The 258,220-nt window shown below is 37.6% G+C and overlaps 4 protein-coding genes and 1 non-coding gene across 16 annotated transcripts; 4 read left to right on the forward strand and 1 right to left on the reverse strand.

Annotated features, from left to right (window-relative positions):
- The first annotated feature begins 81,920 nt into the window (after positions 1-81,920).
- PMCH (pro-melanin concentrating hormone) lies at positions 81,921-83,280 on the forward strand. Its single transcript, XM_036457262.2, has 3 exons — positions 81,921-82,224; positions 82,531-82,729; positions 83,028-83,280. Exons 1-3 carry the CDS (start codon positions 81,976-81,978, stop codon positions 83,075-83,077), a joined length of 498 nt encoding a protein of 165 aa, XP_036313155.1. The 5' UTR covers positions 81,921-81,975; the 3' UTR covers positions 83,078-83,280.
- Positions 82,979-128,936, reverse strand: LOC118729796 (PARP1 binding protein). Of its 5 annotated transcripts, none has more exons than XM_036457257.2 (12): positions 128,838-128,936; positions 127,343-127,487; positions 126,172-126,328; positions 117,167-117,400; positions 116,448-116,555; positions 112,432-112,602; positions 111,251-111,405; positions 101,418-101,601; positions 98,634-98,812; positions 96,505-96,586; positions 84,627-84,762; positions 82,979-84,023 (listed from the first exon to the last, which is right to left on the reverse strand). In XM_036457257.2, exons 3-12 carry the CDS (start codon positions 126,322-126,324, stop codon positions 83,686-83,688), a joined length of 1,740 nt encoding a protein of 579 aa, XP_036313150.1. In that variant the 5' UTR covers positions 126,325-126,328; positions 127,343-127,487; positions 128,838-128,936; the 3' UTR covers positions 82,979-83,685. The 5 variants fall into 5 exon arrangements, with proteins under 5 accessions (XP_036313150.1, XP_036313145.1, XP_036313147.1 ...); XM_036457252.2 differs by having other exon boundaries at positions 82,979-84,026; XM_036457254.2 differs by having other exon boundaries at positions 82,979-84,026; positions 127,402-127,487; positions 128,838-128,932.
- A 35-nt stretch (positions 128,937-128,971) lies between these two features.
- NUP37 (nucleoporin 37) lies at positions 128,972-160,426 on the forward strand. 3 transcript variants are annotated; one of them, XM_036457259.2, is made up of 10 exons: positions 128,972-129,055; positions 130,259-130,487; positions 135,138-135,262; positions 137,973-138,045; positions 140,536-140,630; positions 155,372-155,462; positions 156,185-156,366; positions 157,690-157,740; positions 159,335-159,428; positions 160,228-160,426. In XM_036457259.2, the coding sequence occupies exons 2-10, from the start codon at positions 130,332-130,334 to the stop codon at positions 160,339-160,341; spliced, it is 981 nt and encodes a 326-aa protein (XP_036313152.1). In that variant the 5' UTR covers positions 128,972-129,055; positions 130,259-130,331; the 3' UTR covers positions 160,342-160,426. The 3 variants fall into 3 exon arrangements, with proteins under 3 accessions (XP_036313152.1, XP_045443548.1, XP_036313151.1); XM_036457258.2 differs by lacking the exon at positions 128,972-129,055 and adding an exon at positions 129,756-129,859; XM_045587592.1 differs by lacking the exon at positions 157,690-157,740.
- Positions 160,427-169,517: 9,091 nt separating this feature from the next.
- Positions 169,518-211,244, forward strand: WASHC3 (WASH complex subunit 3). Of its 6 annotated transcripts, none has more exons than XM_036457265.1 (7): positions 169,518-169,681; positions 170,216-170,314; positions 178,914-178,979; positions 181,431-181,526; positions 185,728-185,838; positions 204,031-204,095; positions 210,829-211,244. In XM_036457265.1, the coding sequence occupies exons 1-7, from the start codon at positions 169,631-169,633 to the stop codon at positions 210,911-210,913; spliced, it is 573 nt and encodes a 190-aa protein (XP_036313158.1). In that variant the 5' UTR covers positions 169,518-169,630; the 3' UTR covers positions 210,914-211,244. The 6 variants fall into 6 exon arrangements, with proteins under 6 accessions (XP_036313158.1, XP_036313162.1, XP_036313163.1 ...); XM_036457266.2 differs by having other exon boundaries at positions 169,521-169,681; positions 185,731-185,838; XM_036457267.2 differs by having other exon boundaries at positions 169,521-169,681; positions 178,917-178,979.
- On the forward strand, positions 203,114-203,239 carry LOC118731103. Its single transcript, XR_004991796.1, has one exon. It is a non-coding gene; the product is annotated as a small nucleolar RNA SNORA11 (small nucleolar RNA).
- Positions 211,245-258,220: the final 46,976 nt, after the last annotated feature.

Raw genomic sequence — 258,220 nt, forward strand, 5'->3', positions numbered from 1 at the left:
TTGTCCCTCTTCCTGCATCAGTTTTTCTACCATCCACCACCTGCAGGTTCACTTTTCCTATCCTCTAACTCTTTCCAGATCCCTGATTTCCCGGGTATTGTCCCAGGAACTCAACCACCCTCCCCTTTCATCATCAACCCTGGTGTCACCTGTTCACATCTGACACAGGTCCTAGCCTTTTCCACCAGCCTGGACAACACCATTTTCTTTGTACAATCCTGTTCACAGCTTCACAATCCACATCTGCATTTCAAACAATAGTCATTGATGTTGAGCATCTTGCATTGTACTTATTGGCTGCTCACATATTTTTGTGTGTGAAGTATATGTCATCATTTTCCTATTTTATTCACTTCTTACATATCATCACAATTTTTTCCAATTAAACAAAGTACATGTATTGTCTCCATTAAATAAAAACAAAAATAATAATAGTCATTGATCCTGACCACATCAATAAAATGCTTAAGACTGCACTTAAGACTGCACTCGGTTATTTTAACCAAACATTTTTAGTCAATGATGACAACTTTTTCAGGAGACAAGGCATTCTTTCCTAGATAGAACACTGGCAAGTATGCACAGTAAATCATAAATACCCCTGCACATGTGTACATATGAAATATTTTGGTCAATATGTATCTCCTCTTCACACTTCAATGTCCCTAGAAGATCTTAAAACAATGACCATCAAACTTCTCCATAATCTCTTGGGGAAATTTCCCTGACATGGTCTTATTTACCATATTCACGAGAAAGTCTATTAAAAGAAAAGTTTATGTAGTCCAGTGTCAAAAGCCGAAAAAGAAAAATATATTTCAGAATAAGAGAGAACAAGCAATGACAAAGTAAAATACAATAGAATTCTGGAGCAAACTCAAGGAATGATCGAGTAGGACAAGCAGGAGAACGTTGAGGCAGAATAAATTGATTTTTGTGTGTGTGTGTGTGGATGGATTTCTTGCTAAGCCAGAGACATGCTGGTAGTATCAATTTCCACATGCACCACAAAAGTCAAACCACAATTAAAGCTGCCCTGAGGGAAGTTAAGGACCAGAAAGCAAGATATTTTATGGACGTGTAGAGTTTTAGAGCTGGAAGGGACATTAAAGATCAGTTTTCCAGACAATTGGACTATAAAACAATAGGCTCCATAAAGTCAGTCTCCAGTGGAGCTGGATAATAGAATGATAGCTAGCATTTATTGTTTAATTACTGCTGTGGAAAGAACACAATGTGAGATCTACCCTCTTAAATGTTTGAGTGCAACACATATTCTTGTTGACTAGGTACAGTGCTATTCGGCAGATTTCTAATGCTTACCTGTCTTGCTTGACCGAAATGTTATGGCTGTTGATTATTAATTCCCCTCCTATACCCTACCGAATACCTTATAACATGATATCCTCCATGCTAAGTAATTTGTGTACATTATTTCATCACACAATAGCCCTGTGAGGTAGATGTGATTATCCTTATTTTCCAATTTAGGTAATTGAAACTCAGATTAATCAATTCATTCAAGTCTTTACAGATAGAAAGCAGGAGGGCTGGTCCTTGAACAGAAGCATCGTGACTACACAGACCTCTTAACCTCTATGCTGTCATCACAAGGCTCTTGTCAATGCAAATGTCTGAGTAAACCATTCAGATGATGAAAGCAGATACATTTAGGAAGGACTTTGGGGTTTTTTACATTGGTTAGAATAATCTAGGTTGTGCTACAGTCACAAACAATCCTCAAATCTCAATGTCTTATAACAAGAAAAGTTTATTTCTCACTTGTGTTCTCTTGGGTCTATAGTGAGTTAGGCTTTGCATTATCCTCAGTCAAGACCAGGCTGGCAGAGCCTTCCACTCTGGGATGTTACTGAACACTGGATGGGAGGTGGGAATAAGGTGATTGTGACACTGACCTTAAAATCTTCTACCTGAAGGTGATCCTCATCAATTCTGTTCATATGTCATTGGCCAAAGCAAGTTGCATGGCCACACCTAATTTTAAGAATGGACTTAATTATGAGGATTGAAGGCTAATATGTTACCTGGCATGAAAGCATTGCCAAAAGGGGATGCTTGGAAAGACTGGTAAATAGTCCCAATGACTATACACAGTACAACTACATGAAATATATATCCCAACTAACAAACAGAAAACTTGAGACTTTATGACCTGAGATAATACTTCCGGAAATTTCTAGCATATTCTCCTGGCACACAGTAAGCACTCAATAATTGTTAGCTTCCTGAAACATATCAGACTCCAATTAATCTTTCTTCAAGAAACATCTATCTCAATATCTGCCAAAGACTGTTGAAGGCTAGCAACACTTCTGGCTCTCGTGCTGATTACCAGACACACAGCATACTGAGAAGCTATAAGACAAACATGAATAACCTGGAGAGATGGTGTCCCAAAGCTCTTGCCCAGGGAGAAAGTGTTGAAGAAAAGTCAATTCTCTGAACCTCGGTTATTTTCTCATGATCTAAACCTCTGAGGCCATTGCACTTTCTAATGAACCATAAGAGTTTTCAAATATTTCTGACATGGACCTATCATCATTACCACCCTCTTTGACCTGCAATTCCACCTCAGTGCAGAATACTAGAAGGAAAGGCAGATGGAAGACAACAGAAGCATTGTTGTTTTCTCATGGGGGGAAAACAAGCAAACAAAAAGGACAAAATTACTTTGGCACAATGGAGTTTTCCTGTTGGTTGCTGGAAAGATCGTTATGGTGTCCAGAGGCAAAATTTAAAAACAACAACAAATCCACATGAAAGTGATACATGCTTATCAGAATTATAGATCTTAAGGGAATCCCATAATATGAGAGCTATTCTCTTTGAGGATTTAGAAAACAAACAAGGGCAATGACAACTGTATAATGCTGCTCATCCCTTTTCTGATTAAAGCTGGGGTCAAAGGAATGCCAATCTACCAGAGGGGAAAAAAAAGGAAGAATTTTTTTCTACTGGTCTCATCCATGATGAAGACACTTTGATGATGAAAGATCTCCCCTACTTTACTCTACTTAACCCTAGATACATTTCCCTCCAACTGAAACTTTGCTTCTTCGTTTTGCAATATGAAGAAGTGCTTACTGGGGGAGCTTTGTAGCCGAGTACCCTTGAATACACTTCCTGATGAAGTGGGAGATGTGCCAGCTGCCACTACAGATGCAGAAAGAACTGGGAACAAGTGAAGCTGATTGTAATAATACATTGCATGGGGCTGAAGGAGCGATCGTGGTGGACAGCCCTAACATCATCCAGCTAAACAGAGGCCATAGCAAAATGTGGCCCATTGCTCTAGAAGAATGGTGAGGGTTGCTTGCTAATATGTTGTATGGAAATGGAGGCCTGCAGAATATCTGTTATAAAAGAAAAAGAATTAGTAGCAATCAGGGTGAAATTAAATGTGTCTTCTTCCTAGGGATTACAATTGTCAATGTAAGTATACTGTATAGGCTATGACTTCAGTGACACAGAGAAGGCTCTCAGCCAAGAAATGTATAATTTTACTACTTGTGAATGCTCTCATCTTCATCATTACAGATGCATTTCTTTTATCTAAGTCTAGTTTTTAGAATAAAAATTCAGGCAGTAGTGAATCAGCAACAAATCATTTACACCATTCTATGAATTAATGTATTGGCATCCTAACCTGTCAACACTTCTTAGTAGTAAAATGGGGGCAAAATAAAAATAACGAGTGTTCTGTGCCTGAGGGGTATTTTATAAACACATAGGGACAGATTAGTTTAAACTTAAAAATCAGAAGTTGAGAATTAGGTTTCTGAAACTATGATAGAAAAAAGAAAACAGAACAGATGGGATGGCAAAAGTAAAGTTAAATGTTATTCCTTAATTTGAATGTTTTTGTTTGTTTTAATAAATTGATGAATTGAACTATTTGTGAAAATGATGTTTTGGAAGGCTAAGATATACTAATCTTTTAGGCCAAAGATGAAATCCTGAAAACTAGCATTATTTTTATTTTTATTATGTCTTATTATTTTTATTGCTTTGACTGCCTAGAAAACCATCTGTCATATGGAAGATTTTTTTTCCCACAAACGAATGAATGAATGAATGAATAAAACTAAAGCTTTAAATCAAAGTAAACAGAATTTCCTTCAAAGTTATCATATGGGAGGTTTTGACCTTATTCCAGTCATCTCCTTACTGCTTAAATTGTGTTCAGACACTGTTCTGAGAATAGCCAACACAAGTGACAAAGTCACTTTCAACTCGTCCATGGTGTCAAGTTATCTCCCTCTGGTGAAGTATTTGGTTCTTTTTATTGTTCTTCTTTTTTTAGTTTGTTATAGGTTCAATAACAGATGAATTTGCAAGCCAGTTCTAATTTTTAATCAAAAATAAGATGTAATTTTATTAAAAAGTTAGGCTGACTTGCTTGTGGGGCACAGCAAATGTAAATAAAAGAGAGTCCCAGCCATGTTGGTGTGGCTCAGTGGTTGACCTATGAACCAGGAGGTCACAGTTCAATTCCATGTCAGGGCACATGTCCAGGTTGCAGGTTTGATCCCTAGTGGGGAGTATGCAGGAGGCAGCCCATCAGTGATTCTCTCCCAGCATTGGTGTTTCTATCTCTCTCTCCCTCTCCGAAATCAATAAAAATACACTTTAAAATAGAATCCCAGTCACTCTAATAAGTTCTAAACAAGGGCAGCTTTGTCAGGCCCATTGGCTAGCTCTCTCAAGTGGCTCCTTTAAAAGATAAGACTTATTTGAATATCTAAATTTTCGTCTGTTTGCTATTAAACAAACAAATGAACAAAAAATTGTATGCAAGTCACACTCTACATTGCCTTCTATTATTCATTACTCTGGCCAGCTCTGAGAAGGTGCAGAAAATGACCAATGCTGGCACCAATTGGCTGTCCTCCTTTGCTCTCTCTTCTTTTTAAGTCTGGAGCCTATCAGAAAAGAAGCCTTATTTGAATTCAAAGCCTTATCTTATCAAATCCTCATAATTATTTTAACTATGCTGCATAATCTGTGCACAGCCAGTGATTAAGCTGTGCCACAATTGAAACGATATGTCGTGGAACTAATTACAAAGAGCTAGACAGACTGTGCTATCTCTCTGCTTAGTGTCCGAACGTTACAAAGGAGAATGAAATTCTGCTCTGCAGACACCCTTAGCGTCTTCCAACATATTTTTAAATCCCTGGCTGTCTGAGGGGTGAGTCAGGTCAGGGAAGGACGATGGGTGATGACAAAGAGTGGGGAAGAATCCTGAATGAAGTTCGGGCTTTTAGAAAAGTCTTTCATCATGAGAGGGGAAGATAATTAAAACTGATTCTCAGGAAAATATTTTTTCCTCTTCATAGAAACTGTCTAATCAGAAAGCCAGATAGGTTGGCTGGACTACAGGCGCTATCTAGAAGACAGAGAGACCTGGCTGATATTTCCCCATGTAGACCAAAGCTACAATCATTTTATTAGTCAGAGCAGATGAGGGAAAGGAGAATCCAAGGGCTAATGTTAAAATCATCATTTCACATGCTTATTCACGCAAGACCAGTGGCATGAGTAAAATACTTTACATGTACATATCTGTTTATGAACAATAGATTTATGTGTTGTTTTCATTGATATTATTATTTTTATTTCCAATTGGAGAGGAAGCCCAGGCTAAATGGGCTAAATGGCAAAACAAAGATATCTAACTTATGAAAATTTGCCCCAGGTCACTAAAAAATGTATACAAAATAATTTGAACTGATTTTTTTTTTACCCCAATCCAAGGCTAACCTGAGAAAAACTGTACCACTAAAATCAAGATGATGGGAGAATAAGCCTTGGTACAAGGTAAATGTCAGGGCTCTTTTGCCTTAGATTAGTGGTCCTGGACTAGTAGCAGCTGTATTGTTTGGGAATCTTGCTAGAAATGCAAATTTTGTGATCCTAACCCAAACCTACTGATCACTCTGGAGGTAGGACCCAGCAATCTGTGTTTTCATAGTGCATCCTTGTGATTCTGATGCCTGCTCAAGCTTGAGAGCCACTGCTTTCTCCTTATTACTGTTGTTGAATTCTATTTTCCCAGCTTTATCTATATCTGTAATATCTACAACTATATATCTATAATAGTCTAAGTGACCATTCAACCAGTAGCTATGACACTCACTGACCACCAGGGGCCAGATACTCAACACACAGGCAAGGAATCATGGAATAGACTGATGAATCTCAGAGGGAAGGGAGAAAGGGGGAGGGCGGGAATAGATTAACCAAAGATCTTATATGCATACTAGAGGCCTGCTGCACAGATTCATGCACCAGTGGGATCCCTCAGCCTGGCCTTCAGGAATCAGGCTGAATCCATACACCAGAACTCCGACATCCCCCAAGGGGTCCCAGATTGTAAGAGGGTGCAGGGCAGGCTGAGGGAGCCCACCGGTGCATGAATTCATGCACATGGCTTCTAATTGAGATACAATTGACATAGAATATTGTGTATGTTGAAAGTATGCAGCACAATCATTCTCCATCGCTTTTGCTAGACAATTATAGGATACAAACATGCCATCCCCTCCATTTCACCAGGCTTCCATTCCTCCTCTAATCCTAACCTTTCCACATGCTAGACCTGTGACCAGCAATACAAATAAACTGCCAGCTAAACTTCCCCTGTACATCTGAGGAGTGTAGGCAGAACCATATATAAAACCAAATTAGAGGAGAGTGAGAATTTTAAGTCTCTTTTCTAGGTTGAGCTATGCTATTAGAAAAAATAATAATATGATAACATTATACATTGAATCCTAGAATTAAAGAGCAATAGATTATAAATGCTTTGATTTCTTCAGTGCCTGGCACTAATATTGGCTGTATTGACAATTTATTCATATATTTTCAAATGAATGAAGTAAAATTTTTAACAGGTTCCAGTTATAGAACCTATGGGAGGCAGTTATCTTAAGTTCTGTTTTCTCCTCACTGCCCTCCAGGGCACTGTCTCACCTAGCCATGTATATCATCCTGAAAATAGGGAGAAGTGGCCTTTTACCAGGATCCCTGAATTAAAAGTCAGACCTTATTGGAAAGCATAAATGTCACTCATTCAGACTCCTGTTCATTAAATACATGTTAACTGCCCATCTCTCATGTAGCAGGCCCTGGGCTAGAAACTAGACAAACACACTCCCATCTGATATCCTCCTACACCTGGGAGCACACAATTAAGTAGAAGGCAACCCCGGTGAATACTTAAGCACAAAGGGAGATGCTGGTTGCTATGATGGAAGTGGGCACGGGATATGATATGAGACAAAAGAGTCCATTTCTACTGCTCAGAGCGTGGCAAGGTGTGTCTGCAAGCCTTGCGCCCGTATATACTTCTAAGTCAGCAGCTCCAATGTGGGGATTAAAATCTTGTTTTGTGATCTGAGAGTACTAATGGCCAGTATTTGTCAGTTTAGAATTGGCCAGCGACACAAGCACTTGAAAAATAAATAAAGAAAACCTTCCCTTAGACAGAGTCATCTGAATGTTCCCACTGTAAACTGCTTTTGCTGGGCTGGGCACCAAACCCGTATGTCTGTCCATTTGTGCCTCCTTGACAACTGAAGTCAAGGCCTAACGCTTGGCAAAAATCATTTGAGCAGCATGCCACCCACTCCCCTCGCTGCTGCCACAGTGATTTTTAACTTTGTGCAAATCTTACCCTAAGCAACTAGGGGCTATAACTAGGGTAATTGATTTCCTTAAAAAGCAAAGGGAATGTAGTCACCAACAGAGTTTCTAGGAGGAGATCCCTGGAATTTGGGATTTTTGACTTGTGTTTCTACAAACCCTGGGCAAGCTGCCCTACTAAAATTATCATTAAGTTGAATTTATGACCAAGTAATGGCACATTTCTCTCATTAAAGACAGATCTTCCCTATCTGTCTGGCCTGGACCATGACCTACGAGGGAAAACACGCAATTGCCTGTCCCTCTCTGCTCTTTTGTGCGCCTTGGGAGGAGGGGTAAGATGCCAAAGCAGTTAAGGTCAGCTTTGTGATTTGTGTCCCAGGAGGACAGAAACTATCAGTTTGAGGATTTGCTAAAGGAACAACAAAATAGTTGATAACCAGCACATTGGCATGATTCTGTGGTTGGAATGCCTTTGAAAACCGTTCCCAAATGGCACAGGGATTAAGGAGATACTTGAACAGAGAGTGAGTCATGTGACCTGGATGCACTCTGCCATTGTCCTGGGTGTCGCTGCGAAGGACACTTAACCCTGGTGACCTCCTTGTCTGTCAAGTGGGTAGATTAACAGCTGCAACCCAAATGGAGCCCACAAAGCACCGAGAGACACCCTCCAAAACGATCAGTTATTTGGGAGGCTTCCTCAGCTTTTCTATTGAAAAGAGAGTCACAAAAACAGATAAAAATAAAACCTGATTTCAATCCTCAATCCCAAACTATGGGATACCAATAGCTGATATTCTTGGCTTGAATTTTGCAATGTTTCCTCACTTTCAGATTTTTGCTTACCGGAGTCAGTATTGATCATTGTAATAGTTCATATTCACTGGGTGTTTGGAACCTAGGACTAGGCACAGGGCTAAGCCCTTTACCTGCATTTCATGTCATCATCTCATGGACAGGGAGGGAGATTTTTTTAGATCCGTTTTGCATGTGAGAACCCTGGGGTTTATGGAAGCCAATTCAGGGATAATACTAGGACTCAAACTCAGCTGAGCTGTTTCTAAAGTCCTTGTTTTTAAGCACTAATGAGCTCTAACAGAGGAAATAACAAATAATAAAGGAAATTCTACCTGTTCTTAAAATTCTAAATCAAAATTTTCATATATTAGATACAAATTTTAATATTTTTGGTAAAGGCCTTGTACGCATATATGCATAATCCATGGATACAGACAATAGAGTGCTGAAGGTATGAGGTGAAGGGGGAGGGGCAGTCTGGAGAGGGGTCAATGGGGGGAAAAAGGGGGACATATGTAATACTTTCAACAATAAAGAATTATTTTAAAAAACAAAATAATTGGTTGCTTAGGAATATCCCTTTTAAATTGTTGTCACCATACAGAAAACCATTCATTAGTTTTGACCTACAATTAGCTGTATCCTTCTCTTCTGCACTTAGAACATTTAAAGTGGAAGCATTTCCAGATAAACTCTCTACCTTAACTCTATTCAGCTCTCGGATTCCATTTTTTTGCAATTCTTATATTCTTTATAGCCTCCAATCAGATCATAATATAAATTCTTTTATATTTTCAAATATTTCATTATACAGTTTTCAAACTTTATTCCCTTTAAGAAATTATAATTTATTCCAACCATTTCTGAAAGATATTACTATAAATGTTTTGGTGATTCAAGGTCCTCTGGAGAAATCATGCTTTTAAGGCCCTCTGGAGCTACTGGTATACAAAATAAATCTAGACTCCTGTGCATTGCAGTTTTTGGATCTGTATTTTGTTTCTCTCTCCTCTCACCATTGTACACGGTTACTCATGCTGTCTTCATGGCCTTGCTGCTTATAATCTATCTTGCTTTATAAATAACGAGAGGCCTGATGCATGGATTTGTGCACACTGAAAGGCAACTAATTAGAAGGTGGCCAGTGGGGTGGAACTGGGCATGAAGGGCTGGGCACACCCTGGAGCCAACCTCCCATAGTCCTTCTCCTGCCAGCCCCACTTGGGGCAGCGCTGAGACTCAAAGGGTGTCTGCGGAGTGAGAGAGGATCCCTCTGGCAGTTGGGGTCCCTCAGCCTGACTTGTGGGGATTGGGCCAAAACCGGAAGTCCAACATCTCCCAAGGGGTCCCCGAGAGTGAGAGGGCACTCTGCAAAATTGCTGTTACTTAGTAGCTCCTGTGTTGAGCATCTGGCCCCTAGTGGTCAGTGTGCATCATACCTACTGGCCAGTCAGCTTGTCAGCCAGACACTTAGACGTTTATATAGAGAGATTGTCTGGATAAAGGCCTGAGGGAATAGTTATGTTTTTACAGTGGAGTCAAGTGCTTTGTGACATGTATTTTCATATTATCATTCAGTTTACTGGGGCCAGCTGCCAGCAGCTGGGGAAGATGGGCCCTGATTGTAGGCCAGGCCTAGGGATTCTACCTGTGCATGAATTTTGTGCACTGGGCCTTTAGTAACTATATAAATAGCATGTGTGGGTGTTATAGCTTAAACTGTTTGCAGACCAGACATAATATAGTGAGAACCATGAGAATATGGGCCTCCTCTAAACTGGAGACTTTTTAAAAGTTTTGGGGGGTCTGAGCATTTAAGTTTAAATATTACTTATCACAGTACTTATTTATACCAGCATGCATTATACAGAAAAGTCATTCAATAAATGCTGACTAAAGGAAATTATACAAAAAGGCATTCATAGCTTCTGCTTATCTTATTGTATTATCAAGTATCAAGGCATTCAAAGAATCTGACAATTGTGTAGGGCCTTGTTATAGATCTATTTACAATATCACTAAACGCCAACTATATATATCTAGGGCACTGTATCAAGACAAGCCATTCTCTGCAGAGAGTTTTTAGGTTGATTGTACTGTGAGTGATTAAAAAAATGCAATGTTGCCATTCTTATTTGTAAAGTATGAAAACAAATTAGATGCCAAGACCACACATGCCAGCAGAGAATGGTCTTGATTATAATACTGGGGTTGTGGTCAAAGTGAATACACTACTCACTTCACTCTTTTACCAGAGAGCAAGGGCTTAAAGAGAAACTGACAAACGTGTCCTTCTAATTGTTCACCATGGTCATTGTGTGGCATATTGGTGTAATGGCTTTTAAATATGGCCCCCAAAGTCTTGATACTTCTCCCTTTTAGAGGCGGGAGATCTGTGTCCCTTCTCCTTGAATGCTTGTGGATTATGTTTGTTTGATCAATAGAACATGGCAGAAATATTGCTGTTCCATTGTCTTAAAATACTATAGTTTGGAAGCTGGTACTGTATCTGGTAAGTGTTACAATAATTACAATGTAATACTTGAATAAAAATTATTCAGGACTTACTTGGTTTGGCTCAGTGAATAGAGTGTCAGCCTATGGACTGAAAGGTCCCAGATTCCATTCTGGTCAAGGGCATGTACCTTGGTTGTGGGCACATCCCCAGTAGGGGGTGTGCAAGAGGCAGCTGATTGATGTTTCTAACTCTCTATCTCTCTCTCTTCCTCTCTGTTAAAAAACAATTATATATATATGTGTGTGTGTGTGTGTGTGTGTGTGTGTGTGTATATATATATATATATTAAGTGTGAAAAATAATGGGTTAGAAAATATTTTTAATAGAATGAAAATACCACATATCAAAATTTGTGGATTAGAGTGGTATTTATATGAACTCTCAGAACTCAAAATAATAATAAGGGGGGGGGGGGGAAACACCCACTCTACACAATTTAAAAATAGGCTAGGCAAACAATTTGGACCAATACTTCACTAAAGAAGAAATGGGAATGGCACATAAGCACTTGAAAAAAATTTTAATATCACCAGTCATTAGGAAAATTAAAATTTAACCCATAATAAAATATAATATTATACCAATAAATATGAATAAAATGTTTAAATAAAATAATTGGAGTGATGAAAATATTCTATGTCTTGATTAGAGTGGTGGGTACACAACTATTGTTTTTCAAAATTCACAGAACTGTACACCTATAGTAGGTGAACTTTAGTGTATGTACCTCAATAAACTTAAGAAATAAATTTTACTTAAGAAATAAATTTTGTGTCTAGCTGAATAGTAAAGCTAGACACAAAAAAACCTATATTCTTCCACCAAAAGGGTCATGCTTTTCCCACTGCTTGTAGTCCCTTCCTTCTATACATTCTATAAGACCTACTATGTATAGAGTCAGCTCTTCTACAGAGTCTTCTCTGACCTGTTCTTCCATCCATCAGCAGATTTAAATGCTACCACAACTCACTACAGATTCCTTTATCATAATACTTGCCACATTGTTCTGTAGACCATTCACAAACACTTCTCTTTACTGGACTTAAGTTCTCACAAGACTGTATCCTGTTTATTTTCCTATATCCAGCATCTAACATGTGCCTGGTACATAGTAGTTGCTCAATAAATTTATAATGAATGAGCTAGAGATGGAGGTTAGAATCTTCTACAACAGTTCCAAGTATAAGCCAGGTACAGAATATATTTAAGGCCATCATTAATCAATAAATCTACAGTTGTCAGAGTTAGATGCCAGGAGGAGCCTTCTCTAATCCCACATGAATTTCCAACTTTCCAGTTTCCTTGGCTCATTCACATCCCTTACAATTAGCTTGCCCAACATAGGACCACAGAAACCCAAGTATACAGAGTTCAAGTCCCAGAATCTACTCTACACACATGGATATGGCCATCCCTCCTAGCCCAGGCAGATTTACAGCAAATTAATGAGAGGCATTTCCCCCCCCCCCCCCATTAACTCCAAACTGAAAAATAAACAAAGGCAGTGAAATTGCATGCTTGTACCATTTGTCCTCTCTCGACCTTTTTCCACCAACTAACTTTAGAATCTTAAAAGGTTTCCAGATATATCTTGAAAATTAAACACCTCTATGAGGATGCCATTCAAAAGACTTCACTTGTATGCATGTGCTTTCAGCTTCCATTGAAACCTAAGTCAATCTGCTGTTTTCTACTCCATATGGTCTGGCAAGTAACTCCTTCCTTTTCCAGAGCTGGGAGCGAACCCTACAGCAGAAACAATGAGTCACAAAAGCAAAAACCCAGCGAAGTAGACGACCCCATCACAACCACTCAAGCCGGTGTAAACATTCTAACATGTTAGCCGGTGTGGATGAGACATACATGGGACAGTGTTACTTCTTCCCAGACCTGACTCATCTTCCTCAAAGGCTATAGCAGTCAGTTTATAACTGAATTCCTCGTAGCAGTGGCATGTGTTTTGCCTATTGCTTGACATGACATTCATGTCAAGGAAAATATTGCTACGACTATAAAAGTATGCTTTGTTTATCTACAATGACTCCCTATGAGCTTATTATGCTCTAGTCTAGCCACCACCGTGTTGTATTTCGTGATGAACTATTTAAAGGTCTTGAACATGATGCTGGTCTCCTTTCACAAAGAGATGGCTTATGCCAAGAAAACTCTCCTAAGCCAGAAGATAACTTGAAGATGGTCTAGAGTAAGACAATTCATTTAAATGCTCTGTAAGCAGGAATTGGGAGAAGGAGGTTCTTTATAGTATGACAGCACTATATTGACAAATGACCCTCTAGAAATCTTTACCAAAGACTGTTTTAGGCATTCCTAACTTCCTATGCATGTACCCATTTCCTTGGGGACCTCTCCACTCTAGTAAGATGCCTCACAACACCTCACACTCAGCATAGCCAAGGTTGAACATGCCATCTTCCCTCACAACTAGTTATTTCATATGTGGTTTCCTTATCAGTTTTTTCTTTTTTTTTTTTTTTTTTAATATACTATATTTTCAAAAAAAAAAAAAAAAAAAAGTCAAGATACAGAATGACTTCAGGCCAAGCTGAATTTAGGACTTAAGAGGTGTCACTAGGATCTGCTACTCTGTCTCTAGGCCTTGCCTTCCTTCGTGGGGGTTCCATTCTCAGATAGGCATTCCCTCAGCAAATTCAAGGGAACTGCTTAAGCTCCACCAATTCACAACCACATCTTTTTCAGTAGCTCCTACAAAAGCCCTGGAATTTGCATTGACTGTACCAGCAGAGTTGCTGTCAGCAACCTTGAAATGTGGCTGGGAATATGGGATACACCAACTGGCCTTGCCGGCCCTCCCAGAACTGCGATGGAGCCATTGCATCCAGGAACAAATGGATTGAGACTGAAGAGGTGGTTGCTCTTGGTGAAAATTGAAACATAATTACCCAGAATATATACTGAGTGACAACACCCATTGCCCATCCATTACAGAGAGTGTTTCCTGTCCTAGTGCATGGCACCATTCACGTGTTCATCTTGAGGCCCTCTTTTTTCACTCCATATCCAGCACCTTACTATTTCCTCTCCTCATCCTAATTCTTTCTCCACAAGCATTTTCAGATCTCTCAGGTTCTCTTTATTTTCAGTTACCAGGCTTGCTAGGTACCAGCAACTATTTTAAATTCTTTACATGTGTTAATTCACTTAATCTACAAACATTTAACACAACTCTTTTTTTGCAGGTGAGAAAACAAAGACACAAGAGGTTTAAGTGAACTGCCAGAGGCCATAGAGCTAAAGGTTAGTGAACAAGATTTAAACCCAGGCAGTGTGGCTGCAGATACAAGCTTTTCACCGCTATGGTATATTCTTAAGCATGTCTGGTATTTTCATTGTAAGCATGTTTGTCATAAACATCTTTGCCTCAAGGATTTTTGCAGCAAGCATTTTTGCCACAAACATCTTCACCACACAATAATTGGACATAAGGCAATTTTGCCATAAAAGATGAAAATAACAAAAAATAAAAGATAGGAATTAAAAAGGACATAATAAAACAAAAAAAGAACAACATAAATTTAAAAGATTTTATTGCAAAAAATGAAAATACATTGTCTTTGAAGTCTTTCAACTCAGTATTAAACTTTTTTTTTTTTTTTGCTTATTGATTTTCTTTCCTTTCAGCATCACACTTTTTCTTTTTCACTACGGTTTCTTGCTTCACCATTTCCAACTAAAGAACTGATAATTAACGCTCTGGAAGACTGTTGTGAATTAGTAGCCGCCTCCATTACGTTTGCCATAGCTCAGTAAACTTCTGGCTTTCATGGGTGGGTGGGATGATTATGCGCCCAGAAGGATTTGTAAACTGAAATGTTATCATTTTCTAGGTAGTATGCAATCTGGCCTTATACGGGCCCTTGCCCTCTGCAATCCGGCTTTGTATGTAGTTGTGACCATCCGCTATTTTAATACAACCATATCTCGTCATAGTATAGGCCATTATGAGGGCTAAAACGTATATAAAATACAAATGGGAGTACTGAGAGAACTTCGTCAATGGAGAATGAAAACGAACTAACAAAACACATGAAGTCTGCCAAATGTAAACGAAACTGCCAACCAGCTATTTTATGTTTTATGGTGACATTGTCTTAGGGCCAATTAGTTGAGTGGTGAAAATGCTTGTGGCAAACATGTTTACAGCAAAAATGCTTACAGTGCAGATACATAGAACCATTCGTAAGGGTATGCAAGCATGCAAAAATTCTATCCCAGATATTTTGAGAAACACAAAAATGAGAAGGGGAGTAGAATAAGAAAGCACACAAATGTGTAAAATCCCCGATGTCCTATTATATAATACCAGGCTTCCTCACTTTTAAAACACACAAAGGGTAACAAAATCTTTCTGTTTGGAGAGAGGGTATTGGTTCACAGAGAATTGTGTCAGTATAAAAATTCCTGGGTTCAAATGTGTTTGCAACTCAGTTACACAGTGGCTGTTGATATTTATGTTAAAAATGAAAAACAAAACCAACATGTTATTCTGGGCACTAAACCATGTTTAAAACTGCTGCATTTATGTTTTTGAAATATTTCTCTACAACTACTAACCTTTCCAACAAGACCAGCTCTTTGACATTTCTTTAAAAATTTCCATTAAAGGCTTATGTTTTTCTGCTTAAAAAAAAATAAATAAATAAAAGTAACAAAATATCATGACTAGAAGGGATTAAAAATGGCAGCAGCGTAGGAGGATGCTACACAGACGGGCTCCCAGGAACAAGCTGGAATTACAACTTAAATATGAAAAGGCCTCTTGAACAATCAATGGGAAACTCACAGGAGAGAACCCTGATACCCCAGGACCAAAGGTGGAGGCTGCATGGAGACTGGCAGGAAGGGTGGAAGCCCTAAAGAGCTGGCCAGGTACCCCACAGGTGGCAACTGAAGTCTCAGCTGTTTGGGTTGCCACTGAGAACTCTGGAATCTAATCCGGAAGCTGGGCTCCCCAGCAGACAGCACCAAACTGAGGAGAGTACCCACTTAATATCTAGCTGTGAAAAGCAGAGGAGTGCTGTCTGCCAGGGAATGGCAACTGAAAGTTTGGGCAACCTCTTAAAGGGCCAACACACAAGAATTCCATGTGGATCCACCCACCTAGTGCTCTGGCAGAGGGAGGGTGAAGCGTACTAGAGCTGTGAGAGCAGAACCCAGGACTAGGGACTTGGGGGATAGAGCTCCGAAGGCAGACACCCCAAGATCCCTGGGCTGAGTCATTCCTTCACATAGTAGAGGACATCCTTCCTATATAGACATCTGTCTTGCCTGGGGGAAGAGAGTGGACACACCCTATTGGAAAACACCTTGCCTTTAACACATTGTGCACCAGTAGTTTTATTGCTAGTTTTACCCAGTGGCCAGATATGTTTCTACTAAATGAGTACAAAAAAAATGTTTTACAAAGTATCATACTTTAAAAAGATATTAGCTTGTAAGAACATGTAATAAATAACTTCAAAATGCAATGGGTATTTAATTTTAAGGTGTATCTTTAACATTTATGTAAAACACTGTGTAATATGAAAACGCGAGAATGATTGTGACCCTCCCACTTTTAAGAGATTAAAAGTAACAATTACCATCCAGGCAGAAGTAACTGCCCCACCTTGTTGAAACCACTCCCTGGAGGCAATTCAAGTGAGAATCCTATTAGTCTGTAATCAGAGGACATCTCTGTAGGCTTTGAGACTTTGCCTGATCCAATTAGTCAGAAACAGCCTTTAATAATGTCCTGCACTAGAGATTGAGAGGTAGAGAAGATCTAACTAAAATATAGTCATAAACCCATACAGACAACCAAAATAAGGAAACAAAGAAAAAAATCCCAAATGAAAGAACTAGTGAATTCTCCAAAAGAAGAGATAAATGAGTCAGAGATAAAAAATGTATTGGAAACAGAATTCAGAATAATGATATTAAAAATGCTCAACAGTATAAAAAAAAAGATATAGTAACTATGAAAAAGAACAGTCTGAGATAAAGAATGACATAACACAAATAAAGAACACATTGGAAGGGATACACACAGCATATTAGAGGAAGTGGGGGATCAAATCAATGACTTAGAAGACAAAGTTGAAAATATCACTCAATTAGAATCAAAAAGATAAAACAATTAAAAAACAGGAGGACAGCTTAAGGGAGCTGTGGGATAATGTGAAATATAACAATATTAGGTGTGCCAGAAAAGGCAGAAAGGAATAGGGAAGGTGTTTGAAGAAATAATGGCAGAAAACTTCACTAACCTGGTAAAGGAAAAAGTCACACAAGTTCAGGAGGCACAGAGAACACCAAGCAGACCCACACCCAGACACATCATAACTAAAATGCCAAAAATTAAAGACAAAGAAAGAATCTTAAGGCAGCAAGAAAAAAGAAAACTGTTACCTACAAAGGAGTTCCCAAAAGGCTGGCACCTGATTTCTCATCAGAAACTCTAGAGGCCAGAAGGGAATGCATGAAGTACTCAAGGTAATGGAAAGCAAGGATCTGAGACCAAGATTACTATATTCAGCAAGGGCTATCATTCAAAATAGATGGTCAAGCCGAAGCAAGTTTGGCTCAGTGGTGGAGCGTCGGTCTGAGGACTGGTGGGTTCCAGGTTTGATTCCGGTTGGGGGCATGTACATTGGTTGCAGGCGCATCCCTGGTATGGAGTGTGCAAGAGACAGCTGGTTGATGTTTCTCTCTCATCGACGTTTCTAGCTCTCTATCTCTCTCCCTCCCTCTCTGTGAAAAATCAATAAAATATTTTTTTTAAAAATAGATCGTCAAATAAAATAAAATAAAAAGGCTAAAGAAGTTCACTACCCCCAAGCCAACATTATAAGAAATGCTAAAGGGATTGGTGTAAGGCAGTGTTTCCCAAACTTTTGATATATGTGTACCCCTTCTATAATTTTCATAATGCTGAGTACCCCTCATACTCATGAGAATGTAGAATTAGGTACAGCTAAGCATGGTGCAGTGCATATCCCCACCAAGCTCTGGTGCAACATGTACCCCCACCAAACTCTTCCCGTACCTCTGGGGGTATGCATTCCACACTTTGGGAAACATTGGTGTAAGGGATTGCTGAGAAAAAGAAAAAGAGAGAAACCTAGCCATATAGAATTGAAATGACTATAAATAAGTACCTCTCAATAATAACCCATATATAAATGGATCAAGTGCTCCAATCAAAAGGTGTAAAGTAGCTGAATGAATATAAAAACAAGACCCAACTATATGCTGTCTATAAGACAGACCTCCAAACAAAAGACACATATGGGATGAAAGTGAAGAGATGGAAAAAAATTTCCATGCAAATGGAAAAGAAAAAAAAGCTGGAGTAGCAATACTCATATCCAACAAAATAGACTTTAAAAACATCATGCTAAGCAAAATAAGCAAGTCAGAGAAAGATAAATATCATATGCTCTCACTCATTTGTGGAATATAATGAACAACATAAACTGATGAATAAAAAATAGAGGCAGAGAAAAAGGAACCCTCGTGCACTGCTGGTGGGAATGCAGACTGGTGCAACCACTATGGAGAACAGTGTGGAGTTTCCTCAAAAAACTGAAAATGGAACTCCCATTTGACCCAGTAATCCTACTTCTAGGAATATATCCCAAGAAACTAGAAACACCAATCAGAAAGGATATATGCACCCCTATGTTCATAGCAGCACAATCTACAATAGCTAGAATCTGGAAACAGCCTAGGTGCCCGTCAGCAGATGATTGGATCAAAAAACTATGGTACATCTACACAATGGAATACTATGCTGCCATAAAAAAAAGGAATTCTCATCATTTGCAGCAACCTGGATAGAACTAGAGAACATCATGCTGAGTGAAATAAGCCAGTCAATGAAAGAGAAATACCACATGGCCTCACTCATTTATGGATATTAAAGAACATTATAAACTGACAAACCAAAAGATAGATATAAAGACAGTAAAGCAACAAGCAGACTGTAAAATTACAGCGGGGAGAGTAGGGAGATCTGGGGGGAGATAAGAGATCAACCGAAGGACTTGTAAACATGCATATAAGTACAACCAATGGACACAAAACTCTGGGGAGGGAGGGTATGTATGGGGGGGGCAATGTTAAAATATGTACACAGATAATAATTTAATAAATAAAAAAATAGAAAAAATAAAAAATATATATTTTGTGAAAAAAAAAGAAAAAAAAATAGAGACAGAGGGAAAAATATTCTAGAATATAATAGAAGTAATCCTATTATTTGCAGATTTTTTAACATTTTCTAAAACTTTTATGATATCATACTATGTTAGTACAATTTGGGTAATATTATTATACTTAAAATCCTTTTATTCTTGAAATGTTAATGTTTATTGCATGTAATATTAAATGAGAGATTTTTCTTGAATAGTGTTTATTGCATATAATATTATCATATTTAAAGTCATTTTTCTTTAGATATTAATGTTTATTGCATGTAACATTATTATATTTAAGATTGTTTTTCTTAAAATAAAATAGAAAACTGGAAAAAAAACAAATATGACTATCTGGTACTTGGGTAAAATAAAGGAAATTTCACTTACCATCCCTCCAAATTAAGTTAAAGCTTAGGGGAAACATTTTATAAGCATTTTTAATAACAAAAGTAGTTATCACTTAAGCATTACTGTCTGCTTATAAATGAGTTACTTCTCCATTACAGGACCATTTAATAATGTTTTATCTAGCTCTATTATAAGATTGTTCAATGCAGCTAATCAAAATATGGAAAGGAAAAAAACCACTTTGCATATTCAACTGAAAGAAGTGCTGTTATTGGTATCATTTGCGAGTCTCTGAACACAGTTTAATGAGTTGTGGTTAAAACAAGACACTTTTTTTTAATATATTTTTATTGATTTTTTTACAGAGAGGAAGGGAGAGAGATAGAGAACTAGAAACGTCGATGAGAGAGAAACATCGACCAGCTGCCTCTTGCACACCCCCTACTGGGGATGTGCCTGCAACCAAGGTACATGCCCCTGACTGGAATCGAACCCAGGACCTTTCAGTCCGCAGGCCGATGCTCTACCACTGAGCCAAACCAGTTTCGGCAAAATAAGACACTTTTTAATGACCAGAAACACCTTTAGAAAGGAGCAGTGGCCACTTGCTGATGACAATCCAAAAATGCTCTTGCCAAAACCGGTTTGGCTCAATGGATAGAGCATCAGCCTGCGGACTGAAAGGTCTCGGGTTCGATTCTGGTCAAGGGCATGTGCCTTGGTTGCGGGCACATCCCTAGTAGGGGGTGTGCAAGAGGCAGTTGATCGATGATTCTCTCTCATTGATGTTTCTACCTCTCTATCCTTCTCCTTTCCTCTCTGTAAAAAAAATAAATAAATAAAATATATTTTTTAAAAATGCTCTTGATTCTTTTAAGTCTATTGAATTTTTCTTACAGGTGTAAAATAATATCACTATCTGCTTCCACTGGGGGAAAATTGATAATAATAAAAGTATAATATGCTCATTAGACTGGAAGTCCTTTCGGATGAACTTCCGGACAGAGCCTGGGTCACAGGTGCTGGAGGGAAGCTGGTGCCGGCAGCCGGGGGAAGGAAGACCTATTCCTGCATGAATTTTGTGCATCAGGCCTCTATTGCTAAAATAATAGCCTGTGTTCATGTTCATGATAAATGAAATGTGACCAAGCTTTGAAAATGGAAGCATTGAGTGAATTTAATAATACTTAAGTAAATTTCTTAGGATAATAAATGTTAGAATAGCTGCAGAAGAAATATGTACAATAGTCCCTCCCCTTCCCCCCCCCCCACCCTTTATCCATGAGGAATACCTTCCAAGACCCCCCGTGAATGTCTAAATCTACAGATGGTATTGAACTCTAAATATACTACACTTTTCCTTACATATACATTGCTATGATAAAGTTGAATCTACAAATTAGGCACAGTAAGAGATGAAAAGTAACTTAAAATAGGACAATTATAACAATATACTATGATAAAACTTATGTAAATGTGGTCCCTCTCACAAAATATTTTAGTGTACACTTTTTTCACTTAAAGGAGGCACTTTATGGCTTCATTGTGGCTTTAAATTGCCAGCCTCACTAGTTTTGCATTTTGGAACATTATTAAGTAAAATAAGGGTGACTTGAACTCAAGCACTGTAATATAGTCAATCTATAACCTACCAAGATCACTACTAAGTGACTAGCAGGCAGGTAGTGTATACAATGTGGGGATGTGGGACAAAGGGATGATATATACCCTGGGCAGGAGGAAGCAAGATTTTAGTATGCTGCTCAAACACAGAGTAATTTAAAACTTATAAATTGTTTATTTCTGAAGTTTTTCTTTTTCTTTTCTTTTTTTCCTACGGATAAGGGGGCCTACTGTATAATTTTATTCTGTAAGAAGTATTTAAAATTGGTCAACCATTCAAGAGTGAAAGAATGCTTTGGGATTGATTTGGATGACCATCATTGAAGCAATAATGAATCATTAAATTTTTTAATTAATTTGTTTATTGATTAAGGTATCACATATTTGTCCTCAAACCCCCATTCCAATCCCCCCCCCCCACTATTGCCCCCATCCCCATATTGTCCTTGACCACTGGTTAGGCTCATATGTGTGCACTTAAGTCCTTTGGTTGATCTCTCCCTTTTATCCCCACCTTCCCTTTGAGGTCCAATAGGTCTGACCCATGGCTCCTTATCTCTGGGTCTGTTCTTGTTAGTCAGTAAATTTTTATTTATCAGAATAAATGTCCAGTTTGAAACTTTTCAGGGAAAGGTCAGTTTGAAACAAAAAGAAAAGGCTAAACTTTAGGAATGTCTAGTCATTTGAAAGAATATGTTTACCTTAATTTTGGTTAGTAGAGATTCATAAAATCAAGACTTAATAAAGAATGTTAGCAAGGATCATAATTCTCCTTTCTATTTTTTTTTTTTTGGGGGGGGGGAGTTTATTTCCAGGCTTAAAATACTCCATATATTGTTGTTTTAGTAATTCTTTCCTAAGTCCCTTGTTCATATTTAGCCCAAAGTTAAATTTTCATTCTATCTTATATAAATGGTTACAAATTCTTAATTAATAGACTTCCTAAGCATTATAAATTAACCATGTGTCCATTTCAAGGTGTAGAAATGTAAAATTGGCAAAATATCTAATTCTTTGTGAATATGTGATTGATTCCAAATAGTTAAAGAGTATTATTTTATAAACCAAAATTTAAATATTAAATTCTTTTCCTAGGGAAAAAAGAAAACAAACTGTTCAAGAATATCCTATATAATAAAAACCTAATATGAAAATCAACTGGTGGAACAACCAGTTGCTATGATGCACACTGACCACCAGGGGGCAGATGCTCAACACAGGAGCTACCTGCAGGCCTCAGGCCAGCCAAGGAGGGTGCCAGCGGGGGCCCGCTGAGCACCCTACCAGTCACCCCACAGATCAACCCTGATCACCAGCCAGACCTAGTGACCGACCCTACCCATGCACAAGTTTTGGGCCTCTAGTCAACATACAATTTTAAATGTTACTGTCTATGAGTGTCAAACAGATAATTTTTTATTAACTTTTTTAGCTGAAGAGAAAATAATTTTGACTTACTATAAAAGGTCAGATGGAAAACAAATTTCCTCTGTGTCATATACAATGACAATGTTATGCTTGCTAACTCTGTATAAAGAGGGCAACTCTGAGAACGCTTGACCTGATTAGCTCATTAGCAGCCCATTAGGAAGTATTTATTGGGGGGGAAATGGAGAACCCATTTGCATCATTATTTTTTATTGAATTGATTTGGGTGACATTAGTTAATTAAATGATATAGGTTTCAAGTATACAATTCTAGAACACACCATCTGCATGCTGCATTGTGGGCTCATAGCCCAAGATAAGTCTCTTTCTGCCACCATTTTTCCCACCTTTGCCTTCTTCCACTCCCTCTCATGCCTTCCCCTCCAACAATCACCAGACTGTTGTCCATATCTACTAGGATGTACTTTGGGTTTCTTTCTTCTTCTTTTTCACTCAGCCCCCCAGCTCCCACCTCTCTGGCAGGTTTCAATCTATTCTATTTATTTATGATTCTATTTCTATTTTGTTTACAAATACAAACATTCTGCAAACAAAAAAGTTATAGTGATTAATAATAGACATAAAATAATTTTCATAAAGGATGTATGCCAGGAAGTAATATCCAATAAAATTAACAAACAAAAAAACATAGATTCTATAAGTATGTAAAGAATCATAACTTGAGCCTTAACCAGTTTGGCTCAGTGGATAGAGCGTTGGCCTGGGAACTGAAAGATCCCAGGTTAGATTCCAGTCAAGGGCATGTGCCTTGGTTGCTGGCACATCCCCAGTAGGAGGTGTGCAGGGGGCAGCTGATTGATGTTTCCCATCATGTCTCTAATTCTCTATCCCTTTTCTTTCCTCTCTGTAAAAAATCAATAAAATATTAAAATATATTTTTTAAAAAAAGAATCATAACTTGAAAACAAATACTGAAGCAAAAGCGAAGTGGAAAATTAGAAAAAAACTATAAGGAAGTAAATAATATATAAATATCATATGCATTGCTAGAATAGAAATTAAAATAGCAACAAAGTTGCAGGAAAACAATCACTTATGAGGTGAGTAAGCTAGAGAATGCTTCTAAAATATAAAGTAAACAGACCCAAAAGATGAAATTGATAGATAGGAAAGACTGAGTTTCTAAAGAAATAATTGAAAGAAATAGAACAGAGGTGATAAATAGATATAATAATATGAATTTTTTATTTAGCTGGGGGAGGGGAGGAACTCAAATCAGTAGACCAAAAGGGCTTACTGTGTACCAAAAAAGAAATTAATTTTTAAAAGCTGCCACCTCAAAGCAGCCTAGTGATATATTTTTTCATTGTTCTATGCCACTTTATTTTATTTATTTATTTATTTTTTATTGTTTGAAGCATTACAAATAGTAGTACATATGTCTCCTTTTTCCCCCCTTGACCTCCCCCCAGCCTCCCCTGGCCCCCTGCATATGCCTTTACCTGCCCCCCCCCCGCATGCCCCATGTCTTGTAGCCTAGTGATATTTTTAAATTATAAGGAAAAACAAAGAATTCTAGAAGCATTCAGATAAATTTAAAAGATTTCCTTCAACTTTCAGAAATGACAGGTTAGGTTACTCATACCAACTCTTAATTGCTAACATTAGCTAACATTATTTTCTTATCAGCATGAAAGAACTCAAAAGATAGTGAGGATGAGATGCCAAGACAAACTCTAGAAGAATGTAAGTAGCTAGAAAAGTAAAAAGCCTCAAAACTGCTCTTTCCCTGAAGATATCTGCTGATCCAGATAAGAGAGTTACACTTTGATGATATCAGAAGACTTGGAGTATATACCTCAAAGTGCAGATCCCACCTGAACTGAGGAACCAAGTAGGAAATAAGCACCTTAAACTGAAACTCTGAAGCAAGTAAATGCACCTTCTTAACCACAACCTATATGCAGCAAACTTGAGGAGGATGGGATTTCATGCTGAGCAAACGAGAAGGGGGAAAATAGAATAAAAATCCTGTCTCTATAAAATGGTTACCACAAATGAGCTCTCACATAAATTTTCAGTCCTAACTCACATCAGTGGGGTGGTCCAGGAAACCTCACGTTGTAAATTTAGTTTAAAGTGGTTCTGAACTGTTTATGCCTCTAGGGCTCTGACAAGAACTAATGCAAATCCTAAGTAGAGGAGAAAACTTTACCCTCAGCCCTAGGGAATCCCCACAAATAATTTTCCAAGGGCAATTGATAACACATAGTCAAAAATAACCAAGCCACAGGAGAACATGAGCCCATGAGTGAGAACAGAAACACAAATAGCCGGCAGAAAAAGTCCAATATTGGAATAATCAGTCACCTTATATATGTGAAAACTATAAAATGTAGCCTGCAAGATATAAGAAAATATGATATCTAAATGTTAAAACTCAATTAAATATGTTTAGCAACAGACTGAACAAAGCAAATGAGAGAATTACTGAACTGGAAAATAGACCATATGAAGTCATTCAAAATGCAGCATACAGAGAAAAGGAAATATAGAAAATATGAAAGACAATTAGAAACAAAAGAAGATAAAGGAGGATTAAGATTAATTTGATTAAAGGAGAGAAAAGATGTGTAACAAAGACAAAACTTGAAGAGACAAATGACTGATAATTTTCCAGAGTTGAAGAAAGATATAATCCACATATTGAAAAATCGCTGCAATAATCAATAAGCATGGGTAAAGTAATAGCAACATAAATAATGCAAAAATGATTAATATTTTTTTAAAAACACAAAACATTCTAAGAATACTATAAAAAAATTGAAAATGAGCCCAAAATAAAAATAAGCAAAGGATATAAACAGGCAATTCACAGAAGAAGAAACTGCAAAGGCCAAAAGATAATCAACTCAGTAGTAATCAGCAAAATGCAAATTAACGTTAGCAATAATTTTTTAAATTTGACAAAATCAAGGGTTGAAAAGATTGTGTGGAAATAAGTATTCTTATACAATGTTGAAGGAAACATGAATTAGTACTGCCACTTGGAGAATAATTTGACAGAATCTAGTAAAACTCAAAATGCACATACCCTAACTCCCAAATTTCAATTCTAGGACTCTTTCCTAAGAATAAAAATAATCATTGCGGCATAAGGACACATGCCTATTAATTGTAATGTTACTCATCATGAAAAATTGAAAGAAAACTACAAGAAAGGAATGTGATTGTGCATGCATATATCTGATGGGATACTATACAATGGTTGAAAGAAATTAACATGTTTCCTTGTGAAAAGTTCTGAAAAGTGTATTGTTGAATTAAAAAGTAAGTAAATCTTTGAAAGCATAAACACCAAATTCATTGTTTCACACTCCCTCTCCTTGCCTAAACCAGCAGTCCGACATTCCCCAAGGGATCCCAGATTGCTAGAGGGAGCAGGCCAGGCTAAGGGACCCACCCCCGTGCATGAATTTCCTAGTGTATGAATAAAAAGTCTGAACTGTCTAAATGAATAAAGTCAAAGCACATACACAATAAACTAGAGGAAAACATTCACCGTTAGATTACAAAGGACTAATTTCAGAGAATGTATAAAGAACACATAAAAATCAACACAAAAAGAGAGCCAAGATCATGAACAAGGTAACTCAGAAAGGAGTACAGAAGAAAATACAGATTGATTTTAGAATGAAAGAAAAACTACAATGAGATACTAATTTTTTTTTTGTAGATGGTAAAAAATGTTTAAGTTTAACAAATGCCAGGATAAATACTCATATGTTGAGGTGGGAATTTCCATGGCACAAGCCCTATGGAAACACTGGGAAATGTCTGTTAAAATTTTAATGCGCATCACTGCCATTCCTATGTTCTACTTCTGGAATTATAATTCAGATTTCAAATTATGTGCAAAGATGTACACACATAAAAACAATTCCGAGTAGTATTTATATCCTTTACCAGTGAAAAGGATCTCAGTACCAACTCTCTTCTTGATGGCAGAGACTCTAAGAGAGGAAAGAGCACAGGTTTAGCGGTTGAATATTGAAAGTTAACCCATCCTCCAAACAATGGGAGACATTTAGAGTAGAACGGAAATTTGAACCTCAGCAGTCTAGCTCCAAGGCACATACTTTTCATGCTATACGTTTTTTTAGGCAACAGTAGACCTTCAAAGCTTTTAGTATTCTTATCAATCCACAAATTCATACGTGTAGCACTTCTGTCATCATCCTGCTTTCATGACAATTTCAATTTATGCTCCTTCTTTCCAAAGGGAGACAGCAAGGAATAGTGGTTACATAAGTCTTTCTGGAGTCAAATACCTAGGTTCAAATTCTGGCCTCCATACTTAATAGCTATGTGACCTTGGGCAAGTTACTCAATGTCTCTGCTAACCTGACTAACTCAGGGAGGGCCTATGTGGTGGCCTTGCAGACTCAAGAGACCTAATGTAACCACAAAAGATGGTCTGAAATCAAAACCTTTTCATTAAAAAGCAGTTTATATTGGGGAATCATTTCCTAGGCTAGTATCTTCCTTGACAAAGATCAACTAGGATCTTTACTGAGCCTATTGTCTTTTTGCATCTATTGTAAGATAACATACCTATGACATGTCAGGTAACTTGTAACTTCCCATTTTCTGAACATGGCACAAGCAAATGTTCCTGTGCGCCATAACTGAGACCACAGTGTTATTGTTAACCTGTTAATTGTTGACTGTTAACTATCCTGTACCCACCTAAGTAAAATAAGTATGTGCCTATCATTTCAATTTTTACCCAATCCCCCAGAAGTCCCCTGCCTCTCTCCTTTTGCTTCCTCCCTAATCTATCACCATTGGATTTCATGTAGCCCAGTTACATCTCCTCCTTTGATTGTAATGTATAAAACAAGGTGAAAGACTGCCCTTCTCCAGAGTATTATCCCAATATGCTGAGATTTCTGCTTTCTGGCAATTATGGACAGTTTGGCTCAAATAAACTCACAAAACATCTTTATAGGTTTGAATGTGTTTTGTTTGTTTTGTTTTGTGTTTTTGTTTTTTGTTTTTGTTTTGCTTTATGTCTCTGTTTCCCAATTAGTCAAGTGAAAAAAAAACAACAGTATTACCTCATAGGGTTGTTGTAAAGATCAGATAAGCTCCTAAGTGAGTGCCTACTTTATAGTAGGGGCTTGATATTAGCCACTGTTCTTATTAGTAATAACAGCAGTGTTATTCGGATAATCAATTTTATTACAATCTTCACATGTCTATTCACAAAAAAAAAAATACTGTCTGTCCATTTCCTCTGATGTAGTGTATTACAGAACATTTTTTATCTCCAAATGGACTTGGAAAATACTAGTTGGTAGAAATAAATGACAGGGAGTTGGAGATAATGTCCTGGTGTTTTTAGAAGACAGAATGCAGAAGACATCCTCTAACTCAGTTTTCCTCCCTGGTCAATGAAAGCTTTCTGTCTCCAGGTGGATGTCAGAGCAGAAATGAGTAGAAATATCCTGCCATTTACCAGCTCAACACCACATTTCTCCTCAGAGTCCTTTTCACAGTTCGATTATTGGGAATTCCTCCTGATATAGGCCAGATTTTTAGCTGATATGGCTGGGATTTAGTGCTTCTATAATGTCTTATCTCTTTTATTGTTGTCATTAATATTTTATAAGGGAGTTGGGAAATGAGTCCTCCCTCCAAGTGAGGAGAATATATAGGGGAATAATAGTTATAACTTGAACATTTTCACTAATGAACTAGACAGACACCTATGAAACATCCCTTCTGAGAAGTAATACACCAATGTCTACCTTCATGGAAATTCAATCTCCTCACTGACAACATAGAGCAAATAGATGGAAAAAGAAAATTTAGGTCATACAAAATGAAAAAGACAATATAGACACCTCAGAGAGGATGATTTGAATATAAAAATATGAAACAGGCTATTGGGAGCTGTGGTGAAGCCCTAAAAGACTTTTACTAAAAATGACTATAAATGATCACACTAAGAAAAATCAAAAACATGAAGAGAAAAATGCCACATCCTACTATAATATATCGTACCAGTTGTCAGAAAATTTATACCAAAAAATACTTGATTTGTTCCTTGTTTTAAATTAATGCATCCTTATAAGCTAAATTTTGTAGTGCAAAATGAAATAAACCTATTTAGTTATTTTATTTCTTTTTCAAGCTAATGCTCTAATGAAATCCTTTTCATTGTTTATTTTAAAATTTGTTACCATTTAAAATGGATTCCTCTAAAAAGTAGTCTTTTTCTCATACCCATTTTACTCTGATCGTGAGGACTATGTAATGAAATCGGAACCCAAGGACTTCCAAACACAAACCTAAAGTTCCTAGTTCTTGTTTTCAGTCAAGGAATCACACACAAAATAAAAGTCTCCTTTTTTTTTTTTCCTAAACCTCAGTACACACACAAAATTGGGCACAATGTGTTCAATTTTAAGTCATAAATAAGGCCTTAAAATCATGATATTTGGAGGGAACACTGGATCAAACATCATAAAGCTACTTTCCATTAAAATGGTTGTTACTCTATGTAGCTCAAATATATATTTTAAATTTACGCATTTGGAAAAACTCAACATAGATTACAGGATTAGGTTCACTCCAGCTTTCTGACTGAATCGAAGCCTATAGCAGAAAGAAAGGTTCTTTTTTCCCCTACACACTATCACCATTAACATGAAAAAAGAAGCTAAACAAATCCAGACTAGTAGCTTTGATTAAAACCATAAAGTCAGAGTGCATTTTGCAGGACAGCTTTGTTGGGCTAACTATACTTTAAGGGCCAGACTTCATTCCACATGACTCTGATCCAGATCTTTCTCTGTGGTTGACAAAAAAAGCTTCAACATGGTAATGAAAGTGGGGTCAGCCGTTCTCAAGTCCTGAGGAAAAGCAGGGCAAGTTTGTTCATAAAAGACATAATTTTTTCAAATCTGAAAACAACCAGACTCTCTTGTTTCTGGCCCAGTTCGCTCTTCTCAGATTTCACTATCTAGAATCTAACCTCTTTGTCAAAAACACCTCCTTCAAGATGCAGTATCAATTAAAATAAAGCACAATGGCAGAAAGGCAATCAAGATTTGTTCCATGTCTAAAACACAAGAGGGGTTCCTAGTACCTAAAAATCCATGACGAATATGGTAGAAGATCATGAGTGAGACTAGAATAAAGAACCTAAGGCAAGCATGCTTAACCTGGGGTCCATGTCTAGAATTGGAGAAGTTCATGATCATGGGTGGGAGGAATATATTACATCTTCTCTTTTTCATGAGATTCTAACTTGATATTTCACTCGATTATAAATATAGGCAACAAATGAGCAACATGAGCAGCATGTGTAATTTTGTCACCAATAGAAATCACAAATATTTTCATGTTACAGTATAGTTGTTACAGATATCTAAAAATGTTCTTTATATTTATCAAATTCCACAATTATGGTAATAGCCTACTGCTATTGATAGAATTGCCCATGATGATAGGCTTTATGGGCATATCTTGTCCCACTAGAAGGTCTTCAAGGGCCAGTAGATGCTCAGCATGCGACAAGAGTAACCAACAATTGAAATAACTGCACTTCAGGGTCATTCGGTCACCATATTCTCATGGCCTCGCATTAAAGTCGCATATTCTCACCATGTTGCTTTTTAGTACTCCCTATCTACACTTACTGGTCAATCATTGAAAGAGTTGAGCCAGAGACTACCTCAGAGTTTAATGTTCTCATTTAAGCTAAGCAATAATGGCCTTATATTAATACTTTCTTTAATGAATAAAATTAACTTTAACAGCTGTATTTTAAATGAATTGTTTTTTGACTCAAAGTATTAATAAAGAAGTACATATATGACTATGCCATAAATTTAATATTTTGATAACTGTATATAAATGTTTTCTTTGTAATTTATTATAAAGTCATGCATAGTTTAATGACAAAGGTATTTTCTGAGAAACATGCCATTAGGCGATTTCAAAGATGTGCCAACATCACAGAGTGCACTTACACAAACCTGGATGGTATAGCCTACCCACCTAGACTACATGGTCTAGCCCCATGGTCAGCAAACTGCCGCTCACAAGTCACATGCAACTCTTTGGCCCCTTGAGTGTGGCTCTTTCACAAAATACCATGGCCTGGGCGAGTCTATTTTGAAGAAGTGGCATTAGAAAAAGTTTAAGTTTAAAAATTTGGCTCTCAAAAGAAATTCCAATCATTGTACTGTTGATATTTGGCTCTGTTGACTAATGAGTTTGCCAACCACTAGTCTAGCTTATTGCTCCTAAGGCTGTAAACCTGTACAGAACATTCCTGTACTGAATACTGTGGGCAACTGTAACATTTGTGCATCCAAACATATGTAAACATAGAAAAGGTAAAGTACAAAAGAAGGTTTAAAAGATAAAAATGGTTCACCTGTACAGGGCACCTACCATGAATGGAGCTTGCAGGACTGGCAGTTGCTCTGGATGAGTCAGTGAATGAGTGATGAGCAAATGTTAGGGCCTAGGGTATACTGTGCACGCCTGGAGACTTTACACACACTGTACACTTAGGCTACATTAAAGGGGGGTCCGAGGAGGGGTGGAGGTGGGCCAAGTGAGGGGGAAGGGGATCTCTGTAAAAGTGTCCACAATAAAAATCAGGTTATAAAAGAAAAAAATATGACATAAAATTTAGATATTACTTAAAACATTTTCTTTCTTCAATAATAAATTAACCTCAGCTTACTTTAACTTCTTTACTTTGTAAACTTTTTACTCTTGTAATGTAATAACACTTAGCTTAAAACACATATATATTGTACAGCTACACAAAAATATTCTTTCTTTATATCCTTATTCTATAAGCTTTTCCCTACTTTAAAACATATTTATTTTGTTTGTTTATTTTACTTTTTAAACTTGTTTGTTAAATACTAGCACAAAAACACACACATTAGCTTAGACCTACACAGGGTCAGAATCATCAGTATCACCATCTTCTGCCTCCATATCTTGTCCCACTGGAAGGTCTTCAAGAGCAATTACATAAATAACAATGCTTTCTTCTGAAATACTTTCTAAAAGGCCTGTCTGAAGCTCTTCTTCTTTTTATTGATTTTTTTTTTTTTATTGATTTCAGAGCAGACATGGGAGGGAGAGAGAGAAACATCAATGATGAGAAAGAATGATTGACTGGTTGCCTCCTGCATACCCCACAACGGGAATTGATCCTACAACGTGACATATGCTCTGACCAGGAATCAAACCGTGACCTGCTCTTTCATAGGTTGACTCTTAAGTACTGAGCCTCACTGGTCGGACTGAAGCTCTTCTTGAGGAAGTGTCACTCTTTTCAGAAATATGTCCCTAATGCCTTGCTTGGTTTGGTTCTTCTTTCTTTCTTTCTTTCTCATTATAGATTTCCTTATAAGCAGATAATGTGCCATAAACATTTCTCTCTATTAATAAAAAAAAAAAAAATTAGGAGCTGCATAGGCTTCTGCTAAACCTTCCCTATGAATTTCCTTAGGGATTCCTCTTTTTCCTTCTCTTGCAGTTTTCTTTTCTGATGCATCTTCTTCAGCTCTGCATTCCTAAATCAGTTCTGACAACTCCTCATTAGTCAATTCCTCAAGAACCACCACCTCTAGAAGCTTCTCACTGTCATCCTCGTCCATACCTGGACTAAGGTTTTTTGCCATCTCAACCACAGCCTAATTGATTTTGGCATAACTCTTTATCCTTGGCAAATCCTTTCAAGTCATGGGCAAACCTCTTCCAGATTCCATTTATACACTCTTCGGTGACATCAACCCAAGCCCAAGCAAGGTTCTTAATGCAGTCATATATGTTATAACCCTTCCAGAATTACATCAGTGATTTCTCAGTGTCCTCCTCAGTTGCATCAGTAACCTGGGCAAATAAAGGTCCTTCTCAGGTAATAGACCTTAAAAGCGGCTATGTACTCCCTAATCCATTGGTTGGATCAAAGAGGGGATGTTAGGAAGGAGAAATACCACTTTGGTATTGGGATAAAGATTACCAATAAAGGGAGAATGTCCAGGAGCATTATCAACAATAAGCAAAATCTTGAAAGGTATGCTATTCCCCAAATATCATAATACTTCTCCATGTCTCTGGCATAGCAATTCAGGAGAATATCTTGGAGGAGGAGCTGTGTCATTCATGACTTACTATTGACTCCATGATACACTGGCAGTTTGTGCTTCTAATATGCTTGAAGGCCCTGGGATTCTCCCTGTGCCACATCACAAAGGATTTCAATTTGTAGCCTCCAACATTGCCCCAAGCAAGACCATTGTCCTGTCCTTAAAAGCCTTGAAACTTAGCATTAACTTGGCTTCCATATGGATGAAAGTCCTCTCAGGTATGTTTCCAGAATAGAGAGGTTTCATCCATATTAAAAATTTGCTCTGGCAAGTAAATTCCCTACACAATCACCTTATAGTTTTCAAAAATTCTTAAGCTACCTTATGAATTTGCCCAGGTTACTGATGCAACTGAGAAGGACACTAAGAAGCCACTGATGTAATTCTGGAAGGGTTATAACATATATGACTGCATTAAGAACCTTGCTTGGGCTTGGGGTGATGTCACCAAGGAGTGTATAAATGGCATCTGGAAGAGGTTTGTCCATGACTTCAAAGCAATAAATTCCACATAGTGGTCAGGTCCAGCCTTTCCTTTCAACATGGCAAACCAATTTTTGCTTTGGCTACGATCCACATGACACTGAGTGGGATATGCTTCTGTATCTGGTCTTTGATCCAGGTCATAAAAAGTTTCTCCCCCTCTGATACAGGCCCGTCTCAAATTTTTGTTAGTCTCATTGCAGTCAATGAAGCAGATCCTTTAACAACTTCCAACACTTTGTACTTTTTTGTTATTGTTCTTTTTTATCATCACTTTGTTCTTGTACTTCAAGATTATAGCTCTTGTGGAATGGGACATGCCTGACTGGCAAGGAATAACAACCACTGATTTTGCACTTCATAACCCTTAATCACTTTTAATTTTGTTTCCAGGTCAATTGCTCGTCGTGGCCTCTTACTGGCAACACCAGCAGTGAATTTCGTATGCTTAGAGGCTATGATGAACAAAACAACATGCGATTAAATCAAGCACAAGAAAAAATGATGCAATCAAGAAATGTAGTAAACACAAGTTGTACAAGGTTGCTTCTGGCATCACATAGCATACTGCACTGATTTATATCATTTTTATAAGTAGACATTTTTATAAGTAGAAATATTATACTCTAAATAATGACATAAAGGACACAAACCAGAAACAGTCATTATCATTACCAAGCATTATGTACTATGCACAATTGTATGACTGCCAGTGCAGTAGGTTTGTTTACACTAGCATCACCACAGACACATGAGTAATGCATTGAGCTACTACCTTATGATGGCAACAGCAGGAAAGGAGGGTCAAGAGCATTTTTAAGAGGGAAAGCAACAGGAATTATTCAGTTCCATTATAATCTATGGGATGACTGCCATACGTGAAATCCACAGTTGACCTAAACATCATTATGCAGTGCATAACTATATTTTATTTTATTCACTTAAAAACACTATTCTTCTGTAGCTAGTTTGGTTCAGTGGCTAGAGTGTTGACCTGCGGACTGAAGGGTCCTGGATTCAATTCTGGTAAAGGGCAAGTACCTCGGTTGTAGGCTCCCAACCCTGGTTGGGTGGCAACCAATCAATGTGTCTCTCTCACATCAGTTTTTCTCTCTGTCTCTCCCTCTTTCTTTCATTCTGCTTAAAAATCAGTGGGGAAAAAATATCCTCAGGTGAGAATTTAAAAAATCAAAAAACAAAACAAAAAACACTATTCTAATAAGGGTTCCATAAGCTTTACCAGATGGCCAAAATGATTCATGGCACTGAAAAGATCAAGAGATGCTGACTAACAGATCAAAGGGAAAAATTGCCCATTTTTGAGGGAAATTTAGGCCTGTAGATATAGTCAATTCATCTGATTTAGCCCCCCCCCAAAAAAAGTGATTGAAATTTTACATATAACTATTCTCTCATATACTTTAAATATAAGCATTAATTTTATTAACCAATGTCACCTCAATAAATTGAATTAAAAATTTAAAAAATCATCATTGCAAACTCTATGAGCCAAGGTAGAAATTCTAGAGACCATCCCATTTAAGCTTCCTTCTCTAACCACCACCCACCATAGTTATAGAAAGGCAAACACGATGTTGTTTCATCAATACAGAAATTCCCATCCATTTATCCTGAGTCATGCTCAATGCCAAATAACTTTATTGAATGCTGCCTAAAGTACCAGGTCGCATATTAAAGCATGGCCCCCTTTTTAAAAGAGACAGTAAATTGCAAAGTGCATTTTGAGGCTATTTTAGTAACTAGGTTAGTATGGGATGATTCAAAGAATTCATTGGTGATGTTTACAGGACTGTTTTTCCACCTAACACAACTTACTGCCTTTTCCTCACAACACAATTTACATGTTCTTTTTAGTTAGTAAAAATCCTTTCCCTCATCAACCTTTGAAAAATGCTCTTGAATCCTCCTTTCCTTGCTCCCTCTCGATAAACCTTAAATTGTGACTTAGAAATTCCTCAACTGACTATGACAAATTTTCCCATTTTCATGAGGTTTTTTGTTCATTTCTTCTCACCTCTTCATCTTGTCAGAAACCCAGTTCTCTAGAACATACTCTGGCTTATTTCACTGGCATATGTTAATGGTATAAATTATGTCTCAAGGAATTTACAATCAGAAGAGGAATACAGGATCAAATTTATGTGGCCAAACATGTGAGGATCAGTCAATGTGCTATGGAAATTCGGATAATGAAGAGATTGGCTCTGCTGGGGGAAGCCAGATTTGGTTCACAAAGGAGGAAATCCCAAAGACAGATCTTTAAAAAAAAAGAAGCTTGAAAAAAATAGAACAGACATGAAAAATGACAATATAATTTTCTGTACTCCGAAAGACATGTTGAAAGAGATCCAAAATCAGCCAAGGAGAGAGAAAGAAAGAGAGAAGGCAGTTCTATATGATAATCAAATTTTAACTGGTCAATATGTAGTTAGAGAAATAAACTTAATGTTAATCCTGACTCACTCTTCTGGAAACCTCACTAAAATGGCATTTACAGGGGTTTTAGATAGGAACTCACAAGTATAAAGAGAACACAGATGAAAGCAACAAAAATTTGGAAACAAGAAAGCAGATGAGGAGTAGAACTAACTAGTAGATCAGAGAAAGCTGAAACCAACTTGGCCATAAAGGAAGCTCAGAAGTAAATTTATATGGGCTGTAGAATCCCAGAGAGCCTCAGTAAGCTCAGGTATCCCAGAAAGTAAGTAAGTGGAACTAAATATGAGTAAACTGATGGAAAAGACCGAATAAGAAATAGTAGGATTCCTGGACCACCAGCTGGGTGACAACTCTTCCCCAACTTCGGCAGAAAGATGAAGGCTTTCTTTCCTTACATACTGAACCAAGTAGATCCTGGACATAGGAACACAAGGCTCATTAAAAACAGCATCAAGCCGAATCCGATTTGGCTCAGTGGATAGAGCATCAGCTTGCGGACTGAAAGGTCCCGGGTTCGTCAAGGGCATGTACCTTGGTTGTGGGCACATCCCCAATAGGGGGTGTGCAAGAGGCAGCTGATCAATGATTCTCTCTCATCGATGTTTCTAACTCTCTATCCCTCTCCTTCCTCTCTGTAAAAAATCAATAAAATATATTTTTTAAATCATCAACCTAGAATTCTATATTCAGAAAAAAATAGGCCTTGAAATTGAAGGCAAAATAAAAAACATATGTAGATAAACAAAACCTGAGAGAATGCATAAATAGTAGACCCACACCTCAGGCCTAAGGGAAATATTAGACAGAAGTTTAGATCTCTTTCATTTCAGGGGCCCTGTGTGGACCCTCCAAGCATGCTATAACTTTCAGTCTGAGGATCAGTGAATAACCACCTTTCTGTTTCAAATACTTTTGTGATCTTTTATTGAACCATAATTCACCATTCTATACCTAGTCCTCCACTTAAAAAATGTTAATTTAACAAAACCATAGCAAGGGTAATAGAATAAAGGATAATAAATGAAGAATGCCAAGAAACATGTGAGCCAATATCAAAAGCTTTCTCATCTCTCAATGTTTTTAAAAACATATATTTTTTAAATTTTATTTTTACTTTTTCTTGAATTTATTGTACATGATATTGGTTAATAACATTATATAGGTTTCAGGTATACAATTCTATAATACATCATCTGTATATTATATTATGTGTTCACCATCCCAAGTCAAATCTCCATCCTTAACTATTTATCCTCCCTTTATCCTCTTCACCCTGCCCTCACCCCCTTTTCCTCTGGTAATTATCATACTATTGTCTGTGTCTATGATTTTTTTTCCCCCTTAATCCCTTTACCTTTTCCACCCAGTCTACCATTTGCCTTTCATCTGTGTTCTCTGCAACTATGAGTCTGTTTCTATTCTGTTTGTTTGTTTATTTTGTTTATTTGATTCCACCTATACTAGTAAGTGAAATCATATGGCACTTGTCTCTCTCTGACTGGCTTATTTCATTTAGATATTATAATACCCTCTCGGTTCACCCATGCTGCCACCAAGGGTAAGATTTCCTGTTTTTATGTTTGAGTACCATCCCGTTATGTAAAGGTACCACCACTTTCTTATCCACTCATCTACTTATAGACACTTGGGCCACTTCCAAATCTTGGCTATTGTAAATAATGCTGCAATGAACATAGGGGTGCATATATTCTTTCAAATTAGTGTTTCAGTTTCCATATGTATATTCTCAGAAGTGGAATCTCTGGATCATGAAGCAGTTTCATTCTTAATTTTTGAGGTAACTCCATATTGCTTTTCACAGTGACTGTACCAATCTGCACTCCCACCAACAGTGCATGAGGATTCCCGTTTCTCCACATCCTCGTCAACACTGGTTGTGTTAATTTACTGATGATAGACATTCTGACAAGCATAAGGTTTTAATTTGTATTTCTTTGATGATTAGTGATGTTGAGCATCTTTTCATATGTATATTGACCATCTATATGTCCTCTTTGGAGAAGTGTTTATTTTTAGTTTAATGTGGTCATTTATTTTTTCTTTTGTTTCCCTTGGGGAGATATATCAGAAAAAAATATTGCTATGAGAAATGTATGAGATTTTACTGCCTATTTTCTTCAAGGATTTTTATGGTTTCCAGCATAACCATAATTATAGTTAAGTCTTTAATCCATTTTGAGTTTATTCTTGTTTCATTTTTTGCACATATCTGTCCAATACCATCTATTGAATAGACTGTCTTTACCTCATTGTATGTTCTTGCCTCCTTTGTCAAATATTAATTGACCATAACGGTATGGGCTTATTTATGGACTCTCAATTATGTTTAAAAAAATTATTTTAAGTAAACACATTAGTGTTTTGTGAGGTTTATAACATAAGCAGTAGATTTCTCCAAGAAGACATAATCTAAACTGTATGTGCAGCCAATAGTAGTTTCAAAATAAATGGAGGAAAAATTTAAGATGTTAACATTACCCTCAGTAATCAACAGAGTAGGGGGGAAAAAGGTAGGAAAAATAAACAAAGGAACAAAACCAGTTTTGACAAGCAAAAACACAAATAATATAAAGGCAGTCCTAAATGCTAAATGTAACCATCAATAGTTATTTTAATGTTAATGACCCACACAACAATTAAAAGATAGTGATTATTATATGGGGGAAGAAATTTAATTGACCTAATATACATGGCCTATAAAAAAAAGCCATTTTAACAGAAAAACTATAGATACATTCCTATTATAATGAATAAAGAGTAAAGTATGCCTACTAGCTCTATAATAATTAACATTGTTCTGGAAAAGTTTGCCAATGCAATTGGGTAAGAAAGCAAAGTAAGAAGTACAAATATTGGAAAAGAGGAAGAAAAGCTAACATTATTTGTAGATGGCTTCATTGCCTAGAAATAAAACTCAAGAAAATAATCTGAAAAGCAACTAGGATTTATAAGAAAAATAAGTAGAATAGTCATTACAAAGTAAATAAAGCTCAGTATTTTCTACATTCAGGAATAATGAATAAAAAAATAATTACATTCTCATAGCAAATAGTTAAAGTGAGAAATATGCAGAATCTCTGTGAAGAAAACCACAATATTGTTATTGAAAGACATAAAAGAAAAATTGTCTAAATGGAGAACTATATCATGTTACTGGCTAAGGAGACTTAATATTATCAAGATGTCAGTTCTTCCCAAGTAAATAAATAAACTCAGTGCAATCCCAGTGGGTTTGAGAATTTATTTTTGGAAACTCAACAAATGATTCTAAAGTTCTTCTGGAAGAATAATACATGAAATTAAGGGATTTTGAAAATTATAGTAATGATACTTCCTTGACTTACTACAAAATACAATGTAGCCTATATAATAAAACCCTAACATACTAAGTGTCCAGTCAATGGGTTGGCTGTTCAACCAACCAAAACATAATATGCTAATGATATGCTAAGGCCACCCAACCACTCTCTATGACATGCACTGACCACCAGGAGAAAGATAATTGACCAGTCAACCAGTCACTATGACATGCACTAACCACCAGGGAACAGACACTTCAACCAGTAGGTTAGCTTGATGCTGGGGTCTGGCTGATTAAGACTGAACAAGACATGGGCTGGACAGACCCTGGAGCCCTCTTACAGCCCCTCCCTGGCTGGCCAACCTCCTGCATCCCTTCCCAGCCCCTATCGTACACTGGTGGGGTCCCTTAGCCTAACCTTCACCCTCTCACAATCTGGGACCCCCTCAGAGGATTTCAGAGAGCCAGTTCTGGCCTGATCTTGCAGGCCAGGCAGAGGGATCCACTGGTGCACAAATTCATGCACTGAGCCTCTAGTTAGTATATAAAGTGATAATTAAAATATGTAGCACTGTCATAAAAGAGCACAAGCAAACGATGGAATAAAAGTTGGAGTTTAGAACAATTTCTGGATAAGCATTCAATTAATATGTTAACAGTGGTATCTTAAATCAATGGAAAAAATAAGTTAGTCCGTAAAATGTGATGGAGCACATTACTAACAATTATGGGAAAAATAAACTAGATTATACTTTATACTACAGTAAAAATAAATTCCAGACATTGTAATTTAAATAGAAAAATAAGATGTATAGCACTAATGGGCATACATGAATCTTGGTGCAGTAAAGAAAATGATACCCAAGGAATATGGGGATATATTAAACTTGCTATAAAAATATTTTTATTTGATAAAAGATATTAAAAATAAAATGTGTAATCCTGAGGAAAAATGTATGCAATATACCTTTTTTGAAAAAGTTCCTATCAATCCAGAGAAAGTTGAAAAAGGCACCAAGAGAAAATAAAAATCACTAACAGACAATAATGGACAACTTTCAAAAGAGGATATAACTATTTGTCACCTAATAATTAAAAGTGCAGCTTAAGAGGTATACTATGATAGAATGGCAAATAGGCAAAGGTCTATATATATAGTATATATATGTATTAGCATGGGTATAGGAAAATAGAAACTTTCACATACTAACAGAAGACTACATTTATGACTTTTTGAAAAATAGATTGGTACCTTAAAATGTTATAAATACACCACCTAAGTGAATTAATCCTAACAAAATAATAATGGATTTGTCTAAATGGACATTCACAGTACCTGATTATAAAAAATAAAAAATAAAAATAAATAAAAATAAAAAAAATAAAAAACAGAAAAAAAGATGAGTCTATTCAGGTTTTTCTAACAAGCCAAATAGAAACAATAATGGAGAAAAAGAGAAAACTGATTTTTGATGAAGCTAGGAGACACTTGTCACCCTGAACTATAATCTTTGAGAAACATCTGCCAAATGCAGGGAAGGTCATTCGGGGATACGGGAAACGCCTAGAGAGACATTCCTGGCTGCAGATCTCAAGCAAATCAGGCAGAGCACAATTATTCAAAATATGTGGGCAAAACGAGGGGCAAAACCACATGTTGTCTGGAACAATAGGAACAGGATGCGTAGGTCTTCAGAGGGAGCTGCCCCAGGCCCCATAAAACAGGCAAGGAGGTGGATCTGAGACTGAACAAGGAAACACACATGTTTGACAGCAGCAACATGCCATGGGGGAAGGTGAAGGAAATGGATTCTTCGCCCTTATTATGAACAGTCCAGAAGCTGGTGATGTCTTTGAACGAGGGCAAAATGAATGTGCACACACATCGCTGAGCCATAAAGAAACTTAGCTCTGAGCCAAAAAAAGTTAGTTCTGGCCTGGAACACTGCTCTGGTCTGTCCTGTGAAGGAACCTCTCATAAATAACTGGAAGGATTCACCTCACTCACAAATATAAAAAAGCAAAAAAGAACCAGCCAAGTATCTATGCAAAGTACTTTTCAGGAAAAGGAAGAAAAATGTGGGAAAAACAAGTGTCAGGTGATGAACCCACACCAGGAAAATATGGCCACTGCTCAGATAAATATCAAATACATGGCACCTAATGAATCAAAGAGTTCAAAGCAGAGAACAGGAGGGGATGAAACATGAGCTGGCAGACTTAAAAAATAAATAGAAGGGGAAAAAATAAATCCATCTAAGAAATCAAGGCCACATTCACCATCACAAAGAGCCATCACTGAAATCACACCAAGGGATAGAAGCAAGCAAAAATGATAGATTTGAAGGGGAAAAAATGATCAACACAAAACAAAGAGAGGAGAAAAAAAATGTAAAGGCATAATTTTGAAAAACTAAAAGACTTAAGTTTAGAACTTTAAATAGAAATTCATACCACAAAAAGCTTGTGCCATATGATCAACACTAAAATATATACTCATTATGGTATTGGACTTCAAAGATGAATAAAACAAAAGAATTGGGGACATTCAGGCAAAATGATTAACTGTCTTGCAAGTTAGAGGCAGACCCCTAATTGTTTCCTCTAAACTTTCTCTTATTTCTATTTGTGTATTCACCCAGCTAGACACTGTAGTTCCCAGCTTTCTTTACAATTAGTTAGGGAGGCCAGCTGAATATGTTCTGGACAATAGGATGTGCACTAGAGTGAGGAGTGCAAAGTCATCTGCAACTTAAAGAAAAAACTGCTTTCTCTGGGTTTTGCCTCTTTTTCTCTTTTGCAAGCTGAAATGTAGATGTGCTAACATCGCACCATCAATTCTGGGATGAGGACAATGTCCTAGGGGGTGGTGGCTCAATCAGACAGAAGAAATTGTTCTCTGGTGACATTAAGCAGCATTAAGCTGCTCTGATAACTTAGACAAGCCAGACTGATATATGAGAGAGAGAGATAATATTCAATCTTATTTAAATCACTAGAGGCCCAGTGCACAAATTTGTGCACAGGTGGGGTCTGGCCAGCCCTCCTTGATGAGAGCTGATAATGGCCAGACTGGCTATGGGGAGAGGATGCAGGAGGTTGGCTAGTCACAGTGGGCACCATAGAGACTGGTCATTCTGGCGTTCTGGTCTCTGGCTTTATATATATATATATACATAGATAGATAGATAGATAGATAGATAGATAGATAGATAGATAGATAGATATAGATAGATAGATTGTATCTTGTATTTTGGTATAGTATCTTTCCCATACCTAACACAAAGGGGGAAAATTAGACTAACCTCATACTTCACAATATTCAATGTTGCAAGACAGATATGTGATATTTACTGTCATTTGAAAGTGGGCTTGTTATAAATTAAAGTTCCATGTTTCAAATGAAAGAGGTTTGGCTAATAAGCCAACAATGGAGATATAATGGAATTCAAACCATAATCTAAAGTAGGGGTGTCAAACTCAATCAGAGAAGGGGCCAAAATCTAAAATCCAACCTAAATCGCGGGCCGAATGGTTTACTGAACAGTCATAAACTGTCATTGTGATGGAAACGCAGCGGAGTTCAGGGATGACAGCGCGGTGCGGGCCACATTGCAAGGCCTGGCGGGACGGATTTGGCCCGCGGGCCTTGTGTTTGACACATGTGATAAAGAATGCAGAAAAAGAGAAAGCATGAACAAATAGATAGGACAAAGATTTACAAAAGGATTTGTAGATTCAAATGCAATCATTTCAATATTACATTCAATATAAATTGTCTAAACATCCCAGGTAAAGACAGATATTTTCAGATTAAATAAACATGAAAATATCTTAAACTACACTCAAAATGTAAAAAATAAATAAAATAAAATAAAAAAATACAAATTTAAACCGCAATCTTAAGTTTTAAGATTGACAAAGAGAAAGTTTGCTAACACTATCATCATACAGGTGTGGAGAAACAACCATTCCCATACATTCTTAGCAGGCAGATAAATTTGTACCTTATCCATTAACAACATTTATAACTATTAGATGCACATAAAATTAGCAAACAATGAAGCTACTCTACCCAAGTAGCTTTACAGAACTTCTCCCTAGTTATTAAATGTTCCTAATAAAACATTTCTTATATTTTAATAACCTAACTTCATAGCTGTGTGAATATTTCAATATGTTTTTTACCCGAAGTTTATATAGAAGCATGTAACACTTGCTTCAAAAAATGCAATACATTTTTACCAAAATGATAAGCAGGAAAAGTCTTTCTTTTTTTTTCTTTAAGCAGGAAAAGTCTTGATTTGTATTCCAAATACAACTGAAAAGTTGTCAGTATTGGAGAAGTTTGAAAATCTCAGGAAGTGTAAAAAAAAAAAAGTGTTATATGAATCTCAGAATGTTGTAGCTAAGAGAGGCATCACATAGAATATAAGGCTTACTGCTTATTAAAAACCATATGAATTTCCTGGTATTCAGCACATAAATTTTAATCATTTTACATCCTATCATGGTACTTTGTTACTCATACATTGGTATTTTACTGGAGAAGGGATGGTCACAACCTGGTGGTTCTCTGAACTTGAAAAATGCGACATCAGTCCCAGGAAAATAAAAGACTCCAAAGAGGATCCCATTAGTTTTAATGTAGAAGAGAAGAGAGAAGGATCAGGAAAGGCAGATCATAAGAGAAACACAGTCGATGAAGATATGTACAAAGAAAACAAGGTAGGAGGTCTAAAGGTGATTTTTTTTTTTTAAAGACACACTGAGCAAATGAGTAGACGAAGGTGAAAGAGCCAGTCGAGAGAGTTCAAGGTCAAGGATAAAGAGGAGGCACTGGATGGGATAAGGCTCCTGAAGAGGTGGAAAAGGTAGGAGAGATCACACTGGCAAAGGACTGAATTGAACAAGAGGCAGGGTATTGAAACAACAAAACAGAGCACCTAAACTAGCAAGATGCTTAACAACTATTTGTCAATGGCAAGATTAATGATGACAGGGAAGCTGGAAAAATACGGACTTTTTTCTGCTTGCTCCTCCTGGTTCCATGATGCTGAGGGAAGGGAAACATGAAAAGCCCACTTAAGCAGTATTCTCAAAGGGAATTGAATTTTGCTGATAGGAAGGAGGTGGAGGTGGACTTTTTGAGAAATTTTTATGAGGCTATGTAGGGTTTCTTTGGCCCTCTCCACTCATTGTCAGCCTTGCCATTAATTAATCATCACCTCCCTAGCTTAATTCTCTCAGAACCAGTCCAGACCTCTGTTGTATATCCCATAAACTTCTATAACCCCAACTCTTATTTTTCAGCAGATGTTGCTAATTCCCTTTCTTTACAGAGAGAATTGAAACCATTCAACACAAGTATTATCATTGAGCTGCAAAGAAGATTGGGACTCTCAAAGATCCATATCATAGATAAGGACCCAGCATCATCATTAACACTACATACACTTGGTCCATACTTCTGTGAAAAGAGGCTATCATTGTTCCCTGCACTCATGTAAAATGCCTGTTCTTTGCTAAATTGAAAAGCAATGCCCGGGTCTACCCTCTGTCTTGCACCTCCCCATCCTCTACTCTTCAAACCAAGAACTCTTTCTCAAGATCTTGAGGTAAATTTTCCCAGATGTACAAAAGCTCCAATGTTTTGACTCTGGTTGCTAGATTTAAAAGCATCCACAGGGATTTGAAGATGGCAGCGTAGGTAAAGACCTGTATTTGCCACCTCCCATAACCACATCAAAATTACGACTGAAATACAGAACAACCATTATCCAAAACTATTGGAAAGGTGGTTGAATGGAAGTCTTACAACTAGGAAAGGAAAGAAGAAAGCACACTGATACTTGTAATAGGTGTGGAGGCTCTGAAGGGGCTGGTCCTGCACCCACATGTGCCACTTTTTTTTAATCAGTAGGAAGACCTTTTTCTGCAGAGGCCACTCAGAGGAGCAAGGGGTCCTAGCCCCACACCAGACCACCACTCCAGGGTACCAGAGCTAGGAAAAAATGTCTCTATGGGCAGGAAAAACTATGCGCTGTATAAACCAGTGCAGATTGGGACTCAGTGAAACAGAGACTGCTAGAGACCCAGATATTCCTCTTAAAAGGCCTGCACCACATAGTGGGGTGCAGGGGCAGGGAGGGGTGAAGAAGGAGCCATATGTAACACTTTAAACAATAAAGAATTTAAATAATAATTTTAAAAAAGGCCTGAACCACAAATTGAACTTACAAGGTCCTGTTTCCTCTGAGCTCCAGCAACAGGGTAAGGCTCTGGGAAACACAGATAAGGAAGAACTGGATTGTCTGGGTTCGGGGCAGGAACTCTGGGGCAGCTTTCTCCCATATGGAGGTGCTAATAGGGATCATTGCTCCTATGCTGGAACCTCCCTGGTTGCTAGATTTAAAAGCATCCATGGGGATTTTAAGATGGCAGTGTAGGTAAAGGCCTGGCAACTACTTCTGTTTTTTCTGCTCTGGTGATTCCCTAAGACTCTGCCTCATTCAATTTACAACCCCACCCAAGCTGTGTGCAGCAGCTTTGCATATGAATGGCCTGTTGCTCAGGATAAAAGCTTTCAAACAAGCTGCAGCTGGGTCAGGGAGTCCCAAACCTACCAAGAAAAGGCCCAAGACCTGGCACTAGAACCAGCCTTCCTTGATTCACAGCTGGGCCTCATTTGGGCACTTCTTAACACAATACAAAAGGGAGGAATCTTCAGATCTCTCTGTAGCTCCTGTTGAGTGGCCCCAGGCAGTGGCTGACTCTGCATCTCCTTGGAGACCCAAGAGCCAGTGTGCCCAATGGTCATTGTCAGATCATACCAAATTACAACTCTACACATCCATAAGTGACACAGTCAAAGGGCAGACTCTGTGAGCACCAAAACCCCACTGAAGCAAGTCCTGCTCCATAGGGGTGTCTCTTGCACAGAAGTTCTTCCATTGTCAACACAGCTGGTCCTCATAGCCAATTGGCCTGGAAGTCAGTTCCTCCCAGTGACACTAATAGCAATCATGTCTCAACTACAAGACTGTGCACACAGCCCATAATAGGGTGCACCTACTTCCAGCTCAGGTAATGGGGGAGGCTGAGCCACTGGGCCCTATAGAATACCTACTACACAAGGCCACTCTACCGACTCAAGGAGACATAGCAGCTCTACCCACTACATAAAAACAAACACAGGGAAGCAGCCAAAATGCAGAGACAAAGAAACGTGTCACAAATAAAAGAAATGAAAGAAAGCAAATTACTGGATATAGAGTTCAAAACCACAGTTATAAGGTTACTCAAGAATCTTCTAGAAACATCCAAAAAAATGGAAAAGTGCCAGTCAAAAATTAAGCATACACTAACATGTAATATGAAATGAAGAAGCAAAAAATATCCAACCAGAAGAGCAAAAAGAAAAAAGAGTCCAAAAATATGAAGATAGTGTAAGTAGCCTCTAGGACAACTTTAAGTGTGCCAACATAGCATTATGGGGGTGCCAGAAGAAGAGAGAGAGAGCAAGACACTGAAAACCTTTTTGAAGAAATAATGACAGAAAACTTCCCCTATTGGTGAAACAAAAAGATTCACAAGTCCAGGAATCATAGAGAGTCACAAACAAGAGGAACCCAAAGAGGACCACACCAAGATACATCATAATTAAAATTCCAAGGGCTAAAGACCAAGAGAGAATCTTAAAAGCAGCAAGAGAAAAGCAGTTAGTTACCTACAAGGGAGTACCCATATGACTGTCAGCTGATTTCTCAACAGAAACTATGCAGCTCAAAGGGGAGTGAAAAAATATTCAAAGTGATGAACAGCAAGAGCCTACAACCAAGATTACTCTATCCAGCAAAGCTATCATCCAGAATTGAAAGACAGATAAAGAGCTTCACAGATAAGAAAAAGGTAAAGGAGTTCATCATCACCAAACCAGTATTATATGAAATGCTGAAGAGTATTCTTTAAGAAGAGGAAGAAGAAGAAAAGGTTCAAAAATATGAACTACAAAATGGCAACAAATAAATACTTATCAACTATTGAATAATTTTCAGTAACCACCAGAGGCTTGCCATGATGACAGCAACCAGCACCCTGTCTTGGTCTGGCACCCCTGCTCACCTGCTCCACCATCCCACCACAGCCAACACCCACCATGTTCTGCACACACCCCCTTGTGATCAGTGCACATCATACCAACCAATTGTTTGGTTGTTCCACAGTTTGGTCTATTTGCATATTAGTGATTTTATAAATATACACACACAGACACACACACACACACACACACACACACACACAAATATAGGTGTGTGTGTATAGACACAGGCAATAGGGTGGCTAAGGCCTGGGGTGGGCAGGAACCAGGTGCAGGAGGGCAATGGGGGAAAAATGAGGGATATCTGTAATAATCTCAACAATAAAGATTAAAAATTTAAAAAGTTAAGTAAATAAAAGTATCAACATACCATGTGAACTACCATTATGTACTGCATAGGAAAGGGAACAAAGGCACTAGAACTTATTCTACAAACTAGGCCACAGCTGGAATTGCACCTCAAAGCTTTTCATCTTTCACATACTTTGGAAACATCCTAGTTCACATTCACTTTCTTGATGCACACCTTTCTTATGAGATCTCTAATCACATCCTACCCAGGACTTCTAAAGCCATGAGAGTATTTCAGAAATAATGTTTTCTTTAGTGTTCCTGCTCACTATCATATATTAACCGCAATGTCACCTGATCACATCTGTCCCATTGGTTGCTAAGTGAAATGGGTTTAGGTCTCCAGTTATAGAGTGTAGAAATCTGAAGTTCTACCCAAGATTTCTGCAATTTCCAAGACCTATGTTGTTATGATCTCATCCACTCAGTTCTGCATTATGTCAATCGAGGAGAAAAACTTCCATTCACACAAAATATAGATTGTACTGACTATATTTGGGGGACCACAGGGAAAGATCATAGCCTGAACCATGGAGCAGATATCTTAAAACTCCTCATCAACCATTCTTCTTTAGGGCCTTTCGGGACATCTCACCACTGGGAATTCCTTTGCTCGCTGGTCCTTAACATACTCACTTCATGTCTTTGCAGAAACTCTCATTAGTCTTACTTCTCTCTCTCTACAAAAACCAGTCCCTGGAGGTTCACTCTCTACCTCCAAGGTATTTTTCCAGACAAATACTGTTTCTCCCAAGGAATTATGATACAAGCTGTTAAATTTAGATTAGAATCCATGTTAATTTTTGGAATTTTTTAAAAATATATTTTATTGATTTTTTACAGAGAGGAAGGGAGAAGGATAGAGAGCCAGAAATATCGATGAGAGAGAAACATCAGCCAGCCGCCTCCTGCACGCCCTCCCCTCCCCCCCCCCCCCCCCCCCCCCCCCCCCCCCCCCCGCCCCACACTGGGGATGTACCCACAACCAATGCGCATGCCCTTGGCTGGAATCGAATCTGGGACCCCTCAGTCCACAGACCGACGCTCTATCCACTGAGCCAAACCAGTTTTGGCTGGAAGTGTTTTAATGATTTTAGTCTTGAGTGTTTTGTGTGTTTTTTAATGAGGGAGCTGATGGTTGGAGATCTTAAGTGCCTTATTTATTTTAGCTTTTAGGAGAGTGTTTACACAGACCACCTGATTCAGAATCACACAGGTAGATTGTTGTTGTTTTAATGCTGAATTTGGGACTATACCTTTGATTTACTGTACAACCTCCCCAAATAATTTTTAGGCACATATAACCACTGCCTTAGACTTACAACTTAAAAACTAGAAGAAAAAAATAAACACTAAAAGTGATTACAAATTTAATTTAAATCCAAGCTGTAAGAATGGTAGTTTGGGTTCATACAGCACCTGGAAAGACTTTGGACAACTTCGACCCGGAACAAAGTAAATACTGGTGTCATTTGGTGGAAAGAACAGGAGACAAGGAGTCAAGGCTAATTGTGTGACCTTGAGCAAATTACTTAACATCTCTGGCCCTCAGGTTCCTAGGGGAAAACACTGCTCTCCCAACTTAACTCCAAGGACTATTTGAAGGATAAAATGAGATCATGTGTGTGAAAACACTTGTGGGAGGAGGGGAAATAAATATCTCTCTACAACTGCTAGGTATTATTTCAAAATCCTGTTTGGGCCTGGAAAATATCAATCTTCTACATATTACCCGTGTGCTAGTAAGGAGCCTGTGGAGTTTTTCAAGAAGCCAGTAGGATCCAAGTTAGGCAGCCCATTGCTCAGGCTGTGTAGCCAGAGAGGGGAATTCTTGATTCAGAACAGCATCTGTTAGTGATTAAGGTTTCAGAGGCATGTGCCCAAACTGAAGGCAATGCTATGGCATCAGTAACAGCAGCAGCCCCAGTTGTAAAACATAGTCCATCCTTCAAGTGGTTAGGAAAGGTAAACATGAAAGCATTATTGTACAATCACATCCAACAAAACAGGCACAAGCACACACAAGGGGAAATAACAAAGGCAGAGGCTTATGTGAAAGAAAGAGATTTCCCAAACAATAATCATCACCACCAACTTCAGAAGAGCTCACGTGTACTCTGGTCATTGCACAATATATTTGCAAAGTGGGCCTCTCTGGCATCCACTCGTTCACGTGTTCTGCCTTCGGAGCTGAAATGTGTTCAGTTTATATCCTTGGCAGAGAAAAAAAAAAAGAAAGAAAGAAAAGAAAACACCATAACCACAAATCACTATAAGTTCTGTCTGTTAGAGTTCTGATTATAGTTAAAGTAAGCATGTTTATTATAACTAAGGTGATATTATGGATTTTAAATAAAGACAAAAGATGTGGGCCTGATGTGAAGAACAATGATCCTAGGATTTCCAGGTGAGCCAGGTGAGGGAGATGATCTGAGAGTAGTTGAGGTGGAAAAGGAGTGGAGGTAGAGAGACCCTCAGGTTTCGACTAGAGTTATTTTGTAGAAGTGTGCACTTTCTTTCTATAAGATGAGATATATGTGTGTACTCAAATTGAGCTTTGAAAGCCTAGAGAGAGGTCTGTTTAAAAATTGAAAGAAAAAGACAAGATTAGAAGTTAAAGGAATGTTGGAATTTACTGAGGTGTATGAGTTAGTGAGAGAGTTCTGATTTTTATGGGGAACACCTAGAACACCCAGAAAATCAGAAAGTCGAATGGCCTGACTGGTTTAAGGTTCATCTTTCTAGAAGCCCTTTAAGAGAGAGCAGGAAGAGCTACATCTATGCTCAAAGCAAGTGACCAATAAGAGTAAAGAGAGGTGCAGAAACCGGTTTGGCTCAGCAGTAGAGCGTCGGTCTGAGGACTGAAGGGTCCCAGGTTCGATTCTGGTCAAGGGCATGTACATTGGTTGCGGGCACATCCTGGTGGGGGGTGTGCAGGAGGTGGCTGGTCATGTTTCTCTCTCATTGACGTTTTTAGCTCTCTATCTCTCTCCCTTCCTCTCTGTAAAAAGTCAATAAAATATATATATATTTTTTTTAAAAAGAGTAAAGAGAGGTAAACGTTGACTGTATGAGTGATGTATCTAATGACAGTTTTAGTATGAGGGGAGCTGAGCGCTAGGCCTGTGGTCAGAGTCACTGAGGCTAAAGGGGGGAAAAATACATGAATTATAGCCATGTCTATTTGGTTAGAAGTTTGTTTGCTTGCTTGCTAGTTGCACATCTAGAACAGAATAGTCACCTTAGAAACAAAATCTAGCCATAGATCACTTAAGTCCTTCTTATAGAAACTACTTCTTTAGAGCATGAAACAGACTAAGAAAATAAAATTACGAGGTACCACAGAAAGGTCACTTAGCTAGGAGTGAACAGACCTGGGTTCTAGTCCTGTTTTGTCCATTACTGGCTGAGGTACTATTTCGGTGGGGTATTTAGCCTGCCTATGTATCTTCTGGAAGCTGGCAGTGGGGGAACCGAGGGAGTGGGGAGGGAGTGATGGAAAGATGATCTTGGAGAACCCTTCCAGTGAAAACAGTCCGTGATTCCAGTTAGTGTAGAAAAAAATTGAGTAAGACTGGAAGGCTCTATATCAAAACATTACTAGAGGCTACCTTAGGGGAATGGGATTAGGGCAGGAGAGGAGAGACAAAAGAAAACAATTGGAGAACATTTTCAGTGGGGAGGGGGGGGGGAATGCAAAGGCAGAAGGGATTTTTTTTTCCAAGTGAAATATTAAACAAGAAGAGTTCAAGTGAGCATATAAAAGTAATTGAGAAAGTCTGGAAGGCCATATATCAAAACATTACTAGCAGACAGAGTCTAAGCACAAAGCAGAGGGAGTAGAGGGACTTGGGAGATCAAATAACCAGCAGCGTGATTATTTGATTTAACCCTATCTCTCATGGCTTTGCTGAAAATGCCCATGGTAGAGCCATTGGAGGCCACTCAATTCCATCTAACTCCTCTTTATCCTCTGTGGCCCAACCCTTCCTGCCCAGTGATGGGGGGGGGAGGTGGGAGGTAAAATAGGAAAGTGTTGCCTGGGAATAGCTCTGCAGCCTCCTCTACAATATACCATCTCATTTTCTGGCACACTGTGAAGAGAGCTGAGTTTGTCTTTTACCCACACTGATAGGGCTGCTCTCTCTGGAGATTTCTGCATCACCACAGTGGCTTCTCACATCATCCTGCCTTTCCTCTTTGTCACCATCAGCTCCAGGGTTTACAACTTTAGTCATCCGAGCTGTACAGAAGTCGAAAGAAGGCCACGCAATCAAACTCTTTCAGAAGCTTTTCATAATTTTAAGTGCTTCAGTTAGTCTATATTTATGGAGAACAAATTCATTAACAGGATCTCCAGACTCCTCAGCTGTCTATTTCTATTGAAAAATCAAGCTGTCTTCATGAGGCTGATGACCTAGGTTGCTGCAGCTCCAATGGAATCACCCTTCTGATATTGGCCAAACTGTAAAAACTCAGTGTTCCATGAAAAGTACAAACCCCATATTGATGACTGCATTGTCACATGGGAATCAGACCAAGTTGGTTACCAAAGGACGTAAGCAAAACTCTCTGGCATTGACCAAGCTAAAGAGACTGCCCAGAAAGTAGTTAACAGTGCCACCTGTGTTCCAACTGTTTAAAATTGATCAGGGACCACAAAAAGAAATTCATGCTTCACCGACAAAAAAAATATCTAAACATCGAAAGACAATATTACAGGAAAAAAATTACAAGATATAAAATAAGTTAAAAAATGGAAGGAAACTTTGGACCTTATATACCGAGCAAATGCCAAGTCTAGAAAAAATAATGCTAGTCCTAAATTACTTATTGACTTAAAACCAAAAACAAAACACAAAAAATAATAAAATATTAAAAAATTAATGTTTTATAGATCCTGGGGAAAAGAATTTTCAGCAAAGTACAAAAATTTAAAGCATTCCTTTCTTTAATTGTGTAACTCTTTACTGTGGAATAGCTCAGAATATCACTTCTGTTTTAAATAACAGAATTGATAACTGAGCAAGGAAATGTAATTTGGATTATAAAATTCTTGCTTTAATAAAAATTCTTAAACAGTAAAAAACAAAACAAAAAACACACACAAAAAAACCCACTCTGGCATTAAAAAAAAAAAAAAGTCAGAACAAGAAAATAAAAATAAAAAATTCAACACTTGCTAAATCACCATTTAAGAGTTATTACATGCCCTTATCCCATGAAGGAATATGTCCAGTGTCCACTTCCAAACATTTTTAATCGGACATTTTGTTACCTTCTTTCTCTTCATTCTCAGTTCCAGCCTCCAGAATATGTTAAATTAAAATGGAATTAATATCTTTAAAACTAAAAGAACAGGGAGAGATTAGTAGGATAAACAGAACCTCAACAGGTGATGGAGCTTTTATGTGTATCTTGAAAAGGATGTGAAGCATAAACATATCTATCCAGTCTTTACCTAAAACCTAAGAATTGGTTTTAAACCAATTCCCCACATACTTAAGGAATTATGATTATCCTACAAAAAAAAATTATTTGGGGTAGGAGAAGAATGATGGCTATCTAGTTAACTTTTATATAACCCTTGAATTATTTTTAATCTCCTGAGAACTCATCTGCTTATTCAATAATAGAACAGTTACTCCTATTATCATCACTCTTTATCTCAGCGGTCAAACTAACTTTCATTTCTATTAATAACTCATAAGGTAATACCGAAATCCCTTAATTCTAATATACCATCTGATAAAAGAGATTAGTCTCACTACTGGCTTTCTTTGGTCCCCTTAGGAAATGAAAAGCTCCAAATTTGCAAAAGTTCCTTCTATTTTCTTTCTGTAGATATGAGTTCTGAGCTTAGGTATGACAAAGGTGCTCCCTACCAAAGTCACCAAAATTCACTTTATAGGGTCAGTACTTCAGTTAGCCTATATTGTAGCTGAGCAAGCTCCCTAATTATTTGTTCTGAGGAACTCAAACCACTTCACTATACCCAGCAAGGCAGAAAGTTTGCAGGTAGAGCTGAGCCAAAGAATCTGATGTTTTTATAGAATCATAATGTTTTTAAAAATGCACATAAAAGATGTAGAAAAATGGAGTAAGTTTAATAAAATAAGTAATATCCTATTCAGCCTCTTTGAACAGATGATGTTCAAATGTCTAGTTAAAACTTAACTCTGGCCGGATAGCTCAGTTGGTTTGAGCATCATCCGAATACGCCAAGGTTGTAGATTTCATCCCTGGTCAGGGCACATAAAAAAATCAACCAGTGAATGCATAAATAAGTAGAATAACAAATCAATGTTTATCTCTCTAAAAAGCAATGAAATAAAAATTATAAATAAGTAAATAAAACTTTATTAACTTGGATGCCTAAAAGGTAAGGATAAATAAAAAAGACAAGGTCAGCTTTCTGGTCCACACCACCAACAACGCTAATTCTGATTCCAAGATATCATCTGTGGTTGATTTAAAAAATATAAATCCCTAAGCTTATCAAATATAAAACAATAGTTAAATAAGAGCTCTAAGAACCCTGAAAGGAAGAGTTTCCTGGAGCCCACAGAGTTGAGCACTATCCTTATCTAACTTTGTTTTCCTTTTCACGGGGTCACAGAACCCACAGAGGCAGAAACGAATAGGTTTTGTATAACCTTGGCCTTCTCCTGGAGCCTAATTATTTGTTCTGAGAAACTCAAACCACTTCACTATACCTCAGCAGGCCAGAAAGTTTGCAGGTAGAGCTGAGCCAAAGAGTCTGGTTTGGCTATCTGAGCCAAAACACGAGTCGACCCATTTGAGCTGACTAGACACACAGGCGAAAGAAAATACAAAAATTTATATATGTGTTTGTGCGTGCATGTTGGTCTGTGTCGTGCTTGTGTGAATGGTCACTGGGGCTGACAGGGAGCAATGATGGAGTTTCCATTGGCTTCTCTTTTCCTTGGCTCATCTGTGCGGTTGGAGTGAGTACAGCGGTGTCAGATCCTGACTGACTTTAATTTGCCCACCTCATTTCTTGACAAGCAAGAGTCGAAGTTTCAATGCTCTTTGTTATTTCTGCAGCCGAGAACACTCTTGAAGAGGTCCTCCCCGACACACTTAAAGCTTCCTTCTTCTAAACCTCAATTTGATTCCACGATTCTGTGTAGGATTTGTGGTAAATAGAGAAAGTGATTATTCATTTATTCAATACATGGTTAATCTTCCATTTACATGAAACTGTGCTAGACACTAGTGTAAAAAGTAAAATAAGCAAATGAAAAAAATAAAGCAGGGCACACAACGTTTTAAAATCTAAATGTAGGATAAAAAATGTTAATAATGTAATGCTCCCTTTTAAAAAAGCATGATACAAATCTCTTTCAATATGTCTAGACCTGGATAGATGGATGGATGGATGGATGGATGGATATAGAAAGAGATAGATAGATAGATAGATAGATAGATAGATAGATAGATAGATAGATAGACGGATAGATAGATAGATAGATAGATAGATAGATAGATAGATAGACGGATAGATAGATAGATAGATAGATAGATAGATAGATAGATAGATAGAAGAGGTATAGATAATAACTCTCTCCACTACATAAGGATTTTCTTTCTTCATCCCAATTAGAAGTTTTGCACATGCCGGCCTAGCTCTGGACACAACAGTAAAGTGGGTGGCCTTCACCTTCAGGGCTTTGCAATATTTCTATAGCTTTTCTCTTTTCCGAGTTCATTTGGCTCATGAATTTCCTGGTTGCCAAGGATCTCCTGGTGAGCCCCTTCACTCAACAGTCCACTGCGGTCCTTGCAAATTCTCTTTCTTCCCAGCCTCACTTTCCAAGGCATGCCACTCCTGAGGGAGGCCATTCAGACATACCGAATCTGTGAGATTACCGGCAGCAGCACTGAGTGCTGGTTGTATGGGTCCTGGGTTGTGTGAGATAATTGTGTGAAATTCTGGCTCAAATACTTACCAGTTCTGTGATCTTGCATAGCTTTCTTAACCTCATGTCTCAGATCTTTGTAGGTAGGACTGGATAAAGGAATGGTGTGTAACCTTGTATTTCATCTAACCTGTGATGCCTTTTACAGTTTCAACATGATTTCACAAGCCCCCCAAGAAATAAAAGAATGTTCTAAATTATGCTTGTAAAACACTATTGATTGTAAGGTACATCCCAGTTCCAGAGTGCTAAACTGTAGGAGAACCCTGGCTCACTGGAGGGAGCATCGGACTGCAGACTGAAAGGTCCCAGGTTTGATTCCAGTCAGGATTGCATGGCCGGGTTGTGGGCTTTGTCCTCAATGGGCCTATACAGGAGGCAGCCGATCTATGATTCTCTCTCATCACTGACGTGTTTTTTTCTCTCTCTCCCTCTCCCTTCCTCTCTGAAATCAATAAAAATATATATTTTCTTAAATGTGGGAGAAAAAGGTATATCTTAAAAGCAATTAAATACAATAGTATCAACCTAGTAAGGTTATTCTCAGCATTAGCTAAGGTAATCAATATAGCATGCTTTAGCATAATGCCAGGCACAAATTAAGCACTTGAATGTTGGCTAATATATTAATGTGTACTCCTGCCAGATAATTTACTTCATTTTAACATTGGCTCTTTAAACACAATGCCTTAGCCTACAAAGAGTTGCTGGGGCTAGGCCAGGTTCGGGGACTTAGAGCCAATGGAAACATACCTCATGGGTGGCTCAGACTTTTCGAGGCTCTCATTCAAGCTACACATCTTGAAAGTTCTTTGCAGCATTGCTACTGCTCAAAAACTGGTGGCACACATTGGGGATGACTTCTATCACAGTTTAGACAGATTTATTTCTGCATGAGATAATTAAATGTTTTAAAGGCATTCATAATCAGCGGAAATTGATAACCCACCCCACGTCCACCAAAAAAATAACCTGCCTGGCTTATTAGCTTTCTTACACTCTTTAAACCTGAAAGTTTATTCAAAATACCTAGGACTGTTTATCCTCTGTATTCTAATTTTTATCATTTGATGTGTTAAGCTGAAAAAAAATGTACAAAGACAAAAACAGGAAAGAACACCTTTTCACCACCAGAAAACACTTATTTTTCAAATGAGTGACATTATAGAATAAGAATATGTTAGCAAGCACTTTGAATGATGTAACTGCCCTATATTTAGAAATCTAATCTTGCCATCTTTAGGTTAAATTCAACACAGGAAATGACAGTCATCCAAAGTCAGATATGATATATATAACAAGGGTAATAATACCCATAGAATGTGCTGTAGAGATTCTTTCATAGTCTTCAGTTTAGTCTACAGCTTCATGATTTGTTTATGCCAGCATGTCTGTCTGCTAAGTGATAGACTGACAATGTTGATGTGACTTTCTAATGACTTGACTACTAGTGCAACAGTTGACAATATGTTGCTACAATCGCATAACTTCATAAAAGTTTTCATCTTAATTTTTCCAAAAATCTAGACGGTGTCTATTTATAACCAATAAACCATTTTTTAGGAAGCCGGTCTTTTAGCATCTCTTGCATGAACAAATATACTTTGATCCAAATTTGATTAGTGATATGAATGAGATATAGTTGCCAAAGACAAGTCAATCAATTATTTTAGATCCAAGACTCAAATGACACTAAAGCCTCTTTTTCAGGCAGAAGTTAGGAATAGCATATACCAGAAGACAGTTATTACATTACTAAAGGCCCAATGCATGAAATTCATGCAAGGGGTATGGCCCTCGCAGCGGCAGTGGCATGCCTTGGCCCTTGAAGCCCGGCTTCATCTGGAAGGTCATCTGAAAGGATGTCCGGAAGGACATCCGTAAGGTTGTTTGGCTGTCCTGTCTAATTAGCATGTTACACTCTTATTATTATAGATGTTATCTGAGGCCAGAATTTGACTCATCCTATACTTTCCTCTATGGTACTACTCTTTTAATGGCTCAGATGGATTGTTTGTTCACTTTCTAGACCTCCTATTGAGCTATATACTTCCTTGAAGACAGATATTGTACCTTATTCATTGTGGTACATTCCTTAAGCCATTCTTCTCCATAATGCTTCATACCTTGTAGAAACATAAAATTTCTTAAATCACATTATATGTCTCAAACCTTACACAAGTTTATTGTACTTCCAACACATACACACACACACACACACACACACACACACCTCATTAGTCTACAAAGCTCTTAAAACCAAAGGTCTACAAATATTTGATGATTAATCTGCTTTTAAGCTCCTCCTGATAAAGAAGCCTTGGACAGAGATGAGAATGTGCCATGGAACTGTAATTAATTCATCCCAAACAGCTTTCATGAACTCAAAGACTTTTTTCCTTGATACCAGCTATAGAAGATTGGAAACATCCTCCAAAAGGATTGTAAATATCCATTTTCCAAGATAAGGTGGGCCTAGAAATGCTACTCAGAACATCCTCTGCATCCTTAGTCCTCCAAGAAGATAGCTATGTCCTCAAGAAACTGGAGCAGCCTGCTCCCTGCTGGTAAGATTCAAGTCAATCATCTAAATTAGAGAAATGCTATGACATGATCAGAAACTGGAAGGGACCTTAGAAATCATCTAATCATTTTAGTCCAACACCCTCATTTTACAAATAATGAATTAAAGCTTCAAATTAGCCATATGGGATGTGAGGGCGATCTGGCTGTGACATCTGTCACCCCATTGATCACCAGGGTTGATTCGGCTGATCTGGCTGGCTAGGCGGGTGGGGTGTCCCCCTCCTCCCTCACCGATACATGTGCGTCCCTCCCGAAGCTGCACACTCTGTCGAAGAGGATGACTTTTCCCCAAGAGGAGAGGACCAGTCTTCGGTCAAGGGTATACGAGTAGCTGCGCTCCCCTGCTAGAACCTCCAAACAAGCTCTCAAACTAGCCATATGACTTTACCAAGTTCAGCAAACTTATCAGAATCAGAAACATGGAGAACCCAGGCATCTAAATTCTTTTAAAATATTGTTATTGGGCTGAGTTTTTTAATTTATACTTGACCAGGACACAAACTGATTGTTTACCTTTAAGACATTTTATATATGGCAAAAATAATGCATTCTGCAGAGTTTGATATTAGGGAATAACATGTCAATCCAGGATCTGCAAATGGTGGGGTCTGCACATAATCTTACTCACAATGACTGTCCTCTAGGAGACATATCTTGAAATGGTGTGACATTTGTGCTGATTCTACCCTAAAATACATCTTAAATCCCTCTTCTCTCCAACACCAGGAACTTTGTGCAGGCCTCTATCACCATTCTTGGGTCACTGCATCTGGCTCTAAACTGCTAGCCCTGCTCTCAAACACTCAAGTTTTCCAGTCCACTTTCTCTCTGCCATAAATTCATCCAATAAAATGCCTGACTCTTTACATCACATCTTGCTTTAAACCCTCCTAAAATCCAAACACAAAAGGGCATTCTCAATCTGGCTTCATTGACTCTATCCTTCACCCTCTGACATCTAAGAATACTCACTCTGAATGTTCTCACCCTTTTCTGAACACTGACTTCCTACCTTGGCACATATTCCCCAAACCAAAATTCACCCCTTACTCTACCCTAACAGACTATTCTTTACCTGCAAACTCTTATGGCCAGTTCATAGGACCATGCCTTAGCAAAACTTTCCCCAATTCCTCTATTCAGAATATGTTGCTCTATTCCAGCGTTTTTCAACCGCTGTTCCGTGGCACACTGTTGCCTGGTGTGCCGTAGGTGCAGACAAGACAAGAATTTTATAATTTTTCACTATTTTGTTTACTTAATATTTCATAATAAAGTAATTATAAAATACTTTCTTTGTGTTTATTTGATTCCTATTCAAGAGAATTACTTTATATATAGTCAATATAGGCACAGAGTTAAATTTTTTAACATTTTCTAATGGTGGTGTGCCTCGTGATTTTTTTCATGAAACAAGTGTGCCTTTGCCCAAAAAAGGTTGAAAAACACTGCTCTATTCTAACAAAAATGTTTGGCTTAAAGGAAACAGAAGGCCACTGGAAGGTGTTCAAATGGAGGGAGACAGTAATCTGATTTGTAGATTTAAAGGATAATCCTAGTTGCTATGGCGAGCAAGAGCAGATGCAAAGGGACCACTTCGAAAGTTATTGAAATAGTCCAGGTAGTGACATCAGAGGTGACAGTGGTTTCAGCCAGGGTAGACAATAGCTGTAGAGAGAAAGATGTCCACAAGAGTTGGTGATGGATGAGATGAGAGGAACAAAGAGAAATATCAAAAATGGCCTCAAGTTTTACTGAAATTGAGAATACTGGAAAATTTGACTATTGTTTTCTCATGTTTATTTGTATTCTGCTTTGTTTTTGTAGTGGTGGAAGTGAGGTAGATCTAGGTCATGAGTTTAATTTTATACGTCAAAGTTGAAGTGTCTATTTCATACCCAAATAGAGTTATTAATATAAGGGAGTTATAATAGTAAGCAAGGTCAAGATTTGAGATATAATTCTAAAAGGCACTGATATATAAATGGTAATTCTATTATACATGAGAGAGATTGATCTGCCTTGGGAGAGCACATGAAGTGAGAAAAGAGAAGGGCCTGGGACTCATCTTGCTACTGTTGTTTTTTCTCCTTTCTTTCCAGGTCAAATTATTTATAGGGGTAATATATACCTGCTGCCTCTATTAGTACCACTACTTCCTTGTTACTCACACTAGAGGCCGGGTGCATGAAATTTGTGCACAGGGCAAGGGGCAGGGATGTGTCCCTCAGTCTGCACCCTCTCCAATCTGGGGCCTAAATGGAAAATTGGACATCTTTCTCACAATCTAGGACTGCTGGCTCCCAACTGCTCACCTGCCTGCCAGCCTGATCACCCCCTAACCACTCCTTTGCCAGCCTGACTCAAAATCAATGGCTTTTACATTTCCTCTTCTCCAAAACCATTCTGTAATACAAGATATTACCAATCACTACTATTCTTATAATGCTCTACTTTTTTTTTTACTACTGTCATTCTACCATATTCTCATTTTCTTCTGTGCTTTCTTTTCTGTCTCCTTCACTGTCTTCTCTTCATCTTTTCTCATCTAAGTGTAAGTGTGCCTTACAGCTCATATCTCAGATATTCCATTCCTAAGCTCATTGGTGACCTTATTGATTTCCCCAATTTCAACTCTTCAATGATTACTTACATACAAATGACCCTAAACTCTTTATTAGTCCTGACTTTTTCCTCTCACTCCCTTCCTCTCTCCCTTTTCTTCTCTTATAAAATTGAGTACTGCATTTCCAATTGCTTCTTAAATGATATAATTCACCTAAAATAGAACTATTTTCATCCAACCTCAACCTGAGTGTGTCAATATTTCACCTTTATGATAATGTTGCACAACCATTTCCCCTCACACCCATGTACCAAATCATACATCATCCAAAAGATATTAACTTAAGATGCCCCTCACTTCCCATATCTAATAATTTCAAGGTTATATTAATTCCTCTTTGTCTTCCTGTTTGATTTTTCTTTCCATTACTGTAGTCACTACTGTATACTAGACTTTCACTGTCTTTTTTAAGGAGGTAAAAAAGTTTTCTAATCAATTGTTCTGCCTTCAAACACTCCCTTTTTCCTCTACCAGTATTATCTTCCTAAATCATTACTTCACCACTTCACCCCCCATTTAAAAAATGTAGAACAGCTCCTTATAACTACAGGAGAAAACCCAGACTCCTTGGCTTAGTCTTGCAAAGTCTGGTTTCATCTTACCTTTCAAGCTCTAGTTTCCACTACTCTCCTACATTAACTCTCTGTCCCCTGTACAATTTGTGTATTCTCCAGTCTCTGATGCATTGATCCCTCACAACTGAAACAATTTTCTAACCCTTCTCCAAATTCGTATACCCTTCAGAGGCCAACGCACCTCTCACATCCCCCACAAATCTTCTGACCATCTCCATCAGGAAATTATTATTTCCTTGTTCAGAACTGATTATTTCTGCTGCTTATAGTCGTTCAACCATTGGCCCAATCTTTAAATATAGGACTCTACACAGTTGTTTACCGGTTGTCCACTAATAACTAATAAATATTCAGAATCAAAGTTTTAAATTCTAAGTTACTAAAGACTGTGGTATTCCTATAGTTCTACTATTAACTGCAAGCATTAGGACATCAATTAGTTCAAAAAATAGTTGTATGAAATCTTATAATTTTGGAAAGTTAACTGAATTTATATTCTAAAAATAACACTGTTAACTGTAGTTCTAAAGTATAAGCCTAAAGAAGGGAAGGAGTTAGTGTCTTAAGACATATTTAGAATAATATTTAACAAAAATTAAAAAAAAACTTGTTACAACAAATATCAATAACCACAGTTCATTGGCTTATGACTCATATCAGATTTCATATGCATTTGTTCAAATTTCACAGTAACATGACTCCATGCAGTAGCAGAAACAATCACGTAAAAGAATGGTGAATGTTTGATGTAATGAAACTTAAAACATTAGCTAAAAGTATCCCCAATTAATAGAACCAACCAGTTTGATAAGAATATGGACACTTTGGGGAAATATTTGTGCTATTTGATAACCTGGAACCTTGTCATTTTAGTCACTTTTATTATGGAGAAAACCAAAGTCTCCACCTACATAAGCAAATGCATACTTTATTAAATTTTCAGTATCCCCAAGTGCTGTGAGGCTCCAAATCTTTTGAAAATCCTTTGAGACCATCTGCTTTAGAACTTCAGCAGACCTATGATTCTTTACCCCTCCAGACTACCTCCACATCTGCAGAGCCTGAGGCTTGACCCTATTTTGCTCTGTAGTATTTGATAGGTGCACAGCTGTAAGTGAGATGAGATTCTATTGAGTATGCATAGAAATTAACGTTTTCTACAATAAATTATTTCAGAATGAGTCTTTTTTGTGTTTGTTTTTGTTCTATGATATTTTGTTTTTGCTTGTAGAATGGTCCATAAGATCTTTGAGGAACTTGTGTGTGTGTGTGTGTGTGTGTGTGTGTGTGTGTGTGTAATATATCCTCCTGTGCCAGATATAATGAAGCCACTCAAGAAATAGTCATTAAATTGAATTCTATTCCCAGGAACAAATAAATGGTATCCAAGAAGGACAGGGTCTAAATTATTGGGCTCTCTTTGAAGTGGAAAATTTGTTTCAGAAGTCAACTAGGTAAAGAGCTACAGTTGTTCTCCTGAGATGACTTTTGAAATGAAAGCTGACCACAAGGGAGATCACTGTGACAGGCCTCAACCCTGTTGGATTTAATCACCTATGAAAGATCTTTCCCTGTTGTGCACATCAGGAGGCTTATAAATTGGATGCAGGCAACTCAATCACTTTGAAAAGTCAGCTCTCTACAAAGGAATTGGAAAAAGAATGGTTTCATAATTCCTACAGTAAGAGGAGCTGCCACAGTAAAATAGCAGCAATTGGGGCTAGGTAGGCCCCCTTTCCCATGCAGATTCCCCAGTAAGTGTTTTTGTTTCTTGGTTTTGTTCAAATGAGATCCAAGCTATGGTTTCATAATTTCCCCATCACCAGCCCTGAAATGAAGTTACTACAGTCCTTCAACTGGAATGACTCCACTAGCTGCATAGCAAACCTTTGTCCAAGATTCAAACCAAACTGAATGTTTGAGGGTTTGGGTTGTTTTGACTTCTCTAAACTTCAAGCTTACATTTTCATGAACTTTGTTGTACTTCCTGATCTTTTCTGGGAGAGAGAGTGGAAAAACTGACCTCTTTGGTGCCAGTGTGAGAAGCAGCCCTCCACGCATGGTAGCTGACCACACGGAGAGAAGATGGGCCTCCAGAGGAACACTCTGAGAGGGTGGACTCTGGAGCTGTTTTCTAAAATTCTCAAAAGGCTCTTCCTACATTCTAGTATCCTAACTCCTATCACTTAATTAAAACATCCAGTGGCAAAAATGGAGTGCGGTATTCCTAAACAGCATAGCATAATGAAAAAAGTAACCCAGCAATTTTAGTTAAGAATTAAAATAAGCCAAAAACAGTTTGGCTCAGTGGATAGAGCATCAGCCTGCAGACTGAAAGGTCTGAGGTTCGATTCCGGTCAAGGGCATGTACCTTGGTTGCGGGCACATCCCCAGTTGGGGGGGTGCAGGAGGCAGCTGATTGATGTTTCTCTCTCATCAATATTTCTAACTCTCTATTCCTCTCTCTTCCTCTCTGTAAAAAGATCAATAAAATATATATTTTTTTAAAAAAATTGAAATAAAATAGCTGTTACTACTATCATCACAATAATAAATAAGTAGAATTGAACAAATGTGGCAGTATCCTCAATGCCATCGTGGAAAAGGAACTGGAGGGAAGAGAGAGGGATGTTCAGATTTTAGCCTTTGAGCTTAAAAGATTCATTGAATTCTACAGATCCATGAAAACAGAGTGGAACTGTATGAGGAAAAGAAGTACAAGAAGCAAAGAACAGAAGAGAAAGAAAATTTCATGGCAGAGCCATTTGGTGTGCATGAAGACAACCTAAGCCACGGACCAGAACTACAATCAAGAACTGTGTCATTTTTCATGAGCGTACTGCAGTCTGTTCCTAGTTGGATGGACACCAGTTCAGAGAACAACTCCATCACAGAGAGCTTCAGAGTTCTGAATTGATGGTCCCAGTAAAGAGGGTGTTTCAGGAAAGATTGACCAGAAAAATCAATGAGAAAAAAGGGAGCAAATGCAACCACATCACTAATACTGTCTCATTTTTTCATTGCTGTGATGGGTACATGGCTCATACAAAATCCCAGTGTGGGTAAATACAAAGTCAAATGCAATCTGAAGTTGCCTGGCATAAACTTTTGCTTCATAAACAAACACCAAAGCCTGTCTCTTAGGAAATGTAAAAGAAATCATTTGCAAGCAAGCCAAATTCTGAATTGAGATTTGCCACAAGCCCTGCTGAACATCCTTATCTTGGGAATATTGATACCTAGGCTAGCTACTTCTCCAAAGGGAACTCCCCATAACCCCAGGACCAAGCATAATCTGAATATTTACTTGAAGAGATTAAGTAAGGCAAGGCTGGTACATGGGATTCAGATTCTTAATCGCCCTCCCACCACCTATAATACTTAAATCTTTGTCAGTAATTTCCTGAACAGTCATAACGACCCCGAACAACTCTCTGAAGGGGAACCTGTGCAAACAACACTGACCATGGGACAATCATCAGGTGTGGGGAGTGCTCGGGTCACAGCAAAAGGGAAACTGCTGGTCACAGATAAAACAAAAATGTTGAAAATCAAGGAAGTAGATAAAAATCTGCATTGGAGCAGGAAGTAGTCTCAGTCTGCAGCTATGGAATCAGGGAGCATCAGTAGCAGGATGGCCAAGGGTTAAATAAACTATGTTAAGTTATAAATCATTTTTAAAGGCTATCCCCCCATAGGAATCCTGATATAATTAAAGCAGTAGGAGTGAACTGGTTTGTTCTTATTTTGTCATTTTTCCATAACACGGTTTAATAGAGAAAATTCAGGCTACAGATAAGCACAAAGAATAATAATATGTATATTTTAGCTACCTATAATCCTACCACACAGAAATAACACTCTGAGACACACCCACACACATACCAATAAACATATATGCTTAGTGTTTTTAAAAGGTGTCCTAAAATGGTTTTATAACTTTTTTTCATTAAATAATATATTAAAAACGAATTTCCATGTACACAAATATACATCATCATTCTTAGTGCCTACATAGTATGGCTGTACTATATCTTGTTTAGCCAATTCTGTATTTATGGTCATTTAAACAGTTTCTAATTAAAAAAACAACAACAAAAAAAACAACAACAACAACCAAAAAAACCATTGTGCTGGCTGAACTAGTTGGGCTCAGTGGGTAGAGAGTCAGCCTATGGACTGAAGAGTCCTAGGTTTGATTCCAGTCAAGGGCACATGCCCAGGTTGTGGGCTCAATCCTCAGTGGGGGATGTACAGGAAGCAGCCAATCAATCCATGCTCCCTTCCTCTCTGAAATAAAAAGAAAATATATTTATAAAAAGAAAAGTACCAATTTAAAAAAAACACACACACAACATTGTGTAATGTATCTTAGCATTTTTTCTGGTTATTTTCTTAGAAAGGATTTCTCAATTTGGATTTACATGGTTAAAGGTACATATTTTGGACCCAGCCCAGTGGTTCAGTAGTTGAACCTGTCAGGGCACATGTCCGGACTGCATGCTCAATCTCCAATAGGGGGCATGAAGGAAGCAACCAATGATTCTCCTTCATCATTGATGTTTCTATCTCTCTCTCCTTCTCCCTTCCTCTCTGAAATAAAAAACAAAATCATTCATGCTAACATAACATTATCCTGCATAAATAAGGAAACCACATGAAGGACTTCTACTAAAGAAAGATAGATCAATATGATTCATTTTAATAAGATTTATTGGCTGCCTACTATGTGCTTGATTTTTCTTTCTTGAGTGAATACTTCAGGTCACCAGACATATTTAAATAGCCATGGTCAGCCCTGACTGGTGTTGCTAAGTGGTTAGAGAGTTGGCCCGAGCACCAAGAGGTCATGGGTTCAGTTCCCAGTCAAGGATATGTACCTGGGTTCCAGATTCCAGCTGTGTTTGGGGCATGTGCAGGAAGCAACCCATCGGTATTTCTCTCCCACATCAATGTTTCTCTCTCTCTCCCTCTCCCTTCCTCCCTTCCACTCTTTAAAAAAAAAAAAAAAAAATCAATGGAAAAAATAGCCTCAGGTGCAAATTAACAACAACAACAAAATAACTAGCTATAATCAAACAAAATTTACCAAAAATATTTCATTATATTAATCAGTTTTTCCATTATAAAAATAGAAAGTGTATTTTCTTAGCTTTCCATATAGCCACAATGAAGTCACATTCATGAAAGCTGGCTCAGCAGCAGCTTCACACTCTTCAAACAGCAGTTTTTCCACTTGCCCACTGTTCACCAATAATATTGTAATATAATAGTTGCTAGGTAGGGCAAGACTTTAAGTTTCCAACACATTATCCATACTCTTTGTTCCTTACTAATAGAATTTCAATACTATTTGGATGCCAACTGAAACTAACTAAATATTGCTTCCTAGCTTCCCTTGTAATAAGGAGTGATTGTGTGAAAGTAAATAGACATACCTTTTAAAAAATATTTTTATTGATTTCAGAAAAAAAAGGGAGAGAGAGAGACAGAAGCATCCATGATGAGAGAGAATTATTAATCGGCTGCCACCTGCATGCTCCCCACTGGGGATCGAACCTGCAACCTGGGCATGTGCCCTTGACCCAAATCAAATCGGGGACCCTTCAGTCCACAGGCTGACTGACCCAAACTGGCTAGGGCAATAGACATACCGTTTGAAACTTTTAACTGACATGTGCCATATTGCCTTTCTTCCCTCCACCTCCTTTCAGCTAAAAATACAGATGTGATGACTGGAGTTGCAACAACTATCGGAGTGACCTTACTAAGTTTGGCCAAGACGAAAGAAAGTACCCCGTTTATGGTGACACTGTGAAGCCACCAAACTGGCTCTGATCTGATTATTCCCAAACTCCTCTTTGCATAGAAAAACTAAATCCTCTCATTTATTTAAGTCCCTCTATTTTGAATCTCTGTTACTCAGCTAATCAATAACCTCTACAATAGTCTTTCTGATTATCATGTGCATCCACAGTGTCAGTGTTCAACAATAAAGAACACAGATATGTCACCTTAGAGAAGTTGAAATAAAGTTGCAAAAATTAAAAAGAAAAAAAAATATCATAAGTGGAAATTACACTTCATGTCCATTCCCATATTAAAGTAAAAAGTTGCTAGGGCTGAACAGCATAAGTAAGATTTGATGATTTGAAGGAGAAAGTGAAATTAAAATACTAAGCAATAGTTAAGTGCCAATCTTCATGGCTTATCTTCTAGAACATTTTATAGAATGTGATTGGCAATAGCAAAAACATTCATTAGGTAGGCAACTACCTAACTGCCAATGATACTGTTTGAATGAGTTAGACAGCAAGACCTCTGCTCCCTAGGGAAGAATCATATATGCACATGTCACAACATATGAAGAGCTTTAAAGACACAATGACTGCCATCAACAAGAAAAATATACTTTTGGCAACTGCCAGGACACATCATTTTTTTCCATCACTGGCAAGACGTTGGCTGAATTCTTTTGGATCAGCTACTGTTCAATAATGGCAAATGTGTACTCCCAGAATAACTGTGGCTTTAAACCACAAGGCAATTGATATAATCTTGGCTCTCTATCAGAAATAAGGAAAATACAGAAAATAGCCTGAATAATTACTAACTGTATTGACTGCAATGTAACTTTTGATGTTGTCTGTAGACCTGAACTATGAATTACTAGGTGGCTATTTGTGTTTCCCATTTGTCAGGATCTAAGGAGCTGGTGGGACAATGCACAGTAGTTCATCAATAGTCATTTAAACAGCTATTGTAGCTCTAGCTGGTTTGACTCAGTGGATAGAGCATTGGCATATGGACTAGAGTAGGGGTGTTGAACTCAATCAGAGAAGGGGCCAAAATCTAAAATCCAGCCTAAATCGCGGGCCGAATGGTTTACTGAACAGTCATAAACTGTCATTGTGATGGAAACGCAGCGGAGTGCAGTGATGACAGCGCGGTGCGGGCCACAGTGCAAGGCCTTGCGGGACGGATTTGGCCCGCGGGCCTTGTGTTTGACACATGTGGACTAGAGCATCACGGGTTCAATTCTGGTCAAGGGCACATGCCAGTGTTGCAGGCTCCATCCCCAGTAGGGGGCGTGTAGGAGTCAGCCAATCAAAGATTCTCTTTCATCATTGATGTTTCTATCTCTCTCTTCCTCTCCCTTCCTCTCTGAAATCAATAGAAATATTTTTAAAGAATTATTTTAAAAAATAAATAATAAGAAGAAATAAACATCTGCTATAAAACCAGCAACATACAGATTATAGTTATAGGTATGATTGTCTATTTAATGACTATCTTTCCCATCTATATATATAATCTATATATATAAAACCCTAAGTGACCAGCCAACTGTTAGACCAGTCAATCATTTGACCAGTCACTATGAAGCACACTGATCACCAGGGGGCAGACTCAACCCAGGAGCTGCTCCTGATGGTCAGTGTGCTTCCACAACAGAAGTGCTGTTCAGCTGACTGACAGGCACCAGATGCTGGGCTCACAACTGGTGAACATAGCTGCGGCATTGGGAGTCTCTCCCGCCTCCGTGGCAATGCTATGGAGCAGTGACAGAGGCAGGCACATTGGAGCTTGGATGAGCAGGAGCAGCATGAAGCCTAGCCCAGGCTCCGGCCCCTTCCCTTGCCTGTGGGTATCAGGCAAAACAGGCAGTCCGACATCACCAGAAGGGTCCTGCATGCGACAGGTCACAGGCCAGGCTGAGGGACCTTATTAACTCACGAATCTGTGCACTGGGCTTCTAATTAGAATAGACACTTCAGCCGAAACCGGTTTGGCTCAGTGGTAGAGCATCTGTCTGCAGACTGAAAGGTCCTGGGTTCGATTCTGGTCAGGGGCATGTACATTGGTTGCGGGCACATCCCCGGTAGGGGGTGTGCAAGAGGCAGCTGGTCGATGTTTCTCTCTCATCGACGTTTCTAGCTCTCTAGCTCTCTCCCTTCCTCTCTGTAAAAAAATCAATAAAATGTATTTTTTTAAAAATATAAGCTTCATATAGAAGGGCCTGAGGCTACCTTGCCCACTAGCAAATCCCAGTGACTGGCATATGTTATTAGATAGACAATTAATATTTGTTGAATGAGTAAAGGTACAAGAGAGTTACAAAATGCAATACTTACATTTCCCCCATTCGGGTGACAAAACATAAAATAATTATATCTCATTGTCTAGATAACCTTCACAGTCCCCACTCTCTAGGGCAATGCTAACCAGTAGGACTTTCTGCAATGATGAAAATGTTCTAACTGCAATGATGACTGTCCAACGTGCTAGCTACTAGCTGGATTTGGCAACTGAGCATTTAACCTGTTGCCAGTGCAACTTTGCTATAATATCCTACCCTCATCTTATGCTATGTAGCCTCATTTGGTTTCTATTAAAATTTCAGCTCAGAATTTCTTGGAGTTTGAAGTAAAAATTGGGGAATCCTAACTGAAGATTTTCCATTAAAGTATTCCTTTCCCCCACTTCCACTGGCCCCCAAAAAATATACACAACTAAAAGAAATCTAAGGAAGATGGTTACTAGGTTGTTTGCCTGGGAATTCCACTTTACCATGTTGTAGCTGGGGGGGGGGGAAAGTAGGAGAGAGTTTAGCCATCTTTAACTATAGAGAGAACTAAAAGCATTTCAAGGGCACAATATTAAAAGTTAAGATTATAAATCCAAACATTCAGATTCCAAATAAATCCATAGGAACAATATCTCCAAAAGAGTGATAGGCAGACCCTATCCCAGCCCAAGCAGTGCTGGGTGGCTAACTGGACTATCATATTGCAGAACATTCATTCAGCTATTCAATATATAATACATTTACTGAGTGCTTTCTGTGTGCCAAACACTATAGAAAGCACTTGGGATACAGTATTGAACAGACTGATAAAATCCCTGTCCTCATGGAGTCTACAGTTTGGTAGATAGAGACAGCCAGTCAACAAAGAAATAAGTAAAGTATATAGCATGTCCAGTGGCCCTAAGTTCTATGGAGAAAAAAAGAAATCAGGGAAGAGGGGCAGGGCGTACAGGGAAAGGGCTGGCTAGGGAAGACCTTACTGAAAAGATGACATTTGAGACAAGCCTTGGAGCAAGCTGGCAGGTCTCTAAGGAAATAGAGTTTCGGGCAAGGAAACAGCGGGTTCAAGGAATAGCAAATAGGCCAATGTGCCTGGAGCTGTGTTCAGGAGCACAGAAGAGGTCAGAAAATCAAGGAACCACTCTTACTTAGGACCTGAAGTGAGTTATAGGAATAACTGAAAACCTTTGGAGCATCTGAATCAACAAGGGAAATGATTTTTCATTTTGAAAGGTCTACTCTGGATAGTATATTAAAAAGAAACTTGGTGGGGGGAGGAGGATTGGGAGAAATGCGGGGCAATTAGGAACAAAACAGACAAAATATCCTGCTCTCAATTAGCTTACATTCTAACAACTAGAAGCAGGCATTTCTTAATTTTACAAAGGACTTTTAAAAAATCAGTTTTCAATGATATAATACTAGAGGCCCGGTGCACAAAATTTGTGCATGGGAGGAGGTCTCTCAGCCCAGTCTGCACCCTCTCCAATCCAGGAGCCCTGCAGGATCAGGCCTAAACTGGCAGTTGGACAGCCCTCTCGCAATCCAGGACCTCTGGCTCCTAACCACTCACCTGCCTGCCTGCCCTAACCACTCTGCCTGCCTGGTCACCCCTAACTGCTCTCCCCTGCTGGCCTGGTTGCCCCCAACTGCCCTCCCCTGCTAATCTGGTCATGATGTGATGCTGTAACAAATAATTTCCATATTTCTCTATTATTAGTATACATATACAACTTGTCAAAAGCTGATCTCATGGGTACCTGCTGGAACAACAATAATTGATAAGCAGGTGTTTCCAATGGACATAGGTCAAGTATATTCTGCATTGAGCAAGATGAGAAACAAGAAGAGGCTAACTAATTGATTTCACATACTTAAATCTGTAAAGCGGGAGGTGGGGGGTGGGGGGGGGGGTGTCTCCACATTCTATCCCACTAAAAAGTTTTCACAAACAGGTCTCAACTAATCAACTATTATCAAAAGGAGGTCAAATTAAAGCTATAAAGATTCATGGTTTGTGCTGTGTGGTCCACATGTGACCCAAAAAACCTATGGTTTTTCAGGAAATGCCATCAGAAATCTCACAGAAATTATTTTAAAACAATAGCAGCAACATGCAGAGAGGCTGGCTATGAAGTGGTTGAGAGCACAGACTCCTGAGATGGCATGTCTGGGTTTGAACCTAACCTCCAGCAGTTGTTAGCTGTATAACAAGTGGCTTAGTCTCTATCCCAGGGTTATTGTAAGGATGAAACCAGCTAAGGCAGGAAATGTACTTAGGACAAAACCTGGCACATAGGACTGCTCCATGTTGCTTGACAAGTGTAATGATATTTATTGAACAGTTACTATGTCCTATGTCCTAGGAACTACTGAGGGCTTACATACCCATTCTTACAACAACCTTTTGAAATAACTACTATTGTTTTCTGCATTTTGTAGGAGAAAAGCACACAGTTAAGTAACATGGCCACATGCACACCATAAGAGGCAAAACAGCAATTCAAACCCAGACAGACATGTGCTCCACAGCACAGGCTTCTGAACTATGCTATTCTGCCTCCCACATGTTAGAGCTGATGATATTTGTGCTTGCGCCAGGCCAACAAATAGCCCCCCTGCCCTCCCTCGAGCATACACGTCAAATCTCTGTAACCTTATTTGCAGATGTGACTAAATGGCAGATCTTGAGATGAAGAGGGTATTCTATGTTATCCTGGTGGGGCAGAGATATAAGGGACACACAGAAAAGATAAACTCAGGAAAAGCTATGTGAAGACAAAGGGGTGGGGAGGGGAGACAGAGACAGAGAGAGAGAGAGAGAGAGAGAGAGAGAGAGAGAGAGAGAGAGAGAGAGCGAGAGCGAGAGCCACAATTCTCTCCAGGACTCTGAAGGATGTGTGGCCCTGTCTATGGCTAGATTTCAGGCTTTTGGCCTCCAGAAGTGTGAGAAATATATTTCTGTTATTTCATGCCATTGAGTTTATAGTAATCTGTTACAGCAGCTCTGAGAAATTAATACAATGCCCCATATCATATTCTGGAACCTCTCATACCTTGTGTTGTCCTCTTGATTAACAAGAAATTATTCATACATTCATCTCTTACGTATTGAAAGCCTACTATGTGCCAGATTCTGTTCTTGATGCCAGAGATAAAAAGAGAAACAAAGTCCCTACTGTTATGGATATTGGGGGAGATGGACAATAAATGTATGTAAACAAAAGAAATTTAGAAAAAGCACAGTGAAGAAAAGTAAGAGTGAAATGGATTAGTGCATAACAGGGAAGGGGGCAGTGCTATCAAAAAAAGCACAGTCAGAAATCATGACATTTGAGCTCCATACAAGTAACAGGAAGATGCTCCTGGCAGGAAACAAGGCGAAGATCTGGAGCCAAGAAAAACCTCAGCATATTGCAGGAACAGAAAGGCTGAAGTGTGAAGAGGGAGGTACAGGCATGTAGGACATTTGTTATCAGTTATCTACTGCTACAATAATGCTGTGTCATACACACACACACACACACACACACACACACACACACACACACAAAACCTTCATGCTATAGCTTGTGCTTCTGGGGTCAGCAGGGAGTCAATGGGGCCGAGCCCTGGCCAGTGTGGCTGTTGATTGGGTGTTGTCCCATGCACCAAAAAGTTGCTGGTTTAATTCCTGGTCAAGGCACATGCGCCTGGGTTGGGGGCTCCCTCCTCGGAAGGAGGCACGTGAGATGCAGCCCATCAGTGTTTCATTCACATCAATATTTCTCTCTCTCTAAAAAAGTCAATAAAATTTTTTTAATGCAATCAGAGAAGCAGAAGCATTAATGTATATACACAGACAAACATATACACTATTTGTCATGGGATTTGATCACAGGCCATTGTGTAAACCAAGTAATCAGTCTCTCTAAGATTGTTCCATCTGATGCTGGAGTCCACAAGGCAGGGAGCTGGGAAGGAAAGATGGATGTAAAGTAGGGAAGAGTAAGGACAAGCACAAGTTAAAATCGATTAGGGCAGACAAACATATCTGAAGGGACAGCTAATTCCCTTTATGAGAGAACCACACCCACACACTTACTCCAAGAGTGAGAGAGAAACATACAGATAAGGAGAAGGAAATTTTGGAAAATGTAATTCAGCCTAGGTAACTTGATACATTACAGAGCTACTATAGACACTGTTTCCTCTTTTTTTCTATTTTCTAAATGGTTTCCTCTTTTTTATAATTTCTAAGTTTTTGTAGGATTGGTATTACTCCTTGGAGGCCATTTGGACCCAGAGTTTTCTTTATGACAAAAAGTTTTAACTTACAGATTTAATTTATTTAATACATAAATAAATGTTTAGATTTCCTATTACTTCTTGGGGGAGTGATGGCAGCTATCTATGAAGAGGCAAAAGATAACTTTCTGGGGTGATGGCAGTGTCTTAACTTGAAAGCAATCACAAAGGTAGACATTTGTCAAAACTCAGCACATGTACATTTATGATTTATACATATTATTTTTGTTAGTTTTATCTTAAAAGAAAAACTTAAAAACAGATTAAATTCTGGTTAATTATATACATGTTAAAATATTTAGTGGAAAGTATTCTGATACATGTAATATATTTTGAAATGCATTAAAAAATATGATGATTAAGGGACAGAATGATAGATAATAAAAACAAGGGTAGAAAAATAAGAAAGGCAGAATCTAGGTGAAAATATATGGATTACTCGCTATAGACATTTGGAAAGAAATTTCTAATTTTCTTACATCTTTTGATAATATAAGTGAGCAATCTTGGCTTTTAAAGTTGCATAAAATTAGCCATTTATCCAGTTAATTTCTGTGGGAAAGCACGGGACTTGGTTGGAATGTCTGTAAGGTGGATTCTCCAAAAGGTCGGGGGGGGGGGGGGGGGGTCTCAGGGAGAACCTTGCCGAAAGCAGCAGCTCTACCTTGACTTTTCCAAACAAGTCTGACCCTCAGGTGTTTTACTAGGATCTTTTTTTTTTTTTTTTTTTTTTTAAGGATCATCAATTTTTATTCATGCCATAAATGCCTAAATTGAGAAACATGGGCTATATAAGTTGCTACAAAATAAACAAGCACAGAAGTAATTTGGAAAAGGAAATTTACTAGAATCTTTATGTTTAGTCTTGCTTAAAGGATGCATGTGCTTTCTGAAGGATGCTTATTCTGCTGATTGTATCTAGAAGTTCATTTTAGTTCATGCTGTTGTACCTAAGGAGGCAGGCAATCTGGGCTTTTTTGGCTCCTTATGCCAACTAGCCCCTTAGCTTCTCTTTCACAGACACATGTGCCAGAGTAATCATTCATCCATCGTTCTGGGTCTGCCAGTCAGCCCCAACAAACTGCCATGAGTCCAAAATGAAAACCACCCCCACACACCATGATATTTTGAATTTAATTTTAAAAATCAATTTGCAATGAATGTTATAAAAATAAGTCTATTACTCACTATACAGGTGCTCTTGAATATTTTCAGCTGAAAATTTGCATAAAGATTTTAAAGTTGGTCAGGGCTGCCACTTAGGAAAAACATTTTTTATAGATGCAAATGGTGTATAGAGAAGGTCTGCTGCTTGTGTCTACAGACGCGTATGGTAGACAATGGGTTAAAATTCAGTGTTCTCAGGAAAACAATGACCAATAGGATTTGATTGGCATAAATTTACTGGTATCACATGGCCAAAGATATGTTAATTGGAGGAAAGATAATTTCAATCAAGTTATTTACAAATATAAGATGTTAGTGGTAGGCCTTCAGAAAATGGAAGTCACATTTATTATAAACCTTTTGCCTTCCCAAGGTTTTCTGAACCACCCAAGCCCATCTGGCATTAGTTTTTCTTATTTAAAGTTCCTTTCTACCACTTGGGGACACAATTTTCAGCATCAATGAAAAACAAGCCTATGCTCCATTGCACATCAGAATAACCAAAATTTTTTAAAAAGTATCATGAAAAAAAAAACAAAAAACTGGAAACTATCTCCACAATTAAATGATTATGGGAAAACCTCATAATATTCAGAGTCTATGACAATGTAAGCAAAATAAAAGAAAACATTAACCAACTTTCCTAAACTGTCAAAATGATTTGGATTTGGTCCAAATATTGGTTGAAGATCAGCCAAAACAATTCACCCACTAGGAATTTAGAATAAAAATATTGATATTTATTATAGTTTCAGACCAGCAGCTAAGAAAAAACGTGACCACTGACAAGGACTTTTGTAGATTAGAAGGCCACCTCCAAAACAGGTTGAAACCCTAGGGAAATAAAAGAGGGCACAACTAACATTGAAAGGATTTTAAAAAGCCCAAAAAACAAAAATGTCAGAGAATTTCAAAGTTTTATAAGTACAATCACAGAAAACATATGCCAAGTAAGATTTAAACAGTCCCCAAGAGAATCAACTGCTAACTACGCCTCTCTCTGAAGAATTCTTTCAGAGTATTAACCTGCCATTTCAGAACTTAAAAATTAGCCCTATATAATTTTTAAGGAAATAATTTAATATGCAACACAGATATATTTTGTGCAAATGGATCCAAATTCCCTTATAGAGAGAATTTTCCCTAAAGAATGAATTAAAATATCTGTTTCCAGCAACATGGCCGACTAGATGTACAGAGAACACTTTAAAATGCTAGATGAAACATCTTTGAGAGTATGGCTGAATTGGTACAATAAAGAAAACCATTGGCCGAAACCTGCGGACATAAGGGTCACAGGTTTGATTCCGGTCAAGGGCATGTACCTTGGTTGCAGACACATCCCCAGTGAGGGGTGTGAAGGAGGCAGCTGACCGATGTTTCTCTCTCATCGATGTTTCTAACTCTCTATCCTTCTCCCTTCCTCTCTGTAAAAAATTAATAAAATATATATTCTTTTAAAAAAGGAAAAGAAAAGCATTGGAGGCTAGAAAAGAGAAAATAGGATATTTCACAGGGGTTAACAAGGGTTAGAACCAGCATGTGCTCTGAGAGATTCTATGAATTCTTGGTGACCTAGTGTCTGGTTTTAATGACCCATATATACTGGATCAAAAGGTAAAGCATGTGAGATGAGAGATCAGATCAGAAACTCTCACATAATGCTGGTAACGCCCACAAGAAAGTAAACTAGAAAAAAAATCCAGCAAGTCGAAGGAAACATGCCTATGTTGGAATGAATGGCTCTGGAAAGAAGGGGGCATGTGGGGAGGAAAAGGTATATATTGTCCTGAGAATTCCTGATGACAAAGGCATACTCACCAAGTTTGGTAATTGTACGCACTGACCATGGCCTGAAAAGCCTCAAGTTCTACATTAATTTTAATTTAAAGTAGCCCTGGACTGATCTTGCTCCCAGTACCTGGTAGAAGCAAACACAGGAATTTCCAGAATTCCTTTAGATACAGTTTACTAAATATACATACAAAATAAAAATTTTCTGAACACATGATGAAGACACCATGAGCTGAGATCAGCAGAAATAATAAACTGCAGAATCAGGCAAAATCAGCAGATACTGAGCAATTAGATACAAATATAAAATAAATGTTTAAAAATTAGTACCTTATAGATTTAAAAGATTGAAATGCGTTGACTGAAAAGATAGAAAACTGTAATTGATCAGACAGATCTGAAAAAGAACGAATGAGAACTTTTAAAAATAAAAAATATAAAAGATTAAATTAAGTAATTGATGCATCAAAGATAAAATAATAATCTATATAATAAAAGCCTAAGCGACTATATGGTGGAACGACTGGAACGACTAGAACGACTGGTTGCTACGATGCGCACCGACTAACAGGGGCAGATGCTCAAAGCAGGAGCTTCCCCATGTTGGTCAGTGTGTTCTCAAAGGGGAAGCACCACTCAGCCAGAAGCCAGGCTCATGTTGGCGAGCACAGCAGCAGTAGCAGGAGCCTCTCCCTCCTCTATGGCAGTGCTAAGGACCAGAGAGCCGAGCAATAAGGAAAAATGAGCAGGTGGGCAGTAAGAAGTGAGGGCTCTTAGACTGTGAGAAGGATGTCCAAGCAGGCCTAAGCCAGCAGTCAGACACCCCCGCGGGCTCCCGGACTGTGAGAGGGCGCAGCTGGGCTGAGAGGACACCCCCTCCAGGGCACAAATTTCGTGCACCAGGCCTCTAGTGAAAATTATAAAACTTAGAACTAAACAGTGACTATTCTACCTATCAAAATTGTGGGAACTAACAAAAATGATGCATAAAAACCTATTGCCTTAAATGCTAATTTTTCAAAGTCTAAATATTAATGAGCTATCTCTCCAATTTTAATTAGAAAAAGAACAAAATAAACCTCAAAAAATTAAAGAAATAATACAAAGCAAAAATTAATGAAATAGAAAAATTATATAGTGAAAAACAACAAAGCCAAAAGTTAGCTGTTAGAAAGGCTAACAAAACTGATAAACTTGACTGTGGGAAAGTGAGAACCAGAATAAAGGACTCAAACTGTCACACAAGGAAGAAGGCCATGGAGGATGAGCCTGTGGAAGCTATTGTTCTGTGTCGTAAACTCTAGGAAATACATTTGATCATAGTGACATCTTTCTGTATATAAACTCTTTAACTGCTATTTTAGGGAACTTGCAGTTTGCACATATTTGTTTTGTATTATGGCATAAATATTTACAAGAAATCTCTCATTGACTTTCCTATCCTATCTAATAAAAGAGCAATATGCAACTTCACCATCACTCCAAGACACAAGATGGCTGCCCCCATGTGGATACAAGATGGCCACCACAAGATGGCCTGCAGGGGAGGGCAGTTGTGGACATTTAGGGGTGACCAGGCTAGCAGAGGAGGGCAGTTGGGGGAGACCAGGCCTGCAGTGGGGGGCAACTGAGAGGGGACCAAACCTGCAGAGAACAGTTGTGGGGGAGCCAAGCCTGTAGGGGAGGGAAGTTGGAAGGGGACAGGCCTGTAGGGGAGGATTGTTGGTAGGAACCAGGCCTACAGGGGAGGGCAGTTGGGGGGGGGTGGGGACTAGACCAGCAGGAAGTGCAGTTAGGGGTGATCCGGCTAGCAGAGGAGGGCAGTTGTGTGTGTGTGTGGGGGGGGGGGGGGGGGGGGAGTGACAGGCCCGCAGGGAAGAGCAATTGGAGGAACCAAGCCTGCAGGGGAGGGCAGTTAGTGGGGACCAGGCTGGCAAGGGATGGCAGTTAGGGGTGACCAGGTCAGCAGGGGAGGGCATTTGTGGGTGATGGGGCCTGCAGGGGAGGAACGTTAGGGGTGACCGGGCCAGCAGTGGATAGAGGTGACCCAGAAGGCAGTAAAGGACAGTTTGGGCAAGCGGCCCAGCTGGGGAGCAGTTAAGTGTCGATCAGGCTGGCAGGGGAGTGGTTAGAGGGTGATCAGGCTGGCAGGCAGAAGCGGTTAGGGGCAATCAGGCATAGGCAGGCAAGTGGTTGGGAGCCAGCAGTTCTGGATTGTAAGAGGGGTGTCCAACTGCCCATTTAAATAGGAGGTCGGACATCCTTCAAGGGGCCCCAGATTGGAGAGGGTGCAGGCTGGGCTGAGGAACTCCACCCCCCCATGAACAAGTTTCATGCACCAGGCCTCTACTGTAAAATATTATGGTAAGCATGCAGTTTGCAGTCTAGCTTTTTATGTAACATAAAATTGGTTTTATGATTTACATTTACATGTGATTTTTAAGAATCTACCTATCTAATATATGTGAGAACAAGGTCTACTTTTAGTCTTCTTTTTGCTTAAATACTATCAATTTCTTAATTAATTGGTATGTAGACCTCAGAACCCATGGGAGATTACAAGAAAAGCTCAGAACCAACCTGGTGAGTTTTAAGAAAAACAAAGAACATCATTCCACAGCTTTCCTAGGATGTTTGCTGATAGATTCTCTTTTGGTACTAAGCAAAATTCTCTTAATTGGATGTAGTTCAGGCCAATTTATAATTAAATCTCTGTTCTGATGATGCTTCTAAAATAGCATTGATATGTTAAAGAAGTTTGATCTTACTTTTTAATTTACTTCAGTGAGTAGCTCAGTTGCTTAACTGGAATTTTAATTCTGTGACATATACATTGGATTCATGACCCTTAATGCAGCCTTTTTAGTTATGTGGTGTTTGGCAGAATGGCAATAACGTTTCCCCCATTTTGGTTTTGGGAAGACATAAATAGTGTGTTTATGTGGCTCATGTTAGTACTTAGACTTTTAAACCAACACCTTTTCCTATAAATGTGTTGTACCCTGTGTAATGTTTCCTACCTCCATTGTACCCTGTGTAATGTTTATTCATACTGTATCTATGACTTCTATAAATGGCTTGTTGATATTCAAAAACCTATGTCTGTGTTTTGAGGGTTTGGATACAAAACACAAAATGACAATTTGAGAAAGACATATTGCTATTAAATTTTGATGTGTGTGGGAAAATACTATTGCAATGAAAATCTTGGTAATTTTTTGTAACAAGTAATCAATATTTTATATTAAAACAAACTTGTACAGACTAATATAAAAGAGAGCACTACACAAAAATCAATTGTGTGTGTACAGATCAGCAATTATGTTAGAAAAGTTAAACTTTTTCAAGATACCACTTATAATAACTGGGGGGAAAAAGCTTAATTATAATTAAATTATAAAGAATTAGAATTCACCCTACCAGGTTTGACTAAATGGATAGAGTGCTGGCCCGTAGATTGAAGAGTCTAGGGGTTTGAGTCCAGTCAAGGGCACATGCCTGGGTTATGGGTTCAACCCCCCTTTAGGGGGTGTGCAAGAGGCAGCCGATCAATGATTCTCTATTATCATTGATGTTTCTATCTCTCTCCCTCTCCTTTCCTCTTTGAAATCAATAAAAATGTATTTTAAAAAAAGAATTGGAGTTCTTTCAACAAAAGGTATATAATACAACCTTTACAAAGAAAAATCTTATTAAAAGGTTAATGAAAATCTAAATAAATATGGAAAAGTACATGTTCATGTATAAGAAAATTATCTTAAGAGTGTTAATTCCCCTCTGAAATCAATTTACAGAACCAATGTAATTCCCTTCATAATCCCATCAAGGTTTCTCACCGATCTTGAAAAGCTGATATGAAGATTTATATGGAAAATAAATGACAACAGCCAAAGAAGTACTGTAGAAGTAAAACTAATGGGTGAGTAGGGGGTTTAGAAACTTGCCCTATCAGATATTGAAAACAATTTATAGTTTTAATTATTAAGACTGGATTTGTCAGTGGAATAAAGAGTTCTGAAAGAGGCACACTCATGTATAAAAGCCTGATACACCGAAAAGCTGACATTATAGATTAAAAGAAACAGGATGTATTAAAGAAATTTATAAGGACTTTTAGAAAAAGTAAAATTAGATATCCTGTCAGACACAAAATTCCAGATAAATTAAGAATTTAAGTGTGAAAGTAAAAGCAGTTAAACTTTTAGAATATATAGAAATATTTTAAAGATATCTGGGTACATGTAACTAACAAAGAATTAATATCCAGGATACCTACATAAAGAGCTCCCATGAATCAATAAGAAAAAGACAAAGCACTCAACAGAAAATGGACAAGTATTTTTTTTTTTCAAAATGCATTTTATGTAAGAGAAAGGATAATGGTTCATAAACATACAAAAAATATTCAATCTTTTTAGTAATTAGGAAAATACAAATTAAAAGCAAAGTAAGATACCCAAGTATTGGCGAGGACATGTAGTGATGGGAACTCACTCGCATAGCTTGCTGGTGGAGGCTTAAAACGGTTGCTACTCTTCTGTAAACACTTTGGCATCAGTAAAGCTGAACATGCACATGCTTCATGACCTGTAAATTTAATGCCTAGAAATACATCCTAGAAAAACGCTTCCTAATATGTGCCAGAAGAATGTATCAAGAATATATTCTCTACCAGATTGTGGTCAAAATTAGAAATTAACTCTGAAATGTTTAATTAAAAATCATACAATACATTCATCATCCAACATTAATATTGAAGGAACAGATAAATATTCTCTTCATGAACTGCTTATTATTTAATTGCTAAATTCATTAGTAAATACAGTAATATCCTTTTGTAAATAGAGAGATAAAACACACCTGACAGGTCAATTTTAGGTTGATTTTGTTCATACTGAGAGGTATATACACTTTAATCAACAAAGACTACTATATCAAGCATTTATGAAAGAAAATCCTTTTTGAAGATTATTTCAACTTAATCAGGATTAAAAGTAAATAAAACTTTTATTCTTATCATCATTGAGTGAAATAACTTTGGTTTCAATATCTTAATCAGAAACTTTTCACAAGAAAACACTAAGAATATGGAGAGCCTGATGTCCTGTGGTCTTCCTTAATCACCACCCATTTTCAAGAGACCATAATCTGCTCAACAGAAAGAATTCTGCCAAGAATCTTAATCAGATTCTGAGAAAATTCCCACTCAAAACAAAACAATATGCCACTAAAACCCAAACAATGTAGGTATTAGCAGCTAAACAAAAGGCTAGCTCTACCTGATGAGTCATTTCTGAAGTGATGAAAGTCTGTCTTTGAAGTGCTTTCCATTCAGGCTGGAAATATATATAAAGGTAGGGATCATTTACGAAGCAGGTAGAGAAAATTTTCTCCATTCTACACACCTTGGACTCCAAGCAAACATCGAACCAAGAATGGCAAAAATGAATCTCTCTTCCTACACATTAATACTAACTTTTTCTTTGCTTTCTCAAGCCATTTTCCTTTCAGCATCCAAGTCCATAAGAAATTTAGAAGATGACATGGTATTTAACACCTTCAGAATGGGGAAAGCCTTTCAGAAGGAAGATACTGCAGAGAAATCGGTCATTGCTCCTTCCCTGCCACAATATAAAAATGATGAGAGCGGTTTCATGGATGATGAGGAAAACAAAAATTCAAGGGTAAGTGGCAATTTGACTTAATTGCAATGACTATTTGAATGATTTTTATGGAAGCTTTGAAAGTTGATAGTTTTATAAACAGAAGTATATGCAAATAGCCACAATTCGCATTAGGATAACTGATGAAATTTCATACATACCAGGTTGTTCTTTCATCCTGGACAACAACTCATCATTTAAAAATATCAGAGATATTTTTAAAAAGTCGAAACAGTCATCTTTGAATTAATCAATAAGAATAATATGCAACGGATATTACCATTCCAAATAAGACAGCAAAAATGCAAATCTATCTTTTCTTTACAGAACGCAGGCTCCAAACATAATTTCTTGAATCATGGTTTGCCACTGAATCTGGCTATCAAACCCGATCTTGCACCAAAAGGAGCAGTAGTTTTTCCAGCTGAGATTGGAGTTCAGAATATTGAATCAACACAAGAAAAGAGAGAAACTGGGGATGAAGAAAACTCAGCTAAATTTCCCATAGGAAGGAGAGATTTTGACAGTGAGTAGTCCTTTAAAATTCAATTCTTTAAGTCTTAGTGCCATAAAACAGAATTCTTGAGTTTAACTGAATTTGGATCCAATGATAACAAAATTAAAAAAGACCATGGTTCAATCACACTTTTTTCCATTAAATGACCCCTCCCAAATATGTGGGATTAAAAAGCATTTAATTAGTTAGTATAATTTTGACTTATTCCAAATTAGCTATATTAGATGCATTGTTTTCATATCTAATAAATTTTGTGTGATAGTAACAGTCCTTTAAACAATTTAAACCTTTTTTTTTTTTCTTTCAGTGATCAGGTGTATGCTGGGAAGAGTCTATCGACCGTGTTGGCAAGTCTGATACCTGTTGGACCACATGATCTTTTCAGAAGAAAACAAAATTATTTAATTGCCTGGGGGGAGAAGGGGGGAAGGGAAGCCCTGAATGTTATTATGACTTAGATTATTTTAAATGTCTGTTGTAAAAGAAAGCAGTATAAAGAGATATCATTAACCTAAATGATATGCTTTTTGTACATTAAACTTTGTGAATACTCTGCATAATTATGACTTGGTTGTATTTTTTAAACAATGCTTAACACACTAACCTTACATACACTCTAGACCAAAATAATAAAGCATCACGAACAGACCGACCGTCAAACCTCAGAGAGAAAGCAGGGAAGGGGAAAGGGGGCAAGAGATCAGCCAAAGGACTTATATGCATGCATATAAACATAACCAATGGACACAGACACTAACGGGGTGAGGACATGTGCTAGGGGGTGGGAGTGTCTGGGGAAAGGCCAATGGGGGGAAAAGAAGACAAATGTAATACTTTAAACAATGAAAAGATTTAAAACAAATAATAAAGCATCCCAATTTACACCCGATCTCTTAAAAATTAAGAACATGCCTTTGGTGAATGGTTTTATACATACATGATTCTAAAGTACATAAAAGACAACTTCATAGTCTAAAAAACTGAGTTAACTTTGTTTGGCCAGTAATCAATTTGTTCTTGGCAGCACACTTGTTGCTTTGTGCTACTCGGGCTAGTTTGCCATCCAATTTATTCTGCATATCATTTGATGCCTTAGGTATTTTAACATTTTTATACTGGGGTAGTTCATTTCCATTATCACAGAGAATGTTTTCATCATCTAAATGCACCTGTTTCCTTTTTGAGTTTTTGTTTCCTGTCTGAGTACTTGGTTTTCTTTTTACTTTTTCATTTTTACTTCTGTCCAGATGAACATTTCCAGAATTTGTTCCAATTGTTGGTCTTCCAACAGATGAATTTACACCTTTTTTATACAAGATGAAAAGAGGAAAGGAATTATATAACATTTAGTATCATTACACATGAGAATTTTACAATAAACTTTAAAAATGGCTAGATTATTAAAAATTTATGATTTGTAATCAAATGATGCTGTAAGTTATACCTAGAGGCCCATTGCATGAAATTTGTGCAAGGGGCTCAGATCCCACCTCTGCCTCAGCCTAGTCCCACCCTCCCTAACCCCCATCCCAACAGCTTCATCTGGAAGGTCGTCCGGAAGGACGTCTGGTCCAATTAAAATATTATGCTTTTATTATTATAGATTATTTTTCATTTTACCATATCACATTCATTCCTACAAACATATTTGCTTTGTTTAAATGCATGAGACTAAATCCTTAAATATGTTATTTCTTAAATACATTTAGTTAAATCAAATTGTGTCCTATTTCTGCCTATAAATTTGTACTTAGATTTAACTTTTAAGTAAACCCAAGTCTTTAAAAATAGCCATCTTTACATATCACATTTTAAACTTTGTGAGAGGAAAAAATCTAGTTTTACTTAAGTTAAAACCCTATACTGGAATTAAACTGCTATGTAATTGCTCAAATAAGGTCAATACCAGAAAGGTCATTTTCCATGTGAAGAACATTCAATGGCTTTGATGCTGAATCAACATTATTCCATGTATTCCTGCTTATCAGGCAGTCATCTTTATAAGTACAAGAAAACTGGGATCTAATTAAGGTTTGCTTCATCTGGTAATGGGAAGAAAGGAGAAAATATACAATTTATTCTTATTTTTATTTATTTTTCCTCTAGATAGGAATATTCTCTATAGTAATCAAGGTATCATAAAAATTTCACATAGAAATTCCATTATTCATTGAGAACTTTTAACCTCTGGTATTTCTTAGTTTACAAATTCATTCATTGTTACAACTAGCATTTTTATCTATTTTAGTAATACCAGATATATATTTCATATCTTTTGTAACAGTTTAGAAAGATCAATTTTAGACTCTTCAGAGGCCTTTCCTACATATTCCTGTGTCTGAGCTGCTTTGGAAAGAAAGTTTTATGATAAATTTAATAATAATATACATAATTCTAAATAAATACAAGTTCTTCATTCTAAGAATTCCACAGAGTACAATTCCTTCAGGAAAAACAAACACCATTATATGTAACTCAAGAAATTAAGAAAGGGAGATGCTCAGATAAAAAGATAACTAAAAAATGATGAAAGAAACAAAAATAGAAATCAAACAAAGAAACAAACTGAAAGAAAACGAAATCGTGACTGAGAGGCATTATTTCTTGAACATTTAAGAAAATAAGAAAGATGACTCAAATATGTCATTCTAGGAAAATCTGACCAAGTGATTTAATGGTTGAATATTCAAAATACACTCTTACATTTATCTTCAAATGTTACAAGAAGGAGAAAATTAGAAAGCTAAATTTAATTTTTAACCACTGAAAAGGATGCCAAGAGAGTAGTTTTGGAAATATATTCTGCAAACATAAAACCAGTGGCTGTTTTAAGGACAGAAATTAATTGCAGAACAAAGTAATTCATACAGATAAAGCAAATTTCGACAATCACATCTAATGTGTAATGGCACTCAGTTATTATGAGGAGACTGCTCCAAATCCAAATTCATCCCAAATTCTTTCCAGAAATAGACCAAGATTAAATTTCAAATAAATGATTCAAGAAAGAGAACTTTAACACTTCAAAGCATAATAATATTAGGCTGAAGATTACTTTTGGAAATTTACTGATACAGTTCATAAAGTCTAATAGCACAAGTTTATATAATATATTCAGTAGTTCTAGATTATGCTTTTATATTCAGAGAACACTGAATTAACCATCTGAGATGTTCGCAAAGATAATGGCAGTGAAATCCACTGACTATGGTTTAGATTAGAAGAAATCAGAATAGTTTCCAGTACAGTTGCTTCATAAAATCAAGTTTTCTCAGCATGACAAATCTTATATCTTTCTAATGATATCTATGAGAACCTCCACTTTCTAAATCACTAAAGTATATCTAATTAAGATTTAGAACATTGGAATGTACCTTTCATTTGCGCACAAAAATATACAAAATTTTTTTAAATGTAAAAATGCAAAAGACCAAAACTATTTTTTTTAAGTTAAATAGAGTTGGCTCAATAATGAAACTACAATCCCATAGCTTCATGAATCCACATGAATGCAACTACTGTTATATAGTTTCCACCATGAGATGCCCAAAAATATAACTAGAGGTTTAACTAGCCCTTTCTAGACTTTATTAATTTCATAAATACAGAATTAAAGCAATTGACAAAGCTATTAAGTGAATTTTGCTAATAAAATAAACTTTGTATTACATCAGATCATTATTATAGTAACATTATCTAAAAATTTCCATCTGTAAAACTAGTATTAACTGTTGACAATATTGTTTTACATAACTTTTCTTTCATTTTACCAGTTATTGCTTATAGGGAATTATAAATGTATTGCTTATTGAGAGTTACAGAGTATGGTAAGCGCATGAAGGCAATTGAGTGCTAGTGGCTGGCTAGGGTCACTCCCATCGTATGCAGACAGTGATGGACAGCTTGGGGGGACTTGAACCTCCCACCACAAAGTCAGCACCACCCATAAAATACTCCAAGTAAAAATACAATAACTATATCATTTCGTATAATCAATATTTTCTCAATATCAAGTTTACCACAAATAAAACTTTCTTTAGAGAACTGTGCTATTTTTATTTTTATTACTTTTTTTTACGTTTTTTTATTAAATTATTATCTGTGTACATATTTTAACATTGCTCCCCCACTCGCATACCCTCTCTCCCCAGAGCTTTGTGTCCATTGGTTGTACTTATATGCATGTATACAAGTCCTTCGGTTGATCTATTATCTCCCCCAGATCTCCCTACCCTACCTGCTGTAATTTGACAGTCTGCTTGTTGCTTTACTGTATTACTTTTTAACATATATCTAAGTAAAGACAAACAAACAAACAAAACATCTTTCTTTGCTATGTAAATATAGCCTTCCTTATTATAACTAGATTTTCTCTCCTCAGGAAATTTTGGAACCTTAGTGACATCAGGGCAACTTCAGAAAACTAGATTTACAAGGCAATAGATTCTTAAAATCCTGAGACTGGATTCAGGTATAAAAGAAAAATATTTAACAACTGTTTTGTTTTTAACCATGAAAAATATTATAAAAATGTCAAAACATAAGCGAGAACCACAATAGTTCTACCGTATAGTCTTGAAATACTTAGGTACAAAAAATTATATATAGGTTTTCTTTCCTTTATCCTATACAACAAAGCTATTTTTTTATTAATTACTACTTATTAAGTTCCAACTAGTGATAGGCACATAGTATATTAAAGAAAGGATTAGGATGGCTTCTATAATCAGACATTCTACTTATAAAAGTTGCTGCTGATACACAGCTGGAAGGAATAATAAATAAGTTGGATAACAAAATCAAGATTGAAAATATCTCAGATGGCTGGAAACGTAAGTAGAAAATAATAAGATGAAAATGAATGAGGATAAACAAAGTCCTGTATTTAAGTTCAAAATATCAATTGCAGATGTACAGGAGGAGGAGAGCCTAACTTAAAAACAACATATGAAAAAGATCTAGAGATTTTAATTTATCACAAACTTGATTGGAGCCAACAATGTAATGTCCAGCTAAGAAATCCGCACACAAAGCAATGATGTGAAGGGAAAGGTTACCAAATTTGCTGTCAAAACACCTAACTTCTAACACTGGCTCTATCACTTATTAACTAGAAGATGCTCAGTAAAGCTCTAACCTTCTCACTTACCCACATGTAAGTGGGAATAAAATGTATCTCACAAAATGGCCAGGATTAAATGGTTTAAATATTGTATATGAAAGGACTATGTAAACATTAGAGACCTATGTTGAGACTATGCAGTTATTAATGTAACAACAGATATGAAGACAGTAGAGTGAGAAATTTATTGAATTAGGCCAACTCTAAAACGATTCTTGAAATGCAGCTCAAAAAATGAGCTTAAAATAAGCGTCTTCTTTTTAGTTATGAAAACAATATAAGCTACGTTGGCTGTATTTATAACTTAAAAGAGAATGCTTTTCCTTTGTTCATAAAAGTTGAATTTTTGTGCACAAGATTAGTGGCTACATAGAACTGAGATTACTTCCTGTTGCCAATCTTCCAAATCTCTCTGTGTATTTGATTTGGAATCACAAATAAGCAAAAACAATTCCCTCTTGAAAGTGCTTTTGAAGTCCTAAACAACTAAGAATAATGTCTAGATTCATACATGGCTGTTAAAATCATTTTATGTTCCAGTCACATGAGAGAAAGGGATTGAAAGTTTTCCTTTGTAGAGTGATTTCCCCCATTTGGAAAGCTTTCTATCCACAGTAAAATTGCAACGAACTTCAAACTTGCCAAGAATTGGAAAAGTCCTTTTGCCACAAGCTCTTTTTAAATTGAAATTATTAGTAGGTTCCCAGTTTGAGGAAAATAGTACTTCACATAGGAAAGCCTGACTCCAATTAAAGTGAGTCAAAATATTGAAAAGTTGCAGACACTCTCAGAATATTACTAAGAAAAGGAAAGTTCTAAGCCGTTATCCTGATAAATACATCAACAAGTTAGGGAAAAAAATTATTCCTAACCAACCTCTTTATTATATAACTAAAAATAAATACTCTGAATGTATCTTTTTGTTCTTACATTATCACATTTTTAAAAGAATAGAGATTTGCTACCCTTCCATTTATTTTTCAGTGAAATTTCATTTACTTTGCTAAATAGCAGAAAGATATTTTTTTTAATATATTTTATTGATTTTGTACAGAGAGGAAGGGAGAGAGATAGCAAGTTAGAAACATCGATGAGAGAGAGTCATCAATCAGCTGCCTCTTGCACACCCCCTACTGGGGATGTGCCCACAACCAAAGTACATGCCCTTGACCGGAATCGAACCAGGGACCCTTCAGTCCCCAAGCCGACGCTCTATCCACTGAGCCAAACCGGTTTCGGCGAAAGATACTTTTTAACCTAAGTAGTGGCATTATCTTTGTATGAGTCCTCATTATAATTACTCTGCCTTCATTTACCCTTTAGAAATAGCATAAACTCTGAAGTCTTACATCTGAATACAAACCTTTGTTACTTCCTAGCTGTAGAGTCTGGAAAATGATGCTTTCTAGAGTTGATCAAGGATTCATTAGGATGAAGGATATAAAATGTCTAGTACACTTGACACTTAGTAGGTACTCATTACAGCAACCCAAACAAATTCAATTCCTAATTGAATTTCTATTTCTCAGTCTAATACAAAAATCCTATCTTCATTCTAATGAAAAATGGTGCTCACTCCTTTAAAGTCTATGCTTCTCAAAGAGACCCCAACTGACCATCCTATTTAAAACCAAAACATATATAAAGAAACACACTCTCAGAGCTCTGCCTCCAGGGACCACGCCCCTTTATTCCTTTCCTTCCCCTCTCCTTCTCCCAAAGACACAAATCTCCTCAACTCCACAGGACCTGAGACTTGCAAGCAGGGGAGCAATAGCAGCAGCTCACCCAGGGCTAACCCCCAACACTGTCTCCAAGGACCCCTTTTCTCTGACTTCCCAGTGAACCAAAGCAGCCCAGTCTAGGCTCTGCTGTTGCTTCTTCTATGCCCTTCCTTGTTTCACTGTCCTAAATATGTTTTTGCTGTAGTCAATACATTCTTCCTTGCTTTTAGATCCTGTTGCAAGTACCAGGGGCCCAAAATTCTCTGCTCAAACTGTCCTAGGCACTGGATTGGCACTAGCTTCTTCTTCTAGGCCCATGGGCTGACTGTTCATGGCAAGGGCAACGGGGAGTGAGGTATGTACACCTCTTGAGGGAGTGTTCCTACGAGTATGGAACAGAACCAGGGTTGAAGGGGTGTAGGAGTAGGTCAGGGGTTTCCATTTAGATTCTTGCACCCCAGCCCCACAAATATTTGGGGAAGAACTGTCCATAAGGAGCTTTTGTCTGTTTTGTTCACGGATGTTTCTCCCATGTCTAGGAACAGAGCCTGGTATTCAAGAAGAATTTAATGCGTGTTTGCTAAGAGAATTAAGTAAAATTAAAACAGACTTCTAACTACTGGTATACGCAAGTGAAAGATATGAGGAAACAGACACATGAGTAAACAAAAGTGTGGCGGTACAAAAAAAATGTACAGAATAGATTCTACTTTTTTAAAAGAGAGTAAGGAAACCACATATAGAGAAATGAGAAAAGCAGACTGGCAAATAGCTTAATAGGGAATATCTAGAATTTTTCCATCAATAAAGATATATATATATATATATATATATATATATATATATATATATATTTAAAAGAATAGCTAAATCACCCTGAGGAAAAATGCTTTGAGATAGAAAAATCTGTACAGAGTAAACTCTCTTCTGTTCAGTAAAGCAATGAAATCACTGGTATGGAAATGAGAGAGAAGGGTACATGGAGAGAAAAGCTAAATCACATAGAAGCTAGGGAACTGTGCAGTGGAAGTCAGTAAGCTCCGTTACATCAACTGTTCCTTCAAGTTCTTAAATATTCTGCCTTTCTCTGATTCTCATGCACATATCAATAAGTCCTAAAAAAAAAATAACTGTTCCTTAAAGCCAGAAAGCCACACTTTCCTTAACCATGTCCCACATTATTTATTCACGTATTTTGTACAACTGCCCGATACACAGTCTTTTACATGTAAAGCAATCTAATACTTTCATCAGGTTTTTTGCTTGGCCTAAAATGCTCTCTTCCATCCTCTCTGCCTATTTAAATCCTATTTATTATCATTTATCATGGTTAGCACACCGTTTCCTCTACTTATCGGTTTCTAGTTATTGCACTTGTGGGTATCTCTAATCTGCGAGAACTACAGTTGTTTAATGTGCTGGCTGAATGCAGCTAATTAATTTAAATGAAGTATTGTAAAATTAAAATATTCAGTTGCTCAGTTGCAGTAGCCACATTTCAAGCGCTCAGTAGCCAAATGTGGCTACCACCTATAGTGTTAGCACAAATACAGAACATTTCCATAGAAAGTTCTAGTGAAAAGCCCTGGTCTAGGAAAAGACTTTACAATTCATGCTCTGTGGTACTTTTGTTTGCTACAAATGAATTCTCAAGGTGTTCTGGGATATTTGTGCTTGCTGGGTCCATAATATCAGAACCCAAATGCAACTCTGTATTGGTAAAGGAAACCTTACATATGTTCCCCATGTCTTGTTACTAACAACCACCTGTTGTGAAATCAATCAAGCTTTGGTTAAAACTATAATCATTGTATCTTCTAATATTGTTCCCATCTTATTTTCTCCACTTGTTCTGGGGCTCCAAATAGGAAAATGTTAAACTTTTTCTCTGTGTCCTTCTCTTCTTTTTTCCTTTTTTTTATTCTGTTTTCTCCCTTTGCTTCAGTTTGGAGATTTTTCCAGTGACTTATTGTTAAGTCCACTTGTGCTACAATGCTATTTCCAATTTATTAAACTCATCTAATGAGTTCTTAGACAATGCTCTTATACTTCTGAAATGACAATTTGGCTGTTTTATAGATTTTAATTCTGTTGGAATTTTCCAGTTTCTCATCTTTTTGTCCATCTTTTACATATTAAAAAGTTTTTAATTCCTTGTCTGGTGATTCTAATATCTGGATCATTTGTTAGTTTTTTTTTCTCTTGACTAAAAGACAAATCTTCCTTCCTCTTTTCACTTCCAGAATATTTTATTTAATACTGGATATTGTGTGTAAAGGAACTCATAGGCTCCAGATGAAGGGTTTTCCTTGCATCTGCTAGGCAGACACAGTGAACAGAGTCAGGGACTGAGCTGGATCAGAGTTGGGATGCAGAAGTCATAATGCATATTCAATTTCTGGCTTTTCTTCCTCAGAAACGGCGCTGAGGCTTTCAGCTGAGAGCCTTGAGTATGTCTGGGGCCTCTGTCCTTCAGAGCTTTACACTGTGCTCTTAGGCTTTCCATCTCACTTCATGACCGAATGTGGCGAATATCTTGCAGAGGAGATGGCCATGTGTTTCAGGCAGGTCCCGTTCCTCAAGCAGAGTGCTGTCTCCCAGCTGCCTCAATATCACAGCTGACACCAGGGTACTGGATTGAGGCTCCTTAGACTGACTCTCAGCTCCGGATATTTGGCATACGTGTGCTAAGTAAAAATAAACTTCAGGGCTCCTGAAGTTTCCAAATGGTTGCCAACCTCTCAAGACACCCAAGATCTTTGTTGGTTCCTCTCTTCCTCTAGAGTTCCTTTATATGGGCCAATACCAGTCCTCAGGTCACTCCTCACACTGGCAAATAATCCAGGGAAGAATCAGCTGATAATGGCTGGCCTCATAATTTTTAGTTTATTTAAACTGCTTTGGTTACATAGCTTTGTCTATGTCTTTAAGATATATTTTCCCCATTTTTTCTGCCTTTTATTTTGTTTTACAGTAGAAATGGCATTCTGCTATGACCTACCATATCCTAGTTAGAAACAGAAGTCTCCAAGTCTGGGAGTGATTTCTTGATTCTGTTCCCTCCTTATTCGAGAGCATTTTATTTTCTTGTCAGTTACATTTTGAAGGCTGCATACTTTATTATCCCCAATTTTCCTGTAGCTAGAGCAATGGCAGAGGCAGAAGTAAGGTTCAGCTGAGAAGATGTGCAATTTGAAAAAAAAATTCTGGGTTCTGCACTCTCTTCTAAGAGCTTATTACATATTATATATACTCTGAGGTTCATTATCCCTGCTTAGGGACTGTTTCTCATACAAACAGAAGGAGATTATTTGCATCATTTTCCAATTCTGTATGTTGCAATAGAGTAAGTGTGTAAGTCCCAGGGTTCCTTTTCCACATTACAATGCAGTTGCCACTTCTACTATTTCTCTGACAAGAAAGGAAAAAATAAAAAATAAACAAAAACAAGAACATACACTTTTAGTTGGCTCCTCTCAGTTCTGAAAATCCTAATACATAAAAAGCAAGGGGCCATCATGACCGAAACAACCAGATGGACGACTGAACAGCAGGCTATATGAGGCAACAAGGCCGACAGGAGAGTTAGTGAGGGACAAACAAATGAACAGCAAGCTGCATGAGGTGACCAGGCCAGCAGGGGGGTTAGTGAGGGATGACCAAACACTGAACAGCAGCTTGTGTGGGGTGACTAAACTGACTGGGGGCGGCAGTTAGGGTTTATCAGGCTGGCAGGCAGAGCTGGATAGGGGTGATCAGGCTGGTGTGGGGGAGGAGTTAGGGGAGATCAGGCAGGCAGGAAGGTGAGCAGTTAGGAGCCAACGATCCTGGATTATGAAAATGACGTCCCAGATTAGAGAGGGTGTATGGTGGGCTGAGTGGGACCCCCCCCCCTCCCTGCCATACACAAACTTCATGCACCAGGCCTCTAGTATTATAATAATTCTCAGGATTTTTGTCAACTCCCTAGTACGATATTTGGATACTAGAATAGTTTAAGTCATTAAGTCATGCTGTGCCTCTTCATTCTGAAATCTTCCCTTTCTTGTCCTTGGCCATCGTTTTTGAAGTTTATTATATCTAACTACATTATTCTACCTGTTTGCTTTTGGTGAATATTTTTGCTAATTTTTACTATTTTGTACTCCTTTTAAGTCTAATTTTAAAAGGAGGGAAATTCTATTAGTTGAACTAAGTCCATTTTAATTTGAATATACAGTCAGTTTTCTAATACCTTAAAGGTGAAACCTGGATATTTGATTAAGAATTTCCTAACATCATGATATTGGACTTCCTGGCAGCTTACAAAGGTACCATTATAGCAGTCAATTTTTTTCACACTATGTAAGTACAAATTTCCACTGTCTCAATTATTCCATGTTTTAAAGATCCAGTATTTTCTTGATCAGCTCACTTAATTTATTAGATCAGTTAACACGGATAATTCTGACATTCATATAATATAAGGAAATAAGGAAAAGGCCCATAAATATGACCTTTCAGTTGTGTCTAATGTTGAAAATACTGCTACATCAAGCTGGAAGGAATGAAACAAATTTATTTACAGAGATATAAGGAGGTAATTATCTTCTTGAAAAATTTTTAATGAAAAGTATAGGGGGTGGAGGGAGAAGGAGGTCCTAATATATGGTGACAGGAGAAGATCTCACTCTGGGTGGTGGGCACACAGTGCAATATACAGATCTTATAATATAGAAACCCACACCAGCAACTTACATGTTCACGTTGACCAATGTCAACCCAATAAATTTAATTTTTTTTAAAGGTTTAAAAAAAGGTACTTACATAAATTGCATGGAAATGGGGAGAAAACATTCCCTAATGATTACTACCCAAACTATAAAGGTTCTGGAAGAAGCTTCTGATTTCCCTCATTAAAAAATTTGTTTGCCCATACTAGACAAGTTTCCTAATAAACTACAATAAGACTTAAGACTTGAAGACTAAAAATTATTATATTAATAAATACTTTCCATAATGGATTTAATAGGATTTTATGTTCAGAGAAGTATCTATTTCTATTTTTGATTGAGCAAACAAAAATAGTAAAGAAGTTAATCTGCTCCATTATCATGACATGGATATTTCACAATCAAGTATCATCTACAACAGCCACATTCTAAGTTCTCTAAGATTTTCTACCTTTGCAGTGAGTGCTCTTTCCAAGACAGTTTTTCAAGTGTAAATTATATATTCTTTCCATGACTAAAAAAAAAAAAAAAAAAATTGTATGCCAAGAGCAAAAGTAATAGGATAATAAGGTAATTAGTTGTTAAGCTACTTTTTCATAGTTACTTAGTAGTAAATATTAGCAACATTTTTTTATTATTCCAACAATTACTCTATCTGGCCATGATTCAGCTGTATACATGGCTAAACCAATTATTTTCACACTTTGGTTTTATAAAGAATACTGTACAGTCAAATATAATTACAAACACCAATTCCTTCAATTCTCTATTGCCATTTAGATTCAGAGCTATGTAGACTAAGCCAGCTCCACTACTGAATTACAAAAACAATGTAATTATAATCTCATTAGTATTTAACCATGGCTTTATACACTGGCATAGAATATATCTGGATAGTTATAAGATCTGGAATAGGTCCTTTCTCAGGATTTTGGTCTCCTTGTTTATAAATGAGACTGGACTAGACAATCTTCTACTCCCAAAATTTCCTAAATTTCTCTATAAATTAATCTATGCATTTTCTAGTAATTAGTTGACTTACCAATTTCTATAACAAAAAACAAACCCTTTTCATTTTTCAGATAAATATTTTCATTTTGATTTTCTTAGTTCTAACAAAATATCTCAATGATCTTTAAATGAAAATATTAAAGTTTGTCAGTATCCATAGCAGGAAAAAAGTTAAAGAATTTATGTTACATTTCTAATCAAGTCCAAAGAATCAATGTGTGTGTTTTTTAATGTCATGCTTCAATTACAGTACTTACAGTTAATATTACAAAGAGTTGACAAATTTTATTATCAGAAACATTACATAAAACTCAATGATGCATTCCACAATTATTAGTTATTAGCAACTAATAATCAATGAAAATATAATATTTATTAATATGTATAAATAAACTAGATGGGGTTGGGATATATAAATGAAATAGATGAAAACTAAAAGCTTTGCTAATTGGAACTAACTTTCTAAATGGGAATATAAAGAACATACAATTTAGAGTTCTCAAAGTTGTATCAAAATGAATAATTATTTGACAGTTTAAGGATAACTATAACTTTTACATGAAAAGTTTGTTAAACAAATGAATGAATTCCCTACCATAGAAGATTACCTGGCACATAGTAGATATTCAATAAATGTATATTGAATAAACGAATGAGTTAATATTGAGTCTCATTTTGAAAAATAAGACCAAAATAATTTTTAAACACTTAAAAACACATTATTCACTACTTATAGGTATAAATGTTTCAAATGAGAATTGGAAAAACAAATGAAAATATAAAGAACAGCTCTGGTCAATATACCATGTCAAATGTTCTCTTTGTCACAATCTACAATTAATTATATTCTGGCATTATGTCTAGACTGAAACCATACAGCCTCGGGATTCAGTTTAAGATACAGGAATGTAAATGAGAAAACATATTCCTTTATTTTCCCCTTCATTCATTAAGCAGATATTTCTTAAAAACTCAATGGTAGCCATTACTTATTTCTTTCCTTTTTAGGCCCATGAAATTATTAAGCCAGAGACAGATTAGACAATACTGTATAAAAGAAATGTTTCTGTACGTAAACTGTCATTAATTCATTTTCCACTTAATTCCTATTGTTCCATGCACAATGTATATTGACTATACCCAGTTCAACTTTATATATTTCTTCTAAAAGTAAAACAATTTTTATCATTTTCATGAAAATACATTAAATTGTACCTTAATTTTTTTCTCTTCCATTAACGTATGGATGCGCTCTCTTAGTGGTTTCACCAATGAATTATTCACTTGTATGGGAGATCTATGTCCAAATAAAGCAAAATTTTATAAACCAAAATAGCTTTTTAAAATCTAGTTTTCACGCTCTCCTACCCAAAAGAGATTATGTAATAAAAGACTACTGAATCCAGTGTTTATAATACTATATAAAAATATCAGTATTCCTATTCTGACAATTCTAAGTATTAATAATTTGCTTAATTCAGTCACTAGATATTTGAGCTTCTACTATATGTAAGCCACTGTGTAACATCCTGTGAATAGAAAGTTTATTCATTCATTGGCCCTGAATTCAGGAATCATGAAGTCTAAGTTAAAAAAAAAAAAAAAAAAAAAAAAAAAAGACACCCACCTAACTAAAATTCAAAATTAAAAAGGCTAAGTGTCATAGCAGAGGAAGCAGAGTTTATAAATAGAAGGGTTAGAGAAGACGCAATGGAGAAATAGATACTGGAGCTTTGGAGCCAGAAAAATGTGGATTCCCCAGTAAGTTCTTATTTGGCTCCACAGAGCCAGAGACCCTGTGACTCAAGAAACCATTATATAAGACTAAAGAATATTTATTTTAAGAAAGTCAAGAATAACCTTATATTGACCTTATATTGACTGTATATTTATACACATTGTCCTTAATTTTACTATTTCAATGGAGACCATTAAAATTTTACTCTACCATGAAGGGTGCCTGTCCACACAAGGACAATGGCAGTGCCAAGGTAATTGGAAACAATTAAAATGTGTTTGGCTACATGTTTCAATACATAAAAATACTTCTTCAAAATGGATATGGGACTCATATTGTTTTAAAATATTCTATTAACACAAAATAGAAAATGGTAGAATGAGAGAAAATTTAAATAATTTATATTTCTACCTAAAGAGAAAATCTTGTTAAACAGAAGGTAAAAGGAGAAAGAAACACACACACACACACACACACACACACACACAGATTCATTTTCTTAATACCCATTTCTGGGATTCTAACACAGGGTAAAAACAAATCAAGGATAAAATAAAGCTCCACTGTTGGGAAACTATTTGGGCATTTCTAAGGTAGAATGTGAAAGAATTATATCATTCCCAATAGTAAAGAATAATCATGGGAAGCTGGTGAAGAAGACAACATTTAAAAGAGTTATAGGATACAACTGAATTATCGATCATTAACCTTTCTATTCAAAGACAAAAGACAGTGAGGCACGGGAGAAAGATTGCATGAAGCAATCATGCATGGATATATATGAACCATTTTAGACTAAAATTAGATTTCTAAAAAGTAGCTCAAACAGAAAATAGAAAAGATCGAATAATAGGATGACATTGTAAAAATTCTCCACAATGCACTAAAATTTAGTGACTAAATACAATTTAAATGGTTGTGCTAAAATTTTTAATGTTTCTATAAATGAGCATGCATTAATTAAAAATATCATCAACCTATTGGATTTTGACCTAACTATTGTGAAAACTGGATGGTATCAATGTCTTGCATGAAATACCAACATTAATTTAGTATTTTTCTTCACAATGTAAGGAAGAAAAATGTCAACTCCAATGGGAGTTTAGTGTTATTCTCTCTTTTTCTCAGGCAGAATAGCATAGTCCTTGGAGCAGAGAACCCAGGCTTCAGAGAAAGACACCTTTGCTGCTTGCTAACATAGCTCTCTTGGGCAAATGACTTAACATACCCCTCAAGCCTCTAATTCTTCACTTAAAAAGTGAGGATATTATTAAAAGAGGTTGTTATGAGCGCTGAGATAATATAAATGAAGACATTTAGCCAAGTGCTTGGCACATATAGCAAAGCAAATAAATATTTCCAAAGCAAAAAACAACAAAAGAACACCTGTCATACTCTTACAAAATATACCTTTTTACTAGTATATATAACTTTTTCACATTCAAGTGTTCAATCTCCTTTTAATTAACTGTAGTTTTCTCTAATCATACTTATCCAGTCTCCAAGTTTCCTACCATAGCATGCATCTGTTTTATAATCAATGAGGTGCTTTTTCAAAAACTCCTTAGGTTAACATTCACATACATATAGCTTCCCCATGACTTACCTGAAAAGTGTAAGAATAGACGTTCCATTGTGATCAATGGTGTATTCATCGTCATATAAAAGCTCTGCTTTGTTTTTGGTAGGAACACTGGCTGCTTCTTCATCCAAAAGAACCAGTAAAAGTTTCACGGTATCTCTGCCACAGTATGCAGTGCCATGGTTTATGGCATAAGATTTTGGCTTGAACAAAAAATAATTGTAAGTAAACATTATAATCATCCCGGCGGGGTCAATCAGTCACTTTTCCATTTCATGCGCCACGGTTTTCCTTCCTGCTCTGTTGTTTAATAAAAGATCCTCCATAAGACGTGGCTTTCAGGCATGAGACTATTTCTTCCTGAAGCCATACTACAATCAATCTTATCAACTTCCAGAAGCACAAAAGAATATTAAAAAAAAAAAATAGTATCATCAAAAAGGAAGACATTAGGTTCCAGTCAAAATAACATCGGGTTTTTAAGTCAGAAAATTTACCTACTACCTTCCTATGCGACCTCCCTCAGATTTTAACTTCTCAGTATTTTTCTCTCTTATACCAAAAAGAGATGGGGTTCTGTTGATCTAACTACCAACCCCAAGAATGGCTAGAAAGATCTACTCCAATGCAAAAATGAAAAACTAGTTGATTCTCATTCACTCAGTGATCATTAACCAGTACATACCAATACCCAAGCACTGCGTTTGAAGCTAAGACTACCAAGGTAAGAACCATTGCCACTAGGAACCCCATTCTCCTTAATAAAATAAATAAGCAATAATTGCATTCACAGTGCTAAGTGCTATTTCTAACATAAGGTACACATGGTGCATTGGGAGCACACAAAAGGCAGTGATCCATTTACGCTGGAATCAAGAATGATTCCATAGAGAAGGAGACACACAGGCACAGGAGAGAGCAAGGTATTTTCAGGGACCGTGGAGTAGGCTATAGCTGAAGAACAGGGTAACAGAGAGGAAGTTACCTGACATGAGCCTGGGAAAACTCTGTGTTATCAGGCAAAGAGGTTATAAGTCAGTCTGTTAAAAATCTCTTGGTTTATTAAGCAAGGAAGTAAAACAATACTATTTAGATTTTAGAAAAATGATGGTAATGTGTAAAATATATTCCAGGGTAAGAATGTTATTAAATCTGAGAACAGAAAAATTAAGAGACTGAAATAATCCATCTTAGAATTGAAGAAGATAGTAGCAGTGGAGATTAAGAAAAAGCAGATTAAGAGAGGAGAGCTGGAAAAACTTGATGACCGGATAGAAGAATAAGCAAAAATATATAATGAAATATTATACATAAATACATGTAAGCACAGACTCTGAAGGCATTTCCATCTGATTTTGATACCAACTTACTAGTTGTATGTGCTGTGTAAGTCTGGGACAGTTGCTGAACCTTAATGTGCTTCAGTTAAATCATTGGTAAAACACGGGTATTTAGAGTGCCTAACCAATAGTGTTGCTGGACACTATACCTCGATATCAAAGCTGCCCTTTCTGGGACACTCCTCAGCTGTCACCAACATGGTCTTGGCCTCCTTTCTCTACTTGGCTGACTCAGGCTCAGGATTTGGTGAGCTATAACACACACCTACCCTGGAATTTTAACCAATTATCTATCACAACCTAGTGCTTAACAAATATATTTTCATCAACACCAGATAAGTCCATATTGTATAATATTAACAACACGGAGAATTACTGAATCACATTTTTCAAATATTTCTGATTTGGTGAAAAACATACAATTAAGAAGCAGGTTATTTGCATTTTTATTTCTTGTGACTAGAAATAGGAGAGATTGATGCTCTTAATTATCTAAGTTGTGACAATTCCTGATTTATACTGGTAGTAATAACCTGGCTGTCATTTGAGCCAAGCCAGTCACAGGAACTGTTAATATACAGGGGCCATATAGAGAACAACTCAGAATCTCCCCCATCAAATTAATCTAAAAACAGGCAGTTATCAAGAAATATCTAAAAATAGTCCCTAGGGGATGTGAATAAAATAAGTAATAAAAAATAAGCAAAAGTCCTTCTTCATACACTACCTCTCAAAATCACAATTAATGAAAAGGGGCTTTTGTTACTGGAATAAATAAACTGTAACAAATGGATTTTAACAGATACTTCGGAATTGTGTTTTGAGAGCTAAAAGCAAGGTAGAAAATTTTTCCTATAATACCATACTTATAATACTGCATAATGTTCAAAAATCTATGTTAAAAAAGGGGGGGGAGGGAGAGAGAGAGGTGAATGTCCTAGAAATATATAGTTAAAATATTTCTAAGTATAAGAGAAATTCTGAATGTTCATAGTACACTGCAATGGAGGTAGAAAATAAGAAATCAGAAATAGAAAAATTCTGTAAAAGAAAAATAAACTACTGAATAGAAACCATTTTTGTTGCTCTTCTATTAAGTGCCTAGTGCTGAGGTCAGAACCAGAAAAACCGAAGAGAAAATAATAGATTCAAAGAATAATTATTAAAAAATATGACAGAACACCTTAGTATCCATCAAGAATTATAAATTGTTATTGCTCCAAGGGATACTGAAGATTATCCAATGCCCTACTTTAACAAACACAGTCAATTTGGTCCAAAGATATTATGATTTACCCAACTCCAACATAATCCTACATAATCCTATTGAGAACTTAAAACTTTTAACAACATAACACAGGAAACACATTCTTCTGACTTAAGTAGCAATAGCAAACCATTTTTACAACAAATAGAAGAGGAGATGTTTTATACGCAGAAGGATAATAAAATATAAAAAGCTCATTACCCGTGCAGGACTGATGTCAGTGGTGCCAACAGCTAAATCCCATTGTTGAGAATTGATAATATTTTTAATCCTCAAATCCAAATCCTGAGAAACCTCCTCCACTGCTTTATAAAAAGGATCCCTGTTGCTCTGGCCTTTAGTCACCTGCATCTTTATCACGGAGAGTATCCGACTCCCTGCAATGCTGAAAATGGGAATAAGATTGTCTTTATAATAGTATTAGAAATGACAATGTGCGTATAAGCTTGACAACATAGTTCTCAGAGTTAATCAACGCTTTTCAAAGATTATGGCTTTGTTCTTAAAAATCAAACAGTAACACACTTGAGAAAAGGATGAGAACCATTAGAAGCAAAATTAAAAAGTCATTTCAACAAGGTAACTTACTTCTTTCTTTATTTGAAAGCTAAAGGAAAATAACTTAGTTATATATGATGACAGATTCCAATGCAGTTATATATACACAATATACTTAAAATATGTACCTTTCGACACAACTAAGGTAACAAAGCTGCCTTTCACTGAATACCTAGAATCCTACCTCACTTTAATCTTAAAACCAATTCAGTAAATATTATTACCCTTAAGTCACAGATGAGAAAATTGGTCTCAACATGTAGCTTAAGTAGCTTATCCAAGAATACGCACTGCTCTGGGCTAGGAAGGAGGTGGTGGGGAAAGAGACTGACCTGGAACACATAATATTGCACTATTGTATGAGGAGTGATTACATGAAAGAGGAAAGCAAGCTAGTTAGTACGGACCAGAGACTAAACCAACTACAGCCCACAGGTAAGTGTTTTTATAAAATGACCTAAACACAGGTTTCATTATAGTAAGCCTGAACCAGAATACATTTGGGTTGCAGTTCCTGCTCTATAAAGCAGACCTAAAACCAATGTGAGAAATGTATAGAGGGAAGGATTTGGGTCCATTACAAGAAAAAAATTACAGGTGTCAACAACAGAAGGGGGCTTTTTTTGAGGTTGGGAGATCTCCATCTTGGTTGGAAAGGCTGCACTGTGCCAGTTAAGAAGCGGGTGTGGTCTGAGTGTGGAGTCACACTACCTGAGCACAAATCGCATCTTCCTCACCTTCTATCTTGAGTAAGCTGTTTAACATCTCCGTGAATTTTATAGTGCCAGAAAGGAAATTATGAATTAAAGTTTTCATTCTCATTGCTTCACTGTCAGACGTTATGTGTTAGAAACAAGCCAGGTTCCCTAACGATCATTGGAAATATAATTGTTCATATTTAAATAGCTGGTCCAAGTAGAAAAGGGGAGTTAGAAAAAAATTACAGAGACTTAATATGCAATAGTACATTAGACCAGTTCTCCCAAACTTGCCTGGTCATCTAAAGCGAATCCGAGACTCGACCAACAATGGCCAGCAAATAGGTGTTTTAAAAAACATGAACTCAATTGTTTCTTCATACTAAGCCTGAACCTGAATAAATTTGGGTTGCAGTTCCCCCAAATCTCCAAGTACCACCCACTTTCCCCTCTCCCACCCAAAAAAGAAAAAAATAGTCAGCATTAGTTTAAAAGATCAATTCCAGCCGAAACCGGTTTGGCTCAGTGGATAGAGCTTCAACCTGCGGACTGAAGAGTCCCGGGTTCGATTCCAGTCAAGGGCATATACCTTGGTTGCGGGCACATCCCCAGTAGGGGGTGTGCAAGAGGCAGCTGATCCATAATTCTCTCTCATCGATGTTTCTAACTTTCTATCCCTCTGTCTTCCTCTCTGTAAAAAAAAAAAAAAAAAGATCAATTCTAGATTCCACCCTATTGAATCACACTCTCCAGAGAAGGACTTGCATTGTTTTAAAAGTAACACAAGTGATTTTTATTTTTTTGACAAACTTGGGAAACATTTTATGAAAAAAATTAGCTCCTTGAGAAAGAAACCGTATTATTATTATTTTTTTAATCCTCACACAAGGATTTTTATTGATTTTGGAAAGAAAGGGGGTGGGGGAGAGAAAGAGAAATATCCATATGAGAAGGAAACATCAATGAGTTGCCTCCAGTATGCGTCCAGACCGGACTCGCAACCAGGAATCGAACCCAAGCCTTCTGGTGTATGGGATGATGCTCCAACCAACTGAGCCACCAGGCCAGGGCAAAAGGAACTATATTTTTCTAATCTTCATAGTACCAGTTTACTTCTCGCACATAGAAGATGACTGATATGCTTGTTGAATAAATTGACTACTATAACATATAACAATTTTAAGTTTTTAATACTCAAGATAAAAAATATATATTGTGCTATGATCCATATTATTATTGCAACATATAAAAGCACTTATGGGACATCTACTGGATTCTAGACACTCTGGGGGAACATATTACTGAGCCTGGCAGGAATAGGAGGAAATCTCTAAGTATCACCCAATCTCTCCCCTCAAAAAGGAAAAAAAAAAAAAAAAAAAAAAAAGAGTGGGAGTGGAAAATTGGAAGTTATGAGTGGTAAGCAAGCAGAATGCATGAGGTTTATCTAAGGACAAAAATCTCTAGTAGTACCAAGGTCAGGTCACAAAGCCCTGTTGGACTTTTAGATTGTGCCTGAACCTTCCAAAGGGGAAGAAGCTATTATGGCTTTTATTTGATCTACTAGAGGCCCGATGCATGAAAATTTGTGCAAGAGTAGGCCTTCCTTCCCCTGGCTGCCAGCACCAGCTTCCTTCTGGCATCTGGGACCTGGGCTGCCCTCCTCCAGTCACCACCAGGCACCCGGACCTGGGCTGCTTCCCTCCTCTGGCCACCCCCAGGCACCCAGACCTGGGCTGCTTCCCTCCTCCGGCCACCCCCAGACCTCTGGGACCCGGGCTACCTTTCCTCAGGCCGCCTGCAGACACCCAGGACCTAGGCTGGAAAGAACGTTCAGAAGAAGTCCGGTCTAATTAGCATATTACCCTTTTATTATTATAGATTCTATGTACTTTATATCTTTGATGCTACTTTTTTGTTGTTGTTGTTGTTGTTGTTGTTAATCCTCACCTAAGGATGTTTTTCCATTGATTTTTAGAGTGGAAATGAGAAACACTGATGTGAAAGAGACAGATCAATTGGTTGCCTTCTCACACACATTGAGCCTGCAACCACGGTCCATGCCCCTGACTAGAATCAAACCTGGGACACTTCAGTCTGCAGGCCGACACTGTCCACTGAGCCAAACTGGCTAGGGCTCTTCGATGCAACTTTTCAACATTTTCTATTTGGTGGTGGTATAAGATATAAAATATAAAAGATTGCTATTTGTTTAATAACCTTTTACCCATAAACACTGATAAATTCTATTAATTTTAATCATTTTTCTTCTGGTTCTTAGAGTTTTCTACATAAATAATCATATCGACATCAATTAGAGTTTTACTTCTTCCTTCTCAATTGTTATATCTGCTTTTGCTTTTTCTTGCCTTACTATAAGATGAATTGGGCATCTTCTATGTTAAAAAGGAATTATGAGAGCAAGAATTCTTGTTCTACGCCGAAACCGGTTTGGCTCAATGGATAGAGCTTGGGGACTGAAAGGTCCCGAGTTCGATTCCAGTCAAGGGCATGTACCTTGGTTGCGGGCATATCCCCAGTAGGGGGTGTGCAAGAGGCAGCTGATCGATGACTCTCTCTCATCGATGTTTCTAACTCTCTATCTCTCTCCCTTCCTCTCTGTACAAAATAAATAAAAATATATTAAAAAAAAAGAATTCTTGTTCTAAATCTTAAATATAATGCTAAAATATTTTACCATCAAGTAGGTTTCCACAGAAACCCTTTATCAAGTTAAAATCCTTCATCTTAATTCATTTTACACTGAAGGGGTGGCCGTGAGGATGAGTATGTCCTAAGATGCTCCTCACCTTGGAAAGTCCTTTGACTTTGTCATCTGTGCCCACAGATGTTGGTAGCTATAAGAACGGACTCTCCAAATCACCAAATTCAGCAAATGGTCTCAAAATAAAAGCTGGCTTCCCTTCTTGACTTCCTTTCTGGATTTCTTCCTTCCCCTAGTTTTTGTCTGCCTTCTCATTGCATTTGTCTGCTCATCAATGTATTTGAGAAGCATTTAAAAAATATGTTATCCAGCATTGTTAATTACTGTGAAAGGAAGGGTCAATCAGCCAACCTAGTCTGCCATACAACCATAATCAGTAGACTCTAGGAATTCTTTTAAGCATACTGGCACTTTCTTTTTCAGCTAATGTTTTCTTAATTTTTCAACCGAAAGCATGGAAGTAACTGGATGAGATATAGCCAAAATGAATACACAATTAACATTCTGTGTTTTTTCTGGGAAGTAATCTCTAATGGAAACGTTTTGGAAAAGATTCAAAAGGATAACAAAATATGAAAGATTGTCTTAGTCAAATATAAGAACAAAAACAAACAAACAAACAATAACACACCAAAAAACAAAGCTTTAAGTCTCCTTTGCCTCCCTTTTCTCATTCTTTCCACAAGAACAAATATGCTAAATTTTAAAATATAATTCACTGATTGTAGTTTATTTAGAAAAAATATTATAAGAACTATATTTAAGATTTGTCAATATTTTGATCCCTGGCAAAAAACACCAAGCACCAGTGTCATGCCTAGTCTGTTGCTATGCATTCACTATGCACTAGCCAACCATTAACTCTCGAAATATCTGTTCAATAGCACAGAGGCTTAATAGCACAGAAACTCCTGAAGTTTTAACTCAAATGAAGTCAGGACAATTGTGTTAGGCACTACAAATACAAAATGAATAAAACCTTTCTCTTTAAAAGGTCAAAATTGAACATATGATACAAGATACTAAAGGAATAGAGAATTTGAGTGAGAAGGGCAGAGTACAAGGAGATACTCAAGGTTTCCCAGAAGACACATTATGACTATGCGGGATAAACATTAATAGAATTTAGTTAAGAAAGGTAAACTGCAGCACCTGACTACTAAATGCATCACATCCAAGCCCTGGAGCAGAAAGAGGGGGGGAAATGAAGCTAGTGAGGAAAAAAGACATTAAACCCAAAGCTTGTATCAAAACATAGTGACTGAATGAGAACAATAAGCAATAATAAAGACAAATGATTGGTAGGTAATACTTTAAGGTAATTCCCAACTCTCTACCAGAGAGTGATTGGCTTTTCCTCACCATCTTCATGAATTTGGTAACTCTTTGCTAAAATAAATTATATCTCCAGCCCTGTCCAGGTGGCTCAGTTGGTCGAAGCATTATCCCATAAACCACAAGGTTGAGGGTTGGATTCCCAGTCAGAGAACATAACTAGGTTGGGGGTTTACTTTCAATCCATGTTTCTCTCACATACAAGTGTCTCTTTCTCCCTTCCTCTATCTCCAAAATCAATAAAAACATATCCTGGAGTGTGAATTAAAAAAAAATATATATATATATACACACACACACACACACACACACACACACACACACACTAATAAAAGGGTAATATGCTAATTAGACCAGACATCCTTCCAGACAAAGCCATGGTGGCAGGGACTGAGGCAGAGGTGGTTAGGGGTGATCAGGCCAGCAGGGAAGAACAGTTAGGGGCAATAAGGCTGGCAGCAGGGAACAGGTAGGAGGCAATCAGGTCAGCAGGGCGGGGGCTGTTAGGGAGCCATTAGGCCAGCAAAGGAGGGCAGTTAGGGGGCGATCAGGCCAGCAGGGGAGCAGTTAGGGGCAATCACGCCAACAGAGGAGCAGTTGGGGCGATCAGACCAGCAGGGGAACAGTTAGGGAGTGATTAGGCCAGTAGGCAGAGGCAATTAGGAGCGATCAGATCAGCAGGCAGAGACAGTTAGGGGCAATCAGGTCGGCAGGCAAAAGTGGTTAGAAGCAATCAGGCTGGCAGGGGAGCAATTAGGGCACATGTGTCAAACACAAGGCCCGCGGGCCAAATCCGTCCCGCCAGGCCTTGCAATGTGGCCCGCACCGCGCTGTCATCACTGCACTCCACTGCGTTTCCATCACAATGACAGTTTATGACTGTTCAGTAAACCATTCGGCCCGCGATTTAGGCTGGATTTTAGATTTTGGCCCCTTCTCTGATTGAGTTCGACACCCCTAAATTAGGGAGTGATCAGGCCAGTAGGCAGAGGCAGTTAGGGGCCATCAGGTTGGCAAGCAGAGGTAGTTAGGGGCGATCAGGCAGGCAAACAGATGAGCAGTTAGGAGCCATTGGTCCTGGATTGGAAGAGGGATGGATTGGAGGGTACAGGCAGAGCTGAGGGGAACCCCCCCGACACACACACACACCCATGGATGAATTTTATGCATTGAGCTGCTAGTTCTTGACCAAACAGCAAAATGACCAGTCACTATGATGCGCATTAACCACCAGGGGGCAGATGCTCAATGGAGGAGCTGCCCCCTGGTGGGCAGTGTGCTTCCACAGGGGGAGCACCGCTCAGCCAGAAGCTGAGGTCACCACTGGCAAGTGCAGCAGCAGTGGTGGGAGACTCTCCCGTCTCCGCAACAGTGCTAAGGATGTCCAGCTGATCCGTCAGTCAGACATTCCCCAAAGGGCTCTCAGACTGTGAGAGGGTGCAGGCCTGGCAGAGGAACACCACCCCCCCCTCACAAAATGCACAATTTTGTGCACCGGGACTCTAGTTAAATATAATTAAAGATGCTACATAAAATGTATCAAATGCTTCCGAAATATATTTAAATGAAATTCTAAACTGGAAAAGTTAAACCAGATTTAATATTCTATTAATGCATAACATTTAGTCCAATATATATAACTCGTGTGCCATTGAAGATTTATTGTGTAATAAACTTGAAATACAGAATTTTAAACATTTGAACTAGTATTTTAAACACCTGAACTATGAAACCTGAAACCTCTTTTTTTCAGGTGCAAGTACAGTATGCATTTTATGGTGGCACCTACTGGCAAAGGGCAGAAATGCAGCCAAACTATAGCCAGCATGGCTAAATGAAAATCTGGCAGTGGGGAGGTAAGTGTGAGAATGGATTTGTAGATTTCTTCCTTGTCAATTTATTGGACTCAAAGATTATTGTGATTCCTTATCACCACCACCCTATTATAAGACAAGTAGCAAAAACTTTAACTCTCGGTTACAAGAGTTAAATACATTTTTATCTCTAAGTTTTAACATTGAGATACAGAGTGATATGCAGGCAGGAGTTAGAGGGCATAGAATTTGTATACCATACTGATGTTTCTGGAGTCTTATCCTCATTTGGAATCTTTAAAGGATTTTAATAATGGAAGTAGCATTTACTGTTTCAGGAAGATCACTGGCAGCAGTGAGGACACGAGGATAGGGCAACTCAAGATTGGAGGTAGAATGAATAAGTCAGAAATAAGAGTGAAAAAATCCAAGCAAGAAAAAATGAAAATCCGAAAACAGGCAGCATAAGCAATGTAATTAAGGTAGTAGGTACAGAAAGAACATTAAAACATGTTAATTAAGAAGCATTGATGGATCTTGGTGACGGTAGGGAAAGAGAAAGAAGAAAAGGGAGTTTTAGATAAGTTTCAGGTTTCTGCTTGGATGACGGGAGGGAGAGAGTCTTCATCAAGCCAGAAGGAGAAGCAGGTTTTCAAGGAAAGATGAAGGTTTAATCTGGAACATGTAAAATCTAACTTGCCTTTGAGGTAACAACCCATATATAAGTAAAGATATATTTTTGAATTTTAGGAAAGAGGTTTGAATTTCACTGAAACATAGATTTAGAATGGGAAAAAAGAGAGAAAAAATGACCAAAATTGAGGATTCAAAAGAGACCAAAGATTACAACAACTTGAAGGAGGAAGCAAAGTGTGTGTGTGTGTGTGTGTGTGTGTGTGTGTGTGTGTGTGTCTGGTGGGAAGGAGTGCTGGGAAGCTGATGAGTGGGTTGCACATGCTTATTTTCCAGGATAGAAAGTTAATATATAAAGTCTAAACTGAAAAATCAAAAATAGCTGCATTAAAATGTCATTTAAATTAATAAATATAAAACAGACACACACAAAAAATTGGATGTTTACAAGTCTGTAATATTATCTGACTTTACCATAATATACATATATTGCTTTGCTTACATAAAATATTTTTTAAAATTATCTGCTAACTCAGAAGAAATGATCAGCCATACATTATCTGGGAGTTCAGGTGATGTCACTGATATTGACTAAAAATTATATCAAAAGCCTCTTCCAAAAATTTACATCCTTGTAATGGATAGACATATAAAAAGAGAAAAGAATGCAATTCAGAATAAAACCATAAAAAACAATTCTTCCTAGAATCTTGAACTGGAAAGAAGTTTCCTGGAATAAAATATAGTGATTAAGGGAATGGTTCCAGAGTCAGACCTGGCTAAATTCAGATCCCAGTTTGGCTACTTGATAACCATGTGATTAGGATAAATTACTTAATCCCGGTGTTTCCGTTTTTTCCTCTTTAAATTGGGTACCTATATAGTATCTATCATGGAAAGTTGTTGTAGTAATCAAATGATAATCCCCATAAAGAACTCAGTACAGCCGAAGCTGGTTTGGCTCAGTGGTAGAGCGTCGGTCTGCGGACTGAAAGGTCCCAGGTTCGATTCCAGTCAAGGGCATGTACATTGGTTGCGGGCACATCCCTGGCGGGGGGTGTGCAGGAGGCAGCTGGTCGATGTTTCTCTCTCATCGACATTTCTAGCTCTCTATCTCTCTCCCTTCCTCTCTGTAAAAAAATCAATAAAATATATTTAAAAAAAAAAAAAAAAAAAAGAACTCAGTACAATGTCTAACACATAATCATATATATATAATAGAGCAATACTCTAATTAACCGGGACTGGGACGCCATAATGGGTAGACCAGACAGAAGGAGGTGGCCCATGCAGAGTTGGGGGAGGGGAGGAAGGGGCCTCCATGTGCCTGTGCTGGTGGAGGGCCTGATCAGCAGTGGCCATGCTGCTGGCGACTAGAGGGTAGGCAGCACCATGTGATTTCGAATTGTGCTCTGAGCTCCTAGTATTCAATAAATACCAGCTATTTCTATTAGTACTATGCAGTGGCATAACAACCAAATTGACAGTGAAGTACCACAAATGCTAGCATAAACAATTCACCTCTGCCTCCTCAAATTAATCTAAAAATTACCATCCAATACATCTATAAATAAATCTAAAAGATTATAAAAATAATTTCTCACTTCCAATTTCACAAAAACACAAATTTCAGATGAATAAAAAATTATGCAATAAAAACACCTAACAAAAAATAGAATAGAGAATTTATATCTCTTCGTGAATTTTCTTGTTCATTCTTGATATGGGATTCCTTTATTGCTAAATTAAAAGTTGAGCCTGGCTGGTTTGGCTCAGTGGTTGAGCATCAACCTATGAACATGGTTTGATTTCCAGTCAGGGCACATGCCCAGGTTGTGAGCACAATCCTCGGGGAGGGGGGGGGGGGGGGGCGCACGTGCAGGAGGCAGCCAATGATTCTCTCTCATCATTAATGTTTCTATCTCTCTCCCTCTCCCTTCTTTCTCTGAAATCAATAAAAATACATATTTATTTTTAAACATAATTTTGAAAAAAAGTATTAGTTTGTTTTTTTTTCCCCCCAGGCCTCAAAACACTCTTCTCTAAATAAATTTAATTTAAACTTTTGACTTTGGCAAAAATTTTGTAATCACAGAGAAGCAAAATTTTAGGAAGAAAGGTCACATGGTTATATTTTACTCATCTAAATTTTTATTCTTCTTTCTACTGTTTGGTCTGAGGATTAATCATTTCAATAGCTTTACCTCTGATTCTGTAAAGTTTTAAAGATGGAGTAATAATACACATTTATAATTTATAAAAAATCATTACCTTGGATTTGCTGTTTCTCCAAGAATCTCATCTAATTTGTCAATGAAATTAATAAAATTAGACAATCCTTTCACATGTGTCCTCAAAGGATCAGAAGGTGATGGTGCATATCCTTTCCCTCCAAGCTCCATTGTTCTAATAAATGATGTGGCCACCTATGAATTAAAACAAATGATTGTTATGCTTAATGGTTAGTAAGTTAAAACAACAATTTACTCCATGAAGCTGGGTATATTTACCTAATTCTGGTTATACAAGTGAAGTGCTTTTGTGACTCATACCACACAATGATTCAGAAGTAAGTAATAAAAGAAACAGGTGTCATGCAGAACTCATGCCAGCAAAGGTTAGGGGACAAATTAAGTATGCTCATAAGAGTATATCATTGACTATAAATAATTGGTTTATGAATATGTTGCTATATAGACTGACTCCTGGCTACTGGAATTGTTGGACAGAACAAAGGGGTTTTCAGTGTTGATTGGGCAATTAATTCCAAGCTGTAGCTTCTGGATATACAAAATAAAGATTAGACTAGATAATCATTAAGTCTCAGCTAGTTTCACATCTTAGGATCATGTGATCATGTGCAGTTCAAAAGACTTTGTCTTTACAATAATATACACATATTGTATGATGACCAAACATAAAAGCATCCCTGCCAAAACAATATTATAAAGCAGTATTTTCCAGAGTGTTCCCTTAGAAAGACAAACTCTATGAAATTTCAATAATCTGAGGAAAAGTCCCACAGTAAAATAACTTAGAAAACAACAGAATAACAAGGTTAACTGAAAATTTCTTTTTGGTAGGACTTCCCAAAGATTTTTAAAAACATACATGAATTTATGTATATCCAATAAAGACATATACTATTTCCAAATGGTTTGCTATTGGAAACATTAATTCAAAAAGCATGTAACGGGTGTGCTGCCTTTGGCTAGCACTCTGAAGAATACATGTAGGAAAACACCTTCTAGAGAACTCTCCATGCCAAATTGAAAAGATATGACAAAAACATAAAAACTCTATGAATTTTCAAAAACACACCGAGGTAAGACATAAAGTAACAATTTAAAAGTTATTTTATCACAATTATAAGAATTCTACATCAAGGTATATGGATCCACTGTTCAAAGAGTCTTTATTTTAAAAAGCCTGAAAATGGGACATATCCTTACCAAAAAGATAGACATCTGTTTCTCTCGAGCAGCATGTTTCAAATCAGTGAAGGCTTCTCTTCCGAGTCCTCTATCAGGAATATTGAGAATATGAGCCAGAGCCAGGTCATTCTTTGAATTCACTAGCAGATTCAAATATGAGTAGATAATTTTCTTTGCCAGTAACTTCGCCTACACAATAAAATAGTATTTTCTTTATTGAAGTTGTTTTAAATCCATACATTTTTATATGTAGTAAAAATACGTATGATCATTCAATGGCAATAACTCACTCAGGTCTTTGGGAAAGAGAATTGCCAAATAAACTGAAAATTTGTGTTGGACAATTAACCTACCCTTTGCTCATAAAACCAACTTGCTGCAATGAAAAGCTATGAGTAAATATCAACTTTCATAACTATTGGAAAATGGGTGTTAGAAAATGATACATAAGATACAGCCCAAAAATCTGCATATCTGATAGGACCCGATCTCATTCCCCCACATATATTTGCCCCTATGCAATATCCAATAATGAAGCCTCCTGTAGCCTAGGGCATGGATCAACGGCACTATTTGGTCCTACGTACTTTTCAGGGCTAGATATAAAGGCTGGAATTATATGGTTAAGCTTTTGGAAAATTATTAAGATACTGACTTGGACAATACCAAACAAGCAAATATTAACATTAAAAGATTCAACCAAATGCTAAGCAAATAAAAGCAAATAGTTGATGCTGATGTAAACTGGCCAAAACAAAGCTACAGATTCTAGTACATTCAAGCACAAGATACGTAATATTTGAGAGCACTAGATATGGGCATCATTTCTTTCATATATACTGTACTTGTCCTTCACAATTAAATGATAAAATAGGGCATAAAGAGAGTTAAAGAGGTAGCAATAAAAAAAAAATTACATATTGTTAGGAAGTCCCTTAGATAATGATTATGGACGTCTCAAGTTCATATGCATCTTAAAAGTACTTTTAAAAATAGCACCCTTTTGAAATATTTAAATTTCATGTGAAAAACAATTCTTAAAACATGGGAGGCAGTCAGGTTTAAAAACCTCATCAGACAGGATAAGATTATTTTAAATATGGACTTAAAATATAATTTAAGCAAAACTGATTTTTAAAAACAGGAATATTAACTCTATAAGACTTTTTCTTAAATATTAAAGACACTAGGATATTTATTTCATTTGAAGAGACACTCCTAATTTCCCAAGATAAACTAGCTATCCATTCACAAATTCCTTACCACCCTGTTAACTCTGCATATCAGTCAATTATATAATTACCTACAAGATATTAATACTTTCTGACACTTTATTTTCTTAATATTTCTACTACTTTATGAGTTCTATGAGAGCAAATGATATAAGGTATAAAAGAATAATTGGCATTATTATATTAGGAAATTAGTGCATTTCTGTTAATAGGTTCTTAATAAGTTTCTGTTCAATGATTAAAGAAAAATTATTACATGTATTTGGCCCTTTTAGATAATTCAAAATTGAAACTATGGATAAAAACTTCTGTGGAATCAAATAAGTGCTCATACGTTTTTATTGCATTGCCTTAAAAAGAAAAGTTCTTTGTAAGTACAATTAAATTAAGATCATCTGTAAGATCTGTCATAAAGTTTTATAGACTAAGCCATAACAGTTTTCTGCTTATATTTCAAAGGGCATCTTTACTTTCATAGAAAATCACATTACTTCCTGTGAATCTATAATACAAATATTTCTATTTTAACTTCACAGTGCAACAGTATGTCTAAAATATACAATATATCTTCTTTATCCCTTTGACATTGGGAAGAGGAATACATTTGGCAAAAATCAAGTCAGAGAAAACAATGATATTCACATTGTAGTCAGAAAATTTTTTACTTTTCCCACTTTTAATTTTGCAAAACTACAATTTCACTCCACTGAGCTTCTACCATGCCAAAATAATGGGGACTTACCAGTATGTATAATTAGCTACTCCTCAGTGGGTACAAAACAAGGTCTTAAATTGTCACATCTACAGTTTGCTCTTTATGTCTAGCAAATTTTTTCTTTCTAATGCTAGGCAAACATCAGGAGAAAACATTCTGGCATCCTCACAGTTAGGGTGTTTCTTTTAACTCACAGATGTAATTAGAAAGCTGTCCCTATCATTATGGTCAGATAACATGGCAGTTATGGTTTCCCTACGCTTGTATTTGCAAGTGGGTTGTAAAGAGGCTGTCTGAAAAAGCATTCCACATAAATACAGTTATGATGTCCAGAAGCAAGGCCTAAATTGAAAAAAAAATCCACAAGATTGAAGCTTTTACCAAGACACAGAAAATAAAGATACTGTTCAGTTTATTTGTTTAATAAACTGATTCCGTCCATACCACAAAGTATTTTGCAATGTTTGTTTAGAAGTTGGACAATTTTAAGCTTTCTGAAAATTCCAAGTTCCTTTTCCCATCCCTTAATTATTACTGAAATACAGATATTGAATCTCAATTTGAAGTCAGTTCTTCTAAATTAAGATTAACAATTTATACAGTGTTTTTTGTTTGGTTTTTACTTTCTTTGCTAAATATCAACCACATATAATGAAACATACATGCAAAAAAAGTGGACTTAAGCTAATATACTGGTAAAAATTTTTATTTAATTGGTTATTTCTTTGGGGGCCTTTATTGTATTTTTCCCTCATTACTTCATAATTTTGAAAGCAATAGTTTAGTACCTTAAAAAAAGAAAATTAAGTAAATAAAATAATGAAACAAAAACATTGTTTCTCAAATTTGTTTCATTCATCTATTCGAGGACTCTTGTGTGGTATTAGTAAGCATATTTGGTGATAAAAATAAATCTTTGCAAGACTGCAGCCCAAAAAGTTACTTTGGAATTTTAAAAGAAATATATTGCCTTCCAAAAATACTTTGTAGAAAAGAAAAATTAGAAGTTTGCAAGGAACAGAAAAATGGCTTAGAGGAGGGCTGCTACTTTAATAGTCTTCATAAAATCTAATCCATCAGCTAACTGGTAAATAAAATTCTCCTAGAAAATACAAGCCAAGGAGACAAAAAATAAAAAGTAGAAGATTAATACAGTACTAAAAAATTTTACCAGTAAATTAGGCAACCCTGCTAGCGGTTCTCAACCTGTGGGTCATGAGAACCACTGCTGTAGAGCCTAAGACCATAGAAAAACACAGATATTTACATTACGATTCATAAGTGGCATTAGAAAAAGTTTAAGTTAAAAAAATTTGACTTTCAAAAGAAATTTCAATCATTGTACTGTTGATAGTTGGCTCTTTTGACTGAGTTTGCCTTAATTCCAAAACCAGATAAAGATACCACATAAAAAAAGAACTAAAGGCCAATATCCTTGATGAACATAGATGCTAAAATCCTCAACAAAATTCTAGCAAATCAGATTCAGCATAACATTAGAAAGATCATACACCATGGCCAAGTGTGATTTATTCCAGGGATGCAAGGATGGTACAATATCCGCAAATCAATAAATATGATATATCACATAAACAAGCTGAGAGTCAAAAATCTCATAATCATATCAATCGATGCAGAAAAAGCATTTGGCAAAATCCAATACACTTTCTTGATAAAAACTCTCAGCTAAGTGGGAATAGAGGGATCACACTTCAACATAATAAAAGCCTTATATGACAAACCTACAGCCAACATCATACTCAACAGACAAAACGAAATGCATTTCCCCTAAAAACAGGAACAAGACAGGGATGCCTACTTTCATCATTCCTGTTCGATATAGTTCTGGAAGTGCTAGCCATAATGATCAGACAAGAAGAAGAAACAAAAGGCATAAAACGTTGGCCCAAAACCATGAAATAACTGATTGTTATGCTCTCACCAGTCTTCAATGTATTACTCTTTGCAAACAGTATTACTTAAACAAAATAAAACTTTAAAAAAATAGTAACTATACATATAATCAAATTCATAGTGAATTGAAGGGGATCATATCCTGCTTTAATTTACTCACAATTTATCAGTACCTTTTCATTATCCTGGTTGTCTTTACTCATTGGGGATTTCGGTACAGAAAGACCAGTTTCATCATCTTCTGCAGACTGTCTGCCAGACAGAAAATTCCGTAGTTGATTCTGTAGGAAATACAAGACATTACTAATAAAATGATATGCCAACTATAAAAAAAATTTCACACCTAGGTCCACCCAGCATCACTGATGTTCTACCTCAATAGTACACAGCATTTTACCTAACCTTTGTTGGCAGTCAACAGTATGTAGACATGGAATTCTACTTCCAAACAAAATGCTTACTTTCCAGTTCAGAGTTAAAAGGTGAGCTTGGAAATTTAATCTTAGTATTTTATTTTTTATGGAAGAAAATTTAAAAGAAAGAAAAGTCTTGTTTCTCTCTTTCCCTTTCTTTCTCTCTCTCAAATTATTCAATCAATCAATAAAAAAAGAAATCATGCATTTGGGACTGATTTCTTTATTAAATTTTTCATTCTCCAATAAGAAGCTAGTTTTACATTTAAACCAAAAAATAATACCCCATGTTCAACAAAGTTTACCACCAAAACCTTTCTTCCAAGTAATGACGAGCTAGATTTCAGGTAGCTAAATTCTCCATTTTTAACATGATCCAAAAAGCAAAAGCATTACTATAAATGCTAATACCAGAATTAAAAATAAACCTAGTCAAGTTTTAATTAGATTAGGCTAGAATTACTTCAAAAAATACTTACGGGAGATATGTTGGCATTATTTTCACCATTAGAAGTCAAAGCACTACATTTTTTATAAACATCGATCAGATCTAACATATTACTATTCTTTAAGAAATTATCGTAAGATCTCCTAATGTCCTCATAATGGGCAATCACTTCCATATTTTCAACTGGTAAGTTCAATTTCTCCTGTAGTAAGTGTTTCCAGGTCAATAAGACATCACTGAGCGAAACTGTAAATTCTCCACTGCGCTGAAAAAGATAATGCCAAACATAAAGATAAAGTTGGTTGAATTTTATATTAAATTCTTGTGAAATGGAAGAAAACATCCAAGTTGACCTATGAAATCATTTTAAAACCAGATATTAAAAGAGATTTTTATGATTTTATAAAATATGAACAACTATGGCAAGTTCTCACATGACAAAACTGGCAAATAGAGTATAAAGACATTGTCTATTACCTGAACTTCACTAAATTTCTACTCAAATTGGGGCAATAGGAGGGCAGTGAGCTGAAGCTAAGTACTACTGATTGGAAAAATATTCGATTCTGTTAATATTTGGTTCCTATTCATTTTTTTAGCTAATATATTTTTAATCTCTTATTTAAAAGCTGTCAATGTTGCTGAAACCGGTTTGGCTCAGTGATACAGCTTCGACCTGTGGACTAAAGGATTCCAGGCTCGATTCTGGTCAAGGGCATGTACCTTGGTTGAGGGCATATCCCCAGTAGGAGGTGTGCAAGAGGCAGCGGATGGATGATTCTCTCTCATCGATGTTCCTAACTATCTCTCTCTCTTCCTCTCTGTAAAAAATCAATAAAATATAGATTTTTTTAAAAACTGTCATAGTGAATTCCCATTTACCACACACACTATTCCAAGTGTTAATCTTAAAATATGATCAGAAAAATTTAAATTTTTTAAAAATATATTTTATTGATTTTATACAGAGAGGAAGGGAGAGTGATAGAGAGTTAGAAACATCGATGAGAGAGAGTCATCGATCAGCTGCCTCTTGCACACCCCCCACTGGGGATATGCCCGCAACCAAGGTACATGCCCTTGACCGGAATCGAACCAGGGACCCTTCAGTCCCCAAGCTGACGCTCTATCCATTGAGCCAAACCGGTCCCGGCAGAAAAATTTAAATTTTAAAAACTACGTTTCATTTCATTATTCTTGTAGAGAAAACAAAACACCAGTGCCAAAACTTTGGGTCAAAGGATGATTTTCATTCTTCGCTACTCAGGGACACACTAAACTGCAGGCAAATGAGTGCTAAAAGGTCAGTTAGGTTTCCTTGTCTAAGCTGTCAGACGTTACTTATCAAACAAAATTGCTCAAATTTGGACATATTGAAGGTTTTTGTTTTTTTCAATTGATTGCATTCTGCTCCCACTTTATACCCCCAATATTAATAATGGTGCCTCCACAAAATGCCAATTCCAATTCAGTAAAAAAATTCTAACTGCTCCTTTCCAATGCTTCCTGAATAAGAAATATTTATAAGCATCCCTATGTGGTTTTGTGAAATATATCAATGTTGCTATCTTCTACAGTTTAGCTCCAGCAATATATTAGTAGTTTCTGCTAACAACTAGATTTTTCCATTAATTGCATTTTAAGATGGGTGAATATTTAAATAGAACTTAAAATTTACCGGCACTAAATTGTAACATCATATTTAGCCAATGACAAATCAAATAGGATCATATGATGTAGTACTATTTCTAAATATCTGACTCTTGCAAATATCTATCTTTATATGTTTTATAAAGATCAGTCACATTTTCCAATTACTATCCAAATTTAAGATAAAGTGTACAACCTGCCTTAAAATAATTAACGCTTTACTCATCCATATGAAAGCAATTAAGAAATTTATTCTAATTATCCTTAGAGGAGGGAGCTGTTGTATCATAGATATAAAAATTAATTATATCTCATGAAATTAGTTCAATGAACAAAGAAAATGATCAATAACTCTCAAACCTAGGTCCATAATCTAAATATTGAATCAAAAATTGTATACTTTACTCCCAAACCCTACAAAAGTTGTATATTATTAAATCTCCAAATGGTATTTAAGTTAAATAAATCCATTTATTTTGTTTAAAACTCAATTGTTTTATCTTAAGAATTCTTAAATCTATTCTGGCATAATGTCCTTCACAGTAAAAACAAATTAAGTATTTGTTTTAATGCAAATATGTAATTTATTCTCATTCTGTTGACTGTAACTAAAGGAAAACTATGTAAAATCTTGATCTTCTGAGAAAAGGCTCTGACTAGATTAAGTGTTTATACTGAGATTGTAAAAACATTTTAAATCCAAATAAAATTGCACTACAGATATCAGTTTTCAGGATCAGGTGCCCACCATGACAGGATATTCTATTTTTCAAACAAGTAACAACTGATTGAACAGAGTCTGTGGTCAAATCAGAAAATGTTTTGCTAGGAAAACATGCCAACTGCTACTATTTGAAGGAAGTCCAAAATGTTCAATGCTTTGATGGACAACCGAAGGATTATATTTCACAAGAATAACATAACAAAAAGCAAGAGTTACACATTTTCAGAGACCTTGTACTTTGTATATTTTATCAAAGTTATTTATTATTCAAAATTTTAAATAAACTTCACGTTATTAACTAGTTGGAATTCTTATTATCAAAAGAGTAAAGATAGCAGGTCTACTTAAGAGCATTAATTGGTGCCCAGCTGACATGGTGGCTCAGTGGTTGAACATCAACCTATGAAAGAGGAGGTCATGGTTCAATTCCAGGTCAGGGCACATGTGCAGTTGGGGGTTGATCCCCAGTTGGGGGCTCGCAGTAGGCAGCCGATCAATGAATGATTCTCTCTCATCACTGATGTTTTTCTCTCTCCCTTCCTCTCCCTTCTTTGCTGTGTGAACTTGGGTAAGATACCGAAATCACTCAATTTCCTTGGTTATAAAATGAGATTGTACGGCCAAAACCAGTTTGGCTCAGTGGACAGAGCTTCAGCCTGCGGACTGAAAGGTCCTGGGTTCGATTCCAGTCAAGGGCATGTACCTTGGTTGCGGGCACATCTCCAATAGGGGGCATTCAAGAGGCAGCTGATCAATGACTCTCTCATCAATGTTTCTAACTCTCTATCCCTCTCTCTTCCTCTCTGTGAAAAATCAATAAAATATATTTTTAATTAAAAAAATGAGATTGTATAGATTAAATAACACTTTATAATAAAAAATGGCAGATGCCCTGCTCTTTTTATCAAGTAAAATAATTGTCAGTTTGTTTGCTGGGGGAGGAGTGGTAGATAATTATAATTCAACTAGAGGTCCAGTGCACAAAATTCATGCACTGGGGGGTGGGGGGACCCCTCAGCCCGGCCTGCGCCCTCTTGCAGCCTGGGAGCCCTCAGGGAGTGGGCCTAAGCTGGCAGTTGGACATCCTTAGCCACTCCTTGGACACTCCCGCCACTGCCATTGAGCTTGCCAGCCATGAGCCTGGCTTCTGGCTGAACAGTGCTCCCCCTGTGAGAGTGCACTAACCACCAAGGGATAGCTCCTGCACTGAGTGTTTGCCCCTTAGTGGTCAGTGCACGTCACAGCAACTGGTCAGTTGACTATCTGCCCCCTGGTAGTCAATGCAGGTCATATCGAGCGCAAGTGGTTGAGCAGCCTTAACATATCATTAGCATATTATTATGCTATTGATTAGTTGAATGGACGATTGGATGACCGGACACTTATTGTATAGGATTTTAAATTCTGTTTCTCCTTGCTATGTCTCTGTTAGGTCATTTTCAAATCTGTCAGTCAACCACAGGTGCTATGGTTGCTTTCCACGAAGTTATAAATCAATATATTTGTCTGTTTCACCCAATAGAACATTTATAATGTTCTTAAGGCTTTTTAAGGTGAGAAACGGCCTTTATAATGTAATTGTATGACAGAGTCAAGCTATAAGGCCAATTCCAAAGATAGTAAAGGCTAAAATATTATTTGCAACCTAATGAAGTCATATATTTGTCACATAATGAAGTCAATAGTGAATGAATCTAAAGCAGGTAAATCATTAGCAGTATAAAACTACTAGAGAGGTATTACATGATTTAAGCTAAAAAAAAAAATCTTGATCCTCTAAAAACATGCGAAAAACCTAACACTCAAAGATTATTTTAACATGCCTTTTCTTTTTCCCCACTAAAACAGTTAAGAAAACAAACATGCCAATAGGCAGACTAACAGTTCTGCTAGGTATTCAAAAGTTTTACTACAGTCAAATTCAGTTATAAGGATTATACTTTAGGGACTCAAACTTCAGAGAATTAAAAACCATAAGTAGACCACAAACACCGGGTGAAAAACAGTTGAAGGATATATACAAGCAACTCCACCCTTTCATTTCCGTTTGCTACTTACCAATGCACCTGCAGGCATATGTGAGTGTTGTTTCATATTGGGTGCCTTGGAAGTCTGAGCACAGTGAGGAATGCCTAAGCTAAGTCTCTACATAGAGAATTAAAGTAAAACAGAACTGCAACCACCATCTCCACATGTATGCATATCTACACAAGCTGTGAAAAGCTCAGTTGCAATTTTACCATGCCCCTTTTCCCACCCAGAGTCTGAACTTTCACAAATAATAAAGTGAATTAGCAGGTAGGACATTAGCAAGTAGGAAAACACCCCCAGTGAATGCTACAAAAACAAGTCCTGAAGAAAAACTGACTTGGATTGGATTGGATATTTTAATATGTCAAAATTTTTACAATGAGAATTAAATTTTTTTCAGGCTACATTTTATGTAACTTGTTGATGTATCTATTTCTCAATTATTCCTACACAAGCAAACAAATGATAGGAGGTGATGTGAATATGCTCTGTAAGCTCTGCTTGATTCCAGAACAACAGCTCTCAATCACTCAACAGCGATTCCTAATAATTGTCCCAATTTCTTTCTCTCTTCATTTCCCAGTGTATGGACACCAAGATTTAACCATCAGCTAGCCCATTCCATGTACACAATATTCTCAGAATCTATTATCCATCTTATAAATTCTTCAGATTATAAAAGAAGGCCAATGCAAATCAAAATGACAATGAGGTATCATCTCACACCTGTCAGAATGGCTATCATCAACAAATCAACAAATGACAAGTGCTGGCGAGGATGTGGGGAAAAGGGAACCCTCGTGCACTACTGGTGAGAATGCAGACTGGTGCAGCCACTGTGAAAAAGAGTGTGGAATTTCCTCAAAAAATTAAAAATTTGACCCAGTAATCCCACTTCTAGGAATATATCCCAAGAAACTAGAAACACCAATCAGAGAGGACATATGTGTTCCTATGTTCATAGCAGCCTATTTACCATAGCTAAGATTTGAAACAGCCTAAGTGCCAATCAGCAGATGAGTAGATTAAAAAAACGGTGGTACATCTATACAATGGAATACTACGCTGTTGTAAAAAAAGGAAGAACTCTTACTATTTGCAACACCATTGATGGAGATGGAGAACATTATGCTAAGTGAAATAAGCCAGATGGAGAAAGATAAATATATGATCTCACTCATTTGTGGAATATAATCAACAACATAAACTGATGAACAAAAATAGATGCAGAGACACAGAAACATTGAACAGACTGCCAAATTCCAGAGGAAAGGTGGAGGTTGAGGGGGTAAGAGATCAACCAAAGGACTTGTATGCATGCATATGAGCATAACCAATGGACACAGACACTAGGGGGGTGAGGGCATGTGCTGGGGTGTGGGGTGGCCAAGGAGAGGTCAATCAGGGAAAAAAGAGACATATGTAATATTTTAAACAATAAAGGAATTTTTAAAGGGGACTTTTTTTTAAAATCCTCAAGCAAGACTTAATATGGGAAGCAAAGAGACTCTATGATGACCCTTAGGCATCTAGTTTCAGTGACTAAGTGAATAATAATACAAATATTGGGACTAAGAATATAAATACTAAGGTAAGCTAAGGGAGCAAACAATGTGGTTTCTTTTTAAAAACTGATATGGAGACAGTAATGGGACATCAAGATAACAAGTCCAATTGAGTACTTGACCATACCAAAGCATAACTTAATAGAGAGGTCTGGCATAAGAATACTGTTGAAACAACTTCAGTGGGTAATATTGAGCACATTGGAAGATAGCAACAAAGTAAAAAATGAAGAGTATCTAAAATAATACATGCAGAACTCTTTCAAAGAGTAAGAAAGTGATCAAGGCAACTCAAGAGCAAAATAAGTATAGGATATAAACACAGTTGAAGAAAAGAACATCTAAATGGTTAAATAAGCATTTTAAAGGAAGAGAGGGAGGGAGGGAAGGAGTGAGGAAGAGAGGAAAGGAGGGAGGGAATCTGTGGAAGGGAGGAAGAGAGGAAAGAAATTAACATTTATATAAACAGCTACAATCAGCCTCCCTGTGGTTCCTTGAACTGGCCAAACATATTCCCACCTCAGGGCCCTTGTATCAGCTGTTCCCTCTGTCTGGTAGTCCCTCCCCACCTAAATCTCCATGACCAATTCCTCCTTTCACTCATTCAAATCTTGGCTCAAATGGCAACTTCTAAATGAGGCCTCCTTTGACCACCCCATTTCAGGTTGCAAGAACTCTTCAACCCCAAACTCAATACACTCTTTACTTGGAAGAACTCTGTTTTGTTCTTTTCTGTGGCACTTATTGTGAATTAAAGCACTAAATATCTTACTTATTAGAATGTTATCTCTCCTGACTAGAAAATTATTTCCATAAGAGCAGGGATTACCTTCAATACTATATTCCTAACTAGTGTCCCAGTGCATGAAATTTGTGTTGTGGCAGGGGGTGGGGGTCCCCTCAGCTCAGCCTGGACCCTCTCCAATCCAGGACACCTCTGGGGATGTCCAACTACCAGATATCCCTCTCACAATCCAGGACCACTGGCTCCTAACTGCTTACCTGCCTGCCTGCCTGCCTGCCCCTAATTGCCACCCCCCCTTCCCGCCAGCCTGATCACCCCTAATTAACTGCCCTCCCCCCCAGCCTGGTTGCCCCTAACTGCTCTCCCTCTCCACCTCCCCCCGCTGGCCTGGGTGCACCTCCATGATCCCCTCTGCTGGCCTGGTCACTCACTGCCCCTGCTGCCAGCCTGGTCACCCCACACAACCTGCTGTTCAGTCATTTGATCGTCTCTTGCTAATCCCCCTGCTGGCCTTGTCGCCCCATGCAGCCTCTGTTTGGTTGTTAATGTGAGGGCGCTGTGACCAATTTGCATATTTTTTTATTAGTACAGATGCTCAGAATAATGTCTAGCATACAGCAAAAACTCAGTATTTATTGAAAGAATATCTCCATAAGATAGCATTTTCTCAAAAATATTTTATGTTCAAAATTTATCTTAAAATACATTGCTTTAACCATGCAAAACTGCCAACTATTCATGCAGAGGAAAGATCACCTCTTATTTTAAGATCATACAATTTCTAATTTTCAGGTGCTAAAATAGTCTTCATTTTTCAAAATGATAGCTCTATTAATTATGTTTTCCTTAATAGCCTTATTTGCCAACACAAGAAATGTTCAAATCTGTCAATATCTAATTCTTTTGGAAATTTACTGGTATATGAAATCTAAAATTCTGGGAACTACTGGCATACAGGATTAAAATAATTCATCAGAATGTCATTCTATCACTTAGCCCAACAGACCCATGGAAATCAGCTTTATCCTTCAAAAACCTTCTTCTCTAGTCAAGACAGTCTCCTTACCATCTTCATGATTTTGATTCCCCGTGGAGGCTTCTTCTGAACTTTCCCTTTACATCACCCCTTTTTTAAAACCTTCCCATCCAAAGATTTCCACTGCTTTACGTACATTATCTAAAATTCTTTACCACTTCAGCCTATATTCATTCACCTCTAATCTGAGAACCTCTAGCCCTCTAGTTAGAGCTCATGTTATAAACAGCAGTTTTGACCAAGCCATCTATGTAATAATCACTTCAGGGAGATTTAAAAAAAAAAAAATTTCCAGGGTCTCAGTGCAGATTGAAAGAGTAGAATTTCAAGATGGAGGCATAGAAGTCAATATATTTCAAAAGTCCTCCCAAGTGATTCTGATCTATAGCTGGTCTAGAAACAATTAATCTATGCTATAAAATCTTAAATTAGTGCCGAAACCAGTTTGGCTCAATGGATAGAGCATCAGCCTGTGGGCTGAAAGGTCCCAGGTTCGATTCCGGTCAGGGGGCATGTACTTGGTTGCAGGCACATCCCCAGTGGGGGGTGTGCAGGAGGCAGCTGGTGGATGTTTCTCTCTCATCGATGTTTCTCTCATCGATGTTTCTAACTCTCTATCCCTCTACCTTCCTCTCTGTGAAAAATCAATAAAATATATATTTTTTAAATCTTAAATTAGTCATAAAATTGGTTATATTTAAATAAATATTACCTATGTGTGCCTTCCAGATCTTTTTAGGAAAGTCTTATAAAATTAAAATAATTTTAACCATAGTAATCACAGCAGTTGCATGTTTAACTTGAAACTTCAAATTAAACTTCAAATGTGTATGTCTTATGTTGAATTATACATATGAAGGCTTTAATTTTGAAACAAATAATTTAAAATCCAATAGTAATTTCTGACATAGATATGCAGAGGCATTTGCGGAAATAGTATATTGATATTATCATAGGAGGTCATCTATTGCAAAGAAATTAATGTAATGAGGTTTATTCAAATAGCAGCAACCAAAATTCACTGTTAAAAAAAAGCAAACCACTAAAACTGGTTTGGCTCAGTGGATAGAACTTCGGCCTGCGGATTGAAAGGTCCTGGGTTCTGGTCAAGGGCATGTACCTTGGTAACGGACACATCGCCAGTGGGGGATGTGCAGGAGGCAGCTGATTGATGTTTCTCTTTCATCAATGTTTCTAACTCTCTACCCCTCTCTCTTCCTCTCTGTAAAAAATCAACAATATATATATATATTTAAAAAAGTGAACCTAAATATAGCCTACTAACCTGTTTGTTGTTCTCTGCCATGGAAAGCTGCAATGCCAAGATCATGGAGTCTGCACCACATACAGTAGTTCTCTCAGAGTCACAAAGAGTGTGCCAATTCCTTCTGAACTCTTTAATCATATCCAAAACAGACTTCTGATGAAGCACAGCCATCCTCCTAAAGTCGGACAGAACACAATATTAAAAGCTTTATTTTAATTGGAAATTAATATTTAACATGTATAAGGCAAGCAAGAGTTAGAGAAAAATAAGCAATGAACAAGAGGTCATCTCATGTTTACAAAGATTGCTTTTCATTAAACTTAGGAAAACAGAATAAAACAATTTCTCCCCAATCGTATTTTCCTCTCCTTTGGCTTTCTTAAGCCAAATCATTTGAAATAACAAAATACAACCTTCAATCTGAAAATTCACACAAAATAGATACACCAATTCTGCAAACTTATAATTTACAGACACAGAGCTAATTAAAACTGTTTTAAAATTTTGTTTTAAGATAGATGGTAATATCTGTGGTAGATTGGGGAGGAAGGTAGCCAATTTCTTCCCATCATTATATTATCCCAAAAAAGATGGTCTATTTTTCCACCCCTTTGAATCTCACTTGGCCTTGTGACTTGATTTAACCAATAGAATGTAACAAGAATGGCACTGCGGGAGTTCCAAGCTTACACCTCAAAAGGCCAATGCAGAAAAAGTTAATACAGTAGGCCTGATTACTATCCTTTGGAAGCCCTACTGACAAAGCTGACCCTTGATTGGCACCTGGGGACACAATTTCAGGAGGGTTTCTAGTAAGAGTGGCTCATTGTGCTTAAACTGTTTGTACAACAATATAGTTTATGCTGAACACATAGGTGCCTCCTGAGTTTGGAATTTTGGAACAAAATCTCAGATGTTTACTATGTATCTTGGGTTTCTATGATCAAGAAAATGGGCATATGCCATTTACAAAATAATAACTTAAAGACACAATCACTGATGCAACTTAAATTTACAGGTATAAGATTGTAAAGTATCTACTTAAAAACAAATCCTAGTAAACAGCTAAGAATTATATTTCTCTTAAAAATATCACCCTCATTTCTTATAAGAAATAAAAAAGTGAGGGTGTAACACTTCTGTAATGATCAGTTTGCCTGAAAGAAATCTTTAGTTGTAAATTACTTACTAGTGTTATTTAAAGATACCGAGTTTAGATTTCTAGAATGAAGATGAATCTGGAATTACACTGTTCTGAATCCTGGCTTCACTACTTGCTAGCTGTGAGATCTTTGCCAAGTTACATCACCTCTCTCAGCCTCAGCTTCGTTGCACTGAAAGAAAGGAAAATAACAGTTACTATCTCATAGAGTTTTATTTAAAAAAAAAAAAAAAAAGTAAGTGATAAATATAATTGAAGCTTTTAGAACAGTGCCTGGCACATATCTAGGGGTCAGCACACTTTTTGGAAAGGGCCAAATAACAAATATTTGAGGAGTGCAAGCCATACAGTCTCTATCATAACTACTCAACCTGACCTTGCCATGTGAAAATAGCCACCAACAACCCATGAACAAATGAGCTTCATTAAAACTTAATAAAAACTGAAATTTGAATTTCATATAATTTTCACACATCCCAAAATATCATTCCTCTAATGATCCCCCCATTCCACCCCCTCTACGCTCCCCCACCCCCGCAACCATGTAAACATGTAAAAATCCATTCTTAGCTTGGGAACTGGATGCACTAAAACAGGCAGTGCCATTGGTTTGCCAACCCTGATCTAGTCTCAACTCTCCCAGGAGCTAGCTGGCTGTGTGAGCCTAGGCAGCTTTTAACCTGACTGCCTAGGTAGATAACAGGAATAATATTTTCCAGCCAGTTATGAGGAGACAGTGAGACAACGAATATGCAAGCCCTCTGAATGTCAGTCTGCACTACACAAAACCAGTAGTAGAAGGTGGCAGAGATCATAAACACTTGTATGTTTTAAAAATTATTAATAATAATAATAAACAACTGTATTCCAAGCCGCACTGAAGCAAACACTGTGAGACAGGAAACTATCACTGGGGAGGCAGTGTGAGATCAGAGAGATCAGGGTCCACATCCAGACTCCCCATGTATTAGCTGTATGCCCTTCGGTATTTAAAATATCTGATGAGCACATACATCTTCATCTGCAAAGGGGGGAAGATATCTCTTATCCCGAAAGATTATGAGACATTAGAGAGACAAGGAAATACTCCCCCTGGTGCCCAGCACTTAGTAGATGCTCAATAAAAAATAAATAAATAAATAAATAAATAAATAAATAAAGACAGTGGTCACTGCAATCGCTGTCAGAATGTAGGTCCAGAAAGTTCCTCGGGGGGATATAACAGGGACAGGGAGAAGGCAGCCGAACTGGGGTGTGCGTAGGTTTGGGGACTAGAACCCTGGCTTCTCGCCTAACGTAAGCAGCCCTCCAAGGGCCTCCGACTTCCAGCCCCACCCGCCAGGAGATCCTGTGAACTCCGGTCCATACACCCAGACCCAAGCTGGCTCCAGGGCGAAGCCATCGCGCAAATAACTTAAAAAAAAAAAAAAAAATCCCACGGACCTTTCCTGTCACCGAAAAACCCGCGGCCTGAGTCGCCACTGAACCTGTGACGTGTGGACGGAGGAGAGGCCAGACTCACCTGGCTCGGGGGAGACCTAGGAGACGCGGGTCCAGCTGCAGGGAGGACCCTCCCAGCCGCAAACTCTCTCGGCTGTTTGAGTTCCTTTTTAAATCTCGCGGGAGGGCCTGAGGGCCAATCGCCGCTGCCGGCCTCTGACCCGGAAGCAGAATCGACGGCGAGCCTCTAGCGTCTTCCGCGGATACCGCCTCTTCTGTGGCGACTCCCGCTTCCCTCCGGTGGGTACCACGGCGCCCCGGGGGCCGCGCTGCTTGGCTAACCGGCCGCCCTGCTGTCCCCAGGCGGGTCTCCGCCCCTGTCCCCCCGGACCTCGGGCTCCGGGAGGCGGCAGCGGGGTCTCCAGCGATCTGCCTGCCACAGGGGGAGGCATCTGGGCTCTGGGTAGGATCGCCTCTCATTCCCTCCCCTCCCCGGAGGGCTAGTTTTACTGGCACATGTCCGCGCCCCCCTCACCCCCCTTGTGCACTGTGAGACCCCGATGATGTATGAGACTGGACACTGTTTTAGACCGAGTGTCCTCACCGCGAGCCTTCTGCCTTCCCACACCTCTGTGCCTCGCCTTAAGCTCCATGCTCAACCCCAGATGCCCACTTGTAAGGTTGCTAGTTACTTGGCTTTCTGAGGTGGGACTCATCTGATTCTCAATACGTCCTCATCGGGTATTTCATAAGCTTGTAATCGAGCCCAACTGTTTTCAGGGCAACTCCTGCGACCAATAAAAAATAAAAATAAATAAAAACACAAAAAAAACACAAAAATCCTATAGAAACCATGTCTCTTTGGGGAATACTACGTCCAGAGTGCATACCAGACCACGACAGCTTAGCTGAAGTTTTTGTGCGGGTTATGTGAATACTTAATTTTCATGACACACGTTTTGTCATTCCTTCCCTATCCTGTATTTTGTACCTGTTGATAATGCAGCTCTTTTCACGCTGAACCATCACTGCCCCAGACTGTGAGCCCCTTCGTGGCCCAGAGCTGTGTTGTTTTTCTTCTCTAGCACTGGTGTCCAACACATAGTCATGTTTTCAAATTCTGGCTCATCTCCTGACCTGGGCAAGCTAATTATAAAGTCCTAAAGTCTTGATTTTCTCATCTGTAAAATGGGAACCGCAGGCAGTACCTCCCTCTTAAGGTTTATAGGAATATTTGGTGCTATGTTGTCAGTAAAATGGTTAACATGGCACCTGCAAAAAGTTGCAGGGTAAATGTTAACTATTTTTAACTTGTTATAAATATATTTACTAAAGTGATTTCCTCTTCAAATATATATATATATATATATATATATATATATATATATATATATATATATATTATTGCTGTCTGTGGTATTTGCAATAGTCTGTTCTCATTTTGATCATTTGCTGAAAGTGAATATTTTTTACCGTTTCTATCTAACTGTGTCTGTGCTGTAGTTCACAGTTTCATGACCTTGTCCAGTAGAAGGCTACTTTATTGTTACCAACTGCTCAAGCTTTGACATCCAAGATGAAACAAGATGCTACAAGGAATGCAGCCTACACCGTGGATTGTGAAGATTGTGTGCACGTGGTAGAATTTAATCCCTTTGACACTGGGGATTCGGGAAACCTAATTGCATATGGTGGTGATAATTACGTGGTCATTGGCACATGTACATTTCAGGTTAGTGTGTGAAACTACAGTGAATGACAGTGAAGATACTTCACTGATAACAGCTTATGCTAATGTTGGTAAACCTTTGCTAAACTTTGAAAGTATATTGCTTCCCTTTGAAGTTATGTTTTTTATCTAGTTAAACACTATTAAACATTGTTCTTAGTCTCATGATAGAAGCTTCAAGTCCCATACTACCTAATTTCATGGCTCCCTCTTGTCTTGAGAGATAACTGAGGTAAATCAAACTGAAAGATTTCCTCATTCCTATCAGAAAGGCAATCTTATTCTAAGACTGGTGAAAGAAAAACTCTCAATATCGTGAATATGAATTTCAGCAAAGCATTTTTCCGAATCTGATAGTGTTCTTTTGAAAGATGGAAATTTAAGCTGAAGATAGTATTGATTGATGTCATATATTTGTCAAATATTTATGAAATGCAGATCTGGTGTGGGAACTGGTGATACATGTTTAAAAAAGCAAGGACCCTGCCCTCAAGGAGATGTTTAAATGTAAACCAGCGTAATAAGAAAACGTGTATAATAGTCCTATTTGTATCGGAAGAGAGAGCATGAAAGGTTCTAAGTCTATTCACAGGGTCATCAATAATGAATTAAGGCCTCTACTGGGACTTGGATGAGAACACTTGACTCAGGCAAAAACATGAAGGTGAGAAGGATACCTAATGTTTTGGATGGCAGAGTTCATTTAACATACTGTCTGTGCACATACTGTATGTCAGCCTCTGCTCAGAATCCAAATATTATATAATATATGTAATTGATGGGTCAAGTTGAACAAGCTAAAATTCAATAAAGATGAATATAAAGTCTTAATATGATAGATTACTAGAGCTAAAAGGGAGAATTATGACTTCCAGTTTTTAATCATCTGGATGTTCACCATGAGTCAGTGTTAAACTGCCAAAGAGAGCTAATTCAGGACTGTCCAATAGAAATATAATGTGAGCCACAAATATAAACTTAAATGTAGTGACCACATTATAAAAAGCGAAAAGCAGATGAAATTAACCTTTTACCTAGCATATCCAAAGTATTTTATGTACAACCAATATGAAACATTATTGAGATATTTTATATTCTATACTAACTCTGAAATCTGGCATGGATTTTGCACTCTATAAAATGTACACGTCTCAGCTTGATCTCTACATATATCAAGTGCTTAAAAGCTCCATATGGCTAATAGCTACTATATTGGACTACACAGTTCTATATTCTCTATAAAGTGGCAGTGATGTTTATTTCAGTTCTCAGCAGTGTGTAGAGATCTTAAGGAGATAATGAACTTAAAGACAAATCTCACAGTTGTATGTGATGCCAAGTCTTCTCTGAGCCTGTACCCCTTAGGGAAAATCAGCTATGGCCAAGTAGTTGCCATCACTGAATTAGAATTATTACTCTGGGTAGTTCCAGAAAGCAGAATTTGGAGTCCTTAATAGAATTTACAGGTAAAAAAGATTTTGGTTTCATGTTAAAGAGAACTCTTCTCATTAGATTTACCCTAAATGGAATAATCTCCCCTCAAGAAATAGGTAGTTCCCTCTCACTGAAAGTGTTCAGAAAAGGGTTGTGCAAACTCGTGTTTTCAATGATGTACTAGAGATTCAAGCATTCAATGAAAGAAGCAGAGTAGGTAAACTAACTAAAATTCTATACTTGGCCTTGAATGAGTGTGATAGGAAAGCCTGCCCATTTCAAATCCTTAAAATAGCCCTTTCATCAACCTGGCTTGGCTCCAACCTCAAATATGCTGGAGCCTTGTGTAATTATATGTATTATGGTAAGTTTTTCACAAAGTGTCTTAATTTCCTGCCTATACAATACTGCCTACACCCAAAATAGCATTTGTCTCTGCCTGTACCACACATACACTCTGGCCTTTTAGTTGGCTCAATGGCAGACATCGCTGCCAGGAAAAAAAGGTTTCACTGGCAATACATAAAGCTCAGACTGTACAGTTCCTGGGATTACTTTATCCCCATGACCACCAAATAATTCCATATATACTTTGGATAACAAAATACAAGACCTAATTGTCAGCACTGTTGTTACAGTAGCAAAATAATGTCTGTTTTGATGGTAAAAACTTCATTTTTTAGAAGATTGATTTGTCGAGTGTAGAAAAATAGATGTAGCCCAAACTATGAAGTCAGCTATGATTGGGCTTCCAACCTTATTTTAAAATTGTTTAGTGGTTGCTGCCTTGGTATATCTGGCTGTTAGCCATACAGTTATATACACAAATTACAAAGTAATAAAATTTGACAGTGTTTTTCTTTCCTTGATAAATACATTTTAACCTGTTTTTTCATTTATGGAAAAACTTTTTTCTGTTAACTCTAAAGTTCATCTGAAATTTAAATTTATTTTCAAGGGACATCTGAATTACATAGAGAAAGAGATGTAGAATGTATTTGTGGAATGACTTTGTTAAGATCTCAAAGGCTACCCTGGAAAAATCAACACGTCCACTGGGATTCAGTTAAAGTACACATTATAAAACTCTGCATTTAGATTTAGGATGAATGCAATTCTTAGAACAAGCCTTCAGATAATTCCCTTCCATATAGACACATGTATTCCATTAAATATCAAGTTTCACCTGCTCTAGATTTTTTCCTGCTATTTTGTAATCCTATAAACTTTCATAAAAGATAACTAGTCATTTAACATAGAAGATTCCTTTGGAAAATTTTGTCATGAAAATTTTTGCTTTTGCCCTGGCCATTGTGGCTCGGTTTGGCATTGTCCTGTGAATCAAAAGGTTTAACTCCTGGTCAGGGAACATGCCTGGGTTGTGGGCTTGATTCCTCATCGAGGTATGGAGGAGACAGTCAATCCATGTTTCAGTCTCACATCAATGTTTCTCTCCCTCTCTAAAAACCAATAGAAAAAAAATATATATATAAAGGAAAAGGAAAAAAAAGAAGCATTCTGTTTTTGTCTTCAGACACAGGGTATTGATTTAAATAATAAAACCATGGTTTGTTTATTTTTAAAATCACAGTGTTTTATGCTTATAAAATGTGTTTTTAAATATATATTATCAATATATGGTATAGAGCAGTGTTTCCCAAAGTGGGATACGCATACCCCCAGGGGTACAGGAAGAGTTTGGTGGGGGTATGCCCTGCACCGTGCTTACCTGTGCCTAATTCTACATTCTCATGAGTATGAGGGGTGCTCAGCATTACAAAAATTATAGAAGGGGTACACATATGTCAAAAGTTTGGGAAACACTGGTATAGAGACTAATAATAAAATAGATTCCTATATACCTAGCTTAAGAAATGGAATATTAGCAATTCTTTTGAAGCCCCTTGGGTATTCTGCCCTTTTTGCCCTTCTTACCCAAAATAACCATCTCTGACTTTTTTCTCCTTTGAGTTACCATAGGTGTTGCAAATCTATTTTTTCGTGTTTTAAGCTATATCAATAAAATTATTCTGTATTATGTTCTCCGGTTAGTTGCTATTGATATATTTGTTAGATTCCTCCATTTTTTACTTTATTTATTTTCACTGTTGTATAGTGTTTTATAATACGAATATACTACAATTATCTATTCTATATTGGATATTTGGTTTACTTTTAGTTTTTTACTATTGAAAACTTTGGAATGTGGGGTTTTCGTTGGTCTTTTTTTTTTTTTTTTTTTTTTTTTTTTTTGTCTTCTGTCTGTTTTGTTCCCCTCTTTCATTTTTTTCTCTTAATAGTTTGTTTTAATGCCATTTTTCTTCTAATGGTTACCAAAGACTTTTTAACATGCATACTTAACAAAGTCCAAATTAATATCTTTAACTTTATGAACAAAACAAGGACCTTTGCCCTGGCTGGTTAGGGCATCGGCCTGCAAACTGACGGGTCTTACGTTCTATTTTGCCTGGGTTGTAGGCCCAATCCTGATACTCAGTGGGGGGCATGCAGGAGATAGCCTATCAGTGATTCTCTCTCATCATTAATATTTCTATCTCTCTTTCTCTCTACTTCCTCTCTGAAATCAATAAAAATATTTTTTTTAAAACAAGAACCTTTGACACATGAACTCTTATCACCCCCTCCAGACTTCTATTGTCATATTCGAGCTCTCTATCATTTTTATTTTTATTTAACCCACAAATTTGATGTTTTATCTGGCTAATGTTTATTTAATTTACTCACCTGTTTGCTTTTTACTTTTTTACTCACTTTTCCTTACATCTGAGGCCTTTCTTCTAAGGTCATTTTTCTTCACTCTAAAGCACATTTTACTACAGGAAAAAGTTTATCATTAATAAACTTTTTGTAAATAACTAGATAGTATTGATAAATAGGCTCTTATAATTAGGTATAGCTCACAGTTCAGTGATTAATATTAGAAGTTGTTTGGGTCTTTATTTACAAGTTTGGTCATGTTTTTGTGACCAGAAATATGCCATAGGAACATAATTCTTGTTTATATTAACTAGCCTCTAAAAAAAAAAAAAAAAAACTGGTTTTGTTATACATATCATTTTGCCCAAAGTCACAAACCTATCAATTACATTAAGAGAACTCACTGTACATAGTCTCCTGGTAAATTCTTTATTATCATAAAATGGAGTATTATAATGTTTGTTCTCATAACTTATTATAACATGGCCTGTTTTTGCTTAGGAGGAAGAAGCAGACATTGAAGGCCTTCAGTATAAAATACTACAAACAATTCATCATGGAATCAGGGTTGGTGGCATAGCTTGGAGCCCAGAGACTAGACTTGATTCACTTCCTCCAGTAATCAAGTAAGTTTAAAATCATTATTAAGTGCAATATTTGCTAATGTCCTTTGTGTTAAGTGATCTGAAGCTTTTGATCATTAAGGACTTTTTTCCTCTATTTCCATTTTCTCCAGTTGTAGATAGTAGCTATTTTAACATTTGCTATTATTTCATAATTTAGGCTTATTGTCTGAATTTGTGGTTTAAATATGTAATCGTGGCAATGATGGCTTGAGTACATGGCTGGGCCTACGACAAAGCTCTCTACCTGAGATTCATCTGAATCATTTTGTCTTCACAGCTTCTTCATAAAGTTTACCACTTATTGAAAGTATAAGTCCATTAAGAGAACTAAATTTGATTGAGTCATTAATCAACCTTACTGCCCTAAACATAGCCCAAGGTCACATTTTTATGTTTAACGGCTGCTTCTTGTGCAGTATTGAGCCCACAATTCATAATCTGCGCATGTGCCCTGACAGGGAATTGAACTAGCAACCTTTCATTGCACAGGATGATGTCTAACCAACTGAGCCACATGGGCTCGTGGTGGTTTTATTTGGTACCTGCTCTCCTGTACTTTTTTTATGGATTTGCTGTATTGTTTCATCTTTTTTGATGTTGCTTTTTTATTAGCTGCCTCAAAGCTACTTTGGAAATGTACCAATATAAATTATAAATTAAAAATATTAACCAGCTATTAATTTTAAAAGCAATAATTTTAAAGCAAGCTGAAAGTACAGTTTTGTTGTTTTCAAATAAATTATATATTTTTATTATAAAAATAATACTTACTATATCAAGTTTAGAATATACAAAAAAATTTTTAGATGCCAGCTATACACCTAATACTCTTTCCATTTTTGTTGGTAAATTTATACAATTCTGATTAAACTGTATATATAAGTTTTTATACTTCTTATTTTCCTTTACATTTGTTTCATGGCATTTCACAGTATGTAGTCTTTTCCTGACTGAATAGTAGTCCATCAAGATGACTAAGGTATAACTTTTTATTTCTCTTATCATCATTAACTTCTATCCAAAAGTTAGAATCTCTTCATAATATTTTATATTTTATCTTTAGCATTTAGTTGCCTTAAATTCTGTTCTCTCTCTCCATCCCTTTGTTTTCTCTTTTTCTATACTCACTTGATGGATAGTAAACTGTTCATCTTCAGTTCACTGAGGTTTTCTAGTTTAAAGAATGATATAATTGCTCTAAACATATTTAAAGTAAAGCAGCAAAGATTTAGAGGAAAGTAGAACAACACAAAGTTGACCATAAAGTTTTGTGATTTGTTTAATTTACGGTATTTATTTTTTTACGAGTACTCTGCGCACGAATCTGTGCGCCAATAGCTCTCTGCGTGGTCTGGCCAGAGGCCCATCCGCAGCTGGGCACAGAACACTTGCCCCGTTGCCGTGGCAATGAAGCAAGCACTCTGCCAGGCTGCTCAAGCAGCCTTGCTCTCAGCGGCTGCCCCCCTGAGACTGGGGGACTCCTGAGGGGCTGAGAGGACTTGGCGCCGCCATCTTGTGGTTATGAGCACTGCCATCTTTGTGACAGTGACGGTTAATTTGCATATTACCCTTTTATTAGATAGGATTAAGTAAAGATACTTGGAGGCCTGTAACTATTTTTTCTCATGTTTTTTTTTTTTAATTGGCCTCATATGCATACCTTTTTTACAAACAGTTTTGCTTGAGATATTTCTTTCTAAAACCTTCTGAAATAGCCATTATCTGTTTTAGAGATGAGATTTTTTGAACAGATTTTTCAGTGATTTCTTTATGACATAACTATGAGAAAACCTGCTTTAGGAGAGACACTCACATTACTAATGTAATAGCAAATTTGTTCTAGAGTTTCCTCTGTGTGGGAAATAAGGAATACCTGAAACATTAATGGGACAAATTCAAAAAAGAACAATTAGGTAGATTAAGTTATGTTTTTTAGTTTTTCTTACCTACTATTTGTATATATGAAATATAGCATCCATGCCAAAAAGAGATATGTGCAGGGTGGGGTAAAAATAGGTTTATAGTTCTTTGGATGGAAAACAATACAATAATTAATAAATAAAAATACAAGAATAAATTCTGTGTTTCTTATACTCACAACTGAAAACCTACTTTTGTTCCACCCTGCATATCACTGAGGCCTTCTGTATGCCCCTCCCCAATCACTGAGAAGAGATGGTCACATGTACCAACACATTAGGAGCCTTGCTTTTTTTTTATTGGAATGTTGTTGAATAAGTTTACAGCTGAGGAAAAAAAAAAATGCTTAACGTTAATGTAGTCAGAACTGATTTAATTTATTTAGAGGGCTAGAAAATGTAAGGCTTATCGATAGCTGAAGAAGCCAAAGACTGATGTTTTTAATGTCTAATATTACCTAGCTAAAATGAGGATACTTTTTAAATCAATCTTTTTATTCTCAAGAAAAAGTTAAACGTTAAATTGGTATTTTGATTTATAATAAAACTGTACACTTTTGTTTTTGAAAAGACAGACCAAGAATATACTAAACTTTGTGTGTTTTCTTAAATTTAAGTACCTTCTGCTTTCCATAATGGCTGTATAACATTTTTTATAACAAAGTCACCACATACCCCTTCTGCCCAAAAGAAAACAAGAAAATAGCTTTGGTGACTGGAGGGAATTTGGATGACAACTTGCATTTACAGTGGCTAAAAGTAGGTTTGTTGTTTTTTTCTTTTGCTTCCAGATTTTGTACTTCAGCTGCTGATATGAAAATTAGATTGTTTACATCAGATCTTCAAGAAAAAAATGAATACAAGGTATGCTTAACAAGTATAATTTCTAAATTTGCAGCTTATTTTAAAACATTTCTTGCTTTTTTAAATTGGATTTATTCTAATTTAAGATGACTTTTTATGATCATCTTTAAAGTATGTAATTTAGGGTCTTGTTTATTTTAGGCTAAGTATCTAGGTTCTTAGTAAAGACTGCAGAATATTAATCTGATATCACTTATTAAATTAAAATATTAGGTTGGCACAGTAAATGAGGGAGAATTCAAAGTTCACAGTTGGTATATAGTAGGAGTATAATGGACATGAACACACATAGTATACCAGTCAAACTTTAAAGAAACAGTCATTACAGCATAGTGCAAGGCAGGGTTACAAATTTGTTAAGAGCACAGACACAGGGCCAAACTGCCTTTGTTTAAACCCAACTCTGCCACTTTAATAAGAGTATAACTTTGGCGGAGACCAGTTTGGCTCAATGGATAGAGCGTCGGCTTGGGGACTGAAAGGTCCCGGGTTTGATTCCGGTCAAGGGCATGTACCTCGGTTGCAGGCATATCCCCAGTGGGGGGTGTGCAAGAGGCAGCCGATCGATGACTTTTTCTCATCGATGTTTCTAACTCTCTCTCTCTCCCATCTTCTTTATATAAAATCAATAAAATATATTAAAAAAAAAAAAAAGAGTATGACTTTGGTCACCTTTCCAGACTCTGTACTTATTTCCTTATCTGTAAAATAGGAATAATCATAGCATCTGCTTCATAGAATTATGGACTAATTTGTCTAAAACACTTAGAACACTGCTTTGTACACTCTAAACCCTATATGTGTGTTTTCTATTGTTATAAGAAATAGTTCTCTAAAGTCAGACAGGAAGACAAATACAGTTGACCCTTGAACCATAGAGTTTTGAACTGCACAAATACACTTATACGTGGCTTTTTTCAATAAGTACCTGTTCTGTTTTCAATCCAGAGTTGGGAGTGCACTGATGTGTAGGGCCAACTATTTGCACTGACCTATGCCATTTTATTAGAGGACTTGAGTATTTTCAGATTTTTGTATCCACAGGGGTCCTGGAACCAACCCCCAATAACTCCCAATAGATTCTGAGGTAGTTAAGTTTTTTGGGAGTCAAGATTTTTGACTGCTCAAGGGATTAGCACTCCTAACCTCCACATTATTCAGGGGTCAACTGGACTGCATGATCTCACTTAAATGTGGAATTTTAAAAAGTGTAACTCATAGAAACAGAGGGTAGAATTGCAGTAAAAATCAGGCTGGGGAATAGGAGAAATGTGGACAAGATGGTATAAAGGTACAAACTTTAAATCATAAGCTGAATAATTTCTAGGAATGAGTAAGTTCTGGGACTAGTGTATATTATAGTGAGTATAGTTAACAATTTTGTATTATGTACTTGAAAGTTGTTAAGGGTAGACCTTAAATGTTCTCACCACGAAACAAAAGTGGCCTTGGCCTGTATGACCCAGTTGATTGGAGCATCCTGGCTTTTGGGATCAATCCCTGTCAGGATCCATATGGGAGGCAACCGATCAATGTTTCTCTCTCACATACATGTTTCTCTTTCTCTCTGCCTCTCTTTCTCAAAAATCAAAAAAAACGTATCTTCAGGTAAGGGGAGGAGTAAAAAAAGTTAATGTACTAGGATTAATAAACATTAAAATTTAATATTAATTTAGTTTGTCTTGTATACTGTGGCATAAGCTTTGAAGAATGTATAGAGGATTTGAGTTTGTAAAAGTTAGACAAGAATATTTAAATCAAAATTTTTTCTTCATGATATATTTCTAAATAGCAGTTCAAAATAGAATCACTCTATTACTAAGATCAAATTTGAGCTTTTGAAATGCATGGAGGAAGGAAGAACAATAGTCATTAAAATATTGAAACTTACTGGCTCACATAATCTCTCACCTTGCACCTTCCCCTTTGTTCCTTCTGTAGCCAGAAACAAATTTGTGGGTTGTTGTGATTGTGGTTCTCCTAAATACTGGCTATCTCCAGTGCTGACAGTCACATTGAAGAAGTGAATAAAGACCTTAAAGGTGAAGGTTATACTGTTTTTATTAGGCAGCAGCAGGTGTGTAGACAGTAGGTATGAAGTAAATAGTTGAGGGGGACTCTTAACTCAGTGCCCCTAGGAAGTTCCAGCTTTAATTTTTATTTAAACTTTATGTAATAAGTGAGAGAGGAGGTGATATGAGGACAGGTACAGTAAAAAAAAAAAAAAAATGGTGTTTTTATAAGAAATGCATACTAGAAAAGAAAGATTAAGCTAATAGCAGTGTGTTGAATAATCAGCTTCTTTCCAAGAAAAACCTTCAGAAAAGTGGGTGTATAAGTCATGCTTTAAAAATAGCAGATTGCTAAGAAATATTTATGGAAAAGAGAAGCATGCAGTGAAAGCTTTTAAGGCAGTGAAGAAAAATATTAGGTAGGAATAGTGTAGTTTTTTTTTTCCTGTGTTCTTATTAATTTTTCCCCTTATGTCAGATTTTAGAAGGCCATTCAGATTTCATTAATGGTTTGGTGTTTGACCCCAAAGAAGGCCACGGAATTGCAAGTGTGAGTGATGATCATACCTGCAGGTATGTTGCTTATGATACAAGGACATTTTAAAATTTTTACTTTAATAAGAATTGCATATTTAAAATTAGAGAAAATATAACTTCTATAGATACTCCATAAACAGATACTTCATTTAAATAAATTGTAGGTATGACACAAATGTGAGTTTCAAAACTGATGAGTTAAGTTCTCATCCCAGTTTTGGAAACTTCCCTTACAATTCTCTCCCTGTTATTTTATATCTGACCATTTATGAAATCTAAATATATAAGATCAAATTCTCCAATTATGGACAAGATCAGTAGGATAATAAAAGGCAGTTGCCATATTGGGACATTATTTCACAGATCCTCTCTGGTAAGTCATTTAATGTGAATTTCATTCGCTAAAGCAAGACTCATGGGAAATTCGTGTTTTGACAAATTTGAAATTCTATAAGCTTTTCCATATATAGCACATTTCAGTGTCACATTCTTCCATCCTACCCCAGTTTTGAATAGATGAGGTAGCTATAGCATTTTATTTTATTTTTTTTTTTTAATATATTTTATTGATTTTTCACAGAGAGGAAGGGAGAGAGATAGAGAGCTAGAAACGTCGATGAAAGAGAAACATCGACCAGCTGCCTCTTGCACACCCCCCACCGGGGATGTGCCCACAACCAAGGTACATGCCCTTGATCAGAATCGAACCCGGGACCTTTCAGTCCGCAGACTGACGCTCTACCGCTGAGCCAAACTGGTTTCGGCAGCTATAGCATTTTAATAATGACTAAAGCTGGAGAATACAAGTTAAAAAACAAGACGAAGAGCCAGAGTAGGAGGTGGAAACAGGCCGTGGAGACAGGAGTGAAATGAGTGAATCAGTCATTACAGGAGTGCCAATTGCTTCATTCTTTCAACAGCACTGTGAGAGAAAAAAACACACTGTGCTGCTGTTTTGCATAGTTTTAACATTTGATCAGGCTGTGACAAAATCAGTAGTATTTATAAACACTTGTGCACAGGCAAAACTATTAAATATGTGTCCTTTCACATTGGAAGTAAAGCCACTATCTACTTTTTAAATTTTAATCTTTCTAATAGCTCATCTTTTTAAAGTTAGAGTCATAGGACATTATTCTTTATGTTCTGCCTGTTAAAATTTTCACGTCAGAGATAGAAAGATTTACTAGTACATGAGCCCAAGTATTATAAAACCAAGTTTATATATAGACCTGAAGAGTAAATAGAACTATTTTTAAGATAAAAGTTAGATCACTAGAAATAAGTAGTGACATTTTAGTTCACTAAAACTAGACTTTCCTAATCACAAGCACTTGGGGTAATGACACCTGAAAAGGGAGAAAATGAGTGTCTTTGCAGGCCAAGGAGTAGCCTCTGAATAGTGAATAAGAGCCAGACAGACCTGGGATTACATTCAGTGGTCTGTGAGTGTTGTGTGTGTGTTTTTCTTGTAGACTTTGAGATTTTTTTGGACTAGTAAAATTGTCCTAAAATTTTGGGGGACTGACATAGGGTTTCCAACTTTTTACTTTGTTAAGTGATAAGAATTTTTAAAGCTCTACTGACTTCAATTACTATAATTTTATGAAAGAAAGAAAATTATTACTTTAAAAAGGACAAAAGGCTTAACTTCAAAGTGAAGTTAAACTTAATAAATTTAACGTTTTGAAAACTCATTATGTTGCCCCTAATTGTCTTATTTTGCTGGGCTGTGGTTTATGGTGTTATTGTTCAGCAAATACTTGCTCTCCTTTCCCTCCTCCATGGAAGGAGGAGATTTTTCCCATTCTATCGGGTTTACCCATGTGACTTGTTTAGGCCAATGTAATATCAGCAGGTCTGACACAAGCAGACACTTCAGATGTTTAATTTGGTTTGTCTTGACCTTCTGTCCTCTCACTTTACTATGAGATGAGATGTCCTAGGTAGCTACTGCCCTTAGAAGAGAAACATGTGGAGCAGATATGGACCCCTCTGGTATTATGAAATAAAGTTTCCCACAGATCCAGGAGCAAGAAATGTATGCTTGTTTTTGTAAGCCACTAAGATTTGGTGGTTGATAACATCATTTTATCAGTAGCCGGGAAGCTAAATTTAGAATTCATTACTTCGTTTGCCAACTAGAAGTAAAGGACAGTCCTGATTGGCTGTTGAAGTCAAACTTCTTAGGCCAAAAGGAAAACAATATAATTAAGATTTTTAAAAGAAATAGAAAATACAAGTAAGTCAAGAAGTTTAAAGTAAGGAAGAGAAGTATCATACACTCTGACAGTAAAAAGGAAAGAAAATATTCTGATAAACTACAATAGAAAATGGTTTCAGTGAAACTATCTACATTAACTCAAAGTATAGAATTGCCAAGTTACACGGAAAGGACACCAGCCAAATGGCAACTATGCAATTTGGCAGAGGAAATAGCCATTTTCATTCCAGGAATCATTCCTATCACTGCACTAAAGTAATGCCTCCTGCCCTAGCTGGTTTAACTCAGTGGTTGGTACGTCAGCCTGCACAGTGCAAGGTCCTGGGTTTGATTCCGGTTATCCAATACCTGGGTTGCAGGCTTGATTTCTGGCCCCAGTCGGGCACATGTAGGAGGCAACCAACCAATGTATCTCTCTCACATTGATGTTTCTCTGTTTCCCCTTAAAAGTCAATGGAGAAAATAATCTTATGGTGAGGATTAACAAAAACAACCTCAACAAAATAAAGTAATGTCTCTTACAGTCTCAGTCTGCATGTTAGAGGAGAAATACTTACCTAATCATAGAGCCTGTGTCATCTTGGGAGTAGTTTTATATGCAGGTGAATGCTTAAAAAAGAAATGCTAAATAGAATAACTAGACTGAAGGTCAGCAAGTAGCCACTGTGGTAAACAGTTTGACAGCTCCTCAAAAGCCTAAACATGTGGCCCACCAATTCCACTCCTAGGTATAAGTACATACCCAAAAGAATTAAAAACAAATGTTCAAAAAAAAAACTTATAAAGGAATGTTCTTAGCAGTACTATTCACAATAGCCAAAAGGTAGAAATACCCAAATGTCCATCAGTGAATAATTGGATAAACAAAATGTGGTATGTCATTGAAATATTATTCGGCTATGAAAATGATTGAAGAGTGTGTGTGTGTATATATATATATATTTTTATATATATATTTATATTTATATTTATATTACAACATGGATAAAACTTAAAAACATTAAAGAAGCTAAATATAAAATATTTTATGATTCCATTTATATAAAATTTGCAGAATAAGCAAATCCATAACAACAAAACAGATAATGGTGGAGGAATAGGGGGGAGGAGAGAATAGACGTGACTGCCAAGCGGGTACGGTGTTTTCTTTTGGGATAATAAAGATGTTCTGGAGCTAAGTTAAGAGCCCCTAAATTATATATTTTAAAATGGTTTAAATGGTAAGATAAATGAATAAAATAAGTGAATACATTTTTTTAAATACTAAACTATATTATACACTGAGTGGCCAGATTATTATGATCTCTGAACACATAATAAGCTGGTCACTAAGTGTAGACTGACCGCAGACTTGGGATTTTAAATTAAGGTTTTTCTATGTATAAGAACTGCATTGTGGGTAGTTAGAAAGAAGCAGAGGACTTACAAGCCAGGGGCCACTATCTCCTGGTCCCTTGACATATCAAGATTTGCAAGCTTTCCTTTATACATGAGTACACGGAGTGGCCAGATTATGCGTTCAGAGATCACAATAATCTGGCCACTCATTGTATATACACTCAAATATTTAAGAAGACATAAGGCATAGTGAGACAGTCTTTGTCCTGTTTTACAACGAATAAATTAGAAAAAATAAGATAACAGAAAAAATGTAAGGCAGATGCAAGACTGCCAAGTCGCATAATTCCAGGACTATGGTTTGCATAGAGCACAATGTAAATAGTGCCATCTGGAGTTCTGCAGTGTCATAGCCATGGGTAGAACTTGTTATTAAGATAAAAAATCATGTCCATCGTAACAAAAAAAACTAAATTTGGTGCCCAGCCAATGTGGCTCAGCAGTTGAGCATGGACCCAGAAACCAGTAGGTCACTTGGTTCAGTTCCCGGTCGGGTCACATGCCCAGGTTGCAGGCTCGATTCCCAGTGGGGGGTGTGCAGGAGGCAGCCAATCAATGATGTTCCTCTCATCAATGTTTCTGTCTCCCCTTCTCCCTTCCTCTCTCTAAAAATCAAAACATTTATAAAAAACAGAACAAAACACCTAAATGTGGTAAATGAAAAAGGGAAATAATGTTAATCAAAATAGAGGTAATAGGACAAAACAAATTATAGGAAGGATAGTACTCTACAAATCAGCCAGTGTTCATATACTAGTAGATATTATCAAAATTCACCATTATGCCAGAGGATGGAGTACTTACAAAGACTGCAAAAAACATACCTCCTATCTTGAAATGTGCCCACATTTTGAGCTATTTCTAAATTTCACTGGGACATTCAAAAATCATGTAACATGTCTAGCATCCCTGTTTCTCCACTAAATGCCTGTATCATCCCAATTAGAATAATAAAATTTCCTGCTCATGTTGGAACCACCATCTGTTGAGAATCAGTGATTTAGATAGTATTATAGTACGTGACCAAGCACTATTCTAAGTGTTTTATATTAATTAAATTAAACCTCAAAAACCTTATATGATGGGTTCTCGTTATTTTTACAGATGAGGATCCCAGGCAGTCTGGTTCTGAAATATCATACTAGACTGTTTCTCCTTGAAGGTTCTTTAAGAAGTTTTAGTCTTTTTCTTTTACTGAAAAAGCAGATGTTCATATTACCTGTGTGTTCTAATCAAAATCAAACATCATGTAGGGCTTAATAAGATTAATAGAATTGTCCTGAGAGTCATATCTACAAAATATTACCTTCTACTTGTGGAGAATTTATATTTTTTGAAATACTCTAGTACCAATTCTTGAAATGAAGGCATCATGTTCCTTCTTCATACTCTATTAATTCAGTTCTCAGGTGAGGAAGGAGAGTAAAGAGAAACAAACTTTTCTCACGGATGAGGAAAGTTTTTCTAGAGTAGACTGCTCTAGTCTTTTTACTAACAAGGTAGTTGGCATGCTTTCCTATCTTAGGATCATCACAGCACCTAGAAGAGTGCTCTTGTAGTTACCAGTGAGTGGGTGAAGGAATGAATATAGCTCTGTGTCTGTTACCAGGTCATTAAGAAAAGGATGCTGTTACCAAACAAAGCACATGACAGGAGGAGTGTTTGGGGGGAAAATTCCAAGTAAGTCACAAGTTGGAGTTACTAGCGATTCAACCACAGGTTCTACGCCATTTCTTTTATGGTTCCTTATCATATCCAACATATGCAAGTACGAGCATATGTATTCATACGTATACAGATAGCTTCATAAGTATTTGTTTATGTGTATACATATGCACAGGAAAATGTAACTACAGTGGTGCCTCACACAACGAACTTAATTCGTTCCAGGAGCAAGTTTGTTATGCGAAAAGTTCGTTATGTGAAACGCGTTTTCCCATAACAATACATGTTAAAAAAAATAATTCGTTCTGTAGCATAAAATATGCTAAGATGACATAAAAAAAGATAAATTTTTTGTTATTATTTTTATTTAGATACATCTAAAAACAATTTAAAAAAAAAAAACACATTTTTTTTAATTTTAAGACAGACTAAGTAGAGTCTTCCGAATCTTGCACATCTTCATCCATTTTCTGCTTTTTGGCCGATGGTTTCATAAAAAACCTGTCCAAAGTCGTTTGTTTTTCTCTTTTCTCCAACATCTGCCGGAAATAACAGACAAGAGTATCGGAGTAAAGATCGTTGATCCTGTTTGCTTCAGCTGAATCCGGATAGTGGGCATTGGTAAACTCCTGAACTGCTTTCCATTTGACCAGGATGTTCTTGATGTCAGCAGTTGGGATTGGTTGATTGTTTGATTGTTGCTCCTCGTTATCAGATGACGCTTCCCTTTGAGCATTGTCCTGTTTTTTAGAAGCCATGATATAAAAAAAATATTGAGTTTAACTTAAAAGGACGACTGCCGTGATACGTGCGTGATTTAATTCGTAATGAAGAACGATTGCCGCGATACGTGCTTAAGTTAAGCTTAGTGACTAACGACTGCCTGCAGTACCTGCGCGGAAGGATGCAATACATCGGCAGCGATCGTGGAAGCTCGGGCGAAGCAGTCATGGAAGCTCGGGCAAAGAGGTCGTGGAAGCTCGGGCGACTTCGTTGTATGAAACGAAGTTCGTTGTATGAATCATGAAATGAAGTTCGTTGTGTGCAGCGTTCGCTGTGCGAGGCGTTCTTTATGCGAGGCACCCCTGTAGTAGTATTTATAATTAAGACCTGGCATCAAGCCAAAACCGGTTTGGCTCAGTGGACAGAGCATCGGCCTGTGGACTGAAAGGTCCCAGGTTCGATTCCAGTCAAGGGCATGTACCTTGGTTGTGGGCACATCCCCAGTAGGGGGTGTGCAAGAGGCAGCTGATCAATGTTTCTCTCTCATCGATGTTTTTAATCTCTATCCGTATCTCTTCCTCTCTGTAAAAAAAAAAAAAAAAAAAAATATTGCCGAAACTGGTTTGGCTCAGTGGTAGAGCGTTAGTCTGCGGACTGAAAGGTCCCAGGTTCGATTCCAGTCAAGGGCATGTACATTGGTTGCGGGCACATCTCTAGTTAGGGGTGTGCAAGAGGCAGCTGGTTGATGTTTCTCTCTCATCAATGTTTCTAGCTCTCTATCTCCCTTCCTCTCTGTAAAAAAATCAATAAAATATATTTTAAAAACAAACAAACAATCAAATATGTTTTAAAAAAGACCTAGCATCATAAAAAAAGATAGTTATTATGATATTTGAAAAGCAAATATATGCATATTCACGTAGAGAAATTTTATTATCCCCTACCTACAAAGAAGGTAAAAATGGTGCTTTAAGTACTTACTGGGTTAAACTTACTATTTTAAAACTCACTAACACAGAACATCTCATTCCCAGTCAGTGCCAAATAGCAGATGTTCTTGTATATTAAAAACAGTACCGTTCTGTAAGAGCAATTCAGATCAACAAGTAATTATTAAAAATGTTTAGTATAGCCAACATTTAGTACTCTGGGGATACAAAAGAAATAGAAGACCCAGTACTCACTGTAACTACAAAGAATGTCAGAAGTAAATCCTTTCCTACTCCTCCCCACCAATAATCTTTTAAAATATTACATAAAATTTATGGTGAAAGAAAATTGGCTTCTCGAAACTAAGAAATTCTTAGTTTAAGATGAAAATAATAGAGGCAAGCAATGTGCCATTCACTTTGTCTATGAAACATGGGATATTAGTAGTTGTCATGTTCTAGCTGTCATCGTTTTTAAAAAGAATGGGAGGAGTGGGATATAAAAATTTAAGAGTAAGATTATTTTTTAGGAATATAATCAAGTCGCTAGATAAGGGAATGCTTGGTTACCTAAGATACTCACTAAGCCAATAGTAACGGGTTTTGAAAATTTTATAAGAGGAAATAATGTTTATCAGCTGTCTCTGTGCACCTAATGCTTTCCACATTTACCTCTGTTCATGTATATTTGAAAAATCTTCAAGATTCATAATTAAGATGGAATGTTCTTTCCCCACCCTCACCCCAGTTGGGATCACAAAATATGTGATTTATTTAAAAATAGTACTTAGGGGAAACAGAAAGAGGGAAATTGAAAGCCTTCTAAAGATAGACCACTGAAGCATACCTTTGGAGGTTAATCCCCATTTAGAAGCAAATGAACTGTGCCTAAATAATTCTAGTTTGTGTTGAGTTTGGAAATTATTTACTTCCAGTGAATAAACATAAGGATTCCATGTCTTTATAAGAACTATCCAAAATTTATACTAAAACCTGTTGATCACATTTGCAGACATTTTAATCCTATGAAGTGAAATTATGTGTTAGTGAAAGATTATACTACAGTAAAAGTAATAAAGTGATGAAAGAATTTTCTGAAATGTTATCTAATAGTGTACTTGGAACACCATTCTCTTGTATTCAACTCTTTGTTCATGTGCCTGTGTAGATGAAATACAAAACCAGTACTTCTTATAGTATTACCATATCAGTGATTGCAGGAGTTTAAGCCTGCTTTATGGGGCCCTCATGTGGTGGCAGTAAGTGAATTATATACATGAGAATAACATCCATAAACATTTTTAGTGTTATTTTGAAAATCCATTTATGTGACAGATGAGAGTCACATTTTAAGTTGAAAATATATCAAAATTTTTCTTAGAAATAATGAAATGCTAATTTTCCTGGATAGTATTACAGTATTTGTATTAAAGTTTAAAGTTTATGTTAGTTAAAAGTCCTTTTACCCTGAATTTCTTGAAGATGAAATCATTACATAATATCTATTTGAAAACTACCATATGGTATTTTTTGCAGTTGAGAGTGTAATGTTGAGGTTTACTTTTAAATGCGACAAAATTTTCCAATATTCCTATCCTTCAGAAATCTTTTCGACTCATAGATTCAGAAGTCTAATGTTTGCCAGAGGGAGGGGAGTTGGGAGACCAGGTGAAAAAGGTGAAGAGATCAAGAAGTACAGATTAGTAGTTACAAAATAGTCAAAGGATGTAAAGTATAGCTTAGGAAATATAGACAATATTATAATAAGTATGTATGGTGCCAGGTGGGTACTAGAAATATCAGCACTTAGTAAAGTATATCGTTAGCTACTGTGCTGTACACAGAATATTAAAAGTAAACCATAATTGTGCCGAAACCGGTTTGGCTCAATGGATAGAGCGTCGGCTTGGGGACTGAGAGGTCCCGGGTTCGATTCCAGTCAAGGGCATGTACCTTGGTTGCGGGCATATCCCCGGTAGGGGGTGTGCAAGAGGCAGCTGATCGATGACTCTCTCTCATCGATGTTTCTAGCTCTCTATCTCTCTCCCTTCCTCTCTGTACAAAATCAACAAAAATATATTTAAAAGTAAACCATAATTGAAAAATAAAATTTTAAAAATCTATTTATCTGTAAGTTAAATAAGATGTTGATTCTCTGGGGTGGCCTCAGGTAGTTTCTCACCTCTGTGATGAGCTTGTAATCGTTGCTGCTGAATTTGTTTACAATTTCGAGAAAGCAAACATGTAAGCTATAAATTTTTTTTAAGCTCTCCAAGGCTTCATGAAGATAAACAATAGTCAATAATTTTTTGTGTGGTAAAGTTTGTTCATTAGCATATGTTTGAATCAGGGCACTTCCTCTCCCCTCCAAAACACGAACAACCTTTGATTATGGACTCTATCATTGACTCATTTTTACAATAATTATTGAAGGGTAATATATATATAGTTATTTCTCATTTTCTCCCTTCTAAATCTTTTTAATCTTAAATCAGTAAAATTTCTGGTAATCCATTTCTTTTATCATGAATACTACTAGTACATTCATACTACTTGGTTAGTAGTCTGGAGTATTAAAAAAAAAAAAAAGCAGAATTACTGGTAGTCTACTCTTATTTCTGAATATATTTCAAACACTGACATACTAAAACACTCTTTACAAAATTCTTATTTCATACAGTTGTGCCATTTTGTTGCCTCCAGTGGTAAAGCTTTTTGCCTAGATGCCAAAGATTTTCATAGTTCAAGCCACAGAATGGTGTTGATTTATTCTAGATTTTTGCTTTCAATTATATGGTCCCCACCTCTGAATTCCTTTTGCACTTAAAGCCACATATTTTAACACCAAATTTTTTTGTAACTTGTTTTTTTTTCTAATTGATTAAGAAAGTACACCATATCTTTTTCTTTTTTGAATCATCCATAGCATGATAAGTAACTTCTCTAAGTTACTTCTCTAAGTTAATTACTTAGAATTGGGTGGGGGATCTTCATTTTGCTATCACAAATTTAGTAAAAAATGTTTTTGTCTATAAGTGTCGGAGGTTCCTTTCCTACGCCCATAAACATTGTAAAGTGCCTTCTCATCCTTATAATTACATCTCGGTATTACTTTTGTTCTTACTTTCATACTTAATTAATGCAGAGGTTCATGTGATTCAGCCATGTTTTTCAGATTGTGATTTGTATTTTTTGCTTGATCAGTTACAGAAGGCCAAATGGATACAGATGCGTCATTTAATGTTATATATTCCTTTTTTTGTCTGATGTTCTTAGTCATGAACATTTGGCAGCAGAAATTTCCTTACACAATGAACTTCCTAACAGACAATGAGCTGCCAATTAAAAATAGAGAACAAACAAATTTTAAAAAACAAAGTATTACCCAGGAAGTTTCCCTTTAAATTCTCAGAGGGAACATCTCCCTCTACTATTATAATTTTCAATTTAAAAGGCCTGAAGAATATCTAGGATATTCTCAATATGACAACAGCCAATTTGTGGGATCTTTTTATTAATTAAATGGGACAACTACATTTAAATAATATATGGTAGAAATATGTAATGTTCTGCTGAAAAGTGCTCAACCTGAAATGATTTAATAATAAACTACCAAATGATTTTAACACTAAACTGCCAAAAAGTAAAGTAATTGTAATTTATAATCATAGCTCTTTCTCCATACATTTTACAGCTAAATCTAAGAGTTCTACTTAGGACTACAGAGTGGTGAGGGGTTGGAGATGTTCGTTATAGTCAAATTGGTTCAAAAGTGTCATTTTATTTTACTTGAAGAGTGATGCCCTTTGATTCAGTTTATATTATTGGCTTATTAATATGTCAGCAGATTAACTTTATCTTGAAAGCCTTTACCTTGAAATTGTCCTTGCAGACATTTAAGTATATATATATATATATATATATTCTTCATATTGCTCCTAATTTTTTTTTATCAAGGTAGTTTATCTTGTTAATGTTATATTTTTATACTTTTGTAAATAATCTTTTGTCTTTTCATGCAGTTGATTGTGTGTCTTAAGGCTATAAACTCTTACAGCTTTTCTCCTTCTGTAATGTACCACTTTTGTTAATTATGTTTCTGTGGTGATAATTAACTTTTAGATAATTTTATTTTACATAAACTATGTCACATGCAGTAAGCCGCCCAAGGCGGGCCAGGCGCAGCACAAAGCTAGCATTCTGCCAGGCTGCTCATGCAGTCTGCTTTCAGCAGCCTTCTTCTCCCCTTCCCCCCTGCAATGAGTGGGGACTCCTGCAGGGCTGAGAGGACTGGGCACTGCCATCTTGTGGCTATGGGTGCTACTATCTTTGTGATGGAGTGATGGTTAACTTGCATATTACCCTTTTATTAAATAGGATGTGTTCACAATATATTTGGAAATATTAAAAGAAACTCTTATCTGACATGGTCTAAATCTGTTGTTCCTTAGATAAAAAGAATCAGTAAACTCAGGAAATTTTTTTTTTTAATCTTTATTATTGAAGATATTACATAGGTCCTCCTTTTTTTTCAGGAAATCATTTTAAAGGAGTGTCTACCTACCTTATTTTCTTATACAACATACATATGAAAATTTGTCAGCTTTGCCAACCTTTTAGCAGGAGGGCAAGGCTTTCTCTTTCCTTAAGTTATGAAACCATTGACTAGTCTTAGTGACCTCTTTTTACATGATCCACACCCATGATACAGTGCCTACAATGAAAACACTTGCTAAGCAGTCTTAATTCAAATATATCTAGATTTTTATAACATTTATTGCTTAATCTTCTGTGATTGTCATACATGCCTAATTTATGAATGCTTTTTAAGTTTAGATACCGTTAGTTGTTATCAACTTAGTTTCATTGAAATAGCTCTTTCACATTCATATTCTGTCAGCTTATATAATATTACTTAATCACATTAATAAATATGGGCTGACATCACTTACAAACTGATTTGCTCGCAATGAACCCATAGTCCCTCTTGGTCAGGCTACAAAATGCATGTGCAAGAATGTTAGAAGAAAAGTGCTTCTTTTCCTCTTCAGTTCTACAGAGAGACAAAGGAAGAGTGTCAGAAGGAGCTAACTTAAGAGAGCTCCTACTGTATAAATGTGTTCATTGTGTTTTTAAATGGATGCAAATCTATCCATATATATATATATACATGAAAAATAAAATGCAAGAAGAAAGGGGTGTTTTGAGAAATCTACTTTACAAATAAGACCAACTAAAAAGTTGTGCCTTTTGTCATTTAACAAATGGTTCTTTTCAGGCTATTTTTGTCAGAAAATGTGTTAGAGAAAATGTAGGCCTTTTCAGTTGGTCATCAATAAAGAAATGTGAAAGGGAAAAAAGTGAGGTAAGACAGTTTGGAAACCTATTTGACAATACCTGCTAAAGTTGAACATATCTGTAAGCTATTACCCAGCAATTCCATGCCTGAGCATGTACCCAGAAAGTGGGTTGGTTTGTGTGTTTTGTGTGTAAAGGGGGAGAGGGGTATCTGTCCTCACTAAAAGATGTACAAGAAGGTTTGTAGCAGCATTATTGATAATGGGCCAAATTTGGAAATAAATGTTTATCAATAGTAGTATGAATAAGTACATTGCGGATTATTTAGTTAATGGAATAGTACATACAGCACTTAGAATGAGCAAAGTACTGCCTGTAGCACTGTGGGTAAACATCACAAAATCTAATGTTGAAAGGAAGATACCAGAACAAGAAAATCCATACCATAAGATTCCATTTATATGATCTTCAAAAGAGGCAAAAGTAAGCTATAGTGTTAAAAGTCAGGATAGTGATACCTCGGTGAGGGCAAGAAAATATTACTGGAAGGAAGCGCAAGATGACTTTTGGAGTTTTGAAAATACTTGGTTTCTTAAGTTGGGTACCGTTTTCTTTGAGTGTGTTCTTTGAATTTTATGCTCACGATTTGTATTTTTATTATGTATGCTGTACTGTAAAAATATTTTAAACAAAAGAAATTGACTTTATATGATGGAACTGTTATTAACTAGATGAGCTATGTAGTAAAGACACTGAAAAATGTGTTGAGCTCCACAAAAGGATTTGATAAGAGCTTAATTATGGAATCTATCAAAAAGGGAAATAAAATTTAATAACCTAAAGTGTACCATCTGCAACGATAATTTGGTTATGATAACTCATTTCATCCCAATTTGTTGTATTGTGTATATTTGATACTTGGCGTATGAGAATTATTTAATAGGTATATAATTATAAGCCATAAATCATTTTATCCTAGACCTATAAAGTAATCTGGATCATCCTCCTCATTTTTAAGTCAGTTTTGTTTTTTAAAGTGCCAGGTTCTGTTTAGGACAAAATACTGTGGAAATATTTTATTTCTAGTACAGGAATACACTTCATTAATTGACCTGTTTTTATCAAATATCTTTATCCATATTTTCTATCTCTTGATTTCCTTCATTTGAAAGGGGAAAAAATCATGAAAATATTCTGATATGTATTTAATTTATATAATTGCAAACAAGAATCAAATACATAATAGAATAAGATCAAAGGAATGGAGCCTTTAAATCATTTCTCATGGGACTCGCTGAATTTGCAATAGATTCCTACTATTTCAATCATGATAAAAAATACATGCCAGCCCAGTACTTTATTATAAAAAAGGCAATGGAGGAGAAAAAAAATACTCAGTTGCCATATTAATTATCTTCTTCATTGAGGGGAGTGAAACACAATTGCAGAAACCCTTGGTAAAAGTGATTCCCCTCTTAAATTGTAATTCTTTCTCTTATATAGTACATAGCGATATAAAGTGTTGATTTGGCAAGAGAAAAGAGTATGCTTCTAAATTATCTAATTAAATAAATAATTATTTTGAAAAATATTTATTATATTAGTTTATATGTTACTATAATATTTCAAGATTGGAGACCCTATAATTTCTTCGAGGAAGAAAAGTGGTTTTGGTACAGAATAGTTACATTTTTAATAAATATGTCTTCCTTTATTGAAATACACTTTGCCTAGACTTTAAAGCTATATTCTTTAAGTTTGTTGAAATTATGTATGGTTCCTAATGAAGTGTGAACACTAAAACCTAGAAGGAAATGTCCAAGGCATTCTAATGAGTGAGTTCAATTCTTAAGACCAGAATTTTGTGGGCACTTTGCCAACGACCCACCAATTTCTGTCTCCTGCCATGCTAACTCTATGCCACACTCTGTACCACTGAGACATAATAGCAGCTGAGTATGAAGAATGAGCTGGAAAACCATTAGTCTGGGTTGGGGATAGCACTTCTCACAATAAAGCGAGATTTCTGAGTTTTGGTCTCCACTCAGGATAGGAAAGAAATTGAAATAGAAAGCCATGTCAGTGATTAGCTTGGTTCTTGTTACTATGGATATGGAAAAATTAGAGAGAGGGAGGAACCAGGTGTTTTTTTCTTCAGTTCACCTTTAATGTAGCTATCCATCAAGGCCACCTTTGAGAAATGCCTACTGATGCAGAAATTCAACCTGATTAGTTTAAGATTTTGTCCACAAAAAAAGGAATATAGGAATAATTTGGTTATAGGTGTTACGGTGTTAAATTAATTAATGAGAAAAATGTATGTGACTTTTTCTGTGATTGAGTATGGTAAAAGTTAAATTCTTCATACTGCTTTCACAAATTTCTAAAATAATTATCATTTTCCTTGAAAGGTATACTTTAAGTACAAATGTCTACATTGTAATCTTTAGTTAATGGCTTTGGATAAATTCTGGAAATTGTATTTTTTTAGTAGTGATATATCAAAAATATTTAAAGTTGTACCACTTTTCTTTTCCTAGGATTTGGAACTTGGATGGAGTACAGACATCTCATTTTGCTCTTAATTCCCCTGGAATGAGTGTGTGCTGGCATCCTGAGGAATCTTTTAAGGTTGTTATTTATAACTTACTTTTCTTTTATCAAGGTGAAAAGACATATATATGTGTAATACTGAACACAAAGAGGAGAAAAATCAATGACTTTTTCTACCTCAGAGACAAATGTATTTGTCACAAATACATTTACTCTACAAAGCTATACCTTAAAAGTTCTGTATAAAGTTTTTATTTGACAGCCATCATCTCTAAATGGCATTCATTTAAAAGACACTTTTCCTGCTCTTTGGCAAATTACAGTCTAAAAACTGATGCCCATATTGCCTAGTAGCAATATTTGTTTAAAAACAAAAGTTAAATCCATGCTTGTGAGCCATAGTGTATAAACAGAAAGTATCTGATCTTACTCCAGTGATAATCAATTCAAAATAAAGCTTTCTAAAATCCTAAAGGTATCATTTGGCCTTAACTCTTACTTCATTGAGTAAATGGGAGCCATTCAACAAGAGTTCTCTCATTTGCCAGTATCTTCTCTTGGGCATTACTCTGTTTTATTGTTTCATAGAATCTAAGAAGCTACCACATTCATCTTCTTAAAATTAATCCTTCAATTGTTTAGAGTCAATGCCAGTTCCTTATGCATCCTTTGCATTTGATCCTTCATTCATAATACATATATGCAAATGTTTAAATTTCACTATATGAATTGAATCTCTACCTACTTCTCAAATTTGGTGAATGAAGTTGTTGAATTTTCTTTATTTTTCTGTCTTACAGCTGATGGTTGCAGAGAAGAATGGAACAATCCGATTTTATGATCTTATGTCCCAACAGGCTATTTTATCTCTTGAATCAGAACAGATTCCATTAATGTCAGCACACTGGTGTTTAAAAAACACCTTCAAAGTTGGAGCTGTTGCAGGGAATGATTGGTTAATTTGGGATATTACTCGATCCAGGTACTTTCTTAGTACATATATTACTTACTAAAAAATCAGTCCTTGTTAATGATCCACTGAGCCATTTTTATATCGCTGGCCCTCACTGTTGAGCTAAGGCAAGTCTATTTTGAAAGGGCCAGAGCTATGGGTTTTGATAACAAAGATGGGTATTGGTGCTTCGACTCATTTTGAGCACAACCCAGGGAGATCAATGTGAAGGAGGAAATCTTAGAGCGTTGTTTACTTACGTTGAAAAAACAAACATTGACCCTGTTGAATGATCATGTTTTATAATGGTTCTGCATCATGCTTATGTCTTTATCATATTTTATCTATTTCAATCCGATGCTTATTTGGAATTTTGTCACAGTTTAAGTATATTGGCCATTGTGGTATTTTGTTTTGTTTTTAAATAAGTTATCTTTTATTATTATTATTTTTGTTGTTGTTAATCCTCAACCGAGGATATTTTTCCATTGATTTTTAGGAAGAGTGGAAGAGAGACAGAAAGACAGAGAGAAACATTGATGTAAGAGAAACACATCAATTGGTTGCCTCGTGCACAAGTCCCGACCAGGGCCTGGCCAGGGAGGAGCTTACAACCACGGTATGTGCCCTTGACCAGAATCAAACCTGGGACCCTTCAGTCCACAGACCTATGCTTTAACCCCTTAGCCAAACCAGCTAGGGCTTGGCCATTGTGTTTTTTAAAAAAGAAAATACCTTCTGGCCTGTGTGGTTCAGTGGTTGACCATTGACCTATGAACCAAGAGGTCATGGTTTGATTCTGAATCAGCACACCTGCCTATGTTGTGGGCCTTCAGGAGGCAACCAGTCTATAATTCTATCTCATCGTTGATGTTTCTATTTCTTCCTCACCCTACCTCTCTGAAATCAATAGAAATGGTGTATACACACACACACACATATTTTTTTAATGTTTGGTTTGCTTACATTAAGCAGGTAATTCCAGGGATTTTTCTTTTTTTCTTTTTTTTTTTCTTTCTTTTTTTTTTCTTTTTTTTAATATATTTTATTGATTTTTTTGCAGAGAGGACGGGAGAGAGATAGAGAGCCAGAAACGTCAATGAGAGAGAAACATCAACCAGCCGCCTCCTGCACACTCCCCACCGGGGATGTGCCTGCAACCAATGTACATGCCTTTGACCGGAATTGAACCCAGGACTCTTCAGTCTGCAGACCGACGCTCTATACCACTGAGCCAAACCAGTTTTGGCAGAAATATATTTTTTAATTTAAAGAAAATACCTTTTAAACTGTAATTTAAGTTCTACTTAAGACCAGTACATAATTCATAAAATGCAAAATACTATCTTTTAGTTACCCTCAAGTGAAGAGACCTGTCCACATGGATCGAGCCTGCATATTTAGGTAGTGTACCACTTTTGTTGGACTTACAATTTTAGTTTTTGAGTCTGGTTACTTTGTTCATGCAGTATCACCATCTGGAATACTTTCTCAATCTTCATCTCTCTGGGTTTATGTTTGCTTGTTTGGGGCTTGTCTTTTTTTCTCTGATAATTTTATAAATGGATATTTTGCTTTCTTAACTAAATTTTTGCTCTTGTCTTTTTGGGTTAGGCGAGGGAGTGATTTTTCAATGTTGTTCTTTTTTAATTTTATAAAACACGTTGCCACTGTACGAATACCACCCCCACAATTTGGAGCATATGTTTCCTTATTTTTTTTTTGTACTGATCAAGATATAAAATTAGGTGGAACCATATTTTTGCATATTTTGTGCTAAATGAGAAAATGCTAGACACTGTCTACAACTTGCTCTCTTTTAATTGTTGCTTAAATTAACATTCATTCCTTGTTTTTCTTTCCTTTTTGAGTGATATTCCATTGTATAGTAGTCTTTATGGCTCTTTCATTTTCAACTAATAGGAAAATTTACTGAGACTAAACCAATAGAACATGTATTATATGTATATGTTATCAAATCTAAGATTATAGTCAACTAAATGTAAGGATGTCATAGATTGTGAGATACATCCTGACTTCAGAGATGTAAGTAAATAGTATATAGTACTTAAGAAGTCTGGAGAAGGCAGTGTCAGGATTGGTTTAGTAGCTCAACAACATATCAAGAGTTCAAGCCTTTCCCTCTGCCAGCCTCCATGGCAAGGCTTTGGACTTGTTGCTTCACAATCACGAGATGACCTCCATTGCTCCAGGCATCATAGCCTCATCATTGGCCAAAGGAAGGGGAGAGGAAGAGCACTCCCTTTTCATTGGGAATGGCTATCTTTGCATGAAACCAATTGTGTCTCATCCCTTGGGATTGGACATGCTGACAGAAGACACTTGGAATTCAGTTAACATGGAAAAAGGTCAAAAGAGCTGTTGGACAAGCAGCCATGTCTCAACAAATTTGTTTGTTTTTTTGGTCAGAGAATCTTTTCTTTTTTTCTCATATCTTCTTTACTTATTACAGTGTTAGCCATATTGCTGGAGCTCCATTAACATTTGTTGATTCATTGATTCATTATATTCCAATGTGTAGGATGTCTTAAATCTTAAATACTTAAATATCTAAATATTTTTAGTATTTTTATCAGCCCCAGGAATTTTAAACTTGTGAGTGTATCACTAGTTCATAACAGTTATCAGTAAGAACATTAAATGTGTTTCTGTGAAACATTTTATATTTTATATCTGTCTGATTCCTTATTGATATCCCCTACCACACTGTTAGCCCTTTGGTTATAAAAAAAGAACTGCTAACCTTGTGTAACTTTGGAATGTAATAAAGTGGCACGCAATAAGCACTTAATAAATATTTACAGAATGAGAACATATAGTTAACTTTCTTGGAATTTTTAGTCTAATTTTAAAGCCCCACTAACAAATTCAGGGTTATAAAATTATTGTTTTGTACAACAACAAAAATAACCTGTTTTAGAAAAGTTTATAGTTATATGAAAAGTACTGAAATCATTTGTACCCTTTTTTTCCTTAGGTGGTCCACAATTAATGAAAATTTGTTTGCAACCACTGGTTATCCCGGCAAAATGGCAAGCCAGTTTCAAATTCATCATTTAGGACATCCTCAGGTAATGTGGAGATGTTTTGTGGCATATGGGTTTTTAATTTGCTTTTTACTTTTCCATTTATAGCCCCTAAATCGTAATGGGTATCTAAAGATATTTATGAATGTCATCTGCTTAAATTGGAAAGAGAAGGCATTTTTTGATGTTTAAATCACTAGTGGTAATAGATATTTTGTCTATATACATATAAGGGGCATTTAATTTCTTCTGTTATATTTTATCCTTGATTTATTTTTTTTAATCCTCACCTGAGGATACTTTTTTCATTGATTTTTAGAGATAGTGGAAGGGAGAGAAGGTGATATTGGGGGAGGGAGGTGGATATCAATCTATATCAATCTATTGATGTGAGAGAGACATAGTGATCCTTTGCTTCCTACACATGCCCCAAATGGGGCTGACGATCGAACCTGTAACCTAGATGTGTACCTTTGACTGGGAATCGAATTTAACACCCTAAGCACTGAGTTACACTAGCCATTTAAGTATAGTAATTTAAATATAATAATTTTGCTTGCTTGGTTTGGCTGTCCTTCATTTAAATATAATAATTTTGCTTGCTTGGTTTTTTCAGCCTGCAAAAATATTTGACTCGGGGTTGCACCAGTAATTCGTAGATTATTTATATTCTTCCTTCCAGTCAGCTGCAAGCAAATAATTCATATTTCACCTGTGAGGAAGCATATTTTTTAATTCTGCTATAAATAAAGGCAATATATTAATGTATTTTTTATTTCTGAAGGGTAGTTTTTACTTACTTTGATGATTTAGTAAGCTCTTTAATTCTTCACTTATTTTATAGCCCATCCTCCTTGGTTCAGTAGTCGTTGGATCTGGCCTCTCCTGGCATAGAACTCTCCCACTATGTGCAGTTGGAGGCGACCACAAGCTGTTGTTTTGGGTAACTGAAATGTGAAATCAATTTTTGTCTAGCTTGGATCCATAAGTTTTGCATTTTTGGAGGATTCCTTATTTTTATATTAAATCTACTGTAAGCTCTAGAAATATCCCAGTTGTTTTGTTAAATAAAATGTTAATGGTTTGAAAAAAAAATTTTCTACTCTGTTCTGTGTGTATGTGTGTGTGTGTTTTAATCACCTCTTAAGAATATAATTGACTCAGAAGTTCCAGAAAAGAAATGACTAGGGAAACATAATGCTTTTGATTTTATCACAGGATTATCCAAAGTATAGCCTATCCTCTATACTTTAAATATCTGCTATTTTAATTCTCAGGGACAAATATTTACAAAAGGAAAAAAGGATCTCCTTTCAGTGTTACTCTAGAACACATGTGTCAAACACAAGGCCCGCGGGCCAAATCCATCCCGCCAGGCCTTGCAATGTGGCCCGAACCGCGCTGTCATCACTGCACTCCACTGCGTTTCCATCACAATGACAGTTTATGACTGTTCAGTAAACCATTCGGCCCGCGATTTAGGCTGGATTTTAGATTTTGGCCCCTTCTCTGATTGAGTTCGACACCCCTACTCTAGAAGCAGTTGAGAGAGTGTGTGTGTGGGTGTGCGCGTGCTCGTGCATGCGTGCGAGCACACCTTTATTTGCTTAGCAATCTGTTATATGTAGGGATCTTAGGACTTTTTCAGGAATTATTAAAGTTTATTATTTAATTTAATATTAAAAAGATTAATTTCTTAAAAATGTGACCAATTATGTTACTCAACCATTTAGTATATGCACATTGCTTTTGACTATACATCTCCATATCCTTAGAACATCTGATATATAGGATAAAGCTTATCTTGAGAAATAACATCATTTTTAACAGCGTTTGCCTATTATGAATTTTCACCATTCTTATAGAAATTTAAATGTTTTTGAGATGACATCTAGTGGCAGAAGAACTATATTCACCATTTCAAAATCCATTGAAGTCAATATGATGTAAGGCAGTCACCATGTTTTTGTGACACACTATGATGTAATCAGAAGAGTGTAAGCTTGGGGTTTGGCCTTCAGTCATTATGGAATTAAATGAATTCCTACAAACTCTGCATACCTGTGAGTTGAAGCTACATTTCATCCTATAAAATAGAGAAAGGAATCAGTATCTCATGAAGTTACTGTGATAATTGAGTAAAGGTGAATAAAAATACTTAACAGGTAATAATTAATTTCAGAGATGTATAGTTCTCTTTTTTGAGGCATTAAGTTTATTTTAATTAATGCTAATAAATATTTTTACTCACATTCTCTATTTATATGATTTCTTATATTTTTACTCACGTTCTCTATATGATTTCTTATGGAATCAAGATAATTATCTTTTGATAGGGAAATGTTACAGGTATTTTAAAAATTTCAATATAGTTTTGTAATCATGTAAATATTTGGTATGAACTGTTATATGCTTTAAAGTGTAGATGAAAAATTACATAGCATATCAATTTGCATGTCAGTTATTTAATACTGTAAAATATTACCAAATAATAGAAATAGTTTTATTTATCCCTTATAAGCAACTTTTGAACTTACAAAAGAAAATGAGCATTTTAACATGATTCCCATTAACAGTCTCTGTGGTGGGACAGAGAGCCTTAAAAGCATCAGGATAGGCCAAAAATTTCATATGAATTTGTCATTTCAGAATATTTAACAAAAATAAGGAATACATCCTGAAATTATAAATGGGGCGAGTGTAGTTGAAAATTGTCTTATACTTAGAAAAAGTGACTTAGAAATTGAGTGGGTTGTTTTAGGGATGGAGATTAAAGAGGTGAGTATGTTGGGCCTGGTATCTGGGATATGGATTCTTCAGAATAAGGGCTTACCCAAATATAAACATCGTCTGATGAAATTTCCAGTAGGACTACTCTTTGCTGGGGGAAAGGTAAGTCATAGTGGTTGTGTAAATACAGCTATGTCAAAGAGGCAGGCAGTGTTTCGTTTGTAAATTAATACGGTGCTGTGAAAAATGAGAGGAATGCCTTTACTGCCAGGTTCCAGAAATGGTATACATTTTACCTACTAAGGACAGAACTGGAATCTTTTTAAAAAGAAAACATCTTACATATAGGGTATTACAACCATTTTCCAGTTTCGAATTTGTTGTTAAACACTAGTATATACAATTCTTTAAATGGTATAATGATATTCTTTTCCAACTTAGTAAACTTTGTTCTTAGTAAAATGTGTTTAAATTAGACTAAGGCAGGAAAAAATGTATCACTTGGAATTAGCTATTGGTCATAATGTCCAATTCCTGATAAATAACAAGAGCCGTGTGTGTGTGTGTGTGTGTGTGTGTGTGTGTCCCACTTAATTTTAGTTTTTCCATGTTTATCAATACATCTAAGATGGTTTTTCTCTTGTTGAAACTCAGTTTTTCTTAGGATTGCTTCACTTACATTGTGAAAAGAAAAAGAAAAAGTTGTTCTTGTGTTCTAAAGTTTGTATTATTTAGGACTGTTGAAGCAAAAGTCAGGATATCACAAATCTCCAAGATGTCAGAACTAAATCCTACACTTTCAGAATGATGGAATCATAGCGCCTTTTTATTTTTATGATTTGGCTTATGTATTGTGGATATTTCAGTGTCTCTCCTGTGCCAAAACACAAAATTGCACACCCATGCACTCCAATTTGTTCCTTACTTTGGTAATTTGCAACTACATAATGACACTGACTTAGAAATGTTCCTATTACTGTTTTAAATCTCACGTCAGTGGAGAAGAAATCGAGATCTGGTTTGCACATTTGTGTCTGGTTCTTTGTAATTGTCCAAAGTCTGACATTATCCCAGAAATGCTGATTGGGAAGTTATGAGACAGTACTGTGCCCAAAACTAATTTCTGAGGAGACAAATAGTATTTGGTCCAGATTCCATGTTTTTCTGTAGCTCAAAAAAGTTAAACTCAGTTTAACCCAACTTTATGCCATACCAGTACTGACCTTAGTTCTGAACCCAAGTAAGATTTACAAAGTAAAATGACTGTTCTGATGGTCCATTTCCACATATTCCTGTTAGGCGGCTGGACAAGTTCTCAGCAGCGGCATTCCATTCCAGCATATCGTTATCAAGCTGTCAGTGTGCTCAGCAACAGGGACAGAGAGAACACGCTGTTTCTTTAACACCTTGCTCATTCAAAAACATTTAACAGGCATTGGAAAAGGTTTTCAAAACAACTAATGTGCATTTATAATTATACATTTAAAGAAATATGCCCTTTAAGACATAGGTCCTTTTTTTGTTATTAACATAACTTGAAATGTGTAGCAATCATTTGTTAACTAATCTCAGTAACACAACAAAATAATTAGGATATCAGCTTTGAGGATCTCATTTCACAGAAGAGAAAAGGAATACACATTGGATGACATATCCATTACTCAGTCTCAACATAACCAACTTCTTTTGCGTCATGCATGGACACAGACTTTATGGGAAATACAAAAGCACTAAATCTTTCTGTCCTTTTCAGGTGTTCTTTGAACTACCTTAGTGAAAACAATTGTGGCCCTTATGTAGGACGAAGTTACGTTTGCCTGGAAATTTCCCTGGATCAGCTTATTTCTGTTTAACTTGTGACTTTGTTATATAGCTATTTGCCTTCTCCACTAATTTTTAAAGAATACACTACTTAGGGGCTTATCTATATACACTGAGTAGCCAGGTTATTATGATCTCTGAACACTGAATGACTGGAACGACTGAATGACCAGTCCTATGACATGCACTGCAGGAGGCCAACTGGCCCAATCAGGGCCCCAATCAGCCCTTCTGAACCTATCACAACCCCTCCCCCTGGTTAGCCCTGCCCCATTCGGCCCCCCTACCCCAATCAGGGGTGGGGCCTGCTGTCCAACCTCCCATGGCCTCTCTCCACATCAGGCCCAGCCCCACCCCATAAACAAATCCATGCACCAGGCCTCTAGTATAAACATAAAATTCATTTGAACAGTGGTTAAAGGGGAGGCCACCAGGTTTCTCAGCCTTTGCAAGCAATTTGAGAAACCCAATAGATTTAAAGATATATGAAATAATCATTAATACCAGCCGCATTTTTTGTGCTATACTGAGTTGAGTACCTATTTCCTTCCTTTGTAATAAAAGGCAATGAATGTTGCTGGTCTCTTTGTTTCTAATGATGGTGAAACACAAAACTTTGATCTTTTTTTTATAAACACAGCTGTTTGTCCTATCGCTGAGCCAAATCCAGACAAGATTAGACTGTGGCTGAAATTAAGGTTTATCTCTGCAACCATCTCTTATAAGAGCTTTCTAATACTGTTTCAGGAAATCTCTATTTTTGAGATAGTGTATAAAGGAAATAGGCCCAGATGACTAACCCCTAAAGTAAGCCAGAGGCAACTAGTGATAAATTATGCCACTGAGATAAGGAAGATAGGCTGTCTAAACAGCTTAGCTCATTTGGGCTTATTTTTACCTAGACTGTAACTGTAAGAAATGACTTTCTTCATTAACATTTAAGATTAAACCAGACTAATATTTATTTTTAAAGAACTTTCTACATCTTTGCTTAATGTAATGTTTCCTTGCTAATTGCTAGTTCTTTCTTCCACTAGTACTAACGAAAACTGGGTATTTGTTTATTACAAATAGATTTTATTGTAATCCTTTATAATAAAGAGGTAATATGCAAATTGACCCTCAACATCCTCTCACAAGGTGACTACCCCATGTGGTCAAAGATGGCCGGCAGGGGAGGGTAGTTGTGGGCAATCAGGTCCACAGGGGAGGGCAGTTGGGAGGAGAACAGGCCTGCAGAGGAGAGCAGTTGTGGGGGGGAGAGAAACAGTCTGCTGGGGAAGGCAGTTGGGGGGGGTCCAGGCCTACAGGGAAGGGAAATTGCAGGGGAGCAGGCTGCTGAGGAGGGCAGTTGGGGGAGACAGGCCTTTAGGGGAGGGAAGTTGGGGGGGACTAGATCTGTAGGTGAGGACAGTTGGAGGCAACTGGGCCTGCAGGGGAAGGCAATTGGGGGTGACCAGGCTAGTAGGGGAGGACAGTTAGGCATCAGTCAGGCTGGCAGGGGAGTGTGTAGGGGGTGTTCAGGTTAGCAGACGGAAGCAGTTAGGGGCAATCAGGCAGGCAGGCGAGCGGTTGGGAGCCAGCAGTCCCAGAATGTGAAAGGGATGTCCGACGGCTGGTTTAGGATTGAGCCTAAACCGGCAGTCAGATATCACCCAAGGGGTCCCAGATTGGAGAGGGTGTAGGCTGGGCTGAGGGACACACACACCCAAGTGCACAAATTTCATGCTCCAGGCCTCTAGTTATTGTATAATAGCTCACTTTGGTTCCTAGTCTATAAAGAAACATTCTTTTCATTAATATTTAGACTCTCTAGAATCTTACTTTGCCAAATGTTCTGTAGGGCTGGTTCTCCTGAACGTTGGACACTGGAGCTTCAAGCTGTCTTGTGAATGTCTAACAATGCCTCTCTCCCCAAAGAGCCTGTACCAAGGAGAACATCTGTGTATGCATTCCTCTTTGAAATCTGGAATTCTAGTGAGATTTCCCTGGTGCCTGACTGTGACCCAAGTCTAGGATCTGGTACTATATACAGCTGCATCAGAGATTTTACCCCACAAATACTTTAACCCCTAAGACCATGGAGCCATTTTGCAGTTCTTTTACTTTGACATATTCCTTTCCCCATCATTCCACTCACCTGCCACAATAAGATGTGTTCACATGTGTATATGATCTTCACAAGACCCAATGTCATTGCTTCCAACATATTGAGGGAAAATAACTAGGAGAGTGTGGAATTATTGCAAAGGGTTCTCAATATTATACACATCTTACCACTACCAAAATCCTCTTTTTCCTTTGAAGCCACGATTTCCTGGAGTCCTGAGATAATATAGCCAGCTCCAAAATCCAACTTCTCTACATGATCCTAGCAGACATTGACATCAGACGTCCTGCCAACTCCCTCTTTCTCCTCCCAAGCACCATTACCTGGAAGGAAGAATGAATCTACCAGAGAACCCTTTCCTCCAATTCAGAGAGAGTGGATTTTGAAGATCTCATTCACAAATCTTGAGAGGGTTAAAAAGTCCTCAGATATATAAGGTGTGCCTGTCATCTGAGTATCTGTTGTGTGACCCCAGGATTGGCTCTGGAGTTCAAGATGAAAGCCAGAATCTGTTAACCATTTCTACCTATGTGACAGAAGAGGAAAGGCTTTCTAAGGCAGGAGGAATGGTAGGAAAACTAGTAGAACCTAGCATGGAAAATAAGAGGACATGAAATACTCTTTGAATTAAAAATTGGGGCTTTTAGAGATGGGTTTCCCAATATAGTTCACCATTTCCATTTAATGTTCCCATTTTAAATCCCCAACAATGTATGTGTTTACGCAGTGAATATTAAATATCCAACCACAATCATCTAGGGATCCTCAATTTTTTTTTTTTTTTTTTCTATGAAGGGCTTCTGGAAAATATTGTGAGCCACTTTCCTAGACTGACTGGCTCACACCTCTTGGCACTTTTTTTTTAAAGGGTAATAGCAAAGGTTCTAACATGATCATTTTGGACTCTAGAAACAAGGCTGCAGGACCAAATGTTGATGTTGAACTTCCAAAGTAGTGTTAAGTGATTTTATGTGGTTGTGATTCAAAAAAAACCTGGCCGCTTTAAGAAGTCCAGGTGCTGAGTCATTTACTGAAACAAGCCAGAGGAGATTAATTAGAAGCAGCTGATAGTGGCATCATTTGCGGCAAATTATTTTTTAATATGTGGAGAGGGTTATTCTGTGCAGAGTGCTATAGAGCATATAAACTTAAGCAAATACTCATGACAAACCTACCTCATTAATATCCACACCAATGGGGGACAAATCTGACATTGTGAATTCAAGATAAAATAACTTGGCTCTATTAAAATGACAATAGTTACTTCTAATAAGAGTGACTGACATTTTTTCCTCCTATACCAGTAGTCAGCAAACTCATTAGTCAACAGAGCCAAATTTCAACAGTACAACGATTGAAATTTCTTTTGAGAGCCAAACTTTTAAAACTTAAACTTCTTCTAACGCCACTTCTTCAAAATAGACTCGCCCAGGCTGTAGTATTTCGTGGAAGAGCCACACTCAAGGGGCCAAAGAGCCGCATGTGGCTCGCGAGCCGCAGTTTGCCAACCACGGTCCTATACTTTTTCTTTACTCTGTTTTCTATGATAGGTATTTCACTTGCATAATAAGTCCTTAATTTAAAAATAGGCAGCTACTCACTAGCACAGCTGTATAATGTTGTTGGGGAATTTAAAGAAATTACAAAGAAGTTGGCAATACCACATGGTCACAACAAGATAAAGGTAGCATGTACAAGGTATCAAATGAGTAGTGAAAGCAAGGCTTGGTATGATAATTAAAAGAGAATGGCATCATCTAAGGCAGGAAAGTTAAGACTCTTGGATTTCTTGGTGCATCAGTTCTGAAGGGAGGGTGGAGTCTTTTAGGGGTTACTAAAACAGGTTTGATGGAGAGTCTGGATGGGGAATGATTAGTTCTCCCAAATGCCCTCTGCCTCTTACATAGCCAGGCAATTACTTCTCCCTTGTGCTCACCTCTTAGGAAACTGAATTGAGATCCTAGACTCAGGAGAGAGGTACCTTACTGAACTCTACCTGGAAGTCTGCATATGCAAGGTGAATGTTATGTGTCTTCTTAGATTTTGCATTTGTTTTTTAAGCACCCATTCATTACAGGTCTCATTACATTGACTATTAGAGGCTCGGTGCATGAATTCGTGAACCAGTGGGGTCCCTTGGCCTGGCCTGCAGGATTGGGCTGGAACAGGTTCTCTGACATCCCTAGAGGGGTCCCAGGTTGGGAGAGGGTGCAGACCAGGATGGGAGGGACAACAGGAGGCCTCCAGGGTGTGTCTGGCCCATCTCGTTCAATCCAGATCAGTCAGACCCCACAGCAAGCTAACCTACTAGCGGGAGCAGTGAACATCATAGTGAGCAGTTGAATGGCCTTAGCATATCATTAGCATATTACACTTTGATTAGTTGAATGAACAACTGGATACTTAGCATATTAGGATTTTATTATATATAGGATATTTATTTTCTGTATTCTTTTTAAAATCTGTTTTTATTGATTTCAGGGATGAAGGGAGAGTGAGAGAGAGAAACATCAATGATGAAAAGCATCAAGTGGCTCTCTCCTGCACACCTCCTACTGGGATGGACCCTGCAGCCCAGGCCTGAGCCCTTGACCAGAATCAAACCAGGACCCCTCAACCCGCAGGCGGACACTCTAACCCTTGAACCAAACCAGTTAGGGCTATTTTCTATAATTTTGAAGCTCTGACATTTGTGGCTAACTGATGTCTAAAGGTAATAAAACAACTTACTTGGAAGCATGTTTTTATATGCAAATCAACCAATCCCTAGCCTATTACAAGTTTTCTCCTCTATCCCAAAGTAGAGGGTTCCTAGGCTGAAATGGTGTGAAAGGAAGAAGCAATTACCATTAATCTATATGGAAAACATTTTGAACTTTCTCCATCTCAAAATTTAGTGCATGCACAGTGTCTTTATTTTGTTTACAGGACCTAAATGCTTAATTACGTCCAGTTTTATGCTAACTCCCTTAGGAGCTTAGGGTTTTGGATACCTTACGACATATCTTGCTAATTCACAAAATACGTGAGCTAAAGCCCAGGATGCGCTTTTAGTTCAGTCCTGTGGTGCACTGATGCTGAGATGCTGAATGTGCTTCCTGGTAAAGGGACTTGGTGGAGCCACTCTTAGATCAGGGGGCGCAGTTCCCTGACAAAGCCAGCACTGAATGCTATTTTCCCTTGATAAACAAGTGACTATTTGATTAACAAATGAGCTACTTAGATAACAGGACTAGGCAGAGATCACTCAAAAGGGCGCAATTTTTTTTTGCTTAATACTTTTTGCCACGTTTTTAAGGTTTTTCGTGCTAGAACCTCAGCCTCCCTGCACCTCATGACCCCAGGGTTGATGTTACAATCTGGAACGAGAACTACCAATCCCAGCATGCCAGGCGGGAGGGCGGGCTGTCCGAGAGCCGCTGAGTGATTGGCCTGCGAAGGCGTTTCCTTCCGGAAGGAAGGGAACCTGGAGGCGGGGCCTGGGGGGGGGGCGGAGGAGAGACGCTCTGACAACTATTACGGGGTTGGAGGGACCACATCTGGGGGGGTTTGTGGGCGATGCCTGGGTCCCCCGCCCGCTGAGGAGATGGATGAGGACGGGCTTCCTCTCATGGGCTCAGGCATTGACCTGACCAAGGTTTGTAAAAGAAGGCGCTGGACTTCCGGTGACCTGGGAGGAGGATGGTAAAGGGACGCCGGATTTCCAGGGAGACCCCATCTCCCATGTCTCCCCCTGTCCCTGACCTCCCCCCTCTCCGGCCGTCCTCGGGTGGGAGAGTCCCACTGTTCACCTTCCAAAGGGGTTCCCGAGCTGTTTCAGGGGTTCGCGTGCCTCCCCCAGCCTTCGCTTCCCGGGTCACGAGTCTGCCTTCTCGAGGGTGGCTCACTGGCGATCGGAGCCTCTCACCCTGTGACCTCTCACCCCACCTCTTTCATTCTGCCCCCTGGTTTTTGTGTGTGTTTCTGGGTGTGGTTCGTACTTTTGAATTCAGAGTCAATTCTGAAACTTTTCGGGAGCGAGCCTCTGTCATCCTGGGACGCCCCGCCCCCACGGGGTAGGAAAAAAGGGCTCATACCTCACCGCAAAGCACCCCCTGGTCACTCACATCAAAGGGGTTGCCCGGGGTACGCTTCTCCTGTACCAATCACGTCTTTCTCTCACGTAACGCAGGTGCCAGCTATTCAGCAGAAAAGAACGGTGGCATTTCTAAACCAGTTTGTGGTGCACACTGTACAGTTCCTCAACCGCTTCTCGACAGTTTGTGAGGAGGTAGGTCCTGGCATCCGGCTTCCTGAGCAGCCTGGAAATCACCTTGCCCTTTTGAAGGCAGCACATGAGTAAAACGAGAATTACCGTCTGTTCACATAGCATGTCCTGCTTGCTCACGCAGTTATTACGTTAACACATTCTAAGGCCTCTTTGATTCTGATTCTGTTACATTGGTCCTGTACCCCCTCTCCCTGCTGAATTTTCTAGAGGCCTCTGGGAAATAGTTCAGGAAGGCTTACTGTGACTAAAGACAGCAAAAGGGACTCCAAAACATCACAGTTGAAAGCTTTTTTTTTTTTTTTTTAATTTAAAAAGTGGCTGTTTCTCTTACCCCAAAGATTTACATTTTTAGGTACACATTGTTTCAGTTTACATTAAAGTTATTTTACGTTCCTTGACTTACGTTCCTTGAATGGTTAAGAAGGTAGCCTAAAACATAACTTTGGTATCAAATCTCATTATGGAAATAAAAATATTGTCTGCAGATAAATGACTTGTGAAGATTAAGTACCCAATTAAGGATTAGTTGCTAGATCCAGGCATCCCTGTCTTTGAAAACTAAAGGCTTGCCAGACAGAGGGAAGGAGGGGATTAAGGGGACCCAATATATGGTGAAGGGAGAAGATCTGACTTTGCATGGTGGGCACACAGTGCAATATACAGATTATTGTAACATGGAAACCTACATCTAAAACCTATATGATCATATTAACCAATGTCAACCCAATAAATTTAATAAAAAATAAATCATCAAAATAAATAAAGGCAAAAAAAAATGGGGAGAAACATGGGTTGAAATTGATTTTAAGAAAGGAGAAAAGGGTAAAATTTGATAACTCACAGGTGAACCAATTAAAGAAACAATATTCAGTTCATTCTGTCTTATATATAATATAAGTTATAACCTTAGCAAGTGGAGTATTTGTTGGGTGTGTTATTAATAAAAATTGCATGAGACAGGAAAACTATTTTCACTTATAGAGTCCAGCTGCTGTTTTTGTCTAGTTATCAAAATCTTTTCTGTCTTCTCTCTAAGACAAAAAGAAGTGAAATGATTGTTGATACCATGTTTCCCCCGAAAATAAGACATCCTCCGAAAATAAGACCTAGCGCATGGAAAGATAAGACATCCCCTGAAAATAAGACCTAGCGCAACTTTGGGAGGAAAAATTAATATAAGACACTGTCTTATTTTCGGGGAAACAGGGTAGATTAACCGGCTCAAGTCAATATATTTTATCACCCAGAGACTAGGTGCTTACTTCCCTGAGTTTTACCTTACACTGTTGGCTTAAAAAAGCAGTAAGCCAAGGATTTAGTCCCTTTTTTTTTTTATGTCAGGTTAAGATGAAGTATCTGAAGAGAGATTATTCCAGGATTGTTAGCAGAAAGGAGCAAATACTCCATCCCCATATTTTTTGTCACCAGTTAAAAAAAAAAAAGAAACAACAACAAACAGACCTATGAGAGCAACTTAATTGACCTTCTCTGGGCCAAGGACAGCCCCTCAACTTTGTAGTGCCTGACAGTTGTCACTGAGAAGTGAATGTTATTTAAACAATAACCATCTCTTATTTGTTGATTGCTTATTAATCATCATAGTCTCATGATCCATTCTTTTCTTTCCTTCTGTTCCTCTCTAAACTTCCCCTCAACTGTTTTGACTGTTTCAATAATCTTTTGTTCTTACTTGAACTCTACACACAAAAACTAGACCAAAAACTCATGAAGTTTAAATGCTGTTTATCGCCTTTTTCTCCTTAGATGATCATCTAAGTTGATAGTAACTCATGTTTTATAATCCATATTTCAACAGTTTGGATATATATGTAGGCTGTTTGCTTAGTATGATGAAAATAACTCATATTTATTGTGTGCTTGTTCTGTGTTAGGCATGGTACTAAATGCTTTGCATGCATTTAATTATCTCAGCCTTTTGGGAGAGGTCCAGTTTTCACTCTTTCAGAAATACAGAAACCAAGATGTAGAGAAGTTTAAATCATTTGCTTAATCATCCATTCACGCATTCAACATGTGTTTGAGTGCATAGTATTTAGAGCTGCAGTCACTGCTCTAATTTGCCCACAACAGCTAGAAAGTAGGAGAGCTGGGATTCCAACTCTGATCAATAAACTGAAAAAATGCAAAAATGTCTCACTATTCTGTTATATTGCATCTTCTGGAATGAATAAGAGGTATGTTTACATCACTGTCAAGTGAGACTGTGGTGTCCTCTATAGCTATTTCAAAAGTTATTTATTTATTTATGTATGTATTTATTTATTTATTTATGTAATCCTCACCTAAGGATATTTTTTTCCATTGATATTTTTTTAGAAACAGAGAGAGAGGGTGGGGGTGGGGGAAGAACATCGATGTAAGAGAGACTCATCAATTATTTGCCTACTACAGGTGCTCTGAATCAAACCTGTGACCTGACCCTTCAGTGCACCAGCCAACACTCTTAACAACTGTTTAGATTTGCATTTTCTTTTTTTTTGCTATGCCATGTCCATTTGATATAATGCCTTTTTAATAGGTGTAATAGCCAAAACCGGTTTGGCTCAGCGGTAGAGTGTCTGTCTGCGGACTGAAAGGTACCAGGTTCCATTCTGGTCAAGGGCATGTACTTTGGTTGCGGGCACATCCCCGCTAGGGGGTGTGCAAGAGGCAGCTGGTCGATGTTTCTCTCTCATTGACATTTCTAGCTCTCTCTCTCTCTCTCTTCCTCTCTGTAAAAAAATCAATAAAATATATATTTAAAAAATAGGTATAATATATGTATTTAAACATAAGGTGCCCTTTTCTCTCTCACATTAAGATTGATGTGGTTTTTGAATTATGTTATAAATTGTTAATAGCAGCTACTAGGTCTGTAGTCCTTGTTTAGTTGAAGTGTGAAATAGGAACCAATTGATTGGGTTTCCCTTCACAGAAAGAGTGAACCTCAGGTGTTATTTTTTTTTTAACTGGAAGTGAACTGAGAAAGAGGAGAGAACCTGTTATTTTCATTGTTTTTGTTTTTCATATAATCTGGTTTGAACTAAACTGTAACAACATCATTCACTGCTAAACTCAACCTGAAATTAAGTTTCAAGAAATTGTTGGGGCTCTCTTCATTACTAATACTGGTCTTTAGAGTTCTTTAATAAAGAAAAAGGTGAAGACTTGATTTTTTACAAAGCTTTCTGGATACCAGGTTAGTTTGTAACTCTAATGCTTGGAACCAGGGTAGGAGAGGACTTAGAAAATGGAGAAAGGAAAGTAGTTGAATCAGAGTTACAGAGTTACTTAGGGTCATCTCTTCTTCCTTCACAGATCCCCAGTAAGCATTTCTATTCTGGCTCTAATCAGCAAAATCTTACTGAGACTGCAAATTTAAATGGGGGAGGAGGGCACAGTGCAAGTTCTGTGCACATTGCAAATAAAACTCAGCAGAAATTTAACCTTTTATGTGAATTTTAAAGTCAAAGGAACCCAATAAACAGAGCAGTAAGATGTGTTATTTTGACTCAGACTTGTAACATGCCTAGAACACTGAGTTTTTAATCATTTTTAAGATGTAAAATGCTTTTTTTTTTAAAGAAAAACCTTAAGTATAGGCAGAGGTGCTTAGAATTCTCACATAATCTAAAAAACTTTATGGTGCTTATCTCCTTTTTTTTAATCCTCATCCAAGAATATTTTTTCGTTGATTTTTAGAGAGAGTGGGAGAGAAAGAAAAAGACAGAGAGAAATATCTTATATGAGAGAAACACGTCGTTTGGTTGCTTCCTGTATGAGCCTCCACCAGGGGGTCTCAGACCAGGTAGGAGCCTGACACAGAGATACATACCCTTAACTGGAATCGCACCCAGGACCCTTCAATCCACAGGCCTGTGCTCTATCTACTGAGCCAACTGGCTAGGCTATAGTGCTTATCTTCTATATTCAATTTTAAGTCCACCATTGGACTTAATCTACAACCAAATGATGTTTTGCTTAAAACCCTATCTAATGCTACACGTTTACAAGCTGCTTTTGCAACTTTTACAACGTCTGGGCTTGTGTGTCAGATGAAGCTTAATAAAATAAGCAATTGCTTTTCTTTCTGGCTTCTAGGACATGTGTAGTCCAGTGTGTTATACCAAGAGGTCCATTCTTTTTTAAATACTGTTTTTCTTTTAGCGAATTAGCAATTTTACAAATATGAAAAACACGGGATTTTATTTTTGTTTCCATGTTTAATTATTCACTTCGTATTTTTTCTTCTCATCTTCTTTTGCACTTTAATAAAATGCACTACCTTAGAAATAGGTGGGTGATAAATCAAGATTATATCATGCTATTCAAAATGGCATGCAATTTAAAACTTATGAATCATTTCTGGAATTTACCATTTAATATTTTTGGACCATGGTTGATCTGGGTAACTAAAACCATAGAGAAAGGGGGACTACTGTATTTTACAATTATGGTTGTTATTAGAATAGATATCAAGGATGTTTAGATAATTTGTTATAAAATAAAATATATTGATGTTTAGATCAGTGTCTTTCATGTCTTGCATGAATAAATCATTCATATGATCTTGTCTTTATTTTTTTATAAAAGATCATTTTATTTTGGTGAGGTTTTTTATTTTAATATATATTTTTATTGATTTCGGAGAGAAAGGGAGAGGGAGAAAGAGATAGAATCAGTGATGAGAATCATTGATAGACTGCCTCCTGCCCACCCCCTACTGGGGATTGGTTCCACAACCCTGGCATGTGCCCCCCTTGACCAGAACCAAACCTAGGACCCATCAGTCTGCATTCCAATGCTCTATCCACTAAGCCAAAGCAGGTAGGGTTTGGTGAGGTTTTGATAAAAGAGATGAGAGTAGGTAGAATGAGTGTTAAAGCCAAAGGTTAGTATACCATATGAATCTGCATTCAAAAAAAGTAATTCCTCAGTATCCACAGGAGATTGCTTTTAGGACCTGCAGAGACACTAATATCTGGGGATTCACAAGTCCTTTATGTAAAACTAGAGGCCCAGTCCATGAATTCATGCACAGGTGGGATCCCTCAAGCCTGGCCTGCAATCTGGCCAGTTGGGGCCTCAGGAAGTTGGCTAGCCAGGGGAAGGGGCCACAGAGGTTGGCTGGCCAGCCTCATCTGGGCCATCAAGGCCAGACGGGGGGAGGGGATGCAGGAGGTTGGCTGTGGGAGTGTACTGACCACCAAGGGTCAGCTACTGCATTGAGTGTCTGCCCCCTGGTGGTCAGTGTGTGTCATAGTGACTGGTCATTCAGTCATTCTGTTGCTTAGGTTTTTTATACATACATACATATATATATATATATATATATATATATATATATATATATATATATATATATGGTGTTGTATTTGCATATAATCTGCACACATCTTCCTGTACACTTCAAGTCATTTATCGATTACTTAAAACACCTAATACAATATAAATACTATTTAAATAATTGTTGTGCTGTGTTATTTAGGGAATAATGTCAAGAAAAAAAGAGTCAGTATATTTAATACAGACACAACCATTGTAGTCCATCTAGTTAGTAAACGTCAGCAGTACATAACATTCTTCTTAATATGTTTGTTCTCCGTTGTTTGAATCCAAGGATGCGGAACCTGCAGGTATGGAGGGCCTACTGTATAACTTTTCACCAACCCTCTTTAATCTTCCTTATCAACAAGTAGTTTTCCAAATAAACACTTTCATTCTCATTTCCTCTTTACTAGGACTTGAATTTCAATCCTTAGCCTCTCTGGTATGAATCATCAACTGACTACTCATTGAAGGACAATTTAGTTTTATGATTTAACCCTGAAAAAATTTAATATGAATTTTTAAATATGAATCATTGAGTATTAGTTAAAGGACAGTTTATATTATGATCTAACCTTGAAAAGAATTTAATACCAATTTCTAAATAATTCCAAATAAACAGCATCTGTCTTAGAAAATTTGATCCCTGGTGTTTATAGCACAGTAGCATCCTTTGTCTTAGTAAGAAAAGAATATATTATTTACTAGTGGCCCGATGCATGAAATTCATGCACATTAAAAGGGAATTAATTGGAGGAAATATTTTAATATTGCTATTTGCCCTTTTGTCTATAATAGAAGTGCCAGAGATGAAAGAAAATTAGTAAAATGTATATAAAAATCTCTCTCCTGTCAGAGTCTGGGGTGCATTGTGGGTCCTAGAGTCAAGGCCTGGCCCACCACCCAGACATGCTTCAGAAATGCAGGAGATCCAGACTTGGCTAGTTCCACTCTCATTGGGTGGGACCCAGACTCAGCCTTCCCTCCCCACCCTCCATCAAGCCCCTCTGGGCCCAGCGCCAGGTAGGGGGCACAGCCTTGGATCCCCCGGCCTGGCACTGGGGCAGGGGTGCGGCCTGAGGTCCCATGTCAAGCCTCACCAGGCAGGGGGTGCAGCCTGAGGTCTGCATGCAGCCTGAGGTCCTCCAGACCAGCACTGGGGCAAGGTGGGGCGTGGCCTAAAGTCCCCAGTCAAGCCATGTGGGTCAGGGGTCCCTCCTCCTGGCCAGGCATCATGCAGCCTCAGGTCCCTGCTGTTCAATCATGATGGTACAGTGTCCCAGCTAATTTGCATATTCCTCTATTATGATGATGATGCTTAACTTAGCTTTGGATAAGAAAAATCTTATCTAGGAAATACTGAGTAATTTCCATCTTTTTCAATTAATAAGCTTTATTTTTAGAGCAGTTTTAGTAGGTTCACAAAACACTGAGCAGAAAGCACTGGGTTTCCATATACTTGCTAACCCCTGACCTCCACACACAATCTTTCCAGTAGGGGGAATTTGTTAAAACCCATTTGTTACCATCTACATTGATACATCATCATCTATGGCATCATGTTTCTTTTCAGTGTATTTTTAAAATATATTTTTATTTATTTCAGAGAGGAAGGGAGGAGAGAGAAATAGGAACATCAATGATGAGAGAGAATCATTAATCGGCTGCCTCCTGCACACACATACTGGTTATTGACCCCCAAAAAAACCCCATCGTGTGCCCTGACCAGCTATTGAACTGATCTCCTGGTTCATAGGTCGACATTGAACCACTGAGCCACACCTGCTAGGCTAGCATCATCTTTCAACAGTGTAAAACTCTTTCAGAACAGTGTAAAATTCTTTCAAAAAAGTTCCTAGAAAATAAAAAGTACCTGGAATTGCAGTATTTGAGCTCAGATTATTTTACTTGTTTGATGACTTACTATTTATTCTCAGCTGAAAATTGTCATATTGATAGTTCCTTCTTCATACATTCGGTGTGAAATTTCAAATGATATGTAAAAGTCAGAAATTATCATTCAGTTTACCCATTCATTTGCTGTAGGATTTCTGCAATTGCTAAGCTTCTCTAGTGAATTAAAAGATTGATTAAATTAACCAAAATGTAATTTTCATTATTTTTATGAAAACACTTATAATTTGGGGAGGAATTCATATATACGGTATTTTATAAACCTGTGTTACCTTTATATAAAAGCTTTCTGCGAACAAATCCTAGAAATCAAAGTTAAACTTAGCTTTGATTGCCATTAAAACTAGATTTTTATGTTTTATTTGTGAATTATATCTTTAAAAATATCAAGATCCTCATCTTAAAAATAAGTGAAAAAGCACTAACTACTCTGTGTGGCTTTCAGTTTTTCTCTTTCTAAATGTGGAAGGAGAGAAATGACCAAATCTGCTTAGGAGATAATATCCTAGAAAGCAGTTAAAATGCTGTGTATTGGCCAACTAGAAAACTGGCAAACTGCTCTTGCACTGTCACTAAATATAATAATGTTTAGGATTAGGGCACTGTAAGTAAATATTCTTATGGTTTATAATCTATGATGTTACTTTTGTGTGGTGATAGATGATAGATAGATATAATTTAATTGTGTGGAGTAACTAGAGCACAGTAAACCTATGGTTCTAGTTTAACTGGGATTTTGATTGTGGATTCCTTTTGCTTTTTAGAACTCTGGTGTGTGTGTGTTTGTGTTTTGGTTTGTTTTAATTCTTTTCAACATGAACTTCTCATCTTTCAATTTCATCTTCTTTTACTTTTCAAACTTGAAAAGTTTGAATTTAGGATTAATTGTATATACTTACGTGTTAAAGTAATTTATAAAGGCAAAGACTGTTCCAGATTGTCTAGTGTTAATTTTTTATTACTGTTTTCTGTGAAGAATTTCTTCACTCATCAACAAATAATTATTAGGCTCCTCTTAGGTATCAAGTAATATCCTGGGCACTGGGGGTATAGCAGTGAACAGAAACTGTAGGAGTTTACATTCTGATCCCAGTATTGATTGCCGCTCTGATAATGAGTTTGATAAGACTGGATGTAACTTCTTATCTGTGAAACAGTTTTATAAAATAATTGTGAAGCATGCTAATGAAAATAATAGGATACTTTAGTTCCTATTCCTACTCATGTAAATGAGAGAGTAGTATATTAGAAAATTACATACTTAAACCATAGTTTTTATTATTTTCCAATCTGCCCTTTGTTAACCATAAGTTTTATTTTAATCAGACTTCATTCTTTTGTTTCTAATATTTTCCAGAAGCTGGCAGACCTTTCTCTTCGTATCCAACAAATTGAAACAACTCTCAATATTTTAGATGCAAAGGTTTGTATGTATTTCTGAATAATTTATGGGATAAACTTTGCATTACACTTATCAGCTTTCTCAGTTATACGTCATTGCACTTAATAACGAATTAAACAGCTCCTGCATTCTGAGGTGGCATAGTGTTTTTTATTTTTTTAATTCATTATAATTTAAAAAGAAAAAGAAATTCATTATGAACCTGAGTGTATTTAAATGTACATATGATCCTAGCTGTTATGGTTTAGTGGATCGAGCGTCTGCCCGTGGACTGAAGGGTCCCACTTTCTATTCCGGTCAAAGGCACATGCCGAGTTGTGGACTCCATCCTCAGTATGGGCCTACAGGAGGCAGCCAATCAACGATTCTCTCTCATCATTAATGTTTCTTTCTCTCTCTCCCTCTCCCTTCCTCTCTGAAATCAATAAAAATATAAAAAATAAATGTACACATGGATTGAGATTTCTTTGATTCTACTAATGAAAAGCATAGTGTAACATGTTAACAAATTTAACTATTACTTCATTTGATGGAAAATTTTCAGTTATCTTAATAGTAATCATTTGACATAGTAAATATTATATAAAACTTGAGATGTCTCCAGAACAAAATTTGGAGAAAATATCAACTATTTTATATTTATAGATATATTAAATACATAATGAAGAAAACATATTTTGATGTCAGAAATTACAAAAGATAACTAGCAAAAATAGAAGAATGTTTTGATTTGAAACCTGGCAGATTTTGTGGGGGGCTTATAAAGTAAGGGAAACACAAGCATATTTTTACATTTTTGTCATTTTATAAGAAATTATCTGAAAAAGAAATATTACATATTTATTGGGAAATAAAATGATTTATATCTTTAGCATAAGGATCAGGATGTCTAGTTTATACTTTCTGTATCTCTTGATAGACTTCAGCCACTATAATTCTCTCAGAACATTTCTTTAGCTTAGAAAATTTAGGATACCTGGCCTTGAATATGTGCAAGAAATTCTAGCAGCCATACCCACTTGAAACTATTTGGGCCATAGCCACTGTGCTAAGTCCTGTCATCAGTCAACAGTTCCCAATAAACACCACTGCTTCAGGTCTTATTAATATTGGGAATTTTTTTTCATTATTCTTTATTATAGTTATGTGCCTTGTTTTAATGTTTGGGGAATTCTTGAGTTAGAGTCCAAGGTCATAAATTAAGTTACTATGTGGACAAGTTAACCTTAATTATTTCAATAGTCATAGAGTTAATCTCCAAAATTAGCCAAACATCTGACAAATGTATATCATTGATATCAAGGTGAAATCAGAAAAGAGGGTTTGCATGGATTGTGCAACTCCAACCTAAAATGCTCAACCACTGACAGCACACCCATCTTTTGTGCATGAAAAATAAACACACTTTAGTAGCATTCAATGGTAAATGTTGAAAGAAAGAAGAGTGAGCTATGTCAGACATTAAAATGTGATGACAAGGTTTGTCCGCCCTGGCCAGGTAGCTCAGTTGTTTAGATTCCTAGTCAGGGTACATGGGAGAGTCAACCAATGAATGCACAACTGGATGGAACAACAAATCAATATTCTCTCTCTCTCTTCCTCTCTCTAAACTCAGCAAATTAAAAAACATCAACAGTATGTCTTAGAAGTCTTTAAAAAATAATAAATACTTTAGAAAAATAGTTATCATTTCTCAAGTAATTGATACTTAAAAATGTGCTGCAAAGCCGTGGCCATGCGACTAACTGGTTGGAGCGTCAGCCTACACACCTGCCTCTGGTCCTCTTCTGGGTCAAAGGCACATACCTGGGTTACAGATTGGATCCCTAGCTCCCATTGGGACAAGTGTGGGAGGCAATCAATTGATGTGTCTCTCTCGTATTGATGTTTCTATTCCTCTCCTCTCCTCCCACTCCCTCTCCCACTCTCTCTAAAAAAATCAATGAAATCAATTGAAAAAATATCCCCAGATGAGATATTTTTTATAAAAAAGTGCTACACAGTACTTTTTTATAAAGTGTGTTTATTTATAATCTTTTAACAACATTTTTGTGAGGTAAAAATTTTTTTTATCCCACTCTACAGGTGAGAAAATTGAGGCCTAAGAAGATTTGTTCAATGGCACATGCTTGTGACCTAAACACAGGCACTTTGACTCCAAAGCCCATGCTCTCATTACTTACACTAGGATTTCTTATATAATTTCAAAGTACTTCCTGGGCGAAGAATGTTTTTTATCTAAATTAGATTTGTAAGAAATTGTTCAAAAATATCTTCCCTTTGTGATTGCCCTTCCCGTTTTAAGTAGTTTATGGCATGGCAAATTTCAAACACCAAAAATGAGATTTTATAAATGTGTTTCTATCGGCTTGAAAAAAAAATAACAGGAATTTAAAACACACCCCGAGAAACTTACAATGTTTAAGCACCTGTTATTATCCTCCTATACCAACATTAATTTTCTTTTCTCAGTTGTCATCGATCCCAGGCCTAGATGATGTCACAGTTGAAGTCTCCCCTGTAAGTGTCCCTGGAGTCACAAATGAAACCCCTTCAGAGCCATCACAGGTAAGTGTTAACTTCCAAGAATCATGAGCAGATTTTTCTGGTTGAGCCAGATAGACCTAAGCAGCAGACTTGATGGAAAAAATTAAACATGTAATGCTTTGAATAATAATATTTTAAAGCCTTAAGAGAAAATGAAGTTTGGGGGGAAAAAATTACCTGTTTTGTTATTTTGAAGGGCTTCTTGAAGTTTATATTTTCTTTGATCTATCTAGGAAAAGTCTTAAGTGTAACTATGTTCTTCAAGCTCACGATGGAAATTTTTTTCTAAGTTTTTATAAAATTACTTTTTAGACGTTTTATTATAAAAGCTCTCACCTATACACGATAATAGAACAGTACAGGGAATATCCAAATGCCCATTACTCAGATTCACCAGATAAGATTTTTGTGGTCAACTTTCATCTATTTATTACTTGCTGTAGTGAGTCCCAGGCATCTTGTCAGTGAAATGTAAATCCTGGAGCATCTCTGAAAAGTTCTGACATCTTCTTGCAGAGCCACAATGTCTTTATCGTGTACAATGTAATTGACAGTAACTGCCTGTATTATCTAATGTTTTTTTACTCAGAGTGTGCTCCATGCACCAGCAGTGTGGTCATCACCTGGGGGCTTATTAGAAATATCAGGCTCCACTGCAGACTTACTAGCTCAGAATCTGCTTTATTTAAAATATATTTTATTGATTTCAGAGAGAGGAAGGGAGAGGGAAAGAGAGATGAAACCATCAGTGGTGGGAGAATATCATCGATTGGCTTCCTCCTTCATGTCCCCAACTTGAGGATTAAGCCTGCAATCCAGGCATGTGCCCTACCCAGGAATCAATCTGGTTCATGGATCTGTGCTCAACCACTGGGCAGCACTGGCCAGGCCAGAATCTACATTTTAACAGGATCCCTAGGTGGTTTGCAGGTCCTTGAAAGTTGAGAGATACTGATCTAAGAAATACTAAATGTCTAAAAAAGTGTGTTTCTGGATTTGATTTGTTCAGATCTGTAACATAGTAAGGCTCACACTTTACATTTGGTTCTTATGCTGTAATTTCCATTTATTCTCTGTATAAGTTTAAATTCCTAATTTTATTTCAAGAAATAAAAATTGATTTAGAATAATCTCTAGTGTATCTCAGTGAGGTATTAAAATTCCAAATAAAGTCAACAATAGAGTAGTGGTCTACCAAGTAATACTGAGCAAGTACACTCCCTATCTATAGAAAATTCTGCATTTGTACATGGAGGTACTTTGCACAGGACTTTTTTTTAGATCATTATTGTATGATAATGACTAACACATAAAGGATGCCAAGCATACTTCTAAGTGCTTTTCATAACTTAACTTATTTAATCCTCATAACAATTGTACAAAGTAAATACTATATGATCACTTCTATTTTACATATGAATCTAATAAAGTATACAGAGGATAAGTAATTTGCTAAGGATCAAACAATAAGTGTAAGAGCTGCAATTTTAACCCAGGCTTCTGGTGCCAAAAGTCCTAGGTCTTACCTGCTACACTACACTGCCTTCAGCAACTATGTTGAATTCATTTAAACATATTGAGCCCATGTGTTATGAGGCACTGTAGGAGGACCCATATATGTGTGTGCATATAGATAGATAGATAGATAGATAGATAGATAGATAGATAGATGGATAGATAGAGATATTATATTTTTATTGATTTCAGAGGAAGGGAGAGAGAGAAAGAGAGAGAGAGAGAGAGAGAGAGAGAGAGAGAGAGAGAGAGACAGAAACATCAATGATGAGAGAGAATCATTGATCAGCTGCCTCCTGCATGCCTCACATTGGGGATCAAGCCCACAACCTGAGCATATACCCTGACTGGAAGTTGAACAATGACCTCCTCGTTCATAGGTCAGTGCTCAACCAGAGCCATATATTTAGATATAGGTGTCTGGAATAAATTAGATAACCATTTACTTAACCATTAGCTACTAGAAAATTTAAGAACCATTTAATTAATATAGGAAATTCCATTATGAAAGGCTATTGGAATATATGATATATGAAGAAATGCAGATGTTTAACTTTACAAGGTTCTTTCAATTAAATATGGACCACCCTTTTTCTAAAATATGATATATAAAAATATTAAGAAAGTGTTTTCACTCTACCTAATAGAGTGGATACTAACTGTCATATGTTCATATAAATTTTTAAGTGGTATCTGTATAACTTTGAATATTAATTTCCCAAGTGTTATTATGAATGCCACCTATAATATGTCTTTGAAAACTTAGGCAGTTGTATTTGTCTTGCCTATTTAAGGTCTCAAAAAATTTATTATGAGTAATCACAGCAAAATTTTCTAAAATTCAGAATAACCTGATATATCTGGCAATTCTATTTTTAAATTGTATACTATTTCATTTGGAGAATTTTTGAAGTTCTGATGGCCTCCTGAGTTTAAAAATTGTGGTAAAGTTGTGTGTTGATTAGTGCCCAAAGTCCTAGGTCTTACCTGCTACACTACATAAATTATATAATTTAATAATATAATTTCTTATTATGTTCTTAATATTCAAATCAACTTATTTTGTCTCCATTGTTAATTGGTATATATTTGTAAAATATTTTGAATGGACTTAAGTATTAAGTATTGCTTAATATGGAATTTTCATTGGCATTACAATCAACTCAATTATCAGATAAAGGATGATCATGCCTTTTCTTAATCATCCATTCCTTGCAATCTCTATATGAGTCAAAGATCCAAGATTTGCATTCTGATTTTTCTGCAACTTTAATTTTATGGTATGGATTTCATCATTACTCACAATAGAACATCCAGTTATGTGGATTGAGAATAAAATGAAGGACAGTTGAGAGATGTGATAGAGAATTTATTGGGTCATTCAAATAGGAAAGGTGTAAGACCAGTCATAATTAAACCTTGTTGAGGTTCTGATTAGTAGGCAAAAGTTAACATGTTTTGAGATCCAGAGGGCCTGCATGTAATTATCATTTATAATATCTGACTGCAATATTGTACGAGTTTATTATTCATAATTTTTTAAGAACTTACTTGGGTATTGTTTGAATTCTTTATTTAATTAAATGTTTTTGACTTTTTGTATTTATTTTACCCATGAATAAATACACACACACACTACACACACACACACACACACACACACTCCTTTTTTGTGCAATTAATGGTGTCACATAACAATAGAAACCTGAGGGATTTTTGGATGTCTTAGTCACTTCAGTTTTTTTGACAGATTTAATTTCTATTTGAATTATCTGAGGAAGAACCTTACTTTATAATTCATATTTTTTAAACTATGGATATTTAAAGGTATTTCTTGACTTGTCTACATTTCAGCATAGACATAAAATTGATTTCATCCTGTTAAGGAAATTCCTCTTGATGCTGATATATGGAAAATGAGTGAAAATTCGTAATAGGAAACTTACTTTAAATGTTCAGGTTGGTAGAAAAATCCATAACTTTATAGAGACAGGCCTACCTTTGCACTTAAGAAAAGGCATAGTAGCTGTCTGGAAACAGTACTGTGAGAACTGCTCGTAAGATAAAAGATCATTCCCCAATATATTTTGCTGTAAGTAGTATTTAGTCTTTAATTTTGACTTTGTGAAGAATGCTACTATTAATAGTTCACACAAAAACAGATAAATTTTGTCTGAAAAGTGAGTTTTTCTTCCATAAATTCTCTAAGCATTGCTTTCTGAGATGTTAGAATAGCTATAGCTACTTAGAAAAAGATTTTTTAGTAAATGAAGAATTCGATTGTGTAGATGGTAGATACCTGGAAAATTAGTTCATTGTCCATTAGAGTTGAACAATAGACAAATCAAATAGTTTTATTAGCTTTATTAGAAGTTTTATTAAAGTAATATGTCCACCTATAATTCATCTTTTTTATCAGCACCCTGGAGAAAAGTAAAGCAAAATTCTAATATTTTTATTTCCATAAATATATTTGCATTCTTAAGGAACAATATAATGTTTTTAAGTATAGCTTCCTCTGATATCATTTAAATGTTTATAAATATTTGGAAACATCTTATAATTAAATTATTGCTATTTAAATTCATAAATATTATTTTTCTGATATTAATTGCTTTAGAATTATAAAAAGAAACTTCCCTTTTAAGTAACATGATGGACCCCTTTTGTGAACTGTCTAAAGATTTACACGCAATACTCTCTACAGCAGAACAGTTTACAAGAATCTGGACCACAGGAAAGTGAAGTAACAGCAGAAAATATCTTAACTGTAGCCAAGGATCCAAGATATGCCAGATATCTCAAAATGGTTCAAGTGGTAAGCTGATTTGGTCTGTCTTCTCTGTGTAGCAGCCTCTTTTGAAATTCTTGACCCTAGAGTTTCATTGTCATTTTCAACCTAACAACTGATAAACTGAGTTACTCAAGTTTTCTACTCCCTTACTTATTTCTTTCCTGTGTTCAATTAATACACTGAAAAAAAGTCATCAGAAGTCAACTCTTTCTAATTAAAATTGATCTCACACTTCCAACTAACAGTTTAATCTAGATTTATATCATTTTTTTTTTTTTTTGCTTTCCGTAAAATTATTGCAAATCTTGGATGTATTGTTAGAGGAATGAAAGTGGACTATTCATATGGCTTTAGCTTAGTATCCATATGCTAGCACAGATAATTTTTTTTGTATATTTTTATTCTGAATTTTATCTGTCAGTGGTTTGGTTCATAGAAAAGAGCATACATCTCTTGGCCATGCAAGGTAATGCTTTTAATTTATTATATGATTTCAGAATTTATTTATTTTTTCCTAAGAAATCATTCCATGGTATGACACCAGAAATATCTGCAGCTGTCCATAACAGCAAAAGCCAATTTCCTTTCATTCCTGTAGGAAGCCCTGTTATAGTTGAAGGAGCTATCTGCCCATCACTTTTCTGTCAATGAAAAGAGTAATGTTTTTGTACCATTCCATTATCAGGCGAAGGAAGTACTAATACTAAAGAAGAACAGATTTATTTTGCTGTCCATGCATTTTTTTATCACCAAAATAATTTAAAACAGATGCTATCTGGCAACCAGAAAGAGTGGATGGACTCATTTGGAAACTGTAGTGGTCACAATGGGAAGGAGAGAGTACCTTCGCTTTTCCTGGCTGTCAGAGCGGTGGGTTTGTCACTTTCAGAATTCTCCTTAGACGGTCAAAACCCTGGGCTCTATCCAGTCTGTAGGAAAAACTAAATCAGTCTTTGGGATGAAACTATCTGAATTCCTTTTATTAAAAGAATAAAGTAGAGTTGTTTTGATATAAACCATGATAAATTAGTTTTTTAAAGCTAGAATCCAGGAAGGCTTAAGCTAAGTTTAAAATGTGGATTGTTAAAAACTGTGTTTGACTCTCAAACAAAAAAGGAAAGAAAGGTTTCGGAATGACTCTTCTTGCCTAACATATAAAGTATTATATAGGAAAATCTGTTGGATGGCTTCTATAAGAAGGCCCAGGCATTTTTGATAAAAGACTATATCTTAGGATAACTTGTATTCATATATATATATATATATATATATATATATATATATATATATATATATATATTTGTGTGTGTGTGTATGTGTGTGTGTATGTCGATGAATATATATATATTATATATATATATATATATATATATATATATATATATATAATATATATTCATTGATTTCAAGAGGAAGGTAGAGGGAGAGAGAGATAGAAACATCAGCGATGAGAGAATCATTGATCAGTTGCCTCCTGCACGCCCCTCACTGGGGAGTGAGCCCGCAACCCGGGCATGTGCCCTGACCAGAATCAAACCATGACCTCCTGGTTCATAGGTCGACGTTCATGCTGGCCCGGCATAACTTATATTCTTAATGCATTACCTCTGATTTTACAAAAATTTTAAAAACACTTTTCTTTTTCTGTATAAAATACTGTCCATTCCACAAGTGTTTATTAAACACTTACTTTAAGGTACTATACTAGGTATTGTTTAGATTTAATTTAGCCAGCTTAGGTTTCTAGATCCACTTGAAATTATTTTGTTATTAATTATTTTAAGAAGTTCCATGTAAATGGCTCCTTTAGCATTCATTTTTTTATTCCTGTGCCTTCCTATCTCACCAGATGTAAAAGCCAAAGTCCTTCACAGGCCTACAAGATACTGTACAACTTAGCTCTCTCTTTACCTCTTTGATCTCTTACCGGGGCTTACTCTGCTCCAGCTCTGCTGGCTTCCTTGATGTCCCTCAAGGCCTTTGCATCAGCTGTTCTCTCTGCCTCAAACATTTTTCCCCAGGTATCATTGATGTACACCTTCACTTCCTTCAAATCTTTACCCATGTGGTACCTTCTGTCTGGCCCTATTCCTTTTACCACTTACCTGCTATATGTTTCTTCATATAAACTTCTGATATTACTTTAAACTAGAGGCCTGGTGCACAGGATTCATGCATTGGTGTAGGACATGGCCTGCGGGGATCAGCCTGCTGTGGGAGTGCTGCTCATCCTGGTCTGCCAAGGGGCTGTGGACCCGCCCTCTGAGTGGCTGCTCCCTGGTCCTGCATCTTCTGTGGAGCCAGAGTATTCACCTGTCCAGGACCTACCTGGTCAGGGACAATGCTATCAGGGACAGTGTTATTGTCCCTAGGTTCCTGGGCCTAGGGACAATAGCCCTGAGAGGCTACAGAGCAGGCTTCAGTCCCTCAGTGGCCACAAACCCACCTCCCAGCTCTGTGAGCCCAGCAGTGGTGTTGCTTGGCCTCTGGAGGAAGCAGCAGGGAGTGAAGAGGAGGAGCCTGGGGCAAAGAGGCAAAGATTGCAACCTGGGTTCCTGCTGGTTGGCCTGGGGTTCACAGTGGGAGTAGCCACTCATCCCAGTCAGCCAAATGGTGCTCCCACTGTGGTAGGGCACTGACCATCAGGGGGCAGCTCCTGCATTGGGTATCTGCCCCCTGGTGGTCAGTGCACATCATAGTGACTGGCCGACTAGTCGTTCTGGTTATTCCGCCTTTTGGTAGCTGGGCTTTTATTATATAGGATACTACATATCCTACATACTGTGTTTGTGTATCTCCCTGCATAAGAACATAAACTCCATGAGGGTAGGGGATTACTTGGGGTACTGCACTATTCCCAGTTCCTAGAACAATACCTGACACATAGTGCTTACCAATGAATAATAAAAATGCCTGTGTTTCTGTAGGCCATTTTACCTTTTGATGGGTGATAGATTTCTTTTTTACACTGGCTCAGTGATTTTTAGATTGATAAGCTCTGTCAAAATACAGGTTCCTGGTTCCTACCCTACTGAATTAAAATCTCTGAAGTTGGGAACTTTAAGCCCAGAGCATATCTATTTCAAAAAAAAAAAAAAAAAAAAAAAAAAAAAAAAAAAAAAAAAAAAGCGCTTCTCATTAAGAACTATTTTAAAATATTCCAACCTATATTATAACAACATTAAAATAAGTTTTATTTAGAAACAATTAAGAAAATAAATGATTATTCTTTTTAGTTTTTTAAGTTCGGTAGTACTTTAACTTCAGTCCATTCCTTTTGCTTGGTGTCACCAATTATGGGCAGGGGGTCAGTTTCTCCTGCCTCAGACTTTTCCTGTTTTTAGCCCAGTTTTTCTGATTTCAGTCCTTTGCCTCCTCTCCGCCTTTGGTACGGGTATTTCTGATTCCTCAACATTTCCAGGGTTCTGGAAGTGTACTTGGCCTATCTATACAGAGTCATCAATCATTATTTTACCTGCTTTTAATTTCCATGTTATTTTGGTTCAGATATACCTCTGAGTCATCAAAAGTGGAGTTTGAGTCTCACTGTTTGGGGGCAATTTTCAAGAGGAAAGGGGAACAACATCTTTACACTGCCATCTTTAAACTACAAGTTCATCCAAGTTAAATTTCATTTTATTGTTTTCAGCTTATTGTGCCAGCCTGGATCCCAGAATCTTATTTCCCAACTTTTGTTTCCTACCGCTCCCTGTCCTGAATTCCATTCTTCAAACCAAACCACAAATCCTTCCCAATATATGCTCCATGTTTTTCCACCTCCAAATCTAGATTCTCCTTCTCTTCATTACTGCAAGCCCAGATTCTACTCATCTAACACAGTCCTATGAACACTTCCACTAAATCCTCCCAGATTCCTAATCCACCAACACATAAAACTTAGGCGATATCTCCCAACATTGACCAGTCTAACCATGATATCTATGTTTTTTATGAAACTTACCACTTCATACCTAGTTCATTGATCACTTACACATATTTTGTCTCTCCTATTGAAAAAGGAAATCATGAAAGGAAAAGCTGTGTCTTGATCTTTGTATTCACTTTAACACCTTGCCAATAAAGGTGCTCCATCAATATTTATTGAATGGACTATTTTATCCTGCATGTTCACTCTCCTTTCCAGCTTTGTGTCACCTGGAAATGTATAGAAGTGCTCCCATTTCTTCAAACATTTTTATCTAAAATGTTCTGTAGGACCAAAGCAAAAATAGACTTCCTCACAGTTAACATGAATCTACCAATAATTGCTCTGCTTACGCCATCTATAAATCTACCATGTCTCCTGTTTCCTAAGTATACCATGAGTGACTGTCAAAATGTCCAATGTCCTTGATTGTTTTTCCTGGACATTGTCACTACTACAGTTCCTGTCACTTCTGCATCATCATTCACTTCTTTCTCTGTTAAAATCCTATATAATAAAAGCCTAATATGCAAATTGTCCCCTTGGACAGTTGTTCAACTGGGAGTTCAACTGGGACACCTGGAGTTCAACAGCTCACTATGACATGCGCTGACACGGGGTGGCATGGAACATGGCAGGGCATTAGAGACACTGTGCTGGCAGCAAGCAATAGTAGAGGTGCTGCCGGCCCTGATAGGTCCTGATGAAAGCGGGAACGTGATGGGGTGGTGGAACAGGTGAGCGGGTGGCACCAGGCCAACTCGGGTATGAGCGGGGTGCCCAGTTGCCCTGTTGATTGCCCCATGGATGGTGACCAGTAGTGGTGACGGGGGACACAGCCACCACCTTGGTCCCAGGCACTAAGGGAGCCAGGAGGGGGGCCTGGCCCTGATCAATTACTCAACAGGCATGATGGTGGAGCAGGTGAGGGGGCAGCGCCAGGCCAAGGTGGGGTGCCAGGCAGGGCTTTGGGGCAGGAGTTGGGGCCTGATCTCTGCAGGCCACCCAGAGGGACCCCACCCGTGCACAGATCCGTGTACTGGGCCTCTAGTATAAGTATGAAATAGTTTAATCAGTTCCCCTCAATGCTCGCTTTATCTGTTCAAGGAGAAAATTTTCAGTATGTAAGAATTCATCAGATTCTGCTGAAACTGGTTTGGCTGAGTGGTTAGAGCGTCGGTCTGTGGACTGAAGGGTCTTGGGTTCGATTCCAGTTGGGGGCATGTACCTTGGTTGCGGGCACATCCCCAGTAGGGGGTGTGCAAAAGGCAACTGATCGATGGTTCTCTCTCATCGATGTTTCTAACTTTCTATCCCTTTCTCTGTAAAAAAATCAATAAAATATATTTAAAAAAAGATCAAACTCTTAAAAAAAAGAATTTCCATATATCTGGATATGTAAAATATGCCTTTCAATTGCCAGTTCTTATTTATTAATTCCATCCCACTAAGTATTAACTAAGGATATTTACTTATTTTAAAATTTCATCTTTGCTCTATACAAATTCTCTCTCTCTCTGTCTCTCTGTCTGTCTCTCACTTTAGGCTATTGTTTTTGATTTCCTTGTATCTCTCCTCTTAATTACCTTCTAGTTCTCCCACTGTGGTCTTTTTTCCTCCTGTCATTAATTGAGGATTTTTAAAATTATATTTTTTTACTGAGGTAGCATTGGTTAAAAACATTATATAAATTTCAATTATACAACATTATTATTCTGTGTCTATACTCTATTGCATGTTCACCCCTTAAGTCTAGTTTCCATCTGTTACCATACATTTTTTGCCCTTCCTCACCCTATCCCTTGCCTCTGGTAATCACCTTTCTATTTTCTGTATCTATACGTTTATTTTTGTTGTGTTAGTTCATGCTACTTTTTTGTTTTATATTTCACATATAAAGTGAAGTCAGACAGTTTTTGTACTTTTCCATTTGATTTATTTCATTTAGCATACCGTATTTTTCGGACCATAAGACGCTCCGGACCATAAGACGCACCAGTTTTTAGAGAAGGGAAATGAAGAAAAAAAGATTCTGAAACAAATAGTGTCCTAAAATATTTTATGTGCATTAAAATCCAACATCACAGTCATAAACACATGTAATCAACCCTGTAAAGTAAACAGCAGCATTTAGAACCATTTTAGAGCTGGGCAAGCACACAGAGACCACACAGAGCCAGGCAAGTAAAAAAACTTTTTTTTAAAAGTATATGTGTAGGCTATATTTGGGCCATAAGACGCAGGGACTTTCCCACCCCACTTCTGGGGGGAAAAAAGTGCGTCTTATGGTCCGAAAAATACGGTAATACCCTCAAGATCTTTCTGTGTTGTCACAAATGGCATTTTCCCCTTTTTATGACTGAATAATATTCCATTGTATATATACCACGTTTTCATTCATTCATCCATCAATAGACACTTAGCTTGTCTTCATATGTTGGTTATTATAAATAATACTGCAATAAACATAGGGGTACATGTATATTTTTAGTTAGTATTTTCATATTCTTATGGATTAAATACACAGATAAGGAATTGCTGGATCATATGATAGTTGTTTTTTTTTTGTTTTGTTTTTTTTGAGGAATCTTCATACTGCTTTTCATAATAGCTCTACCAGTTTACAACCCCGTCAGCACTGTATGAGAGTTTCCTTTTTCAACATTTTCTCTAACTCTTATTTCTTGTCTTTTAATAATAGACATTCTAGCAGGTGTGAGGCCTGTTGTGGTTTTGATTTGCATTTCCCTAATAATTAGTGATGCTTGAACATTTTTCATATGTCTTTGGCTATCTGTATATCTTCCTTAAAAAATGTCTATTCAGGTTTCCTGCCCTGAGGATTCTTTACTCTTTGATTTCTATTTAAACCCCCTTGTGGGTTTAGCTGAGTATCATCTTTTGATTCTTCTGAATAACTTAGCACTTTTCCAGGAGTATAATCATTCTATTGACTTAAGTCATCATCAAAAATATTGTTCTTCAACAGCATCTGCAGAGTTAATAGTGTTTTCTATATCCATATCTTCACAGAAATACAACTACTTAGGAGAACAGATGACAATATCACCCATTGCAATCTGTGTCATTGAACCCTTCAGTTTCTGCCACTGACAAGGGAAGAACCTAGATAGCTTTGTATCTCTGTACTTCCTGTTTACTGTATTAGTCTTCTAATCAATTGTCCATTCTCCTAAGATGGTTTAGTTCCTTGAGTGTGACTGAGAACAAACAAGGCTCAATAGGCTATAGATAGAAAGGAAAACAAGTGTGAACATTTCCTATAAGAAGTAACCTAATACCAGTTCATTCTGGAGGGAGCTTCAGTAAAAATTGCCTTCTCAATATCGGAAAGTGTTTCACTTTCCCTACAAGTGTGTAGATTTTTATTAAAACACCAAATTTTTCTTGATCTCAGAAGGTGACTAAAGTTTCTCTAGCTTACCTGCTACTCAAAATTTTGTTTTAGTTATTAATGTAGAGAAAGACCAGTATCTGCATAACTCACCAAAGTGTTGTGCTTTGTCTAGTGGTATGGTCTTGAGTAGTTTCTCACCCATTGTACAGGTACACAGTACTACATGTTAACAAAGCTGAATTTTAGGAGCCTACAATCTGGATAGGGGATTGCTTGTATTAACAAAAGGGAAGATAGCATTAGCATGGTCCAAAAAACAAACCAAAAAAAAAAAAATCTGTCTTTCTCGGGGGGGAAAATCACTATATACAAACAGTTTAAAAATCTATTCTAGGATCCCCAAAATAATATTTCTATACCCTCAAAATGGAGTTAACAGTGCCAGAAGTACTCTTACCTCCTCCAGACAGTAATGGGATTTGCACTTAAGCTAAGCTATCATTCCACTTAAGCTAAGCTTATCTTTTTCCAAAATGTGATGTACTTTAACTCAGCATCTTAATACTCACTAGAGACTAGACCCTCAACCCTCTTGTGATGACTTCTCTTGCTTCCTTTCTGAATTTTTGTTTAGAACCACTTTATTCTCTCTAGTAAGGCAGAGAGTAGACAAATGTTTCCAAGCCATTTTAATTTTTCTGCTATTATAAGTTTGCTGACCACCCATGTAGTGGTCACTCAGTTTTTACAGCAAGACATAGGGAGTCCTACAAATCACAAATAGATATTTTTTTAAACTTTCAGGCTTCAATGCACTGTAATCTTTTTGGCTTCCTTCCTGAGCTCCCACAAAATCTGCCTTTTCCTGAGCCTCGCTATCTCCTGGAATATCCTGCTTTTACATTTGCTTCGCCTCACTTCTACAAAACCTGCAAATTAATTTTAGAGCCTAAGTTGTTAAAACTGCTTAATTAATATAAGCTCCTTTGGACACAAGTCAGAAGCATTTTTCAAATGTCACCAGTACCAGTTCACAGAGAAATAAATAGGACCTTGTTTTTTGGTCTCCATACCTTTTCCTGTCACTCTCGGATTACTACCCTCTGTGAGGCATGCGTGAGGGCAGTTCCAGAAAGGAGTTGTTTTTGTAAGACATCTGGATGTCAAAGAGTACACCCAGATCTGTACTCTGTGCTTCTGGTATGCAACATGATACAGCTTCTCAGCTTTGTCACACAATCCCGTGTGGCCATGTTTGAGTCATGTCACCTTTTAAGACAGTTTCTTCATACATAAAGTGATTATCTCTAGATTTGTCCTCTATTTAATTGATCCAGATTTGGATCTCATTATTGATGAATATTCCTGGAACACCTGCTGGCATTTTCTGATTTTTTTTTTCCTTTTTAAGCAAGTTTTACACAAGATTTTTGAGTGAGTAATACTGTTTCGTTCCAAATGTGGCAGATAATTGATTTAATGCTTGTTGTCATAATAGTGCAGCACAAGCTTTTACTAAATTACATATTGCTTTTATAACTTAACTGGAATTGTGTACATAGATCACTTTTCCAACAATTCTCCCCCTTTTACTGGCAGGACTTGGTGAATGCTTTGCCAATAATAAATTGTGCATTGGAAAAGCCCGACTTCCACATTAACAAGCTAATGACTTGTCCTTTTTTAAACCAAATTTGCCAAAACAGTCTCTTCGGACACTTAGGCTTTTTTAAAGCTCTGTTTTGTTTGGCTGACTCCAAATGTGAATTGAATAATCTCCTGGTCCTGGTGGTTCTGATGCATCTGTTGCCAGCAGGGCATGCTGGCCTGGGGAAATGTGACTTCCATTACCTAAGGAGGAAGAGTCTCCAACTAATATTACAGATGTCCACCAAGAAGTGATGTACCTTGGACCTTGTGAAACCAATCAGGCATGAAGTCGAGTGCCCTTTAGATAAGGTGTAGTTTTTGTAAGAGTATTTAAAGGATTTCAAATCTTGTTTGGGAGCTCTAGAGAGCTCCAGGGTAAATTCCCCATCACTGACCAACGGTCTAGTCCAAAGTGGGTCAGCCCTGGCCAAGTAGCTCAGTTGGTTAGAGTGTTGTCCAGATAGAACAAGATTGTGGGTTCAATCTTCAGTCAATGCACATATACAAGAAGCAACCAATGAATGCATAAATAAGTGGAACAACAAATCGATCTTTCTTTCTCTTTTTTTCTCTCTCTCTCCTTCTTTCCCTCTCCCTTCTGCTCTCTAAAAATAAAAATTTTTAAAGAGTGGTTCATATATAGTAATAGCTGTGGAAAACAGGTATGGATTTAGTGTAACAACTATATGTTATTTCTTTTTGTATTTTTAACTCCGTAGATATTATAATGTCAACATGTGTTTTGTTTCCTTTTTAATACCAAAGATTGATTAATCAGTATCAAGGTCAGTATTTCTTTTAGTACATTCAGGGTTGGGGGACAAGTTTTTGTGGTGTTTCATGTGTAAAATGTTTGTTTTCCTATCTACATGTGAATGTAGATAATGAAAAGTTGCAAATGGACATTTGTCTAATTAAATGCATAATTTAGCTAACTTTGAAAATTGGAAAGGAAAAATATTTTTTTCTTCCCATCAACTAAATGGCCAGCCAGTCCATTTGATGACAACTAAAAAAGAAACCAAGCTTAGCAGAATGATACACTGTATGAGCAATAACTTTGAGTTGGGATAAATGGGACTCAAGTGAACCCAGGTACCTCCTTCCTCGGCATTCTGTCTTATATCAAATGCAAGGATTAGATAGAGCTTTCTCCTGAGCAGAAAGCTGTGACAGTGGACCACTAGTCAGCAGCCCCTCAGGTGTTAGCTGTGCTTTGCCATGGCCTGAGCATCTGGAGAATCTAGAAACAGTTAACTTTTTCTAGTATTGTTGGCAAAGAATTACCAAATTTACTTATTCTCTGCTAAAGTCAATGAACTAGCTTCTAAGGAAGCCATGTGAAGAATTATGCCAATTTTACTGGTTATTACTTTTCAATATTCTGGCTGTCTTTGAACCCTTCCCAAGTTGCCTTGAAAGGTAGGGAGTTCAGAACCAATCATACTGTGTACATGTTTAATATTGAGAAGTTTTGCTTTTAAATTACTCTTTGCTATTTGATTTTTCTAATGTACGGTAGGTATGTTTGCTTCAAAAGCAGTAAACAGTGATTGCTAAGTTTGGGTTTTAGATTTCTTGTTTCCTAATGCATGATGAAGTTAGAACACTGAAGGAGAGGCATGTACTGGGCAGGTACTAAGTTAGATGGTGATCAGTATTCATTTGGTAATATTGTGTGTACCTGCCTTGATTCTTACCGATTTCTTCCACTGTTTCCATAATCATATGGCTCAGAATATTTTAATACTGATATCACTTATTTTTCATTATATTAATAGTTATCCTCAGGTGGCATTCAACTACCATAAAAGTGTTGAGTTGTGATTAATTTGATTCCAGGATCTAGTTATTTAACCATAACTATTTTTATTTATGGTGCTTATAATTTCTGGAGAAATGTATTTTGAATTGTGAAGCTCACTCAGGAGGGTTTGGAATTCTCAATCATAGCTGAAGAATTGTCACACACCAATAAGCTGTTGTACCCAGTTGTCAGTCTCTAGTAGAATCGTAGAAGGATATTCAGCTACTGTACCCTTGAATTCTTTGTTTTTTAATAATGTATCAGATAATTAAAATTAATTTAAAAATAACAATTTTTTAAAATAATTTAAAAGGGGAGAGTAAGTGAAACATAAAATTGAGAATGCAAAATAAACTTTTAAAAGTAATTGATAAGGTAATTCATTTAGGGTATTAAATTTATCAAATCAATTTTTAAGTATCAAATTATCTTTAAAGAGAATATATTTCTTAAGGAACATATTCTCTATATCATATTTTTGTCATAATTAAAATAATGGAGATAATGTATAGGACAGTTTGTCAAAAAGTCCTTTCAAGCCAAAACATGTAATTTATTATTTCAGTTTATTTATTTTGCTAAATGTAAAATTTACTTCATCTTTCTTTTCACTGTAACATCATACCTCTTTACATCTCTCCTCACAAAAGAAAGAAAAAGAAGGAATAAGCAAGCAAACACAGGGGAAAGAACTTTTAGAGGATAAGTTTAATATAGTTTTAAAATTCATAAGGGATTTCCTTTAAATGATATATACAATGGGAATCAACGAAGATGAGCATTTAGCAGGAAAATATTTTTAACTTTGGACTTGGATCTTTTATTCCAACTCCTTTACACAGCTTCTTACCTCTTACTTTAGAAGTTGTGACAAAAGGAACATTGCTGTTAAGGTTCATAAGGGAGTGTTTGAAAACATATACTAACAATGACAGATTTTATCCTTTGCAAAATGTGTGGTATAATTCTTGTACTCTGATCCAACCATAATGTTTTAGTTACACAACTTTGATTTCTCAGTGCCCACCTCTGCCAGAAATAGGGTACTTCACATAAAAATTTTCCAAATTAGTAATGTAAATTACGTAGTTACTTACTTACATTTACTCTTTTTAGAAGTATGGTGAATCTCACCATAAATAGAAATTTGTTTGGCTAAGATTGTGGTAGTTAATGGAAGGAAAAGTAAAGACCAGGGAGCAAATGAGCTGTAGTAAGGATGTAGACTCACTGCAGGAGGAAAGACGTGTCTTAGACACCATTTGCTTGAGGAAGGCGTTCTAGCACCCTGTTTGGATAAGATCTCAGTGTAAGCATTCATAACAGGGGGTGCACTACTGGTGTGGAAGGTAATGTGCTTTGAATGGATTGCAGCAATGTAAGATGCAAGAACAAACTTCATTTGAAAGTTAGGTAATTTTGTAATAAGGATTATTTTACAATTTGGAGAAAATGCTAATCTGTTTACTGTATGTTTTGAAAGGAAATAAAATAGATTTCAAAATATCTTATTGGGAAACTGAATGAAAATTATATATTCCTCTACCTGAAGATATCTACATCTTTTGTATTTAACTTAATGCTGCAATTTAAATAAATATCACCAGGACTTAGTACAACTCACTGGAGTTTTCAAAATAATTATAGTACAGCATCCCAACTTTTCTTTTTCTTTTCCTAGTTCAGGTACACAAATGACTTTTATTCAGTTAATTGGTTAAACCATGTGCTGATGGCACAATATCAGATTCAGGGCCTTTATTGTGGTTTTGTAGCCAGAGGAAATGCCTATTTCTAGCCATCTCTTTTTAAATAGATATTCATGATCTATAAGGACATTGAGTGAGTGATTCATAATACACCAAACTCATTACCATATTGAAAAACTAGTTCAAACATGAATGTTATTTGGTTTCAATCAGTAAAATTATCTTTATAATATATTAAGAATTTCATTCTTTTATTGCTGTATTTGGAGATATTTCTTTAGATTCTCTTGAATAGGTGTATATAAAATGAGTTTCCAAAAACTGAGTAAGACACCATTTGAACTTATTGCACTTTAAGTCATGTAGCTAATTCTAAAATGATTTGCTATGAAAATTCTTTTAAAGTTTCTATTCCTAGAAAACAAATGAATAATTAAATTTAGAAAATTCTAGTCAACACACATTCTCAACAACAAATATCAGTTGAGTGAAATGAGGCTTAGCAAAACTATAATGTAGCTAAAGTACTCCTAATGAAGCTATAGCATTAATTAGATTGTTAAAGAAAGTGTTTCCATTTTAGAGGTTGCTTTTATATTATAATGAAGGGAGGAAAAATTGGTCTTCCATAGCATCTAATTACTTTGAAATTCTTTAAAAACTTGAGTAACTACAAAATGCAAAGAACACATCATGTGCTTTTTTGGTCTTTAGCATCTAATATTTATCATGTTACAAGAACACCCAGGGGAAAAATCAATCACATGGGAAAATTGATTCAGCTATATTTTGAGTCACATAACAATGCATCAACAACTTTTTGAAATAATTTTTAATAGCTTTCTTGATAGGCATTTAGGTTACCCTTAGTTCCCATGCCTAAAAGGCACAGGTGAAACTGCTAACATGAATTTATTTCATGGATAAAGTAACAATAACTACCTTACCAACTTCCTGGGGCCCTGGTTGGGGCTGGTCTAATTTTTATCCATTTTATCATGGTTTATTCCTTTTTCTTTAAAGATATCTGATGCCCAGTGAAGAATTCTTTCTCCCTATGAAACTGATCTGTTGAAATAATCACTGAAAAGGGAATAATTTACTATTAGTTCCATAGAAAACAGTCAAGATGTGTGAGCTGCTTTTTTGCCCATATATTTAGGTTCAAATTAATGACCCTTGGAGGCAACAGTATCAGAGATAATTTTAGAGTTTGTCATTTTCTAAATCTGAAGTCTTTCAAAATAAAGCTTCTTTTTTTTAGATAGTGATATTCAGTCAACAGTGACTAAGAGATTTATTTAAATTAATTTTGTATCCCTTTACAGATAGCTTCTAGAAGGAGAAAGGATTATTAAGCATACACTTGCTTTTGTGTTATGGTTTATTGAGCAAATATTCATTATCTGTTAAATAGAATATTTCATATGAAAATGTTATCCTAAATATAACACCTTACTAAAATATTATAGAAGTCCTTGGGTTGAGCATTGACCCATTAACCAAGAGGTCATCAATTCAATTCCCAGTCTGGGCACATGCCAGATTTGCTGTCTGGATCCTCAGCAGGGAGCATGCAGGAGACAGCCAATCAATGTGTTTCTCTATCAACACTGTTTCTATCTCTCACCCTTCTTCTCTCTATATAAACAAACAAAAAACAATAAAAACATTTTTAAAATAAAATATCACATAAAATGCAGTATAGATATTTTTAAAAGAGCATTATTGAAAATCAGAAGGCAAAGAAATGATTGAGTCCATTCCACTAAGTTGAAATTTAAATAAAAGGAGCCTGATTGGAGGACTTCTTGCCTTTTTCCAACTCAGAGCATCTTTTCAATTCCTACTCATTCCCTCTCCCTGAAAAAAAAAGAGAAAAAAAAAAGTATTACCCACCTATCAACCCAATAGATCTTTTCTTTACTATTTTACCAAGTAGGGAAAAATCTTCATAAACTTCATATTTTCCATCTTTCAGAACTGAATTGTTGTGATTCAAGCTCATAAACCGAGAGGAAAGACTCAAATGTAAGGAACATTTTTTTGTTATTTTACAAAAGGAAAATCATCACTATTAGATTGAGTAAGAGGGTTTTTCCCCTTCTAATCTAAAACGTTAGGGAAAATTTCAACGTGGCTTATAAAGGAATTTAGTAGCTTGGATTTCATTAACACAATAACAAATAAATGTAAATATTGGCAGCCCTATAACCTCAAAACAGTTACTATGATATAAGAAACTAGGATTTAGCTATTAGTGTTGCCTTCGTAATTTCATTACTGTGGCTCCTTTGCACACTTTCTCCAGTGACGCAAATACAGACGTGATTTTTGGAACATCAGACTTATGGCTGCCTTCTCTCTTCTTCATTACTTAGGTTGGACAAACGGCCACAATCACTTGCCAAAAATAATCCCACAGTTCAGTAAACTTTAGTCTTGAGGTCTGCCGTGTCCTCCTTAGACCACCAATCGCCTTGTCTCTTGGAGATCAGAAATTGGACACTTCTTTTTGATGTTTAACAAACCAGACTGTTTCTTAACCTCTAAGGATGAATACAGCAAAACAAATTTTCTAAGCAACATCACTAGAAACAGGAGCAAATTCCTATGGAATGCATCCTCTCTAACAGACCAAATTATTTTTCTATCAAGCTTCATGATGTTTGTATTAAGCTGATGATAATGGTAAAGTCTCTAATAGGGTAAGATAATATAAGTTATGTGTATTTTCTTTTATCAAAATTCATATACAGAAATGACTAAAGACTCATCAAATTTTGATAATGTAATATTTGTATTATTTTGCTGCAGTTATCTTTGAGAAACTAAGGGTAAAAATATTATTTTAAAATATATTTTTATTGATTATTTTACAGAGAGGAAGGGATAGGAATAGAGATTTAAAAACATCAATGAGAGAGAAACATCAATCAGCTGCCTCCTGCACACCCCTATGGACGATGTGCCCGCAACCAAGGTACATGCCCTTGACCGGAATCGAACCTATGACCCTTCAGTCCGCAGGCTGACGCTTTATCCACTGAGCACAACCGGTTAGGGCTATTATTCTTGTACTATAACCAATCCCATGAAATTAAAGTTAAAATGGGGAGCTTAGTTAATTCCATCAACTTCCTGTTCCCTATTCCTCCCTTACCAGTTACCACCTCCCCTCAGCCCACCCTACACACACTTTCTTTGCTATATTTTAGGAAAGATTTTCAACCTCATTCCTTCTCCCTTCTGTTTTCTCAGCTTCGTAATTTTGTATAACCTTTCTAATGCTTTCCAGTGGGTTATGCTAAAGTATCCATTGGTACTTTAGAAGGATAATATGCTAATTAGACCAGGAGACCTTCTGGATGTCCTTCCGGACAAAGCCATGGTGGCAGGGCCGAGTCAGAGGTGGTTAGGAGCGATCAGGCCAGGACGGGAAAGTGGTTGGGGGTGATCAGGCTAGCAGTAGGGGGGCAGTTAGGTGGCAGGGGGGTTGCAGTTGGGTGCGATCAGGCGGGCAATGGGGGACAGTTTGGGACAAGAAGGCCAGTGGGGGGTGAGGGGCAATTGGGGGCGAGCAGGCCAGCAGGCAGTGTGGTTAGAGGTGATCAGGTAGGCAGACAGGTGAGCAGTTAGGACCTAGTGGTCCCAGATTGTGATAGGGATGTCCCAGAATGGAGAGGGTGCAGGCCAGGCTGAGGGACACCCCTCCCATGCACGAATTTCTTGCACCAGGCCACTAGTAATAAATAAATCACAGTTGCATTGGTAGAAAGACCTTATACCATCAAACTGTAGTTAACAGAAACTGAGAGATCTTTTTAAAGAAGTATGATGTTAACTCTACTCTCTTTTCCTGTTCTCCTTAGCACTTCAGTGTTTTCTTCTTTGAACTGTTTCAAACTTCTGACTTTCTCTGTTATACTGAATAAATGGCATGTAATTATCAAATAAATTCCCACCCTTGTCATTCAAGTAGACAGCTTTCTCCTACACTATTATATAACTTTTATTATCAAGTGATTATTAAGTATGCTTTATTTAAAAATCTCTGAAGTCTTAATTCCAGGTAATATATAGGGTATCCAAAAATGTATATTTTAACAACTCAATTTTGAAAACGTATTTTAATAAATATTGCCTTTATAATTATTCAAAGTGTGTGTATACATTTTTGGGATACCTATGTTTTAAAAATGGTGCAAGTTTTATTCTCACACTTACTGTATCCCAAATGTAAGAGTCTCTAAACATGGAATGAGTGCCCCTAAGCAAGTCTTACTTTTCTGTATTTCATTTATTGTTAAACTTCATAAGCAAACAAGAAGTCCAGAGTTTTATCTTCTGCCTTCTTTGTCATTTGCAGAATTCCTTGAAGATTGCCCCCATGAAACAGTATTACTTTCAGGAGTATGTTTTTAAGATAACTTTGTCATCTTAAATTTTATAAATTAGTAAAAATTAATCTGTTAAGACTTGGCTAAAATGAACACCGAAATGCATCGGTGTTCTTGTTACTTGTTTTCATCCTTCTAATATTTAGGATGCATTTCGGTGTTCATTTTAGCCAAGTCTTAACAGATTAATTTTTACTAATTTATAAAATTAAACATAACGGTTCTCAATCTAAGTGTGTAAATGGGCCTACAAATGACAGCCTTGCCTTAGCTGCCACTCAGGAGGGAGAGTGTTCCTGCAAACCTGCACGGAAGCCTTTGCTTTCCTATCCCCCTTTAGCCTAGCAAGCTGTAGGGAACGTGGACTTTCTCTTCCTCTGTAGCCAAAATAAAGGATGGTGGCTGTAGAAGACATCTTTTCTGGACATTTTTTTAAAACTAAATAATTAATGGGTGTAAAGAGAGCAGAATGCCTGAAGAATGGCTTTGTGTATAACACATCCAACAGTGACTTGAGCTTAATTCTCACGAGTGGCTGGATTCTATGACCTTCCTGTGACCTTATGCCCTATACATGAAAAAAAAAAAATTTAAATTTTAGCCCTAGCTGGTTTGACTCAATGGATAGAGCATCGGCCTACAGACTGAAGGGTCCCATCTTCGATTCCGGCTAAGGGCACATGCATGGGTTGCAGGCTCGATCCCTAGTAGGGGGCGTGCAAGAGGCAGCCAATCAATGATTCTCTCATCATTGATGTTTCTCTCCCTCTCTCTTCCTCTCTAAAATCAATAAAGTATATATTTTTTAAATAAAATAAAATTATAATATATTTCCTTATTTTATTTTTTTATTGATTTTAGAAAGGGAGGGAGAGAAATAGAAATATCAATGATGAGAAAGAATCATTGATCATCTGCCTCCTTCATGGTACCCCCACTGGGGATTGAGCCCACAACCCAAACATGTACCCATATTGGGAATCGAACTGAGACCTCCTGGTTCAAAGGTAGATGCTCAACCACTGAGCTACACTTGCTAGGCATATTTCCCATTTTAGAAATGAGGATTATAGTTAACAATAATTTGAACTTAATTTGTCAAGATCTATAGCATTTCTCTGAGACATGTAACTATGAAGACTCCTCATACTGAGTTTCATTCTTCAACTCCATTTTCCCTGCACCATTTATTGAAGAAAATGTCTTTTCTCTATTGAGTAATCTTGGCCCCTTTGTCAAATACTAGTTGACTATATATGCTTGGGCTTTATTTCTAGGCTCTCAGTTTGATCCACTGGTCTATTTTTCTGTTTTTATGAAGGAGGCATTTTTAATCATTGAATTATTATATTGTGTCCTTTGCTTAGGGTGTCCCAGTGATGGCAATAAGAAACAAAATGATATCAGAAGGACTAGACCCAGATCTTCTTGAGTAAGTAATTCTTCTAATATGATATTACCGCCGAGATGTTGAATTTATCAGTTATAATAAAAAGATTTCGAACTCTAGATATTTTTCCTATACAGTATTTTATAGTTGAGGGAACTACATTCATAAATAGTGTTACAAAAATGAAAAATCTATCCTATGTTGTTAAAACCAGCCTTTGCACATTTAAGGGCAGTTATAGTACAAAAGTGATGAATCTATATATCCAGAGAGGTGAAATTTGATGGCAATTTTGTTGCACAACAGTAGTGTCCTCAAGAAGCAGTGATGTTTTTCTCTCCATGCTACTTTTTTCTTTCTCTTTTTAAATTATCTACCAGATATTTGTTTAATACCTTAGTATATAGGAAATTTACTCTACCAAGATCTAAGTTGAGCCAGATTGAGACATAAATAGGGTAAAGTCACTATATGTCCACATTAATGGTAATTATGGAACTAGATGTCAGTTTTTGTGAGTTTTATAAAATATTTTTGAGAAATGCTGTAAATATGTGGCTCAGGAATTTGTCAAGAATTTATTTCATCCAAGCAAACCTAGCTACATAGCTCATCCTGGATAAATACATATCTTCATGGATTATTCAGAAGTAGTCTGTTTTGCAAGTATCTGGATACTTGTAAAAAGTCTTTCCAGTTTGGGATTTTGGTCCACCCCACTGTATTTAGCTGTGTGTTCCAGGTATTTGTATTCTACTAGCAATATACTGCTTTGTTTTTTTTCTTGGCTCTTAGCCCTTCAAGAAATTGTGTGTTTTGCATGTGAAACACCATAAAACAGTCTTTTTTCATATTTATCTTCCAAAATATGAAATTTAAGAATTTTTTAAAAGTCTACAAGAACTGGTTCCCAGCATGTGTCTACATTTAGTGCATATCCAAGTAGCTGAAGTCCAATGGCATAGACTGGTAATTTGAACTAAGGCATCTCTGGGATATTTGACATTCGTTCTGGAAATTCTTTCTGACACACACTTTACAAGCAGATGGATTGTGACATATTTTAGAATGTGACTTGAACGGATGGGTCCAATCCATGTTGGTACTCATTGACATATATATGTTATAAATATATTCAACATTGACCATGGCCTCCTTTTTGCTTCTGGAAATACACAGTAGACGAAATATACAGTAGAAAGCTAAAATGACTTTTAAAAGGCTGATTTTTTTTTTCTCTAGAGAAAATGTAATAAATAGAAAACTAGCAGCCCTACAAGCATCAACAGATGCTGACTCTCCACTCCTTTTACCTCCTATTGGCTTTACGTTATCCCTTGCCCAGACTAAACCTTCATAATTTTTTTATCCACATTAACAACTTGAAAGTCATCCTCAATTGTGCCCTCTTCCCTACCCCTGACTGCCAGTCACTACGATAGACTCATTTTTAACATCCCTTACATCAGACCACATACCTCCGTGCTCATCACTGCTTACTTCAAACTCTCATCATTTCTCACCTGAATCATTATTGTAGCTCCTGATTGGTTTCCCGTTTCTTTTTTAATCTGTCACTAAAGCTTGAGTTTTCTGTTAATACTTCATTCTTGCTTCAAATCTTTCTGTGACCCGCCATTACCTTCAGCATGTAGTCTAACACTAGAATTACATATAAATGCTTTTGTCATCAAGACCCAGATTCTCACTCGACCTTCATTTCTTGCCACTGTTCCATACCACCTCCATGGAATTTCCTTCCCCCATCTTATTGGCCCGGCTAAGTTCATATTCTCCAAGATTCCATTTAGGTATCACTACCCAAAGAAGTCCATGGATGACTACCGAGGGGAGAACTCCCAGTACCCCCAATCCTTCCTTGGTATATCTCACTTAGCAAATCTGAGGGTATGTCATTGTCTTTAAACGTTAAGAAACATTTGGTTGCAAAGCGGTGCCAAGTTTTAGGGTAGAATTCCAGTAACAGTTAAAACATCATCTTACACGAAAGCTGCTCCTCAACCACAGCCTGGAGCCGGAATTCTGACCCATTGCCTCATAAGTTCAGGCCATTGGTCACAAGGGGTACTGGTCAGAGTGGGGGTGACTCACTATAACCTGTCACCACCACTACTAGACCAACTTCAACGACACTTAGCCAGATATGAGAAGTGGAATCAACTGCCTAGTTTAAGAGGAATTCTAGCGTTTGGGGGATCATGTTTACCTAAAAGTTAAGGAGCCTTGCTCTGGAAGAAAGCTCTTGGCTGATGAAGGAGAAAAAAATGTGCCACCCAAGTGAAGAGTGTACTTTTATTTAGAATCTTAGGTACATAATAAGCCTCAGCCAAGAACTTTCCGTGAAAGATTGTTCTGTGTTCTCTTTTCTTTTAAAATATAAACTACACTTTTTTTATTAGCCTCAGATAGTAAGGCAGACTCATATAACTGTTAGATAAACTAGTCAAGATAGTCTGTACTGAGCAAAGAGCAAAGCTGAAATAAATACTCATCAGAAAATACGTTATTATTTGATTATGTATAAAATTTCAGTAGCTAAGAGTACATAATTTTAAACTAAAGCAGTGTAACATGCTAAAGGAGAAGAGAGCCTGTCTATGTTCCTAGAAAAATGTCTATCACTAAATTTCAGGAAGTCTATGAGACTGAAGTAAATGCTTGGTAATTACCAAATAAATGCAATTTTTAAGTTATTATCTTTAAAAATCCAAGTTTTCAAAAATATCAATAGTTGTATATAACCAATAGTCAGTCCTGTTAGTTTCCAATGCCACTGAAATAAAAAGATATGTGATGCATATAAGTACAACCAATGGACATAAAACTCTGGGGAGGAAGGGTATGTGTCGGAGGGAGGGAGGGGGGCAAAAAAAATTCAATAAAATATATTTAAAATAAATAAATAAGTAAATAAAATAAAAATAAAACAGTCCTCAAAAAAAATAAATAAATAAATAAATAAAAGATATGTGAAAGACTCAATTAACTGAGACACACCAGCTGGGCGAGAGCAGATCTTTGAAGTTCTCATAAAAAGAAAAAAATGTTTGATGTTATATATGAGGGTGGACATCAACTAGAATTAATGTGTGATGGTTTCACAATATATACAAATAACAAAGTGTATTATATTCCTAAAACTAATATAATGTTATATATCAATTGTATCTCAATTTTTAAAAATGAATGAAGACAAACAATGCAAGTTTGGCAAAGAAATTAAAAAATTGGAAATACTTATGTACTGTGTATAAATGATATAACCACTATGGAAAACAGTCTGGCAGTGCCTCAAAAAAATTTACCCTAGAATTACCATGTAATCTGGCAGTTCCACTTCTGAACATATACCCAAAAGTAAAAGCAAGAACTCAAAACATATACAAGGTGGGGCAAAAGTAGGCTTACAGTTGTAAGTACATAAAACACATAGTTTATTCTTGTATTATTATTTACTGATTATTGTACTATTTGCCATATGAACAACTATAAACCTACCTTTACCCCACTCTGTGTTTGTATACCCATGTTCTTAGTAGCAGTAGCCCAAAGGTGGAAACAACAATAGCCCAAAGGTGGAAACAACCCAAATGCCCATCCACAGATGAATGGTTAAACAAAATGTACTCTGTGCACACAATGGAGTATTATTCAGCCTTAAAAAGGAAGGAAATTCTGATACATGCTATAACATGGATAAACCTTCCGTTATGATAAATAAAATAAGCCAGTCATAAAGTGACAAACACTATATGATTCCACTTAGAATAGTCAAATTGAAAGACAGAAGGTAGAATAGTAGATGCCAAAGCCTGGAGGGAAAGAGTGTAGGGGAGTTATTACTTAACTAGAGGCCTGGTGCATGAAAATTCATGCACTGTAGGGGGGATCCCTCAGCCCGGCCTGCCCCCTCTCACAGTCCAGGAACCCTCAGGAGCAGGAGGCGGTCCAGTAATCAGGGGAAGGAAACACCCCCATCAAACCTCTGCTGCTGCCACTGCCGGCAGTTCAAGCTTTGGCCAGCCCTAGTTATCTGAGCCTCGGGAGGCCCTGGGCAACTGGGCAGCAGACATCCGAAACTTGCCTGTACCTTGGGCTGGCCCTAGGTGGCTGGGAAGCTGCAATCTGAGGCTTGCCTGCCCCCCGGGCCAGCCCCAGGCGGCTGGGGGACTGAGGGAACTGGGGGGCTCTGGAGGCAGGCACACAGAGTGGCCAGATCCACCTGGAGTGGGCCCGGCTATGCTGCACGTCTGCCACCTTGGTGAGGCTGAGGGTTTGGTACCAGCATCTTGTGGCTATTGGCTCAGCCATCTTTGAGGGTGTGGAAGTCAATTAGCATATTCCCTCATTGGCTATGGGCACCATTATCTTTGTGAAGGTGTGATGATCAATTAGGATATTCCCTCTTTATTAGATAGGATGGGTATAGAGTTTCAGTTTTGCAGGATGAAGAGAGTTCTGGAGATAGTGGCGATTATTACATAACGTGAATGTGAAATAAGGGACTATGTAAAAATCCCAAAATTGTGCAATTGCAGCGAAAACTTGTTTATATAACTTTTCCCTATCCTTCACCTATTACTACTGCTAAATCATCTGATGTCATCTACTTTTGCACCGCATATACTTTTGCACCCTACCCTCTAGCTATTGAATGACTTCCAGCTTCCTAATGTATTGTAGTATCATACCATTCTCATTTTTCTCTCTACTCAGATTCCCATCTTCACTTATTCCCACATTTTTTTGTTTCTGACAAACTCCTACTCACATCCCAAAACCCTTCACAAGTGTCTTCATCTCTCTGGAGTTTTCTCTAACCAACCCTAATAGAGTGAATTACTTTTCTTTTCACACGTGTCGCTCATACAACTGTGTTTGTGTATGTCATACTGTATAACAATAATTGATTCCATTTCTATCTCCCCCTGGAAATATCAGCTTGTGCAGGACAGGAACTGTTTGGTTTTCATCTCTGTATCTCTGGTACCTAAAACAGTTCCTGGCAAATAATGGGCACATGATAATGATTAGAATAATAATTCTACAATAAAAATAATAGAAAATAACATTTAATATTCTTATTATATGCCAGATATTATTCAATATTAATCACTTTACATTTAGTGATTTATTTTAATCAACACAACATCTAGTTAGTTGGGTACAGAGTGGTTGAATAGCTTCTCCAAAGTTGCCTAACAAGTAAGTAGCAAGACTATTTGACTTCATAGTCTTTGTTCGTAACTGCTATGCCATATAGTAGTATATATATTAAAAAGTGGTTACACACATAAACCAATTAATTTGAATGTTTCATTCTCTTCTAGGCCTAAGCTACTTTTACCCTTCTCCTAAGTAGTGTTTATTTTAGGGGAGTTGTATACATTGTTTTATTTGTTTGAGTTGCCATAGATACTAATGTAATTTGGTGTAATAGATAATTTTTGAAATTTCCCTCTGGCAAGTTTTTCTTTTTTAAGCAAAGTGAAGACAATAAGAAATCAACTATTGAGCAAGGAGAAACTTACTGGGAAAATGTGCCTGGTATTCATGCCCACTGCTTCTAGAGTTCTTGCTTCCATAGGTAGTGAAGAAGACTGTGGTTCCATGTTAGTATTTTAGGCAGACAGAGCATCAGTCAACACCTAGAAATGCTGTGGCCAGCTTTCACATTGTACTCTATTGAGTGCATGTGATTTCCTCTTAGGCAAAATCTAAAATTGAACGGGTTTATATGTGACGACTAGAAAGCAGTGCCAGTATTTGTTCTGTGTAGTAGTTTTCCAGGTATGACATTACAAATATAAGCCAGAACTCAATCGTAATTTTTAATGAGTAAATAACAGTAAATAATGAACTATGTATAGTAGTTATATGTCTTACAAAGAAGAGTTGCATTTGTGGGTGTTCCCAGTCTTTAATAAAATCAAGGGGCTGAGGGAGACATAAGTGGTAGATTTTCATTATTAGGACAGAGCAGCTGTATTAATCCTCCTCTCTCTTTTTGTTTCCCCAAAAGTATACTTTCCTCACTTAATTCTCCTTCTTGGTAGCAGGGGCATGGGCTGAGTGTAGTGCTCCCAGGTGAACTGAATGGTTTACTGACACACGGTGGAGCCTGTCTAGTTGTCGGTTTTAATGACAGTATTAAATTTTATTTTGTTTTATGATAGCACAGCCTTGCGGAGTTGGAGTTTAACCATCCTCATATCTCCATGTTGCACATAAATGAAAACATTCAACACAATGCAGAACCTTTGCCCCCACCGATTTTCTATATTGCCTGTGTTTCTGAATAGCCACTCTTAAACTCTCTTCCACTTAAAAACCTTCTCGCTGCAGCTTTCCTGAGCATGAAGGTTTTCCCTTTCTTTCCACTGCTGGCTTTTCTTTCTCTGGACTCCAGGGAGACTGGCTGTGGCAATGGCCCTGCCAGTCTCCCCTGATCGCATCTCTGTCTATAGCTCATCTCCATGGCAATGAGAAGCATGAAGTGCTGCAGCAGCACACTCTGTAAGCACTGGAAAAAGAAGACAGAGCCAAGGCCCCACACAGGAAAGGCACTTAATCCCCACAATGCTGGAGACGCCAGGGAGAGCGCGCTGCGGTGGCGAGTGGGAGTCTCTCTCAGTTAAAGACGCAGACTTAGCAGATTTATGAGCAGCAATATTCAAGGATGAACCTCATTTACAATGAGTAAGTGCTTTTTTCAACTGGAAAAACCTTTAAAAATGTTTCCCTTCTCTTTCAGGAGGCCAGATGCTCCAGTGCCTGATGGAGAAGGTGAAAAAAATGCAGAGGAAAGTTCAGATAGTGAATCCTCTTTTAGTGACTAAGATTAACTTTGATAATAACTACAGATAACACGTGTAGGCGTACTTTATGTTCTATCAGAAAGAGAGTCTGAACTTGAACTCTTTGCCAAAACAACATCAAATGGCCAGATATTCATCACCAACCTTCCTCAGTGTTAAAATTGTAATAATAATAAAGCAGTTATAATCTGGCAGTATATCTTGTTACCAATTGAGGACCCTGACCTGGAAAATAAAATAACCTAAAAAAGTTAAATCAGTGCTACCAATACCAAGATGGAATATTGCAGAGATGTAATGAGCATTTAACATAAAATCAATGTGAGATTAGTGATCAAAAATAGACTGCATGGGCTGGCTTTAGCTCAGCGGTTCCTTCGCAGCAAAAATAGACTGCAAAAAAAAGTGAATTTGGCTGGGTAAATTACTCAGTTTTTGTGACTTTTAGCATGAAAGTATTATGTGCATTTGTATCATAAAAGTTGCTAAATTTCTGGCAGAAAGTAATATTGAAGTTTTATGTGACAAATTAAAGCTTATATATCATATATAGTATGGATATGGAACTTATTGGTATTATTTATTAGCTTATAGTGTTTTTTGCCTCTTCACCATAAGTTCATATACCTTCAAAGTTAGATATTTGTATTATATTTGTTATCAGATAGAAATTTAATCAAAGGTAGTTTCAATGTGGTTCATAGTGAGCAAGCATCATTATCATCAGCTCTTATTGCCTAAACAACAACAAAAAATATATTCAATTTTCACAGGTTAAAAATGTCCTCACCAAATAATTATTGAATAATTATTTGCACACAGTCTAGAAAATCTGTAAAATAACCCCCATGGGTACTAAAATTTATGGATGCTCAATTCCCTTATATAAAATGACAAAATATTTGCAAATAACCTACACACATACTTTTGTACACTTTAAATCATCTCTAGATTTCTTTAAATGCCTAATACAAAATAAACACTTTGTAAATGGCTATTATACTATGTTGTTTAGAGCCTAACGACAAGGAAAAAGAAGTCTATACATGTTCAGTTACAGACGCAGCTATCATAAGCCTGACACATAGTACATGTCAGCAGTAGCACAACATTTTCACAAAATATTTTCAATTTACTGTTGGTTGAATTCACAAATGGTGAATCTACAGATATGAAGAACCACCTACACTTACAAGGAAAGATATATAAATACATTTGGTTAATGGTGCTCATTTTAGTTTAGGGCACCTGAAAGTAGACCCTGAAAAAGAACTTGAGTATAAGTCATTTGTGAGGTAATCCCAGGAAGCAAAAGGAAGAGAACAGAATAAGGGGGAAAACCCACACAAAGGTATCTTATCCAGATTGCCATTGGGGAGCTTGGGATGTGGTCCAAGGACCATAACACCACCTTGGGAATGAGCAAGTGCTCGCCAGGATTGTCTACCAGAAGGACTAGAGCCTGAACCCTCTGTCCACTAGCCCTGGACCCATTGGTTGAAGGCTACTCATCATTTATGTAATATACTTGCACCATAGGCCCGGGGTTCCCATGGCCTTTGAAAGGTCACTTGGTCAAAAAGTGGAGAAATGGGGCACTTCTTTGAGATGGGTTTGCTGTCACCAACAGGTGAGTCTGAGATTGAGCGGGACTCTTACTAGAGCGCTGGCTGAAACCCCAGGTGGGCCCGGAAGACACGTTCGTTGTAGGGCCACCACCACAGGCATTGGCTACAGATAGAGCTGCTTCTAAAATACCAAGTTGACTTGAACTTAACTATCATTTACAATGTATGATTTTTCTTGGATATAAAGATAAGTTGGACGGTAAGTCACACTCAAGATTTCCAGAACTTTTTCATTAAAATTTTTAGATTTTAAAACCTTCCAAGAATGACCAAAAGATAAACAATGACTAAATCTATATCTTTATAATCTGTTGCAATTATAATGCAATTTTTAAATGTTTCCTTTTACACATACCCCGCTGAGGAGTTCTGCAAAACTTTTATATCTGAACCAGAACATGGCTCCTGTTAGAGAGTAAATTGCGTCCATGTGCTCTTAAAGAGCGCCCAGACAACATAATGTTCAGGGAAACTTTTGTTTCTCATCAACTTCTTCACAAAAACAAGTTTGATTTCCGGGAGTCGTGAAGAACTTAAATTCCCACAGTTCAGGTCTTTCCTTCAGCAGTTGCTGCAGCAGTGCCAAGGTGTCTTTTCAAAATCATTCCCTTTTACCTTTCTTGTTGATAAGATTTACAAACAAAAAGATGGTCACTAACATCACTTGTTGCCAGTTTCTAAAATTCAGTAAATTTTTTTCCCAATCAAGGACTATATTTTTTTTATCTCAGCTGAAACTTGCCATTAGTTATCCTTCTCAAAGCAATGGAGAAAGGTTGTATTTGGTTAAGATGTCGAGTTGTCAAATTTTTATATATCAATAGATTAAATGCAATCCAAAAAAATTCCAGAATTTTTTAATAGAAGTTGACCAACTGATTCAAAAATTGACATAGAAATTCAAGGAACCTAGCTAAAATAGCTGAAACAACTCTGAAAAAGAACAAAGTTGGAGAACTAAAACTATTTGATTTCAAGAGTTATTATAAGCTACAGTAATTAAAGTGTAGTACTAGAGTAAAAATAGACAAATATTTCAATGGAACAGAATAGAGAATCCAGAATTAAGCTGACATATACTTGGCTTTAATTTTCAACTAAAATGTAAAGGCAGGTTAGTGGAGAAGGCAGCATTTCAACAGATGGTAATGGAATAATCAGCTATTCATATGTCAAAAAATAAACTTTAATCCATACCTTGAATGTTATACAAAATTAACTTAGAATATATCATAAACATAAATGTAAAATCTAAGACTACAAGAATTCTAAAAAAATATATAGGAGAAAATTTCTGTGGCCTCAGGTTAGGCAAAGATTTCTTAAATGCAAATATGAAAAGTATGATCCATAAAAAAATTAATAAAATATAACACTAAAATTAAAAACTTTTCATCAAAAGTTACTGCTAAGTTCATGAAAAGGCACGCCATAGACTGGGAGAAAGTGTTTGCAAATTATACATCTGATATAGGACTTATCTCTGAAATATATAAAGAACTCTCAAAACTCAATAACAAAAGATCCAACTTAAAAAGATGGACAAAAATGTGATCAGATATTTCAAAGAAAGGGTATACAGGTGACAAGTATACAAAGCAATGCACAGCATCATTAGTCATTAAGAAAATGCAAATCAAGACGGCAACCAGATACTACTATGCACCTATTAGAATGGCTAAAACTAGAAAAGTTGACTAGACCAAGCACTAGCAAAAATGTGAAAGATTTGAGGAAAAGTTTATATATATAAATAAAACTGAAGGAGATCCCACATACATATGAAACAAAGAAAATCAAATAATACAATGTAACAAAATACAAAAAGTAAAATCCAAGTAAACTTAACAAAAATAAAAAGAGTGCATATTAAAATTATATATTGAGAAGACACACAATATATCTGAAAAATAAACTCAGAACAGCTAATATCAAGACATATTTTACTGTGCCTATTGGGCAATAAGAAAAAAAATCTTTTGGACATCAAGTCAAAACAACAACAAAAATACCAAGTCACTTGTAAATGAAATAACATGAGATTGTTATCAAATTTTTTGATAGCAATGGTTTATGTAGAAGACAATAGCATAACATATTTAAGACATGCAGGGGGAAAAAGCAAGCTAAATATTTTATATCCAGCCAAACAAAACTTCAATTATAAACTTATAATCGAACTTATTCCTGGAACTCAACAAAACAAGCAACTAACCCAAATAAAAAATGGGCACAGTGATGATGGAAGGAGACTTGGCTTGGGATGGTAAACACACAATGCAATGCAAAGTTAATATATTATTATAGAATAGACACCTGAAACAATTTTATTAATGTCACCTCGATAAATCAATAAAAAATGGGTGCAAGACTTGAATGGATATTTCTCCAAAGATATATAAGTAGCCAATAAGCACATGAAAAGATATCTAACATAATGAATCATTAGGGAAATAGAAATCAAATCCATAATTAGCTATCACACCCATTCGAATGGCTATTATCAAACAAAGCAAAGCAGTGGATAAAAAATTTTGTTGAGAATACAGAGAAATTGGAACCCTTATACATTGCTGATGGAAATGTAAAATTGTGCAGCTGCTATGGAAAATAACACAGCAGTTCCTTAAAAAAATGAAATAAATAAATAAGCACAGAATTACCATATGATCCAACAGTTCCACCTCTGATCATATACCCAGAAGAAATGAAGACATATTCACAACAGCCTAAAGATGGAAAAACAACTCAAATGCCCATTCATAGATGAATGGATAAGCAAAATGTAGAATATACATTCAATGGAATATTCGCCTTAAAAATGAAAGAAATTCTTTTTTTAAAAATATATTTTATTGATTTTTTTTACAAAGAGGAAAAAGATAGTTAGAAACATCAATGAGAGAGAATCATTGATCAACTGTCTCCTGCACACTCCCAACTGGGGATGCGCCTGCAATCAAGATATACCTATTGTTCCCATTATATCTTCCCTAGAAGGGGATTCAGATGAGCAAACAAGGCTGCAATAGAGTTTAACAACCAGTACCATGTGCTAGATGTTGGACAAAGATTTATTTGTTTATATAATGAACTAGAGGCCTGGTCCACAGATTTGTGCACAGGTGGGGTTCCTCAGCCTAGCCTGCAGTTTGTGACAGGGTGCAGGCCAGGCCAAGGGACCCCACCAGTGCATGATCGGGCTGGGGAGGGACCGCAGGAGGGCTCCAGGGCATGTCCGGCCCATCTCACCCAGTCCTGATTGGCCGGATCCCAGCAGCAAGCTAACCTACCAGTCACAATGTCTGCCCCCTGGTAGTCAATGTGCGTCATAGTGATTGGTTAAACAGTTGAATGAACGGTCTGACACTTAACATTTTAGGTATTATATAGGAGTAGAAGCCCGGTGCACAAAATTTGTGCACAGGGGAAGGGGGTCCCCTCAGCCCAGCCTGCACCCTCTCCAATCTGGGACCCCTCGAGGGATGCCTGACTACCCTCTCACAATCCAGGACTGCTGGTTCCCAACTGCTCGCCTGCCTGCTTGCTTGATAGCCCCTAACTGCTTCTGCCTGCCAGCCTGATCACCCCCTAACCACTCCCCTGCTAGCCTGATTGATGCCTAACTGCTCCCTTGCTGGCCTGATTACCCCTAACTGCCTACTGCTGCTTGTCTGGTCACTCCTAACTGCTCTCTGCTACTGGCCTGGTCAACCCTAACTGCCCTCCCTTGCCAACCTTATCCCTCCCAACTGGCCTCCCTTGCAGGCTTGGTTCCCCCCAACTGCCCTCTTCTGCAGGCCTGGTCCCCCCCAATTGTCCTCCCCTGCAGGCCTGGTTGTTCCCGACTGCCCTCCCCTGATGCCAGGTCCCCACTAACTGCCCTCCTCTGTCAGCCCAATCACCCCCAACTGCCCTCCCTTGCAGACCTAATTGCTTCCAACTGCCCTCCCTTGCAGGCCTGGTACCTCTGAACTGCCCTCCCCTGCTGGCCATCTTGGGGCAGCCATCTTGTGTCCACTTGGGGGTCCATCTTTGACCATTTGGGGGCAGCCATCTTGTGTGTTGGAGTGATGTCAATTTGCATATTACCCTTTTATTAGATAGGGTGACTTTTAAGTGTTTACTATGTGTCAGGTTCTGTTACAGGTGTCAAAGATATTGCAATGAACAAAACGAACAAAAGACTTCACCTTCATTTTTATTGGGGATAAGAGAGACAAACAAATAAGTAAAATATATTGTATACCAGATAGTGATAAGTGCTTAAAGAAAAATTAAGCAAGGAAGGAGGATAGATAATAGAGAAGATTGGGAGGTATTCACAATCTAGTGATGAGAAAGACAAACACTTTTTTAAAATCAAGGTGAGCCCTAGCCAGTTTGGCTCAGTGGACAGAGCTTCAGCCTGCACACTGAAGGGTCCCAGATTCGATTCTGGTCAAGTGCACATGCCTAGGGTGCAGGAAGGGGATGTGCAGAAGGCAGCTGATCAATGATTCTCTCTCATCATTGATATTTCTATCTCTTTCTCCCCCTTCCTCTCTGAAATCAATAAAAATGTATTTTAAAAAATACTTAAGCTTTACATTTGAAAAAAAAATCAAGATGAATGCTTCAAATGGATATATAGGGAATATTTTATGAATATGAGGGGAGTCATCTATTGTAATTTCAGCTTAGAGAAAATGAATGTCAGGGAAGCTGTTTAGATATGGCAATGTCTAAGGGACATTTGAGTGTTTATGAATGCCACAAAGAGTTATTGGTAGGAGGGAGCAAAGCCAAGAAAGAGTAGTGTGTGCAAATACCATGATGTATGAGAGACCATGGGTCATCTGAGGAACCAAGTAATTCAATATGAAATGAGAGATGAGGCTGGCAGGTTGGGGCATTGTGGAGCATGAAAATTTTATCTGAAAATCTATGCAGAACTATCAGAAGGCAAAGATGAAAGTAACATAATCAGATTCTACTTCAAAAAGATAATTTTTTAGGGTGGTGAAGGCCTGGGGTGGGGGTTGGGGTGGGCTAGAAGGGATCAATGTGGAGGGGGAAGGAGACATATGAAGTACTTTCAACAATAAAGATTAAATTTAAAAAAAAAACACAAATCACTTTTTGCTGTAAGGACCTGATTGAAAGAAATCAAGACCAGAAGCAGAGAGATATGACTATTCCAAATGAGAAACAATAAGGTTGAATTAAAGCACAAGCTTTAAGAATAGAGATGAGACCCACTTGAGAAATGCTGGGGAGCAAATAAGCAAGGTTTTGGTGACCAACTAGATGTGAGGTTTAAAAAAGAGAGAAGTCAAGGATGATGCCAAGGTTTAAGATTATGATCACTAGATACCATTCACTAAATTAAGGAGTTCATAAGAGAACAGGTTTAGGGTAAATAATTCCATTTGAAACTCGTTTACTTGAGCGCACTTGTGGACATCCAAGTGAAACTTCAGTAGATGACACAAGTCTGGACTTTTGTTGGGGATATAAGGGCTAAAGACAGATATTTGGAAGTGTCATCTCAAAGTAGATAGATGAAACCGTGGACATAGAAGAGCTCATGAAGGAAACTTGCAATATATAATAGATTGGGAAAAAGGCCAAGGACGTAAGCAGAGGGGAAACACATAACTCCTTGGACAGCAGGCCAGTATAACGAGTATTAAGATGTGGTCAGAACTAGGAGAATATGACCTTAAAAGGATGGTGTCACAGGAGACAACATCAAAGAGTAGTTCACGTGTGAGGGAGCAGCCACTTGAACTTATCACACATTTTTAGATAGATTTTCCTACCAGACCTGAGCTCTGGGAGACCATTGGTACTTCTTACCATCATAGTTCTAGCGCCAGGTACATAAAGATATTTAATAAGTATTTTGTTAAGTAAATAAAAATTTCAGTCATTGTTTCTTTAAATATTTTATTTTCAACTTGCCTCTCCTCACCTTCTGGAATTCCAATTACATGTGTTAGGCTGCTGTTGTCCCGTATCTCACTATTTATTTTAGTATTACAGTCTTCAGATTCACTAATCTTTTCTTCTTGCCATGTATAATCTGCTATTAATCTCACCTCCATTCAGGTCACTTACCCACTGAAGAGCTTTGACTTGAGCCTTTTTAGATATCTTCCACTTCTCTCCTTGTCATACTCAAGCTTTCCACTAACTCTTTGAACATATGGTATGTATTTGTAATAGTTGTTTTAATGTCTTTGCTTACTAATTTCATCATCCATGTCATTTCTGAGTGTTTCTATAAATTTTCTCCTCATTTTGGATCTTATGTTTCTGTTTCTTTGAATGCCTGGCGATTCATTTTTAAATTTTATTTTTCAATTACAGTCTGAGTTCAATATTATTTTGTATTAGTTACAGTGGTAACTTAATTTACTGTCAGTCATTTTAAGTTTAACAGTTTGGGAGTACTGGATATGTTTGTAATGCTTTCAATATTTGAGAGTTTTGCAATAGGACACAATTGAATTACTTGGGAACAGTTTGATGTTTTTGAGGCTTGCTCTTAAACGTTGTTTGGTGGGTGCAGAACAGCCTTTAATCTAGAGTTAAGTTGACCCTGCTATTGAGGCAATACTCTCTGAAGACTCTCCACAGTTCCATATGTGTTAGGAAGTCTTTCTACTCTGGTTAGTAGGCATATAAAAGATTCCCAGCTCTTTGTGTGCTCCAAGGATTGCTCCACCGAATCCTTTCCGGTGGCTTTTTCTGTCTTGATAGTCTCCTTAAACCCACACACTGATGACTATTCAGCTCAAGAGATAAGGGGACCTTTGGTGGATATTGGAGCTCTCTCATTGCAGCTCTCTTCTCTCAAGTGCTCTGCCCAGGAAGTCTAGCTGTCATGCATTTCTGTGCTCTGAACTCTGTTTCAACTCAGGGGGATCACCTAAATCTGCAGTGGCCTAGAAACTCACCAGAGAGTAAACTAGAGCATTCATCACACTCATCTCATCTGGTTGGGTCCCCCACACCATTCTCCCTCCCCCGCCCCCCTGGCTTTCTACAGAGATCGCTATCCTGCACTGCCTGTTTTCCAATGTCTGAACATTAGTTTCACGGATTTTTGACCAGTTGTTGAGTTGTTGAAGGAGGAGGGTGGTAAATGTGGTCCCTGTCACTCCATCATGACCTGAAGTGGAAGTTCAGTGCTTCAATTTGAGACCCTTAAATTTCATTAGAAGGTATGCTCATAGAAATTAAGCTAATACCTGTATTAGCCCATAGTGGGCATTTGGGCTTCCCCCATTGTCCCTGTAGCTGCTATTCTTTCATCCCTGTTAGCACTTGTGCCTTTTGAAAAATGGAATGACAGCGTCGTTTTGGCAGCTTGTATGCTAAGATTGGTACGCTACAGAGAAGATTGGGATGGACCCTGTGCATATTCGTGAACACGCATATTCGTGAAGCGTTCTACATTTTGTGCAGTGCCTGTTAGCTGGGAAGAAATATGAGTCGAAGCACAATGCATGGCACGCAATAGCAAAATCATGACTTTTCACTATAAAAATATTCATGTGAGGCAATCTATGAAATGAAAATGAAGCTGTTATAACTGGGGTATTGTGCTAATATGGTAACTTGCATTTCCTTCTGAAGCCTTAAAAGTTCTGAAATTGACTTTTTTTAAGGGTAATTAAACAAGAGTGGGACTACATATATCAGCACTAAAAACAACAACAAAAAACTCTTTTTTTACACTTTATGAAAATCAGATGTGGAATTAAAGGGAAACACTTTGTGAAGTGAAAATGGTTTCTTTAAGTAACATATTCTCCCCAAATTAAAGTGGAATTTGGTGTAGGGTAAGGGTACCAACTGCTAAGCCACAGTGTAAGTGGCTTATCACTACATCTTGTAGAGGGGGCATTTTCCCACTTATTGCCCTAATTCACCATCTATTTCTCACTTTGGAATAATGAGTCTGGAATGCTTATGTCCTGGAAGAAGTTGCATCACTTAAGCAACTTTGCTAACAGTCCCCAGATTCCTAGGATTTATTACCAGCAAAATAGGTAAGGCCTGGGAGAAGAGGGGTGTTCCTTTTCAGATTTTGATGGAAAGATCAATGTGTCTGCCTACTTGGGCTCACCATAGAGACAAAATGAAGACACAAAATCAATTTTCTGTTTTTTCTGGGATTTAATATGTTAATACTTGAACGTTTTCTTCTAGATGAGATACAGTGTGTTTCTCATATATACTGGCCTCCTGTCACCCATACATTTCTAAGCTCATATGACTTTCTTCCAACGTCTCCCTTCAAGACAATTGAATGGGAAAGAAAGGAATTTTTCAGAGTTCTTCCCTTTAAGTAAAAGAATTTAGTTGTTTAAAACTTTACGGCATACACAGCCCCAACAGGAAAACAAAGCAATGATCATTGTAAAACACAACTTAGTCAAGTGAATTTATTAGACAGAAATTTAGTTTGATTTTATGGATGAAGACATGCTGATCCATTCTGACCAAAGATTTTCTGGGGTGCAAGGTGATGTGACGTAGGGGAGGGAAGGCTGAGTGTAATTTATGTCTCCCTCCTTTTATTTGTACTAACAGTTTATAGGGCAGAATGTTTTAAGGTTGGCTGTGACAGCTAGGCCAACAGATTGGAGTTGACAGAAGGTTGCAACATTCAGTGCGCAGGAAAAATGGGACAAATGAAAGTCAAAATAAGTTTCTCCTCCTGGAACTCCGAGAACAGCTTGTTCACTAATTGCACAGATGAAGTCATTTTTGTTGTACGGATATTAAAGGCTTGACAGGAGAACCTTCCAGTTCCATCTTGCTTAGTGGTACGAGGGGGCTGGTGACAGGTATTTCAGAACTGCCTGTTCTGTTCCTAAAGGTTCTCTGCTGAATACTATCAGGATGTCTGTATACACAAACTGAAGCAAAGCAGACCTTCTGTGCAGCAGGCATGCCTCAGGTTGCAACTCTCCCCTGTGGATTTCATCATCATCATTTAACTTTGGGGGAAGGAGGGGGGGGTATTGCTTATGTACACTTCCAAGACGGTGAATAAAATGTTGCTTTTATTTTTTTTTTTAAAGATAGGTCACTTTTATGTAAAACAAAACTACTTGCTTCCAGGCCTTGCAAAAACACAGTACTAGTAAAATGCATAATGTCTCAGATCCTTTCTGAAGTTTATCTTCATTGTACAATCAGTTCCGTGGGCTGGGGAATGCTCGGGGCTCTTTCACCTTCTGTTAAACGCTATCACACACCAAATTTGTTGCCTCATAGTGGGTTGTTGGTGTGAAGTAGGAAGGCTCTGCAACATTCAGGCAAGTTAAGCTCAAGGTCAGAAGTAGGGTCAAATGTGACAATTCCCACCAGCCCACAAGAAGAAGGAAACCCTGCAGGTGAACACAGGAATGTCCTCAACAACAAAATGATCCTTCAAGGATTCTGGTTTTTGAGAAATTGGGATTGTTAGTTGATGTTCTAAAATGAATATGGACTCCAAGTTCTTTGGAGGTGAGAAGTATTTTGCTATAACCTCTTTTTTTACAAAGCTTGGGTCTATTTATTTATTTATTTATTTAGCCTGGGTCTATATAAACATCCCAGGCTACCACTTGCCCTGATAATGAAAATGATTGCTATGAAACTTTTGGTCTCCCATATTTCTTGTCTTTCAATTGGCCCAAATAATGAACCCTTTAAATTTGTCATTTAAATAATTCTATAATATGCCAATTGCACAGCACAAACCTGCAGTTGCAGTAATCTCCAAGAAAGCATTGAAAGGCAGATAAACAATTCTGGACAGTAGACAAGTAGCAGTATGCATTAACCTGTTTATTACAGGTTTTGAGTTGATTCCTGATGCACATACTGGCAATTTCCCTACAAGGAAAAAGGTTTATAAAAAAATTCAGAGGAGATAGGACAATTTTATTTTTGTGATAGAAAATAACAATTAACTTTTCATAGTAGTTCTGTCCAACAGAATGGTAATATAAGCTACATAAATTATTTTAAATTTCTAGGAGTGAAATTTGGAAAGTAATTTTACTTTTTATTTTTTTAAATATATTTTTATTGATTTCAGAGAAGAAGGGAGAGGGAGAGAGATAGAAGCATCAATGATGAGAGAGAAACATTGATTGGTTGCCTCTTGCACGCCCCACATTGGGAATTGAGCCAGCAACCCAGGCATATGCCTTGATGGGAATTAATCCTGGATCATAGGTGGATGCTCAACCACTGAGCCATGCAAACTGGGTGAAATGTAAATATATTTTAATAACATTTAACTTACTCCAATAAATCTAAAGTATTGTCATTTTTATAATACATAATCAGTAAAAAAAAATTAATGAAATACTTTACTTTTTTTTTTTTACTCAAGCTTTGAATCTTGAGTTCATTTTAAATTCATGGAGAATCCGGATTTGCACTAGTGCCTATCATGGTTGGCAGAGTAATTCTGTATGGTATTACATAGTCATCATATTTTTTTAAAAAGAAATACAGTCTCTTCAGTGGGGACTTTTACAGTTTTCCCTTGGATTGTTTAGAAGCTACACTTGCTCCCCAGGACCTGACTGTTCCTTTCTGGAACAATTCTGCTCAGGGGGCTCTGTGTGCTGTAAGGAAGCAGGTCCACCAGATCCTGCTGCTATTTTGCTTCTCTATGTCTACTGTCTACTGTATTAGCATGTATCAAAGATGAGCCTTGACTTCTGACTATAGTATTAATCTTTTAGAACCCTTTACATTTAGGGCCTCTGAAGCAGCACCCTACCTACCACTAAAGATGATTGGAATCCAAAAGGAATCCCATCCATACCCTTGGAATCACCTCAGCCTTGTTTCCCTTCAACTCCAAAATTCCAATATCTACTAAGATTTTTCTAAAATGCAGCTCAAAGGATGTCACCTCCCAGCTCTAAAACCCTCAATTTCTCCCCATTACCTAATAAAGTACAGATTCTATAGCCTCAGAGTCAAGGCTCTGATGCCAACATAATGTTATAATGTGATCTCCTCCTACTCCGCTACATGTACTCCAGCCAAAATGTACTAATTGTCTCCCAAATACACCCTGTCCATTGAAGCATCCGGTCTTTGCCTGTGGCATTCTTCTCTCTTCTTACTTCCCTAACCTCTTGCTGATTGAAATATAGTCCTATCCTTCAAGTCCCAGTCAAAAATGCTACCTCTTCCATGTAGTCCTTCTGGATTTTCCAGCAGAAATAATATTTTGGTTCTTGAAAATACTTTATTTGTATTTCCGTTATGAGCATTAATATTTTACATTGTTAGCTTATTTGGGTGTATATGTGTGTCAATACCTTATCTCTGCTCAGATTATAAAGTTCATTTCATTGATTCAACTCTTGTTTATTGAGTACCTACTATGTGCTAGTGCAATATAAAAAACAGTAAGCAGCCAGACATAGAGTATCCATTTCAGAGGGCTATTCTACAGCACCTACCATGTGTCTTGCACTTTGTTAGCACTTGATTCCTAACTTATCTGAAAAAAAAAAATACTTCCAGAAAGTTCTGTTTTCAGACCCAAAAAGAAAGAAAAGTAAGTCAATGAAAAATTCTTCAGAGGAGCTGATCTGGGAGCTCACAACATATATATTTGTCTTTTATACACTCTAGCCATGGAGACCCTGGCAAGCCTCACAGAGCCCTCTCTCTCAGTTCACACACATGTCTAACAATAATAAGCATGACAACAATCACAGAGAGCTTGGGGCATTTGATTTCCAAACTCATCTCTGATGAGAAGCAGAAAATTAGGAACAGGGAGTCAAAATGGCATAATCAGTCACACAGGCAACCAGGAGACTGACAGTCCAGCAGCCAGGGAGGCCCCATAGAAGCTAAACACACACACACACACACACACACACACACACACACACACCACATTCATCTGCAGCCATTTAGAATAGGGACAAACAGTTCTGCATGCCTTCGTGGGGCCAGAGGACTTCTCAATGTTATAGCATAATACTGCTTTTAATGACAACCCCAGCCATCACACTGGATTGGGCTTATCCTGCACTATTTATTGTAGAAGGCAGAGACTATTAACATATTGGAAATGTTTCCATCCAAGATAACTAAAACTCTTGGTGTTTAAAGGAATAAACCATCAGCCATCTATTAAACTCGCTTATCCAGAACGACTCTCTCCCACGTGGACCCGCAGGCTCTGGAGCCGGAGTTGGATTGGACTTCCTTGCATTACTTGATTCATTTGCCTCAGAACATTTGTTGGCTCTCAGCATCTAGTTCAGTTTTCATTCAGTAAACTTCATCCCCATTTTATTTTGTACAGCACACTCTAAAAGGACCAATGGAGGACACAAAATATTTGAAAAATGTAGACCCTAAGCTTGTCTTGGGGATCTCAAGGTCTAGTTGGTGAAAGATGACCTATATCCTTGAACCAACTAAAGGGCACAATAGAGTGAGATGTAAAAAAAAAAAAAACTTTGCAATGGAGGATTTTTTGGAAACCGACTAGGGACTAATCACAAAAGATTTCTTAGAGATGAGCCTCTGAGCCAGAAGTGAAAGATTTGGGGAGGGCATTTTGGGTAAAGAAAATAGCACAAATTGGAATGCATTCTAGGGTCAAGACAGAGCAAACTGTGTGCAGGCCATAGCAAAGAGTCAGCCGACAGCCTGAGGCAGAGGGGCCCTGCTTGGGGATAATAACAGAATCTAAGTTTTCATAGAAATTTTCATAGTTTTATAGAAACCCCTGACATTTTTCTAAGTTCATGGCTTAGTCTGCTCAGGCTGCCATAACAAAATACCATAGACTGGGCGGCTTAAACAACCGAAATTTATTCTCACAGTTCTGGAGGCTGGGGAGTCCAATATCCAGGTAGCAGCCCATTCAGTGTCTCATAAGAGCCCATTTCCTGTCTTGCAGACAGCTGCTTTCTTACTGTTTCTTCACATGGTGGAGAGAGATCAAGCTCTATGGTGTCTCTTCTTCTAGGACACTAATGCCAGCATAAAGCCCCACCCTCATGACTTCTTCTAAACCTAATGATTAAGACCCCTTCTCCAAATAACATCATATTGGGGATAAGGCCTTACAACTATGAATTGGGTGAGGGTAAGGGGGATTAAGTGTGGGGACATAAACATTCAGTCCATAACAGGTTATGTGAATTTATATATATATATATGTGTGTGTGTGTGTGTGTGTGTGTGTGTGTGTGTGTGTGTGTATATATATATATATATATATATATATATATATATATATATATATATATATTATTGATTTTTTACAGAGAGGAAGAGAGAAGGACAAAGAGTTAGAAACATCGATGAGAGAGAATCATAGATCAGCTGCCTCCTGCACGCCCTCTACTGGGGATGTGCCCACAACCAAGGTATTAATACATGCCCTTGACCAGAATTGAACCTGGGACCTTTCAGTCTATAGGCCAATGCTCTATCCACTGAGCCAAACTGGTTTCAGCGGGTCATGTGAATTTAAATCTCTGTACCTTCGGAAAAGCCAAATAAATCAAGTTTGATGTACAGATTGGTAGTGTACCTTCAATCATGTATTTATTTATTTTTTTACTAGAGAGTTTAATACCTAGTTGCAAGAAAGCAAAAGTTGATTTGCTTTCTCTAAGTTCATTTTACAAATAAGATCATGGGAAATGTAAAATATTCCTTTGGTTAGAAGCCCCGGACAATCCTAATTCTAGAAGACACTGCCCATTGCTGTAGATGTGTTTGAAGCATTCCGTGATTGTTGACAGATTGCTGAATAATTGGGTATAAACACAAATAATAAGCTTACTTTCTACAGCTTTTTAACTGGTAAAGACTGGAGAGTGTTCAGACTGCTATGAAAATGAGGTTTTAATAACTATGCTTTTACCTTTCTCACCCGACTGTAAAGTCTGGGAAGTTGGGGTAAATGTTTTCCCCAGAGTCTAGACCATCACCTACCATGGAAATGGGACTTCGTGCTACATGGATAACTGAACAAATAATTGGGTGCATAACAAAATAATTTATTGACATTTGACTAAAGTGAAATCATATATGTCTCAAAATTAACTTAGCCTGAATTGGCCGAGATTCCTGTAACTGGTGGATCATGCCTTTTTATCAAATTAAAAGCAAACCACAAAATCAGGGGTTTTAAAGTAATTCTTTCACAGGCGTATTCATTGTGAATCCAATACAGGGATACTGCTGAATTGGCTGCCTGATGTACTTGAGAGCCAAACTCAACGTTCACATGACAATGAAAATCTGAGGCTTAAATTTATTAATATGTTGCTTTGGCAGAACACCAGACCTTTTAACGGTAAAACATGGAAAGGAAGGTTATTAGTCTCCAAAGACTTGAGTTTGAGTTTGAAACTAAACTGATGTTATTCTTAAAAAGATCCTTCATAAGGAGACGTAACTGTGGAGTTGGGAACCTACAGCAATTGAAATGAAAAAAATAACCCAAAGGACAGAGACTCAGAGTTTTTAGTATGGTGTTTAGTTGGAAGGCTCAAGGGTCAAATATTTAAGTGTTTTAGGGCCCACCTGAGCTATTCAAGTCCTGAGTAGCTGCTAGTCAGAGAACTCCTTATCTAGACATACTTAACAAATAACTTGGCAAAGACACCAGGATCTGATGTGGAAGCATGGCATATTCAACCAGATGGACCCTGGAGAAGGAGTTTCTAGTAACCATAGCTATCATGATCGAGCATGTACCAGGTATCTGTCCAGCTCTGTGTCAAGTGCCCTACAGACTTATCTAATCCTTGCAAAATCCCCATTGAGCAGATGAGGAAACTAAGGCTTAAAAATGGGCTAGGTGGCCCAGTCAGCATGGCTCAGTGGTTGAGCATCGACCTATGGACTAGGAGGTCATGGTTCAATTCCCTATCAGGGCACATCCCGGATTGCAGGCTCAGTCCCCAAGCTGAGGCAGGAGGAGGGTCATGCAGGAGGCAGCTGATCAATAATTCTCATCATTGATGTTTCTATCTCTCTTTCCCTTCCCCTTCCTCTCTGAAATCAATAAAATAAAAATAAAACATAGGCTAAGTAAATTACTCCAAACCCCAAGTCTATAAATAGCAAGGTTTTAGCCTTTGCTAGTGACCACTCCATTTTATTCCACTGCTGCTCAAAAGGTGGTCCTTGAGCTGACAACCCAGCATTACCTGGAAACTTGTTGGATATCAAAGTCCTGGTCCCTGCACAGACCTGCTGGATCAGAACCTCTGGTTGTGGGACTGCAGACTGTTTTAACCAGCTCTCTGAGAGACTCGAATGCACACAAAGTTTGAGAAAAACATTTCTATTCTACTCTATATCTCCAAATTTTAGTCAGTATTTTGATTGGTCAGTACAGATTCTAACAAACCCAGAAAATTTATATTAATTCATTTCTTTAGTTGAACAATGTGAACAAAAGTTAGTATGCCAAAAAGCATAATTTCAACAAACAAAATATGTAAAATTAGCCTTAGGGAAAACAATTCAATAGCATTATTATCCATCTAAAATATGGACAAGGACTACAGTGACTGGAATTCTTTCAAGACTTGACCAACACATATTGATTTGGGATTAACATAGTAATCACTTAGCTCATTCTATTCTTTAACAGATAAACTAGATTTTTAGAATAAGCCCAGAAATGAGTACCTTGCCAAGAGGGCAAGAGTAGCCATCAGTGTGCTTTGATAAAAGCAAAATATACTAGTCATATATGAGAGTGGCAATCAGAATTCCAATATATTGCTATAAGTGGTTTTCTAGCCAAATAACTAAATGTATTGACATACTGCTGAGCTGTCATTGGCAGGTTTTACAGACATTGAGATTTTCTAAGCAAGGTTACTGGAAGTCATTCAAATATTTATAACACTGGTAGGATGGGTAAACTGGAGATGTTCTCTTGCAAAAAAAGTTTTTGTTCCAAACTCCCTGATGAGAAAATATTTGGAATAAAGCACAATAGATTTATGTGCGGACTTATATGGCTGAAATTGATTTTTGTTTCCCTGGGAATTTAGGAATCTTTTTAATAGCTGAGAGTTGGTGTACAGCTGTAAGAGGTTGGCTGAATACAGAGGCAGTATTTATGCCTTCTTGATAGAACGAACGAGAGTTCTCGGTCTGTTTTCCATCTTGCTTTTATGTTGAAAGCCGGGCAGCACTAGGATATAACACTTATTTCTTCAAAATGTTTCTAAGTTGTTGTTCACTGTTTTGTATTTCATCTCGATGCTTATTTATTTATAATATTATTAAACCTCAAAAAAAAAAAACACACAAAAAAAAACCCAACCCCATATGTGGGAAGAGAAAAATTTTGCGATTGCAGTTTTGTTCTTCTTTAATAGAATTTATGTGAAACTGAAAATTGTTCAAATCTGTTTCTTAATCTCAAGGAGTGTATCCATGCCTTGTGATATGATGGCTAAAACAGATGGGTAAATTATATTACACCTCCAAGAAGCTCAATCCAGGGGCAATAAATTGTGTGGCTGAAATATAATTCTGCACAAATTGCTCTCTTTCTAGCAGATATGTAAAGGTTACCAGTATGTAGATTCTTGCTATTTCTATATTTAAATAAATCAAACCCAGATTCACAAGATAATAACGTTTTTGTCCAAATAAAAATCCAGCAATATTGCTACTAGCAGTCCCTACTTCTCAATAATTTCTAGGTTTTTTTTTTTTCTTAACTTATAAATGTATTCACACTGCTTACTTTTTGCCTACTATAATTGAGGACCTGCTAAAGGCCAGCATTATGCTGGGTGTTTTACTTGTATGTCAGGTTCCAGGAGCAGTACTCATAAAATAATCACTCAAGTAATTAATATTATCTACATACATCTGCTGAAAACCCCGAATGTGTCTGTAAGCAACATAATTTTTGCTACCTGGGGTCTTATCTTTCTCTAGCAATGTTTTGACATAATATGCATCATCTTTTAGTGGAGAGATTAAGAGCAGGAATCCAACTGGTCAGTATAATGTAGTGGTTAAAATCATGAACACTGGTACCAGACAGCCCTGGTTCCAATCCTTGCTATACCACTTATTATCTATGTGACTGTGGACCAGTCACTTCAGCTTCCTGTGCCTGCATTTCCTATCTCATATGCTATTATGCAAATTAACTTAGAGAGTGCTTGGGAAAGGGCCTGGTGTGGGGAAGTGGTCAATATATAGCAGGCAGCTATCATTGTTATCCTTTGAGCACTCTCTATCACCTGTAAAATGGATGTAATAAACAAACAAATTTTGTGAAATACCTATTACGGGGAAGGCTAGAGGTCTCATGACATCAAGAACCATGTATGTCTTTTCACTATTTTATCCTAGCACATACATGCCTGGCATGCAGTAGGTATGAATAAAAACTTAAGTGAATGAGTAAATGAATTAGATACGTAAAGCATTTGGCATTAAATATTTTTAACTATTTTGGGGAGTCCCTTAATAGAGACTGACCTCTATCTCTAATCTTGGGAAATCTTCATTCCTGGAACTAAGACTTCCAAGAAGCTCTATCCAGTGGCAATTTGGGTATTCCTGGTCAGCCAATGAGGGAATAACTGTTTAGGCTTTGACTAGAGAAGAGTAAGTGGTAAGAGCAATTGGGCCAGAAATCCAGGAGATTAAGGTTCAAGATTAAGGTTCAATTTCCTAGTTGTGTAGTCTTAGACAAGTCATTTCACCTTTTTGGGTCTTTGGGGGTTATTTCACCTTTATGGAGTTAGCAATTGTAAGATGAATGGTTTGGATTGAAAGATCCTCTTCTAAGTTTTAGGAATTATATTGCAACTCTTTATTCCTGACTAAACGAACAATTTTATGGCTTATTCCTTGTGCATGTCACATGCCTATTATACACACATACACATGCACAGATACACACACAAAGTGAGTTAACAGTGCCTGCTGTGAATTTTTAGTAAAACCATATCAGTGTGGTGATCAGCAACCTTCATTACTGAACAACAAAGTAATTTCACCTTTCATGCACTATCTCCGTCTCAGCATCACTCTCAGCTAGCTGGTCTGCTAGCTGCCTTTTCCAGGACTCTGGGCTTCTCCATGGGCTCTTTTCTCTGGAATGCCTCTACTCTCCTTAGAAATCTCTGGAGAACTTTTAAAACCAAATTCAGTAGCCTCTGCTTAGTTCTCCTCATTCTTACTGTCTCCACGGCATCTGGGGCTTCTGACCACACCCTCCTTAAAATTCTCTCTTCCTTTATGAGGAAATAGACTACCTCTAGAAGAGAGGAAATACTAAGTTATATGTCAAAGGACATAGATACAGGAGGAATGAAGAAATGTGGCTATCTTGCCCTGGCAGGTTTGGCTCAGTGGATGGAGCATCAGCCTGAGGATTGAAGGGTCCCAGGTTGAATTCCGGTCAAGGGCACATGCCTGGGTTGCGGCCCCAGTCCCCCGTAAGAGACATGCCAGAGGCAGCCAATCAATGATTCTCTCTCATCATTGATGTTTCTCTCTCTCTTTTTCTCTCCCTTCCTCTCTGAAATCAATAAAAAATATATTTTCTTAAATAAAAAGAAATGTAGCTATCTTTACAATCAATCTGTTACCGGATGGGGTCTGGGATCATGGTGGGTTCTTGACTTCATTTAGGAAATATTTTACAACACAAGCCCAGGTGGCTTATGAGAGAATGTTTATTAAAGCTGGGGACAGTGCAACCAAGGGAGGGCTTGAGGTAGAAGAAGCAACAGGAGAGGAAAAGTCAGAAAAAAGTGGGCCTTAGAGACAAGTTCAGGAGGTTAGCCTGGATTGAGCTGCTGCTGCCCACTGCTCCCCTGGTTTCAAATTTCATGGGGTCCCTTAGAGTTTAGGAAAAAAGCAGCAAAGATACAAGGCTTGTGCATGGTCTTTCAAGAGCATACCATAGCCGAAACCAGTTTGGCTCAGTGGATAGACTGTCGGCCTGCAGACTGAAGGGTCACGGGTTCGATTCCGGTCAAGGGCATGTACCTTGGTTGTGCGGACATCCCCAGTAGGGGATGTGCAAGAGGCAGCTGATCGATGATTCTCTCTCGTCGATGTTTCCAATTCTCTATCCCTCTCTCTTTCTCTGTAAAAAATAAATAAAATATATTTTTTTAAAAAAGAGCATACCATAGCTCCTTTTAATCTCACTTTGGTCTTCCAGAATCCTAGGGGAGGTCAGGAAAGGGATTTAACAGAATATTCATTAACTTTTTAGGTGTGTCCTTCATTATATTGATTCATCAAAATGTGCATATAGAGGGGTCAGGGGTTATTTTCTGGTTAGTTTTTATTTTTATTTATTTTAGAGAGAAACAATGAAAGAGAGAGAGAGAGAAAGAGAGAGAGAGAGAGAGAGAGAGAGCGAGCGAGAGAGAGAAACACAGATGTGAGAATGAAACATCTATTCATTGCCTCTTGCGTGCCCCCTACTGGGGATCAAGTCCACAATCAGGCATGTGCCCTTGACCGAGATTTGAACCTGTGAACTCTGGGTGCATGGGAAGACACCCAATCAACTGAGCCACTGCAGCCAGGACTGGTTAGTTTCATTTTTAAATGACGTCATCAAGAATGTCATTGAAGAAGGACCAGAAATTAAGGTCATTCTGTCCCAGGATTTCCTGGAATCTGTTAACCATTTGCTCCTAAGTGTCCTTGGTTAGAAAAGATAAAACCTTGTGATCCATTAGCTGGCTGGGAGTTGTTCAGATTATTTGGCCTTGTTTAATTATTTTGTCTCAGTTTCCCTTACTCCACTTGTCAAGGAACCTCCCTAGCTTCTTACTGTCCTGCCTCAAATCTCCTGAGTCTCTAGAAAGCACACAGGCTGGATGGGACCTGAGAGAACCAAGCTCAGACTCTGACTTGGCTGCAGGATGCCTTCTGTGACCTTAGACAAGTCACTCAATCTCTCTGGACCTCAGACACCTTAGCTCGAATTCTATATTACTACTAAAAAAAAAAAAAAAAAAAAAAAAAAAAAAAAAAAAAAGTCCTATTCTGTTCTTGTTTGCATCCAACAAAAGTTTATTTCCTTGAAATATTTTTAACGAAACTTTAAAATACTCTGTTTTCTAATGTGGTATTACTTGGGGTCAGCAAAAGGGAAAACATCTGCTTCTATTTCATTCCCTTGACAGGGACTCTAAATATTTGTAATTTACATGAAAAAAAAATTACAACAGTTATACTGGGTTTCTTTCCAATGAAGAAAGAGAAAAGGTTTTGCAAATGAAAATGATGGGAGCCACCTTACTTGGAAATAATCTGGAGATGGTGTTTGCTCAGAATGGCTCCCAAGAGTCCCCATGTCCTTGCCTTCACCAGGAAGTCCCGATAAATGGATAAATGGACAAGGTAAGAGAGGTGTAGGTTGTATGAGTCTCTGGAATGTGCTATAAGAAGGGTTATAATGACTGGCTTTGCTGTATGCCCGACAGTTCCTTTACAAATGAATTGAGTAAGACAGTGGAGTTAACCTGGATGTCCTTGGACTGGCCACCAGGAGCTCTGGAAACAGTATCTTTCCACCCAGCCCCCAACATGGCTCTCCAGGCATCTGACTTCAGCAAGGCCAGAGTTTACACAGCTGGGCCTGGGTTTCATGAGGATCCTCATTCTGTGTAATCTGGTTCTCAGTGCTACTCTGGAAACCTGTGATGATGGGAAGCCAATTTAACTGTAAACATCAAGGAAATTCCTATCCAGCCCTCCCATTCCAAATCCAGACCCTTTTATTTCAGCCTAGTCCCTTCCTCCATCCTCATAGCTACTGCCCTCCGCTCCTTCCCAACTCCGTGTCTTGTTCACACTTCCTCTTCCTCCTCTTTTTCCTTCTCTTTCTCTTATTCAGAACCAGGCTAAATTCTGCCTCTCCCTCGAGCTTCTCCTGCTGGATCCAGGCCTCTGTGACCTCCCCAACACAGGCATGAATTAGCCAACAGGTAGGCTGAGTGTGTGCTTAGAGAACCTGTAAATTGGAGGGTCTCACCCCACCCTACCCCATCCTCACCCTGCCTCACCACTCACCACACACACACACACACACACACACACACACACACACACACACACACACACACACACACACCACACACACACACACAAAAAAAAAAAAAAACCTCAACTTTAATGGACGTACTCAGAATTTTTTCAAATACATTTTTATTAATTTCAGAGAGGAAAGGAAAAGGAGAGAGAGATAGAAACATCAAGGATGAGAGAGCACCATTGATCAGCTGCCTTCTGGACACCCAACACATTTCAGACAGAGGGGCTTCCTGAGATCTTTAAAAGTGTAAATACTGCTTTCCATGAGAAATTACACATTAAGACAGATCCTATTTAACCCAACCGATATTCTGCCTCTGATGGGAATACTGAAGAAAACCTAACGTCCCTTCCACCAAATCCTCCTCTTCTGGTAATAATTTTTTTCAAATATAGCACCAGGAATCTAAATAACATTTTCATGAAACTGGTAATTGTTCACTTATATCACTTCTTTGAGAAATCATTTCCAAGTGTGTATTATACAACTATACTTCCTTGTGTTTGTTTGTTTTTTTGTCTGAAATATAATATCACCTTTAGCCTTCCAGGGAGGACTGCCCCTTATGCCTGTATACATGGCTGCTTCATTGGTTTCCATTCTAAGAATCCAGATGCAACTTCTATTCTCTCACTGGCTTTGGTAAGGTTAGCACAAAGCTGATAATAAAATCTGGGACCCTCAGGCCAGGTCTCTGAGATCCTGGCCGGAAGCTCACCACAGATGTGTGTCCAATTATAAAATCCTCCTCGAATCAGAGCCCTCAGCTCATTCCTGCCTTCTCAATCTCCTAGTGCTTCCTTCCCATGCTCCTGCTTTTTCTTTCCCCCATCTCTTGCAAACTCCTGTTCCAAAATGTCAGTCAACCGGCAGGGGTCTTCAAACTATGGCCCGCGGGCCACATGCGGCCAGCAGAGGAGTCTGATCCGGCCCGTCAGGTTTTTTGGGCAGTGAGCGCAGCCGAGGTGTTACAGTAGGAATTAGTAGTTCATATAGTCCGGCCCTCCAGCTCTCTGAGGGACCGTGATCTGGCCCCCACTTTAAAAAGTTTGAGGACGCCTGGATGGAATCAGAAGTTGCCTCACATTCACAAAACCTCCTGGTCCGGGTCCAAGGACTCTAGTCTCTCCTCTGCCCCACCCCCAATTACACCCAGTGTCCCAAGATGGTCTCCCAGCTTCCATGATGTAAGAAGACATTCAGAGCAGATTTATAACTGAAGAAACTCATTTGTTATTTTTTCAAGGGACCAAGGAAAGAAAATGTTATGAACAAGAAAATTGTTGGTGGGTTGTTGGCCAGGACCCTGAAATTTGAACATTGAACAATTAATTTAGGGATAATATAAACAAGTTTCACGATACAGATTTTAGGAATATGATAGGAATAGTCTGTTGTTTTGAGTGCTAGAATGCCCCCCCCCCACACACACACACCCTAATCCTTCATCCCCACGCTCAGCCCTATTACTATGAGCTAGCCTTGTCCCTCTGACTGCTCTCTGCTTGTTGTTTTCTCCATCTTTGTCTGCTGTTGGAGTTTGGGTGAACTCACTCTGTGATTGGCCTCATGAGGTGCCTTGCTTACATTTATTTTTGTTTCCTATTGTGTTGCCAAAACACAGAATTAAGTTCGTTGTGTGTGTTTTTTTCTACTCTCTCCTGAAAAATTGACTTTTGAAAGGAATATTTATTTTATTTATTTTTTTGTTTAAAGAAATAAGGTTCTTCCCATTTCTTTGTCCTCTTTCATAATTACAGCCATGGAATCCATAAGGAATCCATTAACGTGTGAGAGGCTTTGAAGCTGCTAGATGGTGTGTGTGTGTGTGTGTGTGTGTGTGTGTGTGTGTGTGTACTGTTTTTTCTTTTTTCTCTCAGAATCTTGCCAACCACTGATTTAGGAATGTGTAAGGGTATATGCCAACTCAATAATCAAAATCATTTTGGTACTGGGAACCTAACTGCAGTCTCTGTAGACCGGTGGAATTTATGGCTTGCTCCAGGTTATTAAGTAATAGTACCAACAGCATTTCAAATACAGAAGAGTCTGATAAGATGTGATCGAATGTCAGGATAATCCATTTTGATCATAAAACAATGCTTGTTTTGAATTTGAAATACTAAAAGCACAAACCGCCTTACAGTCCATGGCCTCCTTCCCTTGACCTGGTATACGAAGATGACTCAGCCCACGTCAGGAAGAGGCTGAGAACAAACTGCTGGTTCTCTGCTACGTCCACATACCTGTTGTTGTTGTTGTTGTTGTTGTTGTTGTTTTTCTGCACAAATGGGTATCTAGGACCAGCTGTGGGTCAAGCACTGGCCTAGGCCTTTGGATCACACTGGTGAACAGGAGACACACCGCTCCTGCCATGTGGCGCTTCCTGAAGGAAGACTTCTCAGCATCAGTAGATGACTTGCTGTGGAGACATTTGAGGCAGATCAGAATAATGTTGAGGTTTGTGGCATCTAGAGTCCAACTGAACTGTGTTCTGATCTAGGCTATACCATTCCAAGCCATTTCATATTGAACAATTTACATAGCCTCCCTAAGCTTCAGATTCCTGAGTGGCTGTAGGACATGGGGCTATTTTGAGGGTTAAGTGAAAAAGATCCTTCTACAGCTTTCAGCAGAGTGCCTGGTGAATAGCCAGTAGTAGTAGTAGCAGCAGCAGCAGCAGCAGCAGTGGTAGTGGTGGATGAGCTACACTGACCCTAGGCAGAGAAGGCTGCATTTCCTCATCCTTGGCATGGCAAGTTCATGTGTCCAATCATCACTCAGAGGTCACAGATCAGATCACCATGGGAGTCTCTTCAATTTGGGGGGAATGGTGGGGAGGGGGTAGAAGCTTGTCCAATGCTCATCCTCTGCCTTCTAATGCTACAGTGCCTCCTACTACCCATGGAAGGAAATGCAGCAGCTCCAGCTCCACTATGCTGAGAATCCCTCACACTGCCTGAGCCCTGACATCACCGACTCCAAAAGATGATGCTCCCTCAGCCCCCCTGAGACTTGTCACCAGTGGCTGTGACTGTGGAAGCTGGCCATCCCGTGGTACAGACTCTTACCCCAAACTCTGCCCTTCATTTGCAGTGGGAGCCTTATCTTCTCCATGTGAAGCCCAGAATAGTATGTCTAGAACTTTAAGGTTTCTGGAGCCCAAAAGAGTACTCAGCAGTCAACACATGGCTGCCATGGGCCCTGATGTTTTGGTAGAGATGTCATGGTTGCCAGACCTCTTCCAGAATGCTTCTGGGCACAAGGGAGGCTGCTCTGCCCAAGCTGTGGTGTGGGGCAGAAAGCCGTGCCCTCATGGCTCCTCTACACCTGATCCTCTCCAGAGGTTACCACTCAACCTAGTGGGAGAGAGAAGTGCCCTTGCTTTCCATTCTAGGAATCTAGATGCAAAAACAACCTGTCCACTCCCTTCCCTATAAAGTGAAATTATTCTCCCAACTCATCTACCCCTACAGCTAGTAGTGTGTGGGAGGAGACCACATTTAAACGGAATAATAATAGTTCCATGCATACAATACTCATTGAATGTCCAATTACCTACTTGGTGCCAGAGAAGAGACCAATCCCAGTCATTCTCTTGGTAGTTTAGCAAGAGGCTGGCTGAGCAAGTCTGTGTTAGCTCAAAGAAGGTACAGACTGATTCCGGAAGCTGATCTCAGAATGTTGGTTCCATCTTTGAACAAGACCTCTCACTAAATCAGGAAATTCCAATATTATAGTATGCCAGATGTTCTCTGCCATCCTTTTCCTATAAATCCGTAGAGTAGTGCAGGACAAGATCCTTCTTCTGCAGCTGTTTTTGACATGCATCCAGCTCTGGTTAGTCCAATACACATCTCTGTCGGGTGGTGGCACCCAGGGCACCCATGCACTCTGCTGCCTCTGTGTGCAGAAGCTTGTCCTATAAAACATGCTTCACATTCTGCTGCATGTCACTGCTGCCCTGGTGCATGTATGTGCTGCCCTGGTGTGACAGCATCAGACCCCAGAAATTAGCCAGCACGCAAGTGTGATCTCAAGATCTCTGTCCACAAGGAGCTCACAGGAAAGAAATCCAAGGCAGTAATAGATGTAAATACACTAAAAGGCACCTAAGGCAAGAAAAGACTGACAGATGTTTCTGTGCCCCAGTCCAAACAGCAGCTTAGCACCTTCACTATCATGGGTTCATCTGTCCAATCAGCAAAGTTCTAGGGCCACTCACAAAGAGGCCAAACTTGTTTCTGGATTCTCTCTTTCCTTCCCCAAGGAACAAGAAGTCTCCACCCCACACCCACCTCTCCACCTCCCGCCAGATAACTATATCTCACAAGAATTCCTACTAGGAGCAAACCCAAAAGGAGGAGAAATTCACTAAAGGAAAGCTCATTTTTGAGGAAAATAAGCCATACCTACATTGATTTCTTTAAGAAAATTAACAGAGAAGGCTAAGTTTTTGCTACACCCATGAGTGACGTTTCCACATGAGCAGACACTCTGAGTGGGTGGAAACATGGCCATTGGCTCTTTGAAGTGAGAGGGCAACCCTGGAGAATTACTCAGGCCTGGGCTGCTGCTGTGTCCAGGTTAGGCTTTCACATGGGTGCAGGGCTGAAGGGAGAGAGGATGCTGAACTCTGGTCTGCACTACTTTCTTAGTTGAGGAAGGGATGTCATGCTTTCATTCCACACACAGATACTTGCTACCTACAAAGCCTATAGGAGGCCACTTTCCCAATTCATCTGCTTAAAGGGGTGCTTTTTTTTTATTTTTTTATTTTTTTACAATTGATATAATTTGTTTGAGCTAGCAAGCACTTCAATGTCTCTCAGAGTTTTTCAGAACTTGGTATTTCTTTATTTTTTAATATATTTTATTGATTTTTTTTACAGAGAGGAAGAGAGAGGGATAGAGAGTTAGAAACATTGATGAGAGAGAGTCATCAATCAGCTGCCTCTTGCACACCCCTTACTGGGGATGTGCCCGCAACCAAGGTACATGCCCTTGACCAGAATCGAACCCGGAACCTTTCAGTCAGCAGGCTGACACTCTATCCACTGAGCCAAACCGGTTTCGGCCAGAACTTGGTATTTCTAAGGGCAAGTGAGGTCCAGGGTACCAGACGACTAACCGTTTAAAACATCCACCATCACTCTGTCACTTTATGTCCGGCAAATTCATAAAGTTCTTGAACTTACTTTGGGCTCTGGTCTTCTACCAGGACAACCAAGGAGATTTAGTGAATAATTGGCCTTATTCATTAAGGAGGGTTTTTTGGGTTTTTTTTAATGAAATATTTTTTATTTTTAGTTCATTGGAAATTCGCAAGCAGTTGTAAGAAATAAAACAAACAGATATCATGTCCCCTTTACCCAAGGTGTAATTTTTCAAACCAACATTCTTTGAATGCTTTTTCTGGGCCAGGCATCAGGAAAGCAAAGATGCCTCAGATGGGATCCCTGGCTCCGGTTCCTTCTATACTCATGGTGAAGACAGACACAACAACCTTTTTGATGAAGTGCATCATGCAACGTGCCAAGAAGGAGTGAGCATCTTGTAGGAAGAGTCCAGGGTTGCGCCTTAGGGGATGCATAAAAGCTTTTTCAGAAGAAATGGATGTTGGAATGGCAACACAGGCAAAGGCTCAGAAGTATGAAATAGCACGGTGTGTGCTGGGAGTCATTCAAGTAAGTCAGCATGGATGAGAACAAAAAAATTCAAGGATGGGAGTTCAGCAGCATCTTGGGAATAAGAAGGAAATGTTGTGTGATCCTGACCTCCCACATTCTATGCTGGGGAAATGAAAAACAGATGGTAAATATGCTCCCAAACGTGGCCCAAGATCTGAGAGAAGCAGGAGATAATCTCATTCCAGTTTGAGGAGCCCACAGCACCCTTTGATCATGGCCCACTTCCTTCTATGACCTTCACCCAAAGCCAAGGGCAGGATGCCTAGATCACATACTTCCTCTTATGCACAAGAACAGCAATGGCAAGGAAACAGAGTGTCCCCTCTACCTATTATATGTGGTCTGCCTCATTGGGTATGGGTAAACCCAGCTGTCCTTGGCTCCCATGGGCCACAGGTCCCCCAAGAGCCCAGTGAAGGACATAGAAGGCAGTTTATGGTGCTGCTGGCAAGTTCAACAGAGTGTTGCCCAAGTGTGGGATACAAGGAAGACTACCTGAGCTGGAACCCAAATGGGAAACCTCCATACTTCAAATAAATATACAGCCCCAGAGAGCTGAGATGAGGTAGGTTTACTAAGAAGCTCCCAGGCCATGACTGAACTGAGAAACAGAAGACCTAGAGCAGTGGTTGGCAAACTCATTAGCCAACACAGCCAAATATCAACAGTACAAGGATTGAAATTTCTTTTGCGAACCAAATTTTTAAAACTTAAACTTCTTCTAACACCACTTCTTCAAAATAGACTCACCCAGGCCATGGTATTTTGTGGAAGAGCCACACTCAAGGGGCCAAAGAGTCATATGTGGCTTGAGAGGTGCATTTTGCCCACCATGGACCTAGAGTATTCTGGTCACAGATGTCGCAAAGGGCCAGTGGAGCAAGAAGTGACCAGGTACCCAGGGAAATCATCTCTTCAAAGATAGTGAATTTCAAAGGAGCAGCATGGAACTAGAACACCTGCCTACCTCCACAACAACACAATAAGCAAACTCAGGTACTAACAGGCCACCTGCAGGCCAAGACAGGAAGGGAATACTGGGATACTTAAATGTAAGTGTGCTTGTTATCAGCAGGATGGGGCTCATAAGGGAGATTAAGTAATATACTATATAATAAAAGGGTAATATGCAAATTGACCCTAATACTAATACTGTGAAAGACTGGTCCCTATGATGCAAACTGGCCACCAGGGGGCAGATGCTCAATGCAGGAGCTACCTCCTGGTGGTCAGTGTGTTCTCACAAGTGCCAGACAGTGGTGGTGGCAGGAGCCTCTCATGCCTCCTCGGCAGCACTAAGAATGTCTGACTGCAGTTTAGGCCAGCTCCCTGCTGGCAGGTAGACATTGCCTGAAGGGTCCCAGACTGTGAGAGGATGCAGGCTGGGCTGAGGTCCTCCCCACAAATGTTTGTGCACTGGGTCTCTAGTATAAAAAATAAGAAAGAAAGCTACATTTTCTTTGAAGAAATTGGTATCCTATCTAATAAAAGAGTAATATGCAGATTGACCATCACTCCAACATACAATATGCCTGCCCCCATGTGGTCAAAGATCCTGCCCCTATGTGGACACAAGATGGCTACCACAAGATGGCCTGCAAGGGATGGCAGTTGAAGGCAATCAGCCCTGCAGGGGAGGGCAGTTAGGGGTGATCAGGCTGGCAGGGAGGGAAGTTGGGGGCAAACGGGCTGGCAGGGGAGCAGTTAGACATCAATCAGGCTGGCATGGGAGTGGTTAGGGGGTGATCAGGATGGCAGGCAGAAGTGGGTAGGGGCAATCAGGAGGGCAGGCAGGTGAGCAGTTGGGAGCCAGCAGTCCTGGGTTGTGAGAGGGATGTCTGACTGCCAGTTTACACCGGGGTCCCAGTTTGGAAAGGGTGCAGGCTGGGCTGAGGGACAACCCCCCCTCCACCCCCATGAACTAATTTCATGCACCGGATCTCTAGTATTGTATATAAATTATCAACCCCCTCTACACATGGTCTATGAACACGTCTGGCCAGGTTTTAGGTGAAACTATTTTAGTTAAAATATGGAGGTTTTAATAGTATGTATTCCCTACCTTCTTGGTACTAAGTGTATAATAATGTGAGCCCATTCTAGGATTATTCCATGGCACCAAAGAAAATGGGATCTGAGGAGGCTAAATACCTAAGTCTTCATTCATTTTTTCACCAAATATTTATTGAGTATCTACAATGTGCCAGGTAGTAATACAATGATAATGATGAAAGATGTAACTAAGTCACTGTGGCATTTGCAATCTCCTAATTTGTCTGCCACTCTAGATGTGACATTCCCCCCCCGCCGCCCTGCTTATCACTCAGCACACTGAGTGTGGTGTTTCTCAAGGTTATTTGAACATAAGAATCACCTAGTACTCTTGTGAAGACAAAACAAAAACAAAAACAAAAAACAAACAACCTCATTCTCCTGAATATCATGAGGAATAATGACTTCATTTTCCTCATTGTCAAAATAGGAAGCAGAGCAACCCCTGCCGCAATCTTATTGTGTGTTTCAAGCAAAATAGCATATGGGAAAGTGCTCTGGAAACCATGGAGTTACTTTCCAGTGGGTGGCATCTGGCTGGGCTCTTTCTGGAGGGCCAGAGAAGCCAGTCAGGGCCACTCAGAGCCTGTGGTCTGTCCTGGTGTCCTCCCACCCCACACCCTCTCTCTGGACTCTCCAGAGACAAGACTCAGAAGCCACTCCCAAGCCTCTGTTTTAACTTCATGAGCTAATAGGTCTCAGACTGGAACCAGCCTCAAGTCCACTACCAAGGTGGACACCTGCGTTGTACTCTGGGAGTGCCTAGTACAAGGTTTCAGAGGGCCAATCAATGGCCATACTGTTTTTTTGTGGGGAACAGCTGTGCCTCCCTTTGGTCTCTGCTGAAGTGGGAGGTGAATCCAAAATTAGAATGGTGAGCTGTAATGTCTTGGTAAGTTCTCATCACTCAATCCTGCCCACCTCTCCAACTTCTTCTCCTCCTCCTCCTCCTCCTCCTCCTCCTCCTCCTCCTCCTCCTCCTCCTCCTCCTCCTTATGTCCCATAGCCCTGACTATCTCTCCCCTTCCTTTTAGTAACAAAACCCTCCCAATTTTTAACTGGTCAAAAAGCTATCCATAATAACAACTACATTTCCCATTCCCCTTGTTATTATGAGCAATAGCATGTAGGTACAAATGTCATATGGTCACATCCAGGAGCAGTCCACAATAAAAAAACTGACGTGTTGTAGCCCCTTTCTGTCCTGTCCCTTCTTCCACCCTGCTGCGTGGTATACAGATGCAATGCCTAAAGCTCTAGAACCTACCCTTTTGGATATTGGGGGTGAAGCTACATATTGGTAGCACTAAAATAGTGGGGAGCCTGGAGCCCTGAGCACTAGGTGGAGCCGAGCCTCATGTCTAGTCTTGAACTATCAAACTTCTGGGCTTTTACATAAGAGAGAAATAAACTTCTATCTAGTTTAAGCCACTGTTATTTTGAATTTCTGTTACTCTCTTCCAAAATTGAGTCCTAACTGATCTAGTGCCTAGAAGCACGCATTGTGGAATTAGATTGCATAGGTTCAACCACGGATTAGCTCATAGTTATTGGTAATTCGCTTCACTACTCTGACTCAACTGAAGAAATGAAAGTAATAAAGCATCATTAACCTTCTAGGATTAGGAAGAAGCTAATACACACGAAGCTTAAAACAGGTAAAGTCTGGCTCTTAGTAAACATCCAGAATAAAAGTGTGCCCAAAAGGAGTAACATTAGGGGTTATTCTCTCAACTCAGAGGTAGACATTTTTTAGGGCAGCAGCAAAGGCAATAGTGCTAATAGTAATATCTTCAAAAATTTTATGGAACACTTTGCATGAATCTTTGCAACAACTCTATGAGTTATGGATTATTATTTGCATTCCATAGAGAAGAAAATGGAATTTAAGGCAAAGAGGTTAAGTAATGTGCTGAAGATTACAGTCAGTCAGAAGCTGTGATAAGAGTCACGCCCACATCTTTTAGCTCCAAATTCCTTACATTTTTCTGAAAACCTTTACTTGCTCTTCAGTGCAAGTTGTTGTATTGCCATGTTCTATTTTTCTATTATTTCCTACACTCATACATTTTTGCAAAGGGATTCCCAAGCTGCATTGTTTCTTGTTTTCTGTGATTTTTGTTTGTTTGTTTTTGTTTTGTTTTGTTTTGTTTTGTTTTATTTTGTTTGTAAAGGATCAAAAAGGGTGCCCAAATTTCCCATATAATACATTGTGTTATCTGGTTCCTGATGGCTCACGTGTAGATAGGCCCTGTATTTGATCACATAAAATATTAGCCCTATCCCTGGCTGATTTTGCTCAATGATTAGAGTGTTGGCCCTTGGACCAAAGGGTCATGGATTTGATTCTAATCAAGGGCACATATCTCTGTTGCAGGTTTGATCCCCAGGTAGCAGGCAACTAATAGATGTCTCTCACATTGATGTTTCTCTCTCTCTTTCCCTCCCCCCCTCTTTCCTCCTTTCTATTCTCTCTAAAAGTCAATGGAAGGAATATCCTCAGGTGAGGAGTGTGTGTGTGTATGTGTGTGTGTGTGTGTGTGTGTGTGTGTGTGTGTGTGTGTATCCTAGAATATACATTGTAAAAGGGATTGGATCAGAGCTCAGCTCAGGAATGGGGTGAAAGGAAAGCCTTGATCCATCATGATTTTAATCTGGATAATGAGGCTTGATTTTGAGTGATGTTCCAGGCTCCCCCAAGAAGACCCAGAGTAGAGCATCTGGATGGGTGTGAGGCCTCATGACAGTGCACATGTTCTGAATAGACCCTTCTTTTAACAGAAGCAGTTGGAACTGGGGCTGGGAAGCTGCTGTGGTATGACCATTTCCCACTTTCCCCAAGGGCAGGTCTGTGCCTCTTATTCTTCTGGGTAGGATGTATGTTAAATACCAGCAAGAATTTGCTTACTCTAATGACTGCTAAAGGAAAACACAATTGTGACTGTAGAATATTGTTATCTGTGCAGATTTGAAGAAAGTATAAAAAATATCTTTCACACATAAAAGATATGAATTGAGCATCGCTATGGTAGAAAACAGCAAGTAAGAAAAAAACATCATGCTATATGGTTATGAGCAGTGAAAACAGCCCTGAGTACAAATCTAGATTTACTAGTTCAGTGATTTGGGTCCATTTCTGTAACTTTCTGGTCCTCCCCCCCCAGTTCTATAAAAAAGAGATCACAGCCCAGCTGGTATGGCTCAGTGTTGGAGCATCAACCCATAAACCAACAACAGGTCACTGATTTGATTCTGGGTTATGGGCTCAATTCCCAATAAGAGGTAGGCAGCCAATTGATGTTTTTCCCATGGATGTTCTTATCTCTCTATCCCTCATCCTTCCTCTCTCTCTCTCTAAAAAAAAATTAAAATTAAAATAAAAAAAAGGCCTACCTGTGTTTGTGACTTGAGGCTGAAAGAAAGGTCCAATAATATGGGAGGTGTTCAATATACCGGGGTAGGAAAGAGTAGGTTTACATAATACAAATAAATAATACAATAACTAATAAATAATAATACAAGAATAAAGTGTTTCATGTACTCACAAATGTAAATCTACTTTTGCCTACCCCTGTATATTCATTTTATTCTTTTCTCAAGAGTATTTCCCTCTTCTTCTCTTCTGTGACTTTGTGGTTTAGCACTTCCTGCAATTCAAAGGCACTAGAAACTTTTCAAAGGGCTTACATGACTTAATTTCTAGCTTCCAAGCTCTTCCCAGCAGTACTTTCTTAGAGAGGTGAGTGGTCAAGATGGATCAGAAATCAAGCAGATGCTCTGGCTGGTTTGGCTCAGTGGATAGATTATCCGCCTGCGGACTGAAGGATCCTGTGTTTGATTTTGGTCAAGGGCACATGCCCTGGTTTCAGACTTGATCCTCAGTAGGGGGTGTGCAGGAGGCAGTCGATAGATGATTCTCTCATCATTGACGTTTCTATCTCTCTCACCCTCTCCCTTCCTCTCTGAAATCAATAAAAAATATATATTTTTTAAAAATCAGGCAGATGAATTGGGCTTTGCTTGCTGGCCCAGCACCCCCTCTCACATTCCACTGTTCTCAATGGGACATGAATAGGATTGTCAAAAGACAGATGCTATACACAGAGTGCGCTCAGTGTGAGATGCGACTATTGCTTGTGAGTCTTACTGTCTGTGGAGATGAGCATCTGACATCTCTATCGAGTGGGCTCCAGTGCTAGTCAATGGAATGTGCAGGCAGCTAGAAGCTCAGGCATGGGCTAGGCTAGTACCACCCTGCATGGCTGGGACCCTCTGTGCCCTCATTTACACAGTGGAAGGATAAGATTAGGTGAAAATTGAAGACCCTCTAAGCTCAAAATTCCTCTGTGCCTGCAATGTAGAGAATTTATATAAGAAGAACATGGTTTCTCTGTCCTCTGTTAGTTTCTATGGACTATACACCTCAGTCTTTTTTCTTGTACACCTGAGTGACCAGACATCCCATAACTTCATTTGTGACCATCCCAATAAATCCAGCACTCATCCAGCACCACGCCTAGTTATTAGGATATTATTGACAGTATTCCCTATGCTGCACTTTACATCCTCGTGACTGCTCTGTAAGAACTAATTTGTACTTCTTAATCCCTTCACCTTTTCCCCTGACCCCCAACCCCCTACCCATCTGGCAAACAACAAAAAGTTCTCTGTCTCTGAGTTTGTTTCTGTTCTGCTTGTTCATTTTGTTTGTAGATTCCATTGTTGACAGATATGTATTTATTATACACCTGAATCTTATTTACACTTTCTCTTGAAGAACAATGTTTAAAGTTTATATAACATTTATTTCCTTTGTGGGAAGTTCTGTGTAGGGACCTAGAGTTTTTTTTGGGGGGGATGGGCAGGGGACAGTTAATGAGGGAGGATGTAGGGGAAAATGACTGAGAAGCAGTCACCCAAATATGTTGAGTTGACTTGAATAGGTCTGCCTACTTCTTCCCATGAAAATGTCAGAGATAAGCCAAAACTGGTTTGGCTCAGTGGATAGAGCATCGGCCTGCGGACTGAAAGATCCCAGGTTCGATTCCGGTATGTACATTGGCTGCGGGCACATCCCTGATGGGGCGTGTGCAGGAGGCAGCTGGTCGATGTTTCTCTCTCATTGATGTTTCTAGTTCTCTATCTCTCTCCCTTCCTCTTATAAAAAAATCAATAAAAATATATATATTTTTTAAAAATGTCAGAGGTGATAAGAAAAGTTTATGTATAGTCCTTTTGCCCCCAAGCCTTTTATAGCCTGCCACATCTTTAGAAAGTCTTATTGTGTCCTCTAAACCCAAAGTTTAGAGAAAAAATATAAATTGGAAAGAACTTATATCCTAAATGCAGTTTGTTCTTTTCTTTACCTGCATTTTTTTCCCTTCAAAATAAGAGAATGGATGAAGGAAAAAAGAATTCCCTTTTCAACTCATAGGCTCTGGAGTGAGTCCCATAAGAATTTCCACCATGGACACAACCAATGAGAAGCAGTTTTAAAGAGTTGCTTTCGATGATTTTCTGCCTATAAAGGTAAAGGGCAAAAGGGCTATGTTACCTATCCTGATTCTCTCCCATTTTTTCTCCAAAGAGGGAGAGACAGATCCAAAGGAGAGAGGAGTTGGCTCTCAGTAGCTTTCCATTCAGCTGGAAAAGGAATTGCTTTGGTGCTATGACTTGGGTTTGCCCTTTTTTGCCCAGTTTGTGGAGGAATGGCCCTACTGCAATCCACGGGTGCCCCCTATTGTCCATTTTAGGAAATTCATGGGGCTGTGTACAAGGCTAAACCTAAGTCATCTTACACCCTCTCAATTTTTTCTGACAAGGAAATCTCAGAAATCCAAAATAGTGATTCCACCTTTTGAGCAATAGGAGCAGTTTATAGTCAAGTTACATTATTATGTCATCAAATTACTATTATTATTTCATACAGAATGTTAGAAGAATCTTTAGAATATTTAGCCAATTGCCTTTTTTTTAGCCTAAGTGTAGATATTGGTTCTGAGAGATATTAGCATTTATGTGAAACCAACATGAGGTACTAAATCCTGGGTTCAACAAGCATTAAGTAAATGTTAAATAATTAGGCTCTTTCTTGCTGGCCTTCTCAGAGCCTTTAATACGGGTTGGTTGTCTCCCAAGGGGAAATGCAATTTCTCAATAGTACTTGACAACAGAACCACTTTTTACACAAACTTCTTGCAGAGCCAGTATTCCAGAGAACACGCTGGGGAAGAGCTAGCAGAATCATTGAGTCCCAGGGAGGTGCCAGTGACTAGGAGAGCCACTGTGAAGACCCATCTGGAGGTGCCCATGCTCCCAAAGCTGCTCCTTCACCAGAATGCCTCCCCTTATAGTTGAGTCTTAGCATTTCTGTCTCCATAAAGTCTGTTTCCTTGGGGGTGGGGAATGGCATTGCCTTCAGCCAAGGATATTGGGAAAGTGAGGTAAAACCCTGTCAAGCATGTTCCAACTCTTCAGAAAAAAGAATTTGCTTCTGGTATTTTCAATTCAATTTCTCTCTGAATCTTCTGAAGAACTTTATTGTTTTCTAAAAAGCCTTAATTTGACACATTATTGTTATGCACACAGCTTTGTGCTAGTTGAATGACACATAGAAGGGCAAGATTGGGTAAGAGCAAAGATTTAGAGGTCAAGTTCTGGGTCTGCCTCATCTGGCTGGCTATATTTGTGTTTTGTTTTTGTTTTAATCTTTATTGTTGAGAGTATTGCAGAGGTCTCCCTTTTCCTCCCATTGCCCCCATCCACTCAGTTCCTGCCCCACCCCAGGCCTTCAACACCATAGTGTCTATGTCCATAGGTAAGATCTTTGGTTAATCCCTTTCCTCTGAGGTTTGTTAGTCTGTTCCGTGCTTCCATGCTTCTGGTTCAATTTTATTAACCAGTTTATTTTGTTCATTAGATTTCTTGTTCATTTATTTTGATTTTTAGATTCAATTTCTTGATAGATATGTATTTGTTGACACTTTGTTGTTGTTTTTTATTTCTTCCTCCTCCTCTTCTTCCTCCTCCTCCTCTTTCTCTTCCTCCCTCTCCCCCTCAACATTTTATGTAATACTGGTTTGGTGGCAATGAACTCCTTTAGTTTTTTTCTTATTTGTGAAGCTCTTTATCTGACCCTCAATTCTAAATGAGAGCTTCCACCCTCTCTTTTAAAAAATAAGTAAATGAAGTAAGGGAGGGAGATGTGTCTGGCACCAGGAATTTTGTGAGCAGATGTATCAAGGATAAAACCCACATGGTCTATTTGGGTGGCAGTAAGTAGACCAGCCTGTCTAGAGAAAGGTCTGATGCTAAAGCTTAGCTCTACAAACATGGTAAACAGAAATGCTGAGCTGGCCATGCAACATCAAATAAGCTGTTCCCATAAATTTCCTCATATGCACTCGGCCATGTGCCTAGATTTGAACTTCAGAAAATGTGGACACCAGTAAGTCTCTACTACCGTCTTCTCTGCTGTGGAGCTACTCGAAGGCATTTTCCCAGCGCCTCTGCCCCTGGAGACATCCTCTGTGTTCCATCTGTGGCTGCTGTTCAGAGACCATCACTCACTCTGTGTGCCCTTTAGAAAGTCCTTACAGATGGTTTCTGTCCTGCACAGTTGGCATTGCAGGGCCAAGCATCTGAGGTTCTCACACATATGGATAAAAAGTCATTGAAAATGAAAAATGAAGAATCAACCTACAAGAAACGGCATGTATACCTTGTACCTTCTTTATAAGCAGCACTGTGCTAGCTTTGGGAGGAAAAAGAGGCATTTATTGAAACCACAAATAAAGATGGGATGTTTTTGCAAAATTAGTTTGCCAAACTTCATAACTTGACATAAGGAGATTTTACTCATCCATTCTTTTTTATTGGGTGTTTATCACAAAGCAGGCATTTCTATATTCTTTAGAACTTGTGAGGTTACGAGTGACAGAGACCTAACTCAAACTTATGTATGCAAAAGAGGGGGTTATTATGAGAGATAATGTGCCCAGCCAGTGTGGCTCAGTGGTTGAGCATCAAACTCTAAACAAGGAGATCATGGTTCCAGTCCTGGTCAGGGCACATACCCAGGTTGCGGAATCAATCCCCAATAGGAGGTGTACAGAGGGCAGCCAATCAGTGATTCTCTCTCATCATTGATGTTTGCATTTCTCTCCCTCTCCCTTTCTCTCTGAAATAAATAAATATATATATATTTAAAAAGAGAGATAATGTGATATCCTTGAAATCCAAAGGCAGGAATGTGCCTGGGGCATGGGAATACCTGAAGCCAGGAAATCGAGGACCATCCAGGATTCTCTGATTCTTCTTGTCTCAGTGCCTTCAGTCACTCTCTTCATTAGTTTCATCCTTCATTCTAGCTAGTGATCAGATTTCTCCAAGGGATGAAAAACATGGGTTCAATAGCTCCCATATTACCTGTATATTTATCTAGTTTTTGCCTCTAGAAAAAGACTATCTTAACACTCTCTCTGGTTCCAAGTCAAAAATCCCAGTGAAAGACTCATTGAAAGTCAACTGCAGCTATCATGAAACAACATGATGATACCCCCTGTGAGAACCATGAAGGTGGGGCCATAGGAGAGGAAGCTTCAGAAAGTAGGAGGGTGAGGTACTTGTTACATCTTCCCTTATATATATTTTCCCATGCCAGTCCAATTCAGCCATCAGCCAATAATTTCATTCATTTAATAAGCACCTATTCACTTACTGACTGCCTGCTATGTATCAGGTACTGTGGGAGATGGTAGGGATGAAAAGATGACTCACGTGATGCTTTTTATAGGGTTAAGAACTCAGAGATACAAAAACCACAAAATACGCTTGGTTTACAACTCTAGGGACTTACCCTATCACTAAAGAAATACACAGATGCAACAAGTAGCAGGCGTTGTTGAAAGTTAAAGAAGGTAGAAGGTAGTGGGGTCAGTGAGACCTGGAACATTCAGGGAAGCAATCTTGGAGAGGGTGAAGTTTCTGTGGGGTCTTGGAAGGGTGAGGATGTTCTTGTTTGTGACTGCGTGTGTTTAAAGTGCAGGGTTTTCACAACATCGCACTGAGAGAGGCCCCCTGCTCAAGGCTCTGCATCTGGAGGCCTTCTGGAATGCAGCCTTTGGCCAGTGGCCCTGTCCTTTCTCGGAGACAGGACTACCACCCACAGCTCTTCTGATAGCCTTGTTTTTTACTGCCACGGGCTGTTGGATCAAAGCCTCTGAGTTTGATGCAAGTTCGGAATAATTTCCTTCAAGGATTAACTCATCTTTCTGGGCTCCAGGAGCTACACAAGCAACATCTGGTACAGCCTGCAGAGGGATCCTTCACCCGAGGAGTTTCAAGTTTCAGCATGTGAGCCATCCTGCTGAATAACATCATCGATGGGAAACCGCACGCAGAGACCTTATCTTGTAACAAGAGCTCTGTGTAAACCTCATGGTCATGTTTTGCACATGACTATAATAAATGGTGCAAATTATAGTAGGTTCTTTAGCACTTTGTGTCTTGCCAGAGGGACTGAATTTCACACTTGTGGGGTTGAATCCCCTCGTGGGTTTCCTCTGGGGCCATTCCATAAGCCCATCTGTTAAAATACCCTTCCTGTGCACAGACCAGCCCGTAGGCTCACATTTTAATGCAGTCACAGGGGATCTCTTGGTCAGTTCCCTTGGTCAGACCACATCTCTCACCTCCCTGTCTGCCCATGCCTCCTAGAAAATACTCGGTTGAGGCCATTTTTCTTGCCTCTCTGTAAGTCTTGGCTTTATTTCTTTCTGCTGTGTTTTCGATATCTCTGGTTCTGCCTTCTATATCCCATGGGTTATTCCTATTCCTGGAATTCTCTTCAAGGTCAAGATTTCACCTTGTTCTTGTTAAAGGTGAAACACGACAGTAGCTAATAGTTGAGTGTTGTGTGTCAGGGATACACTACTTTTTTTTTAATATATATTTTATTGATTTTTCACAGAGAGGAAGAAAGAGGGATAGAGAGTTAGAAACATCGATGAGAGAGAATCATCGATCAGCTGCCTCCTGCACACCCCCTAATGGGGATGTGCCAGCAACCAAGGTACATGCCCTTGACCGGAATCGAACCCGGAACCACTCAGTCCACAGGCCGACGCTCTATCCACTGAGCCAAACCAGTCCCAGCAGGGATACACTACTTATAGGATCCTCATTATCATCTCCCAAGACTCACCAGGGAGGACAATGAGATTCAGAGCTTGATCAAATTGCCCAACTACCAATATGAACCAATGTCTGTCTAACTCCTATGACCGTGTTCTTTTTAAGGGGTAAATTCAGGGACCCAAAGAAATGGTCATGGGAGTCCCACATGAGAATCCCCCTACTTCCACATGGAGGAGGGAGAAGAAGAAAAGGCTCTGAATTCAAAAAAAAAGTTTGAGACATGGTGAACTGTCTGAAGCTGGAATAGGTTGGAGAATTTTTAGACCATTGGCCTGAAGAAGGCTGTTGGCAAATGTTTTCAAGAAATCCTGCAGTAGAGTAATGAGCCTAAAAGAGCTCATGTAGTAGGTAGACCAATTCAGATTGCAAAAGAAATGAAAGAGTCACTAGATAGAAGATGGAGTAAAGTAATAAAGAAGGGGGCTGTTCTGTATCTACTGAACTTGCCCCAGGAATAGTTTGAACAAGCCCTCCAGGTGATTCTGATGCACACTGAGATTTGTGAACCAGTGCCATAGCACAGAGCTCTTCAGCTTTGGCTGAACTTTGGAATCATCTATAACTATATCTCTGCCCCATTTCCTGAAATCGATTTAATTGCTCGAGAGAGTAGCGTTTTACAGACTCTCCGTGTGATTGGAATGTGCAGCCAAGGCTGAAACCACTGCCGCAGTCAAACAGGAGGTGTAAAGGGTAATAATAAACACAATGCTGAACTCTGGTTGTGCCAGGCATTGCGTTAAGGTTAAGCTTTTTAAGCTTTCATGGGCATAAGAATAACCCATCATCCCAAGTACTTTATGGGCATTGCTCAGTGACTCCTCAGGACAATCCTATGAGGCAGGCACCGTGCACTGAGAGGTTGCAGGTTTGATTCCCTGTCAGGACAAGTGCTCAGATTGTGGGCTCAATCCCCAGTAGGGAACATGCAGGAGGCAGACAATCAATGTTTCTCTCTCATTAATGCTTTTTTTCTCTCTCTTTCCTTTCCTCTCTCTCTAAAACCAATAAAAACATATTTTTAAATAAATGAATAAAAAAGAAGCAATGGATATTTAAAAAAAAAAAAATTAAGGACCAAGATCTCCTAAGCTACACTAAGGAATCTAAAATTTATCCCGAAATCTTAAGTAAGAGAGAGATATATCAACTATGTGTATGAAGGGGTATACAATGTATTGGAAAGGAACAGGACTGAAATCAAGGAAACAGTTGTGAGCTACTGCACTAGTCCAAGCAAATTATGAATGCCTATGGTAGTGAAGGTGGGAATGGAGAGGAGGTAGAGGAATCAAGACCCCATCTAGGGCTGACCACACAATCCCATTTGCTTCAGGTGAACTCAGTATACTCTGCGTACACTTATGAAGAGTGCCCCTTTCATATGCCATGGTTTAGATGATCATTACGGTTTACCCTGTACATAGGAAATAAAGTTTATGAAATATGCGATGGGAGTGGAGAGTCTAGGTTATGACTCCCAAGTTTCTGCCCTAGGGGACACAGTGGATGGTATTCCCCAAGCTAAGCAGTCCAGGAGGAGGAGCAGTGAGAGAAAAGGTTTTTCTTTTAAAAACATTTAAGTTTAAAACTGAGTCATGGACCTATTTGGAAATGTCTTTTGTGTGAAATGTATCATTGGGCATGTGGTGGTATTATTGATATGAGAAAATGCTAAGTAACTGATTTACTATCTGAAAAGGGATTTTTCAGATAGTAAATGCTATCTGAATTTACTATCGGGGAAAGGGAGGGAGGAAGAGACTGAACATAAACTGCACCTATGGATGAGGACAATGGGGGATGGGGAGGGGGCGGAGGGTGGGGTGGGAACCTGGTGGAGGGGGGAAGAAATGAGGAACCTTTGTAACAATATGAACAATAAAGATTGATTAAAAAAAATTAAAAAAAATAAAACTGAGTCATGGAGAAGTATCAAGTAAACTGCAACACACAGCATGACAAAAACTCCAAGGAAGAAAAAAAGGGAGATACAAATGGCTGACATCTGGGAATCGTGATGAATGTTATTGCCAAATTGAGAACATCCTCCCTCCCCAAAGCTCAGAATTGGATTAATCTCTGAGCAATTTATTATAGGAGGAAACCTGCCCTTCAAGTAGAAGGTCATCATGGCCAGTTACTTCTGGGTTTTTCTGTCCCCATTTTCTCACCCCCAAGTCACTGGTATGTGGGCTTCCAACAGCTAGCGGACCTTTGAGTATCTTAGGAGTAATAGGATCACAGTTGACTGCGGCCATCTAGACAGGTAAAATAATAATGTGCCATACCACAAGCTGGTTAACTGAGGCAGAAGACCATCTCCCGGTCGACCAAAGCTGAAGGTCAGGGAACAGCAAAATGTTCTGCCTGGTTTATAAGCCACATGACCCCAAATTCTCACTAATCTCTCTTTATACTTGCCAGCATCTCGGCTTTTCCCTTCCCCACCACATGTCAACAACTAGGTAATTATTTAATAAACCTCAGAACATACCTTTGCTGCTTCTCTTGGCCAGAGAGAGCCGGGATTTTCCCGGTCTCATTTACAAGGTAGCTCTTACTTAAGGGTTCCAAGTGCAGTCAAACGGAAGAATAAATTCACCCACTAGAGCCTTTTGAGGGAACTTTCAAACACAACTGTGGCTTTTCAAGTATTAAGAGGAAATGATAGACTGAACTGAGCTCAGGATTCATTTTAATACCTGTGTTAAAGCTTATATTAGTGGCTGTCAAAGCACTGGCCAATTCTAAATACATCCTTCTTCGCCTTAAATCAGATGTCTTGGGTGGTACCCGGAACTTGCTACTCTGGGCTGACCCAGAGCAAAAAGATTGTTCCAGAAGGTAGGAGTAATAGTGATTGATCTTCCAGGCATTCCTATCACTCGTGTTAATAGGAGTCTGCTGAGCAGGAGAGCTGGAACCCTGGACTCCTCTGAGTCCTGAGGTTTTCTCTGCTCCCTGCTGTTAGAGACTCAGATAACTCAGTGTCTCACATCAGACCCACAGGTCTACAAGTTTGAACCTTATCATCCTGGGAGCAGCCCAAATGTCTTCCCTCTGAGTCCCGCTATGACTCTCTCCTTGAGAGCAAAGAGCAGATCCTTCTTCTCAGACAGAAGATGGCTGGTGTTTATCTCACTGCACCAACCAGAAGCAAAAGACACTAAGACCCCAGAACCTTAATCTTACTCAGAGCCCTCGCCCCACAATCTCACTGCCCAATGGAAGTCTTGGACATTCAGTCTCCTTCTCAGGGGTCGTGTGTGGGTCCAGAGAGCTAATCTCAAACTCCCACCAAAGACTGGGTGTGGCATACAAGCCCCCTCTCTCTATGATATTTCTCTCTCTCTCTCTCTCTCTCTCTCTCTCTCTCTCTCTCTCTCTTTATCTTTATTGTTGAAAATATTACATATGTCTCCTTTTTCCCCCATTGACCCCATCAAGTCCGCTCCCACCCTCCGCTCTATTATATTTCTACTCCTGACACTCACTACCTACCTCCTGCCCCCAAGTCTCAGATGCACAGCATTCAATCAGGATCTGCCCTTTTGAAGCAACAACTCAAACATTTCACTCATTTTTCTGACCTTACCAGTAGGAATTTCACTCCTCAGTGATTTGTATTATATGACCTCAGAAAATTATTTCATAATCACAAAGTGATGGTTGATAATCCCATTGTCCTATTGGAAAAGATTGACTGTAGGAGACATAGCTCTGGATTTTGTCCTGTCCCATCACTTGAAACTTGGTGACAACCTCACTGTACCTTAATTTTTTCTAAAATAAACTAATTATAAAAATGTGCCTTCAGTATGGTAGGTTCTCAGTGTTAATGGAACATGATGTGAGCAGGTAGACAGATGCCCTTGGTGGTTAAGCCAAAGTCCCTGAATACCTGATGCTGGGAAGAAAAAAAAAATAGGATGTCTCCCCATACATAATTCCAAATAACATTTTCTTTTTCAAAATAACAAAAGGATTTTTTTTAGGGCAGTGAAAATACTCTGTATTATACTACAATAATGGATGCAGGCCAGTATATATTTACCCAACTCCATAGAATGTGTAATACCAAGAGTGAACCCTAATGTAAGCTATGGACTATAAGGGATGATAATGTGTAGGTTCACCAAGTATAGCAAATGTACCATTCTGGTAGGGAAGTCTGTGAATGTGAGAAGGTGAGGAATGTGAAAGAATTCTGTACTTGTCACTCAGTTTTGCCATGAACCAAAACTGCTGTAAAGAGTCATTTCTTAATTTTTAAAAAAAAAATTACATAGAAGGTACTTTTAAGCAAAATTAAGACCTATGATTTCTCAAAGCTGGAGTTTCCTCTCTTTCTCTTTTTGTATACCCTGCCCTGCTGATATCCTCCACTCAGTGGATCATCCCACATGGACCACCAACCTACAAGGTCAGGGAGGGCCAACTGGTCTGTAGACTCCCCATTGCCCTATAATTAATGAGTCCCTTTTCGAGAATATCGTGATTGATGACTAATGTCTATAAAAGCACAATGTCCTCAAAAAGATAAGGAGGTGTAAGTGACGTGGCAGCCCTTCAAAGAGAGAACCCAAATGAAAAGTGGGTAGAAAGGGGAAAAGATGAGAAAAGGTAGAGACAAAAGCCTGAGCTCACAATGAAAAAAGCCACAAGAGCTTGAGACACTCTTAATCGTGAAAAGGAGGAGCACAAGATGGAGATAGAAGACAGTAGGGTTCTGTTGTCTGCAGAAGGGGAAGCAGGCAGCCTTGCCTTCCCTGCCCTGGGTGTTGAAATCAAGGGAGATGAGAGGGAGAGTGTGTGTAGACCAGTGACAAAGTCAGCTGGCCTCTATCCTACACTGTCTACCACAGAACCCGTAGCTGTGCCTGTGGATGAATCAGTGAGTCACCAAGGAAAAGTGAACTTATCGTTGGCATCCCCAGTTTAGAAGAAAGTGTGGAAAGAGTTGGAAAGATTTTCAAAGAAAAATACTCAAGTGAAAAGATTCTAAAGGCAAGATGATAGTCAGTGTTGGTCAGATTAGAGAGACAGTTCCCGTTTGTTCCAGCACTCCCCTTTATGGGAATTTCTCCCACAGATTTCCTTCAGCATGTGTGCAATGATGTACCTATGATGTACAATGATGTCGCTTGTAACTGCAAAAGTGTGAAAACCACAAGGTTGTTCATCAAATAGAGGACTGTTCAATAAATAAGGGCACAGCCCTGCAGTGGAATACAATACATGTGTAAAACAGACCCAAGAAATGAGAAAGCTTTCTGTGTATTGACAAGGAGACATCTCTAAGATCCATTGCTTAGTCAAAAAAAAAGAAAAAAAAAGGGAAGGCTCAAAACTACAGTATGCTACTTTGGGGATAGAAGTTCAAATGGAAACATTTCAAAATGCGTTTCTGCTTGTGTTTTTATAAAAGGTGAGTATCTGCAAGGTGAGGAGTGAGTTGAATAAATGTGGGTAGAGAACAATACAAAGGCTTTTGCACAGAACCCCTTTTTATATTGTTTTGTTTTGAATCTTGTGAATATTACTGATTTGAACATTTTAAATAGTAACCAAGATAGATAGTGAGTACCCACTATCTAGGTATTTTGTTGTCACCCCAGTACAGTGAGTTGGGAAAATAGGAGTGCACTGTGTTTGCATATGGTTGATATCTCCCCTCAGCATTTTCCAAGCGTTGAATTTTGGAGGTCACTCCCATCCCAGCCCCAATATCACTTGGGCATCCTGCTGCTCTTCCTTTTAGAAGATGAGTCTGCTAGGGTGACCCAGACGAACAGAGACATGATTCTCTGGCCTTGAAAATGCGGGGCACTCAGAGTCAGACCAAGAGTATGTGTGTGGGGAGACGGCAGACTCACCGATTGCCAGAATCAAGGGTGGGAGAGAACAGGATACCACTTATCTCCTCACCACTTATCTTCCTCATTCCAGACCCAAACACCAGACCAGTATGTCTCCAACTGAGTAAAAACTGGGAACATGGGATAATGCCACATGTGAAGAATGTGTGGAATCCCACACACAGCACAACAGTGATGTACTTCATTTAGTTTATGAAATACAATATCTGTGGAATCCTCTTGTGTGATTTAAAAAAAAAAAAAAGACCCACTTGATTAGAAATTAGGGGAAAATGGATTCCCAACTGGAATCTGTTGCCATCTGGCAGTAGAATCCCTTGCACGTCATTGAACTTCTCTTTGCCTTCCTCATCTAAACATGTGATAATTTTTTTAAAAAAAAATTTATTTTTATTTCAAAGAGGAAGGCAGAGGGGGAGAAAGTTAGAAACATCAATGATGATAGAGAATCATTGATTGGCTGCCTCCTACACACCCCCTGCTGGGAATCTGAGACCACAACCTGGGCATGTGCCTTGACTGGAATCGAACCCGGAATCCTTCAGTCCCCAGGCTGACGCTCTATCCTCTGAGTCAAACCAGCTGGGGCAAAACATGTGATAATTGCCTAACCAAGTACACAGAGGTTAAGTAAGAACACAAGAGGCTTGAAAAAGTACAAACATAACTTTGAAGTTAACTGAAGGCATGCTTATTACCTACATGGCTTACATTATTTTTCTTTCAACCTGAAAAGGTTGTCAGCAAGTACACTCTGGTTTACTTTGAAA

This window comes from Pipistrellus kuhlii, unplaced genomic scaffold (assembly GCF_014108245.1).
Source record: "Pipistrellus kuhlii isolate mPipKuh1 unplaced genomic scaffold, mPipKuh1.p scaffold_m20_p_3, whole genome shotgun sequence".
NCBI lineage: Eukaryota > Metazoa > Chordata > Mammalia > Chiroptera > Vespertilionidae > Pipistrellus > Pipistrellus kuhlii.

Excerpts from the sequence above, each read along its gene's own strand:
- PMCH (XM_036457262.2), top strand. The coding sequence starts at position 81,976 with ATGGCAAAAATGAATCTCTCTTCCTACACATTAATACTAACTTTTTCT. Across the intron at positions 82,225-82,530 it reads AGGAAAACAAAAATTCAAGG|AACGCAGGCTCCAAACATAA; the intron begins GTAAGTGGCAAT and ends TTTTCTTTACAG. Across the intron at positions 82,730-83,027 it reads AGGAAGGAGAGATTTTGACA|TGATCAGGTGTATGCTGGGA; the intron begins GTGAGTAGTCCT and ends TTTTTCTTTCAG.
- NUP37 (XM_036457259.2), top strand. The coding sequence starts at position 130,332 with ATGAAACAAGATGCTACAAGGAATGCAGCCTACACCGTGGATTGTGAA. Across the intron at positions 140,631-155,371 it reads AGTGATGATCATACCTGCAG|GATTTGGAACTTGGATGGAG; the intron begins GTATGTTGCTTA and ends TTCTTTTCCTAG. Across the intron at positions 157,741-159,334 it reads GATCGAGCCTGCATATTTAG|GTGGTCCACAATTAATGAAA; the intron begins GTAGTGTACCAC and ends TTTTTTCCTTAG.
- WASHC3 (XM_036457265.1), top strand. The coding sequence starts at position 169,631 with ATGGATGAGGACGGGCTTCCTCTCATGGGCTCAGGCATTGACCTGACC. Across the intron at positions 170,315-178,913 it reads TCTCGACAGTTTGTGAGGAG|AAGCTGGCAGACCTTTCTCT; the intron begins GTAGGTCCTGGC and ends AATATTTTCCAG. Across the intron at positions 185,839-204,030 it reads ATCTCAAAATGGTTCAAGTG|GGTGTCCCAGTGATGGCAAT; the intron begins GTAAGCTGATTT and ends TCCTTTGCTTAG.
- LOC118729796 (XM_036457252.2), bottom strand. The coding sequence starts at position 126,324 with ATGGCTGTGCTTCATCAGAAGTCTGTTTTGGATATGATTAAAGAGTTC. Across the intron at positions 112,603-116,447 it reads ACAACCAGGATAATGAAAAG|GCGAAGTTACTGGCAAAGAA; the intron begins GTACTGATAAAT and ends TTTATTGTGTAG. Across the intron at positions 98,813-101,417 it reads CTGACATCAGTCCTGCACGG|CCAAAATCTTATGCCATAAA; the intron begins GTAATGAGCTTT and ends TTTTTGTTCAAG.